This window comes from Lampetra planeri, chromosome 17 (assembly GCF_965212315.1).
Source record: "Lampetra planeri chromosome 17, kcLamPlan1.2.h2, whole genome shotgun sequence".
Classification (NCBI taxonomy): domain Eukaryota; kingdom Metazoa; phylum Chordata; class Hyperoartia; order Petromyzontiformes; family Petromyzontidae; genus Lampetra; species Lampetra planeri.
The window spans coordinates 8,202,345-8,423,319 of NC_136123.1; the positions used below are offsets into that span (position 1 = coordinate 8,202,345).

The 220,975-nt window shown below is 44.7% G+C and overlaps 2 protein-coding genes and 1 long non-coding RNA gene across 4 annotated transcripts; 2 read left to right on the top strand and 1 right to left on the bottom strand.

Moving 5' to 3' along the window:
* Nucleotides 1-22,244: 22,244 nt before the first annotated feature.
* LOC144723423 (uncharacterized) lies at nucleotides 22,245-38,621 on the top strand. Its single transcript, XR_013586175.1, has 4 exons — nucleotides 22,245-22,472; nucleotides 24,155-24,187; nucleotides 32,421-32,730; nucleotides 37,368-38,621. It is a non-coding gene; the product is annotated as an uncharacterized LOC144723423 (long non-coding RNA).
* A 6,272-nt stretch (nucleotides 38,622-44,893) lies between these two features.
* On the bottom strand, nucleotides 44,894-175,070 carry LOC144723336 (sodium/hydrogen exchanger 3-like). Its single transcript, XM_078602041.1, has 16 exons — nucleotides 174,374-175,070; nucleotides 160,140-160,442; nucleotides 148,052-148,212; nucleotides 121,904-121,982; nucleotides 117,625-117,802; nucleotides 112,870-113,090; nucleotides 79,419-79,621; nucleotides 76,664-76,753; nucleotides 74,507-74,577; nucleotides 69,251-69,380; nucleotides 62,692-62,807; nucleotides 61,147-61,276; nucleotides 59,817-59,975; nucleotides 57,638-57,713; nucleotides 54,063-54,152; nucleotides 44,894-47,494 (listed from the first exon to the last, which is right to left on the bottom strand). Exons 1-16 carry the CDS (start codon nucleotides 174,720-174,722, stop codon nucleotides 46,998-47,000), a joined length of 2,853 nt encoding a protein of 950 aa, XP_078458167.1. The 5' UTR covers nucleotides 174,723-175,070; the 3' UTR covers nucleotides 44,894-46,997.
* Nucleotides 175,071-189,857: 14,787 nt separating this feature from the next.
* On the top strand, nucleotides 189,858-220,103 carry LOC144723337 (centrosomal protein of 72 kDa-like). 2 transcript variants are annotated; one of them, XM_078602042.1, is made up of 14 exons: nucleotides 189,858-189,945; nucleotides 202,135-202,262; nucleotides 203,377-203,569; nucleotides 204,417-204,528; nucleotides 204,987-205,138; nucleotides 207,445-207,578; nucleotides 207,910-207,976; nucleotides 208,879-209,091; nucleotides 209,561-209,709; nucleotides 209,819-209,930; nucleotides 211,024-211,289; nucleotides 212,850-212,979; nucleotides 214,125-214,239; nucleotides 219,851-220,103. In XM_078602042.1, the coding sequence occupies exons 1-14, from the start codon at nucleotides 189,858-189,860 to the stop codon at nucleotides 219,942-219,944; spliced, it is 1,953 nt and encodes a 650-aa protein (XP_078458168.1). In that variant the 3' UTR covers nucleotides 219,945-220,103. The 2 variants fall into 2 exon arrangements, with proteins under 2 accessions (XP_078458168.1, XP_078458169.1); XM_078602043.1 differs by lacking the exon at nucleotides 189,858-189,945 and adding an exon at nucleotides 190,311-190,432.
* Nucleotides 220,104-220,975: the final 872 nt, after the last annotated feature.

Here is a 220,975-nt window from a genome sequence, read left to right on the forward strand (position 1 = left end):
TCTGTCCGCGAGCAGCTATGAAGGCTGGCATGGCACACGAGGGGGTGGGTGACCAGCACCACGCCCGACCACCTTTGTTTCCCGAGTGGCGATGTTTACCCACCACACTAGGTACTCATTTGCGGCGGAGTCGACCTAGAGGAGACCCAGGACCGGTTCAGATAATCATCACTGGTATTGGCTGTGAGCGGAAATCAAATTCATGTTTCCAAGTCCGTAGCTGCACAGGCAATACACATGTGCCCATATATATAATGGTAATGCACAATTGGTTGTGAATCTGACCTGTGCTTTCACGACATCATCCGAGTCATTTTTTAGACTGAGATTATGGTGTATTGCAGTTTTTCAATATCACCTTCGAAATATAAAGACAGCTGGGTGCAAGTAGTGCTCGCCACACGACTCATCTGTCCATTATGTGGTGTGCTGGCCCTTTATAGGTGCCTGCTGACATTTCTTACCCCAATATACTACGAGGCTAAACCCGGGGAACTCAATTTTCTTCACTTAAATTTTCAACTTGCACGGAAATTCGTCCCGTGGAAAATATTCTGAAGAGTAATCCCTTTAAATTATTTTCAAGATTTTGGCACAAATCCACAAGGTACAAATCGTGCAGTACCATTCTATATTAAACTCAGCAGCCAATCATAATTTAGGGGAGGAACAGGAGCATTGTTCCTTATGTGTCATGACATCATGAAGCAAGCCCTGATCGAGTTGTCCAATCAGGTTCAAGTTCATCTGAATGTCATGCATTTGCATAACTTAGCAAAACATATCTAAGCTAGACTAATTGAGGAAACAGGCTTTCCAGTCATAGAGGATGTCCAGCACACCAAAATAAGTAGAATAATACATATTGATTCAAATTAAAATAAATTGACACACAATCCACCACTAACACATTACATTAAAATATAAGTATTTAAAAACTAAATATTTACGAAATAATATTTGCAATAAAAGCAATGAAAGTCGCTATACGTACACAACGGTTTATTCTGAACCAACACTGAACCAGGGCAAGCGTTAGAATCAGAATATTTATTTCATACTGGAGGAATCCGATAAGCAATAAAGCTCTTTTTCACAGATGTCCATTAGGGGCGGGTCAAAGGCTGAGGTTCACTGAATGAAGATGGCTAAATATATATATTTTTGGCGGGCTTGAAGAATGTATTGTTAATTTAAGATATGAATGTAAAGACTAATGAGAGAGCACTAAAAGCCCTAACAGAGCACCTGTACCCAAGTACACAGGTTCACTCAATTCCATACAACAGATATGTACGTACTGAGTATATATCCTCAGGCTGGTATGGCATAGGTGTCTGTGATGGAGTGGTGTGGACAGCATCAAGCCCAGCCGCCTTTGTCTCCCCAGTGCTCATGTTCATATACTGCACCTTGTGCAGATGGAAGGACAAGTAATCCTCGTTGAGGCCCATGAAAAAGGTATTGATGCTACTTGCCAAGGCTTTTCATTGCCGGGAATACAACCCAGGGCTTACGTCACAGTACGCAAACCATTGCACACCCAACATCGCGCTCACAAGTAGACTTGCATACAAAGACAAAGATCGCCCATGTAGCATACACGGGCTGTTGTGGTCAAGTGCTGTAAGAGAGCACCTATTAAAAGCCAGCGCGTAGATGTTAAACTCCCACTGGGCTGAGAGATTGCCGAGAAAAAGTGAGTTCATGAACCTGTGTGTGCTGACGCCATTCTACTCGGCACTCCATTTAGCGAAAACCACCCCCTAAATGTTGATTGGTGGTGTTCACCATTACAACTCAAACCACCCGGAATGCACCCAATCCCACCGGACCTTGGAAGCCTGGATAGTGTTTGGATGGGTGGACCACCAATGCAGAACACACCACGTGGTGTAGTGGCCATTGTGGGGAGAAGAGGTTGATGCTTCAAAATAATTTGTTGTTCTGCTAACCCCCCCCCCCCCGCCTTCAACGCACAATGACCAGCCTGGTGAAGTATGGTCAAATAACCCTCACGAACCTACATGGCGTGTGAGGAGGCCCTCATCCAATAAATGGGCATTGGCAATCATCCTGTTCGCATTCACGCAAATTCGCCGGCTGAGACAGCGCGTAAAGTTCCCGTCGTCATTTTGGCTCCTGACTTAAGGCTGCTCTGGCTGCCCGCCCTACCGGTGTGGGAGTGAGAAGAGGGGCGCAATGTGCTTCTCTGCAAAAGGTGGAAAGGGCCCACGATCAATTACAATTTGTAGAATTTAGCTCAGTGTACAGAGGAAGTAGAAGGGGAAAAAAGTTCATCATCCCGCCATCATGTTGCACAACCGATGCCAAACATTCTACATTCAATGGGCCTCTGGTCTTTTGTCAGCCTGCACCGCTCCCTGAGCCATGTGCTCTGTTGACTCCTTGCCACTGTTCAAGTCCAGACTCAAGAATAGTCCCACCGTGCTGCAGTGTATTGCATTGGTGGTTGCATTTAAATTCTATATTAAAGACAGATTGTATTTGTATTCAAGTGTACACATAATATGTAAAGTATAACAATGCAGGTCCGTGATGTTTGTATATTATTTTAACATGTGCATTCTGCACTTATGCAGTATGACTCTAACAATAACAAATAAAATATCAGCCCTCCGTCAATCCACTTCTGGATTAAGGTATCCCACTCACACTATAGTCATACTGCACCATGCTGGTCAGTGAGGTTTCGTGAATGGGCCCGTGGATGGTTCAGATATCACCCAGTGCTGTGAGCCGTTGTCAGGAATTGAACTCAGATCGCCGAGGTCATTGCGCAACACGCCTACTACTGCGCCACCACACGATCCAGCATTACGTTTGCACGTATTTGTATACGTACTTTAATCCATACATCCCCGTCACAGTGATGTGGAATTTCAAATGACTGACTGGATCAGGGCTATAACCGAAAAGGGTGAACACAGCGCGTGGCCGTTTGAGCAGGTAAGCGCTTTGGATGATTTGGATATACTTCGTGCCCTATGGCAAAGTGTGCATCTGCTATGGATCACGGTTTAAATGAGGGGACAAAAGTGTACATTTGTACTGCGTTTTCAAAATTGCCTTCATGAGCCGAAATTAAATTTGAATAAAACAAAGAGCAATTTTTGCAGCCATCTAACACTGGCTGGTAAAACACAAAAAACGTTTCGGGGGCGAGGAGGGAGAGAGGGGGGGTGGAAATGCTGACTGCTCAAAAACTAGCACCGCAAGTCATTTTAAAGCAGTGTTAATGCACGTGCGACAATGGGCCATTACCGGGCCTGTCAACGGTGCACTCCCCCCATCACAAGGCCAATCTGCCTGCACCTGTTCACCATCCCCGCTCGCCCGGCCGACTCGGCGATGCCGACACAGGCAACAACGGCATCCACGCATTAACAACATTCGCATCTCCCACCTAATTATGGAATGGCTGAAAATGGAAAGACTGAAAAGCTTGGGCGGCGGGCGGGGGGGGTGAGGGGTTTGCCAATTTCCCCTCCTTGTGCTGGAGAACCTGCCATCCGCGTCATGTTCTGCTGTCGTGATGCTGTAACGCAAAGCAAGACTGAAAACGAGGCAATATAAAATCATATTCTTGGTTCTTTCGGTAAAGTCACGTAGATGAAAAAATAAATGAAATAAAAAAAAATGGAAAAAAAGAAAAGCTAAAAACCCACGACGTTTCGATCGCAACACAAGCGGTCTTCATCAGGCGTCTGATGAAGACCGCGTGTGTTGCGATGAAGACCACTTGTTGAAAACCGCTTGTGTTGCGATCGAAACATCGTGGGTTTTTTGCTTTTATTATTTTCAATTTTTATTTATTGGTTTTTTCCAAAAAAATGTTGCTACCTACGTGACTTTACCAAAAGAACCAAGAATATGAATTCCTGCAGTCACGAAAGTTTTAAGTCAAAATTTAAAAGAAACACACTTGAGAACCGTAAAGTTTTACAAAACAAGCTTTGGGTGATAAATATCGATTAGTGGCCTTGAGTCAATGGTGAAAATTCACCATTCTTGTGGCAGAGTGTAGGATTTATGAGAATACAACTGTTGGCTTTTCATTAAGCAATACAGCGTCATGGGTGATGTTCATTTAACATCCATAGCGATTGATGATGATTATGATGATGAGCATTACAGATGTATGATGGATTCATAGGTAGTGGTAGGAGTGGTGGTGATTTATGATTATTATGATGGGTGATGGTGATTGTGATGATGCATGCTGATTTATGATGACCAATTTAGATGACAGTGGCGGAGGAGTATGATGGTGGATGATGATTCTGAAGATGATGGAGCACATTGATGGCAGTAGGCTAATTGCCATGAAAGTCTAACCTGATCAGGATTTGAACTCCTGTTCGCACAAATGGAAGATGCACTACTCTACCAATGAGCTAAACCACAGCCTTAAAATTAATAATACAACATACCAAGTTAAATTAAATCTGCCTAAGTGCACTTAAAAAAACATTTTCAATATGAATGTGTTCTTATTTTGCTTGTCTATTTAAATATGCAGTATTGTATTCGGATTAAATAACCGTAGAGGCTATGCAACTTGATCACTGGACAAATCATGAATGGGCTTTAAGACGCTCGATAATGGAGTGCAATATGTATTCATCGTGAAGAGAGGTGACGCTCAAATTAACATTACACTTCGGCTACCCGAGGGCATTCGCACCAGCAGTGTAATTCAAGCAGATTTTGCTTTACAAATTACACGAGATTAAATTAAACTGAACTGCTCAACCTTACACACTTAAAAGGTCAACCGGCATTGAACGGTTTGCAATCAAGTAGGCATTTAATGACTCGGTGAAAGCTACGGGATTTAATGTAACTGGGCTGTAACTACGTAGCAACTAAGAGGACAATCATCCGCGTACACTAATCATGAGTTTAAAGCAGTGTGTCCATGTGTATATGTGGTGGTGGGGGTGTGGGGTGGGGAGTGGTATTGTAGTGATTAGCACTCTGCTCTATGCATCTGACCACCCCAACTTCAATTCCCTGCCATGGTTATCATCAGCAGTGTATATCAGAACCGCTTCTGGGCCTCCCTGAGGGTCAACTTAGCCTTAAATGAGTATCAGATGCCGTTTCATAAACATTGGTATGGTACTAAGGAGACAAATTATTGCGGTCTGGGTGGAGCAGCCCCTCGTGTGCTGTCAGCCTTCATGGGTGCTCGCTAACAGCTCTTTACCCAGCAGCCTGTGCAGCAAACATGTGCGGGGCACCTTTGTCTTTGTGTGTGTGTCAGTTTTCTGCATGACCTCAATATTATGGGCTGGCTAGTCCGGAAAAAAATGAATGATGTCGTTTAAAAAAAAAGGCATATATTGCTGCTAGGTCAGCATTTTAGTAGGTCTCAAAAATGAAAGAATTTCAATCACTGCAGAGGCATTAGATTTTTTTCCCCTCAATAACGGATATAGCGGTGTACGTCTATAATTTAGCGACTTGCAGGTGGCGCTTATGGATCGGGTGGAGATGGAATCGTGCTGCGGATGAGATGCCCACCAGCGGAATGACCAAATCCCTGTGAAAAAGGAGGACAGCAAGTAGGTTTCCAGAGCGCATTATGCAGAGTGTGTGTGTTCTCTTGTCAACTTTAGTATTATTTAGGCACTCTTCGATTGTTTCCACTTAAATATAAACATGCCCCACAAAAAGGTATAGGAGTTGACGAAACATCCCACATCCCATGATCACTCCTTTGCCCGAGGTTAACCACCACATGCAGTGAAGTGAAGTCTGTTCATCTGAATCTTGACTTAAAGCTTTCGTGACTGCAGGAATACATATTCTATGGGTATTTCGGTAAAGCCACGTAGAAATAGAAATAATAAAAAATATCACGACGTTTCCGTCGCAACACAAGCAATCGTCTTCACCTGAGAGGAGCTCTCAGGTGAGAGAGCTGAGCTCTCAGGTGAGAGAGAGCTGAACCCACGCTCAAGCCGTTGAACCCATGCTCAAGTACTGCTCAAAGACAATGTCTTGCCTCAGGGGTTGTCGTTCAGATTTAAAAGGTCCAAATGTCACAATACTCCAAAAATAATATTTTTGTTTAATGTTTTGTCATAACTGTGAGAGCGCATATACTGTTTAGACAATGTTGCAAAAAATGTATAATTTCACATGGCCATTCATACAATATTTCACAGCTTGCTTTTCTCAGAAATCAAATTTAAAACGTTTCTAAAACTCTTACAGACAGACGTTTAAAGTGAGTTCACATTTACACTGTGTTTGCATTCGTCGCTTATTTCAAGCTTCCTTTTTTAAGCGATGAGGCTTGTTTACATCATATGCACAATTGTTCACACGTATACATACCCTTTACGATGAACCCGCTTCGATGCATTTTTCTGTTCAGCTTTGCTTAGCAGCACAATCGAGTCTCAAAACGTGAGCGGTTCTAGAGAATGACCATTTCACTCTACAGCGAGCAAACGTACTGATCACACGAATTAGTTGCTACTTGCAATGTGTTTATGATTTCTGTATTAATCCCCCCAAAACATTTTAAATCGAGAGCCGAAATGCGACATTTACAATGATAAAAAAATAAAACAGCGACAGATGTTTCAATAAAAATGTGATGCCACTTCCAAGCTTTTCCCTATAAGTGCATTTGCAAGAAATAATGTTGATAAAAAAAACTTGATGTCATATTTACTTAAATTATAGAAATATAAATATGTTTACATTAAAACATGTCGGGTTTTACAAATGGAACTCTACGGTAACGATTAAAATGCAAACATGAATATTAAAATTTTATGAAAAAATTTGTGCATAAACTAATAATGACATTCTAGTCTATTTCAGAATCAGAATATTAATTTATACTCGATGAATCCGATGAGCTATAAAGCTCTTTTTCACAGGTGTCCAGTAGGGGCGGGTAAGAAGGTTACAACAACAAACAGTACAAAAACACAATAGTAGTGCAAAATACAATAAAGGTAAACAAATCACCCAATCTGAAAATCAGTCAATAAATGCTCAACATCAGAAACGTCTTAGCAATATTAAAATCCAATGTCAAAGAAAATGAATTCTGAATCTCAACCCTTGTTCCCATTGTACTAAAGCACATACTAGAAACTGGGGCACTCTAAACATGAAATTTCCTCTTCAATACCACATGCAGCGGCTTGATTTTTTTTTATACCCTAAACATGAAAAAATTATATTTGGCAATGCTGCTGCTGGATTGACAATGGTGATCGAGCACAATTAATGAACGACAAAAAAAATCTAACATTCGTCAACAACACTGTGGCCTTCAAAGGAAAACAAATATTGTAACAAATGACGTTTCGGGCAATGGTCCTTATTTATATTCCGGCCCTTTATTTCTACGTGAAATAAAGAAGGCCAATTTCTCGAAATATTTGCCTATTATGTTTCTCTTTTTAGGCCACACAATGCTATTGACGAAGATGTTGGGGGGGGAGGGCTATTTTTCCAATGAAAATTTACGTTTCCCACAAACATATGAGAAGCCACAGCTTTACAATTGAAAAGAAAACCCTCAATACATTATACAAATTTATGATATCGAAATCTACCGTTGCACCTGGTTTCGTTTTTAGTGAGAATATTTGTACACACAATGCACCGCATTATGCATCCTGTAGTCAGCTCCTGTGAGCATAATGGGCTTAATATAGATCTATAGCGAAGTGTGTGCATGTGTGTGTCTGTGCATGTGTCCGTGTGTATGCTCATGCTCACTTTCAACAACATCCCACTCCTGAGAATAAGGAGACTGAACCAGAGACTTTGCTCAGATTCCAAGAGCTATTCGGCACTGCAAGGATGAGTGGTGGTTATGGGTTGTGGAGCAAATGAAAACTGCATCATTGGCCCATGAATTTAAAAAGTCACTCTTGAATATCATCACAAAGTAACTTGCAGCACCATTCTTATTACCATCTATGAGGGGAAGAATGACACTGATCTCCAATCCCACAAAATATAAACTGCATGTTTTGCAGAACATTTCCTGTGAGATCTTGGGCGAGTGGGAATCCTTCAGCACACTTATGGTGTGGGGTCGTTTTGACCCGGTGAGAGTTTCAGAGCCTATATGGTTAAAGAAAGTAGCTGCCACGTGTGGTGACTGGCTGATGGGCCATCTGCCAAGGAGGTACAACGTGTGATCCAGAGCCTGAGACCTGGTGAAGCGCTATGCAAAGGATTAGCTCCAAAATTAATTGCCGAGGCAGGTGGCGAATATTTTAAGGCTGCATTGCATTATACATTTACAACCGTTCAGATCAGGGGTGAGGAACGTCCGGCCCGCGGGCCGTATGAGGCCCGCGAAATCATTTGGTGTGGCCCTGCCAAGGCAACCGCAGGCGGGACTCGAAATTCCATAAATCTAGGAGCAAACCTGGAAAAGCAGTTGCGAGTAGCAACATCATCAATACCAGCTAACATCACACGCCTCGCCAAAGAGAAGCAGTTCCAGCCATCGCATTAGGGGTGAGTTAATAAAATGTTTGACCAAATTTAAGGCAATTTTTTAAGTTGATCATTTTGTATGGCCCGCGAATGGTGTTATGAATATCCAAATGGCCCGTGGCAGAAAAAAGTTTCCCCACCCCTGGTTTAGATGGTAGATTAGGTCCTGCAGGTTTGGATAGGCTGCCTTGGTCGTTCTGACTTTTAGGATGGGGGACAGCACTGATTTCAACCACTGAGGCGTATCCCTCCTCAGTGTTGGCTGCATAACAAGCTACCACACACTAAGTGGCTTCATTGGTCACATAAAGGGGCTACTGAATGGGTACGGCACATGCTGGGAGAAGAGAACAGCAAATGTGGTACAAGGTTGACGAGGAGCGGACTGGACTGCTGAGGACTATATCGGCGGTCAGGATTGGCCTCGGTGGAGGTAGCTCGTTGAGAGACCACTACTGGGCAGCTAAAGATAGACGTGTGTGTGAATAAATGTGCAACACCAACTGGGAGGCAGAAGCAGCAAGCTAACAACAAGCAATACGACCAATGGGTAAGCTAGTGCTGCCAATCGAGCAGCCCATGGGGACACACTCGCTTATCAAAGCTACCCAAATGCAAAACGGGACATTGCCGCTCCTCCAGAGTCCCAACAATCCACTGCTGTACGCAAAATGCCGACGTTATCTATGCCTCAAAGCTGGCACTGCCAGGGTCCCCGGGGCAACAACCAGCACCTGCCCCCACCTCTGCCCCCTCTTCATAGCTCAGAACCTGGGCCCCTCCCCCCCGCCCGCCCCGTCTGATCCGTGAGCCCCGACAGTTGCACCGACTGCACACTCGACCTTGTTCCCCGTCACGATGCCTCTCGGTATGTCACGTGTCTTTAAAGCGCACCTAGCCTGGCACTAGAGCCGTTGTGACAACACCGCCATTTAGTTGGGGGATGGCAGTGTTAATTTGTGTGTATGTGTGCATGTTTGTAAATAACTGGCCAGATGAGTGCATCACACAACAGGGAGATATTAAGTCACGTTGCGTAAGCACCATCAACATCATGCTTTACAAACAGCTAATTAGCAATATTGTTGCTTGTTCTTCATCAAAATTGCTGTCTTATTATGAGCAACACTATAAACATTTATGTCGAGTCGTAAAAAATAATACCCCTAATTTTTATATCAACGATAATGTTTATGACCTGTCCATCAACACCTTATTTCTGCTGCCTCGACACGTATTGTAAATGAATTTAGCGTAAAATTAAATTTCACTATTTAAGCTTATTATAGACTAAACATGGTTTGTTGTCTGCGCGTATTTCAATAGGCCCTTTGGTTTTGTATTAGAATCCAATAAAACGTGAGCTGAACAATAAATGCACACCGATATAAATGGAGCATTCCCCTATCAAGCTTTACGGAGCAATTTCTTAACATGACGTAGTATTACGCCTTATCGCACACAGCTTCAGAGGCTAATGGGTACCCCAAAATATGTCTTTGGTCCACCCTTGATAATAGGCAGGAGTTGCTTCTTGAGCTATATTGATCTCGTTACGGCGGAGATAAGGTCTTCTATTAACCCCGTAGAGATTAATATATTGTGTGCCTGGATAATACACGGATGGAGGCGTGATGATATCCCGATAAGTAATTCATCTTGTTAGTGGTATTGGGACGCTATCCAATGACTGCAAATGTTATGGCATGCAAGCACATCTGCGGTCGGGAGCTCTGAACTCTACATTAACAAAAGGGATTAGAACCCCAACGTGGAGAGTGCCATGTCTGTATAATGTTATGGTGGTAGGGGGGGGTAGACACACACAAAGTCAGTGTTCCATTCTTCTAATGAGAGTTTGAGCAGTGCTCATTTCCATTGTTGCTTCAGAAAAAGTGCAATTACATTCTACATCCCGAAATCGCAGGAAGCTGTTGACTTCCCACGGAGCCGAGCAGCCTCATCCCCGACGCGATGCAGTTTATTGAACGAATGTGAATTATTACAATGGGACCGAGTCAACACTGGCCAGAATTTTAACTCGGCCTCATAATGGAAATGCCTGCTGTGCCTCTTGAGCCACTGTATATAACTACCCCTTTTTTGGGCAAGGCGAAAATTGAGTTCACCTTTGCACATGAGCCGTCGATGCTCGACTGGTGTTTGTGTCCCAGGCAGTGGAGGGAGGTGGTGGCTTCAGTTGTGAATAAGTACTTTCTTGGTTTTCTCAAATGAATGGCTGTACAACATAATGTTACCTTTCAGGCTCACGAGTGCAAGCTTAACGCGTTTATGTCACACAAGCTTGCGGCACAGCATTTACAAATTGTCCCAATTCTCGCGTTCGGAGAGCGAGTGTTGCAGCCCACATGTTAACTTTTTATATGTTTTTATATTACCAGGTAAGGTCCACTGAGCAATATAGCTATTTTTCAGACACGACCTGGCCACAAATGATAGCGCAACGAAGTGGCTTATCAAGTGCAAATTTTATAGCAGCCAAATACCCTAAAGGCTTGTTTATAAATGTGGGGGGGAAAACCGGAGGAGCCGGAGAAAAATCCACGCGACCACGGGGAGAACACGTGCAAACTCAAAGTATGCCGGCGTCAGGGTCGGGATCGAACCCACGACTTCCTGCACACCAAGCGAAGCAGTTAACATCTCGCCACCGCGAGATGTTAAGCCACGTGCACTCACAGACACTTCCCTCAAAGTCACCTGGCCATGAATTGAGATGCAAGAGTTTGCGTACAAGGCACACATGTTCAAGAGCTAGAACACAATTCAAAGACTATAGGGTAGAATACTGTTAGCAACCACCTATCGAGTCCAGGCACTGTGCATGCAGTGATGGTGTGGTTTCCCCAGTGCTGATATTTACGCATCAGGTTTTCATTGAACGACGAGTCGAACGAGGCGATGCCCAGCACTTGTTCGGTTATCAAACTTCACTGATGTTAGCCGTGGGCAGAAATCGCAGGTTATTGTCACGTTCTAAGTGCAGTCCACAAAGCATTGCTCCTCGTGAGTACGTATTATATATGTAAAATGCACACATACATTATTATGGTGATGCAATGTCCCTTGAAACATGATTTCGATCATCAGTCATCACGAGCATCAGCAGTGAGTGGAATTTGAAAAGGACAATGCCACATTCACCTACCAACATCTGACTATCTTGGTGAAGTATGGTCAATCAATCACCGTTACTGATGTGGTGTGGCGAGGCCTTCATCTGGCAGTGAATTTACAGAGGCTGTACATTCTCTTTGGTTTTTTCGGTAAAGTCACGTAGGTAAAAAATAAAATAAAAATAAATTAAATCACGACGTTTACTTGATACAGTAATTTTGCTGTGACGGTGCCACCTGAAGATGGAAGCTTGTGTTGCCTCCGAAACGTCGTGATTTAATTTATTTTTATTTCATTTTTTACCTACGTGACTTTACCGAAAAAACCAAAGAGTCTGGATGGACCCTTGCAGTCACGAAAACTTCAAATCTAGAATTATGCTGTACATTGTTTTTGCTACACCACACTCAAACGAGCGTTGGATGTCTGGTGGTCAGTGGTGGTGGTGGTCGTCTTGAGCCAGTGGTGAGAAATTCAACGTTCCAATGACACGGACCAGCACAGCACGAGTCAATAACCAAACTTCACTGATAACCAGCGTTAACTTCCCACAAAGTGGCACTAATATAGCAGCACACAGGCAACGTGCGTGTGCGGTGTTGCCGCACGTGGAGAGGTACAGCCCCGTTCGCCAATCCACCGCTGGACGAGGGCCTCTCGCACTGCGTGAGTCGTGTGGTTTATTTGACCTGAATTCATTGAGCCCCACGCCCATCAGTGCGAGGTCGGCGAAGGTGGGGGAAGGCAGAGACTTGTATGTGTGTACGTTTGAACTTCTTTCGCACACCGTACGTAGCCAACCGTGCTCATCGGAGGTGCAGGGGAATGACAAACAAGCTCAACAGAAAAATAAGTTGTCAAGAAATGAGTTGCCAATCTAGATGATTTAAAAGTGCATAACTTCAGCGGCTTCCTAATATCGGAAGGAAGAGCGTTTCAGACGGCCGCAGAAGTGCATCCGAAAGCGCGCGATGCCAGTGATTTGGTAGCACTGTACAGCATAGAAGTGCAGTACAACAATAAATGTTGCTGCATTGGCCCCTACGGTGCAACGGGTATACCACCGTTATAGCTCTTTGCACAACACAGTGCGGCAGGTTTAAACGCCACCACTCACAGCTGTCTGCGGTGTGACAGAACCAGGTGTTGTGAGATGGCTGGCGGAAGCACCGTCGACTTGTTAATAAAATGTAATTAATTTAATTTCATCTTAAATTTCAACAACAAAAACATTCAACTCCTTGCTGTTATATGAATAAATAAAGGCCCGACGAACGGGATGAAGGTAAAGATCGCGCATCGTAGAGCTCCATTTAAACTATTCCAAAGCCAAAGATCCTCATGAATCTACAGCTGACCACGAAAGCCCCCTGCTTGATAGATGTAATGGGTTTCTTGCAAATACACTAGGCAATGTGAGGAGGCCAGGGCAACTGGGCGGCAAGGTAAAGCAGAGGGAGGTGCAAAGATGATAAAGCGGAGTGAAATAGAGAGGGGGGGAGGAGAAGGGGGGGGGCAGCAACAGCAGCGGGATCTGAGCCGGCTCGATGGCTCAGTAGATTCATTCCGCCCCGAGCTCTTCTTGATTAGCGGTGGCTGCGTGACGGATGATACCGCTCTCTGCAGGGCTTATCTTCTCGCGTCGCCCACGACTTTTTGTGCTCACCAAGCTGCATCCACCAGTGCAAACTCCTTGATTATGTATGAGCGGGGCGGCTCGCCTTAGGGGGGGGAGGGGAGGAGGGGGTTGTTGAGGAGGGGAGGGGGAGCTCCAGCCAGCAAGAGCGAACGAAGAGCGAGAGAGAGAGAGCGAGAGAGAGAGAGAGCGGTGTAAGAAGAGAGCGAGGAGAGGGAAGGGAGAGAGAGAGAGAGAGACGCGGACGATTCCGAGTTGCCGCTGCCACCACCACCACCACCGTATTCACTGGTGGCTGTGTGTACGTGCCTCCAGTCATGCGTTAAAGGCCGTGCTGGGAGGGCTCTTTTTTATCCTGCCGAGCAAGAAATAACACAGCCCTTGTGCTGATCCTATAAATAGAATAATAATAAACCCAAAATAAGAATTCTCGGCGCGTAATGCATCCCCAGTATTATGTTAGCGCTGCTGCTCTAGTCCTTAATCTAGTGAGCTTCCTCCAGTCCTAATCAACTGCTCGATCGTCACAAGCAGACGCATTCTGGTTATCGTTGCGCCGCTGTGCTGTTGAGTTCACATTTAAATATAGAACTCGACTCAACACACACAGACAGACACACGGTCAAGCGGTGTTCCGACCCTCTGCAAGAAACCAGAGATCAGATCGAACATCTTCGCCGCCACGTGCTCGTATTCCTCACCGGCGCAAGCTGCTTGCAATGACGCACTCCGAGATGGTGATGATGGTGGTGGTGGTGGCACGAGACTGCGTGGCTCGGCGCTGCGGGCGGACGAGCCAGGACCTCGTCTAGATCGTGGTGGCCATGCGCACTCTTCTCGCTTGAACGTGGTCGAGTTCGAGGAGAGTCAGACGCGACTCGACGGAGGAGAGAGAGACCCCCCCCCCCCACCCCCTCTCTGCACAAATATGCTCGGGACGGGATGCTCTGCGAGCGTCACTGTGGTGGTAGCAGCAGCAGCGATCCTGGCCGTGGCAAAGGGTAAGTTCCCTGGCTGGTGGTGCTCGTCCGCTCTGTTGCATGCGCGATTCGTCGGTGACGATGTTGCGCAATCAGTGCGCAATGTCCGTAAACGCCGCCGCAACTTTACCCCAACACCCCCCCGCCGCCGCAACTCCACGCGCGAGGATTTCGTCAGTCTCTCTTCTCACACGTCGCCCGTCGCGACTTGTGTGCATGTATGTTGAACTTCTTTCGCACCGTACGCGGCCAACCGTGCTAATCGGAGGTGCGGGGACTTGCTTTGTGTGCGCACCAGTTGTGACAATCTTGACTGAGATCCGGCAAACGACGTTTATGTTACGATGTGTTTTTGTCGTAAGGTCTATATAGATGAAGGGGGTGAATTTCCTCGGATTCTTAAACCAATAGATGCGCAATGGCTATCAATATTTTGGAATGCATCCCTATGGGAGAGATACAGCGGTGGGAGTCTCTTTTTAAAAAAAATTGCCATCCGTAAAACATCTATTTTAAAACTGATTTAATTGAAATATCACTTGCATGACATCCACATACACGGAGCGTCTGTGGACATACAATCGAAGTCATACGAACGCGCCTCTCTTAACGTTCATGGAGGGATAATGCGTGCTGTTCTTGTGCATTTGGCGCAAAATTCCCAAGCGCGCGTCGTAGTGGTCCGTCACTTGCAGCCTGTGCAGCCTCTGAAGCTGTTTGTTTACCCATAACGAGAGGAGAACAGCTTCTGCATGAAAAGGCGCACAAGATTGCGGGGGGGGGGGGGTACCTGCGCTCACGTTGTACTCAAAGCAACAACAGCAGCTGTTGAACGTGTCTCGAGCAATCAGTCGTCGTCAACGCGCCGCGGTTTGATCCGCGTGTTTAAAGTTCGTTCTCTAACGTTGCTGTGTGCGCAAGCGCGGGGCACGCGATTCCGCGCGAGCCAAGCCCAGCGGGGAGCCGCGTGTTTCATCGCCAGAGCCCCGTGCTTCCACGACGAGCCCATTAACGCACGCTTTCAAACTCGAACTCTTCCGGATTCGTATTCGTGGGTCTTTTGGTAAAGTCGCGTAGATAGGTTACAAAAAAATAAACCCAAAAAATAACAAAAAACTACGACGTTTCGATCGCAACACAAGCAATCGTCATCAGGAGCTTTCCGCTATTTTATTTTATCAAACAATCGTCATCAGGAGCTTTCCGCTATTTTTTATCCTAATGACGATTGCTTTTGTTGCGATCGAAACGTCGTAGTTTTTTTTCTTTGAACCTATCTACGTGACTTCGCCGAAAGACCCAAGAATATGAATTCCTGCAGTCACGAAAGCTTTAAGTCAAGTTTCTTCCGAATTCCTCGTCGTGCCCACGAGCGCACGGTCCATGTCAAAGGCAATGTCGTGCGGTCGCGTGATGATCGTGGCCACGCAAGCCAGCCCAGCGGACCGTCTAGTGCAGGGGTCTTGCAACAAAAATAACGAGAAGAGACATTTTTTTTGTTTGTTTTAATTTCTGTAACAAACAAACAAAAATACCGCAATATTTCAAAGGGCCGCAATGCAATGGGGATACATGTCACAAATCAGTCGTTAAAGAGCCACATGCGGTACCGGAGCCGCAGGTTGACAAACCCTGGTCTCGTAAACCCACTGCTGTCTGCTCTGTTCAACGGAGGACTGCAAAAACGCACACGAGTTCTCTCTCTCTCTGTCTCTCGTCGTGGACGCAAGAACAGATCCCGCGGTCTATAATTCCAGCGCTGTTCTCATTCACGTGTAAATAAGGAGGGGGGCGGGGGGAGACGAGGATGCGATGGACACATCTGTTGATTGGGACGGGGGAGCGGAGTGGCCCCGGGGAGTCGTGAAGACGCAATGCATGTGGCGGTGGTGGCCCACCACCCCCTCGTGTGCCGTGCTGGCCTTCATAGGTGCTCGCTAACAGCACTTGCCCCTGTTGTGACCGCCACTTAGGGGGTAGCCGCTGCGAGGTGGCCGGAAGGTGGCAGTACAGCAAGTTGATGATTGCATTCATCTGCGCGGAGTCTTTGTGTGTGCGCGTGTGCGCATGAGCGGTGGCATGCTCTACGAACCCGGCGACCCAAGTTCGATTTCCGCTCACGGCCAACACCGGTGACGATTATCAGAACCGATGCGGGGCCTCCCCTAGGTCTACTCAGCCTCAAATGAGTTTCTGGTGCGGTGTGTAAATATCGCCGCTGGGGAGACAAAGGCGGCGTGGTGTTGGCCACCCATTCCCTCTTCATAGGTGCTCGATAACAGCACTTGCCCCAACAGTCTGTTGAGGCTATACGGGGGATCTTTGTCCTAATTATCGACTAATACGCGACGTGCTTGGTTTTATTTGGACACTGGGTTTTCCTCCCACGTTTCAAACACACTCGTTTAAATTCATTGGCCAAACATTCCGATTGCAAGGTCCTCTTTAACACGAGTCAAGTGACTTAGTCAGGTTTTCCTGGACGAATTTATTGCATGATCAGTGTTACTGTATATGAAATTTTTCATCACTCTTCGCCAGAATACACGTGGACAGATGTGCAATATCGAGGGAGATTTGCAATATCGTGGTGGGGTTGGTTTCCACTTAAAGTATCTGCAACCTACAGCTGTTTTTCATATATAGCACAATGAGTAAAACGAGTAAAATCACGAGAAGAAGTCGTAGAAAGAAAGAGTAATTTATGGCACAGTATTCCTTGATATTGTGTTCTGTTCGGATGCATATTAACTTGCTTGATGTATATCGCGTAAAATCAACGGCGGCAGTGTTAGCTGGCACCGCCAGGGGGCGCGGAACAAGACAGAGTCCTGTAGCAATTTCAAGGTGTAGCTCTCTCCCGCCGTGGTTGCTTCTTACACCCCCCCCCCCTCCAGCGTTTAAGACGGTGGTCTTCATTGCAAGGTCTTTAGTGCGGCCCCAGGCAATACACAAATGTGAATACACCCCACGCCGTGTTGACATACCTCAATGTTTTCAAATGGTGTTGCGGCCCTAACACTGATGATGTCTTATCGGCGAAAGTGCCCCCACCCCCCTGTAAAAATGAGTGACGAACACTGATGTAAGAAGAACTCATGAGGATGCTACCCTAGGTCACCAGTTTAATTTCGGACACCAAATCGCTCTCATAGTCTCGAAATGTCGTTACATAGTCATCTCTCTAGGCAGTGATTTTATGAATGTGCTATGTTGACCAGCATGCATACATCAGAACGCCTCGTTAATAAAGCACCAACCAACAGAGCGGCATTTCCTTAAAAGGCCACGCTCAGGGAGGTGGGGGGGGCTGGATCGGCAACTGAACGGCACGGAGAGTTCCGTCAATCGTAACTTGCGCCTGAAATTCAGAAAATAGCGCGGCACACTCCGGTTGCAAAGCACCCTGCTCGAGAAGACTCGTAGACTGATGGACCTTCTCCCTGTTGTTATTTTTCACATGAAAGACGAAGTGTCCATTGCTAACTTTGGCACATTTCTGTCGTGCATTACGCGGTTATCGGGAACGGCCCACGGAAGGGGATCTCACAGAACTAATTCTGAACTCGCTGCTAAATCGCACGCCCTACTGCGTGTCGGATCGCAGATGCGTGTCGCATGGCAGTCAATCAGATTTTTTTTTTATATATAGATTTTCAGAGCTAGGTTAAAACAACGCAAAAAAATCGGTGTTTTTGATGACTGGGGTATAAATTCATGACACTTGAGAACCCTGATTGATCACGGACAACTGACATAAAAACCCACATCCTAGCAGTGTATTTAAGTTGTATGGGTTTAATATCGGGTTTTTTATTCGAACTTGTTGAACTTCCTCGTTGACTACAGAGAGAAGCAGCACCTTGTGCTGTGCAAAAGATGGCACTGTCACTCAATCACAAAGATCACCCCTATAGCCTTGACAGACTGTTGGGGCAAGTGCTCTTAGCGAGCGGGTGGGTGGCCAGCTCCACGCCGGACCGCTTATATTTACCTAGTGGTGATGTTTATTCACCGCATTTCAGGCCAAGTCGACCTAGGAGAGTCTCAGGATCGGTTCAGATCATCGTCACCGGTGTTGGCCGTGAGCGTGAATCGAACTCGGGCCCGCCAGATTCATAGTGCAGTGCACCGCTCCTCACTGGGTCACTCTCACACACACACACAGCCACAAACAAGACACACGGTGGCTGAGAACAGCTGACGGGACGCTTGCGCACCAGGCAGGTTCGTGCAGATCCCGGGAGACATGCGCGCCAGGGAGGGCCAAGACGTGGACCTGACTTGCTCTTACCGAGGAGGAGGCGCGCCTGCGTTCGCCCCCCTCGAGATCCAGTGGTGGTTCCTGGGCTCCGTGCCGGTGTCGGAGTCCACGCAGCAGCAGCAGGAGGAGGAGGAGGAGGACGTTCACGAGCTCCAGGTGAGCGGACGACGCATGCACAGACGGAAGTTTGTCTTCATCTCCTTCTCGCGAATGGCGGTGGGAAGTTGGATCGGGCACCGTTTGACATGCAATGGGTTCATTTCAGACGCAACAGTCCCTGGTGCTGTTCCAGGAATTCGTTCGGCATGCCACATCCACCCTGTTGACATCGGGAGGAGGGGGAGGGGATCTACTGGACATTTGTGAAAAATGGCTTTATAGCTCAATGGATTCCTCCAGCATTTATAAACATTCTGATTTTAATAAAGACTCTGATTCTGTCAACAGGTTTTTATACACGTACCAGTAGTATTAAGGCGACGTCTCGTGCACAGTATTATAGGCATGTCGGGTAAAATAGGAGTATTATGGATAAAGGTGCATCATTGCACTCTAGTGGCAGTGCCTTACGCCAATAATATAATATGCAATCAAACCCAGCTAGCTAGCAGCGTTCTTACAAATGTCGAGTGAAAGCTGAATCCCCGTTTGTGTGTGCACATCGATGTCGGCAAGCCAGTGGACGGCTTCACAAACAGCCTGTTGAGTATCTGAAACGCTGCCAGCGGCAATTGAGCAAAAAGTGTTTCCACGTGGAGGGTTGATGGTTGTGATTGGTGTGGTGAGTAAGTGGGGGTGGGGGGGTGTCTCTCTTATGAAGTTGTCGTCACCCCCCCCCCACACCTCCGGTGCCATTCTAAGGTAGCTCAGTCGTAATGAACATCACCCGGCCTTCAAATCAAATACAAAGCGAATTTAATTTGGGCGAATCAAAAATTCCGAGGGAGATGTGAGAGTAGCAAGTCCCCCCCCCCCTTACGCGTTAACTCGTGACCTGTGCACACTGCAGACTGCGTTCAAGGTGAACCATCAATAACGACCCTATCGGTGTGTGGTCTTCAAAGAGCCGCGTTTGCACGCGCGCGCAAGCCACGCAGACGCGCTGATATGTGTACAGGGTGCTCCAGATGTCTTGTGATCCCCATTCAATTCTCTAAAACGGAATATTTTTTCGTATTAAGTAAAGTTTTTTTTAAACAGAAATGAATATGCAAAAGAACAAAAAATTAGGGGTAAATTAATTATGGGGGGGGGGGGGGGTCACAAGACATCTGCACCACTTCTGTAGATTATTGCATAAATGATCGGACAATGATGTCGATATATCTTGCCCGTAGGTTTATATCGACGACCGCGTCAGCGCATGTCCGTGCCTGTGACATCCTTACTCGGTGCTTAATCCCGTTGTGCTTCGTGCTTGCACCGTACGAATTGCCCACGATGGCTGGGTTTGGCTTTGGATCAAAGTTAGCACAGAAACAAATAAAATTAAGATGGATTGCCGTGTTAAAGTATTTTGCATAACTTGGAAATACAAATAATGAGTTTGAAATGAGTATTAAGTCGACGAAAATTGTATTCACTTACGATGAGCTGCTGATGCAGATGGCAATGTTTAATACAGCACGCTCGGTGAATACTAAGAGGGAGGCTCGTATAGCGATAAAAACTAAATGTGCACGGCTGTTACCGAATGAAAAACGGGTGAAAAAAAAGCGGTTACCGGTTTGGCGCGCATATATAAATGTCGAGCCATAAACATCATCATTTAGCCAGAGACGGAGTGTGACTTCTGTGTTTGGGTAGAGAGGAGGGGTCGCTTTGTCCCTTACCGATATGGATCGCGGGCGCTTATAATTAATTTAAAAAAATACTCGTAATCTTATTTGTAAACTACTTAAAATAAATGTACGACTTAATAAAGGTGTCCCAAACTTGCACCCGTGAATTTAGCTGATACAACCAACAGGAGGTGCCGTGGTGTAATGGCTTTTTGCAACAACAACAATTGACCTGCGATCCGATGGTCCCTGGTTCGAATTCATGTCTCCGAGAGGCAGTTCAACCAAAGGGGGAATGGTGCTTAGGGCCACTCTGACGCGTTGCTGCACGTGGCTCAGCGCGTGCCATCCATTAACCGGTAATAGATTTCGATTTAAAGCTTTCGTGACTGCAGGGATTCATCGTCTTGGTTCTTTCGGTAAAGTCACGTAGAATACTCGACAGACCTGCTCTCCACCTGAGGACGGCTGCTTGCGTTGTGGCCGAAACGTCGTGAGAATTATTTTATTATGTTTTATTTTTTTTATTTTTTTATTTTAATTATACGTGACTTTACCGAAAGAACCAAGAAGACGGTAATAGATTGTGAAAATGGTTACCGGTTATAAGCCCTGATGATAATTACTCTTTATCATTGGGATAGCAGTATACATTTTGGTGTAAATACAATCGATTCTAACGCAGCTGCTGCATATCTTTACAATACGAGATGACACACAAGGTGAAGTATAGTTTGGTATAACCACCACCATGGGCAGAGAGGACACACACCAGCCAGCATCAGCGCGTGATATGTAAAAACCTATTGGGGCCGTACAACTGAAACTATGGACCATGTCGTAAACTAACTGTACACGACTGCAGTCCTTAAATGGAGGAGCGGCAAAATATCACAAACTTTGTTATGAAGCCTTCTCACGGCTAGCAGACCGCGACATTGGAATTCAGTTCCTATAACATATTGCCATGAGCAAGAAAATAACGTCAAAAACAAACATGTTTCGGTGCATCAACCTCATGGATTCCCAGAACCAATATTATCAAGCAGAGTTTGTTTATGCAAGTGAACTCTGGATCATTTTATATCTTCTGGGTCGCATCATCAATGTCGATCTTGTTAAACAACTGCATCAGGGGTTACCAGACGTGGTTAGCAGGACCACCCAATATTGGGCATAAGTGCGATGTCCCCATCCTGGCTTGTTAAACGCGTTTTGTTTTTGTTCACAGACACAAGGACAATGCAGACAAACACACACAAGCTGCTCGGTTTGAAATGTATTCATTTCGTACGTGCTGGTACTGTTTATTTTTTTTGTTTTTGTTACCGTGGTCATTGTCTCAGTCACTGATGGCCTCCGAGTTCTCGCTTGCGCAGGTTATGACCTCAAGATAACACGCCTCTGGGCCATGGCTGTCGCAGAGGTTTTTAATATTGTGTTGTTTTATTGCGACGCCGGAATATTGCTTATTATTTTTTGAGTTGCCTCTGCTTGAAACCACCAACAACAACAACAAAAAATCTTTTTCCCCGACGAGCGAGACGGGCGGCTGGGAGCAGGGGGTGGTTATTGCAGAGAATAAGGCGCCTCTGTGCGAGCTCCCGTGTCACTTAACGCACATCGTCAGCTCAGGTAGACCTCTCACACACAGGCACGCGTCTCAGCTGGGTCTCGTCTGCTGCAGGCGTGATGGCCGTGCCTCTTCCCACTGTGTCTAGCCCACAGCTCTCGCCCGCAGCTATCTCGTTGGCTGCTTAAGTGGCTGTGCAAACAAAGGTGCAGTCGCGTGGGACTGTAATGGGCAAGTGCTTGGTTTTTAGCGAGCACCTGGTGTGGGCAGATGTGCCAGGTGCCAATACCGATGCTTAGACATCGCATCAGGTGCTTCTCATTTAAGGCTGAGTAGACCTAGGCCAGCCCCAGGACCGGTTTATATAATCACCACTGATGTTAACCGAGGCCGTGCAATGGATCTATGGCTCGTAGTGCAGTGCGCTAACTGCGGTGCCACCATTCTCCAAATAGTTCAATGGACACACGTGTGCACACAAACAGCAGTCCACATTCACCACTAAGTGTGGGGACGGCACAACGGCGCTTGTGCTAGGCTAGGAGCAGCAAGAGGCCACGTGTAAAGTGGCGAAGGATCGTGGGCAGAGTTGGTAAGACAGGACTAACCATAACCCATAGAAGATATGGCGGTAACGATGAATCGATTACTTAATAACGATGTTTATCGAAGTGTAATAATCAAGGGGTTTCAATCCATGTATTTTATGACGTGTCCTCTTTCAGCCACTTGAGGCCGATAAATTCACCATAACGTAAAAAAGAATTGATTATGAAATCGTAATTAAATTTTGATTCGTACCACCCCAACCATACAGATTACTGGGGCAAGTGTAGTTAGCGAGTAATACTGGCAACCCATACCATGCACACATATACTAAAGTTACAGTATAGTTTGATTTGACTTGCTAACATGGATAGAAATGTATGAAAATGCTGTCTAACAATGCATACCTCCTTCATACATCATACACGCAATGCATGCACATGAGTACAACAGAGCTAATTGACATAGAAACAGAAGCAAGTCATCCTTTGAGATGGAATCCATATATACACAATACATATACGATCTCCACTGTTGCATATGCGCAGGAAAATTCATACTTACAAGATGTAAGGTTTAACTGAAACAAACCTTACATCTTCTTCTTGGTTCTTTCGGTAAAGTCACGTAGTGGTGTTTCATTCTTCACCTGAGGACGGCTGCTTGCGTTATGGCCGAAACGTCGTGAGAATCGTTTTATTAGGTTTTATTTTTATTATCGTATTACTTCCCTTCTACGTGACTTTACCGAAAGAACCAAGAAGAAGATGTAAGGTTTGTTTTAATTCAGCAATACAGTCATTTGCTGAAGCTGCAACTTTCCATTGCACACACACACACACATGCTACATCCATAATTAGCGTAATTACAAACCCAGTTTAATCATAATCCTTGCTAGTGCTCAACCACCAATTACTCAGACGCTTCTGTAATACCAGTTGTTAGAATTCGATAGTGCATGCTAATACTTTAAATGGCTTATTATATTGTACAAAAATAGCATTACATCTTGTACACATCTCTTTCAGTTCTTTCAAAGACGTGCTACGAGTTAGCATTTGTTATTAAGCAAGAATGTATGAGGTGGTTGTTATTAATTCGCCTCGTGGGTTTTTAATTGTTGCTGTTTGAAATGTATGTTAAAAGGAACTTGTTTTAATTGAATGTCCAGTGTGAGCCGAAGGCAAATTTTTAACAAATGGGCCAATTGAGGCAATGTCATGGAGCCCAGGTGGATTGTATAAATGTACCTCTTTAGCTGGTTGCATGAAAGCAAATGTATTCCTTTAAGCCCAGAGAATAAAATGTCCTATTCAAAAACCCACACTCAACACCTTTCACCCCTCAAGGTGAACTGGTGTTTAATATATGGGCACATCCATATACCTATCTCTCTTGGGATTGCCTTGTGTTTTCATACGAAACCAATTTGCATAGTCTTGAGATTACTTTTGTTTCGTGTGGGGTTTCTCTTTTTTTTTAATCGGCCGTTTTAGAACGCGCAACCCGAAGCACTGCATTGTCCGTCGCTAAAAAACATGAAAACCACCGCACAGGTTAAACATTAATGCAACGATATACATCGACTAGAAATGTAATTTCAATACATCTTGAGTGCGATTGCATGGTACGGCGACAACGGTGTAAAGCATTACCCTTACATTCATTACTTGTTGCATTATCTGTTCGTTCGAAAAATGACACGAATCTCTGTTCACATTGACAGGATGGCTTCAGTCAAGAGCCTACAAAAATAAGTGTAAGTATCCACATGCATCTGCCACTTGCTTCAGTCTCTTGAAAACAGACGGCTCAGCGGTAATCTAGTGGATGTGTCTGGCGCCGCGCATTCTGATGTCTTTGAGTTCCACTAATGAGCTGTCGTGAGTGTTAGCTGCTGCTGCTGCTGCTACCTTTTATCCTAACGCAATAAAAAAAAGGCAGCTGGGACGTCTCCCTGACAAGTTGAATTGGCACTTAATCAGGAATTCATGATATCAGCAATTTCCATTTCATGATGTTAAGGAATAAATTAGGAAAGTGAAGGGATTTTCCTTCTTTCGTGTTGTATCAATTTGCTGATATCAATATTAAGATAGCCGAATATATGACATTCGGGTACACGGCAAGGTGATTTAATTTATTCATAGTCTTTTCATGTATTCCGCAACATTTTTACATATTTGTGGCAACTTGCACATCGTACATTTTTCTCATTTCATTATATTGTTGTTACCCATTTGTGCCCAAGTCGTTTTCCGTCAATATATACTTTATATGAAAACATTTAATCAAGAAAAATAAATTATGCCAATATTTTGGCCAAATTTACATCGATTAACATTCAGTCAAACATCTCCTCCAGAAATTAAAACTCTTGTTTTTTCCTACTTGATTTGTAGCTTCTAGCACATCTATATCGTAATGATGGTTTAAAAGCAAGTCATTTTCGCGAGTGCTAGGCAAAAGGATTCATACTCTTTGGTTTTTTCGGTAAAGTCACGTAGGTAAAATTCAATTAAATCACGACGTTTCGGGAATAACACAAGCGTCCTTCTTCAGGTGGGGACAATGTTTTCATTCCATTTTATTTAATTTATTTAAATTTTTACCTACGTGACTTTACCGAAAAAAACAAAGAGTATGAATCCTTGCAGTCACGAAACAAATCTAAAAGGATAATGTGTTAACATCCGTTTTGTCATTTCATCAAGTGTGGCATACGAATGGTCTGCTTTAGGGATCTGCCTCGGATTCCTCCACTAGATTATGAATCTGAATCGTGTGTTATGGTTTCCTCTTTGGGTGGCCTCCATTCAGCAGTGGATTGCTCATGATTGTTGTTGATGATGATGATGACAAAGGCCGGTATTTAAAGTAATACAATTGACAATTGCGTGATATAATGTTGTAGTTACACATCTTGTATCACATGTTACAGATTCCCTCTTTCTTGTGAATCACATTATAATCCTCAACCAGCTACAGACACCGCACATATGGAGTACATTACTATTACCTCTTGTTAATCCCCCCCACCACCAAAAGAACCCTATGTAAACAATTATTCTTACGGGCACAATGCGAAACATTATCATGAGTGGAAGAATGGATTTTCATAACTCAACACATCATACCATGCCCACTACCTCCTGCCCTCTCCCATTGTAATCAGTATCCACTTAACCACCTGTTCCACTGAGTCCCTGTGTGAGTGGATAATTTAATTATGCAGCTCAATGCAGGTGAAATACCCCGGGTCCCACGCCCTCTTATTAAGTGCAGCAATTTAATTAATCCCCCCCCCCCCCCGCCAACCACACTGCCTTCACTCCCAATATTGTTAAGAAGCAAACTTTGATCTGCGACACCTCGATGTGTCAAGGTAGCTGACTTGCAGGGTACAGGAAACCCTGCCGCTCTATGTTGCCAGTGCAGCGAGATGGCCTTGTCTGCCTCCAATGCAGCCCGGATTGATCTCCACCCGACATTGAACCAAGTGAATAAGCAGACCGATTCGCACGGTTGGCTACGTACGGTGCGAAAGAAGCCCAACGTACATACACCCTTCCCATGTCTGTCCCTCCATGCAAAAAGCAAATATAAAAGTATTTGTTCTCCACGTGCTATCAGACACAATGCCTTCTGGGAGGGATTTTTATTTTATTTATTAGAACAGCATTGGCTCCACACAAGCAAACTCTGGGCCGGTTTTGACAATCGGAGTCGGGCTTTCTTGCACCAATGCTGGTGAACTGCCAGATGGACAATTGGGTAAAATCTCTTTGCCAGGCAGTGCAGGAACAAGGCTGGGCAGTCTGACAGGCCAATTTGGTACACTCCCCCCGAACGCCACACACTTGCGAAAGTCACGGCGCTTCAGCAGGAAAATCCACGCAATAGAAACGGATGCTTAGGGTTGCCAACTTTGACGTACAGAAAGAGGAGATACCAATAGGAAGAAGAATCTCTCTCAGGACCGGAAGATGACATAACTACGTGTAAATGCAATGCCTTGAGTGGTGTATTATTATGCAAGTGGCAATAACTGGGACTTTTAATAACACTAGGGAAACATTTCCATTTCCCGCGACATCGAACTGACAACGAGGGCGATTCTGGGAAACCAGGGAGGGTGGCAGCCCTACTCTTGGTGTGCGTTCATAAATCTTCAAACGCTGCCAACTCATTGCACCCATCATCACGATCATCCTCATGTATTACTTATCCCACTAAGCTTCCCGTGCAGTCGGTCTCGTTGTGCCAGAACAGAGGGGTGAGAGATTAACAATGTAATCACTCGGAAGGGTAGAGCCAAATATGATCGGTGAATCCATCATCCGACTCAATCGACTCCCTCCAGTGTATTTAGGAATATTTAAGACTCTCTGAAAGACTTCAATATTAACCAGAAAGCAAGTAGACCAACACATTGAGATCTTCCTTTCCAATCGTGACAGAGAAGAAGAGGAAACAATATTATTTCAATTAACCTGCGATATGGTTAAGTGGAATCTGGATATAAATACATTTTACGTCAGCACGGTTCTGATATAAGCCACGCATGGTGAGAAAGGCGAAGAGAAAATTCTGATGCAAGTACACTACTTCAGATATAAGTACGGCCGGCTTTACTACGCATGCACAAATAACACAAACTCAACAGCTGTCTGTAATCTTTGTTTTTTCGGTAAAGTCACGTAAGTGAAAATAAAATGAAAACAACTAAATTAAATCACGACGTTTCGGAAGCAACACAAGTTTCCGTCATCAGGTAGGACAACCACAGCAAAAATACTACTGCTTCCGAAACGTCGTGATTTAATTTAGTTGTTTTCATTTTAATTTTATTTTCACCTACGTGACTTTACCGAATAAACCAAAGAGTATGGATCCTTGCAGTCACGAAAACTGCAAATCTAGAAGCTGTCTGTAACATTGCCCTAATAGAAATATATCATAGGCAAAATTTCATGCAATGCCCCTTCATAGCAGCGTGCCTCCCAAGGATCGTGCATATCCAGTTTCAACTGTACCTCGTATGGCTCAGGTTGGTAGCCTGGCCTACATATTAAACACATTATTGCAGTTCAAAGTATCGGCTCATCACAGAGTGTGGTGTGCAAACACCGCTCTAATGAGGCAGCTGAACAGGTGTGCGCCACTAGAGCGTGTTTCCGACAGCTCAAGAGGAACGAGCACAATTGTTGCGAGAATATTCGAAGTCCTAGACTCATGAGCGAATGCAAATTCCCCATAAAACCCCCAGTTTAAGGATCGTTTTTGTCAATATTTCGTGCGAAAATCCACATAGCGGTTTCAGCTGTGGTTTGGGGGGGGGGCAAAACTCTGAAGCCACAACCACTTGATGGGTTACATAACTTTGGTCACTCACGTGTACTAAAGGGTCCTGTTACATGTAGTCTCTTCGGCAATAGTCTCTGTTATTTGATGTTTTCTCCACGTTATTTGATGTAAATAGCTGTTTATGTACAGCATCGAAAGATGCTTCTAGTCTTAAGATGTGATTTAAATTCACATGTTTATTATACGGGGTTATTGTTTTTGTAAAAAATAAAATTAAAGACACTTTGGCGCATCAATCTGTGGCCAAAATGAGTCCACTGCATTTTTTCCCTGATACTTTCTCAATTTAGCACGCGAAATATAGTTTCTGTATATATCTGTTTTTACGCGTCAAAAAGTGTTTAGTCGTTTTTGTATAAAATCGCGCGTTTATATTTAGCGCCTAGTTTGGTGAAATAAAAAAAAATATGGCTTCACCAGTTTGGTCAAAATCTGCCATCGTCCCACCTCGCCATTCGTGCTGCCCAATCGCAATCACGTCATTGTGATGCCTCTGATCTGTATTTGTTCCATGACCCACGCATCCCCTCGTTTCCTCTCTCAGTGTAATTCCAAGCGGGCGTCTCTGCATGCTTCTTTGCGCACTTTTCTAGGTTTAGCTCCATTTTCTCTTCGTTCGTGTCCACGTTTCTGAATTGGCGGCAGCGCTTAGTCCTCAACGATTTAACAAACAAACAAAAACCATTCTTCAAGCACATTGGTATCTTGCTTTTCATGTTTAAATTAAGTTTTCCATAAGTAGTCCATCCTGCCACCATTTATCTCTATAATTTGTCATTTTGATCATGGGCGGAGGTGCGGCGGGGGGGTATCACGGGGGAAGCTATGCCCCCCCCCCCAAACTGGACACTTAATTAACTTATTTTCAGTAGTTTCGAATTAACATAAAACACAAATAAATTCATTATATGCACAGGCGATTCCTAATGTGAGGAACGAAACGAACCCCTGCCCCTCCCACCCACGCAAATATAGAAGTTAAATTGCCTATGATTTTATCCTGACAAGCTTTCAATTACCTTCTAACATATAGACATTCCCATCGTGTCCTGTAATCCAATTTCAAAATAACATTAAAATTACAACAATTATCGGAATCAGAATCTTTATTTTTCCTGGAAAAATCCAATGAGCTATGAAGCTCTTTGTAACAGATGTTACGTAGGATGCGTGCCGGAAACATGCGGAACATATTACGTATGAGAATTCGCTAGGTAGGTTCATGAAGACGAGACTACTTTTGTTGAATATACATGACAAAGAAAAACTTGGCTTCTTTTGTTCACAATCACGAATCTCAATTCACTTTGAACACCAGCAGTACGCTTTCTGAATTCCGTGTTTGCTGGAATTGCTTGCTGCTCGCTGGACACGAAAAGTTGGAATTGATTTGAGAGCGTGGTGGTGGTGCACGCACGGCAATAAGAAGGATAACCTCCTGTTTTTATCTTTCTCTTTTACAGCTTTCTATCGATTCAATCTCAGATATGTTTAAAGAAAAAAATGAAAGTTTAATTAATAAATAACAACATGTATTTCTCATGTAACTGAGAGCAAAGGAATATCTTGATGGCCTTCTTTTTTACAGACTGGCCTTCTTTTTCTTCAGAAAATATTGAGAAATATAAAGAGAGAATCTTAAATAGTCTTGATAAATGAGGTTTTAGTCGCCGGTGATGCCAGATGATGAATTCACTGGGGTGCAATGAATTCTCAGAATTTGAACCTTTTTTTAAAAATACATTCCAGGAGGTAATAAATAGATTGTCTGACTGATGTGTAATGAGCTTAATCATTGCTTGAAAAGTCATTTTGTGGGGTTTAATATTGTTCCAATACGGCATGCGAATGTGAATAGGCATTTTGCAAATGGGCAGCTCAGTAAGTGCACCCTTCATTCCTATGATTGTGAATGGGGCTCTGTGGAATGCTGAAGGCTGTTTTTAAACACATTCCGTTTCATCTCGACTATACACCTTCATAGCAAACCCATTACTATGGTTACTCGTGAGATTTTTGAATTCAAGGTTAGGCTCATTATGTTACCGGGGCAAGTGGCAACCAATACAGGATAATGTTTGACTATTTTTTTTCCAAAGACGGAATTCCAATCACTCTCTTGCCGGCACTATTACACCGCATTCCGCATTCAAATGAGGGCAAGTGTCCGCTCCAATTAAATCCAATTGCACACAGGAAAAAAAAGGCTATTGTACTGTTATGGGAATCTTCAATTCCACAAATCCACTCTTTTCCTATTTGTGCAATTAGATTTTGTAGTTGTCAGCATCGGGTCTGTAATGCAGATCGCTTGAAGGCCATTTGGGAAACGTCAGTAACATCTGTACGCCCTACGTTTCTAGGTTGATATTCGTTTGCATCTCTGTTTGCTGCAAGACCCCCATTCCATTGTTGTACCAAATTGGTGCTTATGTGGTCTGTTTTTTTTACATGATGTTCTCTCTTTCTCCACCAACTGTGGCAATGACCTCAGTTAGAGAGGGAGAATCAATTATATTATTGTAGCGGAGATCAGCCAAGGAACAGCACTTGACAAAAACCACTTCACAGTGGCTCATACACCATGCAGAATGCGCTTATCTGCTAAAGAGCTACGGATTGCATTGGTGTCTTAATTTTACACAATTTGGGGTGGCCACTTAGCTTTTCATCTCGCGGGGTTTTGGCAGCACATTGGTTTGAATTCCACTCTTGTCTTGTAATAGCGAGGCATTATTAAAAGTGCATACTCTTCACTGAATGTCAAGGATTGTAGTAAGCCCATGTGGCAGAGCAAAGCATTGTGAATTGGTGACAAAGATACCATTTATATTTTGCCTGGAACTTTATGAAACCAATTTTTCTACAAATTCCAAATCATGCCTTTATCTTATCCAGGACAGGTTCACTGAGTATCAAGATACTCAAGACTCAATTTCAGGAGTGCCCTGTACTGAAATGATGGGCTAATTCTATTATTGTGTTCAGCATGTGGAAAAAAACTGGAATACCAGGTGATAACGCTTAAAACTTTGCACAGGCAGATTCAATACACAGATACGATTAAACACTTTATTTTTTATTTTACCAAATAAGGCCCACTGAGCTACATAGCTCTTTTCAGAAGCGACCTGGCCACAAACAATAGCTCAACGAAGTGGTTTACCATGTGGAAAAACCAAACAACCCTGAGAAAAACCTACGCAACCATGGGGGGAACATGCAAATCCCAAATATACAGCAGGCGTCAGGGTCGGGTTCGAACCCACGACCTCGTGTATACCAGGCAATGTAGTAAACATCCTTCCACCCCATACATTCAACCCATTGAGTCAATGTGTGGATTGAACCCTTTGCCATGGTGCAATCTCCTAGCCACCTCGCTGTCCTACGACGACAACACCCGAAACGCCCTGGAGATATCGCATTCGAATATACTACGAGCCTGGACAAACTCTGCTTAGCTTTTGATCTCATGCCATCTCAGAAAGATGGTTCAGCTATACCTAGCTGGTGCAGCTATGATTATTTTCTGAATTCCAATGAGATCCAATGCATCCGCTGTGCTTTTGATCGTGGTTTGGTCACAAGTGCCGTAATCACGGTTTTGTGGATGGCACGGTATTTTATTGAGCGTCCAAGACCTTTAACCCGCTCGGCTGCGGAGTGGCCACTAGAGGCCAGTACTGCAAAAGAGTTTCTGCGTATCGGTATGGATTTTTGAGAGATAGCTTTCAGATGCGCTTCTGCGGCGGTCTGGAACGCTCTTCCTTCCGATTATTAAGAAGCCACTGGAGTTAGGTACTTTCAAGTAATCTAGATTGAAAGCTATATTTTTAAACTGTTGTTGTCTTTCCTCCGCACCTCCGATTAGCACAGTTGGCTACGTACGGTGCGAAAAAAGTTCAAAACACAGACATACATACGTACAGACATACATGGCTTTACTTATACCTCTCGAAGCACGTCAGCTTCCTTCCATGTTGCAAAACATTCATTAGGAAAATGGCCAAACAACCCAATCTTGCAGGAACCTTTTGACAAACAACCCAGTGAAGCTTTCTTGGATTAATAAATGCACGTGATTATAATCGTATTATTTATCAACCGGGGAGCTGCCCGCTGTAATCACACTGGACTTGCAATCCAGAGGCAGCCCGTTCCATCATCCGGCTTGGCAGTCGAAACAGTCGGCAAGCCTTGAGACTTTAAATGAAAATTGTTATTAACGCCCCCTGCATCTGTCCACCCACCAGTTTAAATTGGTACACCACAGTCGATCGGCAAGTCACGTGCGATGGGTTAGAGTGGGGGTTACTCCCAACTCTCCCAAGACGTGGAAGAGAACGCCAAAATACCCTTGACGAGGGGGCTCTGGAGCTCGCTCTAGTGGAGGCCCTTTCGCCAGCAGCGGCGTGAGCCAGCAATTGCGGGGACTGCACCTTTACCGTCACCGACTGCCTTCGGCTCCTTTCTGCGTTAGCAATGCCGTGCCGTATTCAGCACGGCGTGGGCCACTCTCAGCCATCGTCCCACGTGGCCCACGACCGTCAGAGGGCAAATTATTGACGCGCACATGATGAACGAGCACGCCTGACGAAATGTCACCCGACGCGGCGCGGCAGGTGGTCCGGGTTCTCGGCAGCAGCATCTCCAGCCGGCTGCACCTGACCAACGTGCGCAAACAGGACGAGGGCACGTACGAGTGCCGCGTCACCGACCGCCACGCGTGGCCCGCGCAGGAGCACAAGGCGAGGGCGGCCCTCACGGTGGAGATGGCGGGGGGCCGCCGGCGCCCGGGCGGGCCCCGGGACGTCCAGGCGGCCGAGGCCATGCCCCTCTTCCACAACGTCACGGCCAAGCGGAGCCCGGCGCGTCCCGCGGGAGCCCAAGGCGGAGCCTCCACACCCAACGCCAACGTCGGCCGCACGTCAGGTGAGTTAGGAACCCGAGCGCTCATCTCCATCATCATCATCAACTATTGCTTGATGTTGCGCATTACAAAATTGTTGTTATTTTTTCCCATTAATATTGTGAGTGTATTGTCTCTCTATGAAAGGCTCATTGAGTTTTAAGATTATTTTTGTTCAGGAGGGCCCTGCGAAGGTTTCACAATAGGGGGCAGCAATTGCTACGTGTTTCCCATCTCGGTAATTTTTTAAGTTGGAAAAACATTTAGGACCGTAATTTGGCCGCATGTTTTTTGTCTCTCAAATAACATCGTGGGATGTTTTTTTTTACGTCAACTGCGATGCAGACGTCGTGTATTTGCAGGGTTAATGGATGCACAATATTGACCAGGGTGGCCGTGGGCTTGAACTGCTAACCTCTGCAGTAAGCTCGAAAACGTGCTTCTGCTGGGCCACGTTACTGCCCCAAAAACAAGTCTTGAAAACAATTCCCAAGGTAGTAGCAGGAACTTTAATCAGCAGAACGGTTAAAAGACAGCAAAAAACATTGGGTATACTAATGCACAGAACAACTCATGTTGAGCGACGTCATGGTAATCTGCAAATAAGACGAAATTATATGATCAGGGAGCAAAATCCTGTCAGTAATTCTTAATTCGGTACGCGGATTCGCCAAAGTGTTCTGACGAACCGCTCACCGCAAATTTCACACTGGAAGGCGAACGGGAGGGAGCCATTGAGTGGAGAGCTTCGTGTGCAATGAGGCCGATATTGAAATTTGCATCGTGCAGTAATTGATCCTTATGGCGGTACCCCGGGGTACCAAATAATACAAAATGGCCGAGGCAATTAAATATTTTATTTCTGGGACACTTTTTTGCAGGGGTGTACTTAACTCCGCGACTGGGGTACCAATCAATCCGAAATCAGTGCCACTACGCGATGCCGAAACGCAGCGAAGACGATTGCGCTGAAACCCTGAATGCTCGTACGCACCGTAGTGGTGCATCGTGTACAGCTCGTCGAGATGAGTCGATTACCGCATCGCCGATCATCAACAGACTAAAAATGTCTGCATCACGGACATTGTACTATGGAACCCCGGGGTACCGCCATAAGGTTCAATTGGCTGCCAATGCAACTTTCTGAGTCACGCGGTCCCATTTGCAACGCCCTCGGAATCATCCCACCCGATGCGTTCTGTACACGTTGAAGAGGGAAGGGGGCTCCAGGAGGAGGGGTGGTGGTGGGGTAGGTTGCGATACAAGGAACACTCCAGCCAGCTGACACTGTGGTCAACGACATAAATCCACCAATTAAAAGTCCGTTAGTGACAAATCCTGGTTGGTTGACGCTACCTATTCATGAGACCTTTTTGCCAGTATCAAAATATGACGAATAAGAATGGGTTTTACCCTTTCTGGCAATAAAACAGGTGTGAAGATGTCCAAATATCAAATAGATACCTATTTCAAGGAATCAAGTGTGCATTAACCACACGTACTTGTGGTGAACATGCAAACAAACAAGCTCTGAAAATATATGCATTGATTTTGAAACATTTTTATTGCCAGAAAGGGTAAAACCCATTATTGATTTTCATGAAACCTATTTATTTTTAATGGGTTGATAAAAATTAAAACTACTTTGTGGGAAGTCCACTGTGGTTATCACATTGAGGCACTGGCCCCAACCATGGGAATGTGGAATGTTAGCACTGGCCGAGGGCTACCAATGGGAGATGAGGGCCATCCTTGTGTGCCACCTTAATGCAATACATCGAGACAACTGTGACTCTCATGAGAATATATATTAAGTAATGTGGCTTTGCACAATGATAACATCCCATTCTTAAACCTTGGAGGTGGAGTATTACATCGCAGGGAATCACGAGAGGAGGCCTTCATCTAGCAGTGGATATATCACGGATGATGATGACGTTTCTCTATTCCTACATCACAATTGAATTTGTATGACATACGTACAAAGTTGGTGCTGTAGAATATTGAGTCGAGCGTGTCTCATGTCGGCCCCTTTGGGAAAGACCCGGGATGCCAGAATAGTGGAAGGTGAGCATCAAAAGACCAGGATTGAGAATCACAGCTGCAACACCTTTCCACCGGTGCCCCCCCCACACCGCCTCCGCTCCCTACGGCCTTTATTAAGACGGGTGACTGCTCGCAATTAGATGCCAGAGCACGGCCGCGTTATCTGAGCGGGCGGTGCTTCTCAAGCCCGCGCCGCCCTCCTGCGGCACTACTTGAGGTATCTCGTTCCGTGAGCGCGCCGTGCCCACCCCCCCTTCCCCTCTTGCTCAAGAGGTTATAGCTCAATTACAGAGCGCTCATTCCACGCGACTGCGCTCGCGTCATCAGTATGCCGGAGAGAGGTGCACTTCTACCCCCAACGCCACCCTGTCCCCCTCCTTTCACTGCCGCGGCGTGGTGCCTTGAATCCCAAACTGAGCGGAGGCCCGGAGACTGCGGTGGAAACTCTCCGACTGCAAAAAGGGGGCTTAGGGTTGTTTCGTGTTACGTGGGGTTAAATGACTCGCCATGATTCAGTGTTGCAATGAAATTCCAGAATAGATTATATGTTGTTGTTGTTGTTATTGTATCGACTGGTAGTGGGCCTCTGGTGGCTGCAAACATGACGTGAGCCCCATTACATACAATGTGTACCGGTCTAAACAACACGCACACACAATTTAACGCATGTATCGCGTGCTTAAGAATTCGGGACATTGTTCCACCCCTATTGTAAGGGGTGAGTTAGCGATATCGTTTGAGGTCAGTTAATGTTATGCTTCAGAGTGGGTTTGTATTCCCGTCTGTGGGTGGGGGGGGGGTTAATTTCGACAACACTAAAAGGTCATGTAAGAAGGAGTGGTACTAATACACGCAAATCGTCCCACTGTTTTAAATTGCAAGGAATCTCGTTGGTGCCATTATTTTGCTGCAATTAAATGGCATTTGTAGAGTTTAAAAGACAAAGAAAAAAGTTTGGGCATCATTATCTTACTCTTTCAGAATTGCAAATGAAATTGCTCATTAGCATTCAAATAAACATGAAATGACAGTTGGATGATCGTCGTTATACTGTCTTCCAGTTTGATTTGACACGTGAAGTGTTTGCTTTTTTAACACGATCGTTTAATACATGCGAATGTATATGGAGCGGTGGCGCAAGTTGCTAGCGCACCACACTATGAATTCATAAACTCGAGTTTGATGCCTGCCCATGGATTATATCAGCGGTGAGTGATATCCTGACTAGTCCTAGTCTTCTCCTTCACCAACCTGTGCCGACTATAGTGGTGAAGTATGGTCAAATAGCCTGACACGAGGTGAGGAAGCCTTCACCCAGCAGTAATTGACAAAGGGCTGTACACTATGACAACAATACTACTCCGTGAGTCTCAAGACTCTATTATCAGTGCAGTGCAGCATGATAATTAGATGTTTGACCAATTCATTATTAAAGAGGGTTTTTTTAATGCAATGCATTAATCAAGTTGCCTTTGTAAATTTGGACTTTCAAATGATTTGACCTGAAACTTTATTGGGGGGGATGGGAGAAAAAAAAACCTCTTAAGCGTTATGATTCCATCGAAAAAGAAAAGCTGAAACCATCGGTAAAAGAACCAGGCAGGACGAAGCCTTCAGTAAGCAAATTGAAACGCATTGAGCTGAAGCGACGCCACCTGACACGATCATTGTTGACATTGCCGTTATTAAATGTGTAGTGAATTCAAATGAGTCGCAGACATACTCTTTAGAGGCAACACATTTATGTATACCAACACAAAGGGGTAACTGCCCCTTCACCATATATCCTCACTGATCGTGGCTGGCCCCGTCCTTGGCCACGACCACCTTCTCGAACCCTCTAGCAGGATCTCGCCCGACACGTGACCACCCCTAGCCCCCAACTTGGGGCCCCTGTGCAGACTTTACCCGTCACGTGCCTTCCAGGGTCAAATTGAGTGTCATGGCCTACATGAGCCCCATTCATGGCCAGCACTCTCACACCCCTCTCCTATAGGGGTCGGCACTGCACGTCGAGCGTGGTGCCACTCAGCGCTCTCTATCAGAGCTCACCGAGCCCCTCTAGGGCTGGTACTACATCCACATGTACGGGGTGTCCATGATGTCAGTACATCGCACGCCGTGCCTCGCTAGAGCCGGCATTACCCAGTGACGTCCGCGATGTCACTACAAATGCATCAATACAAAAGACCCCGAGCAAAACAATAAAGATTATGCGAGCGAAGTCAACACATCGCGGACTAAAAATGAAGGCCGAAGCGTGGCCGTACTAATTATATACACAGACTACGATGTCCAGCAACACGGCACAACAGGTCGAGTTCAAACAAGGCCTGCACAGCCCTTTTGAATGTTGGCCTCCCCTCGCCACGCCGCTCACTGGGGTTGTTTGACCATACTTCACCACGCTGGTCAATGTGATTTGGGAGGGTGTGATTAAGTGAGCAGGATTCGTTCAGATGTCACTTGCTACCGATGGCAGGCTGTAGCCCCGGAATTGAATTCAAGTCACACGGGTTCATGGCAACGGCGTGCGCTAACCGCTGCGCCACCGCTCCAACCCTGAGCTGACAGTGCGCGCGTTGTTTTAATTTATTTTCTTCTCGCTTGGCAGGTGGACCGAGGACATGTCCAAGGCAACACATCCTGCTTGTGAAAGCTGCCCTCATCTTAACCGCCCAATATTTTGTAATACATGCAAAGTAGCACAACGCTGTTCACGGTGTGAGACTTAAAAAGTAAACAGGTTCTTTTTTTGTGAAATCATTTTTCTATTCACGTGATGGAGAAAGAAGCAGTTGAGCAAATGCGTTCCACCATAGTAGTAAGAGACGAAATATATATTCTTGTTTCAGCATGGGGCGAATGCACTCACAACACAGCTCTTAATCAGCTTCCCATGACGTGGAATCGACTGCCATGGACAGAAACCATCAGTCACGCTTAATTTTATATATTGTAATTAAACTGTCAATTTAAATTAATGAGCCAAGGGCGCAAATCTATGACCACCAATGTTAAGGTGGTCGTAAACATATATAAAATAAAATACTGTGTATATATATAGAGAGAGAGAGTTTAACTTATTCTGGAATGACACGGACATTTATTACAAGAAATGTTCACCACAAAGTGAGATTTTGGCGCTGAAATATAAACAAAAAAAAGATTGTAGTTTATTCTCTCCCCTCCCGTATGAATTAAGGTACATTCAGCCAAAATCCATAGTTTATTTCGCAATGTTTTTTTCAAAATTATATTTAAACACGCGCACACACAGACACACATGTACATATTTACTGCGTAAACACGAATTTCTACGTCATAAACACACAACGCACACGTATGCGTACGCACATGTGTATATTTGTACACGTTACCATGGTGGCCCACACACCGATCCACCCTCAGTGTGTTCCGCCCAATCTGCCAAACTTAATGCAGTCTCTATCCCCCTTGCGGTCCAAAACAAACGTCCCAATTTTGAATGCACTTGGCCGCGCGTCTGATCGTAACAGTGAGCAAATTTGCGCATGCGGGTACATGCCCATTGGATCGCAGCCAAAGGTTCAATTACAAACGCTCCGACCGGTTCGTGCAATGAATCACGGCGGAAGAGCGTGCGTGTAAAAAGGGATGAACAGCCGGTCTGTCGAACAGCTGACAAGCAAAGATGAATGCATCGCAGGTGAATCTTCGCTGAGAAGAACTCAAAATCGCAGCACAATTTAAGTTGGTTAAAAGTGTAAAGTTTGAATACGGCCGTATCTTGATGAACTTGATTTCACCAAATGTGAACCCTTCTTTACAATGTGACATCCACCATATCTCGGACACTGACTCATGCGACGTATATCAAATAAACTATTTGTTGTCTGTAAGCAAACCTACGCGAGGTGTGTGTTTTTTTTCTGCGCGTTTTTTTTCTCTCCGTCCGACCCAACACGTGCGTTCTCCAGAACGACGTTTGACGTTCTCTGAGTTTTAAATTCCGCGGTGTGGACAGCGCACTGTGGTCACGACATCAACACGGCCTTGCCGACATTCAGGGGTTAGTCATGACATTTTTACCCTCGTGATTTGAAGCTTTCGTGACTGCAGGAATTTCCTCTTTGGTTCTTTCGGTAAAGTCACGTATAAAGAAAATAAATTAAGATTCCAAGAACACAGGATAAGATGTTACTATCCTTTGTGCAAGAACTTCCAAGAGTTCATGAACAGTGAGCCTGGTGAAATTTGGGGAGCGCATCGTCAGTAGTGTACCTTTAGTTCCTAGGGTGTTTCGGCCTTTCATACTATACACCCTCCCCAAAGGCGGCCAGCGACAGGGTGATCAATCCTACGCTTGCGTCCCATGCCCAATTAGTCATAGGAGTTGCCTTGTTGTTGATAGCCAACATCTCATTCATTCTTTTGTTTTCTCATTCATTCTTACCTGATGACGGTTGCTTGTATTGCAATCGAAACGTCGTATTATATTACTTAATTTATTTTCTTTCTACGTGACTTTACCGAAAGAACCAAAGAGTATATCCCTCGTGTGCGGAGGTAAGGGAGTGGAAACACAACTCACTCCCACCACCACCACTGCGCCAATATGTTGAACTTCTTTCGCACCGTACGTAGCCAACCATGCTAATCGGAGGTGCGGGAAAGAGTGGGGGGGGAGTAGGGAGATCGCTAATGTTGCCTCCTTGAAAGTTACCGATTTCCCGCGGCGTGTGTGAAACGTGCGGCACCTCGCGAGACGTGATGAACGCGTGGGACTCGATGACTCTCTGTGTACGGCGGCAGAGTCGTGATTAGGGGGTGGCCGTGCTTCAGGGCTGTTTAAAGCAATTTAAGAGGCCACAACGCGGCTCCGAGGGCCGTGCTTGAGAGCAACCCAAGCTCTGATTCACAGAGCCCTGGTGGGGGAACCACAATGCTCGTTCCACTCGCGGCCACACGTTGCAACCTGGCGCGCGAAGTGACACCGGTAATTGTCGACTAATCAATGTTCCAGACACCGCTCGCTCAACCTGCTCGCTCAACCTGCGCGCTTAACTTAACGCTCCCTTTCATGTGCGTTGTGCTCAATAAACTATTCGGCGAATAAAGCAATCAAGCAACTGTCTCTTTAACAAACGTTGCGTTCACATTCTGACATGTCTTGTACAAGCGTAGAATGGCAGAAAATGCCCCGAGTTAATGAGTAAAAATGTATGTATTTGTTACGCGGGCATTTTTTATTTACTTTGCCACTTTAATTCAAACAAATTAAACGACTAATAATTTCAAATAATTTTCACGAAATACCGACGGCTTGAGAAACACAGTTATTTGAACACTCTACTAAAAACCACACAAAATTGAAAAACATTCCCTCAAGTAAGACTCGTTTATAGGGTCGTCTTTGAGAACAGCTCACGAATAAAGTTGCAGTTGCTGCAATGTCTCTGCGCGCAAGGATCGCACACACTTTCGCGGACGCTGCATTCAATATGCAGAGGGCACAAGCGGAGTGAAATCTTCCAGAAAAATCTTTGAGTACAAACTAAGCAGTCCACTCGAGCGTGCCGGTGAGTATGTTTCCTGCGTTGGAGCGCAAATTGTCAACTATCAAAAGACTGGAGCCGGTTACCTTTGCGGTCTGTTTGAAACTGATTGCAATTGCTTTACGACACGCGCTTTGGAGCAACCTTGCAAGCAAGCGTCTGCCTTGAGCCCGTTTCGCACCTACAGTGAATGCGAGACGTGTCCTCGGGAGCACCCCTTGCCTCCCTCCACAAAAGCGGCTCACGAGCAGCATATGTGCATTTCAGCAGAACCGCTCGCACAAACCAGCCTAAGGGTAAGCATATCTCGAGACATCCGCCGCTTGAAGGTAACGGATACGAGCTTAAATCAAAACCGTTCCGCTCATCCTTATTCCACTCGTCCTCCACCAAATCCCCTTTTCGAGTCCTAAAAAAATGTCCCACCCAAATCTCTCTATTAAAGACATCCCACACCTTCCACCACAGCTTTTGCCCAGTCGCTGCAACTGCCCTACAAATTATTATCAACAAAGGAGCCCCATATTCACGTGTATTTCGTAGCTCAACTACGCAAATTGGTTATGGTCTCGCGAAATTAGATATAACATTTTGATCTTACAGACGATACAGATCCATCCAGGTGCACTTTGTCACATGGGGCCCCTTTTTTATGCAACACCTAAACCACCTGACCCTATATTGGTTAATGCCCAGTGCGTATGTAATATGTCAATGGGCATGGATTTAGCTTCAAATATTTCCATTGGAATAAATTACCAACTCTTTCAGCACAACATGTACAACGGGAATAAAAATAGCATCCATACAGAAGTTGATGTGGCAATTCATCTTGCGCATTTTGTTTGTGGAGCCACACTGGGATGTGCGATTATAATTATCTTCATGATGTGCCAACCGTAGAGGCATCGTGTTGCGAATGTATGTGTAGTGACATAGGACGTCACTACTGTGTTGGCCCGTACTAGGGCTGGCGGCCCCAAGGGGGTGCCTGGGGGGGTCACGTGGTGGAGGGACCCGGACCTTCCCAGAGGTGGGGGAGGGCCGCCCAGGCCACGCCGGAGCGGATATAAGCGTGGTGTGAACGCAGAGCGGGGCTGTTGAACTCCGAAGTGAAGACGACATCATCGGTCCTCAAGTCCCGGGTCGTCGTCCTGGACCAGGCAGCCCATTGCCTGCCTGGTCCACTCTGTGTAGTGTCCCAGAGTGTTAGTGAGTTGAGGAAGGTGGTCACCACCTCATGTACAGTGTTATATTACTTACCGTTTTAATAAATAGTGTTGCCTCCAAGCTGTGTGTGTGTGTGCACCTAATTCAAACCCACTACACATGCACCGGAGCAAGGCACTGACCCCGAGTGTTTAAACCTCACACCTTGGTTTTGTCCCGTTCCACACGGTCCCCACGACAAAAGAAAGCAGTGTGTGTGTGTGTGCCCACATTGTCAAGGAGCGACGCTCACAACAAAGAGCGCAGCGCCGGGCGACGAAAACGCAACAAAGGTGTCACAGTGGGGAGCACAGGTGGCGCATCTGCCAGTCATCTTAGTCAGTTTAACACGGAGTAGGCTTATTCATAATATAGGTTGTTGGGTCAGATCGCGTTATTTATAAATGTGTCGTCACCCTCCACCATCCGACACGGCCAAACAGTACAAAATGTGTCACGTTTTTCAAAGGACAAAATAATTCACTTCTTTAGCCCACCGGTGTGTTGAAGAAAGAATCAACAGCATTTAAAAATTTGAGTACGACGTTTCGCTGATAATCAGCTTCATCGGGCAAGAATGGTGAAGCTCTCCTGTTGCTTCCGGTCTTAAATAGAGGGTTACGACACATTTATAAATAACGCGATCTGACCCAAAAACCTATATTATTAATCATCTTAGTCAGTTGACCCATGGCACTTGCGTCTGTCCGATGACCTGCCAGCAAGCCTTTGACACTTCACGTAGCCTCAAAGTGCACTGAGCCTGGCACAATCACCGTGGTTACGTCACTGCCACTTAGTGGTGAATGGCGGCTGTTGATGTTGCCTGCCTTGTATAGTTTTAGGGGTACATCTCCACACATCTGGCTCACTCGAAAAATCAACGTTAGCCTGCCTGAGGAACTTGCCAAAGCGCTTTCCTAATCGTTGCTATAACTCATTCTTGCATTTTCGAAGATACAAAATATATTTGTGGAATTGTCTGTTAACATAATGTTGCTGACAGCAGCCCGATCTGTCAGTCAAGACCACGCGGTCATATACTTGACCTGCCAGTCCGTTGCCAAAAGACCCAACCACAAGAGACCACTCTATGAGTCTAAAGAAGCTCTGATCAGAGATCGTTGTCAGTACGTTGTTCCAAACGCCTTCCGAAAGAATGTTCTGATGGCAATAGAGAGATAAATAAAGGCAACTCCAGCTGTGTTAACATATTACTGTATTCTACAATTGCTGCCAATTACGAATTTTCAGGGAGAGAGCTTGTTAGTTTATAATTGGAAATGCAGAGTGAATTGGAACAAAGAGTAGCTCTGAATATGTGAAATAAACGTGCAGGCTGGGTAGAATGTAAAGGATGCGTGGGTTGAATGAGCCTTCCAAACAAGCGGAGACTACACATCACCCATTTCACAAGTAATTGCAGGTCCAAGTAGCGCAATAATAGATTTAAAACCCGATAGAGGAATTAGAGATGCTGCTCTCTCTCTGTATGTAATGAGTGGTCCATAGTTGTTGCTAAGAGTTACAACTGCCAGAACAGCTTCAACATGTGCACTAGAAAGTACTTACCACGTGGGTTTTCGCCGCCAATATCACGATTTATACTTGATTTCTGGGTTAGGCCACAGGTTATTCTATGGACAATTTATTTTCCGCATTACCCTCTAACACGAGACGTGCCCAAATAAATATTTCTTTGTTTTTAAAAAGCATTTAACGCGCCAGCTATTATTGTTTCCGCTCACCGGTAAGTTGAAGAACTGCTCACATAATTTATTAATGTGCTTGAGATTCTTTGTCAACTTGCCGGGTGAGCTGAAAGCAACCAACGTGTTGTTAATCGCTTGTTACGCGGCTACGTTTGGGTAGTGGAGGGTAACGCAACAAAAATTTGGCCAGATCATTTACGTTGTCTCACCCAAAGTGCTGTATCGGGTTTAGGGTGCCTTTCAGAGTTTAAGAGCATTTCACTTTTCTGAGAACATAACCCGCCCACAGCAAGGCGAATTTAAAAATAAGTCACTCATAACCGTGACCCAAATGTGTTTTGTTGAGTCAGCAAGCTACAACAAACTTTTTGTAAACCTATTTTGCCAATGCTCATCTTGCAAAAACAAGTAATTTTTCACACACGCAAAAAAATACTTGTATAATAAAGGGAGACCCTCAATATATGAATCTTATGGCAGGACCCCGGGGTCCCATAAGCCCCCGGCTTTCACATACACTGCGTTGCGACGTCATTTTAATGTCTGTTGAAGGCGAACGATACGGCGATCTATTCCTCTCGACGAGCTCTAGACGATGCGCTAATCAAAGTTGTGTTTCTTCTGCGCATTCGTCCTCGCTGCGCTTGGACGACAACAGAATGATCCGCGCCAGGTAGCTGGTCTCGGTGTTTATGTGTGCGGTGGGACGGCGTTGCCAAAAAAAATAATTAAATATGATTTTTACTTTTATTCGGGACCCCGGGGTGCCGCCATGAGGTTCATATCGCGCAGAAAAAAACAAATATCTAATCAGCGAACTGCGTGGTTGGAATATTTGCCAAAATTATATATTCCTTTTTTTACTCAAAAGCTTGAGTGATTTTCAAAAGCACTTAACAGAAAAATTCCAAACAATCGCTACCGAGGTGAGGCTGAACCCCTTGGCCTTTCTCAAATCTCGATGCGATGTGCATCACCGACGCATTGGCAGAAATGTGGATGTATAGAGGGAAGAGACTCGCATGATAACGCTTATACTGCTGCCCAGTGCGTGTGTGTGTGTGGTTTTAATGACCTTAGCCCTCCAACAACAACGGCGGGCAGAGGAGCGACGCTCACAACAACGAGTGGAGCGCCGGGTAGCTAAAGCACAGCAAGTTGGCACAGTAGGGGGCACAGGTGGTGTATCAGCCAGTCGTCTCAGTCAGTCGACCTGTGGCACCTGGGTCTGCCCCGTGACCTCCTGCCAGCGGGCATTCGACACTTCACGTGGCCTCAAGGTGCACATGGCCTGGCACAAGCGTCGTGGTGACGCCACCGCCACTTAGTGGCGAATTGCGGTTGTTGTTGTTAATGACCTTAACGGTCGTCATTGATCTCTCTCAGTTGGCATGACGGGCACCAAATGAATGAAAGAATGACCTATCTCAAACTGCTGCCTAACTGTAATGCTGTAATAGTGGACATGATAGATGTACAGACATCCTGTCCGAGTGCTGTCGACTTTTCACCTTGTGAGTGCCGTACAGCTTCGCAGCATGACGCGTCGTCGTCATCGTCGTTTTTTTTTCTTCTTTTTTCAACGGAGCCGGGAATGGATGATGGGGACGAGCGGTCATTAGACATGGGCAAGTCTGGCAGTGGCTTTCTCGTTTCTAGCACGACCACAACAGCAGCAGACGTTGCGTTTGCCATTCACTTTATTTTACGTCTGTCAGCAACCTCCCACTTGTCCCGACAATTCCGTTACAACGATTTTCACAACCACACCGAGGTTTTATTCTAAATGATAACGTATTGCGGTATAGAGCTGCAATGTGTGTGTGTGTGGTGCCATGTTGCATGTGCTCGTGTTTAGGTAGCGGCTAACTCTTTGTTTTGAAATTGACTCACAAATTGATTGAGATAAATGTTGCTGTTTCTTGGCCAGAAACAAAACCCGAGGTTTTAGTTTGACATATGCTCTTACCCGCACCACCGAATTAGCACGGATGGCTACGGGCCGTGCGAAAAAAGTTCAACATCCATACCCAGTCAGCTACAACCATCGAGTTCCGTAAGTTATTGCTTCACGATTCTGGCAAATCGCCCGATGATGCTGGATGTAATTACCAGCGAAACGTCGTACTACTCAAATTGTAAATGTTGTGGATTTACTCTCCAACACACCGGTGGGCTGAAGTAGTAACTAATTGGCGCGTTTTGTTTACGCAACAAACCTTGCTGGCTGTGTCGGGTGGTGGAGGGTTACGACACATTTATACTTACGCGATCTAACCCAAAACCCTTTATTATTCAAAAAAAAGTGTTACGCACAGCGAATGCGTGCAATAAGATATTTCAGAACGCTGTGGCAGGCTGGATGCCAATGTACGTCGCTTAGTTTATTTCGTCTGCCAATTGATGAATGTGGAAGAAAAAAAACTCAAAAGGGATTTTAATAAAATACAGATTTACCATCGCGGAGTTTCACAATGTGTGCATTTACCAAAGCCACAATTTAAAAACCTTCAGAGCGTGTTGAACGAGTCACCGGATAAATCTTGACGTAAAGCTTTCGTGACGACAAGAATTCATATTCTTTGGGTCTTTCGGTAAAGTCACGTAGATAGGTTCAAAGAAAATAAAATAAAAAAATAAAAAACTACGACGTTTCGATCGCAACGAAAGCCGTCGTCATTTTTTTCGTTTTTTGTTATTTTCTTTGAACCAATCTACGTGACTTTACCGAAAGACCCAAAGAATATGAGTCACCGGATATCAACGGACCATTCCCGCAGTTAACATCCGAACCTCCAACATCACACGGCGCATTCTACAAACGACAATTGCCGAGTGAGCAGTTCACGATCTGACACTATTGTAACGAGTCACATTGTAAGTGTATTGCTAAGGCACTATGTTAAGAGAACCGACAGGGTGCCAGGATTTATCGTAAAGCAAATACAATGTACATTCAAAGGTGATACATTGTGCACGGTACTGTCTAAACGTAAATGTTAACCTTAACTCTAGTTACTTTTAAAGTAATAGTCGAAAAAGCATCACGTAATAACCATATTGGCTGAAACCTTTTCAAAATACGTTTTCTTTAAAACACATATATACATTATGAGCATTCAGAATATATAGCATACAGATGCAAAACATATGCTGCGTTCATGTTTACTGCATTCATATAAACAAACGCGTATGTGTGTGTTTATTATGTGTGTGCGTGTATTATAAATAAAGAGGACAGCAGACTATACTATAAGCCTCGTGACCTGAGTTTGACTCCCGGCCACGGTTAACATCAGTGGTGAGTGATATGTATATGTACTGCTCCTGTCCTCCCATCATCACCAAACCAGCGTGGCGAAGTATGATCAGACAACCTCAATGACTAAAATGGCACGGGGAGATTTGATCCAGGAGCAGATAGAGCAATGTACGTTATTATTAGTATTACTACAATCTTGATTTGAATATAAATGTGTCGTAAGTATTACTACAGTGACAAAGTAATTTTGCATACATATATTTTGACAGATTCGAATGCAACCCAACACATTAATTATCATTGTGCTCCTGCAATTAATAACTCAGTCTGCAAACTCTGCTAGATGTCAATAATAAAACCAACAAAACTCGACTGCACGGCGCTTTCAATCCACCCCTCTTCTACACGACGTTGCCCATTAACCAAAATCGCCGCAAACGTGAAACCGCAAACACGCTGCCTGCGCCCGACTCCCGCGGGGAGCCCACGGGCGCCAGCGTCTCCCGTCGGCTCCGCGGCGTCGATCACAGCACCGTCTCGTGCTCACCGCCGGCCTTGTCCGCCGGCGCCGCGGCCGGCACCACCGGGAGGGCCCCCCGTCGTGTCCTCGGCGAGCGGCGGCAGCGCCACTGGTGCGCGCTCGCCGCTCGCTGCGCCTGGCAGCCCTCCGGCGCCATCAGCGGCTGCCGCTCCTGCCGCTCCACGGCGCCGTCGCCCTCCTCGTCCTCGGGGTCGCCGTTGGAACGCGCCGGCACCGCCCGTGGTTCTGGGCGAGGGCCGACGGCTAGCGGCGGCGGCGGCGGCTTGGCGCCGTTGAGGCTCTCGATGGAGGACGAGAAGCTCTGGTGCCAGGTGGGCACCGTCTTGCCGGCGCTCTCCGACACCACGGCGGCCACGGCGGCTTCGGCCGTGGGCGAGAGCTGCCCGTGAGGGGCCGGCGCTCGCCAGGGCGGCTCCCGCTCGAACAGCGTCGGCGGAGAGGGCGGCTGCTCCCGGGGGCTGCTGGCCATCGGCACCGAACCTGGGCAGGGTGCATCGTGCCGACGTGGTGAGTCGCGTGGGTCGAGGCACGGCCGCGTCGCAATGCCCGAGCGTGTGACTACCGCCACGGCGTCCGAGTGCGCCTCGCGCTGCGCGGGGGCAGCTGGAACTGGGGGTGCCCTCGGCTAGACTGGAGCATGGCATCGGAATGGTTGAGAAAAGACTTGGAAAACTGAGCAGTTTGGTTTCCTGTGGCATTTAAGCAAGCATCCTATAGACGCTTATGTTTCAATACTTACTGTTATCGAGAAAATATAACCGCACATAACTCTCTTGGTTGTCTTGATAAATGCACTGTGAAATCTGCCCTGAGAATCTTAGTATTTTCTCGCGCATTACTCTCATGGAAATCTGCCAAAAATTATGCAAGCAGCCACTTTGTTTTGACTTTTTGTAAAGAAAAACTATGGAAACTCATGCCTTGCATGAATACTACCATAGTAGTATTCAAATGGATTCGTAAATGCTAATTCAACGAAATAATAATACTATTTCAGCATCGTTAATATCATGACAATATTACGGCGCGGTATTTACACTTGAGAATTCTAATTAGGTAATACTTGGAAAAAGATTGGTTGGAGGTCTATTGCTCAGAAATTGGATCGTCGTCATAAGCCAAAATCTATCCACTGCTGGATGAAGGGCCTCCACATGTGTTTTGCATCCCTCAGTCCTGCAATGGAAGCCATAATCCATCTCTCTCCCACACATGAACTAATCTCACGACTCCATCTCTGATGCATTTAGATTAAGTTTTGCTAAAACGTCGGCGTTATCCATTTGCAACATAATTCATGCAGGGCGTTGTACTGAAAATGTGAAATTGCATGTTTTAAATGCACTCTCGCGTTTTCAAAAATGCCTTAACCTTTTGTTGTAAATGTCTTGAATGTTATAAGGCTGTCTCATACCCTTGCAAAAATGATTACTGGATAGCTGCTTAGAGCACACCTCCTTTAAGGCCAATGGCACATTGAGAGAGGATGCAGAAAACCGGCATTTTATTTCCTCTTTTTTGGCAGCAAATAAAAAAATGACACGAAGCTGAATCTGAAAATAATAGGGGTCTGCTTCTACTGTTGAAACATTGCAGGGTTACAAAGATTGAAATTTCCCAAGTACGTACGATTTCGTTGTTAATCGTTTGGAATTTTTCCCGTTCAGGGTTCACATGACACAGCCCAGTTAATATTTTTTTTAAAGAATAACTAGCAACCTATTTCTATCTTGAACATGACCGTCCATCCCTCTAGCCATCCAGCGAAAGCTTTTCTTAATATAGCAGCCTGCACATCCGTTGGACCGTCTGACAGTCCGTCCCGTCCGTCCCGCCCACATGGCCAGCCAGGCAGCCAGGTATGAAGCCAGCCAGCAAAACTTTTTTTCTAAAATAGTATGATAACCCTATGTATGAGAAGCCTTTCATTAAAGATCTCAAAATGCTGCACATACACACAGATCCTGATATCCCATTTACAGCAGTTGGCCAATCTGCTGCCAGAGGAAGACCTCCTCCCACGTGGTGATTGTTTGGTTATGGGTCGTTGTTTGACCATACTTCATCACGTTGGTCACTGCGGGTTGGTGAAGTGCTAAGTACCACTTCAGACATCAGGCACCACCCGATGGCACTGGTGTTAGCCGTGGCAGGGAATCACACTTAATGTTTCCTGGCTCATGTAGCGGTGCATTAACCACATTGCCACCATTCCAATGGCAGTAATATTTACGTGAATTATAACTGAAACAAAAACATACACATTAGGTAATGACACATTATGGATGTGCAAATGTCATGCTTTGCACTATAAAATTCCACTTTTTAACGTGGAAACACAGGCATCAATTTGATTACATAATGACAGCATAAGATATACCTCCGTAATACTGCCTTTAAAGAAAAAAAAAGTAATTAACAAAAATATCGAGTAATGGTCCTCCTTCATAGCCATGTGCTATAAAAAAAATTCCGCTGCCCAAAAAGTCGCCAAAAATACAGTTATTTATTTTAATGCAGTGCCATTTACGGACGTATTCAGTTTGTTTCGTTAACTGTGCTTGTGCAACAATGCCACCGCTAAAACTACACATTGTTATCTCGTTGTCTCGATACTGGCATTGTTCAAAGCTGGAAAGGGGCATGGCTCTCCATGCAATTGTTCACCTCCTAACAAAACAAATTAGGCTCTGCACTTACGCAGTCTCTCACACACACTGCATTCTCAATGTGTTTAATGGGAGGGATCGCCCGACAGATACATTAGGCGGCTGCGGATGATCGTAAATTTAACTGCCATTCCACATAGCTTTAGCCTCTATATAAACGCATTAATTTAAACTGTCTTGGCCGCTACCGTGCTGCGTCCAGCGTGTTTGCAATAACGGCACACATATAGCCAGAGGCACCCTAGTTCAAGGAATGAAATGATGGCCCTCCTTGCCAAAATTACCCCCCCAACCAAACTCCCACTTCATCGACTGGCACCTGCACCACTCCGGCCTGTGCCACCGGTGGAGTTTGCACCGCCTGCACACCCCCACGAGCCCCATCGCTGCATGCAGTGTGTCTAGTGATAGGTTTTTACCCTTTCAACTGGTACAAAAACTGACACCTTTATACAAGGCATCATGTTTGCAATAACCACAACACAAGCAGTCAAAATGCAAACAAAATTAAAGAAACAACTCTGATGATGATAATGATATGCACTGTCCTTGAAGTTGATTGGTCCACACCCGAGACAGCTTTTCTTAGAGCCTAGTCTCTGATGGTGTTGGACCAGATGACGCCAAAAGGCGTACAACTCAAAGACAGCGCACTATCAGAGTATTGAGAGCTTGGGGTAAGCATTTATACAATGAGACCTCCTTTACCAGTGGCAAAATATAGTAATAGGTTTTGCCACTGGTAAAGGAGGTCTCATAGTATAAATGCAGTGTGTCTGTTCGTAGGTTTGGTCATCTCGCCCTCGCTGCCACAGAAACGCCACTTGCGTGATGACTAATGATTAAGGGCATTTGTAAGCAGAACTCTGTTCTGTGTTTCCACGTAACTACAATATTTTGGTTCACCAGCCTGGTGGCTAAGATGGCTAAGATGGCACGTTCTTCTAATAACCAAACAAGCTTATGTTTAACAAACCTGATTGCTGATGAGACTTAGAACGTCAGAAATTTGTCCAGGCTACTCTCTTGCTAAAATAAAAAGCAGCTAGATAATATTTGTCTGATAGCCGTTAAGCCGATGGTCTTGAACGTCGATACATATAGCCACAAAAACGCATCAAGAAACGAGCTTTACAAGAACTAAGCCGTAATCATGAGCAGTATGCCCACGCGTACATCCTTTGCCTATCATAACATGAAAAGACATCAATGGATTGTTATAAAATGATTGGTTACACTGCGCAGAAGGCAAACACAATGCATTTACAGGAAAGTAATTACCTGCTGCAAAACCATCGAGCTGACAAAGACCCCCATCACAAATGCACGATATGCGCTGCATTGTACAATATCTGAAAATGTGCCAATGTGCATGTGGGTCTGGCAACCCATTACACAGATCACAATATAATAAATATGAAATAAGCATTCTCTGAACTAATGGAATTTGTTGCAACCAACTGTGTGTGACTTTCAGATGAGTGGTTGCAACAATCACGGCACTGGTCCAAGTGATGTTGGTAGAAGGGTAAAAAAACAATTATCATATTTTTACTGGCAAATGAGGTTCCCATAGTGTAGATGCTTGCCCCGAGCTCTCATACTCTGATGGTGCATTGTTCTTTGAGTTGTGCGCCTTTTGGCGTCATCTGGTCCAACCCATGTGAGACTAGGCTCTAAGGAAAGCTGTCTCGGGTGTGGACCAATCAACTTCAAGGACAGTGCACATTATCAGAGTTATGTCTTTTGTTTGTATGTATGACTGCAGGTATTGCGGTCTATGCAAACATGACTCCTTGTAAAAAGGTGCCAGTTTTGTTGCCAGATAGAAGGGTAAAAAATCAATTATATTTGTACTGGCAAATGAGGTTCCCATAGTGTAGATGCTTGCCCCGAGCTCTCATACTCTGATGGTGCATTGTTCTTTGAGTTGTGCGCCTTTTGGCGTCATCTGGTCCAACCCATGTGAGACTAGGCTCTAAGGAAAGCTGTCTCGGGTGTGGACCAATCAACTTCAAGGACAGTGCACATTATCAGAGTTATGTCTTTTGTTTGTATTTATGACTGCAGGTATTGCGGTCTATGCAAACATGACTCCTTGTAAAAAGGTGTCAGTTTTGTTGCCAGATAGAAGGGTAAAAAATCAATTATATTTGTACTGGCAAATGAGGTTCCCATAGTGTAGATGCTTGCCCCGAGCTCTCATACTCTGATGGTGCATTGTTCTTTGAGTTGTGTGCCTTTTGGCGTCATCTGGTCCAACCCATGTGAGACTAGGCTCTAAGGAAAGCTGTCTCGGGTGTGGACCAATCAACTTCAAGGACAGTGCACATTATCAGAGTTATGTCTTTTGTTTGTATTTATGACTGCAGGTATTGCGGTCTATGCAAACATGACTCCTTGTAAAAAGGTGTCAGTTTTGTTGCCAGATAGAAGGGTAAAAAATCAATTATCATATTTTTACTGGCAAATGAGGTTCCCATAGTGTACATTGGGATATTACTGAGGACGACTGGCTTCCTTCAATCACATCCGCCCACAGAAGGTGAGTCTTATTACGCTATTTACCAGATGTCCTTAATGTTAGCAAAGTTGTCACCTTGTCCATTTACGGTGATTGTGAGACGAGGTGGTGAGAAAGAGCACCAATTGTAATGTAATGTCCAGATTTGTATCAATCCGCTGCGGGATGAAGGCCCTCTCCCCATGCCATCTGAGTCATAGAGTTTGTTTGACCATACTTGTCACAGATCTTAGCCACAGCCAGGAACTGAACTATAAAATATTCTAATCTACCTGATGAGGCCCACTAAGTCATATATCTCTTTTTTAGAAGCGACCTGGCCACAAACGATAGCCCAACAAAGTGGCTTATCATGCGCAAATTTATAGCAGCCAACTAACTCTAAAAGCATGTTTCTAAACATTCTAAGTCACCGTGCAGTCTGCTAAGCACTGCGCCACTGCTGCAACCTGAGAATGAATTAAAGCTGCATTATTGGTTTAACGGAAAAGCCCCTGAGTTCTGTTTGTAGTGGGGTTCTGGATATTGATGCAGCGTGCCACGCACAGACTTTGTGTAATACAATGAACTACAGTGCGATCATACAACAAGGTCCGGGCAGGTTATTGAAGAGGAAAAAACGAGTGGTGGTTTGGTAGCTACAATTTTTAGTGGTGGGGGGGGGGCAGGGTGGTGGTGGGGGGAGAGGGGGTGGAGGAGCGGGCGAGGATAACACCTTGCCTCGGGCGCCAAACCCAGTGAACATGCAACGTCGGAGCCAACGCTGGCATGTGATTGGAACTATTGGACCAACGATTGCCCCAACGTTCCAGGTTTGCCGGGTGAATGTCTCACTGTGGCTCTGATGGGCAGCGGCTTAAATGAAACATATTGGTGGTTCAATCCACAGGCGTGCATTTTAAACAACGGCCTTTCGAAGTTAATGTTCACATTTTTATGACATGATGAATTGCATAAGTGGGGCGGTATTTACTTGGGAAGTATATTACTTACCGTACACGGGGACACCGAAGCATATTTCGAGGTAATGAGACGCTTTAGGGATTTTTCAAGCCCTTTTAATTTTAAAGTGTTTTTATTGCCCCCTGCTGCATCGGCAATCATATTCATAAAACCATTGTTTCCCCCCCACCCGGGGAACTTACATTTTATGCAAATAATTAAAACACAAATAAAATACAAAATGCGCAAAAATTACACCGATAATAAAATTCGAATGCACCTGCTTTCAGTTAATACGCAAGCACAGTGGAGAAATTGCATTGATTCTACATCTTCTTTGCAAAATCGTTCACACGTTTTGTTTACCTACTCGGTTACAAAAAATACTAATGTTGATGTTCATTTGAATAAAAACAAAATACATTCTTAATAGAAAGGCAGCCAAAGAATGAGACGATTACATGAGCTCGGATGCGGGTGCTCGGTGGGATTATTACATCGTAAGATTGTGGCGATGGCTTGGGGAGGCCTGCATCCAGCAGTGGATTGACCATGACTGATGATGATTTTGAGGACGTGTTAGAGCCATCTCACAAATATGTCACAGTGAACAAATTACTTGGTGATACTGCATGGGCAGTGGTACACCAGCGCAAATAACAAATGAACACTCAATGCATTCATCAATAACACTGGCCTTTAAAATATATATATAATAATAATAGACGTTTTGGCCAATAGCCCTCTTCACAGCACACAGGCCAGAGATGTAGAGAAAAGAAGAAGGGACCATTGCCTGACACATCGCATATGATACACTTTGATATTTTTTAAGGTCACGGTTTTACATGTTCAGTTTTGTTGTCGTCGTTCTGTCACAACGAAACAGCGGCAGTGTCAAGAGTGGACGCACCGTTTTTGATGTCCTTCAGGATTTGGTGGCACCCTTTGGCCACGAACGTGATCCCTTCATCTTCGTCAGAGTCCTCTTCCGAGTCCACTGCTACAGACAGCGATTATGCATTAGGTCCTCACACACACCCCGCTCTTCATTCTCGTTGCAACACGGGGGGGTGATGGCAAAGGTGTTACTGTTTCAGGATAAAACGACTTCACGTGAATTGGCAAAACTTTCCCCAGTGTTAGACCTTCACGGGCCATCTGACAAAACAAGGGGGTAACTTTAATTTTTTAACCTGCACATAAAATGATGAAAATTAAATGGGGCACTGGTGTCAAATCGTCGAAAAATTGCCACGATTTGGCGCCACGAACCCTTTGCTTGAGAACACCATCGTGTTGTTGGGAAAACCACACGATCGACTGGTTTTTATTTTGGCTTTGCAATCATATATTATATAGTGATTTGGTGGGGAGAAAATAAACAAACGTTATCTATCAAATAGATTTATTTTCACAATGCAACGAAAATAAAGCATGCTGTGCCAAGCTTCACAGCCATTCAGTCAAATTGCGTTTCCTAGCTTTGTTTTCGTATTGCCAGCCCAAAATTATCTTAATAATAGGGTTTTTCCCCTTTTTTCTGGTGACAAAACTGAAACCTTTTGCAAGGAATCATGTCTGCATTAACCACAAAATGCAAACCAAAAACAACACTGATCATTTATGCATTGTCCTTGAAACTGATTAGTCCACACCAGACAGCTTTCCTGAGAGCCTAGTCTCATACGGTGTTCGACCAAATGACGCCAAAAGGCGCAGAGTTCAAAGACAACGCACTATCAAAGTAATGAGGGCTCGGGGTAAGCATCTACAAGGGGAAAACCCTATAATTATATTTTGGTACTGACAAAGGAGGCCTCATGACGAAATTATCTTATTAAGCTGCTGTTGTCTGCAGTTACGGTTAACCAAGTCTTCCATTCAAAAGATACACATTGATTTCTGAGGGTGTTCGCTCCTGCTACAAAAATAAATAAAACTGATATGAAAGACATCAGCACCTCGTTGCACCGAAACATGGAAATTCGCGACATAAAAGTATCGGATATCAAAGGCAGAAAAGTTTAAAATCCAGAGCAAAAGTAGATGTTGTTATGCAAAGTAAACACAAAAACGTAATAAAAGTGTGGTGGTATCACTCGCACCATGCAAGGTCCCAAAATGGACCAAAATAACCCCACCGATCTCCCTTATTCACAGCTTTCAGAGCCATCGCACCTGTCCCTTCCGGCTCCCAGAGCTAACCGTACACGTCTCATGTTTTCCAAGGCCGCTCTTTGGAAAGGCCATAAATTAGGAGCCAATATGTGAGAACGGCTCACAGGGAAAATTTTTTTTGCAAAAAAGAGCACCGCCGTGAAAGGCATGGCCGTAGAAGAACAAAAAAAATGGTCAAGGCGCAGGCCCTGCAATTGCTTGCTCTGGCCACTGCCGGCGGAATGACTTTTCACTCAAAGAAAGTTCTAGATAGACCCACCTCTAGGGCATCTGGTCTACTCTTCCATTCCGGACAGATGCCGTGGAAGAAGTGGGAAAACAACGACCTCTTAGCCCACCCGCATACGCGACCTGCTGATGGACTAACTGTACTGAAAAAACTACCTGCTCGGGCAGCAACATTTTACATCTTCAGAACCTGAATGTTTCTGAAAATATACGTGCGTAGTTGTCTTTATGTTCTACAGTCGTAAATTTTAAATGTGTTGTTAAAATGGCCCCCAAGAGGACACTTTGCTACAGCAAATACATATTAACGAAATTAGAGGTAAGTAAACATCAACCCTGACTAAAATAATATCGTTTCATGCAACAATATTAATATTGTTTCAAACGTAAAAATAATCAACATTAATGTTGCTTCACTCACCACACATGAATACTTACGAAGCAGATAGCAATGAATTAGTGTCCACCTTACATACGCATGGCAAATTGTACACACATTCTCCCACTGCATTTCTTATTTTTCTAAATATATACGTATGCATTGCAGCCTATTTGCTTCTTCCTTCGTTGTACATGGATGCAATATACACGGCGCACACGTGTGCGCCAATTTAGAGAGAGAGAGTTTATAATTTTGTCCTCGCTTCTGCTCATCTTGTCTCGAGCCAATGAAGCAGTATATTGCGGTGTTTATTTTACGTGGCATGTGAATTAATGGTTGGTATAAAATGGTCACCGTTGGTGCACCTCCCTGACGCACATAGCCAAGCTGCAGCATACATACAAATTGAACGTCCCATCTGCCATCGTCACCAGAATCAGAGCCTCCATTTCAGGCAGACTTCATTGACCATCATCAGCCGTGATCCATCCACTGCTGGATGAAGCCCCCCCCCCCCCTCCCTCTTTGCTGTCGCTATCCCTACATGACACACCGACGCCACAATCCATCTCACTCCTGCGCGTGAGCCAATCTCATCGCCGGCTCCGCGTAGGTCATCCTCTTGGAAGTGATTTTCCTCTTTTAGCTGCCATTTTCATCAGCAATATTGTTTTGGTGCCCTCCCATCCAGAATAGCTATTCTGGTACCAAAAGCACTCGAGATTCGTTGCCAAATTAAGGCAGTGTCTCATTGAAGAAGCCATTAAGAATACAGGCTAGAAAAATATCACACTTATTAAAACGCAATTTTAATTGCCCCATACACATACAAGGGCCGTCAAGCTCCCTTGGAAATTAGGGGCTTAAAGAGAGTCACATTGTGTTAAATTAATTTACGACATACCTTTGGGCTTACTTTGAAACTCCTTGCATGATAATCATACATTCGGTATTATCTTAATGAGGGGTACTGTACTGAAACATGGTCATTAATGTTGACCTATGCATACTTTTTTGGTTAATATAATTTTCTCAAAAACATGCAATTCCCTCTCCTTCAACGTTACTCCATTCCATACAGCGAGTGCATTTGTTTCAGGGGCTTGTGCCCCGCGTTGCAACGCCAGCAAAAATCGCATTGACAGTTGTTAATTGTTTCACGGGAAAGAAAAGCACACCGATTATCGTCATGAAAACGCCAGCTGTTAGCACTACATTCATAATGCCACAGCAAGCAATGCCACATGGCGTGTCTCAGCCTGGGTCTGTCTTCCATGCAATAAGACACGATGACAACCATATTCATATTTTGTTATAATTAAACGAATGCACGACATTTAATTGATGAAAAATCTACGTTGTCATGGTTATCTAGAGAGAGAGAAAGATATTTACATGTTGCAAGTATGCTCTAAATGTATGATTTGAGCGATAACAACGGCATGCTTGCTCATCATACGACAGGGCCGTTAATGTACGCTTCACTGCACGGCGGTGCTCTTTGCTAATTCCCCATATGGAATGAGTGGACAGCTGAAGGGACTTGAGACCAATCGTCATCGTGCAAACGCAGTGGCAAGTCTGTAGGACGATTACCTTGCCCAGCAGTCTAATCAATGGGGAACAAACGAGTGTCAGCGAGCGAGCGTGCGTGCGTGTGTGCGTGGGTGGGTATGCATTTTGAATGCATCTCTGACCTGTGTCTATCCAGCTGACTGAATGTTTCATCCTGGTAGATGGCGGCTTTCCATTGGCCACTCTATCTCCCGCTTTCTATTTGAGTGAAAAGAAAATGAAAAAGAAAAAGAGGAAATCAGAACTCAGATGTCGTGGGCATCGAATCCTTAAAAAGAAATAAACACACAGAAACAAAAAAAACCACTTCCATGAGCACAATCGCAATCTTCACATCCCACTCTACAGTTTCGCCAAATCCTTACACAGATCCAATCTCGGAGCAAGACAAACCCAAGGTCAAAGTAAAGCGTTCACTGTGGTACTGTTGACGCTTCATCACGACGCCGATAGACCTGTTAAGGGGAGCCGGGTTATCAGATAGAAATGACACACTCAATCTAGCAGGGTAAATAGGATTCATGCACACATCATGCATAGATTGCCCCATTTGCAAGGAGTTATGCTTTTATTTATCAGGGGGGGGTCTTTGTCAACTGTATATGTGTGTATATATAGAGTAGATTCAATTTATGGATTCTTTGTCAAGACACATTTTTTGAATTCCACGCACACGACACCATGAATCTCCATTGACCATCTCCATCGCAGAAAGGGTGCAAATTCTCATTAGGGGGCATTATGAAAGTGTCACAGCGCGACAAATTCTGAAAGAAAAATTCGTTTGTGATGATCCCCATATCCACATCAAATCATTGAATGGGGCCTTATTGCAATTCTGCATGCATCTTAAGGAGTCTTAAACTAAACTAAACTATTTTATTCTACCAGGTAGGGCCCACTAGGCTATGAAGCTTTTTTTTCAGAAACGACCCAGCCACAAATGATAACTCAACGAAATGACTAATCATGTGGAAATGTATAGCAGCCATATATTCTAAACGCACGTTTCAAAAAATGTCCTTTACCTCAATAATCTTCCTGAGATAAAACACATACAAGCCAATTAAATATTCTTAAACATGCCATTATCAACTGAAACACATCCAGATTATTGCTTGAAAATGACACACACTGTTAAATGGCTCTGAATATGCAGGCCTTAGTGAGCCTGTGTGTGACAAGCGAGCTTACTTAAATGAGTGCCGCATTACACACGTGTCAGCGCTTTACCAATACGCACGCTACACGATGAATGATTAAAATACATTTCTTCACCCGCCGGGAGAATGCAAAATAATGTTTTTATTGATTAATAGCAGACTTTTTAAGCACACGCTGAAATAAATACATCAACTTCTTTCCGACACATTTGGTTTCTCGTGCGAGCATTTACTAAGCGCCCGTACAAATGTTGCTCTGCATGTGGATTTCATTTGCGTAAAAACCATCATTTACCAGCACGAGCCATAACCTCTTGTACACAACTCATACATGCATTGCAACAAGCTCATTTTAGCATACATACTCTTTCTGCAAGCACTCCGAATGTCACGAACACACTAACACACCTTACGTACACACCGAAGGCAAAAGATCCCCGGTATAGCCTCAACAGACGGCAATTGCTGCACCAACGGAAACCAACACGGCACACGAGGGTGGCCAACACCACTCCCAGCCTCCTTCATCTCTCCTAGTGCTGATGTTTAAACACCGCATCAAGTACTCGTTTTAGGCCGAGTAGACCTAGGGGAGGCCCCGGACTGGCTCAGATAATCGTCACTGGTTTTGGCCACAATCGTGATTCAAACTCAGGTCGCCGGGTTTGAAGCGCAGATTGCGGTAACCGCTACACGACTGCTCCCCACGTGCGTACGAAAACACGTACACACACTGACATGTGCAATAGCGATGGAGCATTGCGTGCGCATGGAGTATAACCGGGCCTTGTCGTTTGTGGAATGACAGTACCCCCCTCAATCTGGCCGGAATTAGAGCATTTACGCTTGTGTTGCGATCGAAACGTCGTAGTTTTTTGTTATTTTCTTTGAACCTGTCTACGTGACTTTACCGAAAGACCCAAAAATATGAATATACCATTGCTGACGGCGGGGAACACGGAACGCTCGACAGCTCTGCCCTTCTAAAATCTCCACCGTGCCAACTCATCATCCCCCTGCAGACCGTGCCACTCACCCGTGCTACCAAAACCCCTGCGCCGACAGGCGTTCATGTCACGTTCACCGTAATGGGTCACGGTGGATCCAGGAGAAATGTTGCGGTTAGGGCTAACGTCACCTTCTTGCAGCCCTTTGCCTTCGCCTTGCCCTGCACACAGTGTCGGCTGCTCGCAAAGGCACTTAGGTGCTTGCGCACGGTCCTCTGGAATATCTCTGTCTCCTGCCGGTCCTGCTCGCTCTGGCCGGCCAGCGTGTAGCGGCCGTACTTGTGCTTGTGCTGCGCCTCGCAGACGCACGCGCACACGCACGCCACGGTATGAACAGCACAACGCACGGGGAGGAGTGAGAAAAAGCCAGACGTTCAATGTCGCGGATACGGTGCATTTCGCCATCAGCATCTTCAGCAATGGTGTCAATCCATTGCTGGACGAAGGAGCCCCCACGGTGTCGTCATTCCTCACCATTCTGCGATGACTCAATCCATCTCACTCCTGCATCGGAGCAAATTTAATCGCTCATATCTCCATGGCGCCAGTCCTCTCTAGCGTATTCTCATCTGTGGTTGCGATGCCATCACTGATCTTGTCCATCAATCATCATCTGTTTTTAGTGATGCATCCTGCCAGGGCCCACTTAAAAAGTGATGCCGCATCTCTAATTCGTCTTTGTTCTCTGATCCATGTGTTGCACTTTCTGTCTCCCTGTGTAATTACAAGCATACATCTCTTTGTGCACTATCCAGATTTCAGGACAGGGTTGCATGGTGGGTTGCGAAGTGGGGATGGAGGCTGGACTGGCTTAGATACCCCTGGCCACTGATGTGAGCCATTGCTGAGAATCAAACTCAAGAAGGTGGGCTCCCGGCAGTGCAGTGGCACCAACCATTATGCCCACACTTTCCCACCGATGTGAAAGCCACAGCATAAATGACTCGGATATATAATGCATACTCTGAATTTAAAACCCATTTCGTTAGAAATGATTTTTGGTGTTTAGTTTGTTGTCCTTCCCCCGCACCTCCGATTAGCACGGTTGGCTACATAGAGTGCAAAAGATGTTCAACGTATGCACAATGCAACATTTCAAAAATCCAGAATTTATTTAAAGAAAGTACATTTTTAAAAATCACACATTTCCGCACGCTGACCTGACGCATGGGCAAGACGACGCTCAATTCGCATTCACGACTCGTGGCACCCACGGGCGGAGAGACGGGCGTCACGTCGCACACCGGGGCCCGAGAAACCTCCCTAGCGTGCGCGTGTTTTCAGCAGCCCTTTCTTTAACCCTTCGTCGAGCCTCGGCAATCTCTCAAACAGTGTCAGGAACTCAATAAGCAGGTGATCGGTGCGTTCCGCGGGAGGGGGGACGGGCCCATCGCGCGGCCGGCGAGGGGGCAGCCCCCCCTTGGCGCCCGTCGCCGAGCGATTGCGCTGCCCGACCCCTACCCTGCGCGGCGGTCGATACAGGTTCTCCTGGAGCATGCGGTGAGTGACGATGTCCTCCCGGTCGCGCACACTCTTACGGCCGGCTTCCACCGCCTGCATGTCCAAGCACACGCAGCTGCTGTTCTCCCTCCTGCAGCGGCGCAAACAACACGCAGAACATCGACGGGCACGGCGATGGGCACGGAGACGGGCACGTGCTCTTTGTGCTGTACCCCTTTTGGCATCCTCTGGTCTAACACCGTTTGAGACGAGGCTCTAAAGAAAGCTGTCTCTGGTGTGGACCAATCAGTTTCAAAGACAATGCACAAACTATCAGAGCATGTTTTTTTTGCATGTTCACCACAAGTATATGTGGTTCATGCAGACATGATTCCTTGCAAAAAGGTTTCAGTTTGGTGTTTTAACATCTTAACACCTGATAATTAGTTTTTTACCCTTCTATCTGGCAACAAAACTGACACCTTTTTACAAGGAGTCATGTTTGCATAGACCACAATACCTGCAGTCATAATGCAAACAAAAAACATAACTCTGATAATGTGCACTGTCCTTGAAGTTGATTGGTCCACACCCGAGACAGCTTTCCTTAGAGCCTAGTCTCACACGCCAAAAGGCGTCATCTGGTCCAACCCATGTGAGACTAGGCTCTAAGGAAAGCTGTCTCGGGTGTGGACCAATCAACTTCAAAGACAGTGCACATTATCAGAGTTATGTTTTTTGTTTGCATTATGACTGCAGGTATTGTGGTCTATGCAAACATGACTCCTTGTAAAAAGGTGTCAGTTTTGTTGCCAGATAGAAGGGTAAAAAACCAATTATCATATTTTTACTGGCAAATGAGGTTCCCATGGTGTAAATCTTAACACCTGTTTTATTGCCAGAAAGGGTAGAACCCATTCTCATATTTAGATAATACTGGCAAGAGACACCTCTGTCTGCACGACAGCGCACTGCCCGTTAATAGATGCATCTCGCGAGTGTTCGCACGGATAGCACGGTGGGTCAGATGGAGTTAAACTCCGCATGGCACGCCGTGGCACAGCATGCAACGCCGTGTCCACATCCATGGACGAGCAGAGCAAGGTAATCCGGATCGGCAAATCGCAGTGCGAGGGTGAGTGCGTGTGTGTGTAGGAGGGCAGTCGGAAGCCACAGCTCGGTAAGGATACACAGGTTAATCTAATTCTAATCTAATTCAAGCAGATTTTACGGTTTATTCAGCGATAACAATTAACGCAATAAAATGACACATGACCCATTTATGCCACCCGTTTATTTCCAGGGCTGTGAAAAATGTAGGTAATATTACCGACATAGAGTCTGACCTTAGGTTTAACCTAATGTAATAAAAATACATTGAATAATCATTTGCTCAAATTATGTTACGAAAAAAGTGAGCTCGTTAAATTACTCGGCTCTGCTACGGATATATCGAGTGCACATAAATTGGGCACACGCTCCCTGCTGAATGAATGACTCGATATGCAAATTAGTATTATTTTCAGGGCCAGGTGGAAGCTGTTGAGGTACAAGCGGTGGCATTACAGCATGTTGCTGATCGAAGCCTCGGGAGCCTGGAGCCGAGCCATGGAGAAGTTGACGCTGCTCATCTTATCCCCGCTCGGCGTGCGAATAAATGCCAAAGAGCCACTCCGCTCTCCCTGCACGCATCACACAGACAAAGACAGCCGCATATAGCACACGTTACATCACCTACACAAGATGAGCAAAGTGGTTTACACTGCATCCCACGATGCGCTTCTTAATGAGTGCATAAACTTTTGTTCGCGCTTTTTTGGACTTTGTTTATTTATTCATTTTGGGATCCTTTCTGTTTTACATAAGTCATGCTTCACGAGGTTTAACCGCATACAAACATATGCACACAACCATGTGCACACGTGTGCATTCCGAACACAAAGACATAGATCACCCATACAGCCTTTTTAAGGGACTGTTGGGTAAAATGTCATGAGCACACACCGATGAAGGCCGGCTAGGCACACGAGTGGCCGACACGATAAACAGCCACCTTTGTCTCCCCAGTGCCGATGCTTAGATGCCTCACCAGGGCTAGCCCCAAACCAATTCACATATTTGCAACTATTAATGGTCGTGAGCGGGAATCGAACTCGGGTCGTCAGGTTCATAGCGCAATGCGCATAAACATTACACCACAGCATAACAAAATACAAAGATCCCCCGTATAGCCTTCACATGCTGTTGGGGCAAGTGCTGTTAGCGAGCACCTATGAAGGCCAGCACGAGAGGGTTGAGTGGCAAGCAACATGCCTGACCACCTCCCAAGTGGCAATGTTCACACGCCACACCAGGTACTCATTTGAGGCTGAGTAGACCTAGAGGAGGCCCAGGACCGGTGCAGATATTCGTCACTGGTGTAGTACGTGAGCGAGAATCGAACTCGGGTCGCCGGGTTCATAGCACAGCATGTTCACCGCTACACTACTGCTCCCCACACATCCAAATGCAACCGCAAATACATAAACACACACACACAGCTGTCAAGCACATAAGATCCTAATACCCTTAAGACCCTGTCTTATATGCCACGGTTGTTCAATCGCAGAGCAAAGCTTTCCTCCACAACAATAACCAATAACTGATAGTCAGGAACAATTTCTATGATTCCCCTGTTCATTCAATAAGTTTCCATTACCAGCCCAGAGGAGGCTTTGTTCAGGCATGGCACGGTGCCCGCTTTCTTCTGTCTCGATTGCAAAATAAAATATATAATGCCAATTATTTTTAAATGCCAATTATTTTCTCAAGGAAGTCTCACTGAGTCTCGGAGAATTTTTTTTCAACAAGGTCCTGCATTCGGGATAGTTGGCCAATTATATAAAAGAGATTGTTTGGGATGTGTGAGGAAGTTAGAGCACTTGCGAGAAAACCCACAGATACGAGGATAAAAAAACCTCTCTCAAAGATCTGCATAGGCAGAGTTAATTCACCGTTGTATGGCCATCTCCGGGCTGCTAACTTGTGTCACCTTCTGACCACACCTCACAGCTCTCCTCACATTTAGGGATGTTATTATTATCATGCTCCGGCTCGGCTAAGGTCAAACATCCATCTGAAATGTTTTCCTTTTTTGAGAACTCATCAGTGACTGCAATCACACCGTCACTTTGGATTTATAGCCAAAGTATAAAAGGGCCCTATTTGAAATATATCCATCAACATTTGTTATTTTTATTTTATTTTACTTCACACGATCCACCAAAGCAGAAAATAATAATTTTTGCAGTATTGTAGTAAATGTGCTGAACTGCCTGGATGTGTCCATGGATGTAATTTGCCTGCAATGTTAGGCATCCCAAGGACCATATATATACATACTAATGAGACCCAGAAGAGTGAAACCCGATCCAGTGTTTTCCTTGCTTAACCAAATGCTCCAAGAGAACATTGATTTTACAAGACTCATAGAGAACATGTGATCGTTAGTCGATGGAAAATAATTACGTAAAATTTTGTTCAATGAACAAACCTTTTGATATATATTTGTAATTAATATAAATATCTTCTTCTAGTCCTTTAGAGTTTTGGGCCATTGGAGCATGACAGTTCCCTTGACCAATATCTCCTTGCATTTCTCTCTCGACTTATTTCTGTCCTCCACTGCATCTCTCACCTCAGATGTGTTTGACAGGCAAACAAAGATAGCTGCTATGTAACACCTTTGGTGAAATTTGGGCTACGTCTTTGTGACAAATTCAAATGTTTTTGTCTCACTGGGAAACAACAGTGCAGTGGCCAACGAGAAACCAATATTACCTTTTGCTGCAATGGCCCCTTGAACTCTTCAACACATGTATGATGAAGAAACAGATGCCATCAATATGGAGGAAGGCAAGAGTCACAGCTCTGCCCAGACCCGGGAAAGACCATTCATCACCGAAAAGCTACAGAACGATCTCCCTCCTCAGCATCACTTACAAACTCTACGAACGCCTTATCCTGCGAAGAATTCACCTCTGGTGAATCTCACACTCATACGAGACCAAGCGGGCGTCAGACCCGGCCGATCCTGTGCAGGCCAACTACTAAACCTCACACAGTACATCGATGATGGTTACCAACAGAAGATGACCACAGGCGCCGCGTTTGTTGATCTGTCTGCTGCATATGACACTGTTCAACACCGGCATCTTAATCCACAAGCTGTACCTCATAAGTGGCGACCGCGACCTTCGCCAGACCATGCGTAGCCTCCTAGAGAACAGACGCTTCAACGTGGAACTAAAGGGGCAGAAACGTAGATGGTGTTCTCAAAAGAATGGCTAACCACAAGGCAGTGTGGCTCGTCCCACTTTTATTCAATATTTGCACCAACGATTAGCCACTTCCTGCTGAATGCCAGCGTTTCATCTATGCTGACGACCTCTGTATCACCACACAGCAGAGGAATTTCGAGAACACAGAGAAGATCCTGGAGAGGGCACTGGATGCGCTGTCAAGATAGTACCTAAATAATCATCTCAAACCCAACCCGTATAAAACCCAAATATGTGCCTTGCACCTGAGAAACTGGAATGCAAAGCAACACCTGAATGTCACCTGGGGAGACCTCGGACACCAGAGTCACCCAGTCTACCTCGGGTTAACACTGGATCGTATACTCAGCTACAAAAAGCACACTTTAAATAGCAACGCCAAGCTCAACACACGAAACTACATTATGCGAAAGCTCGCAAATTCAATGTGGGGAGCACATCCATCCAGTCTACGCGCCACTGCCTTAGCACTTTGTTTCTCCGTGGCTGAATATGTAAACATGTCGACACCGCCCTAAATGGCACGTGCAGAATCATATCAGGGCGCCTGAGAGCCACCCCTGTCCCCTGCCTGTATGCAGCACTATCTGGCATAGCGCCCCCTAACATCAGGAGGAGGGTAGCAGGTGACCACGACCGGCAAGTCATAGAGTGGGGACATCCGTCATCCGCTTCGTGGCCATCAGCCAGCACAGCGTGGTCTGTCGTCGAGAAACATCTTATTGTGCTCCAATGTACCACTGACCACATCACCGAAATATGCGAGAACGTCCCTTTGTCAAAAATAATGGAAAAAAAAATCGAATGACAAAACTGTTGAATGGAGCCGACGAGGAATCACCCCCAGTGAGGAGCTCGCGCCTGACTCCATTTCCAAATGGCTCACATGGTGGAGCCCAAACAGACTGAGAGTGGGTCTCGGCAGATGCAACTCTCTCGTTAAATCATCGGGGGGGGGGGCGGGTGGGCTTCTACACAACTGACCAATCGCCTTGTCAGTAGAAGCAAACCACATGAATCATCTCCCGAGATGCCCTGTAGCACTCCTCAAGATTTGGCAATGCCAACACGAGAAGCGGTGACCTGTGCAGAATATTGGGCAGAGACTATAGAGGTTAGAAAAGAGACACCACGAAGACCTTTTGCTGCATACCTTTATCAACATAACCACCCCCCACCATCAGCACCCCCTCCACTCCCCCTGCACTATTGTGCTACTCCACAAAGAAATGACCACTTAAGCACCGAAATCATGCATGTTACTGCAGGCATTCCAGAGACAAACACACATTTGCATTTTCTTTATGGGGAAAAAAATTATCATTATGAAGTGAATCGCAGCAAGCAGTAGAAAATTGGGACGCGGAATCAAGCTGTTACTAATTTAAATTTCCATTATTTTGAACAAAGTCATAACGCGTTGCAGAAAAATATGCTTCGCAAAATGAGGCATTAGAGAATGCGATCAAGCGAATGCAGTACGTCGCAGTTGTCGCATGTTTTATAATTTGATAGCCATGCGTACATTTACAAATTTCGACCATTGCGTTACCATAAAATGTTTTCACTTTAGAAAATTACGCGACGAGGTCCTCATCATCCACCTCTTCAGCGCATTGCACTTCGTAAAAATCGCTGGCAGCATTGTCTGGCTGCAGGGAGGATTTAACCCCGTTTCAAGCCATAAGGTGGGCCAAATACTAATTAGCGAGTGTTTACCAGAGACTGAAATTAACATCTCACATTTTCCCAAATGTGAAATATGCATGAGCATCTGCTTAAAAATGCAATAACAGTGTAACGTATACAGCGCTTGATAATTTATGCACCTTTGTTAAATTTTTTACATTATTCATCAGAGAGAGCGGCAACTTGTACTGGAATCTTAAGACCGCAAAAAATGTAGATAAGATGAGCCGTTAGTAAGGCGCATTTCATCCGTAGATCCCAATGCATCCATGTGCGTTTTCAAGACAGGCTTGAATATTATCTAAGTAGATCGCTTTAAATCGGTTGCCTCAGAAAGCCTCGCTGCAGCTTTAACCCTGATATTTCTCAATAGAAGGCTTCTTCTTGGCATTTCAGACAAACACAATCCTTTGAAAAAATTTGCATGAGGCAGGAAACCGTATTGCTCAGAGAAAACCCACACAGATGATGATATATACTGTGTACCCAAACTTCAGTGCACACGTACTGGACATGTACTCATTCGTTGATTCATTAAATTACACTAATTGTTCTGCCTCAAATCATGCCTCACCGCTCAATTATTTATGTATGCCAATTATACGCAGATTATATGTTCTTGTTGTTGTAAGGTTCCAGCATATGGTTTGAAAAATGACAGTAACAGCATTAGAATGTTATATATGGGCCAATTATATGTTTAAGCTAACGAAGCAAACGCCACCGTACGATTCATAATCAACGTTTTTGGGTTTAGATCGCGTTATTTATAAATGTGTCGTAACCCTCCACCACCCGACACGGCCAATCAGTAAAAAAGTGTCACGTTGACAAAAGACAAATAGTTCACTGCTTTAGCTCACCGGTGTGTTGAAGCGTGAAACCACAACATGAAAAAAAATTTGAGTACGACGTTTCGCTGGTAATGATGACGTCACCCTGCTGCTGCTCTATATAAGACCGGGAGCCAGAGCAGAGCCTCACCATTCTGGCGAATTGCCCGATGATGCTGGATGCAATTACCAGCGAAACGTCGTACTCAAAAATTGTAAATGTTGTGGTTTCACGCTTCAACACACCGGTGGTCTAAAGCAGTGAACTATTTGTCTTCTGTCAACGTGACACTTTTTGCTGATTGGCCGTGTCGGGTGGTGGAGGGTTACGACACATTTATAAATAACGCAATCTAAACCCAAAAACGTTGATTATGAATAATATTGGTCGCGAAAGCCTACGTGTTAAACCACCGTACGAGAAATATATTAAGACATGAGAAACACCAAATAAGAGATGGCAAACATTTGATGAAATTAGACAAAATAATCATTCAATCGCAATGCAACCAGGATTCCTGATGAATGGCTGTGGGCTGAGTGATTTCACCATGACATGCCTAACACACAATGTGTCAGAAACCTACTTTCTGTACTGTCTTGGCAGAACCTTCTTTATCCTACGGGCAAGTGCCTTAATCGAGTCATCGACCACCTCCGAGGTTAAAAGAGAAACCAGCATATGTCACAAGAAGAAGAATGTCTCACAACACCAGCAGAAGGGGGAAACTACGTGTGAATGCATTGTCTTGAGTGGGGCGTTATAATTACGCAATCCTGGGGAGACAAAGATAGGTGGCAACCCTAGTGGCATGAGGAATCACCTGGCCGGGTGGCGCTACAGTAATCAACTCGCCTGTTGAAAGTTGTCAGTGCCAAATCCTGGGTGGGGAGTTGACTCTGCCTATTCTTCTATGACTTATCACAATTTACTTTGTGAGAAGTCAACTGTGATCACCCTAGAGATAGACTTGCCCCATCCTATGAAAAGACTGTCAAAGAAACGGAACGGACGCCGAGTCATTGGCAGGAATAAATGAGTGCCCAATGCACGCGTTTCTCAGAGAAATGGCAGCGAATCACCTGGCTATCCCGGAAGCCACTGAACATCAGCCGCCTCACCTCACCACAAAACTGTTATCAACCGTTGACTTTGAATCTCCATAAACAAGACAAAGACTTGCCCCCACCCAGGGAATGTGACCTCAAAAAGTAGACGATTCCGTGAAAAAAAGCCAGGACGGATGACAAGTCAGCCTGCGGGAGCGCGTGGGAAGAGTGCACCTGATCCACGAAGCTGATGGCATCCTGGATGTTGAGTCGGTGATAAACGTCCCAGATCTCGCTCTTGTTCCGCCGGGCGGACTGCCGCATCAGCAGGCGGCTCAGGTGCCGCTTGTCAAACTGCTCGAACCTACGGCGGCAGCAGCAGCGGCGGCAATGGCAATGAAAAAACCGTGCAAGCACCACCATCACGACCAGAATGAGCAGTGGCAGAAATATGCCGGTGTACGACGATGATTCCATACTTCTCACAACACCCAAGCGCCTGCAGTGTACGGGCACTCTTCAGAATTGTTCCTTTCCCAACGCGACGATGATTCCACAGAGGAGGCATGGCAGTGAACGTGGGTTGCAGGATGAATTGGTTTCATTACGGCGACTTCGAAATTGCCATCCCGGAGCGCTGAGCAAGATTGTATACAAAATATTACACTGTGTTCATTACATCGCCATCCATTATTACAGCCTCCGCAACGTAAGCAAAGATTTTTCATGAGACAATACAGTCATGTATTTAAGCAGAAGACAAATGATACGCATTGAAATAACCATTATCCATTATTGAAGAAGGATGTGTAGACAGCAGAGGTGGTGTGGTGGTTAGAGACCTCCGATTAGCATGGTTGGCTAAGTATGGTGCGAAATAAGTTCAACATTCATACATACAGCACCTGGCTGTGGCCAATATTAGCGGTTATATTTCAACACATACTGGGCAGGATGAAGACTTTGTTTAATAAGTGTCATTCCTCTAGCCCTCCACACGTCTGCCATGGTATTGTTGATGCACATCTCCTTGAGATTTAAGAGTCCCAGGCGATTACTAATATCTGGGTGCGATTACGAAAAATGCTTCAGCTGAGTGCCGTTGAAGAACACTCAAGCTTCTGAAATAACAACAAACTTGAGTATGGTACATAAGGAATATGTTGTCAACATTTCAACCATGCTGTCTAATTATAATACTGTCACGCTAGATGACAACATTACAGCCGATCTCTCTCGTGCTCCCAGGGTGGGCCACTTTACTCCAGTGACCCGGGTGCTGCTCAGAGGTCGCAACCGGGTACCCGATACCCGTACCCTACCGATACCCGTACCCTACCCGATACCCGTACGCTACCCGATACCCGTACCCTATCCGATACCCGTACGCTACCCGATACCCGTACCCTACCCGATACCCGTACGCTACCCGATACCCGTACCCTACCCGATACCCGTACGCTACCCGATACCCGTACCCTACCCGATACCCGTACGCTACCCGATACCCGTACCCTACTCGATACCCGTACGCAACCCGATACCCGTACCCTACCCGATACCCGTACCCTACCCGATACCCGACCGGGTACGGGTAGCTGGGTATCGGGTAGGGTACAGGTACCCGTTTGCGACCCTGGTGCGGCCGGGTACGGGTACGGGTAAGGAATCAAAACCCGTTTGTGACCTCTGGTGCTGCTGCAGGGGACACCTGCTGCCCCGCCCCCTCTCTCCCCCCACCTCGTCTCCCCCCCCCTACTGCCGAGGCCTATATAACCTCGTATCACGGCAGATCTCTCGCCTACTTCAGCAGTTTCTTCTTGCTGTGGTTGTCCCACCTGATGACGATTGCTTGTGTTGCGATCAAAACGTCGTGGTCTATTATTTTTCTACCTATGTGACTTTACCAAAAGAACCAAAAGGTATGTATGGATTCCTTACCTAAGTGTTCATTTCTCACCATAGTCATCTTACCTTAAACACACTATTTTGTCCTCTGGATGTTTGCCCTCCCCCCCCCCCCACCGTCATAGGGATGTGTAATTTTCACCACTGACTCAGGCCTCTAAAGAGAAGATTAGCACCACCTCGATGATCATTTGAGCAGGAAGTCACTTTGACTTATTTTTCGTCCACGACCTATCCAGCCAGTCGCTGCTATGGTCTGTGCGCTAGACTTACCATTGGTTGGGAGCAAAGTTAATATCTCGATCGGGGGTCGACTCAGCCGATAATCCATCTGGAGTCAATAAAACCGCCTCCACTTTGTGGTATTGAACAGTGGTGATCATGTGAAAATACGGGCCCTTGCCAAGGTAATGTGGAATTTTAAAAACTGGTCCAGAAATTGCTGTTTGAGCAAGGAGGCACATTCATTTACTTTTGGATTTATCTTATTCGTATTCTTCGGCATGTGCGCGTCGCTGATAATACAACATCTGTTGCCCATCGCTAGTTGTGCTGAAAACGTGATACTGGGCCTTCTCCATGAACTCCTGCAGTCCAACAAAGCCGTTTGTGGCAGGGAGTTCCAAGATTTTGACCCAGCGAGGGTGAAGGAGCAGGTTGGTACATCGCACAAATGCTGTGAAACTGCCTTCCTGTGGGCGTCGAGGTGCCATACCCTGGCTCGCCAGGAGAAGGCAGTACAGCAAGTGCACTAATCACCATCTGTTTCTCTCTTTCCGGGGATAGAGTGTTGCCCCCTCGCACGCATGGGTTTTCTCCAGTTGCTCCGGTTTCCTTCCACTTGTATAATAAAGACTCATTCATTGAACAAAGATATTTTAGATAAAAAAACACACAATGTAGAAGAACCCTCTTGAAAACAGTCCAATGACTCAGTGTGGCTTTCCTGGATAAATAAGTAAAAAATAATACTTTAATTATTAGTATAAACGTCCAGGTGTGCCGCTGGTAGTGAAGTCACTCCACAGTCACGTGCTGCTTTAATCCATCTCCCCTTTTCTGCTGATCCCTTGTGTGTGCTTCCAATGTCTCAAAGTCCTTTTTCATCACCAGTTTGTTCATCAGCTATTATTCACTGGGTCCACCGTAAGCTGCATCCACTGCACAAACCATGCCAGATGCGGATACCTGATGCACAAATGGAAAGTTACAAAAACTCTCCAGTGTGCGTCTGTGGTCATCCAGAACAGACCGCACAAGGTATAACGACGCAATGCCCAATCCACAAATACGAAGGAGACATCACAGCGATGATGATGATGATGATACACCACTCCGCTGCTCCTTACGCGGTTGTCTCGCTTGACCACCTGGATGTGAAATGATAGTTGTTGCTCTGCATCTACATCAGCCATACGAAAGAAGATTCACTTGGTTTCCAGAAAGAAGCAGCACAAAGAAATCAACTCACCTGATTCTAAATGTGCTCTAGTTTTATTCTGAGCCGAGTAGCCTCCTATTGTGCTAAACGGAACACTGCTTCTCGTTGACGGACACTATTACTGGTGTGGACTCGAGTCATGTGACTTGGACTCGAGTCAGACTCGAGTCATGAATTTGATGACTTGCGACTCGACTTGGACTTGCATAACAATGACTTTGTCCCACCTATGAGATGTGGACTCGAGTCATGTGACTTGGACTCGAGTCAGACTCGAGTCATGAATTTGATGACTTGCGACTCGACTTGGACTTGCATAACAATGACTTTATCCCACCTATGAGATGTGGACTCGAGTCATGTGACTTGGACTCGAGTCAGACTCGAGTCATGAATTTGATGACTTGCGACTCGACTTGGACTTGCATAACAATGACTTTGTCCAACCTCTGACTATTAGCATCGTGCAATGTTATTATTCTATCTTCTTTTTTCAGAACAGCCATCGAACTGTCTGTAATTGGATGGAATCTGTCATGTGCAGCTTACAGTATTCTGACTGGAAAATGTATTCACTGCATCCTAAATGCATTAACTTTATGAAATATAAACGATACCACAGTATGCATTTTTTACCACTGTTTACAAGTAAGATACTTTTCTTTTAGCTCCAAGGACATGTACATTTTCTATCTATTGTATCAACTTTCCCAAAAAAAACTTGTCCTTCATATTAATGCCACTTATTTACATAGAAAAGTAATTTGGAAACAGATTAATTGCTTCTGGTGTGGTGTGTACTGATTAATTCCCATCATAGGAATACCAAATGGTGTTATGTGAGAACATTATATTGTTTATTAATGTAATCAAACACCTTTACGTCGTGAACATTTGTTCGAATTTATATCTGCATGTGCTCCATTCCAGTAAAGTACTTTTATTATCAGTTCAATAGTGATTTAAAGCTTTCGTGACTGGAGGGATTCATATTCTTGGTTCTTTCGGTAAAGTCACGTAGAAGAGAAATAATAAAATAATAATGAAAAATTCATAAAACAATAAAATTCTCACATACAAAGAATTTTATTGTTTTATTTTTATTATTCTATTATTTCCCTTCTACGTGACTTTACCGAAAGAACCAAGAATATAGTTCAATAGTGCCCACGTGTAAATAGAACTAAGATCATAGCTCCATTATGTAGGTCAAAACACGCAGATTGTTGTGTATTTATGTGCATTGATTTGTATCATTATTCCATGAAACTATCGTGGTGGAAAATATTAATAACTAAAACAACGTGAGACAATGCAGTAAATAGATTTACGTAAACACCCACAAGGCACACAAATAACACTCCTTGCCATCTCAACAACCAGTGCAAAGAAATAATCTCAGCGTTTTTTCTCTGACCAATGTTCCAGTTTGTACACACAAAACTGACTGAGTTGTGTGGGTGCACAAGTCCACTCTGCAGAAAATTGCACAATGCCATGATTTGATAATTGTCCAACTATTGAAACTGCTGACCTATCTATCATAAGCTAATTAAGAGATATATGTGGATCTGGTAAATGCCAGCACAGAGCTTTGTTGTGCGGTGTGAGTGCTGAGCAGGTGCATGAAACTTTACTCAAGACTTTTGTACAAAAACAAAAGGTCAAAATGCGCGCATTCAGTAATTCCACAGAGATACAGTGCTCTGACCCAGAATGTGACGGAGTTCAATAGGAAACCAGAGTTTGTAAATACATAGCAACAATTGATTAGCACTAAGTAAAATAAAAAATAAAATCACTATGATTATTCAAGCTTGATGTGATTCAAGCACAAGTATATAACAAATAAATGATGCTATAAAATATTTTATTTATTTTACCGAGCAATGCCCACTGAACTAGAAGCGAACCATCCACAACTGCCAGCTCAACAACGTGGCTTACCACGTGGTCATTTATAGCAGACAAACACTCTAAACAACAACTCTGTGGTTGTTAGGAACAAATTCCACAACCGTGTTTCCTCACCCGAAGTAAAACAACATCTTGAAGTGGAGAGGACACGTGAATTGGGATTTCGCAGTTCTATCAAATGCATCGGAGCCCCGCGTGAGAAGGGAGGCGTTGCTTTTACTCACTTGTCCCTCCAGTAGTGATGCCCGTACTCTCCAGCCACATCCTCGACGGCCGCGAGAATGTGGTCAAATGCCTACATCAAAAGAAACCAGAGTGGAAACGTAAAAAAACAACAAACTCCCAATTTTTTTCGATTTAAAGCTTTCGTGACTGCAGGAATTCATCTTCTTGGTTCTCTCGGTAAAGTCACGTAGAAGGAAAATAATAAAATAATAAAAATAAAGCATAATAAAATCTCTGCCTTCTCAACAGACCTGTTCTCCACCTGAAGACGGCTGCTTGCGTTGTGGCCGAAACGTCGTGAGAATTATTTTATTATGTTTTATTTTTATTATTTTGTTATTTTCCTTCTAAGTGACTTTACCGAAAGAACCAAGAAGATAAACTCCCAATTGCTTCGCTGCATTTGCCCAGAAAAAAAGACAAAGGACGTCATGGGGAAATGTAAAAAGTCATCAATATTTCTGTTTGATGTTGAACAGGACCCCATCATTTATTTGGAATGCTCTTGCCAATAATATCTGGTTACCCAGCAGCGTTTGTCTAACAAGCCTGGCTCTGCCGATGAGACTCTGAACCTATTCAGAGTTTGCTTGCTGGAAATATTACGCTGCTGCAAAATGCTGGTCTGGAAAGTAAAATCGGGTGCAATATTAACACATTCATTTTTATTTATACGTGAAGACAGAGCAGAGTTCTGCTTATATTTTTTCATGAGTACATCGACTGATATCGATTACTATGTTCACATCAGCCACATAAAACTGTGCTTGCAAGAATCAATTCCTCTACTTTCAATTCGTTTCGGCTGCAATCGGTTCACGGCACCCGCTGCTGCCACTGAAGTCAGCTACATTCACCAGGATGGGACAAGAAAAAAGTAAAGAATCGATTTTCTTTGAACAAATCGATGACTCGCAACGGAAGGGTGGGAACTTCAATTACAGGTTTACATTTTTAGGCGAGTCAAGGCTCAAACTTGCCCTATTCGAAAATGACACCACAAATTATGCAATTTGGATCACAAAACACAGTCGCAATAATACTGGCAGATGCATTCCTCCCAGAGGTCGCTCTTGCATATGTGACTATCCTGGCCTATTGAATTCTCACCTGAATAAACAAATGAACTAAAAATAACTTAGTGGAGGCCAATAGCAATCCCTTTTTTGAGGCCGAGTTGACTTTGCATGGACGTACGTACGTTGAACTTCTTTCGCACCGTACGTACGCAGCCCACCATGCCGATCGGAGGTGCGGGGGAAGGACAACAAACTAAACACACAAAAAAAACTTGGGGGAAGTCCAGGAATGGCCCAGGTACTAATGGTAACTGATGTATATGGCAAAACATTGCTTAAATCCAAATACAAGCTTTGTCTTTGTATATCTCCCGTAAGCTAAAGGTCAGCGTGCAGCTCTGCTGTTATTTAAACTCATACTGCTGATGAAGGGTCTATATTAGAGAGATCACTGGAGAGCACCTCTGGAAGATATTCGGCCTACTCTTCCATCCTGACCAGATATCACGGAGAAGCGGGGAGTACCCACAATTTACCTCACCACACGCGGTCTGGCAGGTCGACAGAGTTACCGCGAAGATTCCATCTCTCGTGCTGACAGTTCGAAACGAACCACCGACCTTTGTGTTGCAGGTCCAGTGTGCGAGCCATTACACCACGTTATAGTCCATATTGACATTTGTTATATAAGAACTGAAAATACCACGTCTCTTTTTTGGCAATCATTACAAGCACTTGCCCCAGAAGTCTGCACAGCTCAATAGGAGCTCTTTGTGCATGAGTCTATGTGTAAGTGTGTGTGTATGCGAGTTGTGGGGAGCGGCAGTGCAGCGGTTAGCACGCTGATCGAGGAAACCGAAAATCCGAGTTCGATTCCCGCTCACGGTCAACAGCAGTGACAATTATCTGAATTGGTCCAGGGCCTCTCCTAGGTCGACTCAGTCTTTAATGAGTACCTGCTTCGATGTGTAAACATCGCCACTTGCGACACAAAGGCGGTCGGGCCAGGCGCTGGCCACTCAGCCCTCTGTTATGCTGTGCCGGCCTTCATAGGTGCTGCTCGCTAACTGCACTTGCCACACAAGTCCGTTAAGGCTACACGGGGGTATCTTTTGTCTTTGTGTTTGGGCAAGGTACTCTCTCGTGCAGCTCCTCAGTCAGCGTCGGCTCTCGCTCCTCGCTCCTCTTCACCTTCAGCCACTTGACGAGCGGCTTGATGGTCAGACCCTGCAGACACGGGCCGCACCACATAAAGACCCGCCGCTGACTTTTCGACGATTAGTCATAACCTTCAGCCCGTTGTTAACCGAACGCTGGATGTAGGTCTCGTCACGCTGACCATACTTTACCGTGCTGGTCATCACGCTGTACTGACCAGCAAGGTGAAGTATGGTCATGCGGTTCGTTTGACCATACTTCACTACGCCGGTCAATGTAAGATAGCGAGGCGAGGAGAACGAAAACAGATTGCCGGTTTGATGGTTGTAGTGCGCTAACCACTGCACCACAACTCCCACTACATTATAAGAATAGGATTTTCAACCTTTTTTCTGGCAACAAAACTGAAACCTTTATTACAAGGAATCATGTCTGCATTAACCACAATACTTGTGGTCAGAATGCAAACATTGTCAATAATAAACGCATTACCAATGCAAACAACTGCAATGTGCAAGTGAACAAGATGTGTTCGGTGCAGTTGCGGACTTTTGTGATACGATTAGGATAAGGTTAAGCAATAAACGTTCTTTTTTTTTAAACTGAGAACTACTTTCACAGTGTTCAAAATTGCATTAGCAGATATGAAACATTTACGCCCTTTAAAAAAAGTGTCCCATGGAACTTCGTTTGTTTTTATGGATTGTATTTTAAAATGTGCTATCCACTACCTGTTAACAGATGCACGTATATACAGTGCATGTACAAGTCACCAGTTGACATTTCAAATACTACTACAGGACGACTTAGCAGTTCAAGTGTTACATCACAATAAGTGTGTGCAGTACACTGGGGGAAATAAATAAAAATAACACACATTTACCAGATCTCTGTATTGGGTCTCACCAGTTTAACTATATCATACAGGGTGCTTAAAAAACATGTTAACACTTACCGGGTACATGGGACTTGCGTTTTAAATAGAAAAAGAACGGATAATACACTGTAACATTATAACAAATGTATGTTAATAGATTTTAAAAGTCAAAGAGTCTCCACTTGTTCGCCATCATTGTCAACACACGCCTGGAATCATCTCCAGGTGGTCTCCAGAGCCCGGAGGCACATTTCACGTGGTATTGTTGCAAATTCTCAAAAGTGTTTTTTTAAAAAATTGTTGAAGCACCCTGTATTAAGCCTCGCACAATTTTTTTTAAATGCGTTCGTGATTTTTTTTATTCAAGAAGCATCAGCTTTCATCTGCTACTATTGGACGTGTTGTTAAAAAAAACCGTCCCTGGCAAGTGAACCGTTAAATGCCGACCGCTTGCGTTGAATAGCGTCTGTGGTATTTAAAAGGCAAACAGCAGCAGCCAGCGCAACTGTTGGAGAAGGTGGGGGAGTCAAGTGCGGTGTTTCATGAGAATGAAGGTAAAGATAAAAGTGCAGGGGTGACTCGAGGCTCCATTGCACCGCCACTGAAGCCTCCCACTTTCCACTGATATTTTTCCATCTCCTCCGAAATGCCCAAAGAAAAATTATCATTAGGTGCCATCGTCGATATTTGTGGGTAATAGTTGAATGACAAGGATGTACTCTTGACGCAACAATAAAAAAAATCCTTGCAAAAGCATTTTATGAGATGATAAGTCTTGAAAAATGTGGTACGTAAAATATTAGTTCATTGAAGTGTGTTGATATCAATTCGTATGTCAAAAGAATAACACAATACATGTGATTTGAAACATTGTTCCATGACTACTTAGACATTTTTACGTGATAAAAACAAAGTACAACTTTACCGGTAGTGACAGGGCACATTCTATTTTTGGTAAGTCATTGCGTTTGTGCATTGCGCGATGTTCAGCAGCAGCAACATGATTGCGATACGTGCACTGAATCCGTCCACACTCTGCCGGTGAGACTTGTAAGAGCCAAAACCGATCCAGAGTTTATTTGCTTAAGCCATCTTATAAAAAAAACACACAACACCAAATTCTTCCCCTTCTTTAAACCCTGGAAGACCTAACACTTGGCTTCTGTCCGTGGAGTTTCTGCCCCCCCCACCCCGCCCTCCTTGTATCGCGGTCGGCGAGATGTTAACTACCTCGCCTGGTATACAGAAGGTCGTTGGTTCGATCCCGAACCTGTCGCCTCTTGTAGATTTCGAGTTTGCACGTCTGTCTCTCTCCCTTGTGGTCGTGTGGATTTTTCTGTGGGTCCTACGGTTTTTCCCCTCCACATTTATACTCAACGTGCGTTAAGACTATTTGGCTGCTCTACATTTCCACATGATGATAAGCCGACTTGCTTGAGCTATTATTTGTGGCCAGGTAGCTTCCAAACAAAGAGCCACATAGCTTAGTGGGCCTTACCTGGTAAAATGTAAAATTATTAAATTTTAGTTTGCACGGTGCTCGTGTTGAGTTGTAATAAAAACTATTCAAGGAACGAAACAGGAGGATGTCTCCACAAATCTGGCTGTCGCCGGATGAAGCTAGTTGTAATTAAATGTTGTGGCTTTGCTCTCCAAAACACCGGTGTGCTGTACTAGTAACGAATTGCCCACGTTCTGTTTACGTGACAACCCTTACTAGTTGGCTGTGTCGGTTGGTGGCGGGTTTAACGACACATTGATATATTTACGCGATCCAACCCAAAAAAAAAACCTCTACGATGGATGAAATCTGTCGCGAAAGCCGACTACGTGTTCAAACGAAACTGGACCCCTTGCCTGCACGATGACGGTGAAGAAGACGACGATGATGGTGGCGCTGACAAAGAGGCGCTTCTCGGGCACGTGGCCCTCGTCCAGGAGCGCCACGAGCGCGAAGGCGACGGCGCCGCGGAGGCCGCCGTACGACATCACCGCCTGCTCGATGGAGCCCAGCGGCACCATGCGGAAGCGGTTGAGCAGCCAGGTGAGCGCCACCACACCTGTTTGGCGGCGCGAGCAGACGCAACGACGGCAAAACGACGACGATTGCGGCAGCGGCGGCCGTTCGCCGCTCGGCGGTGGTGGTGACGTCGTCACGGCGCAAGTCCCGTGCCAGGCAAGAGGGCCCAGAGGTCGCAACCGGGTACCCGACACCCGTACCCTACCCGATACCCGGCTACCCGTACCCGGCCGGGTATGGGTACGGGTACCCGTTTGCGACCCTGGTGCGGTCGGGTACGGGTACGGGTAAGGAATCAAAACCCGTTTGCGACCTCTGAGAGGGCCACGAGATAGACCCAGGTGGCATGAGGTCGCTGCCTGAGGTGACTGGCGGATGCACCGCCTGTGCTCCCCACTGCACAAACTTGCCGCGTTTTGGCCGCCGGCGCTCCGCTCTCGTTGTGAGCACAAATGTAACATCCGCGTGTCATTGCCGTGATCGTTTGCACTGGACGCATCTAAATTTCGATTTAAAGCTTTCGTGACTGCAGGGATTCATCTTCTTGGTTCTTTCGGTAAAGTCACGTAGAATGGAAATAATAAAATAAAACATAATTAAATAATTCTCACGACGTTTCTTATAATTTTATTATTATTTTATTATTTATTATTTCCATTCTACGTGACTTTACTGAAAGAACCAAGAAGATGGACGCATCTAGTCGATTTTTCACTTGCACAATTCCATGCACGTTTTGTTAACTGAAGGATTTTACTTGCAAAGATGACTGGATAAATCCATACGTGCTCAATTCCGGCCATCATTAGTACAACATAAATCCAATAATCCGTGTTGATATGGGGGGGGAGCATATCATGGATCTTGTAATCACAGCGCACCACAAAGATTAGTTCTATATGTGGAAACATTTTCACTCTGATGCGGCGTGCAGTGGATTATGGAATAAAGAGCCACACAATTGCATTAATCCGCAAAAAATGTGCGGATTACCGGGTAAGAACGGTACGTGACTAGCGGGTAAATTAATCCGTGATAAATTCACGGATTACAAGGTTAGGAGTTTTCCTAAGATCCAAATGGTGCAAATCTGCCATTTGGGTTGACGTTAAAGGATTTTTGTAAAAAAAAAAAATTGATATCCAAATTAAAATATGCAAAAAAAATCCTACTCAACAAATCATGCCAGCACGGTGATTCTGTGCGAGATAAAAAAAAATTCCTGCAGCTCCGCTCTGCGTTTGCACCGTTCACTTCTACAGATCATGGTTTGCGTTGCGCGAATAGTTTTTAATCCCCCGCCATGTGCCGCCGATCATAGGGATTCACGATTTTTGCATCACAAATTGGCGGATTTGGTCTGCAAGAGTGTAAAGATTCAAACGTGTCAAAATTCAATAATGTTAAAATCTATACATATTGAGGAACGTCCCGATGATCATTTCATGTTAGCAGTACTGTTAGAGAATTAGTCACGTACAATATAATTAAGAGATATATTCCTCCTGCCGTACAGCAGCAGTCACAGACGCTCATAGGCAAACAAGAGCCTGCAGAAAACTGTCAAATGTTCGCGTAGGGAATATCTCACTGAAGCACACAGACCTTATTGCATTGCTCGGTTTTCAGAGCCACAACTAAACGCGGGAGGAAGCGTTGACCTTTGAAGTTTATGACTTCACCATTTTCAAGGGCAAGCTACCAGCAATTGCGGAAACCGCATCGCGACAGACCACAGAGAGGTGGCTGGGAAGCAGACGCGTTGAAAAACACCACTGGCGGGGGGGGAGGTGGTGGTCGGGCTTTTTATGTCTCTCACCTGCTGCACAAATGGGAGTCTTACAAGCAGCGACTTGAAAGTGGCATTGTGCTAAAAAAAGTGCACAGTTCAAGGCTGACATTTCAGTTGTTTTCCACCTCCCAGAAGGCACCCGTGGGTTTTGAAAGTGGTTACTTGATAAATATCAGCCCGATTATGCAGCGAGCATGACCACGACATGCACACTGAGGTTAATCATTTCAAATGTGAAAATTAAACCAAAGAAGCCAATTATATAATGTTGGTGAGCAGTGGGCATGGTATTCTGCCATGAGATGGGCAAAAACACGATAACCCGAACTGAGGAAAATAATATATATTGCACGTGTTTGATATAACTGTAATTTAATAATAATGCACAGGCCTTTGTTAATCCACTGCTGGATGAAGCCCTCCCATGCTATGTCGGTCATGGGGGTTGTCTGAGCATGCTTCACAGTGGCTTAGCGATCGAGTGTGCGAGACCTAATTGCACTGACCGTGCTAGGGCCCATGATCAAGAGAGTCTCAGGAACATAGCGACGGATTGGGTAAAACAAAAAATGGACTCGTGACCCCACTGAGCTCCATGGCCCACATCAACCACACTGCACTACCGATACCTCACCGACCCTTACGGCGACGTGCGGTCAAACAACCCCCTCATAACTGGCACGCTATAGTGACGGATGCATCCTGCGGTGGATGAACAAAGGGCTGACTTTGTGTTTATCGCTGAGCAGCAGCCACGCCGCGTGACGAGCCACACCTGTGGGACCAGTACAGACTGGCCCAAGACGTGAACGACCTTGTGACCCCTTATCAATTATCAGAGACAAGGAATCAAGTCAATAGAACTTCATTGAGTCTGAATTGGAATGAGGCTGTGGACTTCGCACCAATGCATTTGAGAACAATTAAAAGAAGAAACGTGTGACGTTTTTTATTTGATTTATGTTATATTCACACGTTCTCTCGCCAGATGTAAACATAAGAAATTAAAATCCTGCATTGCTGCTCATGATACATTCTGACTCTACGTCACATTCAGTGAAGAAAATAAATAAACAAGCGAGCAAGCCACCACAATAAGCGAGGCACTGCTTGTGAAAAGAATGGAAATGTGGCACTTATTGAGCACTCGAGGTCAAAGGAACTTGTGTATATAATGCATAGAAGTTGTGTAAATGTGCACAGCAGTGTCAGCACAACTGTGACACGGGCTTCCAATTGGCAGTGAGAGGCATTGCCAAGGCACTGCCGATTCCAGCACCAACACTGAAACATTGTTAGAAGAACAAAAAAACATCGTGAAAATTATTCCCTGTAATAATTATTTGTTGCAAAGTAATATTAAAGGTATACATTTTAAAAAACACACACCAATATAGACTGTACCAGATTACGAATGTAGCACGCACACCCCAACTTGCCGATGAGAAATGAGCCGGAATGCATGCGATTTCTTGAGATCTCAGAAGCTATTGTTGTTCTTAACTACGCTCCAATGTCTATGCTGCCTGCCTTCGCCTATTCAAATGTAGAAGAAGCCGCATGTGGTCAAATAACCTCCACAACCCGCACAGCAACAGGAGGCCCTTATCCAGCAGTAGATTGGCAAAAGGGTCGGTACATACACGTATACACAAACACACCCAACTTATTATCGAAGTAGGTGGGAAGCTAATTTTGGTTCTAGATTTGAAGCATTCGTGACTGCAAGGATTCATATTCTTAGGTTTCTTCGGTAAAGTCACGTAGGTAAAAAAATTAAATTTAAATTAATAAAAGTAAAATAAAAATAAAATAAAAATCACGACGTTTCGGAGGCAACACAAGCTACCGTCTTCAGGTGGAACCGTCACAGCACAATAGCTGTATCAAGTGAGTTGCAGTTGTGGTGATTGCTACATTGGAGAAACGAAACGAAATATCTCTGATCGTGTCAGCGAGCACAAGTCAGATCTGAAACACGGCAAAACTGATTCTTCCGCCATTGCCGATCATTGCTACAACGCTGTGGGCTCTCATGAAATTGTCTTTTCCGAGACCAAGGTGCTCTGCAAGCCTCCTGGCTACCATCAAAGGTTTGTACACAAGGCCATCCAAATATACAAACACAGACATAATTTCAACCGTGATGATGGGTACAAACTTAGTAATCATTGGAAAGATGTTATTAACCATGCAAAAAAGATTTAACTACACATATTTGGAGCATTCCTGGCAGCGATTTCAACCGCACCACCTCTACATAACAAAGGCTCAGTCAACCATTCTACACAACAAAGAATCATTTCCTGGCAGCGATTTCAGCCGCACCACATCTACATAACAAAAGGCTCAGTCCCATTTACACGCACCTTTACATCAGCCGCACCTAGTTTACACAACAAATGCTCATTCCTAACAGCGTGCTTCAGCTGCACCGAACCACACAAAAATAATATTCAGGGCCTACCTTGGCTCCTCCCACCCTCAACCAGTATATATACAAGGACTGTTTTCTTGGAATTTCTCTCACTTGATACAGCTATCGTGCTGTGACTTTTCCACCTGAAGACGGAAGCTTGTGTTGTCTCCGAAGCGTCGTGATTGTTATTTTATTTTTATTTTACTTTTATTAATTTTTATTTTTTACCTACGTGACTTTACCGACAAAACCTAAGAATATGAAGCTAATTTTGGATTTATCGGAAATGTATGACTAAAGATGCACAAGCGTAACATCACACCTCCCCAAGGATATATGACAAATCTGTTGTGTAACTTTGAACTGGTCTTGGATCACACACAAACAGAGCAGTTAGTCATCCTCAGGGTCAATAATAATTGGTTTTATTTGTCCACGAAAGGCCCCACCGTGCCATATGACTCTTTTTAAGGAGGGTCCTGCATTGCGTTTTTAGTTGAAGATGTTTTCAGACAATTAATCATGAGTGTTCATTATACACGTGAGAGGAAACCGGAGCACCCGGAGAAAACCCACGCATGCAAGGGGGCAACACTCTATCCCCATACAGATAGAAATAGATGGCGATGAGTCCACTTGCTGTGTTGCCGTCTCCTGACAAGCCAGAGTATGGCATCTCTTCGACGCCGACGGAAAAGGAGTTTCACGGCGTATGTGCGATCCGCAAACACTCGCATCCACAGTGCCGGATTATACACCACGTGCGTAACCGCCACACCCCAGCCATAACCGGAATGATCTGGTCAATGGGAAATTTTTTTGTCGTAAAATTTGAGCCAGTTCGCATTGCCTCTTTTATCATAAGCTTTCAAACGCTGACATTGCTGCCGAGGACTCGGGAGTTTTCCAGACAAAAAAACATGCATGCACACATACAGATTAGCTGTTTATATTATAGATTAATATCTCAATTTAACATCCAACAGTGATATAAAGGTGCCCCCGGGACACGCCTGCATCATCATCACTCACACATCTCTCTCGCTATCAAAAGATCTGCTCTGCATGCATCACAATGGAGATTGTTCGTCACCACGGACACTTGTGCAATCTGAGGTGAGGGACATTTAGTTTTTTATTTCACTACGGTTGCTGAGCACAGCCCCGAAGGCCCCAAACGTCCAGCAGCCAGCCACAAACAGTACTCAACCGTTAAAGGTCAAATAGTTAATACGCTTCTTGAATTGAGCAACATTGTAAGATATTCTTCGGGTCTTTCGGTAAAGTCACGTAGATAGGTTCAAAGAAAATAACAAAAAAAACTACGACGTTTCGATCGCAACACAAGAGGTTGTCATCCTCCTGATGACCCAAACAATATGAACTCCTGCAGTCACGAAAGCTTTAAGTCAAGATTTAACATTGTAAGAGCTTGGGAAAAGAGACCATGGGAATTGCAACGTTGAGCGGTGTGAGGGGAGAAGCAGAAAGAGAAGTGTTGTGACATGCAGTGTGGTGGGTAGGTGGGCGAGTGAGTGAGTCGATGAATGAGTGGGTGAGTGTGTGGGTGAGTGAGTCGGAAGGTTAGCGGGCGAGCGGGTTAGTGAGTGAGTTTAACAAGTAGGCTTCCGCGACCAGAATTATTATCATAATGGAGGTTTTTGGGTTAGATCGCGTAAATATTAATGTGTCGTTAAACCCCCCACCACCCGGCACAGCGAAACATGAGGATTTCTCCACAAATCTGCCTGTTGCCTGATGATGCGAGTTGTAATTACTGGCGAAACGTCGCACTCGAATTGTTCACGGGAACACTAACCATGGTAATAACGAAAAAAACAAGGGGATAAGGCGGTGACTGACCACCCAGCAAATGAGTCGCTGGAATGATTCACTGAGTGCTGGGCCATCAATCAACGAGGACTGCTTTACGTTCAAATGTATCCCGTACAGTACTTTTAGTGTCAGGTGGGAAATGGGTGCTCCACCGCAGATATAGCAACGATGGCTGAATGAGCGACAACCACGGCATGAGGACGAGGCTGTTAGTGGCATATGGATTGGGGAAGCCAGCGATGGATTGGTTAAATCTCGTTCATTGCAATGGGGGCGCTTGCCGATCTTCAGACAACGAGAAAGCTTCCCCAGAGCAAACACAGCATTGAATATTGAGCATCAATGTGCTGAGGAGACGGCCAAACCCTGGCAAAAGTCTCAGAACTCATGAACATTTACAATCGGCAGTGGTGCTGCACTAACTTAGCTGTTTGCTTCGCGATTAAGTCTGGAGATCCTACAAAACCTTAATTATAAGAGGTAACAGCCGGTCAATACGACCTCGTTGAGTCTGAATACGAATGAGGGCTAGAGACTTACTATCGATGCATTTGAGAACATTCATATAAAGAAACCTGAGGTTTTTAAAATGTTATTTAAAGCATATTCACAAGTTCTCTACGGATGTAAATATATATAAATATAAAGCCTGCGGTGCTACTAATGTTTCATTCAGACTCTCCATCACATTCAGTGAAGAATATTAATAAGCCAGCAAGCTAACGCAATAAGTGAGGCTCTGCAGTGACAAGGATGAATGTGGCACTTGTGCAGTGCCCAAGCTGAAAGCAACGTTTGTATACAATGCACAGAAGCCGCGTGTAAATGTACACAAACGCATAGCACATGTAGGCTTAAACCAGTAACCTCACATTATAATAACAGGTTATTGAGCGGGGACAGTCGTTACATAGTTTTGCATGATCTGACATTAAACATGTTATAAAGCTTGCGAGTGATGTTTTTTAGGTTGTGTGGTTTATTTTGAGCAGTACATGTGCACATACTAGGCAGTAATCGTCCGCAACATTGTGGTTTGGGCTCACTGATCTCAAGAATTCTGCTTGATCCATCTTGACAATTAATTGACAGATATTTTGGCGTTTGGGAGAAAACTATTTACTTAAAAAAACAGATTTATCTCTACAAGGTTGCTTTTAGGCTATTTGAAGAAGGCATACTTGTGTCTACATACATATGCTGGATATCTGTGAAAAATGGAGCTTCGGATCTTGTCGGATTTCTCCAGGATAAATAAAGATTCCGACATTCACACATTTTTTTGGGTAAACATTTCAATGCTGGCATCGTTATGGAGCCTTCCTTCATAACCACTTTGTGCCGAACCAGAACCCATACCTAACAGGCAGGGCTCTTGCCATTAAACATCTGGCAGTTCATTGGCATTGGTTCAAGAAAAACTTTACTGCTAACGAAACAATGAATGTCAAAACCGGCCCAGAGTTTCCTTGCGTTGAACCAATGCTGCTGAAATGATGTACACTCCCAGAAGGCCTGTGTGTGTGGCTGATGGGATCTGTTCAAATATGTGTTTTACGTGTCACATTACAGGAGGTGGGTATGCAATAGACAGACATTAGCTGGGCAGCCCTCCCTATGATATTCTGTATATAGAGCATATGTATCAATAGGCATTTGGGACCCCAGCAAATAATAATAATAGTGTTGGCTGGGGAGGGGGGCATTCCTTCCTATCCCCCATCACCATTATCAAAGGGAGAAACTTTCCCTCGGCCTACATTGTCTTCAATGTAATAACGTTAACTTATTGCCGTGGACGTTTTGCAATGTTTTTACTTGAGCCAGACGATACATCAAAAACATTTTCTTTAATCAAACAGGTAGCTGAAACGTTGACCAGAAAGTTACGTCGCCACGTACCCGGCACGTTGCGGGATGAATTCATAGGAATCGGTTGTAAATGCACTCACAAAACAAACAAGTGCATTTGAAATATATATATATAAAAACATGTTCTTGTAATTTTTGGGGTCTCCCTGAGAGTTTTTCCCTGAGATGGCGGTACCCTCTTTGCCCCATCCTCGTTTTTGGCGGACGAGGGGGGGGGATCTGTATATATCTGTATCATAACACGAGGAAGAACTTGGTTGAGTTAAGTTTTTGGTAAAATACTGCAGGTCACTTTCTGTCACGTGTAAAATGATTCCCACTTATCTTGAAATCAAACGGTTAATGCCCCGAGATTCTACGCGAGGGTGTTACAATAATGGAGGATAATGAGAAGCAGCTGACACCTTTGCTGCTCAGATTTACAGAGAGATTTCTGATCAGACACCAGGAGAAGAGGGCAGAGTAAAGGAAATGCTGATGCACTCTGAGGAAACCCAGAAAATTGGATTTAGAATTGTGTAAAAGAGTAAAAAACGAATTATGGGATTCAATTAAATTATTTTCGATAACAGGTGCGTGATTGGTGGCGTGCAATGATGGTTATAATTGCACTTGAGTTCAAATGCTCTTAGCAACAATGTACCCAGCTATATTCTGCCACTCGTAGCTGCCGATTTGCCCAATAAATTATATGTCTGGTCGTGTGACAGTGCTAGGGAATATGTGGAAATCTAGAACAAGCACAGCAAACTAACATTTTGCACCTTAGAAATAATCAAATAATAATAATTGCCACTTTCAAGCGTTGGCAGTAAGGCATCTTTCTTCTGTCTTTCTGATCACGCTCCCTCACTCCCACTCACTCTCTCCCCAGCAATGTAACGTCTCTCTTGATGCCATCTGTTTCTTCAGAAATCAAACCACAGTATAAAATTCAACCTTTAAAGTATTCTCGGTTCAGCTGTTCGTGATGTAGCCATTTTGGCCGTCATTCTGCCAATTTTTGATGGAATTATGGGCTCTTTCATACAAAATCCGAAAAAAATCGTCCCTCACAAAAACGCAACAATTCTGCCCCTTCTCTTGCCAGAATTGTAGAATGGCTCAAAGTCAGCTGGGCTAGGGTGGAACCATCATCATTAGAACCACTTCAATTATAGTCAACACCATCATCATCAACATATTCTTCTTCATCATGGCCATCATTGTTGTTTTTAAGTAGTGCGAAGCTGTCTTTCGCTGAGCGCTACAATAGCAAATCACAGTGGAGGCTCAAGAAACTGTCACACACATTACTGTGTGTGGGTGGATGTGTGAGACGGTCCAAAGCCTGATTGGTCGGCTCTGTCCATTGGCGGAGCGAGCATGATGAAGTTCGTAGTAGCATTCTTTGGTTCTTTTCGGTTAAGTCACGTCTAAAAATAAAATAATAAATCAAAATAAAACAACACATTACCGTTTCGATTGCAACACAAGCAATCATCATCAGGCATAAAAGAAATAGCAACAAAAATCTAACTGGAAAACTATAGACCGACATACAAGCAGACAGACATCACAACGGCACACATAGAGAGGAGTATACAGGCACACGGAAATTAAATAACCTAGTAAAATATTGAAATGTGATGTAATACAACACAGAGAGTCGGTTAACACACAATTAACGCATGGCCTGGTTGACTACGTGTTTCAAAATTTGCTAAGTTAGAATTTTAAGTGTGAGCAACAAATATCTAACTAGAAAACTATAGACAGACATACAAGCAGACAGACATCACAACGGCACATAGAGAGAGGACACAAATCGGCTGTGTGAGCAACAAAAATCTAACTAGAAAACTATAGACAGACATACAAGCAGACAGACATCACAACGGCACACAGAGAGAGGACACAAATCGGCACAAAGAGATGGTCGTTTCTGTGACGGTCCCTTAAATATAGAGAGGAGGGGGAGGGGACGGGGGGGAGGGAGAGGGCGGGGAGATCAATGGGTGCACGCCAACGTACTCCTATTGTAAGTGAGATGATAGACGCGGCACAGGAGGCAAACCTGAAAATTAGGACAAACGCGGCACGGGAGGCAAGCCTGAAAATTAGGAGACAAGCACACGAAAATTAAATAACCTAGTAAATTATCGAAATGTGATGTAATACAACACAGAAAGTCGGTTAACACACAATTAACGCATAGCCTGGTTTATTACGTGTTTCAAAATTTGCTAAGTTAGAATTTTAAGTGTGAAATTTCAAGGAGAGGACACAGGCAGAGAGAACAAATAGCCAGAAAGAAAAAAGGATAAGTTTAAAACTTCCCCGTAGAAGTGGTTCAATCTTAATTTGGGAGCTTTCGTGACTGCAGGAATTATTCTTTGGTTCTTTTCGGTTAAGTCACGTCTAAAAATAAAATAATAAATCAAAATAAAACAACACATTACCGTTTCGATTGCAACACAAGCAATCATCATCAGGCATGCGTTAATTGTGTGTTAACCGACTTTCTGTGTTGTATTACATCACATTTCGATAATTTACTAGGTTATTTAATTTTCGTGTGCTTGTCTCCTAATTTTCAGGCTTGCCTCCCGTGCCGCGTTTGTCCTAATTTTCAGGTTTGCCTCCTGTGCCGCGTCTATCATCTCACTTACAATAGGAGTACGTTGGCGTGCACCCATTGATCTCCCCGCCCTCTCCCTCCCCCCCGTCCCCTCCCCCTCCTCTCTATATTTAAGGGACCGTCACAGAAACGACCATCTCTTTGTGCCGATTTGTGTCCTCTCTCTGTGTGCCGTTGTGATGTCTGTCTGCTTGTATGTCTGTCTATAGTTTTCTAGTTAGATTTTTGTTGCTCACACAGCCGATTTGTGTCCTCTCTCTGTGTGCCGTTGTGATGTCTGTCTGCTTGTATGTCTGTCTATAGTTTTCTAGTTAGATATTTGTTGCTCACACTTAAAATTCTAACTTAGCAAATTTTGAAACACGTAGTCAACCAGGCCATGCGTTAATTGTGTGTTAACCGACTCTCTGTGTTGTATTACATCACATTTCAATATTTTACTAGGTTATTTAATTTTCGTGTGCCTGTATACTCCTCTCTATGTGTGCCGTTGTGATGTCTGTCTGCTTGTATGTCGGTCTATAGTTTTCTAGTTAGATTTTTGTTGCTATTTCTTTTATGCCTGATGATGATTGCTTGTGTTGCAATCGAAACGGTAATGTGTTGTTTTATTTTGATTTATTATTTTATTTTTAGACGTGACTTAACCGAAAAGAACCAAAGAATAATTCCTGCAGTCACGAAAGCTCCCAAATTAAGATTGAACCACTTCTACGGGGAAGTTTTAAACTTATCCTTTTTTCTTTCTGGCTATTTGTTCTCTCTGCCTGTGTCCTCTCCTTGAAATTTCACACTTAAAATTCTAACTTAGCAAATTTTGAAACACGTAATAAACCAGGCTATGCGTTAATTGTGTGTTAACCGACTTTCTGTGTTGTATTACATCACATTTCGATAATTTACTAGGTTATTTAATTTTCGTGTGCTTGTCTCCTAATTTTCAGGCTTGCCTCCCGTGCCGCGTTTGTCCTAATTTTCAGGTTTGCCTCCTGTGCCGCGTCTATCATCTCACTTACAATAGGAGTACGTTGGCGTGCACCCATTGATCTCCCCGCCCTCTCCCTCCCCCCGTCCCCTCCCCCTCCTCTCTATATTTAAGGGACCGTCACAGAAACGACCATCTCTTTGTGCCGATTTGTGTCCTCTCTCTGTGTGCCGTTGTGATGTCTGTCTGCTTGTATGTCTGTCTATAGTTTTCTAGTTAGATTTTTGTTGCTCACACAGCCGATTTGTGTCCTCTCTCTGTGTGCCGTTGTGATGTCTGTCTGCTTGTATGTCTGTCTATAGTTTTCTAGTTAGATATTTGTTGCTCACACTTAAAATTCTAACTTAGCAAATTTTGAAACACGTAGTCAACCAGGCCATGCGTTAATTGTGTGTTAACCGACTCTCTGTGTTGTATTACATCACATTTCAATATTTTACTAGGTTATTTAATTTTCGTGTGCCTGTATACTCCTCTCTATGTGTGCCGTTGTGATGTCTGTCTGCTTGTATGTCGGTCTATAGTTTTCTAGTTAGATTTTTGTTGCTATTTCTTTTATGCCTGATGATGATTGCTTGTGTTGCAATCGAAACGGTAATGTGTTGTTTTATTTTGATTTATTATTTTATTTTTAGACGTGACTTAACCGAAAAGAACCAAAGAATAATTCCTGCAGTCACGAAAGCTCCCAAATTAAGATTGAACCACTTCTACGGGGAAGTTTTAAACTTATCCTTTTTTCTTTCTGGCTATTTGTTCTCTCTGCCTGTGTCCTCTCCTTGAAATTTCACACTTAAAATTCTAACTTAGCAAATTTTGAAACACGTAATAAACCAGGCTATGCGTTAATTGTGTGTTAACCGACTTTCTGTGTTGTATTACATCACATTTCGATAATTTACTAGGTTATTTAATTTTCGTGTGCTTGTCTCCTAATTTTCAGGCTTGCCTCCCGTGCCGCGTTTGTCCTAATTTTCAGGTTTGCCTCCTGTGCCGCGTCTATCATCTCACTTACAATAGGAGTACGTTGGCGTGCACCCATTGATCTCCCCGCCCTCTCCCTCCCCCCGTCCCCTCCCCCTCCTCTCTATATTTAAGGGACCGTCACAGAAACGACCATCTCTTTGTGCCGATTTGTGTCCTCTCTCTGTGTGCCGTTGTGATGTCTGTCTGCTTGTATGTCTGTCTATAGTTTTCTAGTTAGATTTTTGTTGCTCACACAGCCGATTTGTGTCCTCTCTCTGTGTGCCGTTGTGATGTCTGTCTGCTTGTATGTCTGTCTATAGTTTTCTAGTTAGATATTTGTTGCTCACACTTAAAATTCTAACTTAGCAAATTTTGAAACACGTAGTCAACCAGGCCATGCGTTAATTGTGTGTTAACCGACTCTCTGTGTTGTATTACATCACATTTCAATATTTTACTAGGTTATTTAATTTTCGTGTGCCTGTATACTCCTCTCTATGTGTGCCGTTGTGATGTCTGTCTGCTTGTATGTCGGTCTATAGTTTTCTAGTTAGATTTTTGTTGCTATTTCTTTTATGCCTGATGATGATTGCTTGTGTTGCAATCGAAACGGTAATGTGTTGTTTTATTTTGATTTATTATTTTATTTTTAGACGTGACTTAACCGAAAAGAACCAAAGAATAATTCCTGCAGTCACGAAAGCTCCCAAATTAAGATTGAACCACTTCTACGGGGAAGTTTTAAACTTATCCTTTTTTCTTTCTGGCTATTTGTTCTCTCTGCCTGTGTCCTCTCCTTGAAATTTCACACTTAAAATTCTAACTTAGCAAATTTTGAAACACGTAATAAACCAGGCTATGCGTTAATTGTGTGTTAACCGACTTTCTGTGTTGTATTACATCACATTTCGATAATTTACTAGGTTATTTAATTTTCGTGTGCTTGTCTCCTAATTTTCAGGCTTGCCTCCCGTGCCGCGTTTGTCCTAATTTTCAGGTTTGCCTCCTGTGCCGCGTCTATCATCTCACTTACAATAGGAGTACGTTGGCGTGCACCCATTGATCTCCCCGCCCTCTCCCTCCCCCCGTCCCCTCCCCCTCCTCTCTATATTTAAGGGACCGTCACAGAAACGACCATCTCTTTGTGCCGATTTGTGTCCTCTCTCTGTGTGCCGTTGTGATGTCTGTCTGCTTGTATGTCTGTCTATAGTTTTCTAGTTAGATTTTTGTTGCTCACACAGCCGATTTGTGTCCTCTCTCTGTGTGCCGTTGTGATGTCTGTCTGCTTGTATGTCTGTCTATAGTTTTCTAGTTAGATATTTGTTGCTCACACTTAAAATTCTAACTTAGCAAATTTTGAAACACGTAGTCAACCAGGCCATGCGTTAATTGTGTGTTAACCGACTCTCTGTGTTGTATTACATCACATTTCAATATTTTACTAGGTTATTTAATTTCCGTGTGCCTGTATACTCCTCTCTATGTGTGCCGTTGTGATGTCTGTCTGCTTGTATGTCGGTCTATAGTTTTCTAGTTAGATTTTTGTTGCTATTTCTTTTATGCCTGATGATGATTGCTTGTGTTGCAATCGAAACGGTAATGTGTTGTTTTATTTTGATTTATTATTTTATTTTTAGACGTGACTTAACCGAAAAGAACCAAAGAATAATTCCTGCAGTCACGAAAGCTCCCAAATTAAGATTGAACCACTTCTACGGGGAAGTTTTAAACTTATCCTTTTTTCTTTCTGGCTATTTGTTCTCTCTGCCTGTGTCCTCTCCTTGAAATTTCACACTTAAAATTCTAACTTAGCCAATTTTGAAACACGTAATAAACCAGGCTATGCGTTAATTGTGTGTTAACCGACTTTCTGTGTTGTATTACATCACATTTCGATAATTTACTAGGTTATTTAATTTTCGTGTGCTTGTCTCCTAATTTTCAGGCTTGCCTCCCGTGCCGCGTTTGTCCTAATTTTCAGGTTTGCCTCCTGTGCCGCGTCTATCATCTCACTTACAATAGGAGTACGTTGGCGTGCACCCATTGATCTCCCCGCCCTCTCCCTCCCCCCGTCCCCTCCCCCTCCTCTCTATATTTAAGGGACCGTCACAGAAACGACCATCTCTTTGTGCCGATTTGTGTCCTCTCTCTGTGTGCCGTTGTGATGTCTGTCTGCTTGTATGTCTGTCTATAGTTTTCTAGTTAGATTTTTGTTGCTCACACAGCCGATTTGTGTCCTCTCTCTGTGTGCCGTTGTGATGTCTGTCTGCTTGTATGTCTGTCTATAGTTTTCTAGTTAGATATTTGTTGCTCACACTTAAAATTCTAACTTAGCAAATTTTGAAACACGTAGTCAACCAGGCCATGCGTTAATTGTGTGTTAACCGACTCTCTGTGTTGTATTACATCACATTTCAATATTTTACTAGGTTATTTAATTTTCGTGTGCCTGTATACTCCTCTCTATGTGTGCCGTTGTGATGTCTGTCTGCTTGTATGTCGGTCTATAGTTTTCTAGTTAGATTTTTGTTGCTATTTCTTTTATGCCTGATGATGATTGCTTGTGTTGCAATCGAAACGGTAATGTGTTGTTTTATTTTGATTTATTATTTTATTTTTAGACGTGACTTAACCGAAAAGAACCAAAGAATAATTCCTGCAGTCACGAAAGCTCCCAAATTAAGATTCGTAGTAGCAGCAGCATTGCTATTGGCAATGCTCCACCCTCTGTGTGTCTATGTTGTGTGTCTCTCTCTGTGTGTCTCTGTGTTGTCTCTCTCTCTCTGCTTGTGTGTCTGTCTGTGTGTGTCCCCGTGTCTGTGTTTTGTCTCTCTCTCAAATCTTTGGAAGAACGTAATCAACCAGGTAAGGTGCTGACTGTTGTGTTAGCCGACTCTCTGTGTTGTATTGCATTGTGTTTCTAAGTTCACTAGGTTTGTTTCCTACCTGATGACGATTGCTTGTGTTGCAATCGAAACGTCGTATTCTATTATGTAATTCATTTTCTTACTACGTGACTTTACCGAAAGAACCAAAGAGTAATGCTACAGTGTTAATATATATTGTTAATGTAGTATTTCCATCATCTTCATCTATCATCATCTCAATGTATTATTAGGACCACTGTCATTGTTGTCATTCTGATGATAATCAGCTTCATTTATAATTTGTATTAGCATCACGATTGTCATCTTTATTGTCGTCTCCAACAACATCTTCATCATTGTCATCATAGTTTTATTTAGCTAGAACCAAGCCACCTTTGCCTCAGCGCAACCGAAAGCGACAATTACCAGATCAGCATTCATACCACGGTTGACTAATAGGGAGCCAATCCATTGACCGCACCCAGACATCAATCAGTTTCCCATTATATCTGTACCAGACGGAATTTCCTCTGGTACAACCATGGAAAGTGTGTCAAAAGTGTAGGGGCCAGAGAACATCCCTGTCAGACACCAAGATGAACAGGAAATTACTCTGACTCCTGGCCATATAGCTTTACCCAAGCCTGCCCACCATCATGAAGGTCCTCGATAATTAGGATCAGGGACCCGGAAAGCATGAAGAATAACCCAAAACCCAGACCTATTGATTTTATACTAGGCTTACTAAAGCAGAGATGTAGGTCCCGTTGAAATTCCCTACATCTCTGCAGGAGCAGACGGACAAAGAATTTGGCGTCTGTGCAGGACTGCCCCGGTCTGAAACCACATTGGGGCTCTGTAAGTCTCTCCTCAGCGTGCCTGCTAATGCGATGTTAAATACTCCTTGCCAGGACCTTTCCTTGCACACTTAAGGATGGAGATGTCCTGGTAGTTATTGCAATTAGTGCAGTCCCCCTTCTTGAAAATGGGGAACACCAGGGCATGATGCCCATCGGGAAGCCTACAAACAATCGTCACCCTCCCTCAACAGATTGTTGGAGAGGTTATCACTAAAGAGGGAAGAGCAATTGTACCACAGAGTGGAATGTGTGTGTGTCCGTGTGTGAGACAGAGATCGGTGGTGTAGCGGTTAGCGTGCTGCACTACGAACCCAGCGACCCGAGTTCGATTCCTGCGATTGGTCAACGCCAGTAACGATTATCTGAACTGGTCAGGGGCCTCCCCTAGGTAGACTCAGCCTCAAATGAGTACCTGGCACGGTGTGTCAGCATCGCCACTGGGGAGACAAATGCTACCGGGCGTGGTGTTGGCCACCCTCCCCCTCGTGTGCCACAGTGCCCGGCCTTCATAGGTGCACGCGAACAGCCACGTGCCCCAACAGTCTGTTCAGGCTAAACCAGAGCCTGATTGGTCAGTTCTGCGCATCAGTGGGTTGGACGCGTGCTGACATCAACCGCGTATGGTGCACACACTCCTGGCCACTGATTGGCAGCGGGGGGGGGGGGGGTCGTGGCTCCACTCATTTCAACCGTTTAAAAAAACACATCGGAATATCCATTTTGGATCAAATCCTTCTGACACCAGAATTGCACGATGAAAAAAAAGTGAGAAAGCACACTCGCACGAATCATTGCCCGGTGAGTTATGCCATGTGTATATTTTTTTCGCGGTTTTCTCAGGAAAGCAATTAGTTATAACTTCAGGGAAGCGCGGGCAAGCTAGCCGCAGCGGATTGCCACCGCTCAATCTGAGAAAAACCGTCCAAGTTAATTTGTTTGTGAGCTCTGGATGTCGGTGGGCACTGTGTCGGAGTTCACGGCAAATTATTCACACTGGGTGTAGCCAATGGAATTATCCAGGGGGTTCATGCTGACTTTTTGTAATCATACTGACAGACAATTTAAAGCCAATATAACCATGCATGCAGTCGTCACTTTCCTTGGTTGGAAACACCGAGTAATGGAAAAAAAATTGTTACTCTCAAACAATGCGTTTGTTTTGTATATACAACTATAGACTAGTTTATTTAAACTATATATATAAAAAACTAATTTTACCAGGGTCGGTCCACTGAGCTATATAGCTATTTTTGAGAAGCAACCTGGCCACAAATGACAGCTCAACGTAGTGACTTTTCACGTGGACATTTATAGCGGCCAAATAGTCGAAACGCGCGTTTCTAAATGTGGGAGGGAAAACCAGAGTATCCTGGAGAAAAATCCACGTGACCATTAGGGGAACATGCAGACTACAAATATACAGGCGGCAGGATCGGTATCGAACCTACAACCTCCTGTATACCAGGTGAGGCAGTTAACAACTCACCACTGTGGTGCCCAATCACGTGTCTTTAAAAAGAACAACTAAGTTAATTTACATCATTAGACCTCCTTAGCCAGTACCAAAATATAATAATAGGGTGTTTCCCCTTTTTTCTGGCAACAAAACTAAAACCTTTTTACAAGGATTCATGTCTGCATTAACCACAATACTTGCAGTCAAGATGCAAACACAAACACACTATGATAATATATGCATTGTCCTTGAAACTGATTAGTCCACACCAAGGGATGGCTTTCTTTTGAGCCTCGACCCAATTGGTGTTCGACCAGAGGACGCCAAAAGGTGTACAGCTCGAAAACAATGCATTATCAAAGTATTATTATATTTTGGTACTGGCAAAGGAGGTCTAATGACGTAGATGCTCACCCCGAGCCCTCATTACTTTGATAGTAAATTGTCTTTGAGCTGTACACCTTTTGGCGTCCTCTGGTCGAACACCAATTGGGTCGAGGCTCAAAAGAAAGCCGTCCCTTGGTGTGGACTAATCAGTTTCAAGGGCAATGCATATATTATCATAGTGTGTTTTTGTTTCCATTTTGACTGAAAGTATTGTGGTTAATGCAGACATGAATCCTTGTAAAAAGGTTTCAGTTTTGTTGCCAGAAAAAAGGGGAAACACCCTATTATTATAACTAAGTAAATTGGCAAGACATTACTTGGACTTACTTTTATAAGATGCACCCTATATTCGTTGTATATGTGCTTAGCAGTGCTTCGAGGAGTTTAGTTCATTAATTTGGCGCCTGATAAATTAAACTTATTTTAAAAATACAAATTCGTTTTCCAATGTTCTCACTTAAAAAAAATCATACTGGCCCCGAACTCAACAACCATGGTTACCAAAACCACAGTTTGTAAATTGGCTCTCGCCACGAGAGCCCAGTGACAAAACGGTTTGCAGTTTTAACCATTCATGTGTGGATTAGCTGTAGTCCTCAAGACTCCCTGTAGCCAACAGAGTGATGTGTCATAATTCATGTAAGCTTTAACTATAGTCACGTATTTTACAACAACAACAACAAAAACGCGAGGCCAAGTAACGCTTTAACAAAGGTGGACAAATGCACAAATTACACGTAAATAAAAAATATACTTTCCCAGATATGTCTAAAACTACAAAAGGAATACATATCTAAACATACCAATGAAGAAATTAAGGTTTGTGATCAATTATGTATCGTGCATAAAATAGAAATATATGATAACAATAGTACAGATGCACTTCTTATTAACACAAACATCATTAAATATGAATACAACGCACATGGCTATATATACAACACACGTATGGTACGCAGCGTACACGCGCAGACCTGCTGTGTAATCTATGCTATTGTTTGTATTTTACCAGGTAAGGCCTACTGAGCTATTAAACTCTTTTTAGAAGCGACCTGGCCACAAACGATAGCTCAACGAAGTGGCTTATCGCGTGGAAATGTATCGCAGCCAAATACTCTAAACGCGTGTTTCTAAACGTGGAGCAAAAACTGGAAGGACCTGGAGAAAAATCCGCGCGGGAGAACACACAAACTCCAAATACAGGGTGTTTCAAAATGATGGACCCAATTTCAAAGATATAGCGATTTCAAATCGGGCCCATCGTTTTGAAACACCCAGTATATAGACGTCAGATCACGGTGGCCCTCGCCACCGTGATCAGTGTTGGTTGGTGAAGGGGTGGCCCAGGAGGTATTTGGCAGCGGGCTATCGCGTTGCTGCCTTTCTCGTCCATCTGTGGTTCCTCCTCGCGCCTCTGAATCGTTCTATCTCTCTTCACGAGTGAGCGAATACGGTGCACCACGTGACAAGTTGAAATTTTTATTATATACTCTTTGGTTCTTTCGGTAAAATATATGTTATTTTTTGTTTTATTTTATTTATTTTATATCGGTAAAGTACGTGCCTTTACCGAAAGAACAAAAGAGTATGGGTTCTTGCAGTCACGAAAGCTTCAAATCATCATCATTATTATCTAGCTCTTAATAATAATATTCAGCCCTATGTCAATCCATTGCTGGATGAAGGCCTCTCCATGCCGTGTTCGAGCACGGGGATGCATGTTTCACACACTCTGGGTCGGTGTGGCAGAGTAAAGGGAGGGCAGGACGAGTTCAAACATCGTTTGCCACCAAGGCCGTTATTATAATATTATTAATTATAATATTCAAATATGCTCAAAATGTCCCCCCCAATATATTGCTATAAAATAGATTCATGTTAATATGATTGTGGTTATGGTTGTACTTTATTAATCCCTAATCTCTTGCCATTACATACAATGAAACAAGAAAAGGTAAAAAAAAACAATGTAATACAATACACTATTAGACATTATTGTAAAAAATAAATAAAAAGTCCATTCTATGTGTTAGTTTTTTTATATTTTAGGCAGGAAATTCGTTTTAAAATTTAGATTTTTTTATTTTCTGGGGGGGGGGGGGGGGTACCCCCAGACCCCCTGGAAGATTTGGTCCCCCCCCCCCCAATGTTGACTCCATGGCTACGACCTTGCTTGCCACCGATGTTTGCCATGGCTGGGTCTCACACTCAACTCGCTCGGGTTCATAGCGCAGTGAGATTAGACGCCCCCCCCTCACTTCCTCACCCTGTGCCGCAGTATATCACACGATCTATATTGAACGTACAACAATAATGGTAAAGTATTGCGCTTAGAGCCACAGGCAATTGCTGTCTTTGTCAGAGCAGCGCTGCTAAATTCCCGTTTCTAAAGCTATTTATTTTAACATATCATTTGTCCCCGTGTTGTATCTCTAATAGAACTCGTTATAATTGCTTGCAATAATTTATGTCTGGCCGTTGATCATTGCACTATATCCGCCCCCCCCCATTGTTAAAGCTATTGCGAATTACTGTGCAGTGCATTTCATCCACATCAGCTTTGCAGTCTTACTGTTGGCAGACGAAACAGAGTAAAATCCTTTTTCAACTAAACAGCTCAGGAGGGTCATTCAATGCTTGCCTGTGAGACGGACAGTTGATTGAAATTGGCTCTCGCCTCAATCATTTTCCCCATGCTTTCCATGGAGATGCTCTCGTTCAGGGGACGACACCCCACGGCTCTGAAGAATCATGCGGCTCTTTAAGGACTCCGTCGGAACGTTGTTTATCAACGGACCGCCGTCCCGTGGTGTACGGTGTTTTTTTCTGCAATATTTTGCTGTCTTTTCTTGGATTTTCTGTTTGCACTTAGTCACATATTCACTTGAAGATGTTTTTTGTTCATGTTTTAGTGTTTTGTTTGTTGCGGTTGCACCCGATTCAAGAGCCGAATGGCTCACAGGGCTATACCTAATAAATGAACTTGAACTTGAACACGCATTGCGGCTCTTGAAATATTTTTTTTTAATCACCGAAGTCGAATAAAAATGCTCTTGTTGTTTTTGTTTGCGGACCCCCCTGCCCTCGCTGGAGATACTTGCATCTGTTTGTCGACGGCAATAATGACGGCTGCACACGTATTATTGATAAAGGTACAACCCTTAAATTGCTTTCTCATGCCACTGCTGCTGGAATCACTTCCACTACAGGGAGCTCCGGAGAGAGCTCTGAAGAGCTCCCTCTAGACTATATTTGGCCTACTCTTTCACGCCAGTCAGGATGTTTTGAAAGAGGTGGAAGCACCCCCTCTGCAAGACGAACCGTGCGTGAAATTTAGCAGCGAAAAAATCCCTCTGGCAAACGGGCCCAACGACGAAGCCTCCGTTTTGTCACGGGATATCTCTGTGCACAGACAAATGTGCACGGCAGCGTGCAAACGCACGTACCGCACGGGCACGTGATGCACGTGCCCGTGTGAGCTCAGACTCAGGCTCTAATGCACAATGCGATACAAAGACCGGTATTCACCACACAATTGTTTTATATATAGACAATCATGTTTAGGCTGCCACGGTGGCGACATGTTAACGACCTCGCCTGGTATGTAGGAAGTCGTGGATTTCATACCGACCCCGATATTTTTATATTTGGAGTTTGCAAATATATCTCTCCGTGGTCGTGTGGATTTTTCTCTGAGTCCTCTGTTTTTTTCCTCCACGTTTAGAAACATGCGTTTTGAGCATTTGGTTGCTATAAAATTTCCACGTGCTAACCTACTTTGTTGAGCAGTCATTTGTGGCCATGTCGCTTCTGAAACAGAGCTATATAGCTCAGGAGGCGTTACCTGGTAAAAATAAAAATAATAGCTTAATAGTTTTCTGATATATATAAAAAAAATAACACTCCAAGCCTTTCTTTACCAATCTTACCCAAAAAAAACCAGACCTGAATTGTACACTGAGTGGTAAGTTTTGCAGCGATGCGAAAGTTATTTTGTAGTTTCAGTGAAATACATGAAGCCATCCTTGGATGGATAGAGAGATGAACGGCCAGGAAGATTGATGTAATATTTTAGAGGCATAGCAATAAGTGGCCTTCATAACAACTCTACAATACAGCCAAATACACAGAGTTGCAGGGATCTTCTTTACTTTCTCATCAGCGGTAAGTGTTGCTGAGAATAAGTAACACATCAGGCTGTATTCTGTAAAAGCTTCTTTGTGTGTGTTTAGTTTGTTGATCCCCCCCCCCCGAACCTCCGATAAGCACGGTTGGCTACGTAACGGTGCGAAAGAAGTTCAACACGCACACATACAGACATACTCAGCGCAAAGCAGTGTGGTTGCAACGCAGTGCTTATGCAGAGCGGGTTGAGCGCCTGGTATTTTGGGACAGATTTGAGGTCACACTCTTTGATCTCTGGGTCAAAAGAATGGATGTCTCTCGTCAATTATATGAGGCATACATCATTTAGTGTGTGTCTGTTTGCTTTGTCATTATGATAAAAAATGAACGCAAAGGGAGAATTGATTTTAAGCCAAATTCTAAAATGTATTTAATAATGCAAGGCTGATGCAATTCAACGTTAGCGACATAATAGAATACATAAATAATCACACACCGCACAAACAATTGTCCTGTGAATTTTCAACTACACGTTTAGTTAATTAGGAATTCACACTTGGTGATCAAAAGTCTGGCCTGACAGGGAACTCAAACGCTAACGTTAATTACGTTGTTATTCGCACATAATTTCTCTGAAGTCTACTTGAGATGCAATTCACCTGTTCCGTACATATTTCAAGACATTATTACCCACAGTAGTGGCATAGGAAGAGCCCAGAAACCACAGAACCCGAGGACTCTCACCCCTCACGCTCAATTATAAGAAATGCAGCTCTGCGGACTCCATGGCCAATGGGTAGAGTGACCAGAAGCAAATGTTCCTTAGATTTTGTTTTTCTCCAAATTTTCATCTCAGTTGTGAGGCCAATCTCATGGCGGGTGAGTGCTGTAGGCATGGGCGGAGTTTGGGGGCAACGCCCCCCCCACCCCCAAACTGGACACCTTTATTAATGTATTTTAAATAGTTTGTGATTAAGATGAAATATTAATTAATGATATGCACTCGCGATTCCTCATGTGAGGGACAAAGCAAATCCCTGCCCCCCCCTCCCCCACATTCCGCCTATGGCTGTAGATATTATGAGAAAAACGAAGGTCGTATTGGGTAGGACACGTGTGCAGGAGGAAGCAGGAGCACCAGTTGCCCAGACGAGGCATGGAATGGTCTCCATGAGTCTGGCGAACAAGGGCGAGAGGACCTAAGGCCAGATGGTGGGCAAAGGTCTCTGTGCAGCCATCCTCCACCATTGGGGCCTTCGTGACAAGCCAGACCGCAGCCGCGGGACGACACAAACCATGTTGTTCATGACGATCCACTCAGGTGAGTGGAGGCCCACGAGGACTGCGCACGGCCACCGAGGACTTCCACCGCATGGGCTCGGCGATTACGCACTCGCTGATTGAATACATCATATCTCGTTCTGGGCTCAGCCTGGGCAAAACTACGTCGTTTAGTCGAGGAAGGAAACTCCGTGGTGTTGTTCTGGAAAGTAGTCATGATCAGTTTAAAGTTGGGCTATTCGATTATTTAAGTAATCAATCCCTCCACTGATTCAAAGGTTTAACTCTCCAACTCAAAAAGAGACGGATAAAACAATAGTCTCTTCTGTACGTGCGTGTGCCGCTGGTCGGGAGGTAATGGGCGGGTCTTGGTAATGTCATCTGCATCAGTAGCGTCATGATGGCTGTGGCTTTTGTAGGGTTTTGGCGGTGGTGGGAGGAGGGGGGACACACTGCTAATTTTAAAAGGGACCCGAGTAAACGAGTTAATTATATTGTTCAGTTCAATAATCAACTTAATTGATGAATCATCCCAGCTCCAGGGGAGTTTGTCGAGCGCCAGCTGCCATGGGAACAAAGGCCCATGTTGGCGCCGCGGTGGCCAGATGTTAATTCCCTTGCCTGGTGTGCAGGAAGTCGTGGGTTCAATCCCAACCCTGACGCCTGCACATTTGCAGTTTGTGTGTTCTCGCCGTGGTCGTGTAGATTTTTCTCCGAATCCTCCGGTTTTTCCCACCACATTTAGAATCAACGTACGTTCAGAGTAGAAATAATAATAACACTCTATCTTCTTGGTTCTTTCGGTAAAGTCACGTAGAAGGGAAATAATAAAATAATACAAATTAAACATAATACAATAATTCTCACGACGTTTCGGCCACAACGCAAGCAGCCGTCCTCAGGTGAAGAACAGGTCTGTCGGAAAGACAGCGTCTGAATGAGCACCACCAGGCTTCTCAGCGTATATTTAAGCTGGGTTGGAGGGGGAAGGGCGCCTTGACAAAGGAATATGCATTTTAAGAGGAATTTAGCATATTTATGGGAAATGCAGATATGGGATTAGTCACTACTTGTGGAATGCGTAGGAGGTGGGGGGGGTTTCAAAAAGTTAAATCGAAAAATAACACTCTAATCACCTTCCAGATTGCACTGTTTTCAAAATTCTTCACGAGCGAGCTCCTGTGATTTCAGTTTACTCCCCTGCCCGGGTTCTCTGTCCATCTTCTCTCGGTTTTCCCTCCACCCCAAACATAAAACGTAAACCCACTGGTGGACGAGCTTTCTCAAGCGCAGCCCCTGCAGTCTGGAATACCCTCCCGCTGCACATACGACAAATCAACTCCATCGTAGTATTCAAATCTAAACTAAATGCCGTTTTATTCATCCAGGAATATGGAGAAAAAAAATAGGTAATCATATTTTTTGGGGTCTTTCGGTAAAGTCACGTAGATAGGTTCAAAGAAAATAACAAAAAAACTACGACGTTTAAATGACAACACAAGCGATCGTCATCAGATCACTTGTGTTGTAATCGAAACGTCGTCGTTTTTTGTAATTTTTTTGTTATTTTATTTGAACCTATCAACGTGATTTTACCGAAAGACCCAAAGAATATGAATTCCTGCATTCACGAAAGCTTCAAGTCAAGAATAGGTAATCACTTTTTGGACTGATTGATATAAACGAGTCGTAACTTTCCACCACTCCACCGCCTCTCTTGTGACGGTTTCCTGGCTTTGTTGGGAAGTTGGGGGATTGTGGGTCTGGGATGTTGACACCTTGTGGACCCATTTCTTTGTTGCGATCACTTTTTGTTGTTGTTGTTGTTGTTGTTTGTGCACTTTGTTTCGATTTCCATTTCTTATTTTTGTATTATTTTTTTATTTTGCTTGGTCGTAGGGTTTTCATTTTGCTTGGTAGTGGCTGTGTATGGGATTTGGTCCTCATATATAAGTAATGTACAGCGTTGTGGGACGCTATTGGCGTGAATGACGCTATATAAAATGAAAGTATTAAAAAAAAGTTTAGTTTTACGCCCTGCGGCCAAACACGGCATCAGCAGAGAGAGCCGGCATGGTTTCCACTGCTCGTGGTAAGGTCACCCCCCCCCCCACGCCTCCCCCCCCACCTGCAGATCGATATTGTTTTTGATACAACCGATAATTTTTTACAAAAGAAATGAAAAAAACCAGCGTGAATGAAATTATATAATGCGAGAAAACATACGCTGAATGTTATTTTTTCACCCGTACGGAGTCCGATTAAAAAAAACCTTGAAAATGTTAGAAATATATTCTTGGTTCTTTTGGTAAAGTCACGTAGAAGGGAAATAATATATAATATAATAAAAATAAAACAATAAAATTCTCACGACGTTTCGATTGCAACACAAGCAATCATCATCACCTGATGATGATTGCTTGTGTTGCAATTGAGAATTTTATTGTTTTATTTTTATTATTTCCCTTCTACTTGACTTTACCGAAACAACCAACAATATGAATCCCAGCAGTCACGAAAGCTTTAAATCGAAATGTTGGAAATATCTTCACCCCTGGAAAGTTGCTACATCCGCATGTGCTCACAGCAAAAACGACTTCACTGTCACGAGAAGGATTGGTCTTCCCTGCTGGTGATTCTTTAACTTAATGGGAGCCAGGTCTGTTAAGTATGGATTTTCTCCAAATATCTGTCTTTCATATTTCTTATTTTTTTTCATTTAACACAAAAACAATACGATTCAATGACCTGTAAAAAAATTACTTTTGTAATATGTCTTTAAAATAAAATAAAAAACTGAACAGACATCAATTGTTGTTGAAACATATCCTCTTTGTCAGACCAAACTCGTTTTAACCGTCTGTGATATTTCCCAACAATACACTTAAAGGATTGTGTGCTCTAAACTAGGATCATTTTCCGAAATGTCGCCTTTTTTACTTTTAAGGCCAGAGTGTTATTGAGGAATGTGTTAAATACTCCAAAAATAATTTGTCCTCAAATAATTAAAAACAACTCCTGAAAATGAGACTGGAGACTCAGTTGTGGCTATTATTTATAAGATTAAAAAAATAATTAATCTGTGTGCAGTAAAATGTTATCATCACGTTCTTTCAGCACCAGATTAGCCTAGAGGAGACAATCCCCAAATTCTTAGAAAACGATCACAATGTAAAATTCAAACTTACGACCTCCTCCATGCCTGCAAGCTAGCCAACTGTGCTGTTTAATTTACTAGCAACAGTAAATAGATTGCAGCAGTGGGGGGGGGGGGGGGAGAGCGCCACAACCGACAACAGAATCCGCAAGAGCGAGCGTGTGTCATGGATTTAATGGAGAAATATGTACACCTTCCCAAAGAGATCGTGGCATTTTAGTGAGCGAGCTAAACGTGTGACGACGACGACATTGCCTCTTCTGAGGTCACTCGGGGCCGTGATGGGGCCAATTGAGATGTATGCATTTATCCTCGACCAAAGGATTTGTTTTGCAACCGAGCCAGGGAAGGTCAGTGGCAGCTGGTGGTGTTCAGTCTGACTGCGCTATCAATTGTAATGGGTTATTAGTTTTACCAATTAGAAGCTGTTAAGGTGGCAAGAATTCGGTTGTGCACCCATTAATGCCACTTGGGAAGGCCTCCCTAATTATTTAATTTGAAAATCGCTCCGCTGCATTGTTGTTGTAATAACGCTGCTCATGAAAAAAACATCATGCATACACTGCATACTGTTATCTGTTATGGTGTACAATTGAACAATATATACGCGTACTCTTTGTCTATATTTTACACTGTAATTTATGCTTTCTACATAATGTGACAAGTTGTATGAGGTTATATGTCCATTGAATGATCCGCAATATACTTATTCCGTGTTTCATCATTATAATAAACATACCAGTTTAAATATATATGAATCCTGTTTTATGCAGGGTGATGACCTATCCAAGCACAATCCAGGCTCAAAGCCCACTTAGCTTCTAATATCTGACGAAACGTTTAAATCTATATTGAAAACTCATTTTTTTTAGAACTGATTTGATGTGTTTAGTTTATTGTCCTTCCCCCGCACCTCCAAGTTGCGTGATTGGCCACGTATGGTGCGAAAGAAGTTCAACATACACACACACATCCAGATCAACCAGAGTTTGCATGCGTTGCTAGAGGCTGCTGCGAGGCTACGGTGCAGGCAGATAGGGCAGGGCAGCAAAATCCATTGTTGTACTGTGCTACGTCCCCATGTCTATGCTCCGTGCCCTCAACAAACCCGCACTGACCATCATGGTGAAGTTTTGGTCAAATATGTCTCATGACCCGGGCGGCGTGGGGAAGCCATCATCCAGCAGTGGATTAACAAAGGGGCTGGGTATGTACATATACAATCGACTCAACTATGTATATTATTTACTGCACACTTTACGTGCAATGTTTCATGGAATGCTTGCAGGTAATATAAGATCTCTGGTGTGTTCATTTTGAGCATTATTTTACAGTATATGGAATTGCAGCGCATACATATTACACTGTACACAACCGGCAAAGTAATAACAATGTTTTACCACCTTCTCAATAAGCTTAAGATCCCGCAATCAATCACATACGTTTGGGGCTCTCGAAACATCGCTGGAAAATAAACATTAAACAGAAATCAATGGTCACTTTGCTGCAGACAAATGAAAAGGATATGCATGACATTTTTTTTGTGAAACTGGGTCAACCTCAGTACACAAAATGTTGCCAAGTCTACAATGCACCCACGTCCTGCATCTGTCACCGTCGTCCTAAAAATGATACATCAAAGCCATCTTTGTGAAATCAGTTCTTTGCATTCCAATTAATATTGGCTGGCAGACACTTAATTTAATATTTTTTTTTTGGGCATACTTTAAGCTGAATCATACATCAAGCTGACGAATGAACTTGGGTGACCGGGCTCTCAATTAAGTTGGTGCATTTATCTGAAACTAACTATATATATAAACAATTATTACCATTATGCACTTGCGCGACATCCCATCACAGGTATGGCAAGGATCGCCAAGGGGAACGAAAATTCATCAACGGCGCGATTGTCCTATAGACACGTTTGGCACTTGCCTAAAATGCAGCAGTCAAAATTGTCAATATTTCACAGCAATATCTAAAAGGTTCATAATTCATGTTATCCATAAATAAGTAATGTTGGGATGCAGCGCCGATGGAGAGAAAGAAAACTTGGAAATAAAAAATATATTCATCGCACAGAGCTAAGTATGCACTGAACAAGTGTGTCAATTTTGTGTGGCATGTATGTCCTATACATGTAACAATGTGTGTGTATGTATGTATGCACGAAATTACGTGAAAATGTTAAACATAATTTACTTGAGTCATCATTAACACAAAAACATGTCTGAAGGAGGACCATTTTACCCAAGATGCGAACTTTACATCAACAATTTAAACAGAATATCAGTTACGAGACGAAACTCTGTCAATTATAATTTTGATGAAGTATTTTCAATATTTTCATTCTGTCCTTTCACAACCACCATCGCGACCACCAACAAAGTCCTTGGAATGCATGTCTGGATGGATGCATGTGTCAATCTATGCGGGGAGCAGTGGCGTAGTGGTTAGCGCGCTGCACTATGAACCCAGCGACCCGAGTTCGATAATTACCGCTCACGGCCAACATCAGTAATGATTAATTATCTGAAACGGTTCCGGGCCTCGCCTAGGTCGAAACAAGTACCTGGTGCGGTGTGTAAACATCGACCCGAAGGAGACAAAAGGCGGCTGGGCGTGGTGCTGGCCACCCACCCCCTCATGTGGCATGCCAGCCTTCATAAGTCCTTGCAAACAGCACTTGCCCCAAAACTATGTTGAGGTTATACGAGGGACTTTTGCCTTGGCAGCAGTGGCTTAGTGGTTAGCGCACCGTGACATCGGATCAATTGTCAGCCATAGGTAACGTCAGTGGCGAGTGATATCTGAACCGTTTCTGGGCTTCCCCTGGGTCGACTCAGCCTTAAATGAGTACATGATACGGTGCGGATAAGTCAGCTCTGGAGAGGCAAAGGTTGCCAGGTGGGATAATGGTCACACCACCCACTTTGTGCGCCATGCTGTTCTTCGAAGATGCTCGCCAACGGCACTTGACTCAAAAGTCTGTAAAATGCTACCCAGGGAACATTTATCTTTGTATAAGTGATATTTACAAAACCTCAGAGAACGCTGTCGTGAAGCATTCCAAGTAATACAAAAACAGTTTGCTCTTTATCTCTACTTAAATATTGTTTTCTGTGTTGATGCCCCACGGTTTTGAGAGGGCACCTGCCAATAACATCTGGTAAACCAGCAGTGTTTATTTAGCATGCCTGACTCCTTGATGCTGTCAGCAGGGGCCACTGCTGCACAACGCATTGACTCTGCTGCAATACTCACGTAACCCGCACGGACCAGCGTGGTGAAGTATGGCAGCATGACCCCCGTGACTCGGATGGTGCAGGGAAGCCCTTCATCTAGCAGTGGTTTGACAGCAGGGCTGCACGTGTATGCTATGCACTCTATGTGCGTTGTATATATATATGAACACGTTCCTTGTATTATTATTTGGTTCTTTCGGTAAAGTCACGTAGAAAGAAAAAATAATAGCATACGATGTTTCGATTGCAACACAAGCAATTATCATCAGGTACAAATGAAAGAGAAAACAAACCTAGGAAACTTAGAAATATAATGCAATACAACACAGAGAGTCGGCTAACATAACAGTCAACACCCTACCTGGTTGATTACGTTCTTCCAAAGATTGATAAATTTGAGAGAGAGACAAAACACAGACAGAGAGACACATAGACAGACACATAAGCAGAGAGAGATGACACAGACACACACAGAGAGAGACACACGCATAGGCATACAGAGAAACAACGCCTCTGTATGCATATTTAATGATGTTTGTGTTTATAATTATTTCAGCTGAACTATTGTGAAAATGTATTGTATTTAATGCACGATAAATAATTGATGACAAACCTTAATTTCCTCACTCTTACATTTAAATATGTATTAATTTTGCTGTTTATATATTTAATAAACTATATGTTTATTCACGTTGCTTATATGCATTTTCTCATTCGATCCACAAGCTATAGCCTCTATTAAGTTATTATTTACACCTGTGCACGGTAAAAAGAAAAACCTTATTTATAGCGTCGCTGAATTGTGCATTATACCCCGTACTGAAGACGCCATAATGAAGACACACTCCTCCTAACCATTGTAGATTTCACTTGCTGAGATTTGCAATTTCTACCCGAGAGAAAAGACAAAAAACAACCCTTGCATTTCAATTTTAATGAGGGACGATGAAAGTAAATGCCGCACCGAATCCTATGCCTTCACCACACTACGCACTTTGCCAATTTGGCAGGACACATCCAGCATGAAACGTGGATTTAATTCCCATGCTACTTAACATCAATAGAAACAAAAATCACGAGCTTTACTTACACCCCGCTTAATTCAATTGAACCTTCATTTATATAAAGTGGATGGTCCTTTGAGATCTAAAACAGAAAAATGTAAGCGAAGCATGAAAAACTGTTGACGAGCAGGATAACTTTTAAGCTACATTTCCTTCAAGATTATTTGAACACGGTGTAAAACGTGAACTCCGAGACAAGCCGACGGTAGAATGTTTGCACAAACGCAGTCGCAGGATCATTAATATCCACGTCGTTCCCCTGGTATAGCGGTGCATTTTATACATTCTCTAGGGAACTGATGGGCAGCCGCAGACACAACACCATCGACCCTGTGCAGAGTGGTTCAACAGCGAGCACGAAGGTTATCCCGGCCACCCCCTCCAAAAGTCACCCACTTTATAGCAGCCAATCTGTCGGTGACTATGTGCGTGGGCTGTAACATAAATGTCGTGAAACTGCCTTCCACGTACGGCGTGGCGCTGCCGTGCCCTGACTTGCCAGGATCTGGCAGTAAGGCTAGTGGAGGTAATCTCCATCTGCGCTGGGATAGTGTGCTCCCCCCCAAACTCTCACACGTGGGTTTTCTCCGCGCACATCGGGTTTCTTTCCACATGTGTAATGGTCGAAAATAACCCCAAGGCAACGTGCAGCCTAAACGGCTCTTCAAAAATAAGCCAAGGTCTCTGATTGCGGGAAAGAGGCCTTCACAGAGATTGGTCAGGAGGCAGGCTTTTGAAGTGATTGCAGGAAAAGTTTTAAAGGAGAATAGGTGGAAAACAAAGTGGAACCCAGAGGCGACGGTTTGCATACGTTAGAGAGAACGGACAGGGATTGACTAAGGGAAATAGGGTGAGGGATATATGAGGGGAGAGCACGAGGAGTGGGGAGGTTCGGAGGAAGATACAAGCTGGAAGACACCAAAGAAGCCTAGAGTCCCTTATTGTGTATTTCTATAATAGGGTTACTGATGGTGTCGACTCAATAAAAGTGCCTCTTCTTATTTACTGTCGTCAGAGTCATTACACATGTATGAACACTCGTTAATTGGCTGAAAACATCTTGATATACAGAGGACCGCAGGGCTTGGGCAATTGTTGGCACCAGGTCACCCATCGCCTGGCTGCCTTCCCACTTGTCTGTGGTTTTATTATCTTACCTTCACGTAATATATATATATAAAACGCCTTGACCCAAGGTGCTTTACAGAGACTTAAGAACGGTACACATGAATGTAATGGTGGAGATGAGGCGAATACAATGGATGAGAGGAAATAATGGGCAAATCTGCGATGCGTGAATTAGCTATGAGAGCAAATGGCGATGATGAATGGATTGGATGGATGGGGAATGAGTGGGAGCCATGGAAAAGGGAGCAGGAACGGCAGTGGTGGTTATGAGGAGGAGATTAAGTGGGCTGTGGGGTGAGCTATGGGAAAAAAGTGAGTTTAGAGGGCGGTGTGGAAACTATTGAGCGAACGTGATTGCTTAATGTGGAGAGGAAGTTTGTTCCAATCAATCCTAATGAAAAGCTGTTCACTTTACAAATGTGTGTAAGTATGTAATTTAACTATTTAAGGGACTGCATTAAGAAGTTGTGTAGAAACAGGAATAGGATGAAATATTCAAATATTATTGAACTAGTTAAAACTGCTGTACATATATTTGCAGAAAGGGTAAAAGTGCAGCCTTGTAATTTCTTGCTGGCGGAAGGGCCTCCGCTAGAGGCAGCTCTGGAGAGGCCATCCAAAGCGCATTTTTTGGCCCAATTTTCCACACTGATCAGACATCTTGGAAAACGAAAAGATGTTTAAATGACTTCACATTTTACGCAGTGGCAATTCTACAGCACGGACAAAAAAGGCAGGCAAAAAAAATCATCAAAAAGATGCCCATATAGGTTAGTCAGCGTTGTTGAAATCAACAGTCAATTTGTTTCAACATTTGGCCCAAATAAAAAAGTATCAAAAATGTGTATTTCTTGCTCAAATGAGCATTGAGGTGGAATTTCAGCCAGTATGAAAATTCCATATCCCTATTGTGGGGGATATGTCCATAGGACAGCCACTTAACTTCCCCCACAAAGTCTACTAATTATATTAACAACCAGAGGTATGATGGGCTGAGTCAACCTCCAAACAGCATTTAAGCTAACAACCTCCAGATTATCTGTACAGGCATCCTCAGCTCCACCACTGAGGATGCAAGGTTATTGTGCGGGCAAACAAAAAATTACCTGAAACAATGAAATAATTGAGCCACCTTGGCAGAGTGAACCTGAAGCGGGGGGGGGGCGGGGGGGCTACCTTCAACGGGAATCCAGCAGTTCATCAGTGCCACCAGTGGGTGCCTTACCTATGACGCGGTAGACAGAGACGAAGATGAGCGTGAGCAGTATGAAGGCGGTGTTCCAGGTCCACTTGTGGGTGTCCACGGCCGAGATGCCCAGGAACATGAAGATGATTGTCTCGGCGCCACTCGCCAGCATCTTCATGGTGAACTTGATGGTCGTCTGTGACTGCACCGAAATGTTGGCATCCACGTACTTCTTGCAGCAGATCCCACAGAACGTGATGCTGCGCAACGGGGGAGAGCGGACAGAGTGTGTGCTTACGTCACCTGCAGACGGAGATGCCACGCGACACCGAGATAAATACCCAGGTACTCCATTGGAACCTCCTTTGCCAGTGCGCCTTTTGGCGTCATCTGGTCCAAACACCATGTGAGACTAGGCTCTAAGAAAAGCTGTCTCGGGTGTGGACCAATCAATTTCAAGGACAGTGCATACATTATCAGAGTTGTGTTTTTTGTTTGCATTCCGACCGCAGGTATTCTGGTCAATGCAAACATGACTCCTTGTAAAAAGGGTGTCAGTTTTGTTGCCAGATAAAAGGGTAAAAAAACAATTACCCAGGTACTCTCTGTCAGCAGTCAAATTCTGCATGGGTGATAACCTATGTAAACAGACGTCCGTCCTGTGTCTCCACAAACAAATGTAGAATTTCTTAGTCATTGGCTTATTGACTTTCCAGCAGCATCTATTCAATCAAGCAACTTCGAGAATGGTTTTGACCTCCTGGGCCTCATCAGCCAAGTCAGGCTTGTTGAACAAATTCTGCGGGGTTGCCAGATGTTCTTGGCAAGAGGGCTCCGTCCAAACGACGGGGCCCTGTTCAACGCAATAAAGCAATATGCATGGGTTAGGTGACACTGGGCGACTGACTGGACCTTGATGGAAATGTTTTGTGACTTTTTTGCCCAAATCCATTCCATTGATGCTTCAGATATCTCTCGATGAGATGAAGAATACACTTGGAAATGTCGCAGTGAAGCCAGTGTGTCAAATAATAGCCTGGGGAAACAATACTTCATAGGACTTCTTTGATTTTAGTTTTTAAGTGGCCTTTTTATCTTTACACAATAGGTGGTGCATTTCCTGACAAGCTCTGCTAGAATGTAAGAGCAGTGCATGCCATTCAAACCAGAATTGGGATTTTAGCCAAGTAAAGTATAAAACCAAACTTCATATGGTGGAGATTTATGTGGTCATTTGTGGCTGTGTTGAGACAATCCACATGCAACTCACTTTGAGAAGCGGCTTGAATCATGGGTGGCTTTCCAGATTCAAAACCAGGACCTCAGTGGTTCCAGCCCGGAACACTGACCTCTGAGACACTTGGCCACCTGTCCTTGGTGGAACTGTAACTGTGTCAATGACCAATGACCAGGAATCATTGCGCTGTTTTTAGTTGAAGGAGGCATGGGCAATACGTGAAGCCAGAGATACAAAAAACTAAACTCGTTTTTTTAATATACCAGGTATTGTCCACTGAGCTCTACAACCCTTTTTCATAAGCGACCTGGTCACAAATGATAACTCAACAAAGTAGTGTATCAAGTGGAAATGTATAGCAGCCAAATACTCGAAAACTAATGTTGTATGATTATTTACTTATTTATAATGCTGACACACTATCTCGTTCAGAATGTAAATTTGGTTTCAATGGCTACATAATACATTGTTCTCTTTTTTTGCATCATATATTTGGGAATACAATTTCAAACACTTGGAACTAGAGGTGACAATCCTACTCGCATGCCGATAACAATGCTGGGGTGTTAAAACTTCACGAAAATAAGAACTGTGGGTTTTGAATGTTCCACAAAAATCACTCGAAGTTGCTGCAAAATCATCATGAACGCCGTACAATTTGGCCGAGTACAAAATGTGCCAGAGACAAAGGCTAATCAGATGTAAACAACAGGAAAAAAACAGCGATAATAACTATCATTATTACATTTCCACAAGAAAATTATTCTGCCCCATCACCATTACCCCCAGCGAAGCCATTCTTTCCACATGACTCTTGATGCTAACGTTTAATCATTTCACTCGCATGTCTGACAGTAGTTGGGACACATATATACGTCTATAACCAAAAAAAGTATCCTACAAATCTTCATGGATGTGCTGGAAAATTATGATATAGTCGTGGTTTGAAGAATTTGCTGGCCAGCTTCTCACAAAATGTGCTCGGCTATAGCAGGCGAACCACTCACGGACACAGCGGCTGGGGACGCGTGTGCGTGCATGCGCACATACGCGCCAAACCCCACGCTTTGTGGCACTGCAAACACTGGAATTTTAAAGTAGCTCTTGCTGACACGAACCTCTGCTCGTTACATCTGAATTTTTTACTGGCACAGTGGCACGTGTGGTAGGCAACGCCTTCGGTCTGGTGCTATGCACGGGGTTTGGGGATCGTGAAAGCACACTGAGTCAGACTATACGAAACACGATGGGGATCATCGATGCCTGCTCACCTGACAGGCACTCACTTCCTTGTTGCTTCTGTGAGCCGGATGGCACTGAAACCGCTACTCCCCCTTCCTAATTCAAGGCACTACTCCCCTAAATGGGACCGAGCTGAGTGGGAATTCACAGGGTTCTCAAGTGGGCACCCCCTTGTACGCAGCATGGACGGGTGGTGCTTTTTTCTGTAGGATTGTATTGTTTATGTATGTGATGTTTAGATTTGTGTCCAATGAAGTTTAGGTGTATCTTGTAATTTTATTGTTTGTTGCGGTTGCACCCAAATCAAGAGCCGAATGGCTCACAGGATAAATCCTAATAAATGAAACTGAAAACTGAAACCTTCGCCGGTGTTTCGTCGATTAGCCCACCACTACACCTCAGGTGGGATCGACGGCAGAACCAGCATCCTGGAACTACCCCCTCGGTCCGCCACTCGACTCAGCCCTGCCCCTCCCTGCTGCCTGTGTGGGCTCTGCCATCGCTCGTTCCTCTTCAGCCAGAGCCAACGGGATGCTGCTTCTGCCCGCTTGCCGACGTCGGCCACCACCTCCTTCCTTGCCACCCCCTCGATGCGGAGCAGCCCCCCAGGGCTCTCCGGAGTGATCGTCCTGCGAAGCCCCTGCAGCCGACCTCAACTGGTAGGTCCCAGGCTCTCCTATAGTCGACTAACCTATATGGGCATCTTTTTTATTATTTTCCTACGTGGGTTGTCTCTTAGCATTCCGGTTTCATCCAACGTGGAATTTGTTTTTAAATAAACCGCTGGAAAATTCTTGGAATGAATTATACAATCCGAATTGTAACTCGTTGCATTATGTAACATATGATTGCCTATTTGCACAGGAATACTACTTTCCAGTAGGGTCCATCATTGGGATGTTTTGCCACGCACCAATTCCATTGTAATTGTAGCTACCGGAGGAAACGAGAGAACCCAGAAGAAATCCAGGCAGGACAGGGGGAGAACAAACAGGCCCCAGACAGAATGACACCCGAGTCAGGAATCGAAACCAGCTCCATCTTGCTGTGAGGTACAAGTATAATCACTCTGTCACGCTGTTGCCCACATGAGAAATAATATTTTTGAATTGAAAATGGCCAAGAGCTGCACATTCCTTGCTAATATTTCTGACTCTCCATCTTATCAAAAATCGACCACCTTATTTAAAATTGGCATGTAACAATGCATCAATTAATCTGTCAAAATCCATTCCTTCACTCCCAAATTCACGAATCAAGTCGTGCGATCGAGAATTGATTATTGATGATTCATATTTACACACATGAGTGGCAGAGCGGTGTCACGGGGGTTGACGCACTCTGCTATGAACTCGGCGACCCGAGTACAATTCCAGCCCATGGGAGGCCACCAGTGGTGAGTGTTATCTGAACCCTCCACCAACCCGCACTGACCAGCGTGGTGAAGTACGGTCAAACAACACCCACAACCGACATGATGCGGGGAGGCCTCCTTCCAACTAAGGATAGACATCGGGTGAAATGTTTTTTTATACGCAAATAATGTGCCAATGCTACATTTATGGCACGAACACACAAAAACAACTGCACTTAATAATACAAAGCAAAATGACAAACGAGACGGTAATATTACACTTTAAACATACCAAAGCCTAAGTCACGAATTTTTTATAATGACAATAAACATTTCTGGGGAAGGCTGGAGGGCACTGAATCATGGGCAATCACAATCACTAAGAGTTTAATTGCCCTTGCAACACAGTCGGTTCAACGGTTGTTGACTTCACAGCCCACAGAACCGGCGCGTGGGTGCGTCGCGCTGCTGCTGCTGCTGTGATGCTACTGCTGCTGTGATGCTACTGCTGCTGTGATGCTGCTGCTGTGATGCTACTGCTGCTGTGATGCTACTGCTGCTATGTTGCTACTGCTGCTGTGATGCTGCTGCTGCTGCTGCTGCTGTGATGCTACTGCTGCTGTGTTGCTACTGCTGCTGCTGTGATGCTGCTGTGTTGCTGCTGCTGCTGCTGCTGTGATGCTGCTGTGATGCTACTGCTGCTGTGATGCTACTGCTGCTGTGTTGCTACTGCTGCTGTGATGCTGCTGCTGCTGTGATGCTACTGCTGCTGTGATGCTGCTGCTGCTGCTGCTGTGATGCTACTGCTGCTGTGTTGCTACTGCAGCTGTGATGCTACTGCTGCTGTGATGCTACTGCTGCTGTGTTGCTACTGCTGCTGTGATGCTGCTGCTGCTGCTGCTGTGATGCTACTGCTGCTGTGTTGCTACTGCTGCTGTGATGGTGCTGCTGTGCTGCTCACGCGAGGATGGCGGAGAGCGAGAGCATCTCGGCGGAGAGGTAGGCGAGGTAGGCGAAGAGGAAGACGAAGCCCGGCTCGATGGCGTGCACGTGCTTGGTGCAGCGCGTGACGAGCGACAGCATGAAGGCGAACACGACCCCGACCGCCGTGCCGCCCAGGCTCACCACGAGGAAAGAGGCTGCGCCACCGCCACACGGAGACAAAGATCGCCCTCACCACCACCACACTGCCCGTGCAGTACACGCAGGGCATGTCTGGGGCAAGCGTCGTTAGAGAGCACCTATTAAGGCACCTGTTCATCCTAGCAGTGGCTTTTGGCTCGCCGTCGAACAAAGACGGTTGCCGCATCGCGCGCTTTCAAATGCGCTTCTGCGGCCGTCTGGAACCATCTTCCTTGTGATAGTAGGAAGCCACGGGAGCTGTGAACTTTTTGCATTTAGTTTGTCGTCCTTCCCCCGCGCATCCGTTTAGCCTCCGATGACCACTACGCTACTGCTCCACCACCACGCTCCTGTTCTTAATCAACCACATCACCATGGTCACACAAACCCGCACAATTTCACGGCCGCAAAAACCACGTCATCACAAATCAAACGTATAACGACTACGCATCAGCGACAAGATGCTGCCCTGGCTGCAACGGGCAGTTGGAACGGACTTGAGATCCAGCGGTTGCAAGTTCGATCTCCAGGTGCGGCAGTTGAAACAATGGGGCCCTTTTCTTAACCCCCCCCCACCCTTTACCCTACCAAGCAGGTCGCACGTGGTAGGGTAAAGTGTGGGTATAGCTCTTGCCACCTATTTCAGGACGCTTGGCCAGTGTGGAAGAGTAGGCCAAGTACCCTTTAGAGGGATTCTCCAGAGCTCCCGCTCATGGAAGACCCTGCGAGAAGTTGCATGACTGCCCTTTTGTAGGTCAGCGGACTCAGCGGCGTAGTTAGCGAGTGTGCAGGTGGTGCAACTGCGCCAGGACCCACGGGGCTAGGAGGGAGGGGGGCGTGGAGGGGGTTCAGGGGGCCCCAATTAATTCCTTGCACCAGGGCCTGTGCCAACCATGCCGGGGCACTGAGCCGACTCGTGATAAATTAACACGGCAGTTTCTGATGGTTACTTTCTCCGCTTGCGCACTGCACAACGGCCTGTATGAATCAGCAACGCCGTTTCGAAACGGTGATTTACTACCAGCCAGCTATACCAGCTACCGTGCACGGTACCCCCAAAACGCCACGACTGCGAAGTCGTTCTTCAAATTGATAGGGCACAACCTCATACTGGGAGCCACGTGACTGGTCAAGGCACACACAGAGACCCACGCACATACACGTGGCCCAGTTTAACATATGGTATATGTGTGTTAAAAGCCATTCGTTGTTTCCAGAAATTGTAAAATTCCACCATCAATGGCCAAAGAATCTCTCTTCTGCAGATATTGCAGCTTTAAAATTAACCTGAATGGAGAATGAATGAGAAATTGCCTTAATAGTGTACAAGCCTGATGGTGCCATAACTCTGAGGCAGACACTGCAATAAAGGTGCCAAGACTGATGAATCAGTGTACTCGATAATTACCGCCTTCAACTGTTCAGTGCACCCTGGTTTTTGATAAAATAATGCAAAAAAATGCGTGAACTTAAAACATAGGCTTTCGTAAGCCAACACAGCGAGCCATATATGTGTGTGGGTTAGGGCACGGGGTAGTGTTATGCTGATTGATTGATAAAGCCCGTGATAACAATATTCGTTTAAACATTATTACTTGGCCTAACCCAAAAACTGAATATGGATCAATAACGCCCGCACCCCTGCCAATCCACTGCAGGATGACGGCCTCCCTACAAAGCGTTTGACCGTACTTCTCCACTCGGGACTCCTTCTGATTCACAGATTACTTGCGGGGTTGATTGAGCGGAGGCTCCCAGGAGAGCTTCGGATATGGCTCGCCACTCGAAGTTTATCGCCGTGGGCGGGAATCCGGCGCGCTCAACCACCACCCCCAGCCGTCCCGGTGTGTGTATTCATAGCAAGCTGCATGGGACTCGCAATTAGCCGCCGGGAGTTTCACTTGTGCAGGCGCATGGAGTGTCCAGTCTCCAGCGCGTGCGCCGCACCTGATGAGGAATTCGCTTTCGACAGGCGTAGAGATAGAACTCTACATCGGTTAAATTTCGATTTAAAGCTTTCGTGACTGCAAGGATTCATCTTCTTGATTCTTTCGGTAAAGTCACGTAGAAGGGAAGTAATAAAATAAAACATAATAAAATTATTCTCACGACGTTTCGGCCACAATTCAAGCAGCCGTCCTCAGGCGAAGACCAGGTCTGTCGGGGAGACAGCGTCTGTGTTGGGATTGACCTCGGCGCAGGGAGTCTCCAGTGCTGATCAACTTCCAAATTATACAGGCAAGTGTGCTGCTTACAATAATAATGCACTGCAACTGTGCCCCCCACATCCCACCAACTCTCCACACCCCCACAAAGTAAAAAAAAACGATCTTCTGGGAGACGTCCAATATAGTAGGACCCTTTATTGCATTACCATTTGTAATGTAATCAAATGAAAGCAAGTAAATTGATTTGTGACAAATAGAAATGTTGTCATCAATATTTAGTTACGTTTCGATGGGGAGTTTTATATGACCGAATCTTATCTGACCTGCAGCGTGACTTTCACATCTTCTTTTTTTTATATAAACCACCATAAATGTGTATTAAAGCGAGGTCAAGGTGCAGCCGTGTTATTGTTTGCTCAAACCACTGCTATCAGAAGCACTTCCATGACAGGAGACCTCTAGAGAGCCCCTCTCGACATGGGTCTACTTGTTTAACTTTTGTTTTTTATTCCAGGACTTTTTCGGGGTGGTGGGTGAGGGGGTCCTGCGTTGCGTTTTTATTTTAATGTTTCAGCCATTGAATGATGAGTGTTTCATGCAAGTGGGAGTAAACCGAATCGCACGCAAAACTTGCTGCACTGCCTTCTCCTGGCGAGCCAGGGATACGGCATCTCAACTCCTACGGCTAGCCGGCGAACAGAGATGGTAGCTGCGTCGCGCGCTTCATGCGGCCGTCTGGAACGCTCTCGATTCCGATATTAGAAAGCCACTGGCGCAATGCACCTTAAAGTCTAAATTGAGAACTGATTTTTGTGTTTAGTTTGTTGTCCTTCCCCCGTGCCATGATGGACATCAGCAGAAAGCGACATCTGAAATTGTCCTTGGCAATACCTACTCCCCCCCCCCTTCACTAACCCATATTGACCGACATGGTGAAGTATCGTAAAAAAAAAACATGGACCATCAGAATATAGAGATGGTTTCATTTAGCAGTGGATTGGCAAAGGTTGTCAATACTATTTTTTTTGTAAATTTGTTTTCATCTGCCTCACTACCCCATATACGATGACTAATAAACTAAATTGAAGTACAGTAGAGCCTTGGTAGCCCCAAGTCATAACTGAAAATGTGCAATTTCATTGAGAGACTGTGTGTTGTCTTGCTCTGGCCTGGGACTGTTGTTGTTTTTCTATCTTGCCCAGGCTTGTTGAAAAATTGGCAGAAATTTATATACGTTTGCAATTTGTACTTACAGACGTTATTTATTATTTTAGTATTTTGATTACCTTTCCAATATTTTACACTCCCATGTTTTTTTGTATTGTTTGTTGTTGCAACTTTCTCACCCACTCCAAGGCCGTAGCCATGGAGCCAACATTGGGGGGGGGGACCAACTCTTCCAGAGGGTCAGGGGGTCCGCCTCCAGAAAAAACAATCTCAATTTGATAACGAATTTCCTGCCATTTCCTGCCTAAAATATACAAAAATTCACTAACACATAGGATGGACTTTTTATTTATGTTATACAATAATGTCTAATAGTGTATTGTATTACATTGCTCTGTTTTTTATTTTTTGCCTTTTCTTGTTATATTGTATGTAATGGCAGAGATTAGGGATTAATAAAGTACAACCATAACCACAATCATATAAACAGATATATATTTTATAGCAATATTTGAGCATATTTGAATATTGGGGGGGATGTGTCCCCCCCAATATATATTATAATTACGGCCTTGACCCACTCACACTGGACATCTGTGAACAAAAAAAGCTTCATAGCTCATCGAATTTATTCAGGATAAATACATATTCTGATTCTTAATGTTAATGAGAGTTAGAAAAATAATGCCTCATAAACACATTAATATTTAAGTTGTACTTTGTAGGCAAAAACATATTTAAAATGCATTGCAATGACACAAGGGAAAGTATAACTTGACTTACCAAATCCTTTCATGTAGTCCACAGTCTGTATATTTTCGGCACCAACTTCCACGAAAGTGTCAAACACTTTGTATAAAACCTTGACACAAAACAGTGCAAACATACATAAACAAAAAACAATGTTAATGTTTGCAGCCAAGGTAAAATTATTTTGATGGCTCTCTTAAGTTAACGTTTATTTTACATACGTGATGTGGAAACTGGCAGTGCAATGGGTTTGCGCACAAAAATAAATCCCATAATCCATGAGATAAGCCACTACTCACAGGATTGATCAGAGCTCATATCGTGCTTTCAGATTATGAAGTGTCTAGTAAATTGGGATGAGCTTAAACAAATAAATATATGTTTAACACGTAGGCTTTCACGACCAATATCATCCATAACAGAGTTTTTGGGTTAGATCGTGTAAATATATGTGTCGTTAAAACACGCCACCACCCGACACAGCCAACTAGTAAGGGTTCTCACGTAAACAGAACGTGGCCAATTCGAGAGCCAAGCCACAACATTTACAATCTGAGTACGATGTTTCGCCAGTAATTACAACTAGCTTCATCATGCGACAGCCAGATCTGTGAAGTCCACCTGTTTCGTTCCTTATGTAATAAAAGACTCCGTCAGGTGATGCTGGTCTCCGTTTGTCTTTTATTCAGGTTCTTCTCCGCACCCCCACTGGCCTCCTCTCGGACCAGAGTCGTTCCGCGCGCGCCCCGCGCACGCTCCCTCTCGCGTGCCACGCACGCTCCTCCGTTAGCTCCTCTATTCCCGCACTCCGCTGGCCGACGGCTTGCAGAGGTCCTTCGGCCACGTGGCCGATGGCGCGGATCTTTCCTCACCACCCAACGTGGCTCAGCCTCTTAACTTCCCCGACTGCCCCGATCTCTTCCGGGCTCCCACTTATATACATTCCCCCCACGTGACACTGACTCCTCTCCTTCCGGATCGTCAGATCCGGTCTTCCCATACTACCCCGCTGGCTCCGCCCCCATTCACCTCGCCTCCCATTGGAGCAGAGGTGAACGGTGGCCCCTCCCACACGCCCCGCAGACCAGGCTCCGCCCCCCAATACCCTGGGCCGTGTGATTGGACCAGAGCCCAGCAACAACCCCATTTACGCTCGCATTACACTTATATAGAGGCGTCGATGTGGTGACCATATTTCTGCGCTCTTACGCAAAGTGGGGGGGGGGGGATTTATTAATCAACGTACATTATGCATGTAAATTATGCAAGCTTTTTGATATTGTCCTTCCTGTGTATTAAAATAGCCGTACCAACGGTAATCCCTATTGAAGTATGGTGGCCTGTATAGGCATGCATTTAAACAATGTATTATTTGATGAGTCGCTTCCATGCAGCACTAAGTCAGTAGCTATCAGAACCGTTAAATTATTATTATTTTCTTTCAATTTCGATCAATTATCTAATTAGTCTTGGCCAGTAGTAGCTAGTTTTGCACAGAACTTCAACAATATCTAAATCAATTGAGTGTTCTTGTTGGCACGCATGTTCTGCTACTGCTGACAGTTGTATTTGGGAGTATTTAATATTGCTCAGATGTTCTTTAGTCTTGTGCTGATCACTGGTCCTGTTTGCCCAACATAGCATTTGCCACAAGTGCAGTTAATCCCGTACACACCTTCTGTTGATAGCTTCGGTAATGCATATTTTGTACCAGATATTAATGTCTGTATTTTATCTACCGTGCCAAATCTGATTCGGATGTTTTGTTTTTCCAAACATCTGGCTAGTTTATCAGTTACTACCGCAATGTACAGTATTTTGATCGTTTTAATTACTTGGGCAGTTTCAATGCTCGTGTTATTTGATTTGGTAATTACTGGCAAAACATCGTACTCACATTGTTAATGTTGTGGCTTGCTGTACTAGTGACTAATTGGCATGTTCTGTTTACGTGACAACCCTTACTAGTTGGCTGTGTTGGGTGATGGCGGGTTTTAATGACACATTTATATATTTATGCGATCTAACCCAAAACCCTATATTATGGAAATAAATCTATGTATGCAGAATGTAAAATATCACATAGATTATACACTTTAACTTACTTTCGATCAAAACCTTAACAACTGTCATTCAGCCACAATATACTCATATATAAATATATCAAGTGCATGGCATTAGGAGCATAATATTTGGAAACTTGCAGAGAGGATGTGAATCACAGTGCAGAGACGGCAAGGATGACTACAGTGTGGCCAGAAATGTAAAATTTTCAAGTTTTAAAATGACTCTCGAAGATTATGCGCATAATAAAATGTTACGTGTCCAGTTTTAATTTTGGTACAGCCGTCTGGCGACGGAAACCGCGGTTCCTTTGGTCTGTTGAGCCTCGGTGAAGTTGACCGGATCAAATTTTTATCCGAAGAACAACGTGGCTGAAGGGACATTGTCGCTTTCGCGACACCGTGCTCAACCATCCACCTCCTGCTTATCTCCACCCATCAACAAGACGTCGTGCAGGAGTTTACATTCAACATTGGGAAATCGGTGTATTTTAAATCGGTTCGACACATATTCGTAATTTGTATCTCCCTCTGTGGTGTCCACGGGTTCCTGACAGATAGATAAATCAATAACTTTTTAAAAAATTCAGTAAATCAAGACAATTTCTGCAAACGGAATTACAAGCACAGGTGTAAAGGTGTTTTGGATTTAAAATTTCGTATGGTTACACACCACACCGCATACACATGTTCCAATGGCGTACCCCAAACATGTATGCTTGTTATATATTGAATGCATCACATTCTAAAAAATGTTATATATATAATGTAGCATAATGGAAAAAGACCACAATACTATCCACTTCTTTGAGTTCAAAGACATCAAAATAACTATTTTATCCCATGTGAAAGTCATGCTCTGGCACAATGCGACTCAGCACCGGCCTGCAAATACGCATTTGCCTGCTGGTGAAGGTGGGGGGGAACAACTTCTGTGTGTAATGCCAAGTGAGTAATTTGTGGATAATTATTTTTTCTAATTTGCCAAAATTGTAACTATGCACGCTGGCGCACAATAACGTGCTACTGACATCACGATATCTTTGTTTGACGTCCACCATGAAGCAGACAGCGCGTATTTTATGCATCAATACAACCGCAGCATTAACCAGGGCCACCGTTCGGATTCGAACCGCGAAACCTCTGTAACAGGCGGGCAAAACACACCACCACTGGTCATTGTCACTCCCCCATGGTGATAATGGCCCATACTTTACTTTATTTATTTTATTATACAGGTGTAGTGATGTTAAATAAATCACTACGACGCATAGCGCCAAGTGCCGTAGAAATGGGCGTAGAGGCTAACACACCGCGCATTACCACTCAGTGGGCCACTCGGGGCACGGTACTGGGTGCTAGCAGAGGAGAGCCAGATGGGTCCTACCGACAGAGTAGGGGATAGCAGACTCAGTCGGTCACTGGGGGAGTGTGGTGGGGGCGGCTGGCGGTAGAGGCCATGTGAGGACGAGTCACCCCGGCACCGGGTTAAGCATGTGATAGGCCGGGTGAGTAATGTGGGCCAAAGGTGAACGAGGGGACACGGGAAGAGTAGCTGAGAAACGTCTGGAGAGTTCCCGAAGGGGGCGTGTTTAAGGGCGGAGCCAGAGAGGGAACAGGTGTAAGGTAGCCTGGAACCTTCGGGAATATTCCAGAGGTAGGCGCGGCCGAGGGTGGAGCCAGGCTGCACCGAGGAGGATAAAAGGGAAGCTCCGATCGAATATGGGGCTGTCTGCAGGTGAAGTGGAACCCAAATGCTGCGTCTATGTCTTAGACATCGTGGGTCAGACAGCACGTTGGCTGTTCTGACTCGATTATAGTTATCCCGTATGCGAGAGAGATAGGTGTATTGTAGTCCCGTGTGTAACGGTGTTGCATAAGTGTAGAATAAACGTTGTTGCCTCCTAAATAGTGTCTCTGAAATGACTCACTACACAGGCAAGGCCCACTGAGCTGCATAGCTCTTTTTCAGAAGCCAACCTGGCCACCAATAATAGCTCAACGAAGTGGCTCATAAGGTGGAAATTTTGAGTAGCCAAATACTCCAAACCTGTGGTTCTTTACCTGGGGGTGCAAGACGCACCCCCTGGTGCTGCGAGACGTCCTTTCTGGGGGTGCGAGACATGGCCAGATGTTTTTAGATGGTAAATCATCGAAACGCAACTTAAGCACGGGCACGTAAGTACAACGACTTTAGTAATAGGGTTTTACCCTTTCAACTGGTACAAAAACTGACACCTTTATACAAGGCATCATGTTTGCAATAACCACAACACAAGCAGTCAAAATGCAAACAAAAAGAAACAACTCTGATGATGATAATGATATGCACTGTCCTTGAAGTTGATTGGTCCACACATTTTGACTGCTTGTGTTGTGGTTATTGCAAACATGATGCCTTGTATAAAGGTGTCAGTTTTTGTACCAGTTGAAAGGGTAAAAAACCTATTACTATATTTTGCCACTGGTAAAGGAGGTCTCATAGTACATCGACTTTGTTTCATCAAACCTACCCTATGTATTGAGTAACATTCTACATGTTTGTAACGACTGAGAACCAAGAGGTGCAAGGCTGCAGTAAAGGGAAAGAACCACTGATCTAAACGCATGTTGGTTCTAAATGTGGAGGAAAACAACAAAGAACACGGAGAAAAATCCACGTGACCACGGGAAGAACATGCAAAATCTAAATATACAAGCGTCAGGATCGAGCCCACGACCTCCTGTATACCAGGCGAGGTAGTTAATATCTTGCCATCATGGTGCCTATAGCTGCACCAATGTCTTCAAAAGTAAATTCAAATTTACTGCATGTGAGACAAGTTCAATAGCAATATTGTGAAAAAGAAAAAGTCTCCAATCGTAGACTGCTGGAATATAAATATAAAGGTTTGTTTGAGGAGTCAAAACACAGTATAAGGAGACTATAAGCTCGCATGAACAAGTACTCTAAAATATATACAATTTGACATTGGGGCTAACAAATAAAAAATAATAATTGCATCTTTGTATGGTTTTTGAAACGCCATGTATCTCAGCGCACATTACTGAATGCAGAGAACAACAAGAGCGCAAATGCGAAACAACAAAATAATTCAGGAGCGAGAAACTCACTGGCAGGTTCACTTTTTAAATCAACTTTCCAAAAACACAACACACTGTGCCTCATTAAACACAGGCGAGGTCAGTGCACAGGCTAATTAATAACCACAACGTCTTGATCTCCCACACAATCAGTGTTAACGCTACAAGAGACAGACTAAAAAACCTCCCAAGAAGCACTTATTCTCTTGCAACTGAAAGGTCAACTGACCTTACCTCGATTATTTGTGTTCGCTTACATTTACACTCCCAGATTATGCAAAACTGAAACATTGATTCAGCCTAGAATGTGCCTGAAACTTAACCCACATCAAAGTGCTAAATAGGGGCATCCAGGTATAGAGTGTACAGGTCAGGCCTAGTAATCAGAGCAATAAATAGGCATTGTTGGCAACATCGCAATGTAACCAAACTTCAAAAATGTCACCACTCGGAGGCAAAGCGCATTAGGCTTCAAGAGAGGCTTTTTTGTGCCACCTTTTTCACGTCGTGCTTTTCAGCACAGTAAACACGGTTAAGCTTACACTTTGATCATGTATTATACAAGACCCGGGGAAGTTAACAGAGGTTGCCCAGGAAAAAAAAACTACCCTTACCTTTTTCAGTGAGACTCCACCTGCTTTTTATAACCGGTTTAGTTTATGTTGACGGTGTAAACGTGCGTAAAAACGCGATGTAACGGGCCCACACATTGCTTAAAAAAAAAAGGTTGTCCAGTGGAAAGATAACCCCCCACTCCCCACCACAGGAACGTGGAATGTCCGACACTTCGATCAGGGCTGTAAAACAGGAGCTGAGAACCGCCTCTGTACATGTGAGCAGGAATTCACTTTGACACAGATCATTTATTATGGTCCTAGCGAGACAGATTTAAAAAGGGCAGTAAATTGGGCCTAATACGAAGTCGAGTCTATTTCAGCACTTTTGCAGAATTCCAGCATTGAGAAAATTCCACGAAAATACTTCCAAATGTACGCAGCAGTGTTTTGCTAATTCAAACTTTCAGACTGGGGTTATAAGCCCCACTCCATGAAAACAATCCACAGCCAATCAGTGTCGAGGAGAATCAAAGACACGTGAGTTGATGTCAGCATAATCGCGAAGCTTGAGAGCCACAATCCTGAGCCGCAATCGCAAAAAAACCGTGGCAGATGCGAATACAAACGCACAAATGGAAATATAAAAATTCCCGTCGTGCGACTAGGGTCACCCAGAATATACCCATGGAACTTATAATGACTCAACGTACAATTCTCCAAACACTAAATTAAAACATTTTTTTTATTTTACCAGGTAATGCCCACTTAGCGATATAACTATTTTCTAGATGTGACCTAGCCACAGTGATAGCTTAACGAAGTGGCTTATCAGGTGGGGAAATGTATAGCTGCCAAATACTCTAAACGCGTGTTGATTCTAAGTGTGGAGGAGGGAATCCGAAGGACCCAGAGAAAAATCCACACGACTGCGGGGAGAGAGACATGCAAACTCGAAATATACAGCAGGGGTCAGGGTCGAGATCGAACCCACGACCTCCTGTATACCAGGTGAGGTAGTTAACATCCAAATTTCCACATGATGAGCCACTTCGTTGGATGATCATTTGTGGCCAGGTCGCTTCTGAAAAAAGAGCTGTATAGCTCAGTGGACCTTACCTGGAAATATAAAAAGTTTAGTTTAGTTTACAAATGTTGGTAAGGCCACACTAGGCCAGACAAATGTAAACTGGCAGTGCTTTCAGTCAGAACAATGAATGTCAAGCTTTTCTTTTCTTTAAAATGCATAAATATAGCCAAAATGTAATTAGGCTAATCTCATACGTGGTGGGATTAACGAGGGATGCGTTCACAGGGAAAAAACTTAATAGCGGCTATACGTGTTAAACAATGAAATTAAAATTCGTAAAAAAATGATGCTAGTTTTTAAATTACCGTATGTAGAACGTAACAATGTGATAATTATCTTTCAGAATTGTATATTGTGGGCGTTTATGTTTTCCGTGACGTAAAGGGAATTAATTCAAATTTTTGCCACGCACAAGCAGGTTTCAGTGCACTCACACTTTCAAATGCAGATAACGACGTAACCAGGGAATGGATGCGTTGCCCTGAACCGGGGGGGGGGGAATGTAACGCGGTGCTGCGTGTTCTGCTAAATAAATTAAAAGGGCAGGATTAGAGGTCTGCACTGGCTCCCCAAGGTCCATCTAAGCTGGGTTATTTTTAGCAGTGGAGTTCACTATATTATGGCAGTCAAATGCACACTGCGTCGTCGTCAGTGCGTCCACTCCAACAAATTGAATACACGGGCTGTGTAGTGAGGGCCATGTTATTCTACTGGCCAAACTTCCAACCAAAGCTCCTGACGTGACCTAAATAAATATCTTGCAGGCAACGCGTTACGTGGGATGTCTTCATCACAGCCACCAGCATTAATACACAAATAGATGAGGCGTTACGTATAAGTCCATTGCAGATGAGATCAATATTTTGATGTGGATTTGGGCACAGCAAGGACGATTTGGACAGTAAATTTTCTCGGCAAGTAACCACGTTGTAAAAGTACAAAGAAAATGCGCCATTACATAATGTACTCAACAGATACTTGAACATATGGACAGTGAAATTTAAAACAATAATTTGGACATATGAGCAAATGACCTTGATATCCCTGTTAATAAGTGGTTATTGTCAGAAATAATGAAATGTTTGCTTTTTGCAATACAAGCCAGCTCTTTTTTGTGTATTAAATCTGCTATTACCTTCATATAATTCTTAGCACTCAAAAACATGGTGAATGTCGTTTTAAATTTTGTGGTTCTATTCCAGCAATAGAAACTGTCAATATAGAACGATATTACAAAATCCTCACGTGTTCGTCCATATGGGTATCTTCCCATCAATGCACCCACCCACATGTTCAACTCTCAACTCTGCTTCTGGCCAAAACGAGGCGACTGGTTTCTTTAAATTATGCCAAATGCACTGTCAACTACAAGACACGATCAAAGGCACCCCCAAATTGCTCAGACAATTATGTTCAGTATCAGTATATCATTTCAGAAATGTACACAATAAAAACCGATACATCATTATCTAGCTACAGTAACCTTTATTGATGTAAAAATAAATAAGGCAGACCTATCCGTCCATATCAAAGTAAATATATGTTTTACACATCCCATCAGTTGCACAGCCTTCTGGGAATTTGCAATTTCAGCGCCAATTGGTTCAACACAAGCACACTCTCGATGGGCTTTGACGTTCAGTGTCTCATCAGCAAAGTCAAGCCTGCTTAAACAAATACTGGTGAACTGCCACAGGAATGGGAGTAGTGTCACGAACATCATGCATGGAAGGTTGCGAAAGAGAGCCTGACAGGGCAAGATGACCGGCGAAGAGAAGGCTTGTCGGCACAGAAGTCCCCAAGACGGGCCAAGAGGGCGCATGGCTGAAGATGAGTAGCAGGATGAAAGAAGGAGCGCTGGGCAGGGAGTACAGGAGGGAGAGAAGGAATGACGAGGCCAAGATGTTGGCGATGAGAATGTGATGAGATGGGAGAGAGTGGGGGGGGAGAAAACTAAGGTGTAAGCTAAAGTCGGCTGCACGGAGCGGCGTCTGTTTTCGCAGGGGACGGGGAGAGGGGATGGATTCAGAGTGGAGGTGGCCACACAGAGGTCACGGAGTTCACGGGAGACTTCAGCTTATTTAGATATATATCTAGATGATGTACATTTGCTTTTGTTCAGCTCGTAATTATCTTCAGCAAATCTGAGATGGTTAACATATTCTTCATTTATGTTTATACCTTTATTTGTCAAATGGAATTTTCAGAAAACATCTTCTGCTGCCGCTACGAAATACTATGTATACGCTATTAGTAGTAAATAAATAAACCGTATTTACTGGGTTAGCTGCTGCAGTGTCAATTAAATGTTTTAAAAAGAACATTCCTATTCGAACAAACTAAACCCAGCGTGCCCCCACCATGACATACTGTGAGTCAAGCAGAACTCCCACACGGGAGATCATTACCCAGCGCTTCAATGAAGCAGGAACACCGCAGCATTGTGGGAAATTAGACGTAAATATTATTTCCCAAAGCAATTAGTATCTTTGTTTATATGTTTACTCATTTATTACGGTACTTTCCATGGAAGAAACCTACAGATGTGTATATCTGTTTTGGAGGTATGCCTCGGCCATCTTCAAAGACGAAATATCCTATCGCGAAAATTTACAAATAATAATAGTAAAAATTGCCAGACTATTTATGGCTTTGCTGCATCATTACGCACATTGGAAGTGGAATTGGGAGGCTGTGTTTAATTAAATATAAATAAATCGCCTCATTAGTCAACCAATAACCTGTTAAATGTGTGTATCAATGAAAGAGGCATCATTTGTATTTCTGTCTCAACGAATCTAAACATTTCATAAGCATTATCGGATCTATCTTGTATTTCCAACGAGAGCTCAGGAGCCGGATTGCAGCTCACATCTCCATCTTTACCATTATCAGCAGCAGCACCGCGAGAATTATCAGCTTAATGGAGTAATCCAAGCTCAAATACCGGAAAAAATAAACGTGAAGCTTATGATTTGGTATATTTAAAATAAGTCGACTGCAGGTAACATTTAAACACGAATTTTTGGAAGTAAATTACAAAAAATAGCTTTGCTTATAGCAGCAGGATCTCAGTTGATTCTAATTTATGTTTGTTAATCGTCACATAGACTTCATATTAAAGTAAACTGACAAGAAACCTCATAAAGGGCTAAAACAAAATGTGTTGTTCTGAAAATTGTAAATGTCGTGGGTTTACTCTCTAACACACCGGTGTGCTGAAGTCTTAACTAATTGGCACGTTTAGTTTTGTGACAAACCTAATTTATATGTACGCGATCTAACCCAACAACAACTTTATTATCGATAATATTGGTCGCGGAAGCCTACGTGTTAAACTGTGTTGTTTTGCACATTTAAAATACAGAAGCGCCAAGAAAACATTCCAATATTGACACATTCTCTATTGAGCAGAAAATATCGTTAAATATTCCATACTATATAACTGCTGTAAAAGATAAAAGTGCAGCCCTGCAATGTCTTGCTTACGCCACTGCCGGCAGAGGGGCATTCACTTCGAGGATGCTCTGGAGGACCCTTTGGAGGATATTTGGCCCACTCTTCCACAAAGGCCAGCTAGTTTGGAAGAGTTGGGAGTATACAAAAATACATTTATGATAGGATCAAACATTTACAAAAAAAATGTTCCCACTTTCACCACGCAACCACGGTGAAAATACGACATCCGTTTTTTTGTTTGTTTGTTTGCAAAGATAGAACACCCACCTTGTTACGTTCATACAACGCACTTATTGCATTCTTCAAAGTGTTCTCTATGCTCAAAACGCTCTTTCTTTTTCTCCCCCCTGCTTGTTCGCCCCCCGTGCGGCTACGTGAAGGCACGTGACGCCCGCAATCTGGGCGGACATCAAAATGTTCAGTCACAAGGGGGCTATGGGGACATTGTATGCCGCATAGAGGTCACGGTGATCCCTGAACCATGAGCCGTGTGGTAGTTTTAATACGGCAGGACTTTACTGTTAAGTAAAAAGGCAGCCCCCACCGTGTTCATCTCAAATTATTAGCAAGGACATTGCGAGGCAAGGTCAATAGAGAGAGATAAAACGAAATACCAACCATAGAAAGTGCATATATATCCAGCATAAACACGAAATAAAGTTGAATTAACAACAACAACAACAAAAAACAGGCATTAAAATATACACAAAAATATCAACGAGGGAACACAGGAATGCAAAACAAGACAGTGACTGATGCTAGCAATACGGCCACTTTCCTTTTGCATTTGTCCGGACTAGAGTCTTAGTATGTTCCCATGACAACGAGGGCCTTCATTACTGGATGCCTCTGCCAGACCCATTATTTCGCTCATCTGCTTTGCAGGGGACTAGGCAGCGGAGCAATATTATCAACTAAATTTCAATCGAGTGTAGGGCACTGCGTCGGAGGGAAAAATGCCTCACATCCGTACCGTTAATGCCATTCCTGCGTTATGAACTGACTCCCCCCGAAAAGAAGCTTCGTCTTCTTTAAAATAAGACGTCTTGTTAAAACCAATTAAACTTTGGTTGTTTTTGACAATGTGGTATGTAGCTGAAGCCAGCAATATCGTTGGATAACTATGGCAACGGCTTCGGAAGGAATGTATCCAGCAATAGATTGATGTTGGCTGCTGCTGATGATGAAAATGAAGACCAATTCACACTGGTAAGCCTGTTGCACTGATTCTAAATTTGAAGCTTTCGTGACTGCAAGGATTCATATTCTTAGGTTTTTTCGGTAAAGTCACGTAGGTAAAACATTAAAATTAATGAAAGTAAAATAAAATAAAAATCACGACGTTTCGGAGGCAACACAAGTCTCCGTCATCAGGTGGGACCGTCACAGCCAGATTTGCTGCACTGACTCAGCTTCGCCATTAAAAGGTGGAATTCCACAACTGGATTAGTACTATATACGAGAAATGTGCTCCCGATTTTCGGAATACAGTAAATGTTTTAAATTTCAGCAAAACACACAGCAACGTGTACAAAAAAAGCAATTTGCCACTGTGCATTATGAACAACCATAAACAGTTCCTCGAGCATTGCATGTTTGGTCATCTTGTCTGAGATCACCATGAAATGAATTTGACCAAATGAGACCTACTGACAGGGAGCAGTGAGACAGAGTACTCTGTTATATTAGTTTTGTCCATATTTAGGACCCATCAGTACAGTAGTCCTAATAAGGCCAGCCAGTAGTACTAATGAGTGCTCCTAATAAGGACAAAACCCTGTCAACAGTTGTCTCTCTGTCTCACTGCTGCTTGTCAGTCGGGCACATTTACTCAAATAAACATTCATTTCATTAAGCAAGCGCCCTCCCTGTCTGGTTTCCGCTCCTCCCTCAAGGTTCCCACCTCTTCTCCATGGCCCCATCCTTCCCTCCATCCTTAGGTACCCCCGTAATTCCCGTACCCACTAAACCTCCCTCCCCATACCCCATCCATATTCACCATATCACCTTTAGCTACCCTAATCGCACCACTTATAACCCTTGGATAAAGGCGCTATATAAATGTAAGCAAGGACGGTGGCCTAAAGACAGCAATGACCGCAAATGCAGTTTTTTTTTCTGGAACTGTTCATGGTTATTCACAATGCACAGAGCCTGAGTATTTCGTGTGTTGCTAGAAACTCATGGCTTTCTTGACATTTACAGATTTGAGTTAAACCCAGATTGGCCAGACCCCAGCTAGCCGGATTTCACCTTCAGCAGCACCGGGCGAAAGCCATTGCCGTTGATGGACCAACGTGTTTGGCGCTGCCTCGTTTTCTCCCTTAACATCGTAAATATTCCTTCAAAAAAATATGCGCAAGCAGAAGGTTAGTGCTGGATACAAGTAAATTTGCAAATGTGATTTGTGACTTTCATCCTTACCCATGTGTAGTGGTGATACGCGCTGGGTGTATATGTCGTGTGCCAGCGCGTATGTACGGGTGTGTGTGTGGTGACGCGCGCTGACGGGGAGGAGCAGGCGTCAGTACGCGGGTGGGGGTAGTGCTGCTGATTGGCTGTGTGCCGGTGACGCGCCCAGAGGGAGTGATCGGGTAGCAGCGCGGTGTGATTGGTCGGGGAGTGGAAACACGCGCTGAGCGGAACCGGATCGTAGGGATAGCGCGTGGGGATTGGGTAACTGAGGAGCGGTGCCGACGTTGAGGTCCGCATCCGCTCCGTCTCCCGGGAAGAAGGGGTATATAAGGTGATGCACAGAGGAGCAGGGGCAGAAGTGGAACCATCTAAGAATGAAGACGAAGGTGCAGAGATAGAGCCCGGAGAGGAGAGTAATGGAGAGTAGAGGAGAGTAAGGTATAAGTGTGTAGCCAGCGAGAGAGAACGGTCTACACGAGCTGAGTAATGTATAGTGTGTAGCCAGCGAGAGAGAACGGTCTACACGAGCTGAGTAATGTATAGTGTGTAGCCAGCGAGAGAGAACGGTCTACACGAGCTGAGTAATGTATAGTGTGTAGCCAGCGAGAGAGAACGGTCTACACGAGCTGAGTAATGTATAGTGTGTAGCCAGCGAGAGAGAACGGTCTACACGAGCCGAGTATGCATACGGGGTAGCCAGCGAGAGAGGAAGGTCTACACGAGCCGAGTATGCATACGGTGTAGCCAGAGAGAGAGATGCAAAGTCTACACGAGGCGAGTGGAGAGTGTAGCAGAGGCGCAGAGTCTACACGAGGCGAGAGAGGAGTGTAGCCGAGGCGCGGAGTCTACACGAGGCACAGAGAGCCGGCAGCACAGAATCCAGAGTCAAGAGAAGCGCATTGTGAAGAAGAGAGGCCACGCGTTGTATTGTTACAAGTCAAGATTTAATAAAAGAAGTGTGTTCCCGTCAAGGAGTTTCCTGCCGTCATTTTCCAATACTTCACATGTATTGATAGTTACATTTTAATGTGCAATTCTATTGAGGGGCTCTGTGTTGTCTTGGTGTGGTCTGGGATTGTTCTTGCTGTTAATTTGCTGCCTTGCCCAAGCTTGAGAATGGAGGTACTTATGCAATTTGAACTTATGTACTTTATCTATCTTACGTATTTACGTTTTTGTGATTTTCTTTCCTTTTCTATACTTTGCACTCCGATCGTTTTATTTTTGTATTCTTATGAATTTCTGACCCACCCCTACTGGACATCTGTGAAAATAAGCTTCATAGCTCATCGGATTCCTCCAGGATAAATACAAATTCTGATTCTTGAGGTCAACTAAATAATGAAATAATTCAGCGCAGCATCGGGCGCCCCCTAGAGCACGTGACAGCCGTTCCTGTCACCCTCGCCCCCTGTGTTTGACACGTGCTCAGCAGTGTAGAGGATGTCTCCCTAAGGTCTGTTTGGTGCTGCTTAACATTTCAAATTGTTTATTTTCTAAACGGTATCCCCCTCTGCTGCGTTTCTCTTCTCTCAGGGTTGAGGTTTAATGGTTTTAAATCCAACTGAGTGTGAGCGGTGATAATAGGTTTTTCCCTTTTAAGGCAATAAAACAGTGTTAGACCATTTTTCGATTTAAAGCTTTCGTGACTGCAGGGATTCATCTTCTTGGTTTTTTCGGTAAAGTCACGTAGAAGGGAAGTAATAAAATAATAAAAATAAAACATAATAAAATGAAACAATTCTCACGACGTTTCGGCCACAACGCAAGCAGCCGTCCTCAGGTGAAGAATGAGACAATCCAAGCTAGGAGCTTACATATAAGCTGGGTTGGGGGTGGGAGAAGAGCGCCTTAACAAAAAGAATGTGCATATCAAGAGGAATTTAGCATATACATGGGAAATGCGCAGGGGGCGGGGGGGCTTCAAAGTCATACCATGCCCACGCACTATGCAGGATCAAGAGCACCAAGGGGGGGTGCAGGGATTAGCATTAACAAAGGAAAGGAATGCCAATGATATGTCGCTGCAGTTACTAAACAACACCGTAGAAAACTAAAGTATAAACTACATACAAAAAACTAAAATATAAACTGCATAGCACCATCAGTATACTTACTATACTCTACAATAAGCTGAGTTACTAACAGCAAGTAATACATTACAATTCTATGTCGTAAAAGTTATATAATATGCTTCCATCTAAACTTTATTCTCTTACATCAACCGAGCATATACCGTACTATATACTGCCATAGATAAACCCAACATTAAATTATATACTGTATTGCAATAAACCACATTTCAACATAACACTGTATTATTCTACCTACCCTAATGTGTATCAAAATGGTTTATTACGTCCTTCCAATGATTGCTAAGCCAGAATCCATCTTCTCGATTAAAATTGTCTCTGTGTTTGTATATGTGGATCGCCTCATGAACGAATCTCTCATGATAGCCAGGTGGCTTGCAGAGAACCTCTGTCTTGGAGAAGTCAATGTCATGTGAGCCCACTGAGTTGTAACAGTGATCTGCCACGGCTGAGGTGTTTGTCCTACCGTGTTTCAGGTCAGCTTTATGTTCACGGATGCGGTCCGAAACATGTCGTTTGGTTTGTCCAATGTAACTGCTACCACAGAGGCAACTTAGTTTGTAGACACCAGGGTGCTGTATGTCTGGAACCACATCTTTTACAGACGGTACCAGATCACGGATTTTATGTACTGTGTTGAATCGGACCTGGATCTTGTGTGAAATCAGGATTTTGGAGATCTTTTTTGTGACCCCAGCAATGTAAGGTAAGGTCATGGTCTTGAAAGGCTCCTCAACAGGATCCTTCTTGATGGTTGGAGAGATGGCTTTGCGGATTGTGTAGTCGGAGTAACCATTAGCCTTAAGAGCTTGGCGTACGTGTTTGAGTTCACTGGAAATGTGTTCATGGTCGGATATGCATTGGGCTCTATGATATAGAGTCTTGATGAGGGAATTCTTCTGGGATGGATGGTGGTGGGAATCCGGTTTTAGATAAGCGTCCGTATGGGTGGATTTCCTGTAGACAGAGTGGCTCATTGAACCATCAGGTCTCCTTTTGATTAGGACATCCAAAAAGGGTAGCTTGCCATCTTTTTCGACTTCCATGGTGAATCTGATGGCTGGGTGTATGGAATTGATGTGGTCAAGAAATTGGTCTAGAGCAGGTCGGCCATGTGGCCAGATGACAAAAGTGTCGTCTACGTACCTCTTCCATAAGGTCGGGCGTAGAGTGGCAGTCTGGATGGCGTCCGTCTCAAATTTCTCTAGAACTAGCTTAGCTCTTATCTCAGAGAAAATCAGACTTACGCGCACCGAACTAGATCAGTTAGACAAGACACTCTACAAATCACACTTATCTTTGAGTGCAACAATGTCCACATCGGATTGGGAACATGTAGAAAAAATGACTGCCTCTTCAGCTGCCGCTATGTCGACTAAATGTAAGGACAACTTGATTTCCAAATTCAACCGCCTCTCAAACAAGAAACCGGACCCATACATTGAAAAGCTAGATGTTAACAAAGTCGTAATTAATCGCAGTAACAAGCCTATTTCTGAAGGTTTGAAATCCGTTTTAGCTAAAGGACTAAACTTTGCAGTCACACCTAGACACATACCAGTGAATGATATAATTGCTCGAGTAGATGTAGCTCTCAAGGGCTTGAGTCACATCGCTGCAGACGTAGCTAGATCCGAAATCTCTGCAACCCTCAAAAACGCCAAGATGCCAGCTAGCAACATCAGCAAAGATGAGCGTTTTGAATTAGCTCAATTAAAAAAGAGGGATGACATTGTCATCCTCTCAGCCGACAAAGGCAATGCCACTGTCATCATGGACAAAATAGAATACAACAACAAAATTCAAGAACTACTCAACGATGGCAGCTATACAAAAATAAAAAGAGACCCCACCAACAGCCTTGTCACTAAAACCAACAATATCATTTCTGATTCAACCGCTTTATTTGATCAGACCAAACAGTTCTCGTTGAAACCTTCTGCAGCCAGGCCACCAAGATTATACGGCTTACCAAAGATACATAAAGAAGATACACCTCTTCGTCCCATTGTCTCTACTATCAACTCCCCCACCTATAAATTGGCTCGTTTTTTGTCTGAAATCCTACGGCCTTTCACTGGAAAAACCACCTCTGCGGTACTAAACTCTACTGACCTGGTATCGACAATCAAGGGGATTGCCCTGTCCCCAGACGACCTGCTTGTCAGTTTTGATGTGGTTTCCTTATTCACCAAGGTTCCTGTACCTGACACCATCGCAATCATTGAAGACTTGGTTCATCAGGGACTGAATGCTAGGGTACCCCCCCTGGTGAGACACTGCTTAACCAATACATACTTCACCTGGAATAAAACTTTCTACAAGCAAATTGAGGGCACCCCAATGGGCTCCCCCCTATCTCCGGTTGTAGCTAACATCTTCATGGAGAAATTTGAGACGGACGCCATCCAGACTGCCACTCTACGCCCGACCTTATGGAAGAGGTACGTAGACGACACTTTTGTCATCTGGCCACATGGCCGACCTGCTCTAGACCAATTTCTTGACCACATCAATTCCATACACCCAGCCATCAGATTCACCATGGAAGTCGAAAAAGATGGCAAGCTACCCTTTTTGGATGTCCTAATCAAAAGGAGACCTGATGGTTCAATGAGCCACTCTGTCTACAGGAAATCCACCCATACGGACGCTTATCTAAAACCGGATTCCCACCACCATCCATCCCAGAAGAATTCCCTCATCAAGACTCTATATCATAGAGCCCAATGCATATCCGACCATGAACACATTTCCAGTGAACTCAAACACGTACGCCAAGCTCTTAAGGCTAATGGTTACTCCGACTACACAATCCGCAAAGCCATCTCTCCAACCATCAAGAAGGATCCTGTTGAGGAGCCTTTCAAGACCATCACCTTACCTTACATTGCTGGGGTCACAAAAAAGATCTCCAAAATCCTGATTTCACACAAGATCCAGGTCCGATTCAACACAGTACATAAAATCCGTGATCTGGTACCGTCTGTAAAAGATGTGGTTCCAGACATACAGCACCCTGGTGTCTACAAACTAAGTTGCCTCTGTGGTAGCAGTTACATTGGACAAACCAAACGACATGTCTCGGACCGCATCCGTGAACATAAAGCTGACCTGAAACACGGTAGGACAAACACCTCAGCCGTGGCAGATCACTGTTACAACTCAGTGGGCTCACATGACATTGACTTCTCCAAGACAGAGGTTCTCTGCAAGCCACCTGGCTATCATGAGAGATTCGTTCATGAGGCGATCCACATATACAAACACAGAGACAATTTTAATCGAGAAGATGGATTCTGGCTTAGCAATCATTGGAAGGACGTAATAAACCATTTTGATACACATTAGGGTAGGTAGAATAATACAGTGTTATGTTGAAATGTGGTTTATTGCAATACAGTATATAATTTAATGTTGGGTTTATCTATGGCAGTATATAGTACGGTATATGCTCGGTTGATGTAAGAGAATAAAGTTTAGATGGAAGCATATTATATAACTTTTACGACATAGAATTGTAATGTATTACTTGCTGTTAGTAACTCAGCTTATTGTAGAGTATAGTAAGTATACTGATGGTGCTATGCAGTTTATATTTTAGTTTTTTGTATGTAGTTTATACTTTAGTTTTCTACGGTGTTGTTTAGTAACTGCAGCTACATATCATTGGCATTCCTTTCCTTTGTTAATGCTAATCCCTGCACCCCCCCTTGGTGCTCTTGATCCTGCATAGTGCGTGGGCATGGTATGACTTTGAAGCCCCCCCGCCCCCTGCGCATTTCCCATGTATATGCTAAATTCCTCTTGATATGCACATTCTTTTTGTTAAGGCGCTCTTCTCCCACCCCCAACCCAGCTTATATGTAAGCTCCTAGCTTGGATTGTCTCATTCTTCACCTGAGGACGGCTGCTTGCGTTGTGGCCGAAACGTCGTGAGAATTGTTTCATTTTATTATGTTTTATTTTTATTATTTTATTACTTCCCTTCTACGTGACTTTACCGAAAAAATCAAGAAGAGTGTTAGACCAGAGGACGTCAAAAGACTCTAAAGAAAGCTGTCTCTGGTGTGGACCAATCAGTTTGAAAGAAAATGCACATACTGTCAGAACATGTTTTTTTTGTTTGCATTTTCACCACAATTATACGTGGTTAATGCAGACATGATTCCTTGCAAAGCTTTCAGTTTGGTGTGTTAACATCTTAACACCTGTTTTATTGCCAGAAAAAGGGAAAACCCTATTATCATAATTTAATACTGGCAAAGGAGGTCCCATGATGAGCGTGAGCACTTTTTTTTATTTGCTTTTACTTTGTTTTGGGATTATCGATTGAGAGTGCCATGCAATTTACATGGCGAGCACAATAACCACACCACATCAGACTGTCAACTTTAATTATCTTTATTTTACATGGTTACCACAGTTTGTTATGATGTTGTTTTATTTGAGATGCGTTTATAACGTTAGGTATAATGTACAGGGGTGATAACTATATGGTAGAAAGCATGGCATTGTTGCAGCTAGCAGTTAGCAAGACCAGTACTCTCCCATATTAGTTCGGAAAACCGAAGTTGGGGCACCGCGTTGGTGAGATGTTATCTCCCTCACCTGGTATGCAGGAGATCGTGGGTTTGACCCTGACGCCTGTACATTTAGAGTGTGCATGTTCTCCCCGTGGATCTTTCTCTGGATCCTCTGTGGTTACCCTCCACATTTGGCTGTTGGAGAGTAAACCCGTGATAAGCCACTTCGTTGGTCTATCGTTTGTGGCCAGGTCGCTTCTGAAAAAGCTTAGTGGGCCTTACCTGATTACATTTTAAAAAATGTTTGGTTTTATACTGGAATCCGACAACATCTCAAAATTAGGTGTATACTGTATACGACATTTTGAACGATCGGAATAAAAAAATTTGTTTGGGATTGATCCGAAGTGGCAAACGACGTCACTAATCTGGCATCAATTAGCTGACTTGCCGGCCGAAAACGGTGTCACGTGTCGTCAAGTGGCATCACTTTTGTAAAGCTCCCCAGGGCATAAAAATGCCTGACATTTCATAGGCGGCTCAAACATCCAACGCAGATTCCTTAAACCTCTTATATTTTAAATCGACTTGAGAGGACGCTTGCTTGACAATATCGTTTTGACTTTTCTTTGTAGTCTCAACATATGTTCTGCCACGTTAGCTGCCTCGTCGCACAGCACGACGACCGGATGCTTGGCACTACCTATAACTATTTCAAAGCATCTGTAACTCTCCATTTTGTTATCCTAATTATCGCCCGTGAACAATTTACTCGGGTTAAATCTTGTTTGATGTTGGAATTCATTAAAAACAAAGAGCGTGCTAATTTTGTGTTTGATTCGCTCTTTCGTGTTTTATTCATATATTGATGAAAGTGCTGATGTATTTATATGTTTAAAAAAAACATTGACTCCAATCTTTCAAACACGCGATCGTGGAATTACATCAGAAATCTGTAAAGCCGTGCAAATCAATGTAAACGTTTTGTCTACCGATGACAACTTGCCCTCGAATTACCATGCCAATGATGACAAATTGCACCTATTCTGGAAATATAATGCAAAGGTCACGATCATTAAGTTGTATACAAATGATGCGTGAATGCAAATCAGTACTCAAGCACTGCGTAGACTGCAGCACAGCAACAACAATGTATAACTCGCTCAACAAAACACATTAAGTAAATGTCACGGTAGTCCAATTTCGAAAAAAAAACATAAATATCAAAGAAATATATAAGCTCCCCATGTTTTTTGTCATATTGGAGTCGGATTACTCCATTTAGTCTGACGACGCTGATGATGGCACTGAAAATGGTGATGCTGGAAATGTGAGTCTCTCTCTCTTCCTCAGTCTGAAACAAACTATGAACCATTTGTTTTTATTTGACCAGGTAACGCCCACTGAGCTACAGAGCTCTTTTTCAGAAGCGAAGTGGCTCATAATGTGGAAATATAGAGCAGCCAAATATTCTAAACGAATATTTATACATGTGCAGGGAAAAAACGGAGGATCCAGAGACAAAAGCCACATGATCACGGGGAGAAGATGCACACTCCAAACATGCAAACTCCAAATATACAGGCATCGTCAGGGTCTGGATACAACCCATGACCTCCTGTATACCAGGCGAGGGAGCTAACATCTCGTCATCGCGGTGCCCAAAATGCAACATTTTGCCAATAGGTTGATGAGCTACAACATGGCAACATGCACTCGCTCACTTACTCGCTCACTCCCGCACATTTCCTTGCTGGCTTTAACTCAACAAAGTAAAAACCCTTTTCCCTTAATATTATTGCTCGGGTTTAGTTAAAAATCCCTGTGGCTCAGGGAAACAGACATAAGTGGTACGACTGTGCATTCTATTTTTTCTTCTATCCACCCAAACATCAAAGTTGCTCAAGACATATTCGTGGGTCTTTCCGTAAAGTCACGTAGATAGGTTAAAAGAAAATAACAAAACAATAACAAAAAACTACGACGTTTCGATCGCAGCACAAGCGATCGTCTTTAGGGAAATGGGGGTTAGCTACAAAAGCAAACTGTTTATCAGGGTTTGAAATGGGCGTTGCCCAAATGTCAGCAGCCAATGATAATGTAAGTGGTGGGCAGCCAACCCGACGGTGGTTGGTTTTCCTCCAATCAAAGGACTACCAGGTGAAAATTAGCATGTTAAAGAGAGATTAGCATGTTAATAGGAGATCGCAGAGCCGCAACCAAGGGGTCGGCGCGCGAAGTGACTGTGAAAGCGCAAGTTTGAAATGGACGTAAAGCACAACTAACATTGGAAGGTGGTAGGATGGGAACATAATAGCCAATTATGACTTAAACTGGTTGATAACGTCCTTCCAATGATTGCTCAGTTTGTACCCATCTTCTCGGTTGAAATTGTGTCTGTGTCTATATATATGGACGGCTTCATGAGCGAATCTTTGTTGATAGCCAGTGGGCTTTCAAAGTACCTTCGTCTTAGAGAAATCAATTTCGTGTGAGCCCACCGCATTAAAACAATGATCGGCCACGGCCGAGGTATTGTCCTACCGTGTTTCAAATCTGCCTAATGTTCACGAACACAGTCCCAGAAATGTTGCCTAGTTTCCACAATGTAACTACTGCCGCAGACACGGCTTAGTTTGTAGATGCCGGGGTATTGCATGTCAGGGATCACATCCTTCACAGATGGGATCAGATCACGAATTTTATGTACTGTGTTAAACCGAACCTGGATCTTGTGTTTGCTCTTGATTTTGGAAATATTTTTGTGACCCCTGCTATGTATGGCAAGGTGATGGTTTTGATTGGGTCCTCAGATGGTTCTTTCCCAACGGTTGGGGTGATAGCTTTAGGGATTGTGTAGTCTGAATATCCATTCTCTTGAGAGCTTGGTGTACGTGTTCCAGTTCACTGGCTAGGTGATGACAGTTGGAAATACATCGAGCTCTATGGTGTAGAGTTTTGATGAGGGAATTTTTCTGGGCTGGATGGTGGAGGGAGTCAGGTTTTAGGTAGGCATCCGTATGGGTGGCTTTTCAGAGTGTCCTATTGAGCCATCTAGTTAGTCTCTTTTCTATTACCATCCTTTTCCACTTCCATGGTGAATTTGATGGCTGGGTGTATGGAATTGATGTGGTTAAGGAATTGGTTCAGAGCTGGTCGGCTATGTGGCCAGATGACGAACATGTCATCTACGTACAGTACCTCTTCCACAAGGACGGGCGTAGAGTGGATGCCTGGATGGCATCTGTCTCAAATTTCTCCATGAAAACATTGGCTACAACTGGAGATGAGGGAAAACCCATTGGGGTACCTTCAACTTGTTTGTAGAATGTTCCATTCCAGGTGAAGTAAGTGTTGGTGAGGCAGTGTCTCACCAGGGCCGATACATCAGCATTCAGTCCTTGTTGGACCAAATATTCAATTATTTCAATAATGTCAGGTGCAGGAACTTTGGTAAACAAAGAGACTACATCCAAACTAACGAGCAAATCACCTGGAGATAGTGAGATGTCCTTAATTAACGATACCAAGTGAGCTGAGTTGAGTACAGCTGAGGTGGTCTTACCAGTGAATGGTTGTAAGGTCTCAGACAGAAATCGGGCCAGTTTGTAGGTGGGTGAGTCAATGGTGGAGACGATAGGACGAAGGGGTGTCCCTTCTTAATGGATTTTTGGTAAGCCATACAATCTGGGTGGTCTAGCAGGAGAGGGTTTTAAGGAAAACCGCTTGGTTGGTTCGATCAAAGATGTCGAATCAGTGATGATATTGTTGGTTTTCATAACGAGGCGGTTGGTGGGATCTCTTTTAATTTTGGTATAGCTACCATCATTAAGTAGGTCCTGAATTTTGTTATTATATGTGGTTTTGTCCATGATAACTGTGGCATTGCCCTTGTCGGCTGAGAGGATGACAATGTTATCTCTCTTTTTGAATTGAGAAAGCTCAAAGCGCTCATCTTTACTGATGTTGCTAATAGGTGTCTTAAGAGTTTTTGAGGATTGCAGCGATTTCTGCTCTTGCCACGTCTGCAGTAATGTGTCCCAAACCCTTAAAGGGCTACGTCGACCTGGGCAATGATATCATCGACTGATTTTCTATGGTTCTTTCAGTAAAGTCACGTAGATAGAAAAAATAATAACAATAAAATAATAAAAAATAACAATGAAAATAAAACATATATTTTTTATTATTTTATTGTTTCCCTTCTACGTGACTTTACCGAAAGAACCAAGAATATGAATCCCTGCAGTCATGAAAGCTTGAAATACAAAAATAAAATAAAGTGAATAAAAAATAATAAAAATATCACGACGTTTCGATCGCAACACAAGCGGTCGTCATCAGGAACAGAAACGCTGTGATGTTTTATTATTATTATTTTCAATTTATTTTTATAATTTCATTGTTATTATTTTTTCTATCTACGTGACTTTACCGAAAGAACCATAAAATATGAATTCCTGCAGTCACGAAAGTTTTAAGTCAAAATCATCAACTGCGAAATTCAACCCTTTGGCTAGAACCGATTTTAGGCTGTCTGAAATTGGATTGTTACTCTGATTGATAACAATCTTGTCAACGTTTAACTTTTTGATGTGTGGATCTGGCCTCTTCTTGGAAAGGAGGTTTGAACTTGGAAATCAGGTTATCTTTGCATTTAGCTGACATTGAGGCGGCTGAAGAGGCTGTCATGTTATCTACATGTTCCCAATCAGATGTCGACATTTTTTCCGTCAATGTTAAGTGTGATTCCAGGAGAGTCTTGTCTAAATTGTCTAGTTCAAATCGGAGCAAACTTATTCTCTCTGATATCAGGACTAGGCCAGCCCTGAACAAGATCCGTTTAGCATTGGGAGAAGTGACAGCAGCAGATGTGAGTGTAAAGGCGATCGGTATTACCATGGTGTCGCGGTATCTCTTCAGAAATGTGAGTGACTCGATCAGATGAGCCTTCTTGTCTCGAAGTTTGTTCAAAGATCTCATAGTTGTGTGGAAACCCTCCCTGTAGAGGCGGTTAAATCTTGACTTAAAGCTTTCGTGACTGCCCACCACTTACATTATCATTGGCCGCTGACGTTTGGGCTACGCCCATTTCAAACCCCTGATAAACAGTTTGCCTTGGAAGCTAACCCCCCCCCCCCTTTTCCTGAAGACGACCACTTGTGTTGTCATCGAAACGTCGTAGTTTTTGTTATTTTTTGTTCTTTTGTTTGAACATGTCTACGTGACTTTACCGAAAGACCCAATAATATGAATTCCTGCTTTGCTCAAGGCACTTTGACAACTCATTTTTAAATGCCTTGCGTTAATACGAGCCAAACTAACATCAGCTCCAGTGAACAGGACTGAGCGACTGTGACGCACCACGGTCTCAGAGACTCGAACCGCTATCCGAGCCGCGACAAAAGCAGCCAAACATCGCACGGCAAGTGAGTCACCGATGACACCTGTGGAAGACGATAATCACCCCCCCACCCACTCGCCTCCCGCACTGCCACTGTGGCTATCAAACCAAGTGAGCGTATCATCAGACGGTGCCCGCTTGAACTAAACCATTTTTACCTGGTAAGGCCCCACTGAGCTATATAGCTCTTTTTCAGAAGTGGCCTGGCCACAGCAATGAAAGCCCAACGACGTGGCTTATGACGTGGAAATGTATACCAGCCAAATACTAGAAATGCATGTTCATTCTAAACGTGGAGAGGAAAACCCAGAGGACCCGGAGAAAAATCCTCGCGACCACCAAATATACAGGCGTCAGGGTCGGGATCGGGATCGAACCCGCCAGCTCCTATATACCAGACGAGGTAGTTAACATCGCGCCACCGTGGCTTCGCTCGTCCGTAGGCATCATCTCAGACAATAACGTCATTCTCGTGACTCTCATGTGGCTCACCAACCCTGGCTCGCCAGGAGCGGCAGGCAGGCGGCACAGCAAACGTGGACCTCACTTGCCACTGTTGCTAGCCATGGGTAGGAATCAAACTCTGGCGACTGGGTGCATAGTGTGCAAACCACAATGGCCAGGTAGGGAAAGATGCAAGCTGGTAATTACTTGCTCGCTCCATTGCTGGTCTAAGGGCCTCAAATATCAGAATCAGAATTTAAATATTTATACTGGAGGAATCCGATGAGCTATGAAGCTCTTTTTCACAGATGTCCAGAGCTCTATGAAGCCCCTCGCAAGGGGTTGTTGGCCTGCCATTTCATGGCGGCCTGATGTTAAAGAGGTCGGAGTATTACTCTTGGTTCTTTCGGTAAAGTCACGTAGAAATAAAAGGAAATAAATAATAGAATACGACGTTTCGTTTGTAACACAATCAACCGTCATCAGGTGTGAATGCAAGCTCGGAGACACATATACAGAGAGAGACAAACACAGACATGGAGAAAGACACATACACAGAGAGAGACACACAGAGAGAGACAAACACAGCGAGAGAGAGACGCACAGAGAGGAGAGAGACACACAGAGGAAAGACACACACAGAGACACACAGAGAAACAACGCCTCTGTGACGAGGTATTTTTATAGAGAGAGAGGGGGGGGCAGAGAAATTAGCATGTCAATGAGAGCGGCAGGGGGAGAGAAATTGGAAGTTTTAGAAAAGAAACCAAGTAAAAACTTAGAAATGTAATGCAATGCAACACAGAGAGTCGGCTGACACAACCGTTAACACAACAGTAAACACTTTACCTGGTTGATTACGTTCTTTCAAAGATTGTTAAATATGAGTTGTGTGGAAATTCTCCCCGTAGAAGTGGTTCAAACTTGATTTGAAGCTTTCGTGACTGCAGGAATTACTCGGAGTATGTTCCATGGTTTTAAGAATAAGAAGATCTCTGTGTGTGTGTGCTCCACCGCGCGGAACCCGGCGCAAATTTCACGGCACCCACCACGGTGACGGCGTCGTTGAGCAGCGACTCCCCGAAGACGATGATGAAGAGCACCTCGTTGACGTGCACCTCCTCGAACACGGCGATCACCGCCACGGGGTCCACGGCCGCGATGAGGCTGCCAAAGAGCAGGTAGTCGAGCAGGTTCGCTCGCAGGGGGCCTGCGGCGTCGCAGCAGCACATGGCGCTCGCGTCAAACACGCAACAACACACGCGCCCGCACGCCCGTCAAGTCGATTTTAATTTTGTTTACGGCGAAGTTCTCGCTTAACGCTTATACATATATGTATGTTGAACTTCCTTCGCACCGTATCTAGCCAACCGTGCTCATTGGAGGTGCGGGGGGGGAACACACTAAACACAAAAAGCAGTTCTAAAGAAATTAGTTTTCAATCTAGGTTTATAAGTGGCTTCCTAATGTCGGAAGGAAGAGCGTTCCAGACGGCCACAGAAGCGCATCTGAAAGCGCGCGATGCGGTGAACGACTTTATTTGATGGCCAGCCAAAAGTAGCTGCAAGGATGACCAGAGTTCACTTCAAATAGCCTTCATGACCTGCATAGCGTGGGGAGGCCCTCATCCAGCAGTTCGTTGACCTACTAGGTGTACGCATACATGTACAAATCCACGTGAAAAGCAGCTGTCAATAAGTAGATCATCTAGCAGTAGAATGAGAATGGTAGCTGATGAGGATAAGGATTCAGTAGCATTTCAGCTTCACCAGACCCAGGAATGTCTACACCAATGCTGAAACTGAAACTATGTCTTATGAACAATAACATTTCACGTACAAATGTGTGAGATGTTAGGAAACTCGTCTTGAATCACTCATCTCAGCCTCCAACTAGGCGAGTCCAACCTCATATCGTTCCGCAGCACATCTTCACGACGTGCTGCCCTCCGCCCCCGCACCTCCGATGAGCAAAGTTGACTCCGTACGGTTCGAAAGGAGTTCGAAATACACACGTACAACTCCGCAAGCTCTCGCCCAAGATGCCCTCTGTCAATTCTGGCCCCAGACCCTGGCCGGGCCCTATGCAAAGTTCCGCGCAATGGCACAGGTTGCCGTGATTTTGAAGAGCTGATGTTGAATATTAAAGTAACGTTAATGATGTGTCTAACGGGGGGGGAAGGGGGGGGAACGTCGTCATCAGTGTGCACTACCCGCCATAACAAATGCATTAGAAACGCGGTCCTTACGCGGGAAATGTAGAACAAACGCTCAAAAGTGCACCAAGAAGCGTGGAGAGATGCACGCTTGGGATTGCGTGGAGAGACGGGAGAGTAAAACACATGGACCAGAGCACATGCGCAGGTTAATTACGTACATTCATACCTCGATATACGACCGCTTTGGAATACGCCGAATTTGGTATACGTCGTGTTTTGACGAGAAAAAATTCTTGGGATACGACGTCTTGCTTGGGATACGACGCGCTTGCTAGAACTTATACGGGTCGGGATGAGTCACCACGTACCCGCGTAGGCCCCGTTCACGACTCCTCCCCTTCCTCACCACCATCCTCGTAGGCTATTAACTCCTCTCAGCAAGGTAAAGTGACGTAAAATTTTATTTTTATTTCATTTATTTATGCATTTATTTTTATTTATGTATGCATTTTAGTAATAAGTAGTGTCTACATTATTTTATACAACCCCAATAATGTATAATATGCCATATAAAATTTAATTTCTTATACTCTGGAACGGATTTTTTCCTTTCCCTTTATTTCTTATGGGAAAAATTTGTTTGGTATACGTCATTTTCGGCAAAAGTCCTACCTTCTGGAACGAATTAACGACGTATACCGATGTACCACTGTATTTCAATCAATTAAGACAAGTTGAGTGGACTTGGGTGGGACATTTAACTCGAAGGGTCGATGTCCGATGGGTCAAGGGGAGAAAAAAAAACCATTCGCAGTGGCTGCCGAGAAACGGAGCGCATCTGGGAACACGTCCGCCAAGCGGGTGCAGAGACGGAGCCAGCTCAAGGGGCGCGCACAGGCTCTGCGTGGATTATTGCATCGCAGGATCGCGAGAGGGGCTGCCTTTGAGTTCACCCCTCCCTGGTGACCCTGCCAGAGGACTCCGATTCCAGAATAAAAACACGGTGCCCTCCGATGGCACATTCCACCATTGATCTTTAATGTCTCATCAATTTCCGCAACTGTTGCGGATTTAAATCGCGAGCCGAACATGGATTCCACCCAAAAGATTATCGAGTTACACCAGTGGTGTTGTGAGCTGGCTTCCGGACTGTGTGCCACATTGATTAACGACCTTTGCGGTGATCTGTGAGTGCTACAAAATGTTTGTTCATATCTCTGAAGACACCGTCATTTGCGTATAAGCACGGAATACTACGTATAAGAACTGAAAAATGCGAACTTTAATAAGTGCAGTTTAAGGCACGTACATACGTAGACCACACGGTTAATTACTATGGTTAACTAGGCGCCACGGTGGCGAGATGTTAACTAGCTCACCTGGTACACAGGAGGTCGCCTGGATATTTGGAGTTTGCATGTTCTGCCCACGGTTTTGTGGATTTTTCGCCACCTCCGGGTTTTCTCTCCACATTTACAAACATGCATTTCTAGTATTTGGTTGCGATAAATTTCCACGTGATGGGCCACTTCGTTGAGCTCTCATTTATGGCCAAGTCGATTCTGGAAAATGTGCGATATAGCTCAGCCGGCCTTACCTGGTAAAGAAAATAAACTAAAGAGTAAAAAATAGTTACTGACGGCTCTTCGGAGACCAGAGCAACGAGTCCATATAGAGTTCCATCAGAAGAGGGCAGCATTTGCACGGAGCACCAGAAACAACGGGCCACAAGGGGGCCCAGGGGAGAGGAATCTGGGGGCGCATGATCCCAATGGGCCTCTGTGTCAGAGCAGTGTCAGAGCGGGAGCAGATGGGAGAAGGCAGAGAGGAGGTCATTTGGGAGCAGCGGTTAATTGGTTGTTTTTTCTTGCAGAGCTTTCCGTATCGACCGAGGTTCCACAAAAGACTCAGGGGTGGTTAAAATTCGGCATTCACGCCTTGTGCGTACACACCTGCGTTCCCTGCATTCGGAATTGACGGGAAAATAATTTTGTACCACATCTGGAGACCCCCCTCCACCCCCCCCACGCCCTCCGCATTTGCAGAGGTGAAGCGGTGAAGGAAGACCATTACAATAATTAACACTGTAATACTCAGCTAATTGAAAGCTATAGAAATCGAATTTGTTCTTTACGTTAAGTTTTTTTCAGAAGTGAATATAGTGTTAATTTAAATGAACACAGTGGGTTCATGTTATATTAATTGTATTGCAAATGGTTAACATCGCTGTAGAATTGTCGGAGATAATTATCGTTATGTATAACCAATCAGAAAAATATTTAGATTTGTTGAATTTCATTTTTGTATCGCATACCATCAGCAGCCATGGTCTATCTACTGGTGGATGAAGGCCATCGCCATCCCAAGTGGGTGAGGCCAGGTTCCATCTCAACACGTGGGCTGATCTCATCACTCTGTCTCTGTGGTGGCCGGCCACATCGCTCGTCTTACGCCACCTGCAGTGCCGGATTACACTGGTCAACACACTTTTTCTGGCACAAGGTATTCCAACGGTTTTAAGGTAATTTTGGGGTGCTGATTCCAAATCTGGCATCAGCTTTTGTCTATCACATCAGGTTTTTGAGATATCAAATATTGCATTTTCAATAAAAACTGCAAAAGAAAAATATTAAATAAATGTGGATATGTACATGACATTATATTATAAACACACTATCCTAAAAATGCAGCACCATATTTTAACACTAAAGCAGTCACTGACTCGCAACAACTTGCAATCATAAGTGACAGAGTTAATTTCGGGTAAAATCAATGAACATGGGGTATGCCGATAGCATAAAAATGAGATGTGATAGAGCAAATCTGAGATCAGATTTGGAATCAGCACCCTGAAATTAGTCTAAAACAGCTGCAAAAGTCCAGGCAGAAAAAAAGTTTTTGTTTTTGCTGACCAGTGTTATCTTAGTAGCAAAAGTAGCTACATATGCTATGGGCCCCGCACTTTCAAGGGCCCCACGCTAAATACTTTCAAGCTGTCATTTCCGTTTCAGTGATTCTGCACTTGCTCTATTACTATAGTATTATACCGCCTTCAAGTTTCATGAACGACTGGGTGTTTAAGGTTAGCGATTTGTCGTATTATCTGGCTGTATAGCAAATGAAAAAATACAATTACTTTCCTGTGCAAGTAAAAATTTTGTGTTTTAATATTTGTGTTTTATTTTTTTATTTAGGGCCCCTCTATAACATATGCTACAGACCCAACATTAGCTTAATCCGGTACTGGCCACCGGCTGTCATCCTTCTCAGCATTTCCTCTGTCCAGCCGTTCGCGGGCCTTAATGGTTGGTACGACGTCGCTAACTGGCGTTTGTTCCCCAATCCACGGGAATCATCTTTCCTTTAGCCACGTCTACAGGGTTGAGCACTATTCAGCTTTCGCTACATTTTATTTCGCGAATGTTGATGTGTTTTATCCATATGATATGCACTGAAGGCCAACGTTATTCTTCATGCACATTGGTAAGTTGCTTTTAACGATCAAATTAAGGTTTGCAAACACTCTCCATCCCACTAAAGTTTCCCTCTTTCTAATCATAATTTTGAACACTATCTGCCTTTATTAACTGCACAAAGTATACACGCTGCTGTGTTTTGCAATTGTCCCTCCCAACGTATATCTTAAATTAAACTTGCACAAAAGTGTACGTGACTTGTTTATTGTTATTTCTCTTCAACTACATTTTGTAGCCCTCCTTGTAAAATTATCCAATCATTCTATGCACTGTAGTTAATTTACATTGTTAGTTGTAAAGGCTATGTTGTCTGCGATGGTTCATAACCATTTGAAACACATTTATTCATCTTAATTGAATTCCAGAGTCTACCCACAACAGACGTGCCTTTTCTCATTTGCTCTGTGTCGTAGAAAGTGTGTGTGGCAATAAGTGTGAAGGCAAATGTTTTCTTTACAAGGCTGAAGGAGAATTCCTCAGTGGCCAAGCTGGAATGCTGCATTAGCATCGGCTGTATCGTCTGCGACAGACGCTTTTATCGCATGTCAATGAAATTCTTATTTGAGCCTTTGTCATGATTCCCATGGGGGTCACGTGTGCTGAAATCCCCACACAATTAGTCCGCTTGACTGTAGCCGTATACGACGCACAATAGCCCACCACCCCAAGGCATCATTTTTCACGAGCAGACAGTTGTGCCACCACTAACATTTGCTATTACAGTCACCTGCCTTGAGCCTTATTCCCTAATGAGTGCAAGAAAGAGCCTTGTAAACAACATCTGAACAGCGTAATGGCGCGACCGTGTGTACAATTAATGTAACTAACGGTGTTTCTCTCATCCAGCGAACGCACGAGTTTCGCACCGTGCGATGTACCACCTCTAAAAAATTAACCTGTAATAAAAATTATACGTTGAATTTCCCCAAATATAAGAATGTTCAGTTAGTGTACAGAGATGTGTGGACTCGAGAAACATTCCTCTAAAGTTGTGATAGAGATACAAATATCAGTCAGTCCTATATTTAAACCGTATGTACAGGACAAATCCCACATGGTTTAGCCACCCACACAGTAAATGCGGTATGTCTATTCCATTTTCTGGAAAAGTCAGCGTCCTTATTTGTTTAACATGTAGGCTTTCGCGACCAATATTCATAATAAAGGTTTTTGGGTTAGATCGCGTAAGTATAATGAACTTATTTGTCTTCTTGGTTCTTTCGGTAAAGTCACGTAGAAGGGAAGTAATAAAATAACAAAAATAAAACATAATAAAACAATTCTCACGACGTTTCGGCCACAACGCAAGCAGCCATCCTCAGGCGAAGAATGAAACACCCCAAGCTTGGAGCGTATATTTAAGCTGGGTTAGAGGGGGGGGAGGTGGGAAGAAGAGCGCCTAAACAAAATAATTTGCATATCAAGAGGAATTCAGCATATGGAAAATGCGTAGGAGGTGGGCGGGGGGGGTTCCAAATCAATACTGTGCCCGTGCATTATGCAGGATTAGCAGCATCAAAGGGGGGGGGGGGGGAAGGGGGGGGAGCATTAACAAAGGAAAGGAATGTTAATAGTATGTAGCTGTAGTTACTAAACAACCACGTAAAAAACTACAGTATAAACTGCATGACAAACTAAAGTATAAACTACATAGCATCATCAGTAAACTTACTATACTCTACAATAAGCTGAGTTACTAACAGTAAGTAATACATGAAAAATTCTACGTTGTAAAAAATTATATAATATGCTTCCATCTAAACTTTATTCTCTTACATCACACGCGTCTATACCGTACTATATACTTCCATAGGCAAAACCAACATTAAATTACATACTGTATTGCTATAAACCACCCTATACCTTATACATTTTTAATATAACACTATGTATTATTCTACCCACCCTAATGTGTATCAAAATGGTTTATTACGGAAGTATATAGTACGGTATAGACGCGTGTGATGTAAGAGAATAAAGTTTAGATGGAAGCATATTATATAATTTTTTACAACGTAGAATTTTTCATGTATTACTTACTGTTAGTAACTCAGCTTATTGTAGAGTATAGTAAGTTTACTGATGATGCTATGTAGTTTATACTTTAGTTTGTCATGCAGTTTATACTGTAGTTTTTTACGTGGTTGTTTAGTAACTACAGCTACATACTATTAACATTCCTTTCCTTTGTTAATGCTCCCCCCCCTTCCCCCCCCCCCCCCTTTGATGCTGCTAATCCTGCATAATGCACGGGCACAGTATTGATTTGGAACCCCCCCCGCCCACCTCCTACGCATTTTCCATATGCTGAATTCCTCTTGATATGCAAATTATTTTGTTTAGGCGCTCTTCTTCCCACCTCCCCCCCCTCTAACCCAGCTTAAATATACGCTCCAAGCTTGGGGTGTTTCATTCTTCGCCTGAGGATGGCTGCTTGCGTTGTGGCCGAAACGTCGTGAGAATTGTTTTATTATGTTTTATTTTTGTTATTTTATTACTTCCCTTCTACGTGACTTTACCGAAAGAACCAAGAAGATGAATCCCTGCAGTCACGAAAGCTTTAAATCGGAACTTATTTGTGTTTTTTTTTAAATCACTGCAGAATATCCCAGACACCACGACATTGCTCCCTGTGTTTGTCAGCCATTCATTCATGTGATATGCAGCACGACTCACAACCTCCTCTATATACCAAAAAAAACAGGGACCGTCATGTCTCCGTGATATCCCCCTCCATCTGGAACGCCATCCCACTGCATATTCGCAGCACCATTAAATCTACACCGACGTTTAAGAGATGCTTAAAGCCCCACCACCCTCTCTCTCTCTCCCTCGCCTGGCTTTCGAGCGAAACTGAGCTTGGCTTCACGCCGAACAGAGTCAAAAGTGATTTATGTCGTAGAAATATTGCGCGCGCTATACATTGCATTACCATTATTAATGTGCAAAGCTAGAGTACCCGTGCCATATAGAAATCATAGTTAAAATGTGTCGTTCACTTGTGGTGGGCCTCTTGGTGACAAGAGGCTCCAGCCCAATATCTGCCAATGTTTCACTGCACGCTCCGAAGAGGACACACTGGAGTCAGTCACTTCCATTTTAAATTCCAAGTACCCAGATGGCCATCACTGTTAATGAAATCCCGTACTGTATTACGGCAGTGACGTTCTACATGGTTCACGCTGCTGATGGAAGTCAAGCAGGCGTGTCATAGAACAGCAAATAGAGTACCACGTGATGTAAAAACATATAAATGCAATGTCTTCGTATCTTTATTATGCTAAACAAAGAGAAAGTTGCTGCCCTGCAATTCCTTGCTCACGCTACTGCTGGCAGAAGGGCCCTCCACTGGAGGGAGCTAAAGACAGCCTCTTTGTCCTGCCGTTCGACTGACTGACAGATAATTCCCTGTCCATTATTACATTCTAACTTTAGAGGAAAAAATAATGACTTTGCACAATTTAACTTAATCGTAGACTCTTGGATTCGTGACGAATCCAATTGTTGTTGCTTTCAAACGGCACGGCCTGGCTGTGGGGTTAACCCTCTGGTGACCCTGTCAGAGGACTCTGATTCCAAAATAAAAACGCGGTGCCCTTTGATGGCCCTGAACATTGATCTTCAATGTCTCATCAATCTCCGCAACTGGGTTGACCACTCTGTTATGCATGAAATCGTGAACTGGACAGAGGCCATCAGAGCTTGGCGCACACGAGAATCTGTCAAAATCTAAAAGCAATGTTCATTTTTCTGCCAGTTTTGCCCCAAGGATCTCTGTGTTCTGACACAAATATTATCCCCCTAAGCCACCACTACATGTTGCCTTTGTCACCTAAGTCTTATAATGATAAATCCGTATGTACCTCATAATTCATATTGGTGCAACACTCGTAAATATCATCCTCATTGGGCACACCTACATGCCCAGCCCTCTTAGTCAACCCCCTGATGGATGAGGGCCCCCGCGTGCCGCGCAGGCCATGGTGATTGTTTGGGTCACTACGAGTTGGTTAAGGTGGAGCACAGATGTGGTAGCATAGAAGTACAATACAGCAGTGTATGCTGCTACACTCCCCTCCGCTGCCGACAAAGTATCCCCACATCAGCCTATAATGTCGTGTTTGCAGGGTGGCCACCCATCCAATAACTATCCAGGCTTACTCCTGCTCAGCTCGCGAGGTCAGATGCAATTAGGTGCATTCCAGGTGATTTGGTCCTTGTTCTGCACAAGCTATATGAAAGCAAGCATAAAAGATTCAGACGCTATTTCAATTATACCATCATGATAAATAAGTGTTAAACTTCGATTTAAAGCTTTCGTGACTGCAGGGATTCATCTTCTTGGTTCTTTCGGTAAAGTCACGTAGAAGGGAAGTAATAAAATAATAAAAATAAAACATAATAAAATAACTCTCACGACGTTTCGGCTACAACGCAAGCAGCCGTCTTCAAGTGAAGAATGAGACACTGCCAAGCTTGGAGCTTATATATAAGCTGGGTTGGAGGTGGAAGAAGAGCGCCTTAACAAAAGAATGTGCATATCAAGAGGGATTTTATCATATTAATGGGAAATGCGTAGGAGGTGGGCGGGGGGGTTTCAAAGTCATATTATGCCCATGCATTATGCAGGATCAGCAGCACCAAAGGGAGGGGGCAGGGGGTAGCATTAACAAAGGGAGGGAATGTTAATAGTATGTACAAGCAATAAAACATGTCAATGGGAGAGCGGCGGTGCGAGACCCGCATTGCTTGCGTTGTAGCCGAAACGTCGTGAGAATTATTTTATTATGTTTTATTTGTATTATTTTATTACTTCCCTTCTACGTGACTTTACCGAAAGAACCAAGAAGTGGTAAACTGTCCAACACGAGGATTATTCGTATCAGTTGCACTTGTTAGGTATTGTCATTCGTTCATTATTTTAAGGATGTATATGAATGGTGGGGCAGACCCAACTATGAACGCGGCTACCCAAGTACAATTCTCAGCCGTGGCTAACATTGGTTGCGAGTGATATCAGAATCAAGTCCTGGGCCGCCTCTTCGCCATGCAGCCCTACAAGTAGTCGTCCATAAACTTGTGTTTGTACAGCCGAGTACCACATCTAATTGCCCTGCAAATGAGTGTCTACCGTAAGTGATGGCCCCTTCTTCGCGTGGCTCACCAACCCACCTACAAGTATCTGTCGGATACTGACATTTTAATGATGAAAAATTGCATTGAGGAGCACTCACATGTTTGATATTTTGCACTGCACTCTGAAACTGGATAATTTAGTGATATCAAAACAGAGCATACACTGACCACCATGACGAAGTATGGTTGAACAGCTCCCACGAATGACACAGCAATAGGAAAGCCTATTTATTTATTTGATTTATATAAGTATTGCTTTCCCGTGGGCTCCGGTTTCATCCCACATGTCAACATGAATTGGCCAATAGCACCTTAATATATACTGTAGAGAAATATGGCATATTTCTTTCCATGTTTGATTTTCTTTATGCGTTAAATTTTCGACAACATTTAATTAACTCGTTTAATATATCCTCAATTATAACCAACATGTTAAATAATTTTTAAGAATAAAAAATATTACAATTAGTTTCACACATTAAAATAACTGATACATCACAGGATTGATTACTGAAAATTTTAAGTAATGTATATTTAATGATCGAGGTCACATTAAATCAACAGGTATTAAACATCTTAGATTATCATAGATTATAAAAACATATATGTCAATTTGTGCCCACTCAATAGACAACATATAAAATACACTGCTAATATCACCTCTGCTCAATTCTGCTTGGACAGCGAGTGCTATGAATTTCTGTGCTCTTGGCAGCCACAAAGCCACTTTCTCTCCACAGCTTAGGATGTAATCTTCGTAGAGGCACGGTGTGTGTGGGTATGGGAAAGAAAATTCCTTCAAAGAAGACGCATTCGGCCGTGTCAATGCTTAAAGAACGTTCGTTTTGCCAAATACATTTAATACGATGACAGTTCCTTGCTTGCGATTGCTTAGTTATGTAATGCTGGCTGACGGTAGTAATGTAGGCCCACGTTTACAGCCTGTGTGCCTGAAATTTTACCCGGGATTGTAGTGGCCTGCTCGGCTGACTGCAGTCTCTTACCCCCCCCCAACCCCTCATTCACTCTCCATGGACATAGCAATATATGTAATTATTGATAATGATGTTGTCAAAAATTTAAAAAGTAATTAAATATGTTGTAAATAATTGACGATATATTAAAAGAGTCTATTAAATACATTGTTGATAAAATCTAACACGTATAAAGAATACAGCATTGCAACAATATATCATGCAACAGAGGATCGCAGAGCTTGGGCAAATGTTGGCACGGGAGCATCGCGCGACTGCTGCCCTTCCCGCTCATCTGTGGTTCTTCCTCGCGCCTCTGAGCCATTCTCTCCACACGAGAGGGAACAAATACTGTGTGGCACATTACTCTTTGAAATGTATTATTAATTCACAAAGGGCTGTATGTATGTTGAACTTCTGTCGCACGGTGCGTAGCCAACCGTGCTATTCAGAGGCGTGGGGGCAAGGACAATAAACTAAACACGATAAAAAAAACCTCTATTATGGACAAAAATCAGTTCTAAAGAAATTAGTTTTCAGTCTAGATTTGAAAGTGCATAGCTGCAGTGGCTTCCTAATATCGGAGGGAAGGGCGTTCCAGAAGAGCGTCTGAAAGCGCGATGCGGTGGCCGTCTTTGCTCAATGGCCAAAAAATAGCCGCTGCTGCGAGGACGACCAGAGGAGTTCGCGTGAAGGTTTTAACAAAAATTATCTCATTCCAGATTTGAAGCTTTCGTGACTGCAAGGATTCATACTCTTAGGTTTTTTCGGTAAAGTCACGTAGGTAAAAAATGTAATTAAAAGTTAATAAAAGTAATAATGGAAATAAAATAAAATAATAAATCACGACGTTTCGGAGGCAACACAAGTCTCCGTCATCAGGTGGGACCGTCACAGCTAAAATTACTGCATCAAGTGACACATATTTGTACCATATTATTTGACAGGTACTTTTCTACTTTACCGAGTGTTGACATCCCCAGCGTTTAACAGTACTGCTTTTTTGTATTTGGATTCTGAACCAACATCGGTTTAGGTCGAGGTACACCGATTGTTTTCTTGCACAGGTCGACGTTGACCAATTTCTCTTGTAGCCCCGCCCACCACCCCCACGTTCCATTCCCTGGTTACCACATTCAGATAAGCCCCTCCTCCCTTAACTTGTATTTAAGGGCTGGTCTTTTGGAATTTTCCTCACTTGATGCAGTAATTTTAGCTGAGACGGTCCCACCTGATGACGGAGACTTGTGTTGCCTCCGAAACGTCGTGATTTATTATTTTATTTCCATTATTACTTTTATTAAAAATTATCTCCCACGCTGCGAATTGCCCAGCGGGTGCGCGCGTGCGTGCGTGTGCGCGCGCGTGCGTGCAGGACTCCCCGTCGTCTCACCCAGAGCCCCCACGAGGTGAGCGCCGTACAGCGAGAGGCCCGTTGCGGCCGCGTTCCACAGGGTGCCCACCACGGCGTACACCAGGATGGTGCCCAGGTTGTCGAACAGCAGCCGGTTGGGCATGGTGTAGCTGGCGTCAAGCACGATGGGCGGCAGCAGGTAGAAGAAGAAGGCGGTGGGCGTGAGCGTGAACTCGGCGTAGCGGCTGGAGCCCCACACCACTCCGCCCAGGACAATGCCCAGCACGATGAGCAGGCAGCTCTCCGGGACCACCGAGGTCACTCTGCTGGACAGGTGGAAGGCTGGCGACGACACGAAAGAGGGTCATTCGCGCAGGACAGTCGAGGGACCGACACGGGAGGATTTCTCCACAACTCTGGCGGTCGCCCGATGAGGCTGATTGGTGCACTCACCGGCGAAATGTCACGAATTGCAAACGCTATGGGGTTTACTCTCCAACGCACCGGTGTGCTGAACTACCAACATGGTTTGTTTACGTTACAAACACAACTAATTGGCTGTGCTGGGTAGTGGCGGGTTTAACAACACATTATTTAACCCAAAGAAAACTCAATTAGGGATAGTATTTGTCGCGAAACCCTACTAAATCGTCGAGAGGGTTGCAGCTGGCTACTTTCACATGGTGCAGACTCGTTGCCAATGCAGCATGATTGTTGGGTTTTTGTTTGTTTTTAAACTGCAGTTGTTGAGCCCAGGATCAAAAAAAGAACCCAAACTCCAAGCGGCCAGCAAACAAACGGCACTGCTAAAGGTGTAACAGATAACAATAAACACGCATTTCGAACTCAGCGAGGTTATACAGACGTGGAATAAGAGGTGGGAGGAATTTAGACTTAAAACTTTCGTGACTGCAGGAGTTCACGTACGTGACTTTACCGAAAGAACCAAGAATATGTCGGAGGAAATGGCGAAGATGAAGCATGAGGAACTAAGCGGAGAGCGATATACATTCTTTGATCTGCATAGGGGCATTCAACTTAGTGTGGTTAAGAGGAAGCGGTCAGTCTGGTCGACAGTTCTAACCATGGGTGGAGGAATCAATGACGGAAGTTCATTGGGAGAGTAATCGTGGTGGTAATGGTATAAGAGTGATAAGGAGACAACTCACTTCTGATGAGCGAGTGACCGATGTGAATCGGTGAGTGATGGATCAACCATCCTTTCAAGTAGACTGAGGGAGGAACTGGGTGCTTCACCCAAGATATGACAACTTTATCGATTATAGTAACCCAATGCAATGTACTTGTTCTTCTAGGATGTGTACTTTTCTAGCATATCCCACTGCCCTGAGGCTTTCATTATGAAGTGAAATCCCTCCTATCCACGATTACATAGGGAAGGAGCTTTCGGCTGATCCTATGATCCATGCCTATATATGGAAATAACTCCTGTTCGGAAAATAAATCAAAGAAAAATGCGAATATTATATCTTGACTTGCCATGAACATGTGGATAATATATTTAAAAATGCAATGCTTCCTGGAGACCCCTAGTGGGTGCGCCCACAGATAAACACAGATAACAATTCAAGAGCAGGATAAACCATCGTCATTATAAAACGTAAATATGAATGTATAAGCATCGTCCTTAAAAAAAATATACCAATTATCGTGGCCTCGTTGCTCAGGGGATCAGAGAACTGAGCCGGCACTGCTGAGATCCTCGTTTGAAACGTAGCTTTCAGCCACCCGCGATTAAACCTCAAGTCTAGCGAGTTGGCGGTCTCAGCCTGGTCAACAATCACTGCAACAAAAAATGACGTTAAGTTTTGTTTTCTTTATTCACATTATTTGTTCAAATTCCAGCTGGAACATAATCATAATCAATGTTTTTGGGTTAGATCGCGTTATTTATAAATGTGTCGTAACCCTCCACCACCCGACACGGCCAATCAGCAAAAAAGTCTCACGTTGACAAAAGACAAATAGTTCACTGCTTTAGCCCACCGGTGATTATGCATAACATTGGTCGCGAAAGCCTACGTGTTAAACTCCAGCTGGAGCAATAAAAATATCAGTTTGAATGTGATGCGCCAGCCTGACAGCAGAATGTGTAAAAGTGTGCTCCCTCGTGGCATAATAAAAACACAACTTGAAGTGTTTTGGCGCCGCGTTGGTGAGATGTTAACTACCTCGCTTGGTATGCAGGGGGTCGTGGGTTCGGTCACGGCCCTTTGCATGTTCTCCCCGTGTTCGCGTGTATTTTTTTCCGCGTCCTCCGGTTTTCCCTCAACATTTAGAATCAACATACGTTTATAGTATTTGGCTGCTGTACATTTCCACGTGATAAGCCACTTAATTGAGTTATCATTTGTGCCCAGGTCGCTTCTGAAAACGAGCTTTATGGCTCAGTGGGCCTTACATGGTCAAATTTAAATAGTTGTTTTTGGAAACAAGTTTCGCAAGAATATAATTTGTGCAGTCATTCCCGAACGCACAAGTAATATTCAGACAAATCAGACTCAATTTACTGCAATTTACTGCAATTCAGTCCCTCAAAGGGCGCGATTCACCCAGGCTCTGCACACGCGAACCATAAGGGCAAATATTGATTAAATGTTTGCAGTTGCTGCATGTCATTATCACCTTCAGCAACACAATGCAACCTCTAGACCACTAGAGGCCAACAATTCAAAACAAGCTTGAGGCATTTCATTTCAGATTTCTTCCCCAAGAACTTTAGGAACCGAATTTGTTCTGATCAATGTTTCCAAGCTTTTCATTTTCACGTGATGCTATAATACACATTGCTTTCTTTTTTACAACTGGATTGCTGATTGAACCTCACCTCAATGACCTTCCAATCCAGCGTTTCCCATCACTGTAGATTATGTTCAACAGTAGTGTTAGTTTAGGATTTGCACTGTAAGCTCTTACATATGAAGCCCAAAATAATGCTATTCATACAGTCATTATCAGGTGTATTTTTATTCTCTTTCAAATGTCCACATGCTATGTGGAATAAGACTGTACACGCATCGCCAATATTTGTTTACAATGTGATTTAACGCGATCCATTTCATCAATTACAGGATAGGTTTTCAATAAGGGAAGTAATTTTGAATAGAAACGCATTAAACCCCATGCAGTGTTGAAGAGAAACGCATTAAACCCCATGCAGTGTCTCAACCAGAGAACAGTCAATGGATTTTGAGATTTATGTTGTCCGTTTAAAAAAAAGATTATTCTTAGTCAATGATGATCAGCCTTTACATTGTCCTGACTTTACCTCCACTACAAGGTCAATGTGATCAGATAATTACAGTGCAGTTGTTAAACATGTGTGGAGACTATTTCTCATACATACATACATACGTACATATGTACTCACAATGCTCCTCTACATACGTACATATGTACATATGTAGAGGAGCATTGTGAGTAACCAATGAGGGGGCGAACAGAATGGGGAGCTGGTTGACAGTCAAAGATGACGTAACGGGACGGGTTGTGCAAGGGGCTTCAGAGAGCACCTTCGGGAACAAAGGCGGGGCCGAGAAAGGGGGAGGAGCCGCCAAGGGGTTCTTAAGGGAGACCACGTGACGAAGGCGTGGTCGTGGTGGGGAGCCAGGGTAAGGATCGGCTGCAGAGGATCTCTCTCTCCTAGTCGCGGGGTGGTGTTGGCTGAACCCCCGCTCCGGGCAAACGAGTGAGCGAGCCAAGGGGATAGCCGAGGGTAGGGTCCGTAGGTAATCAGTAAAGGGTCGGCTGGAAGAGAGAGCCCAAGGGTAGCCGAGAGTAGGACCCAAATAGTATTCAGTGTCTGGGGTAAAGGACCGAGATAGAGTGCACCGACACTGGTGTGAGTGTAGGATGTCGACTGTGACAGTGATTTAATAAACGGCAACAGCCGTTTATTAAATGTGATTCGGTGAGTAAATCGATTGTTCCTCGTCTCCGCGTGGTTCTACTGCACAACACATGTTCGATGGCTTCACAACTCTCAAAATAGTCTAGCAGTATTTCCTAATTTACATACCATAACATGCTACATATGTGCTGCATGACACACACACACACACGTGGTCATGGGTCTGTTATTTTTGGAAACTTTTTTTTCCTTCTCAGCGTTTTTCCAGTTGTACTGATGGCGTGATGACAAGAGACAACGTTGTCCATTAGGAACGGTCCTCAGGCAGTAAATCACCTTGTGTTAGAGAACGGCCTATGCAAGGTTACATCTAGACATGTCGCAATTAGTGAATTACAATAGATTTATTCACCAAATCACATCACATGCATGAGGCTCGATTATATGATTTGTGCAAAAGTATACAAAATGTTACCTTGAGGCCTAATCGCATGAACGAGACCGAACAACGCCGAACATATGACACAGATTATACAAATTAAACGGTACGAATAAGCCAGATTGAGATAGATGGAGCAAGACACACTGCAAACGGAGAAGTACAATGCAAATGGGACAAAAAATAATCAATTCTGGAATTAATTCCTGGTGCACGAATTGTGAAGGTTCCACTCATACTCTATCACAAAACTTCTTCTAAATTTCCCTTAACGTGACCTCCTTATTGACTATCACCAGCACACCAAGACCCCACTGGAACTTCGGATGGGCTAATTGGCCTGATTTTTTGGCTGCTGTGGAAAAGAACATCCACCACATCTCCACGGACCCTGAAAAGTTTGAGCAGTTCATCATGCTCGTGAATAAAATCTCCAGGGATGCGATTCTGCAGGGCTATCGGAGGTCGTACATCCCCAGCTGGATTCCGGAAAGCTAAAATCTTCTCCGAGAACATAAAGCAACAGTCCTTTTGCAGTCGTTAGATTCTGCCAGACGAGCAAAGTGGGCAGCATTGATGGAGTCTTTTGATTTCACGCACTCCAGCCGCAGGGCATGGGGATAACTGTGAAACCTCGGTAGAGTGGCACACTCAGAAAACCGGAATCCAAAGGCAACTGCTAATGGAATAGCGATGCAGCTTCTCGGCAATGCAAAAACAATCGGAAGTTCAAACCAAGAACGCTCTCCACCACCAGAAGAAATAGGCACCGTACTGGCGGTAATAAAGACAGGTAATACACACAATGGGCAGGAAGGACAAGATCAAAGGGCTCACATAATGCGCATGCATAATGTACGTTGACTCAGTAATGACCCCCCCACTTGGCGCAAGAGCGCAGAAGTGTGGTCACCACATCTACGCATCTATATAAGGAACGAAACAGGCGGACTTCTCCACAAATCTGGCTGTCGCCTGATGAAGCTAGTTGTAATTACTGACGAAACGTCGTACTCAGATTGTAAATGTTGTAGCTTGGCTTTCCAACACACCGGTGTGCTGTACTAGTGACGAATTAGCATGTTTTGTTTATGTGACAACCCTTTCTAGTTGGCTGTGTCGAGTGGTGACGGGTTTTAACTACATATATTTACACGATCTAACCCAAAAAAACTCTTATGAAAGGCAGGTAAAGCCGCAGGAATAGATAGGATTTACCCGGAATTCCTAAAACACCTCGGCAGCAAAGGAAGAACCTGACTGGCGAAACTTTTTTTTTAAATCATTGCCACCAGCAAGCAACCAAGACTTAAGAAAATCAAAAGTTATTGCTCTCCTCAAGCGAGGAAAACCTGCTAATGACCTGCACAGTTACAGGCCAATATCTCGTCTTCGTACAGCTCACAAGCATGTGGAGTGAGTACTGATAGGTCGACTTAATCCTCTCTTTGAAGCCACCATACCACCTGAGCAGGCAGGTTTTTGGCCACGACAAATCTGTTGTGAACAGGTCATCGCCTTGATATCACACATGGAAGCCGGCTTTCAGCATAAACAGAAAACAACAGATGCTTTCATAGACTTGTCTTTTGCATACAACACGCTCTGGCGTCGAGGACTACTGTTTAAACTCGCCAACACCATCAATTAAAAAACTGGTTTGCCTCATCAGTGACCAACAATTTCGCGTCCATCTCGGAAACCAGGTCAGCCGCCAACGAACTCTACAAAATAGCCAACAATGTTGAATCTTTACACAAGCAACATGCCGACCACATTAAGCTGCAAGTTAATTTACGCAGACGATCCAGCACTGGCCATCCAAGCGACGACACTCAGTGCAGCTCAAAACATCTTGAACACTGACCTAAAAAAATTGGAAGGTTATTTCTACTACTCAGTGTTCCATCTCAACAACGTGGAGGCAGAAAGTACGCTGAAGCATCGAGTTTTGTGGTAAAACCATCACCCATGACCCACTCCCGAAATACCTTGGAGTGGTACTCGATTGAAGTCTCACTTTCAGGCAACACATTAAACACTTGAGCAACAAGATAAAAACCCACACAAACATCCATAAACTGGCTGGAACTAGTTGGGGCTGTGATGCGCGAACACTATGGACTGCCACGCTCGCCCTCGTGTATTCGACAGGGAGAGTATTGCTCACCTGTGTGGGGATGCAGCGCTCAGACTCGAGTTATCGACACACAACAATCTTAGGTACACTGAAGTCGACGCTGACCCAGTGGCTCCCAGGGCTCACCCAACATCGCCCCGCCGCAACTCCGTTGTGAAACTGCGGCCATCCGGGAGTACCAAAAAACTATTGTCAACCCCAGCACCTTCCGATCCATCGGGACATAAACCCAGTGTCACCTGTTCACCCAAAATCATGCCACCCCTTCTGGATGACAGCAGCCTCACCCCTATGCCACAAATACAAATGAAGGCGAAAGATGTGTAATAACAGCCATAGAGGGTTCACGTGGGGATTGGCTTGCCGGTCCCGCTTTGTAGCCAATAAGGGATGAGCCAGGGAGCATGGCCTCGGCGTGATCACGGCATGTTAGCAGGGGTGATTGGCCTGGCCAATCGGGGCCTCAGCTAATGGGGAGCCGGATCAGAGGCGTGGTCCCGGGATTGACAGGGAACCATCGGGAACGGGCAACGCTGTCTATGGAGGATTGGCGTGGGGGTACCACGTGACGAAGGGATTAAGAGAGAGAGAGAGAGCAGTCGGGAGCAGACTTGGGAACGAGAAGAGCAGGAGTCACGCGCGTACGGGGGCTCTGGGTGCCACGTGCGCGGTGGGGACTTGGCGGGAAGTCTGCCCTCTCTCCGTTGTCTGTCAGCAACGGGGAGTGTGTGAAGTGTAACTGTGGAAGTTGAAAATAAAAAGGACTGATTCCGGAAGCCGTCTCAAGAAGGTTTATTACAGATGTAAGCAAGTCTGGACTGCGGCTGATGTCAAAAATAAACATCTCATACAGCGACCCTACCGTTGAACCTCCCGGTTTCAACCTTCCACGCCGCCAATGGTCGACCATCAACCGAATCAGGACCATGGCCATGTGGCCGATACGGCCACCTGATGCACAAATGACACATCAAAGATTCGGTGGCCTGCGAGTGCGACCACGAATCCCAAACCATTGACCACATCGTAAACACTCAGCTGCTGCCGTCTTCACTCCTTTAAAGGAGGAATGAATGAGAGCCACTCTGTAAATCCATACGAAAGAAGAAGATTGACTACCACATGGCATGGCAGTAGAAACAAACATTGTATTTTGTTATTCTATTCTTTTTTGGTGCTCTGCATTAACAGCAAGTCCTCGGCTGTTGCTGTTCGCATCCTCTGTTTTTATTCACATATCTGGATTTTTTTTCTTGGAAATAAAGTGAAAAAACAACATATCCAATTTTTTTTGCACAGTTGTTGGTGACCGTAATTTAGCACACTGCATTTGAGAACACAACATCATTATGCATGGCTATCTCAAACCAAGTCCAGAAATTCAGCATCTCAGTGGTGCAAGGTGAAAACACTCTTGGTCTACATTTGAACGTGATAGATCTATTGGTTTGCATAACAGCTGATTGTGTCAAGAAAGGTACATTTATATGAAATGTTACAACGACTAGGAATAGTTTTTTTCTATAATGCCTGGTTGTATTTATTAGGATTCATGTATTAATTGACTTTAAAATACTAAAAAAATACTTTCACTGTGTGTTTTTTTATCTTACGGTTTGTGGAGGAATGTTTTGCAGATCTTCATAGCAAATGAAAAAAAAATCCCAGGAATAAGACCACTTCTCAGATGAAGAGGACGTTCTAGTTATCAATTTTGAAGAAGTCAACTATTGTTCTGCCCCACGGCAGATATGGGGGTGTGTTTACATAGGAACTTCCTGATATGATGGTGTTGAGTTTGGTCACGTGACCAGGAAGTTACGAGTTAAGGGTCTCGAAGCCACGAGGCACGACAAGGGTGTCAGCCATTACATAGAGTACAACATGGAAGCACAATTAGCGTCTCAATGAAGACGGGTGCATCTGTTCTATGTGGGACTTTAAGAATAATTGTCTGTAAGTTCGTTTATATTCTTATGAAACTGGGAATGCTGTTATAATGTTAGGATTGCCGTTATAATGCTGTAAATGCCTTTAGAATGCTGTTAAATTGTTACAATAAATATGAGGCCTAGTAAACAACAAAGCCTGCCACTTGCATTATTGTGAATGTTATTTGTAGTTGGATAAGTCAAGCCAGACTTGTGCCCATGTAACTTTAATTGGTTCTTGAGAGCAAAGATCAAGAAGTATCTCATCTACAGTTCAGTGTTATGTGCAGCGCTGTACATTTGGGCAGCAGTATGGTGATTACACAAAGTGACCTTATTTAACACAGAAGCTTATTCTCTTTTTGTATAGCTATTCAGTGCTATTCAGCCTAGTCCATCCAGGACCTATTATTGAGATTCATGTTATCTAAGACGATGTAATGATGCTGCAGTGTTCATTCATTGTAATGATATTGCAAGTATTAACAGATGCTGTATTTTGTGCTGTGTTTTTCCATCAGGTTTACCTTGTTCTATTTGTAGTGACATCGGGGATGTCACTGTATGGTACCGGCCTGAGAGGGCCGTGGTGTGCGATGCACTGTCATCGCGTACAACCCGTGGGCAGGTGTGGTACCAGCCCAAGCGGAGCTTGGTGAGCGCTGGGATAGCACGGGCACCACGTATAGCGTGTAGTGCGAACTCCCACTAGAGGGAGTGGGAGAGTGTCAGCCCAGGGGCAGGGTTGCCCCGGGCCATGGCACTCTAGTTGACCCCGTAGACACGTGATCCGGAGTGTCCGTCAGAGAGGCCCCCAGGTGGGAGGGCTAGGGGTGATCACGTGTCCGGGGAGAGCTCTCAAGAGGAATCGAGAGGGAGCTAGAACGCTCAAGAAGTTGGGCGGGGCCAAGGGTGGAGGGGTCCCGACCCGAGGGGGATATAAGGTGGGTCCCTGAGAGGGACCAGGGTTGCTGCATTCCACAAGCTCGAAGCTCTACGTCCTACAAGCTAGAAGCTCTACAGGCATCAACACGTGGCCGGGACCCGAGTGAGGGTCAGACCCTTCGTAGCTGTAACTCCTCCGTATAAGGTAGTTAGCTGGGTGGCCACCACCCTAGGCTGTATCTGGTGAAGGGGCAGTTACCCCTTTGTGTTACGTGTTGATGTTACAAATAAATGTGTTGCCTCTAAAGAACGTCTGCGACTTAGTTGGAATCACTACATATTCATTAAATACGGTGGAGTCGGATGTTCACCCTGGCTCTGAAAGTTTATTGAATGCGAGGTTAGCTACTCGGATAGTCGTGCAACGCAGTGCCACAGCAAATCTCTCGCCTACTTCAGCAGTTTTTTTCTTGCGGTCGTTGTCCCACCTGATGACGATTGCTTGTGTTGCGATTGAAACGTCGTGATCTATTATTTTTATATCTATGTGACTTTACCGAAAGAACTAAAGAGTATGGATTCCTACAGTCACGAAAGCTTCAAATCAAGAATGAGATGTTATATAAAGCACTGTTTGAGTTACTGAGGCATTTAAGCACTATGTATATGGAAAGATTATTATTATCAGAAATAACGTCATTAACAAAGAACATTGAATCAAAACGAAAAAGTGAGCCAGGTAGCACGAAGAGATGCATATGTGCAATTACATTGAGAGACGGTAAGAATACCGCATGGATTACAGAACACATGCGTTTGACCGTTAAGAGGGGTAAATGGGCTTGGGCCAGTGCACGTCACTGCGAGGGATGACAGTTGGTAGTCGGTTGGTAGTCAAGACTTAACGACGGAGTGACGGCCCAGGGAGGGGGGCGCACCTGAAATGGAGCAATAGTATCAGTTTGTGTGCGGATGTTGGGTGATTGCATTGAATGGGAGACAAAGCTTTCAGTAGTCAGGCACCTCGTTCGTGGAATGCCTTGCCCCCAGACCGTTAGGGACGTTCCATCAGTCGAGGTTTTCAAGGCCTCGTCCAAAAGCACATTTATCTCATGCGTATCCGTTTGTGTAGGGTTGCTTGCCTATTCCTTTTAATGTTAAGGGGTTTGTTTACTGGGATATTGTTGTAAATTGATGTGAGCCCTTGTGTGAATGGTGCTATATAAAACTGAGCTTTACTCGCTTACACTGCAGAATCGTGAGATATGGCAATGGTTTTGGTAGGCCTTCATCGAGCAGTTGATTGATGATCACGGCCGCTGATGATGATACTGATTGTACTTATACTGGTAGGAACGAAGTGGACCAGACCACCAATAGATTATATCGTCCGTCCGTCCGTGTATCAACATCGCCCCCTACTGCAAACACTTGGCATGACCCTGTCCGACAAGATGGCCACCCGCTCCCCCTGCGATCTGTGAATTAAACAAGATGGCCGTCGCTTCCGGCGCCTCACGGCGAAACTTTTTGATCGACTGACTATGGGCGAACTCATTTATTCTGGTGGGTGAACAGTGGCGGGGAGGGGTGGAGGAGGAATTGATGATAAAAACAAACTTGCACCATCGTTACAACTGCCGCGACGAGAGATGTGGGAGGAGAAGCGGCGACCGCTGCCTTGCAGGTGAGAGGTGCGTGTGTGTGTGTGCGCGTGTGTGCGCGTGCGTGCGTGTGTGTATGTGTGTGCGTGTGTGTGTGCGTGTGTATGCGCGTGTGTGTGTGTGTGCGTGTGTGTTTGCGTGCGTGCGTGTGTGTGCATGTGTATGCGCGTGTGTGTGCGTGTCTGTGTGTGCGTGTGTGCGTGCGTGTGTGTATATGTGTGACTGTGTGCGTGTGTGTGCGTGCGTGTGTGCGTGTCCGGCCCACTCGAGCGGCGTGATGAATGGGCGCTATTGGGCTTCGGATCGTTATTCACGGCGAACTGGAAGCGTAGCAACACAACTTCATTACGTGTGCGTGTGCGTGCGTGCATGTGTGTGTACGTGTGTGTGTGTGCGTGCGGTGTGTGTGCATGTGTGTGCGTGTGTACGTGTATGTGCGTGTGTGCGCGTATGTGCGTGTGTGTGTGCGCGTGTGTGTGCGGTCGATATCCCTGTACCGGTATTAGTATTATTCCTACCAGCCCACCCCGCAGGGTCCTGTTAATCTAAAAAATTCCGTTCATATATTTTAAAATCACAGGTCATTTGCTGCACGACTTCAGTATGTCACACACATCCACTCGATATTGTAATTAGCATAAGTGCAAACACCTTTAGAAAGCACTCAGAAATCCTTCAAATTGAGTGTTCTGACTTAAGCTTACAACTTTCATTATGATGAGTAGGTCTCAATGTAAGACACCAGGTTCTTTCCGACTGAGCCAAAAAAATCCAGGTACAATATCACATTAACAAAACAATTTAGACAAGCCTTTACACAATAACGTGTTTTCTCTTTCTCACTTATCAAAAGTTTACAGCAATATATTTCACGATAGCATAGCCAATTGTTAAGTTTTCAGAGATAGCAATTTTAACTAGGATGACCAAAACACACCAATTGGAAAAGGGGAAACGAATGTACCTTGAAGCTGTAACCACAGCATTGGCAAGTTCAAGGGCATTGCTTGTGAAAATTTGTAGAATTGTTAGCGCTGGTATATAGATTGCTTACGATGACCAGTGGCATTTCCAACCCACACGCAAAAAAAATAGGTTTATGTGCTTTGCCTTTTGTGTGGCGTTACCTAACCATGACGTGCTGTGTGCTGCAACATCTGCAGCGAAGAGCTTGTGAAATTCCCATTACCAATATACTTTTGTCTCAGCGGCACTCAGATGATTGAACGCAAACGTCATTAATTTAATTATTGCTTTGCAAGATTGGGTAATGAAATGGAAATGTCATTGCCCAAATATAGAATGTTAAATGAGGCAACAATGGTGTAACCACTTATCTGTACAAATCCACCATGCAAAAGTAATACTGTACTGTATTTCTGCCGGCCTTCATCTGGCAAAAAAACAAGTGGATATCGTCGCATTGTTAATTATAGTAATTGAGTGATGCAAGTTGGTAAACAAAAAAAACGTTGGCACAAACAACGCCACTGATAAGCTAGTTCAGATGCACTCTGCATTTCAGTTACAGCATGTAGTGAGTTTTTAGTTTTAGATTTCTTGTTTCAAATACAAAACCCCAGTATGATGCCACACACACGATCTCAGCAGTCACCATAACAACTAAATTAAGTGCCATGGGAGACTGGATTTCCTGTAACGTCCCCAACCTTGCCTTCCTCTGAGACACAAATAGCATGTTTAATATTTTATTATCACGTGGCCACAACGGCATATGTTTTATTAATACGCGTTGTGCTTTCAAACTGGGTTCAACTAATTAGCCATGGCATTGTTTATTATTATCATTAATATCCTTGGGCACTAACATGTTTAAATTAGGACCAGCTATTCTACCTTTGTAAATTACACATGTGAAGATTGCTGTTCGTCAGCAATTTGCATGCATGCATTTGTTGCGACGTTAAATGCTTTCATTTTAACCATGGTCCGAGATGCTCTCGTATCAGATGACACATACACCTGTGCATGCCAAGGTGGTTTAAAAGTTAATTACATACATATATTGTACATGAAGACCATTCTTGCAATTGCTATAACAAGCCATTCTCTTTGCACTGCTGGGTGAAGGCCTCCACAAGCCATTACCATCCTGCAAATGGTCTCACGGTAGAATAATCCACGGAGCTCTTACACGAGCTGACTTCAGTGCTCCATCTTGACAGCAGTCATACTCTCAGGCATGCTCGTCCATTCAACTGCCCAGCTCCACTGGTCGTAATAGTCAATATGATGCCTCTGATTTGTGTCCTTTCCCTGATATCTGTATTCTCTCAGTGTACTATCAAGCATGTATCTCTTCCTGCCCATTTTGCGCACTTTTTAGCTTATGTTCACTCTGCCAGTGCCCACGTTTCCAATATATATGTCACAGCAGGTAATATGCATGGATTGCTTGAAAACGTCCTTCTTGAGGAATATCTGCTATATCACTTCCCATGATTGAGTTGAGTTTTCCAAAAATATATCTGTTGGAGGGATATAACCCGAAAGCAAATGTTACCATGCGGAGTTTAATACATTGAGATTGTGTGTGTGTGTTGCTGTCCGTGGTGCTGAAACTGCAGAGTGTGGGGCATTAAAGCAAGCAAATCATTGAATACCACCTCTATGCAGGTACTATATAATATGATTGCACAATCGTGTCAAGTGATGACCTATCCACACGTGCGTCATGGTAAAGTTAAAGGCCAATAACCGGGATCTTTGAACGTGCAATTACTGTACGGAGAGTATTTAAGTTGTTTAACATGTGAGGAGAATGTACAATATTTGCATATCCGTAAATGTGCTTAAGTAAAAGTCATATTTCAATTCCGCTGTCTTTATCAAGGTCATACAATCCCTGCGCATTTGGAAGGTCACGTTATATTTGAGTGACGATCAGCCAAAATCATTGTGCCACTTGCCAGTGTTCTGCAATACATAGAGCAACCACTAATATCGAATATAAAACACAACCATTGGCACAGCACCGATAAACCATACACTGTACAGCACAGCATTCATTTAGTTGCTACTTTTTACCCTTACATTCAACCTTTTAATATTTCATCCTTGCTACAATTTTCCGTCAATCGATCGCAGAGATATCTTGGCTGTCACCTTGCCAATGCCCCCTTCTGAATAAATACATCTCAAACGACACACATGTCCTGGTTAAATAAAGTTACTTGATGCACTGGGAATTAAGTTGTTGAAAAATACAAACCCATGAGCTGAACACAAATCAACCCAACATCTTTCATCGTCACCATCATCACACATCGTCTACAACGACATACAACAGCTTTTTTTTATCCCTTTTATTTTTAAAACCCACCAATTTTTGCCAGGCTGGCCACGAGTATCCACACAGCGATGACGTACGGCTCCTGAACGTGGTCCCAGTGAAGGGAGACCACCGTGAAGCCCTTGCGGTGCGACGGGGAGACACTTTGAGGACTCCATGTGGTCGGGCACGGCGTAGGAGCGAAGGGGCCCTGGCGTGTGCCCGGAGACCCTTCCGCTCCACCGGCCCCTGTCGCGGCCACGTCTCCCCCTTCGCGGCGGTCGTCCTCGTCGTCGCCGATCGCTGACCCGGGAGACGAGGTGGTGATGATGACGATGAGGCTCACAGTGGCCACGCTCATGAGAAGTGCCGATGCGCCTAAACGCCGACCTCCATTCATTGTGCTCACCGCTTAGCAGAGAGCTCGACGCCGGTCGGTATGTGTGTGGTGTGTGCTGTTTATGTGTGTGCGTTTATGCGTCTATGTATCGACACAAGGGTACGTGTGTACGTATAGAAAGCAGTATGCGTGTTGTTTTGTATGTGTAGGTTACGTGCGTGTGTTAACAGTACTTGCCAATAAGTCTACGCAGCTGAACGGATGATCTGTCGTTCGGTGTATTCGATAACAACACGGCTCCTCGTCTCTCTCGTTCGATGATCGTGTTACGCACGGCCATGCGTGCTGTATTCCACCTGAAGTGATTGTACGTGTATTTATGTACGTACGAGCGTTAGATACATTCAACGTTGCCGAATCTATCGTTCTAATGCAATTCACTAATCGATGCGGTGTGTGTGTGTGCTCTGCATTTGTACGTGCAGTCCTTGTTTCTGTACACTGCGCTGCCTCCGAATGCGCGTTCCCGTGTGTGAACGTCGTCTTACTGTATGTGTCCACGTGCAGTACTGTACGCACACACGTGTGTGTGTGTACACGTGTGTGGATGTCACCTATTTAAACGCATACCGTGTCGCAGAGCCACACGGCCCCGTTACGTGCTGCGCAGATCCTTCAGTGAGGCAATGTGTTGTAATAGATGCGGCTTTGTGTCTCCCTCTGTTAAACCTCGTCACTCATGCCCCCACCAAGCAAACGTCTGCAGTAAACCCCAAAACAGATGATGTTCAATCCTCACGCAACACACCACACACACATAGCGCAGGCGTCAGGCAGCGCAGGCGTCAGGCTGCAGATCGCTGTCCACTGCGGGTTAACCAACCCTTTCTTTGTCCGAACCGGTTTTTCCCTGCAAGCCATCGACGGGATAATGATGGCATAGTCGTGATTACGCACACACACACACTGGGGTAGGTGATAAATCTCTGCTTTTACACCCAGCAGGCGATGAGGGCGTTCGTTCGTCTGGGTGATTCAATAAATGAACCTTATGGCGGGACCCCGGGGTCCCATAAGCCCCCGGCTCTCGCATAAACATTGTACATTACGAGCTTGTTTGCCCGTCCGAGCGTATTTCAGTAAATCTAAAGCTTGCAAGCGAAAGGCAGACAGGGATGTGATATATTCATTGCATCCATTCGTGTGCAATTTGTAATGGCGCGGTGACACAGACCTATTTTATTTTAAGGTTATAATCCCTTGTTCATCATGACGTCCTTTTTACTTTGATGTCTCAACAGCGTGACGGAGATCGCGTGACGTGAGGGTTCTGCCTTTGTAGTGAGGGTTGTGAGTTGACGCCGAGGAGGGGGAGGAGGCGCCTCGCCCCCCCCCCCATGTGGAGTGACGTCAGCTGCTAATAATTATGAATGGAGGGGGGGGTGTATATTTGGATGACGTCACCTGTTCATGATTATTAATGAAGGAGGGGTTCTCCATGCGGAGTGACGTTACTCGCTCATAATTATTCATGAGGGGCGGGTCCATGTGGAGGACGTAGCCTGTTCATGATTATTAATGAGGGGGGCTGTTCGATGTGGAATGACATCACCTGCTCATGATTATTAATGAGGGGGGGGGTGCTCCATGTGGAGTGACGTCACCCGCTCATGATTATTAATGAGGGGGGGGTGCACCATGTTGAGTGACGTCACCTGCTCATGATTATTAATGAGGGGGGGGTTTCCATGCGGAGTGACGTCACCCGCTCGTGATTATTAATGAGGGGCGGGTCCATGTGGAGGACGTAACCTGTTCATGATTATTAATGAGGGGGGCTTGTCGACGTGGAGTGACGTCACGCGCGGGACACACAGACATTCTTGGCTCATTATGGTAGTAAATAATGTAAACAAAAACTTTGCTCTTTTTCACCAATGGGTTTGAAGGATGGTGGCCAGTGTCTTGTTAAACTATGCCTTCAAAACTGAAAACTACTTACCTGCAGTACCTCTATTTAAATACGCTATCGAAAAAATAATTTACACTCCTCTGTCAACCATTGTGTTTCTCAGTGTGGATTTGTGAACACACTTTGTAAACAGTACATAAAATAGTACGCGTTTTCAATGCGCAAAAAAAAACTATCTGCACAGATGCATACGGAGAAGAGAAGTATTATCAATAAGGAGGAATTCACTTTGCAACGCATCTCAACTGTTAAATATCAGCAGGTAATAGGATTGTCATCAATGTATCCTGGCTGCAGACATTGGTAGGTCACAAATAATAATGAAGATAAGAGAGCAGTTTCACTGTATTATGCATACCACTATGACAAATAAAGGACTGAAGTCGTGTAGGCAGTTTGAGCAGCTTTGGATAAGACTTATGATCCTGCCCATACCCGAGCATGGAGTGCATTCGCTTGTTCAGCTCTTGTGCGCATTCGTCCTCGCCGCTACGCTTCGACGACACGACAACAGAATGATCCGCACCAGGCGGGTCGCGGCGTTTATGTCTGCGGTGTGACGGAGTCGCCAAAATGTTTTAAATTCATTACGATTTTGACTTCTGTTTATTAGGGACCCCGGGGTCCCACCGTAAGGTTCACTAATGTCGGTCTTGTCTTGTCAACATGTACGCATGGATATATGCATTCGACGGGCCCCGTTCAATTTGCATGGCTATGCACGTCGATCCTGCCAATTGGTCACTTGTCACCTGTGACCCCATCGATTGGTGCGACAGCCACAACGTGGTTGGTGCACGTGGCATTTAATCGTCCCCCAATTGTCCCCTAAATGCCCCAAATTGTCCCTAACCTCTAATTGTCCCAACAACAACAAAACAACAATTAAACGCTACACGATGATATGCTCTTTCAATTGCAATGCGCAATTGATGTACTGTATTGTATACAGTCCCTATTATATGCTGAATATGATACACAAACGTGTAAATCTATCAATGCTGAATGAATGCATAAACGTATTAACAATGATACAAATGTACACTATGCATTATCCCATATTGTAGTGCATATGCTGCATTAATGATGATTGTCAAAAATACAGCTCTGCAATGCAATGCAGTACATCCTATTCTGGCTGGCTGCTAGCTGGGCTCCTCTCCACCCCAACAAAGGCTCCATTGTTCGTGGCTGCTGTGGGATGTTGCCACATAAACTAGCTGGGTAACTGGCTATAAAAGGATTTCCCGTGTAAAACTAAAATTATTGCATTGAATTGAAACAGCGGAAGAAGCTCGGAAGACATGATTGAGTGACACCGAAGAGGTAGGAGCAACGAATACAGACTGACGTGATTCACTTAAAATCACTCTAACTTTTCAATGTGTGCACCTAAACAGGACCCTGCGGGGTGGGCTGGTAGGAATAATACTTAGTACCGGTACAGGGATATCGACCGGGTATAGAGGAGTTAAAGAAAAAATTACTGTATTCTAGTGTAACGTTAATTAAAAGTGTTTGTTTGACGCGCAGTTGACAGCCCCCCCCCAACACCCCCCAACACCACCCTCAACACCACCCCTCCCACCAGCCCTCACCACCCCCCCACCACCCCCCACCACCAGCCCCCACCACCACCACCCCACCACCCCCCACCACCACCTTCTGCACTAGGCCTCGCGAAGCCTCCCGCACTAGGCCTCGCGAAGCCTGCCGCACTAGGCCTCGCGAAGCCTTCTCTGCAGTAGACTTAGCGAAGCCTTCTGCACTAGGCCTCGCGAAGCCTCTGCAATAGGCCTCGCGAAGCCTTCCCTGCAGTAGAAACTAAAATTATTGCATTGAATTGAAACAGCGGAAGAAGCTCGGAAGACATGATTGAGTGACACCGAAGAGGTAGGAGCAACGAATACAGACTGACGTGATTCACTTAAAATCACTCTAACTTTTCAATGTGTGCACCTAAACAGGACCCTGCGGGGTGGGCTGGTAGGAATAATACTTAGTACCGGTACAGGGATATCGACCGGGTATAGAGGAGTTAAAGAAAAAATTACTGTATTCTAGTGTAACGTTAATTAAAAGTGTTTGTTTGACGCGCAGTTGACAGCCCCCCCCCAACACCCCCCAACACCACCCTCAACACCACCCCTCCCACCAGCCCTCACCACCCCCCCACCACCCCCCACCACCAGCCCCCACCACCACCACCCCACCACCCCCCACCACCACCTTCTGCACTAGGCCTCGCGAAGCCTCCCGCACTAGGCCTCGCGAAGCCTGCCGCACTAGGCCTCGCGAAGCCTTCTCTGCAGTAGACTTAGCGAAGCCTTCTGCACTAGGCCTCGCGAAGCCTCTGCAATAGGCCTCGCGAAGCCTTCCCTGCAGTAGGCCTCGCGAAGCCTTCTCTGCAGTAGGCCTCGCGATGCCTTTTCTGCAGTAGGCCTCGCGATGCCTTCTCTGCAGTAGGCCTCGCGAAGCCTGCTGCACTAGGCCTGGCGAAGCCTTATCTGCAGTAGACCTAGCGAAGCCTTCTGCACTAGGCCTCGCGAAGCCTTCTCTGCAGTAGGCCTCGCGAAGCCTTCCCTGCAGTAGGCCTCGCGAAGCCTTCTCTGCAGTAGGCCTCGCGATGCCTTTTCCGCAGTAGGCCTCGCAAAGCCTGCCGCACTAGGCCTCGCGAAGCCTGCCGCACTAGGCCTCGCGCCGTGCTTTTCGTGCACAAATAAGGCGATGAAATGTATCGCGTCTCTGTGTTAATAAATGTATCTGTGTTTAAAAAAAACGTGCTGCGTTTCAGTAAAGTAAATTTGAAGCGAAGTTTAAAGTTTCGCCGTGAGACGCCGGAAGCGACGGCCATCTTGTTTAGTTCACAGATCGCAGGGGGAGCGGGCGGCCATCTTGTCGGACAGACGGACGGACGGGCGGACACATTAATCTATTGGTGGTCTGGTCCACTTCGTTCTTACCAGTATTAATATAATTCTCTCGCCAGAATGTTATTGAAAGGCCTATGAAAAAACAGTCACAATACATATTGTCTTGGTATTTTATTACGTTAAAATGTAGATCACCCGGGTACAGTATTGTGATAAGAGATTAAAATTACAGCCGTCTCTTATTTTCTGTTTGCAGAGCAACGGGTTATCTACTCGTAAAAGAAATATATCGTATATACAGTACACAGTGTAACCAGTATGCTTTCGCTACCAATATCCATAAGAGGGATTTTTTTGGGGTTAGATCTGTAGTGTGTATCTCATGAGGCACACACATAAGTTTGGAGGCACCACAATTTATTAACAACTGAACAGGGCTACGGGCTAACAATACTCGGGGTTATTCTAGACCCCCAAAGGGGTCTCTATGTAAACTGAGTCCTCGACGACCGACGCTCCAAGACCCCCGAAGCAACGCCGCACGTTAAGCTCTTCTCGCCAGACAACCACAATCGCTCCGCCTCCGTCCCTCTTATTCTCTCGAGCGTGGCTTCGCTCCACCTCCGGCCACGCCCTTTCCTCGGTCTCTCGCGACGGAATCGGAGCAAGCGTCACATGTCCTCCGGGCCCCCGTTTCCGGGCCCCCTTCACTACTCCGTGTCAGCACGTCCCCTCTCTCTCTCTGGGACGGGACCCTGCTCTGTAGGGGCTGCTTCCCCGCCACGTCTCCTTCGGCCCCATCGAGAGGTCCCTGCACACTTATTTACCAGTTGTAGTTGTAGTCGGCTTATACGCCGTAGAGATGCTATTTACGTCTCTACATCACCCACCCCCCCCCCCCCCCCCCACTTTATGAAACTCAGCTGTCTTGGCTGATCAACATATAACCCACGCAATGTGTGGGCTTCCAACTTTTAACGCAACTATTTAAATGGCCGACCCACCCCCCGAACAGCCCACAACTACACCCCGCAATTGTAACACGGCACATGAGCACAAGATGGGCCGGGTCAGCCATTGACCCATCTGGCTCGAGCGGCGCCCACGAACCAAGGGTGTAGGTGCACTTTGACGCCGGAGGATGGTCATTTAAATCCAGCAGTCTTTGCGCAAGTCCTTGATGCCGGGCCGTCAAGCGAGGAGGGTGTGAGCCTCTTGGAGGTTCCAGGAACAGCCGGAAGATGACTCAATGAGCACGGGACCTCCCGAGGCAAAGAACCGCCAAGCAGTGGGGGATCGGGCGATGGCGGCTCCGGACTCCCCCATCCACCCTGGGCCGGTACTACCGGTGATGTTTGGGGTGTTAGTAACTTGGACCCTGTGGGTGGAACAATATAACTATTCTGAGGAAGGACATCAGCCGATGCGCGCCCCAGCTCATCGGACTGAGCAGACACCCAGCCCTCGGGAAGTGTAGATGAAAGACTAATGGCCACAACGGGTACACAAACCAGCGGCAGCGACCACACTGAATCCGCACGCACTGCGGACTCCTCACCTCAGTGTTTGTGTAATTTCGGGGAGGTACCCATCGGGACATGGGGGCAGTGGAGCCACGCCTTGTCCCCTAGCGTCCATAGAGTCGTGGACTGGCAGGGCCTGACGAGGCGTTCATTGGCCGCCTGCCGCAAGGCTGAGTTGCCCCGAGACGCCTCCCTAGCTTCTGCCAATCGCTGACACATGGGGTTCGAAATCTTTGTACAATTTTCCAGTGGCTTGAGCTGCATATTAATTGGTGGGTCACACTCCCTTCCATACATTAAAAAGAACGGGGAAAACCCGGTAGAAGCGTGTGGGGTGGAACTATATGCGGCGAGCACGCCCGGAACTTGTAAGTCCCAGTCTGACTGGGCTTCATTGACACGTTTGCACAACATCGAAGTCAGGGTTCTGTGTAACCTTTCCACCATACCGTCTGTCTGGGGGTGATAAGGTGACGTGCGCACCTTTTTGGTTCCCAATTGCTCGCAAACCTCTTTCAACAGCTTGGACGAATTTTTTTGCCCTGGTCCGTCAAGAGACGTTCAGGGGCACCTTCATCTAATATATAGCCATGAAGGAACGCGTCTGTGATGGTTTCAGCTGACTGGTTTGGTAGTGGCCAGGCCATTGGCCAACACGATGAATATTCCACCCCCACCAATAAATATTTATTCCCCCGCGGAGTGGTGGGGAACCGACCGAGAACATCAAGCGCGACGAGTTCGTTCACCCGGGAAACGCCATGCCGGCCAGAAAAAGTGAATTTTTAGAGTAGCCAATGTTTGCTGGACACCAAGGTGCATTAACCGCTCGTGCTTCGCACGTCTCACCTTCCCCCGCAGAACGAATGGCACCACAATGGCGTATCAATGGGATTCCTCATCCCATCTCATCAGCAAGCCCCCGTCAAGGATTACCGTCAATACTCCTCGTCTGTTACCCTGACCCTCTGCCTTACCGACACGACGCCGCAGTTTGAGCAGGGCGGCGTCCTCCATCTGGAGTCACCCCCATTCATCATGCGTGAGGCTGAGCGTTCTATCACGCATCTGGACCATATCTGGAGGCCGAACGTCCGCAGACGCCGCCATAGCCTGAGGCAACTCCCCAGCAGGGGTTTTGCAGCGTCCCGCACCCATGAGGCATGCACATGAGTCTCGAGGTGCAGTCTCGAGAGAGCGTCCGGGTTACCATGACGAACGCCCTTTCTGCACGATACTTTAAAAGTACAGTGATACCTCGGTTCACGAATTTAATTCGTGAACTGACTCTGGTCGTGAACCGAATTGGTCGTGAACCGAGGCACATTTTCCCATAGGGTTCAATGTAAATCCGGTTAATCCGTTCTGACCTTTTTTTTTGGTTTTTGAAGCACAAAAATATGAAACAAATTACAATACACATTAGTACTGTACAGTATAGTAATGTATAAAGAGAGAACACTAACCTTGCTTGAGATGACTTCAGTAAGCACTCAAACGGGTGAACTGTACAATACAGTAAGTACAGTATTGTACAGTACAGTAGTACAGTACAGTACTGTATGTGCTAAAAAGCACACCAAAAAGCAGAAAGTCACTGAAAGTGTCTTCACAGTAATCACAGTACTTCTTTCTGTGTCTCGTCTTCTCTCCACGATCTTCCTACAGGAAGTCACGACCATGTGACAGCCTGGAAATAGCATTAAAATGGTCGCGGCTCCTGTTCGTGAACCGAAGCGGAGTTCGTGAACCGGAGCATATTTTTATGAACTTTTCTGTTCGTGAACCGAGTTGTTCGTGAACAGAAGCGTTCGTGAACCGAGGTATCACTGTATAGTCCTGAAGGACCTCTAGCCACCGCGAGAGCTGCCCGGACGGTTGTTCAACCCACAGCGCGTACTGAAGGGCCGTGTGATCCGACCGCATCTCAAATGCCCTCCCATAGAGGTACAGATGATACACTTGGATAAAATAGACGATGGCCAACAATTCTCGCCGCGTTACGCAATACCGCTGTTCCGCAGGGGATAACAAACGACTCCCATAAGCCACGACCTTTTCAACCCCGTCAACAACCAGGGACAGCACGGCACCAATCCCTGTGTCGCTGGCGTCCGTGTCGGGGAGAATAGGTCGGGAGAAGTCAGGATAGCGGAGAGGAGGTGATTTGACCAAACCCTCCCGCAGTGCGACAAACGCCACCTCCTCCTCCGTCCCCCAACAAAATTTCTGGCCTTTGGCAGTAAGAACATGCAGGGGTTTTGTGATAGTCACAAGGCCGGGCACAAATCAACGGTAATAGGAGGCAAACCCGACAAAACTTCGCACTTCACCCACCGTCTTGGGGGTCGGCCATGTACGCACACACGCCGTTTTGTCAGGGTCTATCGCTATTCCGGATTTTCTCAGAATGTGGCCCAGATATCGGACCGACCTCTGCAGAAAATTTTATTTTTGCGGCTTGAATTTTAAATTAGCTGCCCGCATTTTGAGAAAAACGGCTCGCAACCGTTGTAGGTGCTCATCAAATGTACGTGCAAAGACGATAACGTCATCGAGATAGATGATGCACGAGTCCTACTGGAGCCCTGCCAAAATAAATTCCATAAGCCGTTGGATTGTGGCTAGGCTGGAATGGAGTCCCATGGGAAGGTGATTACACGCAAACAAGCCCTGGGGAGTTCAAAATGCCATTTTAGGCTTGGAACTATCATCCAAGGGCAACTGCCAAAAGCCGGAAAGCAAGTCAAGGGTAGAAAAGAACCGCGCCCCTGACAGGGCATCCAGAGAATCATCCATCCGCGGAAGTGGGTACGCGTCGGCAACAGATACTTTGTTTAACTTTTAGAAATCCGTACAAAACCTCAAGGTGCCATCCTGCTTTTTGACAAAGACAATTGGAGCCCCCCACAGACTGTTGGAAGGGGCGATAATATCCGCGGCTAGCATCTCCCCGACTGCATGGCGAACATGCTCCTTCTCAGTCGGGCTCAGCCTGTATGGGTTCTGATGAATGGGGGCCGCATTGCCTGTGTCGATTTGATGGTGTACCAACGACGTGCGGCCAATGTCGTATTTGGGTTTGTTGAAGATGTCTGAAAATTCCTTAATGAGCGCATGCAATGCGGATCTCTGCACCTCCGACAAGTCGGGGCTTTTAGCACAGAGTGCGTCCACGCACGCGTCGTCGCAACTCTCACCCCGCTCCGCAGCTGTGACCATCTTGACGGGGTCCGTCATTATCACATCGCCATCTGCTGGCGATGCGTGAGCTAGGACCGTGCCTACCTGTATGGCAGTGGGCCCAAGACCAGCATTTTAAATTTGAATGAAAAGCTGCTGATAATTTTTGATGATAGTTTGGGCCCCTACAAACATAAGGCCACGGCTCACTTTGTTGGATGGAGTTAGAAGAACAACTCCCTTGGTGGCATCCCCATCGAGTTGCGCTCCAGGGGGAATTTTAACCGTCTCCCACACGAGACGGTTAAAGTCGTCGGCGTCGGAGGCAGGCAGGCAGCACAACGTCAAGCTCCTGGGCCAGCCCCAGCATGCGATCCAAGACCAATGCGTCAAGGCCGTCCTTGTCCATTTTTGGGTACGCCGCCTGGGCCAGCGAGATAAGCGTGCTGTGGAAGACAAGGGGCGTCTCGCTTCCTCTCGTCTCCGCGCAGCAAACTTATGGCACATGTTAGATGGCGGGTCGAAAATCTCTGCCATCTGTTGAAGAGCTTGCGCCAACGTCACTCGATCCTCGGCTGGAATGGAGTAGAATGCTCCCAAGGCAGCATCATCTAACACCATTGGGAGCGCACGCAGCGCTTCCCCCTCCGTCCATCCCACCAGTTCGCAAGTGGCAGTGAAGCAGCGGCCGCCCAATCTCCGCTTGCCACGACGAATTCCTTTACAAAGGGAAGGCGCCTCTTCAGAGCACGCCCCTCCATTTGCATTTTTGGCGGGACGCTCGCGATGGCTTGAAATGGCGACCGTTTACGCGGGCTGCGTTTCCCGCACTTCCCGCGTTTCCCGCGCGCGGGACGTAACAGCAGAGTCTTCGCCCCGCGGCTCCGGTCCTCCGACTCATTCAGCCGGCTCGTCAGTAGGTCGGCCAAGCGCTGGCCACACGCCCGTCTGTCTCTCCCCGCTGCTGGTGGCGTGGTGAGGTCGCGTTCCTGGCGCTGCTCCGCAGGCCCAAACCCCTCACGGTCCATCTCTGGGGCCGCCTCTCTCAGGGCTGTCTGGGGGATCACCCCCTCTTTGTCCTCTTCCTCCGAAGAAGCCCTGGTAGGTTGTCTTCTTCTCGTGTGCATTTTAAGCCTACGCTATCACCTAGCTATAAAGTATTTTCACTTCTGGCACCAGATATAGTGTGTATCTCACGAGGCACACACAGAAGTCTGGAGGCACCACGGTTTATTAACAGCTGAACAGGGCTACAGGCTAACAATATTCAGGGTTATTCTAGACCCCCAAAGGGGTCTCTATGTAAACTGAGCCCCCGACGACCGACGCTCCAAGACCCCCGAAGCAACGCCGCACGGTAGGCTCTTCCCGCCAGACAACCACGATCGCTCCGCCTCCGTCCCTCTTATTCTCTCGAGCGTGGTCTCGCTCCGCCTCCTGCCACGCCCTTTCCTCGGTCTCTCGCGACGGAACCGGAGCCGGCGCCACATGTCCTCCGGGTCCCCGTTTCCGGGGCCCCCTTCACTACTCCGTGTCAGCACGTCCCCTCTCTCTCTCTCTGGGACGGGACCCTGCTCTGTAGGGGCTGCTTCCCCACCACGTCTCCTTCGGGCCCATCGAGAGGTCCGTGCACACTTATTTACCAGTTGTGGTTGTAGTCGGCGTATACGCCGTAGAGATGCTATTTACGTCTCTACAGATCGCGTAAATGTGTCGTTATTTCTGGCTGTTGCCTGATGATGCTGGTTGTAATTACCGGCAAAACGTCGTACTCGAATTGTAAATGTTGTGGGTTTAATCTCTCCAACACACCGGTGTGCTAAACTAGTAACTAATTGGCACGTTTTATTTATGTGATAAACCTTATATTTACGCGATATAACAAAAAAAACGATATTCTGTACAGTACACAGTGTATAGCATATACTGTGTACTGTACATAGAGTAGTGTGTGGAGCAACAGTGCAGTGGTTAGCGCACTGCGCTCTGAATTTGACCCGGCGCAGTGAAGTATGGCGTGAGGCCTTTATTCGCCGGTTGACCAAAAATGTTTCTAATAATTTTAGGGTACAGAGCAATCAACTCATTTGTATAGCGTGTATAGGCACATAATATAGTACTGTACATGCAAATGCTATACTGGATGCAGTGATAAAAAGCACATAGTTCAGAATAGGTGCTCTCCACCTAGGGCAGTCGCCAGCCAAACATTATTTAAGGAGAGGGCACATTTGTTTCCTCTGTAGTAGTCAAACTTTTTTTTAGGAAACAAAATTCGATTACATATACATTGCAAAATGTTTTTCACTATAATGCAATCAGAAATAATTCGCTACAATTTCAAATTTGTGAAAGATCTACCCAGCTGGGCACCGCGTTGTACTTTTCATATTCGTGGCAGCGTCTCGGTGGCATTGTGCGTTCAAATCACACGTGCCGAAATCGAACTGTGAATCTCTGCAACATGCTGTAAACGCCGATCCCAGTGGCACATCATTCTTCTTCTTCTTGGTTTTTTCGGTAAAGTCACATCATTCTGTTGACTTTCCGCCAAGTAATTGAGCGTTAACAGGTGGCGCTCATTTTATGGGGCACAGTGAGTTGAGAATGATGGCAATATAACTGCACTCGGAGTTTGAGCTCAAACAAGTTACACTGCTGAATTTACCTATATTTGCACAACACATCAATACCTTTGTCATTTGCATTTTACTTAAAATTCACCTCCGATTAGAACAGTTGGCTACGTATGGTGCGAAAAGAAGTTCAACATGCATAAACACAAAATGATTGTGAAAATAGTCCACACCAAAAGTTCACCCTCGTGCAATATGCCATCGTACAACAGGGTTAACTCAAAACTCGCGTACCGTAATATTGGAGCAGACAACACGAGTCGCCGTTCAAATGGTGATAAAAGCGCCAAATTCGGCACGTATTGTCTCCTAGGGCAGGGGTCGGCGACCTGTGGCTTTGGAGCCACATGCGGCTCTTTAAAGGACTGCTTCGTGACGTTATTTATTAAGGACCACCGTATCGTATTCACCACATGAATTGCAGCTCTTGAAATATTGAGTTTTTTGTTTTTACTGAATTCTAAAGAAATGGCTCTTGTTATTTTGGTTGCCGACCCCTGACCTAGGCTCACTTAAGAAAAAAAAACCGTTAACCGCCTATTTTTGGTGGTGGCACTCTTTGATTTGTGTGGCCGTCTTACATTGTTAGGTGGATCACTTTTCATCATCAAGTGACCCGAAGTGATAATACGTGCCAAATGTGGTTGCTTGTATCACCGTTTGAACGAATATTTACGTCATAATAATAAAACAATAATGATATTTATAATGCGCCAGATTTTTCAGACAAGTCAATAACTCAGAGATGCGGAGACAAGCTCAGGACTGCTCGGAAACCTGACCAAACACAGACAGGCCTTTAGATGTTTCTTGCAAGTAAGAATGCATTTGATGTTGCGGATGCGCAAAGGGATCAAGTTCCACACCGAGGGGACGACAGAGAACCGACGTGTGGCTGTAACAGTTCGAGACCTGCTCCACTAGTCACAGCCAGAGATATACTGTATGTGGTGTGATGGGTGAGATATGAATGGTCATTTAAATACAGTATATATTTTTGGAAAGTAACATGAAATGAGTTTCGAGTCTTTTTGTGGGATCCTGCTTGGGATGTAATGCTAATTACTGAATTCCATCGCTTGGTATGCAGGAGGTCGTAGGTTAGATCCCAACCCTGACGCCTGTATATTTGGAGTTTGCATATTCTCCCCGTCGTCGCGTGGATTTTTCTCCAGGTCCTCCGGTTTTTCCCTCCACATTTGGAAGCATGCTATTAGAGTATTTGGCTGCAATACATTTCCACAGGATAAGCCACTAAGTTGAGCTATCATTTGTGGCCATGTTGCTTCCTAAAAAGAGCTATATAGCTCAGTGGGTGCCTTACCTGGTAAAATTCCATATTCAGTGTTTCGTTATGTGACGAGTACTCATAATTGGCGATTGCACAGAGGATTGCGCATTATGAATCCGGCTACCGCAGACTGATTCCCCAACACGGCTAACACCAGAAGAGAGTTATATCTGAACCAACGATAACTAGTGTCTGTCGTGATGTATGGTCAAATTCGCACGGTGCAGGGAGGCCTTCATCCAGCAGCTGATTAAGAAAGGTCTGCACACAGCTTAATTTTTCACGGAATACTTTCCGGGTCGCTTGTAGACTGGCCAGCTGATTCCATCGCCCCATCTCTTGGTGGAACGAGGTCTCAGAACATCTTCTGTCATTGATCATTATAAGGTCGCAATCATTACACACAAAGTGCTTGTCACAAATGAACCACAATACCCTGCTGATCTCGTCAAGGAGCATAAACCATCACGCGAACTCTAAAGAAGTGAGTTTCCAATCTAGGTTTTAAAAATGCATAGCTCCATTGGCTTCCTAATATTGGAAGGAAGAGCGTTCCAGACGGCCGTAGAAGCGCATCTGAAAGCGCGCAATGCCAGTGACCATCTTTGTTCGATGGCTAGCCAAAAGCCGCTTCGAGGATGACCAGAGTTTGCATGACCGTTTATGTCTTCTGCCTGCTCCACCTATTTTTAGTCTTGAGTCAGCAGCTAAGTTTATGGTTGAAGCACGTAAATGCTACATGCGGAATTGGGGTCTTCCCGCAACCCTACCCACCCCATCCTCTTTAGGCCCTGACCCTTCCACGTTAGCCCCTGCTCCCTTCTATTTGGACCCCGTTCTCTGTAGGCACCGCATTTAACAATGCACGTGGTTGCGTTTCATTTGTTCGTTTACATCTTCCTTCAAAAATGTATTCTAAGGCGGAAGATTATTGCTGGATACAAACACATTTGCAAATGTAAGTTGTATAACGTTGATCCTTAACCATGGATCGGTAGTTCTACTTATTACTTTCATGGGTTGTCGCCTTGTCGTGGCAGAGATGCTCGTGTGCCTGCATGACCCAAAGAGCAAAGTCGGCAGGAGCCTCAGACTCCCAAGCAGGTCCAACCATGCCCCACTGGTCAAAGGGCAGAGGAGAGACGAAATGGACAAGCCCTGGTCCTCCAGGTTGGGGGTTGAGGGTTGGGCCTGGGGCTAAAAAAACAACAACCCCACCTCGGGAAAAAAAACCACAATTATTATGGATTGTTGATTTGAAATGTGTAATTTCATGGAGGGACTGTGTGTTTTTCTTGGTGTGGTCTGGGACCGGTTTTGTTTTGCTGCTTTGTCCGTGATTGCATTCGGTGTTTTAAAATCGGCAGGGATTGATGTGCTTATGCAATTTGTACTTAAATACTATTTTTTTGTATTGTGTGACTTGCTTAGCTTTCCAATACGTTGCACTCCAACTGGTTTTTGTATCGTTTATTGTTGTAACATCTGTGAAAATGATGATTCGTAGCTCATCGGATTCTTTCAGTCTAAATAAAACGTTATGACTCAGAGAGAACACGTGCCGAGCCTAGCCAATCGTGACGGGAGATAATGACCCCCCACAACTTCTCCCCCCCCACCGACCCCACCTCCCCCCACCTTCCTCTCCACCTCCCTTCACCCCCCCCCCCACTCGTTACCATGGACACGGATCGCGCTCTGCGCATGCGCAGTTGCCATGGCGCCGTTCAGTTTGAACGCGATGGCGCTCACGGCCACGGAGGACTGGGTCCGCAAGCGGCTGCAGCTCGCGCACGACAACCTCGGTGAGGCTTGTCGCGCACAGCCCTTCACATAGCCGTCGTTAACGTAACGTTTACCGCGGCTGTGTTGTTATACTTTTAAATATAATTGAAATATCGTCGTCCTGCGTATCAAACGCCCGTGATTACAATTCCCACGCGTTTAAGCGGCGCCTGCCCCGCGATTGGTCGCGGTCGTGGTGGCCCGGCGGGACGGGCCGTGCTGATTGGGCGAGGCGGTGCGAGCTGACGCGCAGCCGTCGGCTAAGCCAATCGGAGCGGCCGGGGCGAGGCCCGCGGTGACGACCCCGTGACGGAGGCACCGCCGACGACCGCTAATGCGGAGTGGGGATTTCAATTCGCTCTTCCCGGGCCATTTTCGCGCGAGTTTGTGGCGTTTAAATTTTGCTCTTAATGCGATTCCCCGACCGAGGTTCTCACGATTATAAGACGCACTTTCCCCTGAACCCCCCCACCCCACTGAAGTAATTGTTTTCTTTGTTCTTACCAGGTAAGGCCCAACTTTGCTATGTAGATTTTTTTTTCAGAAGCGACAAGGCTATCACATTTAGTATTATTTGGTTACCCCGGGGTACCGCCATAAGGATCAGTTATACAGCAGCAGGCGTCGGGGTCGAAACCACGACCTCCTGCATACCAGGCGAGGTCGTCGACATCTCGCCACCGCGGCGCCCCTATAGGCCTGTGACGGACTGTATTATAAATAGTTTGGGATACGTCGTATAATCCGATGCGTGTGTGTGAGACCAAATTTGTTATAACGACTGTAATAAGTTTTGGCAGGTGCATCTTAACATTCCGGTGCGTCTTATTGTAGTGTTCACCTGCATAACATATAAACAGACGTGTACACAATAAGTTAGTAGATTATTTTAAAAGTATATCAAATATATGTATTTAAAATAAACGTTTCAACAGCCTTGCTACATCACATATAGTGAACGTAATGCATATAATCGTCAAATGTTTACAACATATATCTCTGATGTACTTTTATCACGGTGTATAATTTAGCCCTCTCGGCCTCAAGTCTGTTAAAACTATTTACGACAAACCTCTTAAACATCTATAATTGGTTTTACACGCGCACAACAGCTCCACATACGTGGTGTCAACTTCCGACACTTATATCGATTTTTCCCACACGTGCTCAACAGCCACCACAACAATACTCTACTTTGTCACTTAAACTAAACTTTTAGTTACCAAGTAAATCCCACAGAGCTATTAGTTACTTTTCAGAGGCAGCCTGGCCAAACAAGAGCTAGGTAATCGAAGTGGCTTATATGATATGTGGACATTTATAGTAGCCAAATAATCTAAACGCATGTTGTTTTTATGTGGAGGGTAAACCCGGAGGACCCGGAGAAAAATCCATGCAATCATGGGGAGAAATAACATGCGAATGGACATGCATCGTCAGGGTCTGGGATTGAACTCATAGGCTCCTGCATGCCAGGCTAGGGGGAAAAGGTATCAACACTTGCAATAGAATGCTGACAATATGGCAATCGTGGAGCTGCGCTACGTGCTGGCAAGTAGAGGGCAAAGTAGCAGTAAAATCTCTCGTACTGTACACAGTCCTGCACTTCTATGCTCCCACGTCACAAACTTGCACTGACCAGCGTGGAATAGTATTGTAATAACAGTCTTGGAGACGACTTCTGGAATCGGTCCTTTTATTGACTTAGGGTTACAATTACTCCCCGCTGCTGATAGGCAACGTGAAGTGGACAGATGGACCGAGAGAGACGCACGGCCACGTGGCAACTCGGAGCCCCGCTCGCGCGTGGCCCCTTCCTTCCTCCGTTCCTCGTCTGACCCCGTGTCGTTCATCTCTACCCCTATTTAATACCTGGGTCACGTGGTACGCTTCAGCCAATCCTTGGTAGCCTGCGTCGAATCTTCTAGGCTCCCTCGTCAACTCCCGGGACCACGCCCCTGACTCATCTCCCCATTGGCTGAGACCAAAGCCAGCAGAACCAATCTCCCTAGCTGTCACCTCTCCATCACGTCAGGGCCATGCCCCCAGGCTTCCCCCCATTGGCTGTAGACCAGGACCGGCAGAGCCAATCACCATGACGAGTTGTAACACGTCAGTGAGCCAGATATAGGCTCATATTACAGTATGGTCAAATAACCCCCCACGAGCCACACAGGTGCGGAGATGCATTCATCCAGCAGTGGATTGACAAAAGGGCTGCACATGCATTTGCCTATATAAAGTGACTGGAGTATTGCCGACATGCGTAAGCTCAGTTGTTGCCTTGCAGTGCTTTGGATTTATGTCGCACTAGCGGGAAGTATCCGGCGTTGCCCGGGTCTAAGAAATATTTCAAAACTACTCAATTTCATAATTCTTTACATACCGTGCCCAATTGTTCAGTCTTTGAACAACTACAGTACAGTCTTTTCTTTTCTTCATGGCTTACAGTTTTTAAAAAAGCTTAGTTTTACTTCGCCCTGTTTTAAAGCGCCGTCCATCACAGCGCTAGTTATTATTATTTTAAGAGTGGCAACAACCATTTAAATATTTCTCTTGACGATTTGAGTGTGTTAGAATCAGGCTTGATTCTCATATTTCATGAACTAAGTTACTGATGATAAATGTCTCGTCTTTTTTTTATTACAATTAATGTTGTCCTCTGGCAATGTTGAAGTGTAACCCGTGTTTGTTTTGCGGAGGATGACATGCCGGGATTGGGGTATGAAAATTAGGTCAATTTAATTTTAAGTTCCTCCATGTCCATTTCCAGACTCCCTGCTGGCTGTAAACATAAATGCTCTCTCTCCGATGCCAAATTCACCATCATCCTAGTGTAGTGGATTCAACTGAGTCGCAGATGTACTCTTTGGAGGCAACACATTTATTGATACCAACACAAAGGGGCAACTGCCCCTTTACCAGATAACAACCTATGGTGGTGGACCACCAGGCTAACTACCATAATTACACTGGGAGTAGCTACAACGGACAGGACACCGGCTTGGGTCCAGGTCCACGTGTGGTGACTCTTCTTGGATGTAGAACGTAGATCTTCAGGATAACAACAGCAACGCTGAACCCCGGTCTCTCTGGGGACCCGGCTTATATCCTCACCGGTCATTGGTGGCTCCTGCCTTGGCCACGACCACCTTCTTGAACCCTCTAGCAGGAACTCGCCCCGACACTTGACCAGCCTTAGCCCCCACTTGGGGCCCCTGTGTAGATCTTACCCGTCACGTGCCTTCCAGGGTCAACTAGAGTGCCATGGCCTTTATTAACCCCATTCATGGCCGGCACCCTCACACCCCTCTCCTATAGGGGTCGGCACTGCACGCCGAGCGTGGTGCCACTCAGCGCTTTCTATCAGCGCTCACCAAGCCCCTCTAGGGCTGGTACTACACCCACATATACGTGATGTCCGCGATGTAAGTACATCGCACGCCGTGCCTCTCTTGGACCGGCACCACACAATGACATCCACGATGTCACTACAAGCATCACTGCGCCTTTTAACTGTTATTGCATTGATCAATAAATTATGCTGTGATCGGTTTTGCCCTCAAAGAGTCGGCTAATTTAGTACTTGGTTTACATCTTCATGGTTTCTTGTTGGTGCATAAAATTACTTAAATCGTGTGGTTCCAGCACTTTAATGTTAGCTTGGCAACCAAATCAAGTATTCTTGACTAGTCAATTCCCACAGGGACTAATAATAGCAATCCATAATTAATCAGCTCTACCTCTGTGATACCACAGGTTGCTACGATTTACGTGTATAGAGTCCTCTTTTTCTTATCTCATGAAGTCCCAGCGATATCGCAATATATATCTCCCAGTTTTATTTTCTATTTTACAACATTTAAGTTCCCATAGTAATTATTTGGGTCTTTCGGCAAAGTCACGTAGATAGGTTCAAAGAAAATAACAAAAAACTACGTTTCGATCACAACACAAGCGATCGTCATCATTCCTCCTGATGTGAGGACTTTACTGAAAAACCCAAAGAATATGAATTCCTGCAGTCACGAAAGCTTTAAGTCAAGATTTCCCATAGTGTGTTTTGTACGTAGCAGTGGTTAAATGCTGGTGTCTTGTTTTTACCCAGTGACTTGTCACCCCCTGCTCCTTCACCTTCCCAACCAATGCCATGGCTAGTGTCTGCTGTGGACTGGGGACCGTGGGTGGTAAACGTGTTATTTGGAGCTAAATGGGCACAGGCTAGAGAAGAGATGGACTGATGTGGTCTAGGATGTGGAGTTAATTGGACTTGCCGGTGACTGGTACCAGCAGGGTCAAGAGCGGCCTCTTTGGAGGAGGTTCTAAAAGGACACTTTTGCCCTTCAGCAACAAAAGACGAAGGGCTTAGGAACGATGCTCACAGCAATGAGCGGCGGGCCGGTTGGCTAAAACGCAGAGAGTTTGCAGTGAGGAGCACAATTGGTCCATCCGCCAGTCATCTCCGTCAACCTATGGCACCTGGGTCTGTTCTGTGACCTGCCTCAAAGTGCACCTAGCATGGCACACGCGCCGTGGTGACGTCACTGCCACTTAGTGGTGAATGTTATTTTGGCTACTCAACGGTTTGGTTCTGTTGCTGCCATAATTTATTACACCCCCCCCACTTCACACCACCCTTTTTATACTAAATTCAACCAGAAATCATGACTCACTATTCCTGTTTGCTCATTTCCTCATTGGAAAATGTTGAGTTTATTCTGAGCTGCACCTGGGTACCCTATTGTGGCTGAAGGACCACACCCAATCATTGACTAATCATTGAATAATCACTTCCTGGAGTAGGGCAACCCCAATCACAAGCTCAAAACCTAATATCCTCCTAACAGTTTTATTAAGCTATCAGCAATGAGCAACTGTTAACTTGTATACATTTGTAATGGTTCGATAGAGGCGCTTACACTCATGTGGAGGCAACACTATGTATATAACACAACTGCAACACACCCTACACATAAGGTGGTGACCACCGTCCTACTCTCGCTAAAACTCGGGTACTACTTGGCGTGGCAAAGCCAGGAGGGCTTCTGCTTGGCCACGATGACTGGAGGCTTCTTTCTTCAGAGTCTTCATGAGACTGCTTCATCCCAGGCACCAACAGCCCAGCCCCCCACTTATCAGCCTTTCTGGCGTGGCCGGCCACACCCTGGCCACGCCCCCCTTCTCGAACTCACGAGAAGGCTCCACTCCCCGACCACGTGACCCCCAGGGTCCCCCAGGGCCCCTGGCCGACCCCTGGATCCGGTCACGTACCCACCCGGGGTCACTCGGAGTGCCACGGCCTAACACAACCCCCGTGGCACCCATCAACAGCCTCCATACCGAACAGGCAGTGACGTCACGTGTACAGACTCAACATAGCAGTGACGTCATGTGTGTACAGACCCGATACAGTAGTGACGTCATATGTCACTACACAATATACAGCCATTTGTTTATCCCATGTGAACTGTGACATTGGTGGAAAGTCGCACAATTAATGTGCATGCAATTGCAAGTTCTAGAAGATCACGCTGCAAAACAAAGTGGTTGGCCTGTGGCCGCATCTGTGGCATGAAATGATTACTGAGTGCTGCACATATTTGATTCTCTTTCATTTTCGTTAAATCTGCAGCTAAGTTTATGGTTGAAGCACTCTCTAATATGAAGAATTGGGGTGGCTTTCCCTGCCCCATCCTTAAGCACCAGCCTCTTCCTTTTGAGGCCCTTTTCTCTTTAGGCACCACCCCTCTCCTCCAGACAAAGGCTTGGGCTTGTGTTTTTAAGGGCAATGTGCATGCTCTTTTGCCCTGTGAGACTTGGCAACTCTGGGCTAAAAGTCAAGTTGATTTGAGTGAAATACATTGTGAGTGAGTGGGTAATAGTAGGGGTTGTGCAATGGTGATAGTGTGCATCTGCCAGTCATCTCAGTCAACGCACGGCACCTGGGCTTGTTGCGTGAGCTGCCAACGGGCCTTCGACACTTCACGTGGCCTCAGTGCACCAAGCATGGCACAAGTACCGTGGTGACGAAACAGTCACTTAGTGGCAGTTTTTGTTGTTGCGTGCGCGAGTGGCAGTCGAAGTGGTGGGCTGGGACGGTAGAGGTGGGACGACTTAAAGATCAAAATCCCTCTTGGAGCAATACAGGCAGACCTCGATTAGCACGACCCCGTAGAACACTTCGTTATAGCGTTCCTTTTTCCATTAATTTTAAAAAAAATCAGAATACATAAAGCGCCTATGAGCAAGAACACAGCAGCGCCGCCGAGGAAACGTACCCGCCCCCATCATTCACTCAGACATTAAGAGCGACATGCGCTGAGTCAATCAGACCCCACCCCCTGCTATTCGATGATCACATATTCATGGTCACGATTACGTTTTCTAAATAATCGTGGGGTTTTTTCAAGCCAAGTGAGAACACACGACACCAGGATAGTTGCAGGCGCCACCTAAAAAAAACTCGCCACAGGAATTTTGACTGAGGGTATCACTAAGACTTGGATTGCGATCGCAACAGCTACAACCTTGTCTCCCACCGCTGCCTTGTGAGTACAGTACATAATACTTATGGTATAATATGTTATTTTAATTTTAAAAAATAATGTTTACCAAGCGTCGTGCTGAATCACCAGCACGACGCTTGCCCCTAACACTGTCGCTCAAAAAAGGGCTTTAAAAAAAATTATGGGCAGACCAACAGAGTTATAGACATTATATAACAGACAAACACACACTTGATCCATTATAGTATGACTAGGGGTTGTTCGGGGGCGCCTATGGCTCCCCCTCAACCATTTACGGCCTTCGGCCAGGGAAGTCACCAAAAATTGCACACGAACGACGCATTCACACAAGCATCCGATGCTCCGTTTTGAAGTTTTAAAATGAAACATCTTTGAATTGTATTGTTTTGAATTAGATAATTTTATTTATTCATTAAAAGCTTATATCATTTTACATCTGGAAGATTTCATTGAAAACGACATTTTGTGTGAGATAAGGCGACATAGAGCTGGCCGTGCGAGAAGACCGCCATCTGCAGATCGATTCCAACGTAATCGAACGTCTGTCCCTTCGCCTCCGTCGTTCATGCAGGGGGCGCGTACTGTATACAGCACAGTTCAGAAATGAAATTGTCACACAAAGCTTCGAAGGTCAGTGGGCCTGGAGGAGGACACAGGAATATGTATAGTGGTTGGATTGGGGTGTGTGGGGCCTCGAATTAGGATGGCACACTACACAAAGTGGTGGTGTGGTAAGAAAACACGCCTGGCCGGCAAGGCCTGCTGTCTCCCCAGTACTGATTATTTACACACCCACTTGCTACTCATTTAAAGTAGAGTCAGCTTATTGAGTCTCTGCAGCTGCATTCTGTGTACGGACTGTGGTTTATACAGTATAACAACAACCGCCATTCGCCACGAAGTGGCGGTGACGTCACCACGACGCTTGTGCCAGGCTATATGCACCTTGAGGCCATGTGAAGTGTCGAACGCCCGCTGGCAGGAGGTCACGGGGCAGACCCAGGTGCCACGGGTCAACTGACTGAGATGACTCGCTGATGCACCGCCTGTGCCCCCTACTGTGCCAACTTGCTGTGCTTTAGCCACCCGGCGCTCCGCTCGTTGTTGCGAGCGTCGCTCCTCCCCCCTCCGTTTTTGTTGGAGGGCGACTGCCTCCAACTGCCCAGTAGCGTCCTTCATGAGCCTCCTCCACAGAGGCTGATCTTGACACCGCTGGTACCAATCATCGGCAAGTCCACTCAGCTCCACATCCTTCTGTACCGCATCACTCCATCTCTTCTCCAGCCCATGCCACGCCCATTTAGCCCCATTTTTCCAGCCGAACAAAAGCTGTTTAGGCATGCGGTGACTGGGCATGCGGGCCACATGACCCAGCCAACGCAGCCTTGCCTGCCGGAGGAGCTCACCGATGAGACTTTGCCCAGATCTTTCAAGGATCTGTGAGCTCCTCGCACAATCCAGCCTGGTTACATCCAGGATGGATCGCAGGCAGTCCAGCCTAAATGTTTCTAACCGGCGAAGATGTTCCATTAGAGGAGTCCACGTTTCGCAAGCGTAGAGAAGGCAGGGAATGACCGTGGCCGAGAAGACCTGAAGCTTCGTGCGGAGCGACAGACAAGGTAGCTTCCACACAGCGTTACGCAACCGATGTAAAGATAATGAAGCTCGACTGATTCGGAGTGAGACCTCTGCTGTCAAACCGGAGCCGGTCATGAGCACACTGCTCAGGTATGGGAAACTTTCCACTCTCTCTACAACTGCCCTATCATCGATTGGGAGTTGTGGGGGTGGAGTGTCCGATGGTACAAAATACCCAGGCAAGTGCTTAGTTTTGGTGGGGCTGATGGTAAGGCCCCACCTCTTAGTGGCACGCTCTAGTTTCAGCAGCAGCGCTTCCAACTCCTCCTCTGAGTGAGCGGCAATTACCAGATCATCGGCATACATAACATGGTTGACCAATAGGGAGCCATCCCTTGACCACACCCGGGCATCGATCAGCCTCCCATTGTATCTGTACCAGATGGAAATTCCTCCGGTACAGCCATCAAAGGCTTCACGAACTACGTGGTCGAAAAATATGTTAAATAATGTGGGAGCCAGAGGACATCCCTGTCGCACCCCAAGGTAAACAGGGTATGGCTCCGACTCCCGGCTACGTAGTTTTACCCGGGCCCGCTCACCATCATGAAGGTCCTTAATGATCATGAGCAGAGGGTCAGGGACTCCGAAAGCACGAAGAATAACCCAGAGCCCAGGCCTACTGATGGTATCATAGGCCTTGACCAGGTCAATAAAGCAGAGATGTAGGTCTTGTTGGAATTCCCTACACCTCTGCTGTAGCAGACGGACAGAAAATATGGTTTCTGTGCAGGTCCGCCCATTCCTGTAACCGCATTGGGGCTCCGCAAGCCTCTCTTCAACGTGCCTGGCAAGATGATGTTGAATAATCCTTGCCAGGACCTTTCCCAGCACACTGAGGAGTGAGATGCCCCTGTAGTTGTTACAGTCTGTGCGGTCCCCCTTCTTAAAAAGGGGGACCACCAGGGCATCTTTCCAATCCTGCGGAACCTGTCCAGTGGTCCAACAGTTCCAGACTGTTGTTATGATGTAATGTAGGGCAGTCTGTGCACAAACGCCACCCTCCCTCAGCATTTTGCTTGTGAGATCATCTCTGCCTGGTGCCTTTCCTGGTCTCAGACTCTGGATCGCCTTTAGTACTTCCTCAACAGATGGCACCTCAGCCAGCCACTCACAGGGGGTGACTTCAAATTTTTGAGACACCGCAGCCTCAGCAGGATCATCCCCACTTTGTCCCACGATGTTTTCCATGCCGAGGGATTTCCCCTCCCCCAGGACTTCACAGAAATGCTCAGCAAATCTTAAAACCTGTTTCTGGGGGACGGAGATTGGATCACCATTTTTTCCCCTATTGATGGTAATAGGTGTGGCGCTGCAGGTTACTTTTTTGATGGAGTTAAATAGTGATTTGTGATCGCGGGCCATTGAGGCAGACTCCATCTCCTCAGCAACCGGCGACCAGCACCCATCCTTACAACGCCTCACGGCTCTCCGAACCTCCGAGCGAAGGCTGTGGTAAGCCTCCTCATTCTCTGACGTGGGATGCTGTAGACGATGAGAGTGGGCCTGTCACTTTTTCTCAGCCAGCCTGAACACCTCCATCAGCCAGGGTCTCTGGGGAGGTCTGAACCGTGTACCCAAAGCAGCCATTGCAGCTGCATGAGCCACAGTCCTAAATCTCGCCCATTTCCCCTCGACATCTGGAGGAGTGGGGGACGATGCCAACCCCAGCCGCAAGCGATGATTAAATTCTCGCTTGCAAATTTCATCAGCTAGCTGAGACCAGGCCACCTTGGGTTTGAATGGGGTCCTGGGTGTACACCCACCAGCGGAGTGCAATGGCAGGCGCATCTTACAGATGACTAGTCGATGGTCAGTGGGCAGATCAGCTCCACGGTAGGTCCTGGTGTCAAGGACATGGGCCCACATCCGCTGTTCCGTCACTACGTAGTCCAGCACATGTTCTTGCTTGGACCCAGCATGCATCCATGATGTTGTGTGGATGTGCCCGATGCCGGAACAGTGTGTTGATTATTACAAGTCCATGGGCTGCACGGAAATCTAGCACCCTCCTACCGTTGTTATTGTGCTGATCCGGCCCATGCCTTCCAATCACTCCAGACCAGGTGCCAGCATCATGACCAACTCGGGCATTGAAATCGCCCAACAGGATGACTCTATCCCGAGGGGCCACTTTAGCTAGCACTTATGAAAGGAGGTCATAGAAGCCATCTGACTCATCGGCCTTGCCTGCATCCCTCCACGAATGTTCATTTTCGGTGGGGGCATAAGTAACGACAACCACCACTCCTCGCCTCCGGTTGATGGGAATGCGAGCCCAAAGTAGTCTGGGACTTACCGCTTCCAACACCTCACCGCCGAGCTCCCACGCCCCCTTCATTCTTTTGTTCACAAGAAGAGCCACTCCCTGTTGTTTGGCAGTCTCCTGCCCCGAGTAGACTACTGTCCACTCCTCATGGTGGCAGGAGCCAGAGCTAGTCCACCGGACCTCCTGAATACCACAGAGATCCGGGCGGTACGGTCCACCTCCCGACAGAGGAGTGGCAGCCTCTCCGCAGTGAGCATTCGAACATTTCACGTGGCCAACCGAAGTGGCTTTTTGTTGTTTCTGGAGGTGCCCCGAGGGTAAAGATTCAATCTCCTGGCTCCGCCAAATGGGGTTTGGCCAGGAGACGTCATAAACGCCTGTCCCCCCGGGGCCTCCGGCACAAGCTTATTAAGTAGATATTTTATACGTGGTTTTGTGGTAATTAATTGAAGGTGGAGGGGTTACCAGCCCCTCGCACCCATCCAGAACCCCCATTTGGCCGCTGTGGTGGTTACAAACGCCATAAGCAGAATGGTCAATCTAAATTGGCCCTCCCCCATGGCACTGCCCACCACAGCGTTGCCATCCAGCACCATGCGTAGGTAGGGGGTTGTTTTTGCCGGACAGTATTTACACATATAGACATGCACTTACAAATCATGTTTTTTACTTCCATATACAATATGTAGTGTTTTTTTTATGTATTGTGAAAAACAGCAGGTCAGTGACTACCTATTACTCCAGAGTATAATTTCATAATGAATATTCAGAAATTTTCAAAAGGAACAAATGTCCCAAATAGCTCTGATATGGTGCAAATCAAGACACCATGTACAAAACTGTGCAAAGAAAGCATATTCATAGGCAACATGCTGATTCTTGCAAGTGCAGGAGGTATGCTTTAAAGAGGTGTATTAATTTTTCTGAATGTTAAGATCATTACTGTGTATAATGGCTTACACAGCAAATATAAGCCCCGGAGGTTCTGGGCTACATAGCTGATCAAACGTGTCAGATTTGACTATGGTTTTTAATCAGCTACCTATTGGGAGTGAATTAATGTACTCTCTGTGCCCACCATCTATCTTCCTCTCCCTCTGTATTATGGTATACCCATGTGGTCCACCGAAACCAGTCAAGGGAAGGCTACCAATCTGAATCGCATGTTTCTTGCCTACAGCTTCTACGTCTGTTAGCCACATTCCAATTGACATTGATTAACCACACTCCAGCAGCTAATTACCCAATCGGTAGATTAGGGGCTTTCCAAAAATAGAGGCCCTTAACCCTGTCTTTGACTTGCATTCAACATTAAGTACAGGAAGAAAACATACATATTAATAAGTAGAACTGGCTTGCATCTCAATATTGTTAAATTTCCTAGAGCATTCATAATGCATAGCCTACCACCCTTAGAATTTATACTGTTAACTGTGTTGTTGAATATATTGTCAAGTTTGTTTGAGAAAACTGCTATGACCAATAATTTTATACTGATGCAGAATACAATAAAGTTATATTTTTTTTAGCTAAGCTGTTTTTACATCCGTATATGCAACAGCAGACTTGAAGCGTTTTTTTCTAGTTTTCATAGTTGAGCTTGTGAATTAATATGAATAAAGATGTACATTGCAATTCCAATCTTGCCACAGTCCAGAGTTAACAGACACATGCAGCATATGCTATATAAATTAATCAATTGTTACATGGTCTGTATGTAAATGGAAAGATTGTTCTTCAAAATGTCAAAATGAGATCATGGGTGTGGGTTGCAGGTGATGTGCGCTCACTGTCGCTGCCTGGCACGTACAGTGAGAAGGTGGCCCACTTAGGTAGCTCGCTCAAGAACTTCACTCGGCTCAAGTCTCTGGATCTCTCCAGAAACTCTCTCATGAGCTTGCAGGTGAGCATGGCAAGTCTAAATCTGCTAATGGCACACGGCCCAGCTCACTAGAATAGAAAGTTAAGTGATGCATATGTTTGTTCCCACCACTGGCTTTGTGATCCTGTCTGTCAGGGCTTGATTAAAGTATATGTCACAGACAAGGGCCCAAAACTGCTGCCCTGGTGAACTGCTAATTGCAATAATTTCAAGAACCTAAAGATAATGTTGATTGATGTTCCAGCACTGCTGTTTTAAGCACTGCATGATACATTTCATTTCAAAGGAGATTTGTTATTTGAAATGTAAGAAATGCTTGACTTTTTATGTACATCAACATGTTGTTGCATAGCCATGAGGTAGATGTTAACATTTCCATCATGTCTGTCTCAATTCACTTAAGACTTAATTCTGTTTGATATTCTAGATATAGATTTTAAGCTTTCGTGACTGCAGGAATCCATACTCTTTGGTTCTTTCGGCAAAACAGTCTGCCTCAGCAGCAGACCATGCTTTCCCACCTGATGATGGACGGTTGTATTGCGCCCGAAACGTTGTGATTTATTTTATACCTACGTGACTTTACCGAAAGAACCAAAGAGTATTCTAGATATAGATTTGTTTGTTGCGATGTAGCTATTATATACACATGTATAATTGTTTTAATCTGCAAGAAATGAACATGTTTTTTTCAAGTATGACATGCTTCCTGCTTTTCTGGCATCACTCATTTCTACTGAGTGAGTATATGTGTATTTGCTTTGTAAATGGATGGGCAATGTGTATTCTGTCTAAAAAATATTTGTGTTCGCATGTGCATATATTTTATGATAAATTATGCTGACTTTCATTTACCATTAACATAATTATAATGTTAAAGAATTGACAGTCCATATAATATTATGTAGTTTTGCATACCTTGATGGGTAGTAAGCTGGCTCTGAATATAACAATGTAATTTAAATGCTTAGCAAATAAGTGGAGAGGAATTTATAGATGTAATTATAATTTCAAAGGATTATGTTGTTTAATCCACTCGAGCCCATGGGCAAGTCGGCAAGCCAGCTTTTTCCACACTCTCTCACTCGGAAGTTGCAAAGAGGGAGCGAGTTCTTACAACTGCCCTTGTCTCCAGGGCCTGGAACACCTGACATTGCTGGAGAAGCTCAACCTCTACTACAACAGTGTGGCCAACAAGCAGGAGCTGCTGCGGCTGCGTGCCATGTCTGGCCTGCGCGAGCTTGACCTGCGGCTGAATCCTGTGGCAGCAGCGGAGCCAGACTACCGCTTGCTGCTGGTCCACATGCTGCCCAACCTGCGCCGGCTGGGTCAGTGAATATGTGCCCAGCGTGAAGATGGAGCATTTAGATGATGCCGTTGGTTGCGGTGATGTGTTTTCATTCTGTGCAAGATAACTAACAGAGTTACACTGTGGCTAGAGCATATAATTTAGAGCGGTTAGGTTGTGAGTGAATTCTCAGGGGGTTTACTCACTCCGTAATTATTTCCTTTGGTTTATTCTATGGGTACCACTTTGTGGGACTTTATCAGTGGACTGACTGATCCCAATTGCATGCATGTTTAATGTTCACATTCCCATGTATAATGGTGGTTGTGACCACAGTGTTGACCACTAGCTTCGTGCTTGATGTTTAAACTTGGCGGTGACTACTGGCTTTGCACTCGGTGAACGCAGTAGTGACCGATGGCTGCATGCTCAGTGGTTGAACCCATTGTTGACCACTAGCTGTGCGCTCAGTGGTTGTGCTCTCAGGGCCACCAAGGGAGGTGAGCACTGCCACATTAAACGAAAAGGTCCACTGAGCTATATTTCTCTTTTTCATAAGCAGCCTGGCCACAAATGATGGCTCAACAAAGTGGCTTACCATGTGGGCATTTATTTATAACAGTAAAATACTCTAAACGGATGTTTCTAAATGTAGAGGCAAAAATCGGAGGACACGGAGAAACATCTACAAGAACTGCAAATATACAGCAGAAAATCAGGGTCGGGATCGAACCCACGACCTGTTTACCAGACGAGGTAGTTATCATCTTGCCACCGATTGAGCAGGGAGGCACTTTGCCATTGCTTGATTGAGCAGGGAGGCACTTTGACTTTTGACAAGACAAATACATAGTGTTGACACAAATGTTCCCCCCCCGTGGACTCAGATGACAGGCCCGTACGAGACAGCGAGCGGAAGGCGGCACTGATGCACTACAGCAGCGATCAAGCGTACGAGTTCCGGGATCCTGACCCACCAGCAGCTAAAGAACCTGAAAAGTAAACACCGATACCTGGCGTTATTATTATTATTATTGAATATTACTCTTAGCAATTCATGGTTTTACGTTGTATTTTCAAGTGTGCCTTGCTTGGTTAGCACATTTACATTGGGCATTTTAATCTTGAATTTCTCATAGGATGACTGTAGTAATTTGGTTATCATTAAAATAATTTTGTGCGTACCATGAATTTATATACACACGTTAAACAAATGAAAAGTAAGTTGACTAAGACTGGTTGTTTCATTAACCACCACGATTATCTATATTTTAATTTAAATCTCTAGGCTAGTAATCCTATTTTGTTAATCGAATTACAATTTGTGTTACCTCATGGAGAATCACTTGCCTTCAGTTACAACGGAGATATTTCATCTCAATGGGCTCTCAAGTAGGTAACAATAAAGGAATTGAGCAATTCGCATGTCAATACAAAACACTTACTTGACCCCGCAGGTCCTTGCAGCCGAGGGCGGCGTATGTGAGCTCAATGTCACGACCACGCTCCCTGCTGGATGCCGACGACGAACGTGTCCTCAACTTGATTTCGCAGCCGGGATTCACGCTCGGCAGCAAGGAGCCCTCCGTCGAGCTGCACTCCCTGGAGAGTAAGCACCAATGGAATCCACACCTCCCGATGAGCGCACGGTTGGCTATGTACAATGCGAAAGAAGTGCAACATATGTACGTACAAAATAAGCAACGTGGCAAGCAAAAGCCAAGCGCTCTGTACTCGGAGCGCTTGACTCACAATGCCAAGATTACCAGTTCAAATCCTGGTCAGTGGTCAACTCAGCTCGTCATCCCACTGTTTTTGGATATAATGAGTACTGCTTGATGGGAAGTCATCAGTGGTTGTCCTATGGAAAGACTGGCTGCTGCCACTATGGGAATGTGGAATATCCTCCATTGGCTTTTGTTTATAAACAAATATTAGTACCACCCTGATTGTTTTAACAGGGAAAAATTGTCTTGACTAAATACAATACAGTGGATTTCATTTCTGTACAAAATTACAATGCAGAGAATGCATCTCTATGCCAATTGGATGAATTGGAGGGAAGTGCAACAATTTGTACACAACCCCGAATAGTGTATAACAGCTGACAGACTGGGTTTAAAAAAATAAACTACTAACCTGACCTGAACATTTTTATTTTACCAGGTAAGGCCCACTGAGCTCTATAGCTCTTTTTCAGAATAGACCTGGCTACAAATGATGGCTCAATGAAGTGGCTTATCATGTGAAATTTTAGAGCAGCCAAAAACTACAAATATACAGACATCAGGGTCGGGATCGAACCAACGACCTGCATGCCAGGCGAGGTAATTAACATCTCACCACTATGATATATGAACTGATTAATACTATAATAGGCTATTATGAAGCACATTTGTTTGTGACTTATATGTATTTTATAGAAGAATACCTTTAAGAATGCAGTCTGTTAGGCCATTTACACATGTTGTGCGTACATACCAATCCAATAATAGGTTCTTGTATCAATTTAGTATTTCATTTTTTGGGTCTTTCGGTAAAGCCACGTAGATAGAAAAAAACAATAAAAATATCACGACGTTTCGATCGCAACACAAGCAATCGTCATCGGGTGAAAAAATAGCGAAAGAGCTGCTGAGGCAGGGTGTTATAAAGGTTTGAGGTGGGTGTAGCCCAAGGGTCATAAGCGAAGTCGGCGGGCCTAGTGATGAAATTTGCATGTAAATGTAAGATCGGAGTGCTGAGCTACCTCTACGACGAAGCTGTGGAGGTGGCCATTGTATTGTGAGAGATAAGCATGTCAATGTTAGATCGTAGAGCAACGGTGGTTGTGTTAGTGAGACATTTAACCTGTTAATGTAAAGACATTTAACCTGTTAATGTAACACCAGAGAGTCGAAAATAACTACTAAACATCACAGCCAGTTATGACTTAACCTGGTTAATAACGTCCTTCCAATAATTGCTCAGTTTGTGCCCATCTTCTCGGTTGAAATTATGTCTGTGTTTATATATCTGGATGGCTTCATGAACGAACCTTTCCTGATAGCCAGTGGGTTTGCAGAGTACCTTCGTCTTGGAAAAATCTATTTCGTGTGTGCTCACAGCATTAAAACAATGATCAGCCACGGCTGAGGTATTGGTCCTACCGTGTTTCAGATCTGCCTTATGTTCACGAACACGGTCCGAGACATGTCGCTTAGTTTCCCCAATGTAACTACTGCCGCAGACACAGCTTAGTTTGTAGACGCCCGGGGTATTGCATGTCAGGGATCACATCCTTCGCAGATGGGATCAGATCACTAATTTTATGTACTGTGTTGAATCTAACCTGGATCTTGTGTTTGCTCATGATTTTGGAAATCGATTGCATACACCCGGCCATCAAATTCACCATGGAGGTTGAAATGGATGGCAAGTTACCATTCTTGGATGTTTTAATCGAAAAGAGACCAGAGGGCTCAATGGGACACTGTCTGCAGGAATGCTACCCATACGAATGCCTACCTAAAACCTGACTCCCACCACCATCCCAGAAGAATTCCCTCATCAGAACTCTACACCATATAGCTCCATGTATTTCTGACCATCACCACCTAGCCAGTGAACTGGAACACGTACACCAAGCCCTCAAGATGAATGGATATTCGGACTACACAATCCGTAAAGCTATAACCCAACCGTTGGGAAAGAACCATCTGAGGAACCAAAAAAAACCTACATCTTGCCATACATAGCAGGGGTCACCAAAAATATTTCCATGTTAATAGGGGTGAGTTGCATTTACTTGGATCACCATTGGAATGCGGAGCATACAGTAATACATTCATTGGCTGTACAGGTTGTAGATAAAAGTGGGACTTCAGATGGACATTTGCAGCAGCAAATAGATACATTACTCTGCTTTTTCTGCAGGCATACGGGAAATGGACAGGGTGACTTCTGGAGACAAACTCGGCATGTCTCGTCCTACTCAAGAGGAAAGCAAAGCCAAGGACCCATTCCTGCAAATCCAGAATTGCTCAACCCAGTCCATCGAAATCCCCAAGGTGCATTTCGGCGCTTTGAACACGGGCATGACCAGCCTCTGTGCACGCTTATATATAGCAGCCACGTTTCTCCAATGACCAGTTGGCCTCTGAATTTTAATTCATCAGTCAGTACGATGTCTACAGCAGATGCTGCACTGCGATATTTACATCATGACGGCCCACTGGTCAGTGCGGAAATGTTGCTGCTAATTTAATCTTGGTATGATGCGGATGCTGTCATGCTGTTGAGAGGCACTAATGATGCCATTCCTCATTTCAAACTCTTAAGGCATTTTGATGTGTATGTTTCATGGACAATTAATTGATGTACAAAATGGCATTGTTACAGACAAGCTCAGGATTTCGAAGTGGAACTGGGAGCAAGGTTTATACCGATTCCACGATCTATGAAGGAGGTTAGTAATTTGTTACACATGGATGAATGGGATATACATTTCCAGATTTTTTTAAAATGCAAAGTTGACTAATTATTCACTGAATTAAAAAACATAGTGTCATTCAGTCTATTTATTGTTTTCCTTTATACTTAGCATCAACTATAATCAACTAAAATAGTGGCTGTACAGAATGTAACATTTTCTGTATCATGTGATCATTTGTTAAATAAGGGAAAAAGTGCTGCATCGTACTAAAACAAAATGTATATATTCGTATTATGCAAGTCAGATAATTTTAACACGACTGTTTTGATGAATTTGTAAATAGTTCATTGTCATATTTTATTTTAAAATATAGGTACTACACCTCTGTAATTGTTAAAGCAGTACATTTCCCAAGCCAAGTGTTTTACTATCGACCAATTACAGACATAAAGCAAGAGGTGTTTGCTGAAATATGAAGTTTTACATTACCAGCAGAAGTATAAAACAGCACAATCCTTTGTTGTACTATATTATGCCCCAATGTCTATGTTCCCCACATTGGCCACTGCCTAGTGTGAAGTACGGTAAATTATTTTCAAGATCTCCCTGGTGTGAGGAGTTACTCATCCAGCAGTAGATTGACAAGAGGTGTGCCCCTTTACTGTAAATTGGGTGCTAATTTACTGGACATCTGTGAAAATACTGGACATCTGTGAAAAAGAGATTCATCGTTCATCAGATTCCTCCATGAAAATGTGGACAAGTTGAGGTTAATTATGAATGACCAGTGCCGTGAATTTAACCACACTTGTTGCGGGTTCCATCTAAAACACACTGGGGACAGCTGTCTCCTCCATTCACAAGTGGAAGTACAGCCTAACTTGTCATTCATTACTGTCGCTGTGCGAGCATCCACGGGCCCTCTATGTTGGCAGGGGCACTGAAGGCGTCTCCGCCAAGGTCGGCGCTGCGCTCGCCAGGGAGGGAGGGCAGCGCCGCTGGCCGGCCCCGCGATGGCCACGTGCGCGTCACCTTCGCTGACGAGGCTCCCCGTGACCTCACGGCGTCTGACCCCAACCTGCGCTTCCAGGACGAGGCCGAGGCGTACCACGTGATCAGTGGGCGCGCCAACTTCACGCCACACCCTGGTAGCCGGGTCTCTCGCTCTTTCCCCGTACTGTATTTTTGTGGACGTTCCTTGTACAAGTCCTGTGCGGATTTATAAAGCGTCCCAAGTGCGTTTGTGTGTAATTAAAGATGTAAGTGTATTGAAACAGATCTTGTAGGTAGTGTTAATGGTCATAATTTTTCTGCCAACTGTGAAGTAGTGTAAGTATTTTAATTACTCTAAAACTTAGAAAATTTAATTTTTAGTTTGCAAAAAAATTGCTAAAACTGCACTTTCACAAAAGTATGACTTTATACTCCTGAGAATTATTTCTTCATTGTAAATTAACCAGTTAGCTGATTTTTCTCATTTAAAATTATCAGTTTTGGATCCGGCAAAAATCCTACATGTGTGCTATTACAACTCATCAATACCATTCTCATATCCCGCAGCATTTTAAAATGTCAAGACTTGGCTTTCAAAGCTATTTCTTTCTTGACATCTTCCAGCAGGGGGCATGCACAGCATTTCCTGCGACAGCAATACTGGGAAAGGTCCCACCTCCAGCAGAAGTGAAAATGAAGCCATTCACAAGCGCTGGAGCAGCCTGGACCAGCTGTCCAAGTCGTCACCGAGCCAGAGGACCTTGCATGAAAAAGTACACTCTGTCCCGGCTGCTTCATTGCCAGACCTCTATGAGACTCCGTTTGCACAAATGCTAACGCCTGCAGCAATGTAATTAACTGGAGTTTATTTTTTGTAACTAGGTGGCAGATGTGGATTGCACACTGGTTCCACCGCCATTGGAACAATTGCTGGATCTGGTCGACAAGCACTGGAATGGTTCCAGATCGCTGCACGTCAATGATCGCTTCCTAGGTACACTTTGCTGCGTGCACATGTGACGTGTTACAAGTGCGTCCTGTGTTATCTTGAAACAATGCGTAGTAGTGGCACTTTAGCTCTAAAATACACCCTGCAAGTTCAGCACAGGGGAGTCAAGCACCAGCAATTGGTGGTATGATTACGTCATTGTGTGTCACAGAGCCTATACAAGCTGTTGCAAAGAATACCATGGCTTCTTTCAAAGTATTTTCCTCCACTATGCAAGCCAGAAACTTCTACGATATGAGTGTGGTGGCTTATGCTTGTTATCAAGCATTCTGAATGCAAAGGTTAGTGCATCGCATTGGGCTTTGTGAAATTCCAAAATCCATGAGCTGAGAGGTGGTCAGAACGTAGCAGTACAGAAAACGGGGTTTGAACCGGCCTTCAAGTTATCCCCTCATGGGTTTTATCTAGATATTCTTTGTTTCTTTCCAAATGCAAAATAATAAATCATGGAATTGCCAAGCATTCCAATGCAAAACCCACATTAAATATGCTCTCGAGATGCATTGACACTTTCCTGGATAAATAAAATAACATGCCAAGATTTTGTGTGTGACCACGTACATCAATCTGCTCCTCTGTATTGATTCAATATGCTCATTTTAATATATTATGAAACTTATTTAACACAAACTAGTTTTGGTAAAAAAATATGTTTCAAGTTGTAATGAGACTCATTATTAAACTCACAAAGTTGAAACCGGTTAAAATTTGCCTGCTTATACACGTGCTGTTTGAATATTGGTCTACCAAGGTTGATGACATGAAATAGAATTGATGGTAATGTGTAAAAAACTGACCTGTGTCTTTTTTCTTTCATGATTTTACTATGTAATTACCAACAATTCACCTACAACCTTGACTCTAACATGAGGCAACCCAGTAGTGAGTGACCTGTTATTTTACATCCGTGTGATTAACCATAATCTTAACTACTTTTTTTCCTATGTGCATACTTTTATTCTATATTTACTTATTGCCAATAGGTCAAGTTTCCTTTGAGCAATGGACTGTTTATTAGTATAATGATGGTGACAATTGAAGAGGTGCTGCTGCTCTGATCCTGCTCGTTGCCTTGCAGTTCCCGCTCGGCAGATCCTGAACGCCGTCAGCGGTGGAGTGTCGATGTTGAGTCAGCTGCGTGAGCTTCAAGAACTCCGTGATCGGATCTCGGATCTGACCCGTGAAAGAGAGGCCCTGGCCCGAGAGAACGCCGCGCTAAATCAGGACCACTCCGCCACGCGGGACCAGATGGTGCAGTTGCAGGCACAGGCCCTCAGACAAACTGCTGAAAGCCAGGAACTTTTGAAAATCAAGGACCAACTCACAAGTGCACTAAAAGACGGTGTAAGTTTTATTGAATTGGATATTTTGTTTTCATATAATTGCCAGTTATATACCTATGTTGAAAACATGTTTGAATATAAATATTTTGCTTGGTCTCAGTTGTGATGAACTATATAATTTTTAAAGTTCTGTCATCTGATGAATAAAACATGTAAGGTTAAATTGAATCATTGAGCAGTGTCTGTACAAATCCTCTATACACATGGAAATAGTGAAGCACCAATCTCATAATTTTACAAGGCTGACTACAACCCTGTAAGTTTAATAGTGGTATAAATCAAACTTTTTTTTCTATCTCGCCCTGTCAAAAACAATGTTCTGCATGACATAGTGCAACCAAGACTGATATTGCAGTTGTGATGTTTTTCTTCAACACATTACAACTTGTGAAGATTTGTTGGTTGCAGCAAAATCACGTCAAATATATAAATCATTTGGTGGCTGGGTGGCTTAGATGATTGATGCATGTAGTGCTGAACGAGCAACTCTTTGATCCAGAGTTCAATCTGCAGGACAAACACGTGAAGTATAAGTGAAAATTCATATTTGTGATATAGATAAATCCCTTAGCCAACACTCCCTTCATTGATAATTAATTATGTTTAATGTATGTATTTATCTCCACAACAGGTTAAATACTATGCTGAGCAATTCAACATGCATCCTTAACTTATATATTCCGGCCACACACATTACAAAAATATGGGGGTGAAACTAATTTCAGTCATCAATATATGCTCAAATGGAATCACTAAGATCTACTTTTGGAATTGAAAATTCACTTTTAGAACTCGAGTTAAATCAGTGCTGCAGTGAGCTATTCTGTCATGTGTTTAAATGTTTAATGACAGATGATCCTTCATTAGACAAAATATATCTTAGGATGATGCCCCACGTCTTTGCATTCATTTTTTTCCAATTTCATTATGAGTGTGGTTTTGGAATCTTGTAACGAACATTTCATTTGGAAATCTTGCAGCCACCAGTCAGAAGTACCGTGGGAAATTATGTCACAATTACTTGTGCAGTCACTTCAGTTGGCCCTTCTTTTTAAGTGTTAATTATCAGTCATGTGAGAGATGGAATAATCCCAATTAAGTGAAAAACCAAATGTGACATGGTGGATGCTTACACACCCATTGCTGACCTGGATGAGATCTTCAGTTGGGTATACTTGAGAACGTGGTTTAATAATGGCCAACGGGGACACCTGGATTTGAACTCGGAATCTCCGGCTTGGTGCTCTTGATGAGCAATATGACCCACTCGCTCACCTCTAATCCTTTATTTTGTAATGTTATTATATTTCAGTGGGAGCCCGGGACATGGGGGTGGGGGGACAGAAACTCCGCGCAGTCCCAAACGCTGTGTTCCTGAGTTGAGAGAAGGGGGGAAATCGGGCTCGCTGTCCCACCGAGTGGGGACTGTGAGTGGGGTACTTTGGAAGGATGAGGGAGGAGAGGGGTAAAGGGGGGAAGAATGGGGGTGAGGGGAGGGGAAGGCGGGGGGGGGCAGAAGCTCACCTCTAATCTTACCACCACTGTTGTTGATTGCATCAAGGCGGAGACGCGGTCGAAGCTGACGCAGCTCACAGAGGAGAGCCACCTGCTGCGGGAGAAAGCTACCCGGCTGCAGCGAGAGGCGGCGGCACGAAGCGGAAGCGGCCGTGCGGACACGACGCAGCACGCGGGTACACGGCGGGGTCACTGGCCACCACACGTGGTCGCACGCACACCCCTTGACCCCCGTGCCCTCACGGTGCGCTAGGTAGTGGTAGTGCTGTTGCAATTATCACGGCTGCAGTGCTCATCCATTGAGATGCGTCTTGTAAAGAAGAACTTAAGTCAATTTAACACGTAGCAGGCTTTCGCGACCAATATTATTCATAATGAAGGTTTTTGGGTCAGATCGCGTTATTTATAGATGTGTCGTAACCCTCCATCACCCGACATGGCCAAACAGTAAAAAATGTGTCACGTTTTTCAAAGGACAAAATAATTCACTTCTTTAGCCCACCGGTGTGCTGAAGAGAGAATTATTTTGTCCTTTGAAAAACGTGACACATTTTTTACTGTTTGGCCGTGTCGGGTGGTGGAGGGTTACGACACGTTTATAAATAACGCGATCTGACCCAAAAACCTTTATTATGAAGAACTTAAGTCCCTACGTGGACCCTTTTTTTGCCAGTAACAAGATGATGAGACAAATAAACGAGATAAACAAAACTTCTCAAACCGAGCAATTAATGCTTTGATATTTGCATCATCTTTGTGCTGTTTGTTTGCCTTTTGCCATTCTTTGATCTAACACTGGTGAGACAAGGCCATAAAGGAGGCTGTTTATGGCGTCGACCAAGCAGTTTCAAGGACAATATATACATTATCAAAGCATGTTTTACTACAAGTATGTGTGGTTAATGCAGACTTACAGCTTGCAAAACGTGTCTATTTGGTGCTTGAACATCTTTAACATCACCAGTATTCTTACCGGAAAGGGTAAATCCGATTTTGTATTTCTCCTTTACGTCGCACCTCGTGAAGTTCCAGTAAAATGTGTCTTGCCTAGTTCACTCAACATAAAGCTAAAGCATTTTTTATTCAGAGTTTGTGTTTTGGATAAACAAATTACCTTACATAATAAGTTGAAACCATATAAGCCCATCAAGTTAGCCTTTATCTTTATGGGTGATGTGAACGATTTTTCTGTTTTATCTTAACATTTACTAACTAAAGATGTCCCTGTGCTGAGCTCAGGTGCGTTATCGTGATGGTAGTTTTTTTAATGTAAAACCGTCAGCCATGAACTTGCGCTGTATTCTCATTTGTATTCTACCAGGTGAACTCCAGCAGGAAAACCAGAAGCTGGTCACCGAGATGAAGAATATGCGGCACCAGCTTCAACAACTCAGTCAGGTTCACGAGCTCGTCACAATGTTGCAAGAGAGTCACAAGTGAGAAATGTTAACTGAACACAAAAATAACACACAGCAGTAATTAATGCATGGGGCACTGTTCTCATCGACATTCACTTTGTGCCACTTTTGAGTAGAATGCACACGCCTTCACCGTCCCGCTTATTAAAACATAGCCACTACACCGGGCTGAAACAGCCGCCAGCTGCAAGAGCCACTGAATCTCCAACTCCAGGGAGAGACTCAGGGCTGCATCCTTTGAGCAGTTTGGTGGTGATTGAATGGTGGTTCGATCTGCAATGAAGTTGAGCTCATAAGTCAGCTTTAAACATTTCCAGCACTAGTTTGCTACTCATGGATACAAAATGTTTGGTTGTTGAAATGGGCGATGCGATCTTCACCCCCCCCATCCCCAAACCAAACCAAGGAGACATGGCAGGGGGGGGGGCTTGCTGTGGCTGCTTATTGGTGAAAAAGATTGACCAAGAGTCTTGTGTTGATGGTCGGTTACTGTGTGGGGGTCTTGCCCCTTGTCTGCAAATCATGGCCTCTTGAAGCTGACTTTTCAACGGCAATGCCCCCGGCTTATAGTTGGTAGGAAAAACTTTTTTCGCACCATATGTACTAACCGGAGGTTCGGGGAAAACACAAAAAGCAGGACCACCTGATGAATCGGGTGACGGCTGAGGACAGAGGTGTGGACTCGAGTCATGTGACTTGGACTCGAGTCAGACTCGAGTCATGAATTTGATGACTTGCGACTCGACTTGGACTTGCATAACAATGACTTTGTCCCACCTATGAGATGTGGACTCGAGTCATGTGACTTGGACTCGAGTCAGACTCGAGTCATGAATTTGATGACTTGCGACTCGACTTGGACTTGCATAACAATGACTTTGTCCCACCTCTGGCTGAGGAGAATCTTGACCCTTGCTGATCTCCACGCTTCCCGGGAAGCCGGAGCGGTGGGTGTAATTGCAGAGGTTGAGCCCGTATATGAGTGCGTTGCTGTGGCTTCTGAAGGTGGCTGGCTTGTCGTAAGCCTGACAGGAGGATCAGAAATCCGTGGGTTGTCTACTGGGAGTCAAAATCATGAGTGCGATTGATCTCGTCTTAGCGGGCGGAAGAACACAACAAAGCTAAGGTGTGCACGATATAATTTGCAACAGAACAGGCCTCAACTACGTCAGTTGAGGATCCTCCCATCTGCGTTCCTTCATTTAAAGTATTGGCAACTTCTGATGTGTTTTGCAGCTGTCAAAGTCGTGGTTAGTGCCGAGACAGGTGAAGCACGGAGTGCTGGTCTTGGAGAGCAAATCCTCGCTAGCACCTTTACAACCTTTTCGTGAGAATTTTATTTCAAACGCTCTATTGAAATGGGCAGTTTAAATTCGGCAGCGAAACATCCCTTACCCACTGAAGGAGAGTTGAAATAAATTAAACAAGTGAATAAAATGTTTTATTGGGAGCTATCAACCCCCTGTTTACAGCTTGCTTGCAGAAAGAAAAGAGTGATAGCAGTGACAAGGTCCATGCGGCTGGGGGGCACCGACACCAGCAGAAGTGGTTTTCCTGTCTGCAGGCAGTGGCTGCTGCTGTGAGAATATGCTAATAGTATGACACATGGACACCAAAGTGAGAACAAACAACAGTGAATAGAACATCTTGTTAACAGCAATATTCAGCTTCTACACTGAAAATGTTTCATATTTACCGTATTTTCCCGCATATAACCCGCAGGGTATACTTTTTACAAACAAAACAAGACCCTGCGGGGTATATGGAGGTGCGGGCTATCCCAAAAATATTTTACACGTGTGACATGTCATAACTCGGTAGGACTATGCACTATGCAACACTCACCTTTGACTAAAGCACTGCTGAATAAACTACTCACACTAAAATTGCACATGTTATCACGTTTTAAATGATTAGAATTGTTTGTACAATGAAACGACAATGTTTGAAGTGGGCGCACTTTGTTTACCGTAATACTTTCAGTGGCTGTAGGGGTGTGCTAAAGTTTTAGCTGAGGCTATGGATTGCACAATGGGAAGGGCCTTAACAAGCGTCTACCAGACGCGGAATCATAATTGCTGAGTCTCTTAGGACGCTACTATTGGCTGAGCACTATACAGTCGCGACCATGAGCTTTGTTTCAAACTTCCAATGTCTTTGTTGCCAGGAGACAACGGCGTTACCGTAGTGCCGCTATTGTCTGCGCAGTGCGCAATCTACCAGTGTTAAAACTGTACAGGGGTAACTACCGGTCCAGTAGCTGTAATATGATGAGGTCGAATGCTGGTAAGCCTAACTACGCTTATGGTACTTTTCTACCAGTTATGTGTTACTTATTTATTGGATATTTAGTTTTGTTACTTATTTACTGTTTTAAGTTCACTTGTTTCCGGTTATTTTGTTTTCTTTGTGCACGTTATGATTTTAATGTTAACAATTGATAGTGGAATGTATTACAAATGTAAACTTTGTATTAATGATGGAATTAAGCTGCGGTAATGACGTTAAGGATATGAATGCATGCGGGGTATATGGAGGTGCGGGCTATCTGAAATTTTTTTTACACAAAACGCTATTTTTGTGGGGTATATGTGTATGTGGGCTATATGCGGGAAAATACGGTATTTATAGTGGAGGAATATGATGAGCTATAAAGCTCTTTTTCACAGATGTCCAAATGTATTTTAAACGTGGCCATTGTAGGGGGTTTGTACATTTGATGGCTTTATGCAGGCAGTCTTATGAATGACATCACAGAGTTATCAAAGACTAATTTGCAGCAGATGCCATGCTTTTGTATTCTCCTTGGCAGAGGTAAAGTTTAAACCATCATAGTGCACCAAATATTTGCTAATTCTTCAGGTGTTAAAAACTTTGGTGTATAATTTAAAATAACGTCATCAAAATAACTGCATAATTAACACTGCTTGATATTAGGTATCTAAAAGAATAACATTTCGGGGCATGGCTCTTATTGAGTGCTATAATTGCAAAATACTGTAAAGGAAGAAAAAAATCTCATACAACCAGTCAAAGTTTTTGGACATGACACACGTCTGCTGAAAGTAGCACTCCACAACCAGTCGCATCCACAAAGGGGCAAAACTGTACATCGCATACAGCAACCACACACGCTTATTTACAAAAAGTTCAAAAAATGTGCAACCCGCGGTGCAGTTTTTCTCTTTCCTGTGCTTATTTTAACCTGGTTGCTGGGAGACAACTACACTGTGTGCTCGACTTTTTTTTCTCTCCTTCACTTGGCAGAGACGAGGATAGGGCCCCCATGTGATTGAGGGCTGATGCGTGAAATGTTGGCGCGGGCCGCGGAGGCTCGTGCTATTTGGCTTCCTGCGCGCGTGTAGCGGTCTTTTCCACAAACTTCAGTGCATCGCTGCCTCTTTATTTTCAAGTGTTTAACATTTTTATCACAATTCAGAGATTGTAACTTTCCTTTTAAAAGTAAAAAAAGCAGCTCAGGTTAGGATATCCGATGTGCATTCTGACAGTCAAGCCTTAAAGTTGTCTCAGAACCCATCCCACATGTTCTTGTGCCATCGACACCATCTTGAACATCCTGGTAGCAACCTATCAGTCGATTTTCCATTTGCAGTACTGAGAGCATCCACCCTGTAATTGATTTCAGTTCCCAGGCTGCCTGTACTGTTATTTTCTCGTAACTTTGTGAACGTTAACAATTTGCTGTCCAACTGCTCTTTCCAAATAGCGACACTTTATTGCAAACCACAAATGCTGGTTTACAGTCGTCTGACACTCATCAAGGGAGTTTCAAACTACGTCTCCGGGATGTGCTTAAGAAACGCAGAGATGTAAAACTCTTTATATTGTCACATGGCAAAGAACAATTGACAACCGCGCGGGCACAATTTGCACATAAGTCTTATTAAGTACAAGTGTCCATTCATCTGCAATGATTGATGTACAAAAACTCAAATGATCAGAAAAAATGTATCTGCATACTTCAAAAAGTACACGGTCTTCTGTCTGCATTTTGTATGTCCAGCATGTACTCGGTAGTGATGTGCAGCCTGCCACGGTGGTATGCCTCCGCATTTTGTCAGTGTAATGTCAGACGGCTAAACTTTTTGAAACCACCTCAATGGGCATGCTGTGAACATGATTAATACGTTAGGGCAGGGGGATAGTGTGGAGAGCTGTTGGGCGGGTGGGGGGGTGCGCGAGGAGGGTTTGGTGGGTGAGTGAGAGCAAGAGGCAGGGCTGTGAGAGAAATGTGACAGCAAGTATCTTGTACAAAATCCATCCGTGTGGTGTGACATAGGAGCTTGTGGGACCTATTTGACACACACGCACGTTCACCTGACACTGTCACATTACAGAGGCAGCAGGTTGGGTGAGATTGCACAAAACTTCCACTGCATATATTTGCAGGATACCTGCACAATGTCATTTTTGTAGGCTGCAACCAACCGTGAAGGAACACTTTGTAGAAAACGTAACCGCCAAATAACATTTTTCAACGTTTCTTAAACATGTCAACGAATTTGCATATACTTTTCACAGCGTGTATAAGCATACATTTTCCATGTCAGTCATTTGCAAGCATTATTACCCAATTTGTTATCAAGACATGCCGTGAAAGCACAAAAACGTGCTTCACTGTTACTGCTGACAATTTATGGCATGTCAAATGTATTATAGCAGAACTCCAAATCTGTACATTTCTGTAATTTGCAGATTATTGGAGGTTCGTGACTGTTCCTGTAATCCTCGGCACACCGAGGTGGATTGAAAATGCTTCGCAGACTGCAAACCAGGATCTGTAGAAGTTGACAAAGTTTTGCATCAGCACAGACGAGCTGGGCTGATGTGATTTGAGCAGAAGAGTTTTGCATTTTTTTGACTTGATGTCAAGTCTAAGAAATGCAAAGAATCTGTGAACATCGACCAATGAGAGATTTGCGGCACTTTCGTCTTAGGAAAGCATATAACTTTGTAATCCGAGAATTGCAGATAAATTTGCTAGTCACGTGCCACGCTTTCCCGATAATCCATGAAAAAAATTGTGGAGTAATGGAATTGCGTGGGTCTTGTCTCAATCTGTGGCACACAGTATCAGAGCTGTAGTTTGCAGGAGGCAAGATATGGTGCCCTCATATATACTCTGATTATTGTCTTTCTGCTGTACATCAGTTCTATTTAGAGAAAATATTTCTGTTTTGCCTTGAAAACTGCATGTACGAATTTCATAAAAATGCAAGCTAAAATACCTTGGTTTGAAACTAAATCATATGAACTATTACAATTTAAAATTACGCAGTTACTGGTGCATGTGGAATTATGTGCAATGTTGGCATTTACATCAGTTATGTGACTCAAAATATTCTAAATAGTGACTAAACGTTTCATATTTTACCACGTTAAAACAGTTAGGTGGAAGGGAATAGGTGTTTGACAGACTACAGTTTACAGGCGATAAATTCCACCACAAATATCAATGGCTCCATACAAAACATCATCGCCTCCAAGTGCATTTATTCCCAGCTGATTAAGAGTGTTATCAGCATTAATGTTGGCTGCGTGCGCAAGCACAAGGCTCGACAACTGGGTAAAGCGAGCGGTCCCATGTGTGTGTGCGTGCCCGCACGAGGTCGTTGGTGATGACGAACGAGCACCTCCTGCACGAGCTGGGCAATGCACGGGAGCGTCACGGAACCAGACGATTCCCGCCCGCGCTGGAGTGAAGATGGTGCAGCAGCCGCGCAACGGCGAGTTCACAGAGCCAAGAGTCCGGTTCGCGTAAACACCACCCGCTGGATTGCTCCAAGCCACGCGTTGCTTCCAGAGACTTCAACCACTGGCTTCCGTTAACGCAGCGGTTTTCAACTGCTGAGGGAGGGGTGGGGGGGAGGTTGTGAGGGCATATTCTCTGGGGGAGGAAGGCTGTCTTCACAGTGGTTGGGGGGGGGAAGAGGGGTAACAGATTTGGCTTATTTTTAGCACTGACAAAAAAACACTTAGCTTATTTTTTTGCAGATTTTTGTAAGTGAATTGAGAAGCTTACTGCTGGGAAACTGGCACACCTCTCAAGTTAAACTTCTACATCGAACAACTACACCGAAATAACTCATTTGTTTTTCAATTGTATCACATTATTTTTACAAGGTCATATTTCCTTTTCTCAGGCATGTTCTTTTGTGTCTCACAAGACAAAACTGATCTCAGTAGAGTTATTTATACTGTATATTTGTGAAATTTGTGCCAACTCCCACTGATACATTTTAAGCGAATTTCAAATGCAGAATATCTCATCCAGATCACTTGAAGTATGGGTAAAAGACTTGCAGTGTATGGGCTTGTTGCCATCCGTAGTGAAATTTTATAAACGAGGTAGCAAACTGTCAAAATTCATATTATATTGACGTTGGGCAAGCCAACTTTTCTAATGTATTTACCATGACCTCAAATACCTTTTCCTATTGCTGCTCAACTTGACTGCTCTCATACAAGCAGCATGACTTTGTATTGCTGTTCATGGAAGTGGGTTTTTCCGACCACATAGGAACAGATATGTGCCTGCCTCAGATATGTAGCCCAGCACTGAATAAATGCACAGCTCCACCGTTCAATATTTAACCACTAAAACGTTTTAAATTCAACACTTCCATTTTTCGTTGTTAATTTTTCACATTAACGCACCACATCGTCTCGGCTATAGTTATTTACCCAAGCTCATTGCAAGGCATCCCCTAAATCTTCTCATTACAGACCTCAA

What these genes read in the sequence shown, in the direction of transcription:
- LOC144723336 (XM_078602041.1), bottom strand. Translation starts at nt 174,722, where the DNA reads ATGAATGGAGGTCGGCGTTTAGGCGCATCGGCACTTCTCATGAGCGTG. An exon ending in CTCTGTCTACCGCGTCATAG is followed by an intron (nt 79,622 to 112,869) that starts GTAAGGCACCCA and finishes GCCGCCAAACAG; the next exon opens with GTGTGGTGGCGCTCACCTGG. An exon ending in TCTTCACCGTCATCGTGCAG is followed by an intron (nt 76,754 to 79,418) that starts GCAAGGGGTCCA and finishes CCGTGTCTGCAG; the next exon opens with GGTCTGACCATCAAGCCGCT.
- LOC144723337 (XM_078602042.1), top strand. Translation starts at nt 189,858, where the DNA reads ATGGCGCCGTTCAGTTTGAACGCGATGGCGCTCACGGCCACGGAGGAC. An exon ending in TTCCACGATCTATGAAGGAG is followed by an intron (nt 207,977 to 208,878) that starts GTTAGTAATTTG and finishes CTATGTTGGCAG; the next exon opens with GGGCACTGAAGGCGTCTCCG. An exon ending in ATGTTGCAAGAGAGTCACAA is followed by an intron (nt 214,240 to 219,850) that starts GTGAGAAATGTT and finishes TGCCCGCACGAG; the next exon opens with GTCGTTGGTGATGACGAACG.